At 40.3% G+C, this 285,528-nt stretch overlaps 2 protein-coding genes and 2 long non-coding RNA genes across 6 annotated transcripts; 2 read left to right on the top strand and 2 right to left on the bottom strand.

Annotated features, from left to right (window-relative positions):
- Positions 1-57,205: 57,205 nt before the first annotated feature.
- CHRNA9 (cholinergic receptor nicotinic alpha 9 subunit) lies at positions 57,206-70,176 on the top strand. Its single transcript, XM_033106306.1, has 5 exons — positions 57,206-57,404; positions 57,665-57,810; positions 58,729-58,883; positions 65,198-65,730; positions 69,569-70,176. The coding sequence occupies exons 1-5, from the start codon at positions 57,341-57,343 to the stop codon at positions 70,108-70,110; spliced, it is 1,440 nt and encodes a 479-aa protein (XP_032962197.1). The 5' UTR covers positions 57,206-57,340; the 3' UTR covers positions 70,111-70,176.
- A 45,287-nt stretch (positions 70,177-115,463) lies between these two features.
- Positions 115,464-126,028, bottom strand: RBM47 (RNA binding motif protein 47). Of its 3 annotated transcripts, none has more exons than XM_033106229.1 (4): positions 124,869-126,028; positions 123,786-123,992; positions 120,983-121,182; positions 115,464-116,446 (listed from the first exon to the last, which is right to left on the bottom strand). In XM_033106229.1, the coding sequence occupies exons 1-4, from the start codon at positions 125,995-125,997 to the stop codon at positions 116,216-116,218; spliced, it is 1,767 nt and encodes a 588-aa protein (XP_032962120.1). In that variant the 5' UTR covers positions 125,998-126,028; the 3' UTR covers positions 115,464-116,215. The 3 variants fall into 3 exon arrangements, with proteins under 3 accessions (XP_032962120.1, XP_032962121.1, XP_032962122.1); XM_033106230.1 differs by having other exon boundaries at positions 123,786-123,989; XM_033106231.1 differs by lacking the exon at positions 123,786-123,992.
- Positions 126,029-151,156: 25,128 nt separating this feature from the next.
- LOC117022269 (uncharacterized) lies at positions 151,157-262,077 on the bottom strand. The gene is made up of 4 exons (XR_004423016.1): positions 261,797-262,077; positions 204,096-204,184; positions 153,976-154,160; positions 151,157-151,191 (listed from the first exon to the last, which is right to left on the bottom strand). It is a non-coding gene; the product is annotated as an uncharacterized LOC117022269 (long non-coding RNA).
- A 7,946-nt stretch (positions 262,078-270,023) lies between these two features.
- On the top strand, positions 270,024-274,845 carry LOC117021981 (uncharacterized). Its single transcript, XR_004422970.1, has 3 exons — positions 270,024-270,176; positions 271,627-271,768; positions 274,569-274,845. It is a non-coding gene; the product is annotated as an uncharacterized LOC117021981 (long non-coding RNA).
- Positions 274,846-285,528: the final 10,683 nt, after the last annotated feature.

The following is a 285,528-nucleotide window of genomic DNA, read 5'->3' as shown; positions in this document are numbered from 1 at the left end:
CTGCCAAGCCTGTGCTCAGCCACAGCTGTGGGACAAGGCAGAGCTCTCCTGTGGTTTCAATTCTGTGGCTGTTACTCAGATACTGTTTATGGGTTGTCCTTTTTCACAACTGTTCTCTTAGCTCTTAGCTTGGAGGGAGGCTGCTGTATTCTGTCTGGTTCTGTTTTCTTCTTTCTACTCTAGAAAGAAGAAGCACATTTGTCATGTAGTGAATAATGTTTCCTCTTCACTCTCGATCTGCTTCTTCAGAGAACGTGAAGTCCATGTGTAAGAGGCTCTGGGAAAGGCGTGAGGGAGAGATGGAGAAAAGTGGAGGGAGAGCAAGGAGGGGAGATGTGAGTCTGGCCAATGTTCCCAGCCCATATTATATTGTGGAGACTTATAAACTAACCATTCTCTGCCATGGCCCTCTATAGTAAGGGAAGAGGAGGAGGCAGGAGAAAAGAAAAAGCACAGTGTCAGGCAGGTGTTATAGCACTGTTAGCCCGCAGGGCTAATTCTAACTCATGAGAGTTAGAAAATGGTGCCTGCTCTGGGTGCCCACAACCCCATGCCAGCCCCCAGAGCTTGGCAGGTGCAGCACAGGCCGGGTTTCAGTCTCCACTGTTGCCTCTGCCTAGAGCCTTGTTCAGCGAACAGCCTGCACAACTGTGACCAGCAGATCTTGAATGGGGAAGACCAGTCCCAAATGCTGTGGAAGATGAGTCCTCACAGGGTACTGAGATAAGTGAAGAAGTAAAACCTGTCCTTGGTTATGGCTACAATGTCTGGTGAGTGTATAGGTACAGTCCATTTCCAGACATAAAGCCTTATTACTGGGCAATCACTCTTACTCATCGAGTACAACTCTGAACTTTCTCCGTTAAGGCATCAGTCAAACCCTGCATAATCTAGTGCACTTCTTGTTCCACCATACTTGGACTCTGTCCCTCTTTCCTCTCCTGCATTTCTTCCTTTGGATTCCCCAGGAAGCGGCTTCCTGAACTTCAGAATGAAATTTCTAACCTCAACCTTTCTGCTGCTAATACTCACTACTTCATATAGGAAAACTCTAATGCCTTATTCTGCTAAAAGAATCTTTTTTTCTTTTCCCCCCTCTTATCAAATGACACCTCTTTTAGAAAAAAAAGAAAAAGAAGTCATGAAGGTAAGGGATCATGAAAGTGGAGAAAATCCTGCCTAGTCACACACAATTTTTTTTGCTTTAATTCACTTTTTTTCCCCTTGGGGAGAATGTCTAAAACTTTCATGAGATTCTCAAATGAGTCCATGACCCTAAAATTTCAAGAGCTGCTGCTATAAAATGATTGGGGAAATTCAAACAAAAAGGGCATAGAAAGTTCAGGGAGGGTTTATTAAATTGATTTTATCCCACTGTCTGATTTTCAGTGGATTATCTAATCTCTTTTAGGCGTGAACACTGCTGCTTATTATCCCACCTGGCTTGGATGGCTCCCAGAATCACATTATTCTAACTGCCACCTAGCACGCATCTTCAGCTCCTCATTCTCCATTATGTCACCAGAGTTGTGTTCGTAAATCATGTCTTTCTTTCATCATATCTCCACCAAACCGCAAGCAGCTCACGCATTGGAGTTAAACTCCTCCATCTGACCCACCCGACCCACCTGACCTTATCTTGCTCTGTTCTCTCGCCAGAGTTCCATGCCAGCCAGGCTGGTCCATATATTACCTCCAGGTCATCACTCATAATCTCCTGTCACCCCTTTCTAGAGATCCTTCCCATTGTTTAAGGCCAGCTCTTCTGAAGCGAGGTGTCCCGCTTCTGTGTTTCCACAGCACCCCGTTTTCCCCATCACAGACCCCGTGACTGTGTGCTGTAACTCTTGACTGCCTCGCCCATTTCTCGCAGGGGTCTGTGACTTTTTTCAGAAAAGGGCCTGTGTCTGGCAATGTTCTTAGTATTGCCTAGAACTTAGCATGTGATTAATAAATGTTGGATAAACGAAGTTTTCACTGACAATGGGAGTGCATTTTGATCCTGTAGTCCCCCAAGCTTCTATTGTATTTATTGTGTCTACCAATGACTGATGATCAGAATTATTGGGAGTTCTTATAAAATACAAATTCTAAGAGCTCTATTACAGCTCACTGAATCAGAATCTGGAGGAGTGGGATCCAGAATCTGTACTTTTTACAAATTTCTCCAGGTGATTCTGATATAAAGTTTGCCTTTCATCTGCAGGTCTCAAACTTTTTGGTCTTGGGACCACTTGATACACTTAAAAATCATTTAAAAAAAACCTAAAGTTTTTGTTGATATAAGTTGAAGCTATTAATAATAACCAAATCAAAATTACAACAGATAAATTACTTATATGACAAAATATTTAAATATCAATTTACTTAAAGTAACAACAATAAACTCATTAAATGTTAGCATAAGTAACACATTCTCAAATGAAAAATGACTGTATTTTCCTAAACACAAAATGTTGGTGAGAAGAGTGCCTTTGTTTTATATTTTTGCAAATCACCTGAATGTCTAAAAATAATGATAGCTGGATCTCATACCTGCTTCTGCATTCAATCTGATGTGATCTGCAGTGTGTAGTTTTGGATGCAATATATGAAAAAAATTTGGCTTCACACATATATGTAGTTAGAACAAAGAGAAGTATTTTAATAGCTTTTTCAGATAATTGTGGATATTTTCTCTGATATAGTACTCCAAAACTTGACGTTATAGTTTCTTACAGGTTAGTTGTAATGTGGAATTTGAAGCCCCATCAATGAACTTTTTGAACTCTGTTTACTCGTAGAGAATGAGTGAAATAGACAAGTAAGACCTTAGTGTAAGTAAGTAAGACCATTGTGAAAATAGTTTTGACTTCATGGTCCCCTGAAAAAGCCTTGGAGAGCCCCAGGGGTTTCTGGATCACACTTTGAGAAACGTTGCTATATTCTACAGCATTCAGCACCTGTTCTCAAATGGTTTTATATTAATTCAATCAACAAATATTTGTGGAGTGCTATGTGCCAGGCAGTGTTCTTAGCATTTGGGGTCCTAAAAGTAACTGATCCACAACCAAATTGTTGAAGACTGAAGCCCCAATTTCAAGGTTGCCTCTCGAGAACCTAGTTTCAGGGCTGCTGCTCGGCCATTTGGCTCTTTTGTGTACATTAGAAAAAGTCATTTCCTCCGAAGAGACACATTTCATGGGCACACACCTTTGCAAGCAGAGCCCCCAGCCTTCAGGTGGACATAACCCTGTACTGGACAGAGGGCTTGGTAAGAGGAGCCTGGGCAGAATTGTGGCCACCACTCACTGATCGGCGGAGCACTTTTATACAATAAACAACTTATGCAACTGCTCGTGGTAGCCTTACATGTTTTATATTTCTTTCGTTCTCTAAGATGGTGAGCCTCAGAGCCAGAATTTAAACGCAGAATTTAAATGGGGCTTCAGAAGGTTCCGGTAAGTCTATGGCTTGAACTACTAGACTATGAAATTCCTGATGCAAAGGAGACTCTCACGAAGTAGCAGAGATGTGGGCACTAGGTGATAATATTACATCTTCTTAAGCTTAACAGACTTCTATTAACAGATTTATACAGACTTGGTAAACTTGGTGCTTCCTGAAGACAACCAAAAAACTAAGTTGAGAAGAACTGAACTTACTTCATAGAGCGACCTATACAGAGTTAACTTAAGCACAAATACACATTCAACAACTACAAAGAATGCTGGTCCACTTTGGTGTTAATTACCAAACCTTTGTCACTGGGGTATTGATGGACCACTCAGCCAAGTGACATCATTATCTGGGCACTGACCCTGTCTTCAACTGTGTCAAATGCTACTGATGTACAAGTGGATGAGAATTAAGAATAGTGCACTGGATTTATTAGTAAATAAATAAATTTGGTAGTGACCTTATCAAGAGCAGTTTTAGCTAAAGGGCGTTGGCAAAACTTCATTGGAATGTGTTCTATAGAGACTTTTCAGTTAAGGTCTAACTGAATGTGAAAGAATGGGGCCTTCATCAGCTATATTTCTATAGATCTTTTTATTTCATTTAGTTATATTTCATTCCTTTGCTACTGCATGAATCTGTGCAAAGTTTTGAGATACAGTTCTGCAGATATCTCGGCTGGAGTTGCTGTCATATGGGGGTGAACACATTCTAGGTAGCAGAGTGGTGACACTATCTGTAGTGTGGTGAGCTGAGAATAGCTGGGGTCTAAGGGGAGTCTCTCACCATTTAATTAAAGTTCACAGCTGCAGCCCTTCCTGCACCTGTGTGCAGAGCTCTGTGAAAGCGGGCAACCCAGCAAGTACAGACAGCTTGACCATGACCCGAAGGCCCAAGGATGTGGTTGGTGCAACCTGGGGGAGGGAGTGAAACAGAGAGGGAAAGACCGGTGAATTTTTCAATGCTTCCGAGAACTATCTGAACAGACATTAAAGCTCTACAGGTGGGACCAGGAGGAAACTAAACGAGGCTTGGACTGGAGCTTCGTGTGGCCTTTCCATGACCCTCTGCTCTCCCTGGGTCAGTGTCTTCAACTATGAAAGGAGGTGACTGGGCTCTATGACTGTGAATGTCCCTTCTGGTGCTCTGTGCTGGTATCACAGGGCTGCCAGTTTCTTGGATTGAGAGCAATTTTAAAAAACAAAAACAAAAAGTTTTTTTTGCTTTCCTTCTCAACATGTAGGGAGGAGTGTTTCAGAAATGAAGTTTATTTTGGAATCCAATACTACATACAAAGAATAATAAGATGAAACTGTCTTTTTATTACTTTTCTAGTATGTGTCTTCTAGACTTTTTAGATATTTAACATGCTTTCCTATGATGTGTTATAAATGTATATCAAAGACGTATGGTATGAAGGTTAAAAACCCAGTTTTAGCGTCATCAGAAGGATCTGAGTTTAAGTTCTTTCATGGCCATTTGTTAGCTGTGTGACTGAACACAAATGACATAGCTTCTCCAAAGCACTGTTTGCTAACTTATAAATTGTGGATAACACAAATAACTGTTCATTGAATTTTTGTGGAGATTGTGTGAGACAAATGAGTGTTAAGAGTTCAGCCTTGGGTCTGGCACACAGTATGCATTCATTAGCTGCTTTCACAACCATCACCATCACCATCACCACCACCAACTGTGAAGCAGGACAAGGCAAAAAGAATCAGCCCGTTTTACAGACAGGCAAACCGGAGTCCGTATTCAACTGGCAAGATACAGGAGAACTGAGCCCCACCTAGCTCATCAACTAAGCCGTCTTTAGTCAGAAACTCCTTCCCTCCATTGTTAATATAACCACAAAAACTTCTAAACTCTCCTTTGGAAGAATGTCAGGGTGAATGAAGGGGCTTCTACTGAGTGGTAGCATCCAAGAGGAGGGAGATGTTCCTTTCCACATGCAACCAGAGAGGAACATGCCAGAAGCTGAGTGTGACTCTGAACTGCGTGGGAATGTTCTGTCAGACAACATGGAGCTGGGGAGACCGAGACTGTGCTGTCCTACCCGGTTGGCTGAGCACAGCATCCTGCCCTCAGTGCAGAGTAATTGGAGAGGATGAAACCTGGGTTTGTTTCCCCTGATATAGCCTGACCTGGAGCTAGAAGTGTTGGAATTGTGTTTTGTTGTGTTTGAGTTTTAACAGCAAGGAGTGATGAATGTGAGTGTGGGAGTGAGAGAGAGGGGAAAACTCTGAGTGTCAGCACTCAGATTGCAGGTTTAAAAAAAAAGAAGTTTTTTGCTTATATAATAGCTCGTTCTTATGTCTACCAATAAAACATACTGATGCTCAATTAAATTTATTCATAAATACCAATAAAATATTTAGATTCACTTTGAGTAATGCCCTACCAATACTTACTCTTTTTATGATAGTGTGGTACAATGATCTACATTTTCCAAGTTTTAAAATTGTAGTATACTGGTTAATAATTTTATTAAACTTCTATAAACTTGAAATGGCAACTATTTATATTACCTAATATTTTATCCCTATCATTTTCAACATGTAGTTATATTTATGTAGAATTGCAATTAATGTGTTATATGTATTTTTTTCACTTAACATTATTTTTGAACAAATATCCATGTTTCCCATGGTGATATTGATTTTATGGCTAAATATTCCATCGAATGAATGGATGCTGTAAATATCTATGTGCTTTTTGCCTCTGTATTATTTATCTGGGGTATCTTCAGAAGGTGTTTATACCTTGATTAGAAGGTATAAATATTTTATAATTCTTTTTTTTTTATCGGGGAAGGGGAACAGGACTTTATTGGGGAATACTGTGTACTTCTAGGACTTTTCCAAGTCAAGTTGTCCTTTCAATCTTAGTTGTGGAGGGCGCAGTTCAGCTCCAAGTCCAGTTGCCATTGTTAGTTGCAGGGGGCGCAGCCCACCATCCCTAGCGGGAGTCAAACAGGTAATCTTGTGGTTGAGAGGACTCGCTCCAACCCACTGAGCCATCCTGGAGCTCAGCTGCAGTTTAGGTCAAGGTGCAGTGTTCAATCTTAGTTGCTGAGTTCAATTTTGGTTGCAGGGGGCGGAGCCCACCATCCCTTGCGGTGTCCAGGAGTCCAACCAGCAGCCTTGTGATTGAGAGCATGCGCTCCAACCAACTAAGCCATCTGGCCACCCAGGAGCTGAGCGGCAGCTCATTGACTTCATTGTAGTTGCAGAGGGCACAGCTCGCTGGCCCATGTGGGAATCGAACTGGCAGCCCCGTTGCCCAGAGCTCGTGCTCTAACCAACTGAGCCACCCGTCCGCCCAATATTTTACAATTCTTATAAAAGTTATTGAACACTCAGCAAATTGACATTGTTTTAGTCCCTCTCAGTTCTTAGTCTCTTTCTAGAATAATAGTCTCCTTTAAAGTTAGCTTTGATTGATAATTTACTAGAACAGTGTAAAGATCAGAAATAATTCTTACAGGGGAAAAGGACTAAAGTAACGTTGCTGAACATCTATCAGCAGGCAGTTTTCATCTATCTAGCCAGTATGCATGGATTTAGTGAGTAAATGAGAAATATGGGATTTAAACTCTGGCAATCTCGTTCCAGAGTTCATGCACTAAACCACTACGGCGTTGTAGTAAACCTAACTCAATTCCTAAAGAATCCTCTGAGGCATGTGTACTTAACCCCATTTTACAGAGAAAACTTAAGCCGAGAGGGGTTAAGTCAAGAGCTCAAACTGAGGTACATATAGGGAGTCAGTATAAGAAAATTTTCACCCCCAGTCTCATTTTGCTTCAAACATATAGCTCTTTCAATCTTTATTGATGATCACGGTTATAAGACCTATTTTAGTTTACTCTTAACCCAATGATGAGAATAACAACAGCTCAAGAATGATAATTAATGTCAACTATCACTTAGCTATTGTGTCAGAGAGACAATAGTGGCAGGAACAGTAGGGAGCTTCAGAATTCATGCCTCATCTCAAGGGGCTGCTCATCCCGGCTAAGTATTACCATGAAGGACAGCAAGCCCACTAGTTAGCTATTGCTACATTACAAACTATCCCAAACCTCAGCAGCTTAAAACAATAAGCATTTATTATTGTCTATAATCTGTGGATCAGGTGGGTGGTTCAAGTCCTGGCTGGATTCACTCATGCATGTGTGGTCAGCTGGTGGGATAGTTGTGAGTTAGCTTTGTTGACATTGGGTAGGCTCTTTCACATGTCTTGGGCCTTGGCTGGGACAACTGAGACAATTTGTCAATTTGTCTTTGTTTGATATGGTCTCTCAACTTCCAGCTGTCTAGCCCAAGCTTATTCATAGAGGGTCCTGGTAAGTTTCCAAGAAAGAAAGAGGGGCTCCCAAGGCCTCATAGGTCCAGGCTCAGAGCTGGCACACTGTCATTTCTGTCATAGTCTATTGACCAAGGCAAGTCACAAGGTCGATCCACAGAAAAAAGTCGGGCTATAGACTCCAATCCTTTATGCGAAGAACTGTAGGGTAACATTGCAAAGTGTGTGGACAAAGGGAGGGTGAAGAATTGAGACCACTTTGCAATCAGTCTACTACATCATCTTCCAACTTCTCGGGAAAAGCTAGACATCCAGATTTTTATATGAGATCCCTGGAGTTTTAAGTATTGTCAACTAATTTACAAACTTTTAAGACAGTGGTGGGCCAACACTCTGGGGGTCAAACTGATCATGTCTGAGCTGGATGTGGTTTGTGGGCTATCCACTTGCAACCTCTCGGTAAATAATTTGTTCATGTTTCCGAGATTATTGGCAGAGAAGATCTGAACCTGGGGCTTTCTGGACTCTGGATCCATATCCATTCAGCAAACATTTGCATGCCTTTCAAGTGCAAGGCTTTGACAAACAAAGATAAAGAAAGCACATTGATGATCCTCCCATCAAGGACTTTCCAGTCATAAGTGGGAGACTGTATGTAAACATTTAAGACACGTGATTTAACGCTACAGATGTTCCTGGGGAAACACTTCTTTCTCACTCCTGATGCTTCCTTCCTGTGAAGGGCATTTGATTAATATAACTCTGGGTCTCTCTCTCTCTCTCTCTGTACTTTTTATACATTCCACACTTTGGAAATGGAGTGACTGATTTCATTGGTAAATTGAAGAAAAACAACAGGGTATTCTTAGCTCAGTTCTTGTCTGTATTCTCTTGGGCGAGACCTGGCCAAGGGAGAGCGCATGTTGTCCTCTGACCCTTCATGCTGGAAGTCCTCCCAGAGCTGGTCACTCTGCACTGATCTCTCTCTCCACTCCGTGCCCTTGGCAAGCACTGCTGAGAATGGTGGGAAATCTACCTGATTCTGGTTCAAGAAGCAAGGCCACACTAAGCTATGTCTTCATACTAGGTTTGTCAGTAACAAAGGTTAACATCTTGGCCTCCAGCTTTCTCTTTTATTTTATTTCTTAACTTGTTTAGGACCAGGATAGGGAAGAGAAATGTTATGTATTAGAGGGCGACTTCAGAGGTCTCAATGGTGTTGCGATTATTATTAGAGTATATACAAGACATATATATGTGTGTGTATATATACATATATATATACATTCTATAGGCTTATATGCATACATATAGGCTTATATACATATACACATATGTATATGTGGCACTGTGCGGGCTCTGACTGTTCGTTTCCTTCAATAGGCTGCTTCCCAGAACTCAACCTTAAGTTTGAGTGTACCTAGATGAGGATATGAATCTCATATTCAAGCAAAGGAAACAGAAATAGTCTGAACCCAAATAAACGCTGGCATTGAAAACACAGAGCAGCACTTTCTATCACATTACAAAATTACCTCTTATATTTTGACACATACTTTTCCTTTTAGGAGTCTCTCTAGCTATCATCTGTTCTGATCCCACTCTAGCTTCTGTTCCAATGTGGTAGCGTCTGTACTTTCATAAGCTAAAGGCCTATGTTTCCCAGAAGATGAGTTTGATTTCAAAGGACTCTTTAGGCTGCCTTCTGGGTCTCTGAATTTCGTGAGTTTATTCACCAAAGGGTCCTGAGCACTATCTGGTGGATGCTATGCAATGCTGGGGACATAATGGAACATGAAGCTCCATTCCTGCCCTCAGGAGCTGCCATCTCTGAGGGAAATATGAAGCCCAGAGAGGATAGTGAGTGCCGTAATTACGCTAGGGTCCAGGGTCGCGGAAGGCTTTAGGTCCTGGGGTTCGTAATAGGAGGCTAAGAAAGAAAACTCAGTGAGCACCCCTCTCATTTCTCCTGACAAGGTTCTTGTTTCATAGCGTTTGTTTTTTTCCTGGTAGTGCTCCGTGTCTGTTGTACTGTAAAGGCAGAGTGAGAGGAACCATCCAACGCTGCACATATTTTCCGTCTGTCAAACGTGAGTGGCAGATCGTCAGGTCGTATAGGTTGGGGAACCCATCTTCCTTATGACCCCCAGCTAAAAGCTCACCCACTTGCTCTCTTTATTTCTCTTTGCTTTTCCTCCTCCCTATGTGCTGCAGCCAAGATGAGAAGGGAACTTAGTCCAGTGGAAGGAATTTTATTTCTCTCTAGCAGTTTGGCAAGATAAGCTTGAGAGGGAAGCCACATCAAAAAAGGAGGCTGCTGCCACCATTAGGTTTTTGCAGTACATATGAGTCAGTCAGAGCCCTCGTTTCCATGAAGCGCCTGTAGCAAGCTTAGGGACAGTTAATATTTTCCATTCACAAAGGCAGCTGGGACCATTTTACGGTATATGTGTAAGAGTCCCCATGACATAACATCACCCATGTCACCTCAAGTTGACAAGTCAATTCTGGACCCAAAGTAAACTTTGATCTAATCACCATTGTAACCATCTAGACCAGAGGATAGTATCTGAGAAAGTAAAAGCCATGGAATCAGATACCCTGAATTTAAAACCTTGAATGACCGTGGGCAAGTTATTAAACTTTGTAAATATCAGTTTCCTGCCCTGTAAAACAATAATTTTGTATTGGATGACATAGTAATAGTACCTACCTCGTAGTGTAATTAAATTTAAATCAGGTAATGCACTTAGTATATGGGTGGGCCAGATGGAGACTCAGTAAAAATGTTGACCTTTGTCATTTCTGGGGCATTCTCAGTCTTGCTGGTGACAGTGAAATAAAAGGGATGGGAAGATGCACCACTGGTCTGAAATAGGTTGCCTGCAGTGCACGGAATGCACTTTGCCCGCAGGGTGTTGAAATGTTTCCCAATCCAGTAAGGTCTTAGTAAATTGGATGCAGGCCTCAAACAAACCAGGGCACAGAGCTGCTGTTTTTTCTCGACCTGGAGGCAGCTTGTGGAGGCAGGTCTCCTACTGCCCCATACACCTGGATGGAGCAGGAAGAACCTGGGCAGAATTCCCACACTTTGAAAATTCGCATTACGTCACTTCTCTTTTACAAAATACCTACATTAGTACCTTCCTTTTGCTAACTGAAAGAAATCCGAAGAGGATTTTTGCTTTTACTGAAAAAAGAGAAAACAGCATTCAGCGTGTTTGGCAGAACCAACATAGAAGCAGCGGCACCGAGAGCAGCGAGAGTAGCGCCCCCAAGCGCCTTCCCCAGGAACTACACTCCGCATCTCAGCGACAAGCCCCATAGGCTTGAATTGTCTGTGAGCATCTGTTTTTATCTCCGTTTATTTTGTGCATCCCTTAGCAAGATGTGGCCTAAGGTAATTGCTTTTTTGCTTTATGCTATTTCAGCTTAGGAAAGGTGTAATGCAGGGACTCTGGTCCCTCTCCCCATACAAGAACGCAGGATATGGTGAGGCCAAAAAGAAACAACAATGGAGCCATAGATAGGGGAGTCATAACATTATATTCTCGCTGGTGGCTAGTCGAGCGAGACACAGGACGTAGGATCTGCATGATCTGCAATCCGCAGTCCGCTTCTCTGCCAACCAACCAACCCCGTGCTAACTGCGATCCGCATTTGCTAGCTCAGTCACAGCAATTATATCAGTGGTCAATGGCTAACGAACGGGTTACAGCTGATGGCCAACTAGTTACAGCTGATGGCCATCTAATAACCAAGCCAGCACCTTTCCATGTAAGGTCGAGAGTATGGAAACTGCTCGCTGGGACTCTGTCCCCACAAAAGTTTTCATAGGAATGCTGTACTTTCGGGGGAAACTTGTATTTCAAATACTTCAGGCTAAGGCGCCAACAGGAGGGAGCTGCTCAGAGGCATCTTGCCGGGCAGGCTCTGAGAGCAAGTTGGAGAAGCGGCAAAAGGCAGGGAAAACCAAGAGTGAGAGCGGAAATGAAGAAGGTTTGACCCAAATCCTCTCCCTCTGCCCACTTTCCCTGTTTTTCTCACCTCCTTGAATCTGGGCAGGAGAGGCTACCTGGCTGGAACGGGGCTCTTTTAGGGAAGTGAATACAGCACACATCTGACCCTTCATTTAGACCCTTATCTACTTGAGGAGAGAACCTTCTCTCGGGAAAGGAATGGGTGCAAGAGTGCACAGAAGTGCTCACTGGAGCTTTTGCTCTTATAAAAGATGGGGCGTTTCTCCTGAACTGATGGCAGCCCTTGTGGGTGTTGGGGGAGGATGGAACTAGCAGCGCTTGAGGGAATGGAACACCTCTCCTCCTCACATTGATTTAGGCTGATTTTCCCTTTTGGACTCTAATAAAAGCCCTGGGAGTGGGTTGCCATGGTTATCCTGGCTTTAACAGGAAATTAGGGCTAAGTGCCTTCCCTCAGGCCATGCAGCTTTTAATGGCTCTGTTTGGATGTTTAACTTCTGCTCCTGGGAGATGCTGCTCTGCAAGGGGAAAGGATCACAGACCGTCATGCCCTGGGGGGCCATTGGAAGGTGGGTGAATTTAATTTGAAAGAATTTATACTTTATTCGTAAACAAAAGGTAGAAAAGGGTAGTGGTCAAGTGAAAGGGCTTTAGAGTCAGATAATTTCATCTGAATCCCAGCTTTGTCATATACCACCTATGTGACCTTAAGTAAATGACTTAACCACCCTCTCGGAGAAATGGGACCTAAGAGTACACACCTCACAGAACAACAGTGTGAACGCACAGGGTTAAACGAGATGACGTGTGGCCCATGAAAAGCTCCCAGGGTATCTTGGTTCACCAGGTCCTTTCACTCACGTTATCTCAAGGGCTCCTAGAATAAAGCCTGGTATACCGGTGAATGCCATCCTAATTTTCAAGAGGAAGTAGTAACTGAAGCAGAAGCTCAAGGACTTCCTTTGCGGGCCTTTAATGCTGATGTGGACCTGCTTCTCTGACTTCATTTCCCTTTGCTGCCAAGCCCGGGCCTGCCTTCTACCATCCCCTCTCTTTGTGACAGGCTTCCCTGTCTTTTTTCATGAGACCAGCTCCTTCTCTTTCTTTGGGTTTCAGCAAAGGCCCCAGGAGGCCCTTGTTACTAGCTAATCTCTCTTACTCTGTTTTCTTCAAACAATTTACTATAATCTGAAATTGTCTTGTTTATTGTCTTTAAACAACTCATCAGAATCTGAAGTTATTGTGTTTATTATCAACCTCCACCCACTAGAACATAAGCTCTTGTGTTTCCTACTACTGTGTTTTCCCGAAAATAAGACCTAGCCGGACCATCAGCTCAAATGCATCTTTTGGAGCAAAAATTAATGTAAGACCCGGTCTTATTTTACTGTAAGACCAGGTCAGCATTAGAGATATGGTCTGCCTAGGTCTTATTTTCGGGGAAACAGGGTATGTTCCCCGATTTAACCTAATTTGAGGGGACTTCTGGAGTCTGAAGATAGAATTTGCGCTCTATGAATTTGGATAAAAAAAAATTACATCTTTTTTTCACTAACCCCTAACTGAAATTTAGCATTTCCTTCCATGGTGGTTGTAGGCAACAAATCACAGTCATATGAACTGCACGAAGTGGGTACTTGGTCACACACTGCCATTTTACAGATATCTTGAAATATCATTTATGCTGATCACTGATATGAAGTTACAGTATTTTTTAGACCCACTGCTAGATCTTGTTATTTCTCAATAAAGAAACATATGTTACTATATCACACTTTAAAAATATTTTGGTAACTATTTCAATACACTTGGTTTCTTTTATAATCCTCTGTATTGATTTTGTGCATTTAAAAATTGTTAGCCTGGAACACAGTTCAACCCATAAGAACCCTCTTCCTCCATCTTCAAAGTCAGAAATGTTGGGTCAAGTCCCTCTCATGTTTCAAATCTCTCCTACCTCTTCCGCCATCTTATCTCTCTGACTAACTCTTCTGCCTCCCTTCCTCTTCCACTTTTAAGGGCCCATGTGATTATATTGGACTCACCTGAAAAATCCAGAGTAATCTTCTTACAGGGATAATGTCTCTATATTAAAGTCCTTAATTCTGCTTGTAAAGTCTTTCGTTTGTTTGTTTGTTTGTGTTTGTTTGTTTTTTGCACCATATTATGTAGCATATGCACAGGTTCCAGGGATTAGAGCATGAACATCTTTAGGGATGGGTATCATTCTGCCTACCATACCAGTGTTCACCATAATACCCTTTTCCATGTTTATAATATCTTGGGGGAAAGAGTGGGTACAATAATACCTGCCTTATCTAACCATAGGGTTGTGGTGAGTTTCAAGTGAAATAAGTAAACAAGGACATAAAGTGATATTTAAATAAAATTCATCATCCTTAATAAAAAAGAAAAGCTTTAGCCTGAGAAAGGGGCCCATAGATTTCACCAGATTACCAATAGGGTTCATGGCACAAAAAAAGTTTATTTACCTGTGTGGCCTGGAACAGTGCTTGGTATATAGTAGGAGCTTGATAAAAATGTTTTTGAATGAATGAATCAGTTAAATGAAGGGAGGTGGAGAAGGAAACTGTGTCCTAGGCAGAGGAAACAACATTCAAAGGCCAGGAGCTCTTCTAGAAACAGAAAAACTGTCTGGTGTGGTTTGAGCTTCAAGAGCTGGAGGAATGTTATACTCTGACACTAACAAGAAAGGCTGGTTAAACTTCATCCTGGGGCAGTGGGAAGCCAATGGGAAGTATTATGCAGGGACAGGAATAATTATATTCGCATTTAAAAAAATCTCTATGGCTGCTGAGAAGAGAGGAAAAAGAAGAAAGCAAGTATAGTCACCAATTAAGAGGCGACTGTGGGCGGCTTGCAGTATTCTAGTGACAGTGGATGTAGAAAAAAGTAGACAGATTTGAGAGCAATTTTGGAGATGAAATAGACACCATGGGAGGACTGATTAGAAGTGGAGAGGGAAAACGGGAAGTACAGAACAACTGTGGCTTTCCTGTCTGAGTTCCTGAGTGATGGTAAGGAGGGAACACAGTGGGAAGAAAAAGGGAGGTGTAAGGGTAGGCCCCAGGGCACCTGAAACTGCAGGTAAACGTATTTTTATTTTGTTTTCTGCCTGGCTTCGTTAAAATGCCTTGAAACTCAAATAATGGTTTGAGACTCCAGCTTTAGTGTTAGTTCTGCCACTAACTTACCTCAGGCACCCTTTTCAACTTCTGTTTTCTCATCTGGACAATGGAGATACTGCTACTTGATCCAGCACATCTCACATGTTGGAGTGACATCTTTCTCCCACCCACTTGCCTCAGGTCAAGTCAGAAACATTTGAGCCTGTGACTTCGCCAAAGGTAGTGTTCTTTTCTTTAAGCCTTGAAAAATAGCTTGGGTCTCATATTAACATTATGATGAACTTAATAAATATTATTATTAATAATAAAGGCTAAGTCATATTGATCCCTCATCACATGTCACATGTGAGTTTTTAATGTACATTGTCCCTTTTAATTCTCTATGATAATACTATGAAGTAGATAGTGTTACTATACCCAACTTACAGATAAGTAAACCGAGGCTTCCCTGAAGTCACATAGTTATAAGTGGTAGAAATCAGAACTCATATATTCTGTCTCTTGAATCTGTACTCTTAATCACAGCATACTCCTGCCTTCGTAGATTAATCACTGTTGTGGTCCAGGTGTTCACTGTAGTTATCCTGACCTCTAAGACCTAGATTGAATTGGGTCATTACTCCATTTCATATTCAGTGCAAAGTCCAGCCTTCCCTGAGATTTCTGTGAATTCAGAGTCAGCTGATCTTGCATTGTCATGGTAATCTTTCTCTTGGAGCTCCTGCTTCTGTGGAATTATTTTGGTTTATGGACTGTTAGCCTAAAAATCTAGGAGGCAATAATTGAACATAAAGTGTTTATTTGGGATTTAAAGGATTGCAATTCTGGGAATACAGAATTTGGGCTGAAGCCCAAACAGTGTTCCGCCCACCCCAGGAGAGAGGCTCAGGATTTTTTTTTTTTTAATTTATTGGGGTGACAATTGTTAGTAAAATTACATAGATTTCAGGTGTACAATTCTGTATTACATCATCTATAAATCCCATTGTGTGTTCACCATCCGGAGGCTCAGGATTTTTAAGGGAAAAAAGAAGGAAGAGGAGGTAAGTTGTATTAAAGAAAAGTTCATTGGTGCTAGATGAGGTAAGGTTAGATTTGTACTTCATAGATTGGCTTCAGATTAGGTCATCAGGCCAAAGGTTAGATTTGAACTTCATTGATTGGTTAGTGATTTGGTCATCAGCAAAGTCCCATTTCATCGCTCCTTACAAACATGATATTCTCACTCTTATTGACTTCTTGGAATGTTGGTAGTTTGGCTTACTTTGGAAGATAAAGAAAACAAGACATGTAGGGCAGTTCTGAAATGGCTACTCCGGCTCTATTTTAATATGGCTCCACTCGATGTCATTTTTAACAGGATCACCCTGCATGTGTTCTTTCCCTTGTCTGTGCTCTGTAGGCCCAGTTATGGACCCAATATCTCCTTGATTTCTACCAAGCCTCTTACTCACACAGGCCTTTATGTTTGTAACACATTTTGCCAAACGTCAAAAGATGGCAAGTTTACAGCACAGTAATGTATAAAATTAAAAAACTGAATAATAGTTATCTCCATTTTCCAAAAGTGTGATTTTTGCCTTTGTATTTGTTAAGATTTAGGCTAAGCTGCTGAAACAACGAGACCCTCCCCTCAGCCCACCCCACTGAAAAACTACTGTGACTTTGGCTCTCTTAGTCCAGAGATGAGCAGTCCAGTCTAAATGGCAGCTTTGCTTTCTGCCACCACTCCAACAAGTGTTCCTTCTGTCGTGTTGCTTTGCCATCCCCTGGGAGTGGCTTTGTCCTCAACTTCATGGTCAAAGCATATCCACAAAAGCCCACTGAAAAGGGAGAAGAGGAGGGAATGGAGGCCTAGGATTTCCTTCTAAACAATCAATTGTAAACATCACTTCCATTCTCATTCCATTGGCAAGAACGTAGTATTGATCACACTGGCTGCGAAGAAGCCTGGAAAATGCATTCTTTAACAGGGCTGTCATGTGGCCTGCTGAAAGCCTATTACTATGCGAGAAAGGGAGAACAGGTTTTTGTAGCAACTGCAGATGTCTGCTTCAACCAACCTGGTTCCAGCCTCCTGTCCTTTGATTAATCTTTTGCTCTCTCTTCTCTTTCTGTTCTCCTTTAATCTCACCTCTCTCCCTCTGCCTTCCCTCTCCACCCCCATTCTTATTTATTTCTAAAGCAGAATAGTTTAACCATCTCTCATTTTTCTCACAACTGTTCTCCCATGTTTCAGGGTCTCACTTTCCATCACAAATGACCTATAATGCTATTGTCCTAAACAAAGATATTTTATATTTAGATTGGGAGTCTGGCGCCAGCTGTTAAGATATTTTTTCTTACTCTGCTACATGGTGAAAATAAAACAAGACATTGTTTTAAGACACTTTTTCCAAAAACATTGAGTTAAGATTCAAAGAAATTCATTGGTCTGTAATGTAAACATCCCAAATTATAAATGACTTAAACTCTCAAGAAACACAGGCTGCTCGTTGCTTAAAAGGAAACAATTTCACACTATAGCAGAGCGTTAAAATCTGGACTTCCAAGAAAAAGTTTCAGAAAGGACAGCTGCTACTCTTATTACTTAAAAAGTAAAATGATCTTCGTGAGAGAGTTCTACACTCTTTTTCCCCGTTTCCTAGAAGCCACCTGCCCTCTCAGTTCAGCTAAACCACACAAGCATTTGAAGGTCCTCCTAGGATGGGTAGATGTCACATCTGATTATATTTCATTGCGCAAAGCAAGTTATGTGGACAAACCCCAAATCAACGGAGCGGGAATTTATACTCTTCCCACGGTGGGGACTATAAGTCACAAGGCAAAGGATATGGATGTATAATCTTATTAGGGGAAGGAGTGAACACTGGTGCACAACAATCAATTTATCCATCATAAGAGGTAGGCCTCGGTGCGGATATTGAACCTAGGGCACAGAGACCCTGTAATTGGGGCTTTATTGGGAGGCCACAGAGAATTATGGAAGATTTTAAGCAGGCTGGTGATGTTATCAGAGCCATGCCTTAAGAATGCCAATTAAGAGCAAGACCTGCCACTCCACCTTCTGAACACACCATTGTGGGAGGAAGTGTGGTGAAGTTGAATTAATAAATTGTTACAAAATAACGTTTTATTCCTGTCTCTATCCCCTGCTCACTGGACAATGGGTTAAGCCATTATATTAGTCAGAATTCTCCAGAGTAACAGAACAACCTCCTTTCCAAAGCACAAATCTGAGCACACAATTCTCAGACAACCCACCGCCTTCAGTAGTGCCTCATTGCATTCCTAGGAAGGCTGAGTACATTAGGCCGTCCAAGACCTGGTCCCAATCTGCTGCTCCAGTAAAGTAACCCACTTTATCCTCTGTGCTGTAGAATCTCCAGTCTTACCCCCTACCCGACCCTGGGAGTTTTACGCCTTGTGAAGACATGCTTCAGGGGCCACCTGAGGAGAGGTGTCCCCTACTGCCTCTACATAGCCAACCTGTTTTATCACTGGGTTCCTCCATATGATTTTTTGTTTGAGGAAAGGATTCTGTGGTTGGGAAAACGTTTGTCGAGTACTCTTTTGGTAAGACCAAACGGCTTATAGTTTACTGTATTCACCAAGTCATTTCACACTTCTGTTCCTTTGTTTATGCTGTCCCTGACTCTGGGAATGCCCAACTTTCAATGCCTGGGATTGACTCTTCCTTTGCCATAGACAGAACGTTTGTGTTCCCCCAAATTTATACATTGAAATCATAATTCCCAATGTGGTGGTGTTGGGAGATGGAGGCTTTGGGAGATATATAAGTTTAGATGAGGTCATGAGGGTAATGTCCCTATGATGGAATTAGTGCTCTTATAAAAAGAAGAACAGATCAGAGCCCCTCTCTGTCTCTACCATTTGAGGATACAGGAAGAAGACAGCCGTGTGCAAGCCAGGAATATATCTCTCACCAGGCACTGCACTGGCCAGCACTTTGATCTGGGACTTCCCAGTTTTTAGAACAGTGAGAGATAAATGTCTGTTGTTTAAGCCACCCATCTATGGTATTTTGTTACAGCAGCACAAGCTAACGAATAAATTCTTCAAACTTTAGCTCAAGAAGCTCCACTTCCAAGAAGCCGATATGAGCCGGAGGATGAGCTAATGTGGTTTGTCTATTTTCCCACTGACACCTGTGCATGCAGCTATATTAGTACTTATTATGTTAAGTCGAAAGATTACTGTTTATGTGTATACTTTCCCCATTAGGCAGTAAACTCTTGAAGATAAGAGTTGTTTCTTTATGCCCTTAGCACCTGGTGTAGTTGGAGCTCAAAACAGTGTGTGTGTGTGTGTGTGTGTGAGAGAGAGAGAGAGAGAGAGAGACAGAGACAGAGAGAGACAGAAAGAGAGAGAGAGAATGAAACCAGTTCTCTGGAAAAGACCCCCGTTCTGCCATATCTACTTTGAGTCCCACCCTTCAAGAAGACTTCCATGACTACAGAAGTCCTCAGTGATCTCCTTCTAACCATCTAATGAAACTCAACAAAATAATGACATTTTGAATTTGTATTACATGGCTGAGCATAAATTGAGCCTCCTTCATTTTTCTAGTGCTAAACAGCACTAAAAATAAATTTAAAACATTAAAAACGTTATCATAATCCTACCCTCTTTACAGTAACCAAATCCACGTTTTTAGGTTTCTCTTGTAGTTTCTAGTGAAGTGATGTTTTTAAAAACTAATGAAAGAAAGGTTAATTATAAGATGTTTTGAAAATAAAAGAAGAAAACATAAAGCATTTATAATCCTTCCACCCAGAGGTAACAACAGTAATTCTTTGGTACAATTTATTTCAGTCTTTTCTATGTGGGTATGTATATGTATGGCTTATTATAATAACTAATATTCATTGAACATGCTCTATTCTAGTGCTCTAAGTATTCTAAGCTCATTGACTTTTCAACACTCTATGAAGAAAGTATTATTATCATCTCCATTTTAGAGACAAAAAAACTGAGACCCAGAAAAGTTAAGTAATTTGTTCATGACACACAGTAGGCAATTTTGTGGGGCCCTGTGTATGTATGTGTGTTTGTATGTGTATATATGCATTAATGTTCATATAGATACCCTTTTTTTTTTGTAGCTGCTGAGCATTGGAAGTTTTATATCCACAAATGTTGAAGATAAACCTAGCGCCTAGAAAACACTTGGCAGTTGGCTGATGGTTTGCAGACAACCTCTGCATTATTATTTCACAGCCTGACATGTTGAGGCTGCCTATGGATCATGGCTCTGCTTGTCCATCAGCTCCAGTCCTGCTTCAAAGAGGACTTCAAGGTCAATTCATTCTAAAGCTTCCCCATTTTTGTTGACTTAGGGAGTTAAAGAGTCCTTCTCAGGTTTATTCCAAGGAAAGGCTACCTAGCTGCTTTTCCCTCAGGCGAACATATAAAGTGACTCATATTTCCAGTTCTTATTGTGGAGTCATTTTTAAATACATTGATTAAAATGCTTACTCTTCATCATAAAAATAGTTGATAAATACATGACAAAAATTAATTATGCATCATGAAAATAAGTGCTAAACTAATAGTTTCTAAGAAACAACAATCAATAATAACATAAAGCTCTCGGCAGAGCTTTGTGCAATATATTGTAGTGTTCCAGTTAGTTATTGTAGTATAATAAACCACTTCAAACTTAGCAGCATAACACAACAATCATTAATTGTTGTCTGGGCTCAGGAGGCTGTTATCACTTGGAGTCTCTCATGAGATGACTGTCTTGAGATGGTGACTGGAGCTGGAGTCCTCTCAAAAACTACCTGTTCTCTAGGACTTTACTTGAACCTGAGGAACGAAACAGCTATACTTGGTCTTTCCATTGTCCCTTGGACTTCCTCATCCCATGGCAGGCGGTTGGAAGAGCAAGCATCCTGAGCGAGGCAGGCTAGAACACCTTTGATAGTGCTCACCTTGGAAGTCACACCGTGTTACTACGTGCAGCACATATTCTAAAGTAGGGGATTTGACTCCACCTCTTGATGTGAGGAGTGTCAAAGCATTCGCAGACAAATCAAAAAATCCATGATATGCAGAAATTCTGCAAACTTTATGGCCATTCCCCAGTTCCCTCCTCTCAGTGGACTCCTTCTCTGAAATGTCCTGGGGCACGCGAAGATCTTCAGCACACTTGGACTTCTTCTCAGAGGCTCCCCTATTAGGTGCATTCTCTTCCGTGACAAACAGCTCTATGATGCCATCTATCTCCTGGATTTTGTCACTGCCTTTAAAAATCCTTGATGGTTCTGAAAGTGCTTTGTGGGTCCTGCCACGACTCCCCGTATGCAGCTCCAAAGGGGAAGGGCTATATGAGGAGGCAGGAGGAGGTTTTCTCTGTCTTATGGCTTCCCCTCCCTACGTCAGCCATATGGAGTGGCGGAGATAAAACAGAAGGCACTGCTTTGGTCAACAGCGGGGAGTAACTGGAAAGAGGACAGCTATTCGAGAAGTAAGGAAGTGGATCAATGCTTTAGGCCATCCACCATTATGTTGCTAATGATACTCAGCATTTATTGAGCTGTACCGGCCTTCAGTGGTAGGCATTATTTTTATCCTCACTTTCTAGATTAGAACACAGTGATCAGAGTGGTCAGATGACGTACCCAAGGTTGTACAACTAGCGCCTGGATTTGACCTCAGGTATGTCTGACTCAAAAGGCAGCATAGTGGTTATAAGTTCAAACATTGGGGTCAGACTGCTTGGGCTTGAATCTTTGCTTTGGGTGATGTTTGACAGTTAACCTCTTTCGTGTTTCAATTTTCTCACTGGCAGAGAAGGAACAATCAATCAATCAATTGATTAATCCAATAAGAGTTTTAGCATTAAATTTCATGAGGCATTTAAGGTGTTTAGTACTCAACCAATGTTAGTTATCCCTCTTCCTCCTCGACTGCTTATGTCTGCTGGGGACGGTGATTTATTCAAAAGAATAATAAGCTAAAGACCCAGCAATCTGAGGAAGTACAGGATGAGGAATCTGCCATAGATCCGCTGTCAGACCTCAGTATTCAGCCACTCACTTCAGCTCCTAGTGACTCTTGAGTGTTTCCATCTGCAAAGTGAACACAAGACTGGGATTTTGTGACAGTGAATGGAGGACCGGAAACACTTCTGCACTACAGCATTCCGGTCTTTTCTCTATTTCCAGGTCCAACTAAATTTGCCAGCCACATACCAAGACCAATACCAATGCCAATTCCAAAGCCAATACCAATACAAATACAAAACAAATATAAACGATACATATTGGAAATTGATTCGGGAACTCAGAGTCAGAAGGAAGGGCTGGTGACAAGCCCTCTCCACCTGGTTGCTGGGTTCAGAGTGCTGTCCGAGTCACAGAATGGCCACATGCTGGTCTCTTCTTTTTAGGTTAAATCGTAGAGAGTGGGGGTATGATTTCCTGAACCGTATTGACACTGCAGCAAAACTGTGCAATCTGTTACAACAGGATCACATCTGTTGTCTCTGTGAGTAACATGGGGTGTTACTCTATGTTATGGAGCATTCGGCTGGAAAGGGCCTGATGCAGAGCCCAGCAGGTGGTGTGGCCTGCCCTTTTCCAGCTCTGGATCAGCTCTGTCTTCCAAACCCAAAGAGGCTCGGAGGTTTTTACACAGACCCCATGTTGTCAATGTGTGTGGTTTGGCCCCTCCCAGACAGGCTGATTTGTGAATGTGCTGAACTCCAGTGCGCTAGGCGGCCTAACCACAGAGCCGTGTTTTGTTTCTCTACCGGATACACCTGCCCAAAAGGCAGGGTTCAGTCATGCTGCAGGCTCCGGTTTGTTTTACTTTTGAAAGATCGTACCCTCCAGATAAACCAGAGCGCACAACTGTGTGCATTTAGAACCTGCAGAGGGTGAAAAGTAGTAAAATTAATCTTCTTTTCTCTTGGGGGCAAGAAACCGTTGTATAAAATTGTTTTGCCATCCAAATGAGCATCACATCACATCGTTTTCACATCAGTCATTAATTATCACCCAGGACGATTTTAGGAATATGGGGACACAGCATTAAAGAACATCGAGTCACCGACTGAGAAAACCAAGTACATTATTTTTAATTTTTTTCAATCTTTCTGGTTTTGTCAAGAAAAAAATGTTCATTTGAAGATAGTACTTTTTTAACATCTATTACTTGCTAATCTCCCTTAAAAAAATGACAACAAAATGAGTGCAGACCTCAGATTTGAAGTTTTTATAATATCTACTTAAATGTTATAATATTGTCTAGATAAAGTTTGGTAATATTGATTTGTTTTTATTGTGATTATTTTTTGAGGATTATCTTTAATTTATGGCAAAGGATAGGAATTTACCATTTATTTTAGAGATATTATGTTTCTTTTTAAAATGAATATATTTAAGTTTTTTAAAATCAGTTAATTTAAATAAAAATATTAAGTAAATAATGTACAGGTGTTATTCATAAATAATATAAGTTGTGAGGGTAGTATGTGGTGAAACTTGGATACAGTAGAAATTGAGAAGGAATTACACAAATATCTGACATGTGAGCAACTGGGCTTTGGAGTGGGATGAACTTGGGTTTGAGTCACGGTCTGTCACCTACTAGATGCATGACCTTGAACAAGTTATTTAACCTCATTCCACATATGTAAAATCAGGAGAATAATAGATCACTACCCACCATAGGATTCTTGTGAAGACAACGCATGTAAGGCTGGAATGCATCGCCTTAGAACATACCGTAGTAAGTGCCCAATAAAGTTAGTTATTATTATTATTACCTGGGAACATGTTTCTGTTTCTCAGAACTGTGCTTGTGTAAGCACAGTGCCTGGCACATAGCGCACCGTAAATTACAACTGCTCCTATAATTGCTGTTGCTATCATTAGCATCGCGTGTTAGTTCGTGTCTGCTTTGAAGCAGATGCCAAGATGGGAATAGATGTGTGAGAGATTTATGAAGGGGAAAGCGAAAGGAGAAGAGGGTAGGAGAAAGCAGGAGAGAAGTTCTGACACCTGTGAAAGGAAGGAGGATTCGGTTGGAGGAGTCTCTGCCTGCAGTACAGTTATAAGAACGGTTTGGCCTTTCTTATAGGTTTGAGGAGTCCTGGAGCCAAAGTCTACCGACCACTAGAGAGGTTTCTGTTCTGTGCTCATTGTTTAGGAGGAACTATGGGAAGTGTGGCCTTCATGTGAACATGGTGGCAGATCCAAAATGGCAGCATATGGGGCAACAGTCAGTTATACTCCCCCCGGCAGGAGATCTGAGTGGTACATTTTGTGGCTGCTGCACATATCATCTCCATCTTACATGTGAAAAACGGAGCCCGAGCATTTCCTCCAATTCATTTATCTGGTGAACTAACTACCGGATCATTGCAACCCAGAGAAAGATTATAATTGTTTCACACCAAAAAAGTGAAATGCGATATTTGAGGGACAAAAGAAATTCATGGCCAATTCGTGATTTTCTTGTCTTGATGCCCAGCTAAGAAGCCAAGTATACTATTCACTTTAAAGACATCTTGATCACAATTCTTTTTTAGCCCTGTTTGTCTTTTATCTCTAATTTTGGATTTCAAAAGTTTTGCATTTCAGGCAGACAGTTAAGCACAACTGTCACTTTCATGCATATCAAATCTAACACAGGGCCCCAGATGCTAGTCCACAGATATGTTTGGCCCATGTAGTGTTTAAAAATATTTTTTGAGCAAACCTTTTAAAATTAGAAGATACATTTTTTAAAAAAAAATGTTGATTTCTGTTGAAAACCAGCAGAACTGGAACACTAAGCATGAATTTCTGCATGACAGTATTACCTAAGGTAAAAATGGCTGCCCCTCAAAGTGGGGCTCTCCTGTTTGCTTGAGGCTGTACCACCCACACCAAATATGCATATTTCCTTATACCCCAAGCAGGCTTTACTGATTTATATTCTTGTCTGTTCTTTTGTGCAGAAAGTGTTAAATGTCTCCCAATATGACATTCTCCCTTTCTTCTATAGTAATGTTCCAGCTGGACTCATGACTACATTTCCCAGTCTCCCTTGCATCTAGGTGTTGTCATGTGACTAAATTCTGGCCAATGGTATGAAAGTAGAATTGTTTGGAACTTCCAGAATGTGCTTTTAGGGTAAGGCAGGATGCCCTCTCTTGCTCCTTTTCTTCTTCGTGTCAACTGGAATATGAACATGATGGTGGAAGCTGGAGCAGCCATCTGATATTACAAGATGAAAGCTATGTATTGAGAATAGCTGAGCAAAATAATAAGAGGAAACTGGGTCTCCAACAAGGAGCCACATACCAGCTCTGAAAAGCTTATGCTCAGACTACTGCATCAGAAAAATAAACTTGCACTTTTGTGTCTCTTTTTTAAACAGTAGCCTCAACCACATCTTAAATATTACATCCCTATTTGCAATTGAGTCTGTAGCCCCTGGCTTAATCGGAACTGAGGTATAAAGAAAAAAAAAATTTGTGATTTTGCAAATTGTTTTTTCCTTGCAAATGGAACTTATGCAGGCAGCATCAAATCAAACTGCACTGAGAGCTGACATGAGGCATGATGTCATGTCATGCCTCTTTTCCCTCCTCTTTATGGGAAAAACATCATTGGAAAACCCTGTTCATGTCTCACAGGCTCCGTTTGCAGGTGGCACCATTTTCTGGCTGTGGATGGGGTTGCACACATGGCTCCCTAGGGACCACTATTCCCCACAGTTACGTGTCTCAGATTCACAGGCTTCTGTGCCACATTTACATCTCCACCTTGTCTTAGAAGGCCACACTTCAGCAGGCAGCCCTCCCACCTTTTCTCGGTAGTGCCCTCTGAGTGGGAGAGAAGTAAAAAGTTCTCAGTTGGTACTGTTCTGGTTCCCAAGGGGCCAACAGAGGCTTCCTGGTGCGAAGTGTGAAACCACTGAGGATCCTTACAGTTTCGACCTGAGCAGACCCTGCTGTTTCATTTGAGGCTTAAAGGCCAGTTAAGGAAATGATCTATGCCAAAAATGATGTTACTACCTCCCCAGAGGCAGGTGCCAAAGGTGACATGTTATTGTGTTCCTTAGAATGATGAATGAAAGTACTGAGTGAACTTTGGGTAATTATAATGTCAAACTCTTTAGTATAGCCTGTGACAAAGAGTCCTCCAAACCAGAACTATTTTGCAGTGAACAGACGGGGAAGAAAAGAACTACTATTTAGTGAGCACTTAATGTGCCATAAATGTTATGTACATTTTCTCATTTAATCATCTCAAAAACCGTATATGGAAGTATTATAACTATTTTTTCTTAAAGCAGAAATGCTAAAGAAAGTAACTTGACAAAGATCACAGCTAGGTAGTAAAAAGCCAGGATTTTGACCTTCTGGTGACTTTTGTTCATTCCATATCATGCAGCCTCATGGATGCTCTAAGGTGGGCCTAATCAGGAGGAGGAGACAGTGAGATCATGGATAAAACTGCCAGGGATGGAAGTATCTGGGTGAGGGGGGTAGTCCATAATAGATGCAGGAAGGCCAGAAAAGAAAGTGGGGGAGAGACATGATGAAAAGACTGTATACCTGCCTCAGATCATCCTATGATGCCCCACAGTTTACAGAAGATGTCAAGATGAGTAAAATTCTCTTGTTCTTGAGGGAGATTATGAGAGAGGCAGATAAATGGTAGAGCTGACCTGGCAGCAAAATCAAATAACTCCAAAAAATAAATCTTAATATGTTCTTTACATTGAAGGATAATGCTGAGTCATTAGTTGGTATGATATGGAGTAGAGAAGGAATTACAACTTAATAGTTAGCCAGACAGAGGAGTTAATATTTCTGCTTATTTAAACACATATGCTTTTCCCTTTCCTGAAAAATTCTTTTGTTTTGCCATATGTATCCAAGTTATTCTTTTATATGAATGGTCTCTATATCCATTCAAACTGTTATGCAAGATCAAAGGGAAAAACTAATTCTCAAAGCACTGTTCTGGGACATTGAATATCATCAAATATCAAACAAAATTGTATCAACATTTCTTTTGTTATTATCTCTTAACTTCTGCCTCCTCAGAGAGGCAGTTCATCTTTATTTTCATTTAGTGGTAAAATATTTTCTAACAGCATCAGCAAAACCCCATTCAAAGTCAATGATCAGCTTTCTGGACAGAAGACAAATGTGACTTCTGTTTGGCACAGAGTGGCCACTAACAGATCTTTAAATACATTTTTTTCTTTCTCAACTATGGACAGGTGTCTGACAGCTCCAACTCCCTCCACACTAAACCAATTTTTCAGACAGATAAAACCCTCAGAAATGGAAAAGTTGTCTAAGATGTAGCTGTTTAAACTTCAGTGGTGGTGGGCAAGGTTTAGGGGTGAGGGGTGGGGTGTGGGAAACAGGCTGAGGTTCTAGATGTCTACATCCAGGTTATAAAAGAATTTGTCCTCTCCCCTTGGTCAATCAAGCTCTTTCTACAGAATGAGTCTCAGGTGATTGAATGCCATTCTCCAGACAGGAGCAGGAAAAGATATAAAATAGAAACACTGATGAGGCAAAGAGAATGATGCTCCCAAAGCTCTCTGTAGTTCTATACAGCTTTTATTTGTGCAGAGCTTATGTTTCTACAGAGCAGGGTGAGTTTGGAGATGAGGCTTGCAGAAAGCTATAGAGAATGGTAGTAGTCCCGAGAAGGACAGGGGCATCTGGTTTTCAGAAGGCTTCTTGATGATTTCATCTTGAATAAGCTTTCAGAGCTGGTATGTGGCTTCATGATGTTGGGGACCCAGTTCCCTTCTATCTTTTTTCTCTGCTATTCTCAATATGTAGCTTCCCTTTAGTGAGGTCAGATGGTAGGTAGGTAGTAGACTAATCTTGCTTCGCTCATCGTTCTTTACCATTGGTTCTAATAGGTGGCTTTGTTAATGAGAACATGGATGCCTGCTAGATTGCAGGTAAGAAAGGAAGACAAAGAAAAGTGATGAGGTACTAGTGTAGTTAGCAGCTGAAAAATTCATGGCATTACCAAGTTCTCTTGAGTTAAGTGTTCTTGCCTGCCTTGTATTGATAAAAAACAGAAATGCAGCCCTCAGTGTCATGGAAGACAGTTCTCCATCGCTGTGACCCTGGCCTGGTTGGGAAGAAGTGAAACCAATTTGGGCAAAGACACGTCCCATCTGTTCTTCCAGTGGGACCCTGGGGTAGAAGTAAAGGGTTATGAGTGTTGGGCTAGAATATTAGGGAAAGAGGAAACAATGTCTGAAGTGGGACTTTGGGGTCAGGAATATGTCAAAATTTAACAATTGCATTTTGCTTTAGGCTCTTTCACGTCATTTGTGTTTTTTTTAAGTCAACTTTAGTAGAAAAGGCAATATGTTTAAGCTGATTCAGTTCTGAATATGAAGTGTCCTTTTGACACTCAGTAATTTAAAATAATAATAATAGTAGCATGTTTTAGCACTAACTTCATTTAATGTTATGATAACCCTCTGAGACAATGATTGTTATCCTCTCTTAGGGATGGAGTAAGTGAAGCTTAGAGAGGGTAAGTGGCTTGCCCAAGGTCACATAGCTGGTAAGTGGCAGAGTCTAGGGTTTTCTCTTTTTACCATACCTGTTGCCATAATTCTCAGGTATGAGAAGTCACTTCAGGTAAATGTTAAGGTTTCTATCCCCAGAAGTCCTCTGGGCTGAGTGATAAGTCCACTTTACTCGGCTTCCCACAGGTTGGGAGGTATGTTATGAGACTCCCCAGAAACTTCAGTTCTTCCTCTCTCCCACTGCATCCAAAATTATAAACAGCTGACTTTCTTTATCATCATTTTAGAAGTGATAAAAATTTCCAAATGAAATTTTATTCCTGATGTGGAATTGGCAGCCTTTGTTCATAAGAGTTGCATTCTGGAGTGTTCTGTTTTGGTGAGAGGGAGAAATTGAAGACAAAGAAGAAAAGGGAGGAAGTGAGAGGGAGCTGAAGGGAGGATGTTCACGTCACATTGGGAGTCTTCTCTCTTCTTCCTCTTCTTCTTTGGCTTTAGGGGTCTCTGCCTTCCTTCTTCTCAGGGGAAGCCGGGGCCACTGCCTTTTAAGTCAAACAGACCTTAGTTCAAGTCCCAGCTCTGATGAAAACTCTTGAGGAAGCTATTTAACCTCTCTGAGCCTCAGTTTCTTCATCTATAAAATGGGGATAATAGTATTACTTTCTTCATTGGGTCTTTGGGGGAATTGACTGAAATAATGCAATGTTTCTCCAAGTGTGATATGCATACCACTTGTGATAGCAAGATGATTTTCTGGTGATAGACAGTTTTTAATGTAATAATTATGCCATATATATATATATATATATATATATATATACACACACACACATATATATATACACATATGTTAGATACATACATATATCTAACATACCAAACACCAAACCTGTCATTTCACAGGTCTTATTACTTAAGGCAAGGCGAAGTAAAGAAATGAAATCCAATTTAAAGTCTATTTTAATAAAATGTTAAACGTGTGATACAGAGATGACAAATCACGGACTAGAAGGAGGCAACGACTATTGTAAGGGAACCTGGATCTAATTGATGTATGACAGCTGCTGGGCCAGCCTCCTCTGCTCCGGGAAGTAACTCCTTCCCCACTCCTCCAGGTTGAGGTGGGTGATTTTGGACCAAAAAAAAAAAAAAAAACAAACAAACCAGAGAGACTCAGGTTGGATAGGAACTTCCGGGTTACACTGGAGACCTGGACTTAGCCACCCTGTGAGGAGTCCCTGGAATTTCGTCTCCTGTTGCTGCCCTCTCGTGGTCATGGGTTGTCCCAATGTCCTGAATACAAGTCAATGTAGCCCCACTGCGATTTAGCACCCAGCACTTGTGCACCTCCCTTTCTGGCCTCTTTCTCACCTCTTTATTTCCCTGGCTCTGGCACTCCCCCAACCCCATCATTGCCACCTGACCTTGACCTACCTTCCCTAAAGTGTCACTTCCTCCTCAAACTTAGTCACAACAACTTCCTTTCCCCAAACTCCATACATATCAGTAGAGGATGTTCTGATTCTCAGTTATGAAACATCAATGAGCTTAGCTTTCCAAGGAGACATTTGTTTGAAAAGAGGAACTGGTTTAAAACCCAAACGAAGTCACGTTGGCAGGAAATTAAATGGCTATATTTTTGTAATGTGGATCTTTCCTCGGCTCCCACCTTTTTCTACAGAATAGACCCTTCTCTTTAAGTAGGTGTCTAGGTCCAGGGAATGAAATCCTCGTATTGTTTTCCAGGAAATTCTGTAAGAAATTTTCAAAATACTTTCACTTCTGGTGTTAGAGTTACATTATTTTGCTTGAGACTGAAAACTCAAAATGACAGGCTTAAAAAAGATTTCTCTCTCATGTAAACAGAGGCAACCCAGAACTGGTGTGGTGATACCTTGATCACCAGGTTCTTTCTATCTTGTTCCACCCTCTTCTACCTTGTGGCCCAAGATGGCTGCTCCAGCTCCAGACCTTGGGTCAGCTTTCCAGTCACTGGTCAGGAGGAAAGGACCAGAGAAGGGTACATTCTAGTCCCACAAAGCTCTCACCACTTTCCTTTACGTCCTGTTGACTAGAACGTGGACATGAGTTCATTATAAGACATAGGAAATGTGACATTTTCTTTTCTTTTCTGAGCAGCCACGTGCCCTGCTAACATTTGGCATTTTATTACTGAAGGGTGGGAGAATGTATTTTGGAGACAAATGGCATCACCTCCACAAGAATATTGCTGAGGTTGTGAGGAATGTTCAGACCCAAGTAGGATTGGCTTCCAGGGCTAAAATCTCTCATATTTCTCTTCTGCCATCGAGAAAATGCCACTGGTGCAAGAGAATAATGCTTTAGATCTGCAGGCAGGATATTGAGGTTCTAGTTTTTGCTCTGCTGTTAGCCAATGACATGGCCTTGAGAGAAAAGTCTAACATGCCAGGGCCTCAGTTTCTCTAAAATGAGGTTACTTAATTTGATCTCCTGGGTCCCTTCCTGCTCTAACATTATGACATTCTATAACACCGTCTTGGCATCTAAAATTAAGCAGTTAAATAGAAAATGAATGCATTTTTTTCCTTTTCCATTAAATGCTTGCTATGGATAATTAAGAATAGTAAACCAATTGTTGGCTCCCAGTTATCCTTTTAACCTTGTCGTCCTTCAGCAGGACTCTTTTCTGCAGGAACTGGCTAGAAATGAAGTTGTTGGCCCAGAGACCCACTTTATTTCTCTATGAGCTTTGGAAACAGGAGGGCTAAAGCAACAGACAAGGAACCTAGTGGTTGTAAAGTCTCTGTTTATATCCGGTAGTTATAGCTGCAGTCGCCCATCTCAAACCACTGCGGCAGGAAGCATATGCAGCCAGTTGATAAAGAGGGCATCTGCTGTGAACACTAATCTCGAGGAAATGGGGATCCCAAAGGCACCTGGATTAGCCAAGAAGCCCTTCTAGAGTTCCTTTCAGTTGCTAAAACACACTATGTTTAAGGGGAAAAAAACCCCTCCTATTCCCTCCCAGAAGAGGGAAAACATAAGCCGCCCCTGCTCAACTTCTTCACAAATAACCAACAAACAGTAGCACAGGTGCCTTAATAAGTAGCTAGTCCACAAACAAAAATGCCACCTTGTCTGCTTCTTGGGGCTAGATAGTGAACTCATTTGATGGTTGTCACCATGGCTGTGAGATTTTACTGTTCTAGCTCTATGGGATATACTGGATGAGTTCTATGGTGTTGGGAAGAGGACGAAATAGGGCATCCAACCAGGAAAAGTGGCACCCGCCTGCATGCCTCTTGTCCCTTAGCCCCTCAGCCTTGCTTCTGACTTGAGACAGGCTCCCCAGAGATTGGCCTATCAGATGAGCCCAGGCCCTCCCAGATGTAGCACTGGGATAACATCTTCCTTCTAACTAGGATGTTAGGAAGACTACACCTGGAATTAAAGGAGAAGGGATACAGAATGTTTTAGAGGAAGGCAGATTTTTATCAGACACTCTGGTATAAAACTGGCTGGCTTCAGTTAAGTGAGAGCGATTTCTTTCCTGGGGCTGGCCGATGTGGTGACCTCCTTCTGCCTGACTAGTAGCCCAGACCTTCTGTGTCAGCTTCATGACTGCCCCCCTTGGCCTGAGTCCCCGCCACACTTCTTTTTTCAATGCTACATAGCTAATACTGATAACTATTATTTATTGAGCTCTCATTATATGCCAGGCATTGTTCTAACAGGTATTCTCTGCTTTACTCTTACAACTATTATATCTCCACTTTAAAGATAAGGTGACTGAAGCACAGAGAGTTCAAGTTACTGGCATAGTTCATGGCATAGCCAGGACTCTAGGACTCTAGCCCAATGCTACGCGGTTCCAGAATCCATACTTCTAATCATGCTGCCTCTTCATTTAACACACTTTGAGCGCCTCTGCACAGTGCTGTATATGATCTTGGTCTGATACCTGCTTTTCCTATTCTGACTTTGACTAGAGCACAGGAAGCAACCTGCATATGAGTTGAGTAGATCCAGAGTCTTGACTATGGATATGTTTGGTTTGCCCACAGTGTAGGGCTGGCAGTCAGCTGGTCTGCACCACTGCTGGTTGTTTCTGTTGTTTTGTTCTGATGGGTTGGTGTCCATGTGATACCAGTTGTTAGTTATAATACTTTTAATATCGCCCTTGCCCGCACAGTGTTTTCAAAATGTGAATTGGAATGCTTGCGTGGGTCACGAAAGCACCAGCTCTCACAGTCCCAAGTACTCCCTATTACCTTTTTAGTTACATTTTCACTCTTAGCTATTTTCCTACATTTGAGTTCGTGACTTTTGCCCCATCCCTTCATCATCCCAAGCCAGGCTCTGGATTGGCTCTCTGGTTTCCCAATGCCTAGGCCTGGAAAAAAATCGGAGCAGGCCTGGTGAGGACACTAAGAGCCTGGGGACGTGGGGTTAGATGGGCAGATAGTCAATCTTGACTGAGCTGATACTGAAGTGATACTGATCATTGTGAAATTCTATCACTACGTCATGGGGTATGGTGTATATATGTTGGTAAGTTGGTTCATTCCTTCATACGAGGTTTGACGATTAAGTTCACGAACTTGTTGCAACGATGTTGCTAACCTTTTTTGATATCGGAGGGACTATTCATTATGAATTTGTACAACTGGACAAACAGTTAACCAAGTTTACTATTTGGAAGTGCTCCAAAGGCTGTGTGAAAAAGTTAGACGACCTGAACTTTTCGCCAACAATTCATGGCTCTTATATCACGACAATGTACCAGCTCACATGGCACTGTCTTTGAGGGAGTTTTTAGCTAGTAAACAAATAACTGTATTGGAACACCCTCCCTATTCACCTGATCTGGCCCCAGTGACTTCTTTATTTACCCGAAGGTAAGAAAATATTGAAAGGAAGACATTTTGATGACATTCAGGACATCAAGGGTAATACGACGACAGCTCTGATGGCCATTCCAGAAAAAGAGTTCCAAAATTGCTTTGAAGTGTGGACTAGGCGCTGGTGTCAGTGCATAGTTTCCCAAGGGGAGTACTTTGAAGGTGACCATAGAGATATTCAGCAATGAGGTATGTAGCACTTTTTCTAGGATCAGTTTGCAAACTTAATTGTCAGACCTCGTACAATATGGAAAACAACAACTTCAATGGAAAAGGAGACACAAAGGCAAAACCAAGAATGTATAAACAAGAAGTAGTCATTGAATGAATGACCAGACCCCCCACTCCCCACACAGTCTGCTTGGGAGTCCTTCTTTTCCACCTTCTAGTGTAGCTCACTTATTACTTCCTTCAAAACTCCCAAGATGGATATATCTTATTTTTTATGGCACATCTACTTACTATATTTTATTTTAATAGCCAACACTTATTGAGAGCTAACTGTGTGCCAGACACTTGTTTATGTGCTTTACATGTACTAACTCATTTAATCATTGCAGCAATGCTATGAGATAGAGGTACCACGTTGAGGCCCAGTTTACAGATAGGAAAAACTGAGGCACAACCATATTAGGCAACTTGTCAAAATCATACAGCTATGAAGTGGAAGAATGGGATTTTAGTCCTGCCAGGCTGGCTCAGGAGTCTGTGCTCTTAACCACTGTGCAGCACTGCCTCTCTTTTCTTTATTCATTTAGACATCAGAGCAGGTCTGGTGAGGTCTCACCTGCGTGCTTCCTGAGCTCTGTGTTACTTGGGTTTCTATACGTAGTGCATAGTACCTAGCCCTCAGGAGGGTTCAGTAATTGAGCCTTGTATACACAAGCACTGTAATACCTTTAACAGAGACATTTTCATTCAGAGATTTTCAGGGCGAATCTTTCCTTATATCTGAGGACTATCCAGGGGAACATGCTATTTCTTGGCTCTAAAACCAGAGCTAGAAAAGGCCCCTTCATTTGGAGAGGTAGCAAGTTTGGCCATTACAGTAGAGGAGTTACGTGCTCTAATTTTAAACAAGGGTATAGTAACCAGTGTGATGGAGCTACCACTGCCCAGATTTGGGGCAATTTGAACACCTAAATAATTAAGGATAGCAATGGGTCATAAACTATTGAAAAATAGGAATCCACACATCCCTACTGATAATAAGTAGATAAAGAGGAAGGGAGGAAATGCAGAGTACGGACTGGTAAATGTGCAAGGTGTGCTGGAGATCAAAGATCACCATTTCTAATAATCTAATTAAAGATGTGTTAGGGCAAGAATCATCAGTGGTTGCTAAATCTAAGTGGAAATTTCAGTGAGGAACAGGATATGTGCATGGTCTTAAAGTACCTATTCAAAGATTGCTTATCAGTCACATGGGAAAAAACAGTAACTACACAGTGAAGTCAGACCACAACTTGACAGCATGACTAAAATCCATGCTGCCAGTAAGGCAAATGGACTTTGTTTGTGTCCTGATGAGATACCCTAAGAAAGGTACAGCATCACTTATGTAATGTTCAGGCCAGGAATTCATAACCTGAATTCAATGATGAGGAAACATCAAAAAACCCAAAATGAGAAGATTCCATTCAAAAATAGGAAAAAAGGACTATTATTCTTAAAAAATGTCAGTATTATAAAAGACAAAGAAAGACTGTGTGAAATGTTCCAAATTAAGGAAGACAAAAGCGTCCTGACAACTAAATAATACACCTGACCCTGATCTCAGACTGGATCCTTTACTAAAGGAAATAAAGTGTCATACATGATATCACTGGGTCAATTGACAAACTAGGAAGACAGATGGGAGGTTAAATAAAATTACTGTATCAATGTTATATTTATTGAGGTTAGTAACTATACTATGGTTATGCAAGAGAATATACTTATTCTTAGAAAATACACAGCGAAGCACTTAGGAGTACAGGGTCACACTATACGCCCTTTAGATAGGTACACGATGGATAGATAGGTAGATAGATAACAAACAGATGGGTGAAATATTGACTATAGGTAAATATGGGGTAAGGGAATATGGTGTTCTTTATCCTTTACTTATTCTTGCAATTTTTCTGTAAGGTTGACATTTTTCCAATTAAAAAAATAGTGCAACTTTTAAGAGACTCATACATGCTGCTGTGATGCCGAGATTGTGGAGGGAAAGCACAGAAGCAGAGCCAATGGTCAAGGTGTAATTGTAACACCTGTAAGTGAGAGAGGCTGGGGACTCAGACAAGGACAGTAACAGAAGAGACAGGAAGTGCTCAGGTTCTAGAGCTTCTTCATGCCTTGAAGGCAGAGCTAATAGAATTTGTTGGTGAATTCTGTGGGAAGCTGAGAGAAAGAAAGGAGGCAAGGAAGAGGCACAGGGTTTCTGGCCTGATCAACGGAGGGGATTGAGTTGTCAGTAACTGAGACAGGGAAGGCTTGCGATGAGCTGGTTTGAAGTGGAAGACTGAAAGTCTGGTTTTGGACACGTTAAAAGGATTTGTGGGGACAAAAAGGATTTATGGAATATACTATCTGATTTTAATTAAGCTAAACCTTATAAAATGGATAACTAGCTTTAAAATTAATCTCCAAAGTAATCATTAATCAAAGTAATCTTAACAAGGCAAGCACAAGTAAATTTCCAAAAAAGCTTTGCATTTTTGGTGGACCGGACTATAAATGGGACCAGCAACACTCTTCTTCCGTTTGGATATATATACCGGGGGTGCCAAAAACAAGTGGACACTGTGGTCATTGTTGCTCAAGCAGTAGTTTGCCATAATCAGAAGTGTCTGGACGCTGATGGTAACCACTTTAAGCACCTCTTGTCATAGCAGAAGCCAAATGTGACTTATATTCATCTTTTGTTATCGGTATATATTGAGTATTACAATTTTAATACAGTTTTCCTTTCTTAAAATGTGTATACATTTTTTTTGGCACCCTCTATATATTTATGAGGGGTCTCTTCCTGTGATGTCAGCCCTTAAAATCAACTATTGTAATAAGCTGAACTTAGATTCAGACTCCAGAATAACTAATACAAGATGTTAAACCAATACTTTGAAATATAATAATGCATGTTCAATCATACTGCTCTTATCAAAAAGAGTAAAATGATTTTATTATTTAATTTTATATTATAGTTTTATTTTGATACATAAAAGTTTATGATATGAAATATATGATTATATTTTGTATTATATATTTTAAATATATACACTTTTTATATAGTAAAATTATATATAGAAATAAATTTAATGTCTAGTTCATCTTTAATTCAACCCATTAAAATGTTCATTTTTGTGTATGTTCTATCATATAAATAATAATATATTTATAAAGTATTACAGTACATAATTTACGAATGACTAAATACACATAAATGGCAGAGCATACATATTCAAAATTTTAATCAAAGGCGTGGAGATCAGAAAAGTTTGAAGGTAGAAAGGCAACAAAAGCAAAACTAAATAAGTGGGGCTACATCAAACTAAAAAGCTTCTGCACAGCAAAGGAAACCATCAACAAAATGAAAAGGCAACCTACTGAATGGGAGGAAATATATACAAACCATACATCTGATAAGGGGTTAATACCTAAAATTTACAAGGAACTCATACAACTCAGTAGCAAAAAAAATCAAATAACCCAATTTAAAAATGGGCAATGGACCTGAACAGATATTTTCCCAAAAAAGACATATACACAGCCAACATCCCTAATCATCAGGGAAAAGCAAATTAAAACCACAATGAAATATCATTTCACATCTATTAGAATGCCTATTATCAAAAAGATAATAGACAACAAATTCTGGAAAGGATGTGGGGAAAAGGGAACCCTTATGCATTATTGGTGGAAATGTAAATTGGTGCAGCCCCTATAGGAAACAATATGGAGGATCCTTAAAAAATTAAAAATGGAACTAACATATAACCCAGCAAACCCACTTCTGGGTATATCAAAAAAGGTTGGCAACATTGTTTTGACTCTTGATTTGGACTGACGGAACTTGATTTGGTCTGACAATTAAATTCGCAAACTTGCCATCGTGTGCTTACATTGGCAGCGCGGTACACACAGCTCGGTAAGGTTTCATAACCTTGGTATATCGGTGTCTCACAGCTGTGTTCATGTCAACGTGTGGTGGTGTCTTGCCAAGTGGCGTTCATTATAGTTGCATGTTTTTGTGTGCTGTCGCGAGAATGTCTGAGCGTGAATTAGACCAATGAACAAACCTTAAATTTCTTGTTCAACTTGGCAAGAGTGGAAGTGAAATGAGGGACATGTTAATCCAAGTTTATGGAGATAATACCATGAAGAAAATGGCAGTGTACAAATAGATTAAACGTTTTTCTGAGGGGAGAGAATGAGTCACTGATGAAGAGAGGTCAGGACGGCCAGTAATGAGTAGAACTGACGAAAACATTGCAAAAATTCATCGAATTGTGTGTCAAAATCATCGGCTGACTGTGAGAAGCATAGCAGACCAAGTAAACATCGATAGAGAAACAGTTAGGAAAATCTTAACTGAAAACCTTGAAATGAGAAAAATGTGTGCAAAAATGTTCCCGAGGGAGCTCACTGATGAACAAAAGCAAAGGAGAGTCGAAGTTTGCCAAGACCTTTTGGAGAGGCAAGACAATGTTTTGGGCCATGTTATCACTGGTGATGAAACATGGGTGTACCAATACGACCCTTAAACAAAGAGTCAAAGTGCACAATGGAAGTCAGCCAATTCTCCACGACCAAAAAAGTTCCATCAGTCCAAATCAAGAGTCAAAACAATGTTGCTAACCTTTTTTGATATTAGAGGGATTATTCATTATGAGTTTGTACTCACTGGAAAAACAGTTAATCAAGTTTGGAAGTGCTGAAAATGCTGTGTGAAAAAGTTAGACGAAAATGGCCTGAACTTTTTGCCAACAACTCATGGCTTTTGCATCATGACAGTGCACAAGCTAACACAGCACTGTCTGTGAGGGAATTTTTAGCCAGTAAGCAAATAACTGTATTGGGACACCCTCCCTACTCACCTGATCTGGCCCCCAATGACTGCTTTCTTTATCCGAAGATAAAAGAAATATTGAAAGGCAGACATTTTGATGACGTTCAGGACATCAAGGGTAATACGATGACAGCTCTGCTGGCCATTCTAGAAAAAGAGTTCCAAAATTGCTTTGAAGGGTGGACTAGGTGCTGGGGTAGGTGCATAGCTTCCCAAGGGGAGTATTTCGAAGGTGACCATAGTGATATTCAGCAATGAGGTATGTCGCATTTTTTCTAGGATGAGTTCACAAACTGAATTGTCAGACCCCCGTATATACAAAGGAAACAAAATTATTAACCCGAAAAGATATCTGTATTCATTGCATCATTATTCAGGCAATAGCCAAGGTATAGAAACAACGTAAGTGTCTGTTGATGGAAGAATAGATAAACAAAATGTTTTACACACACACACACACACACACACACACACAAATATTATTCAGCCTTTAAAAAAAAAAGAAGGAAATTGTGCCATTTACAACAATATGGACGAAACTGGAGGGCATTATGCGAAGTGAAATAAGCCAGACAGAGAAAGACAAACTCTGGATGGCATCACTTATATGTAGAGGAAATGGGAGAGGTCAGTTAAAAAATACCAACTTTCAGTTAAAAAAAGGTAAAGTTTAGAGACATCTGTAGACCATAATACTGTCTAATTCCAGCCAGGTAAGGCTGTTACCTTTGCCATCATCTGTTTACTCTTAGCAAAAGTGTGGAGTGGATGAAGCAGTGTAGATTCAGACCAACTGCTGGGAACCTAGCTCACTGAATATGTATTGAGTGCATTAAGAAGTTCTGTCCAGGGCAATAAGTGATAGTACATCATCTAATGGAATATTGTGCAACTTCTTAAAAATAATAGATCAATTTGGATTGATGTGAAAAGCTGTCCAAGATCAAGTAAGTGAAAAAGGCAAGTGGGATAAAGCAATTTTTAGTGTCAAACAAACCAATGACATATATGCACTTCTATATTCATATGAAACTTCTGGTAGCAGTGGTTTCCTCTAGGGAATGGTACTAGATAGAAAAAAAAGGGAGATTTACTTTTTAATGTACTGTTTATATTTTTTAAAAATCATACATGTATTAGTTCAATTTTTTAAAACATTGCTCAAAAATGTTCAGGCTTTTTGAAACTCCTTTTATTACTTTATCCTTAGGAAATAGAGATATAGTAAATATTTTGTACTAAAATGATCATGACATTATTTATTAAAATAGTATGATTGGAAATAACCTGAATGTCTAGCATTAAGAGAATGGTTAAGTAAATAAAGGAATATGGACTGTAATATAATGCAATTGTTAAAAAACAAAAACATTTTTCTGAAAATTTTAGCCAGATGGGGAAATGCTGACAATATGCTAAGTGGAAAAAGTATAATCTGTGTAAATTCAGTATTAATATCAATAATGTTAAAAATGCATAGAAAAAAAAGACTTGGAAGAAAATATCCGCAAATGACAACAATGGCTGTCTCTGACAGATAGTGAGATTATAGGAGATTTTTCTCTTTCTGGACCTTTATGTTTTTGTATTCTTTTCAATCTTTCTTCAATGACCATGCATTATTTTGTAATGTGAAAAAAAAAACCGGAGTGAAATACTAAGGAAACCATGACATACATTACTGGCATGAGTCAGGAGCTGAATTTTCACGTTTAAATTAGTTTCAGAAACACAGGAGTGGTTACTAGGCAACCTGCTTGGGAAATCATGTTCATTTTCATTGTTGGTGGAGTGTCTCAAAGTGTGCGTGAGTGTTTCAAGGAAAATGTAAGAGATGAACCCTTGTGAAAGCGGATTCTTGATAAGGAAAAACAAGCTTTATCACTCAGTTTTGGTCACGAGGACTTGAGTTATCCTGACCTGAGAGGCATATAGTGGGCTGAATGTATTTATTTATTCATTTTCATATGAGTGATTGATTGTAATGAAGATTGCTGTAAGTATGTAAAATACGAGAGATATTCAAGTCTCTGCTTATGGTGTGGGAAACTGGGTGGGGATGGGGGTAGGAAACAAGAGCCCAAACCACGAAGCCCAGGGGAATGGTTTTGCTGAGAATCCAGGGCTGTGAATTCAGACAGTGGCAAGGCTTTACAAGATGAATTGCAGCTCAAGATGTGAAAAGATTGCCTTATCATCACGTGAGCCATTTCTACCATTATAGATAATCCTGCTGAGCCAAAGGGCTTTTAATCAGGAGGAAATACTGTAAAATGGATTCAGAGCTAAGAAACCCTTGGCCCAGCCTGACGGGCTGTGGAGGATGGGCTGAGTTAAGAATGCTTGTTAGCCTCCAGGGAGCTCTGTTCTTTACGAAGAGTTTGCAGAAGGTGCAGAAAGGATTGTTCTCGGCCCACAGTGTGTGTTTTGTTGATTCTGACTACTACCTTTTCCAGCAAGAACAAAAGACGTTCTGCCAGATAAACAGGGTCAGAGCCCAACTCTGACTCTTAGGACCCCTAGTGGTTGTCTTTTGCAATTAAAAAATGAAGTGAAGTAAACAGCAGGCATTTTGAGTGGTGACAGCAGGTGACTAAGGGTTACTGCTTTTGATCTTGGGGTCCATCAGGCTTCATCACAGCTCAAGGGAGAGGCTGCATTATCAGGAGCTCTGGCCTCAGGAGCAACAGAGCCACTTCCAATAGAAGGTGACATAGGAGGGCAGGAATCTTCCAAAATGGAGGGTGAAGAGCTTATTCTGTCTACTAACTTCTGAACCCACATCCTGCATCCCACTTAGTAATGGTCCACTGAATCTGGCTACCCATCCTTTAAAGTGACAGACACCTAGAGGGTAAAGGAAGAGGGAGACTAGTCTTTACTGACCTCTCCTTATGTGGTAGCTCTTGGGGGTTTAACATGTGTTTGTATTAAATATTTGTGGTCTGGAGTGATATATGGAACTTATAAAGTAAATAACATTATTCTTGTTTTTCTGTTGAGGAAACTGAGGTGCAGAGAGGTTTAAAAATGCCCACGATCTCTAGCTAATAAATGGCAGAACAGAAATTCACTCTAATACCAAAAAACCTGCTCTTTCTTTTTACCAAGATGCCCCACCCCAATGCCCTCCATCTTGTTGGCCCAACCTGTCAAGTGAGAACCCCACACTGTCTCTGTGCCCTTTGAGTCAGTCCACTCTGGGGGCCAAGGTTTTCTCTCTTCTCTGAACATCTCATTTGCAGTGAGTCACCCCTTTAGGGCATATTCTTTTTTTTTTTTTAAGGAGGGCACAGGGCACAATGTCCCATGCAGGGATCCAACCAGCAACCTTGGTGTTATTAGTACCACACTCTAACCAACTGAGCTAACCGGCCACCCAGCATATTCTTATATTCATTGTTTAACTCTCCTATTATTATTATTATTATTATTATTATTATTATTATTATTATTATTCAACTTTTCTTAGAAGTTTGTCTTTTTTCTTCAAATAGTCCATAAGCACCTTGAAGAAGGGACAATGTGTTCATTCTTCTGTAAACTCTCTGCCCAGCATTCAGTAAATATTTAGAGTAAGAGTGAATTTAGCAACAGAGTTCAGGTCAGAACTTACCGCCCAGGGCCTGTTTGTACTAGGAAACTAGCAAATAGTTTTCATTTTTATCTGAAAACACTATTCTCATCAAAAACAGCCAATTAAATGACATTTCCCCCTGATGAAGGGTTTGTAATCTCAGGTAAGTTAAATACAGGTTTCTTTCTCTAGGAGCTTAGAATCTTGAACTCATACGGAGCTTGGCTCTTATGACATGGGATTTGGGTCAAAGGTGGAATCTAATTCACTTAGCTCCTTCTGTTCTGACTGGAATCTGTTGGTTCTCAGGCCAAACACAGCACACTCTATTATGCATTCTTTCTGAAACAGGGATCTGCTCTGACCAGCTGGGACCCTAATGACCTGGGAACAAGTAGCTGGTTTCTGTGCCAGGAGCATTTACATCTGGGTTTGTTTCATCTTCCTCTTAAGGCTGCCCTCTAGGGAGCCATGCTTGGCAAATATATGTGCACAGACAGGTTAAGACCCAAAGCACTCAGCCCCACCATCCTCTCACAGTGGGCATCAGACAATGCCATGTGTCAGGGGAGGCCAGCCAAGACTGCCTGGGGAAGTGACATGGGGGGAGGTTTACTGGCAATCAGGAGACCTCCTGATAGGCTCTTGCCACTACGATCATGTATTTCATGAGCATTTATTGGGCACCTCTTGTGTTCTAGGCTCTGGGGTTACCAAGACAAACACAGCACTTGGGAAGTGTTCAGTCTGGTTGAGGGGACAAACAGGTAAACAATTAAACAATAGGATAAGGCATGATAACAGAAGCACGTATGAGAAACCTTAAGAACTCAACAGAGGAAGTATAGAATTCTGCCCAGGGGAGTTAAGAAAAAGCCTCATTGATTAGGCGGCTCTCAAAATGAGTCTAAAAAGAGGAGAAATTGTTCACTGGTTGGGCAAGGTAGAATGAGTATTACAGGCTGAGGGAACAACATACTCAAGAGAACGGAGGCCGGAAGGAATGCAGCAAAAAAGCTGTGTGGGGATGGCAGGAAATGAGTCTGATGGGGAAGGCAGTGCTGAGAATATGAAGGACCTGAGATGCTACATCTTAAAGTGTGACTCCATTCCATGGATGATGAAGGAGCATGAAATGATTTCAAATAGGGAAGAGGGTGTGACATGGTCAGATTTCAAAAAATCGGTGTAATGACAAAGTGAAGGAGGGACTAGCAGAGGAAGAGATTGAAGTAGAGGGACCATCCGTGAGGGGATTTGCAATGGTCCAGATCACACTACGTTGTGTGTCAGGGCAGATGAGAGGGACAGCATGGGATTAGGAGATGGGACCAATAGGTTTGGTGAGAGATGGGATGTGGTGATGTGTGAGGGTAGTCTAGAACAACTCCCAGTTTGGGCATGGGAGATGGGAATGGTGGCTCCATTCAACAAAAACAGGAACAAAGGAGGGGTAGGGTGGGAGAGAAAGTCAGTGGGGAAGGTGAGTTAAATTTTGGCAACGTCCAAAGTGCGTGTGGGCCATCCAAGTAGAGCTGGTTGGTATATGGGCGTTTGAGCTCAGGGAAGACGGCTGGTTTCTGATGGAAGAAGCCTGGATCAGGCTTCTCTTTCTATAGACATTCAATAAACATTGCTTTGAGTAGCTAATTAATGATTCCAAGGCATTGGGAAAACAGAACGATGTTGCCATGTAAATGGATGCTCCTACAGTAATGGACTGATGGTTTCAGAAAAGCTCTAGCTAAATAACCTAATATTTTCTAGCTATAAATAACTCTCCTGCAGTTGGATTTTCAATTACACAGTGAAAAATGCAGCAATAGAAAGGGGCAGATGGGGGCCATATTGTGCCCTGCAGGGTAACAATGTTAGCAAAGTGGATAAGGCAGTGGTCCGATCTGGTGGAAAAGAGATGAAAGTCTAATTGTCCTGGGTTCAAGTGCTGATTCCTTAACTAACCAGCTGGGTGTCTGTAATAGATTATCAGACGTGTAGTAAATGTTTGCTACCACTTTTAGAGACACAGTAACAATTTTGAGCTCTTTATATATATTACCTCATTCAGTCCCCAGAACTACCTCATGGTAGGTCCTTTATTTGCCTTCTTTGTGATGAGGAAATGGAACACACAGAGTTTAAATGACTTATCCAAGTCCATTCAGCTAAAAAGTGGCAGTTCCAAGATCTGACCCCAGACAATCTGGACCTAGAATCCTTTTAGAGGCAATTAACTATGGTGCTGTGCTGCTATGTAAAAAAGTTAGGAAATATCATTTCTCATGGCATTCGCTTTGTCATCAGAGCATAGGTTTTTATAAAGGGCAGGTGGCATCATTTATAGTGAGGCCTAAATTATAGCTGTATATTTTCATTGTGCCTCCCATGATTGGTCCTTCCCCAATTCTCTTTTCGGGGAAAGTACTGGGAGTTTTTGGAATTGTGTGACTTGTGTTTGCAGACTACAGCAGACGGCTTGAGCAGCACTACTGTTCAGCATTAGAACGTCCTGTTTATTGGATGCAGCGTAATATAATGATCAAGGGCTCATGAGTAAGAGGGACCTTCGTTCCATCCCAGCTCTGCTACTTGGCACAGTACTTAAAACTCTCAAGCCCCACCCTCATCCATACTTGCGGTCACACGAGTAACTTTGTAGGACTGTGAGGGTTACAGTGGTTGGGAGTTCTCAGTTCAGGGTAAGAGAACCACGAAGTGCACTAAGACACATAGATATGTGAACAGTGGGGCAAGCACTTTCCAGGAAAAAGGACCTGCCGAAGTTGGGCTTTGGTGGGGAAATTGGAGGGTGTGATACACTAAAAGGTCAATGGGGTGGTCATTATTTTATTAAGCAATTACCGTTCTCTTAAATATTCAACAGTCAGCATATCTGTCTTTATACGGTATGTATATAACTAATAAAGCAAAACTTATGCTTTTGAGAAAATAATTTTCTCCAGACATTTAAGCATCGTTTGCAAGCCTAAATTAAGTTTTTCTATTCATTTAATTAAAATCACAACATGAGCATATTGGATTTTCTTAAATGCATACATACATCAAACACCTTAAAAAGCTGACAAAACACACATTAATTACAATGATTACAGAAATTACTATGAAATACTTATTTTAATATGATCACTACCCTGGATTTAAGGTTGTTTGTTCTTCATCACCATTGTTATCCATATTTTAATTCTTATTTTTATTTTGTAGGTTCCTGAGATTCCAATTTCTACATCAATTCACGGTTGCAATAATCATACAGATCCGCGCCCCCCCCCCCCACACACAACTCATATTAGCGAAAGTTGCGGAGTCTGAGTTATCAAATCATTGAGTCTTGGTGGGGATACTGGACCTAGTAATTCAAACCTGCACAGCTATTCTTTAGATTGAGCCCTTTTAAAAATAATCAAGCCTCATTTCTGACGTCACAGGAATTTTATGTCCCTTTTAAGTTCAAATAGATTTTGAGTTTTGAAAATCTGAAGCATGTCTTCTTTAAATTTCTCATAATGGATATTCCCCATTGCACAATTCAGCCATTATTATAATTGATCTTGTCTGTTGGTGTCGCTGGCAACTTCGGTATGCTTTATCAGTACCTCGTTATAATTATAGAGTACTCTAGAGCCTTGTTACTCAAAGTGTGGTCCATGGACCAGCAGTATAAGCATCATGTGGAATGAAGAATCTCAGTCTCACTTCAGACAAGTTGACTCAGTGCCTGCATTTTAACATTCTCCCTATTCTCACTCCCACCTTGTGATTTGATTACACTTTGAAGTGGAGACACACTAATATAAAGAATTCATCTATTATACATGGAGATGAGGAATCAAACTGGCATTGGCACTTCTCTTCAGGACATGCAATTAATTTATCATCTTGGAACCCATCTTGGAAGCCATTTATCACTATGGCTTCCTCTTTTCTTATAGTTTGAGACTTTATTTTAATGGCTACGATTTTCTGCTACATTGACCAAGAGGAGAGAGCCTGGGACTGAATCTGAGGAGGAATTGCCCAGAAAGGTAGGAGAAAACCAGGTGAGCTTAACAGTCTTGGAAGCGCAGAGCAAAGACCTTTCAAGGACGTAGTAATATTTGTCAGGCTCTCTTATCAGACCGATGGAGCACATAGTGAATACTCTATAAATAGTAACCATTGTTCCTGTTGTGATTACTATCAGTAGTAATTTAAAAATGAAAACCAGGTGTTGTCTTGGACAAGCTGGGGAAACTCAAGAAGCATCATCACAGAGGTTGCCCACAAAAGTCATTTTCGTGGACCCTTGGAGCAGGTACCTATGGTCCTTCTAAGGTGTCCAATGAAAAAGGGCTGATTTGCAGAATGAACTCAGAAAAAATTAAGGTCAGAGGAAATAGTATGTTCACTGTTCATATTTCTTTCTGAGGGCAGGATGAGATGGTATGAAGGGAGAGGATGATAACACGCATAAGTAAACTTAAAGAACTGTACACCTTTTCCACCACTTTGCTTTCTGGATCTTGACCATAGTACTTCATGCATTTATTTTTTTTAACATAAGCAATGGTTTGAACACTGTTTTCAAAATTTCCTGCCCTAAAGGAGTGAGAGATCTAGTCCTACAAACAAGGTAAAGCGAGTTCCTCCGAAATCCTCCTGGGATATCCTATTTGGGTATTCTGTTCTCTAATCTGGATAAGAGATAAAGAAAGAATAATGCAGGAACATTCTAGAAAGTACATTGATTAGGACAAACTGACTCTAATAACCTATTTCATAGCTTAAACCTGTTAACAGAGTTATTATCATAAGCATTTAACTAGTAGCCAGAAATCCTGGATAAATGGATGAGTCTCTGCAGATTTGGTATTTACACCTGTTACATTTCAAACCGTTTTTTGGTACCATCTCTTTAGGGCTGGTTAAAACCCGCAGATTTCACGTATGACGTTATCCTCCGTAACCTGTGCAGGGACCTGCAGGGAGTTTACAGAGACACCTTGTGGCTGAAAAGGTGAAGTACCCTGGCTTTGTTAGAAAAGATCTGCGTTGTGTCTAAAATTTGGTTTATTTTCATGGTTGAGAATTTCATTCTTTCTTCCAATTCTTTTTGCAGGATTGAAGTTACATATTTTATCAAATAGACGTTGATTCTTTTAGATTTTTTTTTTTTTATCGTCTCCAGCTTTTCTTTCCTAAAGAAACCACCAACCAGGCAAGGAGCGTCATCAGCTGGATTAAATCTAACCAGGGCTAGGAGTAGGACGACACAAGCTCATATTTAAGGAAGTCCCAAAATTCTCAATGAATGTAGATAACATTTTAATGCAGTATTTTAAAACGTCAAAATTAACGTGAAAAAGGCCTGACAAACAAAAATATCAAAATCATAAATACAGGATCAGCATTACTGATTTTCCTTTTCGTCTCAGACTTCAATGTGGCTCAGAAAAGCACCGATGGCATACTCCTTGACCTGGCTCATTTGTGGCCAGTGACCTTGACATTCTTGTGGCTTTCCCGGGTCTCTTCTCATTTAGATCTAGTGTAAAGAGCTTAGGTCGGTGGCAATGACAGGTGAAAAGAAATAGAGAATAGAAAATTTAAAAGTGGCTTGGAGGGAAAAAATTGGGAATGAAGTCTTCTGGTTCTCCTGTTTTACTTATAAGGACACTCTTCTGCCTTTCTCCCAAACATACTTCTCATTCCCACGGAGCTTCTCTTTGCTAGGTGGGCCTGAGCAGATAAGACTCGGACGCTCGGACGCTGAGAGCAGGTGGTGATGGGAGATGGACGAGGGCCTTGCTCTGGTGAGAAAGCCCCTTCTCATTTCTTTCCTATCTTGACACACCCCTTTCTTTCCTGCTTACCAGGACCAGGGCAAGGGCGGGAAGGGATAAGTGAGGATCTGGGGCCACAGGGACACATCACTTCTCAGGGGGGCACATCGTGGAGGATGTGGGTAGTTCGTATATCTCAACAGTGCCCGTGGAGGCCCTGAGTTTGGTGTGTGTGATGTTGTCTCGGCATCTCCCCGTTCCTCTTCATGCAGATCAGCGACCTGGAGGGAGGATGCTACTGTGAGGAGAAGAGAGTCCCCCTCCTGCCGCCGCCCTAAGTCTGCAGGGCTTGTCTTTCACCTAACTCTTGCGTTGTCATCAGGCAGATGGTGACTACAAATAGCAAGAAAATATTGTGCAATTGTAACCACGCACGCTGCTATGAAAAGAGGAACTAAAAAGCCAGTGGGGTGAGAACATCCTGGAGTGAGAAAGGATCAGAAACTCAAGCACAAAGGAAACTTTCAGACAAGCTGTAAGAAGCAAGTGGCCTAATAAGGATGCCCAAAGGGTCTCGTAGATGGGGGCTCCTCAGCTCACGATGAAGAAAGAACCCAGAAATAAGAAGCAGCCAGGGGGTACTCACCCTACTCAACTGTGTACAATTTTATGGCTTTCAAATATATTCCCTTAGGGGATTTCAGGGAGAATAGCATGCGCCCTCTGGCCAAGCACAGATACCAGAGCCTGCCACAGTCCCCGGATCATTCACCTGTAGACATCGGATATCCTGTATCGTGTGTCAGCTGTTCTTCTGACCCAGAAAACTGCATATCCCTTATCACCTGCTTGTGTCTCTTCATGAACTTGGCTCTTCTGTTGGCAACCAATGGGTCTCTTTTTACCAGTGGAGGTTTTGCGGACTCCGGGAGCCTATGTGGTTCAGCAGGGGAATCATATTAACGTTTATTGAGAGCCTGCTGTATGCCAAGTATGTGCCTGGCACTTTATCTGTTTCTCTTGAATCCTCACAATAGCCTTTTAAGTAAATACTGTAATTATCATTTTTTACAAATGAGAAAATTGAGACTTGAAGAAATTATGTGATTGCTTCAGCTCATGTAACGAGTGAGTGTGGTTCCAGGACTTGAATCTGGGCCCTGGGACTCCTCCTGTGTCTTTATGTTATTTTTGTTGCATTACGTTAGCAGAGACATGGGGGAGACACCTCCACACCCTCCTCCTGCATCCATAGCAGACACTGCTAATTGATCTTGGTGGTCTTTCCTCTTGAGCTAGGACTATGAATAGGGCATAGGTTACAAACAGAGAAGTAGAAATTATGATCCACGTACTCAAGGAATTTTCCTTTGACATAGGTTTAAATAGTATAATACAGCAGTAGACTAGCAATGTAAGGCGATAAGAAACATCCCACCGATGAGTGCTAAAAAAGATTCTGGTAAGCTTATGAATCATAGGAAATACATTCACCTTCCTTTGTCTGAAAGCTGGAGTTTTCCTTACTGTTTAATTCCTTAGTTTTCTTTTTCCCATTCTAGATATCACTCATTTATTCAACCAATAAATATCTTCTCTGTATCTAAGAGTACCGCACAGAAGAAGGCCAACTCCCTATTCTCATGGAACTTAATTTCTAGTAGGGAGATTAGACAATAAGCGAACAAGTGCCTTCCCCCCAACACACACACACAAACGTCAGCTGATCATAAGTGTCATGAGAAAGTGAAGAAGAGGAGATGGACAGAGTGGATGGAGTGTTGCTTTATGTAGGCTTGTCAAGAAAGGGCCTTCTGAAAAGGTGACATTTAAGCTGAACCAAGAAGGAAGGGAGCCGACAGAATATGGCAAAGGACACCCCAAGAGGAGGGCACAGGAAGAGCGAAGGCCCTGACGAGGAGTGGCGTAGTTTGTTTGTGGAATGGCAAAGAGGTCAGTGTGGCTGCAGTGCAGTACCCAAGGGGGAGAATCTTAGAGATGGAAAGTACAGGCCTTGTCGTTGCGGGCAAGGATTTGGGCTTTTACTCTGAGCAAAATGAAAATCCAGTGGAGAAGGCTGAACAGAGTAGTGACATGGTCAGACTTGTGCTTTAAAATGACCACCTGGCCCCTGTATGAAGACTGGAACGTGGGGCAAAGTTTGCTGTGATGAGGCCAGCCCAGTGGTGCTGATGGGAGTTGGCGGTGGCTTGAAGCAGGATGACAGTGGTGAAGGGGTTGAGAGGTGGCTGGATTTCAGGTGTGTTGTGAAGGTGGAGCTGCCAGGATTTGTTGACAGATTGGATGTGGGGTAGTAGAAGCTGTATTATGTCCCCCAATATCCAAATGTTGAAGTTGTAACCCCTGATACCTCAGAATATGATTGTATTTGGAGATAGGGTCTTTAACGAGGTAATTAAAGTCCTGTGAGGTCTCTGGGGTGGATCTCAATCCGGTATGACTGGTGTCCTTATAAGAAGAGGAAATTAGGATACAAACACACACAGAGGAAAGACTGTGTGAAGACACAGGGAGAAGACAGCCATTTACAAGCTGAGGAGAGAGGCCTCAGAAAAAACCAGCCCTGTAGACACTTTGATCTGGGACCTCCAGCCTCTAGAACTGTGAGAAAATGAATTTCTGTTGTTTAGGCCCCCCAGTCTGTGGTATTTTGTTATGGCAGCCCTAGTAAACCAATGCTGAGATGTATAAGACAGAGAAGAGTCAGAGATGATGCCCGTTTTATGGCATGTTTAGAAAAGTTGGGAGTTGAGCATTTTCTTCACTCTGCTCAGATGCACCAAGAGATTGTCCTGTTGGGTTTTGCCATAAGGAGTTTTCTAGTCTACTGCACACATTGCCAGAAGAACATGAGGAAAGAATGTGACACAGACAGGCAGTTACAAAACAAGGAATTCAGCCCCACACCAAAATGAACACTTTTTTGGTGCCAGCACCACACTGAGACATGTGGCCTACTGTTCCTGTTTTCCAGGAGGTCCTCCTTCCTTCCCACTGGAATCCCTTTTATTCTGATCTCCCCTGCATTTCCCCTCACCAAATGGATTTGGGTACAGTAGAGGATTAGGGGTCGCTATCCTAGAAATAAAACAGTGTTCTGTGACTCAGTGAATTTACCAGAGCCCTGTCTCATTCATGGGGACTTGAGGGGGATTTGCATGTCCTCCTCCTTCTGAAACATCTTCCTGCTGGTCACTCCTCTCAGTCCCTACCTTGGCAGTAGCCACCCACAGTTGCTTTCATCACTGGGCATGTCACCCATATTTGGGGAGTCTGCTTCCTTGCCCCTGACACTCAAATGGTCACTATGTGGAGGTGAGGAGACCTGCCCAACCTCCAGATATCAAACGGGGCTGCTGTGTGCTCTCCAGTTGCCATGTGTTTCTGGCTCTTCATGGAAAGGCTCCTTCTATGCGTGAGAGCTCCCTTTCTCTAGGACTCTGATATGGCGCTGGGACACTGTGGGGACAGAGCCAGGAAAGCAGTTTCCAGGCTCCCAGCCTCATGTGGAAAAGTGCTGACTCAGGTAGTAGATGGCCAATCAGCTTTGACTGATTGGCCATCAGCTGTAACCAGTTAGCCAATTAGCCACTGATATAACTGCCTTGGCTACGTTGGTTGGTTGGTTCGTTGGTTGGTTGGTTGGTTGGTTGGCGGGCGGGCAGAGAAGTGAACGGCAGATTGCAGATCATGTGGATCCTACTTCGTGTGTCTCGCCTGGCCGCCCGCAAGACTATAGTGGTATGACTCCCCTATCTACGCGGGAGCTGAGACCCCGCATGACACCCTGCATGACATATAGTCAGTGTGTTAAAAGCTGTAATGAATAAATACATCTTCAGTGTGCACTGCCTTGTTAAACAACAACTGCATCTAGCCCAAGAGATTGGAAAAACTGTAATTATGATGACACCGAGGAGAAACATCTACCTGGGAACCTTTTAGGAATGTGCAGATGCACGTATTCTCAACAATCCTTCATAAAAGGGCTCTAATTTGTTGGAGAGGTGTTAACAGATGACTTAGTGGAAGGAAACTGTTCAACAAAACAGGAAATTATCATAGGAAGTTAGTTGAGTTTTAGGTTTTGTGGGGACAGAGTCCCAGAGAGCAGTTTCCAGGTTCTCGGCCTTGCGTGGAGGAAAGATGCTGGCTGGGGTAGTAGATGGCCATCAGTTGTGACTAGTTGGCATCAGCTGTTACCGGTTAGCCATTAGCCACTGATATAACTGCCGTGGCTGTGTTGGTTGGTTAGTTGGTTGGTTAGTTGGTTGGCAGGCAGAGAAGTGAACGGTGGATTGCGGGTTATGTGGCTCCTGCTTCCTGGGTCTCCAACCCAGCTGCCAGCGAGACTATAGTGGTATGACTCCCCTATCTATGGCTCCGTGGGTGTTCCTTTTTGGCCTCACCATATCCTGCGTCCTTGTATGGGGAGCAGGACCAGAGACCCCACATGACACCCTGCACGACAGACACACAGTTTGAATTTAACCGGCTGAGCTACACTCAGGGTCTGTCCCTTCCTTACTGCGCGTCTGCCCACATCAAGCTTGTGATCATGACTCTTTTCCTTTCAGGCTGTGCTCCATCTTCACTTGGGACACTGGCCCCTACTGCAGTTTTCTTGAGCCTAGTGAAGTGGATTTAAGGATTCGATGACCTATATCAAGGGTCAGCAAACTATGGCTGGCCACCCATTTTTATAAAGAGAGTTTTATTGAACACAGCACACTCACTCACTTACACGTTGCCCATGGCTGCTTTCCCAGAACCATGACACAGAAGAATAGCTGCTGCAGAGACCATACGGCTGCAAAGCTGAAAATATTTACTATCTGGCCCTTTATAAAATGAGCTTGCCAACCCGTGTGCTAGACTTAGATTGGTTGGCTCTCACAAAGGGGATAAGAGGATTTAAAAACTACTATGAGGGGAGAGGGGCACCGCACTGAGGGGGTGGGGCGGGGGCAGGGTGGGTGGATGGTAGCTCTCTGGCTCCCCCTGGGCCACGCACCTCAGTCTGCCCCTCTGGTCGCCGTCCCTCTGCCAGAGCCCGGGCGTGAAGGCCCAGGACCAGGTTATTATAACTTGAAAATACTTTCAGCAAGGTCTGTTACCTCTTGTTTACGGTCCAAAGTACCTTGATTCCTGCCTGCCTGTTTCAAAAACCCGGGGCCCAGGAGCTTACACATCTTCACAATTCCCAAAGCAGCCCCGGACCACTGTCAAAATTGGGAGAGAACATAGCCTTTTCTTCAATAACACAATTGGCTTTTAAAATAAAGCTGTCTTGGCCTTAAGCTACTTTGAGTTTAAGCAAGTTCTTATGTTTAGAAAACTCTGTTTTGTCTCCTCTTAGGAGGGTTTGAGCACAGAGCCTAATAGATTGTCCAGGGTGAACATCCAGCCTGCTGCTCTGGAATTGTCCCAGCATAATTTCCAGTTCACTCTCAAAAGTATCCTGATTTGAACAATAAATTATATGCTCAATCTGAAAAAAAAAAAAACTACTACAAAACTAAGTAAATAATTAAATCTACTGTGGATTGACAATAATATTAATATTGCAATTAAAAAGTACAACAAGAAAATGTCAGGACTGATATTCTCCCACCCATAGTACAGACTGCTTGTCAGATAAAATAATTATCTTCTAGTCAGGTCTTTCATGAAGTTGGTGAAAGAGAGAAGGGAGAGCGAGAGAGAGAGAGAAAAACACAGAGAGAATGACAGTGGATGGGGTTGGAAGAGAGAGAAATGGATGGATAGATATATAGATAGATGGAATTGTGGCTACAGGTTACATGCTCAATTTTTAAAAAATATGCTGGGGTGCATTCCCCCCCCTCTAAATATCAGTTATTTAGCACTTCTTTGTGGCCAAGCGCTGTTCCTAGGGTTTCACACATATTAGGTTGGTGCCCAAGTAATAAAAGGTTGAAAATAATTGCAAAGACCACAGTTACTTTTGCACCAACCTAATATTTACTCATTTGGTTCTCAAAACAACCCTAAGAGGCATGCACTACTATAACTGTCCCCATTTTATAGATGAAGAAACCGAGGCAGAGAGAGGTTAAGTAATCGGCCCAAAGTTACACAGCTGGTAAGTGATAGGTGGTCGGTGTTGAATCCAAGCAGTTTGACTCCAGAATTTATGCTATTAAGCTTGGCATTATGTTGTCTTTCTTTATTATAAAAATAAAGACAGAAAGAACCCTGAAAATGTTCAGAGAGCTCTGTCTTAGTGGGTAGACTGTTGGGCATGACTTGGCACCCAGGCTACTAGAACTTATCCCAGACTCTGGTGTGTGGTGAAAGAATTGGGAGACTATTCCTTTAAAGGAATTTGAGTTTTTAACTTCGAGGCACATGCCCAGGATGAACCCAGAAAATTTAGAAAGTAGCAGTGATATAGGTGCTCCCTCAGGCATGGAGGCCCATGGAGCATCTCCTGAGGTTTCACTGAGTCGGGGAGCAGTGTTTAGCAGGTGTCACAGCTCTGAGCACCCAAGATAGCTCTCCTCTGCCTAGAGCTCATGCTCCTAAGAGAGGCTGCGGGTCTCTGGGTTGGCTCTCAGTGGAGAGTTAGCATCTTTTCTTGTCTACCCCCTCTCTGGGCCTCAGTTTTCCATCTGTAAAATGAGAGAACTCAGCTAGATGGTCTCTAAGAGCTCTTCATGGGTTAAAAATATTCTGATTGTAATTTCATGAAATGGAGAAAATATTCATGCCACATTAATTTGTGGGGGGGTAAAACCCTTTATATGACATTATATTTGACTTTTGCAATTTTTGTTAAGAAAAATACATGTAGCAGAATAAAGGTATTTGTCTTCTTTACCCCTTTGTCCTCTTCCATTCCCTCTCTTCTATCGGGAGAGGGTCTTCTAGCAAAAAAATTCACTGGGACTCTTTGTCAGGCAGGGGCTCTATTTCAAGGGACTGGAATACCGCCATCAGCCTCCTGGAATGGAGCCAGGGGTACTCCAGGAGACCTGACCCCAGTGGGCAAAGGGTTCTCAGCAGCTTCAACCAAAAAGGGTTGAGCAGGGACCCTGAGGGGAGGAGAGAGGGGCAGGAAAGGAGGGTACACCATTCAAAGCAGATTGTGTGTGAGCTACAATGCAACCCCAGGAGAGCAGGAAGACTATTTAGAAGCATCCTTACTTCTATGTACTCAGGATCTGTTTGGAGCAAGACAAAGTTGTGCTAATGGCCTGTATCCTTCCAGATCTCAAGGACATGAGCATTTAAGAAAGATGGCTGCTGTGGGAACACTGTCTATCTCTGCCTGCTTGGATTCCTCTGCGTGACCTTTCTTTTCCTGCTTTTCTATACTTTCTACAGTAGACATGCATTGCTTATATAATACAAATTGTGTTTTAAAAATATGAAGATGTTGTGGAATGTCTCTAATATCCTAGTATCATATTTGGCAATAGATAAGTGCCTCAGCATTGGTATATAGGGGAGGATTTGGCTCCCAGAAACTCTAAAATGGCTGGAATGTTTTACTGTGGTTTGGGACTCCTGCTTCTCAAAAGGTGCAGATGTTGAAAGGATTATTGTGCTCTCTAGAAATATTTCGAATTGTGGGTCCCTTTTCTCTGGCCAGAGTATACTCCCTCAGGGGATGATTTTGCAAAAACTGTGGTGAGATGCTGTCAGAATTTCTACCCATGAGCCTGGGAAAGATAGCTGCTGGCATGAGAATCATGAACTTCCAAACTGAAATAGTTTAGAGCTTTGTGAACCTTAATTAACATGCCAATAGATAGGACCAATCCTAAATTAATGGGTGCTCAGGAAATGGGGTACACTTGGAAGGTTCCAAATTTCTGTATGGCTGAAGTTTATTAAGATTATTTTCATTGTCTGAGCCCATATTTTAGAAAATCAGTCTAAAGCCTATCCAGCTGCTTTCAGCCTTACTGAACTCTAAATAGGGAATTTAATGGATTTCTTCTCCCATTGGTGTCCTTCAAGCTATAGGACCACTATATTACAGCTCCCTCTCTGTCTTTATGTCTGTCTGTCGGTCTCTGTCTGTCTGTCTCTCTTTTTTGTATGGTGTTGAACTAAGGAAGAGCTAGAGACTGGGCATCTCTGGGCCTTAGTTTGCTCACGTGAAAGAAGATGTCAATTCAACTTCAAAAGAACCTTCAGCCTCTGAGATTTCAAAGTGGATGATTTGTTGAAGGAGGCCTGAGTGTGGGCACTAGGAATTGTGTCATTTGATGGGTGAGTCAGACTAGGGCGTCAGGAAAATAATGTCTTCACAATCAACAGAAGGGCATAGGAAATTAAGAAACACATTTAGCTGACAGCCTGAGTGTCTGTTCCATTTGGAGGATATATTCCTGAAGAAGGACAGGGTGACTCATGAGCCAGCTGTAACCTGACCAACTAGAGCTATCCAATTTCCTTTCTCTGATTCCAGGCGACCAAAAGATCTTCATTTGGTTTTCCAAGGCAATTTCCCCAGGCAAGAGGAGGGCAGGCTATCTATGACAACTGAAAATTGACATTCTTTTATGGGAACAAAATTAGATCACATATGAGAAATTGTATGAAGTAGCAAAGGGATAGCATCCTTGGTAATACCCTCACTGCTTATGACTCATTCTCCTGCTGATTTAGTTAGTAGCCTTTGAACCTTTTTTTTTTTTTTTTAGAGCTAGTAAACCCTGGTAAATATGGACTTGGTAAATATGGAAATTCTGGATCTGCAGAGCCAATCAGAGGTGAGAATCACTAACATTTACATAGTGCTTTACAATTTTCAAAGTGCTTTTGCATACAGTATCCAGTAACTCTTGGAGAGAAGGCATATTATTTTCCCAGTTTCTAATTCAGGAGGCTCAGTATTATAGAGCTAGGAAGGGTTTGGGCTTCCTACCTGGACCAGTCCAACCTGGGTCCAACTCACATGCTACTGCTTCCACAGGGGGTGAAATGCTCTTCTCCCCTCCAACACACCCCACACACAGACGCACACATACTATGCAGGATCTGTATCTAGTGGGACAACTGAAGGCAGAGAAGAAACCCAAATGCCCATCTGTTCTGGAGATCATGGAACTTCTTCTCTTTCCTTCTTCAAATGCTGGTCAAAGTGCATATAGGCTTTCCAGAGGATTGCACCATGGCTGGGTCTGCTCAGCTTCCTTTAGCTGCTGGACTCAGGCTGAATCCGCTTGCTGCAGATGTAAAAAAGTACCCATTCTATTAAGGTGGAATCTTAGGGGTACTGAGCGCCTACCTCTCTCCCCACCAAAAGTTTGGACTGGATGTTCCTGCTGAGGGTGACTAGAGACCCTCAACTGGGATGGTCCCCCCCCCCAGAGAAGCACTGCCTGACCTAACCCACCTGGGGCTCCTGGCATCTCAGCTGCTGGAGCTGCCAGTCTCGGATTACCAGAGGGGAGGGAGGGCGGGTCTGGACCTCAGGACCTGGGGCTCTCTGTGCGGTGCAAGCCTGCGCTCTCCATCAGCTGCTAGAGTCTGCAGCAGAGTGGGATCTTTGTACCTAGACCCTTCCCACTCACAGAAGAAAGTGGCAGACTGTGCTGCCTGGCTGGGAATTTATAGAGGTTCAGGAAAAAGATGAACTGGCCCCATTATTACATCTCCTTTTACTGGATTTACTTTGCTGCCTCCAGACTGAGGGGTAAGAGGCTGGTGGGTGCACTTTTCGGTGGGAGGCGGGGTGGACCAGGAAACACACCAGTGACCTAACTGCAAGGAAGTGTTCCATACTGCTTACTGACTGGTGCTGATCACGGTAGGACATGCCAGAAAAATAATTCTCATCGACCCAAAGGTTGTCCTTAGCTAATGCTGGATCATCCCAACTCTAGTCCTCAGTCTGTTGTTATTTTCCTTGAAATACATGACACTGAATGTTGATCTAAGTCTCTTTTTGAGCAGCTGTTGAAACAGCAGATGGAAAATACGCTCAGAAGTTGTTTAATGACCTTTTTGAAGATTATTCCAGTGCTCTTCGTCCAGTAGAAGATACAGATAAAGTCCTGAATGTCACGCTGCAGATTACACTTTCTCAGATTAAGGATATGGTGAGTATCATACAGTGGTGACTCTTTGGCATGTTGCTTAGAAGGAAACTAATAATGCTTTCCAAAGGGATGCTTTAACTGTGAATTTGAGAGAGGATGAGAACAGATAGCCCTGGGTGCAAGCTGGTGGAAGAAGGAGACACCAGGGAAAGGAAGCTTTCTACAAAGTTAATTTCACTAAATGTTACCTAATCTTGGCCATTAACAGTAATAGTCTTAGATCGTCTAAAGAAAGATGGTGTTACATAGTATATGATTCTATTTCTATGAAATGTCCAAAATAGGCAAAACCATAGAGACAGAAAGTAGAGTAGTGGTTGCTGGGGGCAGTGAGAAAGACAAAGGAATAATGAGTGACAGCTTCATGGTCATAGGGTTTCTTTTTCGGGGTAATGAAAATGTTCTGGAATTAGATAGTGGTGAGGGTTGTACAGCAATGTGAATATACTAGAAACCACTGAATCGTACACTTTAAAGCGGTTAAAATGGTGAGTTTTATGTTATGTGAATTTTATATGAATTAAAAACAAAGAAAAGTGGTGTTTTAAGAAGACATACATTATTTAGTGCTTACAGGTGTCTAATTACACAAAATTATGAAACTGGAAAAACTTTTCTTTTGTCCATTGGAAATATTTCCTCACTTTTTCATTCAAGTGAATCACCAGTTGATCAATTTTGGGGGCAATTTGGGCAGTTGGTCCATGCCAAGATCTGATGACTTAAATATTTGTTCAGTTTACATTCCAAACACTAAGGCAGTCAAGCAAGGGGATGGACTGAGAAAGCTCCTACTTATGTACTGAAAATAGATTAGTGCTCTTGGAAATCCTGTTGTGAAGAGCAAGTGTTCTAGAGATGGAAGACATTCTGTTGAGGTGTTTGCTAGACAAAGTTGTATCTGGATTCATTGTGCAGGATGAAAGAAACCAAATTCTGACTGTCTATTTGTGGATCCGCCAAATCTGGAACGATGCATATCTCACGTGGGATCGAGACCAGTATGACGGTCTGGACTCCATCAGGATCCCCAGCGACCTGGTGTGGAGGCCAGATATTGTCCTATATAACAAGTAAGTGCACGTCAGTAGTTTCTCAGGAAGGAACATATTGATTGAACAGAATTTTAACATAATGAAAAAGGAATATTGAAAGCATGCATAAATTCAGTACCAATTCAGGTTGTTAGGCCCTGAAATTATGGTACTAAAATCTTAGATGATAAAATAATAGCACGTAAAAGCTTAGAGATAACATTCCCCTTTCAGGGAACAAACTGTTGTAGAGGTTGTATTAGTGTTCTAGGGCTGCTGTAACAAGGTACCACAAACCGGGGGGGCTTAAACAACAGAAATGTGTGGGCTCACAGTTCTGGAGGCTAGAAGCGCAAGATCAAGTATCGGGCAAGGTTGGTTCCTTCTGAGGGCCGTGAGGAAGAATCTGTTCCAGGCCTCTTCCCCGGCTTCTGGTGGTTGCTGGCAATCTTTGTTGCTCCTTGACTTGTAGAAGTGTCACCCCAGGCGCTGCCTTCATTTTCACATGGTGTTCTCTCTATGTATTGCCTATGTCCACATTTTCCCTTTTATAAAGGTGTTGGATTAAGTGCCTACCCTACACTAGTGTGACTTCATCTTAACTAATTATATCTGTAATGACTCTATTCCGAGTAGATCACGTTCTGAGGTTCTGGGGGCAAGGATTTCAACATATGAATTTGGGGGAGACACAATTCAACCCATAGTAGTGGTGATCCCTTGTCCAAGATCATGTATCAATAACAATGATACTACTAAGATTAAATCAGAATGGGTCACCTAGAAGCTGGCCTATGGATTTTGAACTTTCTATGGAGTGGAGGATGAACTAGATTCTAAAATCACCAGTGGCGTTTTCCTGGTTCTAGAGCAAGGAGACTTGAGTAAACGGGTAAGTAAGGTTTATGATTCTCAAACTATAAAGTGCACATAAATCACCTGAGGAGGTTGTTAAAATATAGATTCTGATTCAATAGGTCTGGGGTAGAGTTTGACATTTTGCATTTCTGTAAGCTCCAGGTGTCAGTGCAGCTGGTTCACGGACCACACTTTGAGAAGGAACTAGATTGCTTGGCCACAATTCAGGCTCAGTTGCTTCATCTGTTTTCAAAAGGGGCTTCTCCCTCTTTTTATTCTGGAACTCAAGTTTCTGTGGGTTGGGAAAGTTTCCTCTGACTCAGAATGAGGGGCAGCTCACAGGGGCTCTTCTGAGAGCTCAGCCTTCTAGTGGGAATGAGTTTTCCTTCAGGAAGCAACACTGGTATCCTGGAGCCTGGATTTTAGTCTTACTCCTTACCCAGAGAGCTCCTCCAAGGATTACGACCTCGTGAATCACAGAACTGATCCTGCTAACCAATCCCCACTCTGAGTGGCCAGAAGAATCTTCCATATCTTTTCTCTAGCAAGATAACATCCTAGTGGTAGTGCTTTATTACTCCAGCTCACCACCTCTCTCTCTCTCTCTCTCTTTCTCTTGCTCTCACGCTCTCTCTGTCTATCTGTCTCTCTCACATAGACATACAACACACACACACACACACACACACACACAAACACACATGGCGAGAAGGAAACATGTCCATTACCTCATCTCACCCACAGGGTGCAGGAAAGTAATCGGAGAATACAGTTTACATAGATCAAGAACAGCATTCTACCGTGTTTCCCAAAAATAAGACCTAACCGGAAAATAAGCCCTAGCATGGTTTTTCAGGATGACATCCCCTGAATAAGAGCCCTCATGCATCTTTTGGAGCAAACCTTAATATAATATCCAGCCTTATTTTCGGGGAAACACGGTATAAGTTCTAACAATTCTTTCTGGAAAACAAAAGAATGTTGGTTTTCCTCTCCTTCCCACTTTAATTGGCTGAAGCAATGACCAGCTCCTGCAGAAATGTTTCTTTGCAAGCTTGCATGGTAACCTAAGTTAAGCCTACTCCAATCCCCACTTATCAGAGAAGCCAGTTATGTGCTCATGGGTTCACATAAACCTTCTGTGGCTTTGATAAATTCTGTCCCCATTCTCTCTCCCTCCCCCCCAGATCATTGGCCTTGACATGTGTGAGTTCTGTCCCCCATCCTTTCACACACAAAGCCTTTAATACACTGATTAATCAACATTTTTCTGTTCCTCTGGTTTGACTCTTGAGTCTTCCCTCCCGTCTTGTCACAGATAGTTCTGTTTCAGATCCTCTCTTCTCCTTTGCATTCTCCTTCTCAAAAATATCAGAATTTTACTATTTAGACAAAACTCTAAATGTAATTACGGTCAGACGTCATTTGCCTTTTTTTAGCCAACTGAAAAGAGAACTGAAGAAAGTTAAAATATTGGGCAAAGGAGGGACCCCAGTCCTATCCATTTCCCTGACCCTGGTCCTTCTAACTGAATCTCTCGACCCACAGAATCTTCTTCTTCTTTTTTTTTTTTTTTTTTAATTTATTGGGGTGACAATTGTTAGTAAAATTATGTAGGTTTCAGGTGTACAATTCTGTATTACATCATCTATAAATCCCATTGTGTGTTCACTACCCAGAGTCAGTTCTCCTTCCATCACCATATATTTGATCCCCCTTACCCTCATCTCTTACCCCCTACCCCCTAAAATCTTCTGATCACAAATATAATATAACTGCTTCTCAGAAGATGGCACAGAACATCGTAGACCACAAAATGGGCTTCCTGAGTGGTAGTGGGGAGAGAAAGAGGGGTGATCCAGGCAGTGATCCAGTCAGGTGTGATAAAGATTGTTTGGGCAGGAAGATGCTTAATATTTAGATTCACCACTGGTGCCTGGATCCAGGTGTTAGACTTGTTAGGGAGTGATCAGGATGGTGATGGGCCTGGAAGCTGCTTCAAATGAGGGGAAGTTGTATTTGTTGATTCTTAGTTTGGAAGAGAGAAGTTCCTAGGAAGACTTGATGGCCATCCTAGGCAATCATAGAGAAAAATACGGTAGAAAAAAGAGAGAAAATTGCTCCAGAGGGCAAAACCCAAGACAATGAGTAGAAGTTCAAGAGAAGATAAGCAATTTTAAAAAATAATAACTAACAACTTAAGCAATTAATTTTCCCAAGAGGTAGTGAACTCTTCATGAATATAATGGTTTAAGCAGATACTGGCTTTATTACCAAATCAGTAAAGGAATAAATAAATTGGGACTCAAAGTTCTGGTAAGGTTGTTTAGTATAAGTATATGGCCAATACAATGGTTAGTATAAGCGGTTGCAAGGATTCCTGACATTTGTAGAAAAGGTAAAGAGTGGATTACAGATATTCCAAATGTGCATTTATTATAAGAGAGTTCTAATGGTTGGGTTTTAATGGGAAGTTTTAATACTTGGATTTTAGACCTAGTGAAGAATTGGGTGCCCTATTGGATTCAGAAAGATTTATCTAGAATTTAGCTTTAAGTTTCATTTAAGTAGCCTAGATGATTGAGAGGACAGAGACGGGATCTTTTGATTTGCCTATTTGCAAGTTATAAATGACCTTTGAAAGAGCACACATTGGCAAGAAGTCAAATGGCAAGAATAAAACCAAGATGTAAAAATAACGGCAACAGGTATTGATTACTCTTGAGAGCGGGGTGCAGAAAGAGATAAGGGCGGTGGGAAGGGAAGTTGGTAAGAGAGACTTGGGAACAGAGTTGGGCAGGGACTAGGGGAGCCAGAGAGACCAAGAGAGGTGACATCCTGAAGGAGACTTGGGAGGAAAGAAATCACAATGCAGGAAGGAAAGTTACCCTTGGAAGGAAAGAGGGTAACTTTCAGCATGGGAGAGAAGAAAGGGGATACTTGAGAGATGGAGACCTTGGAGATAGAAAAAGGAATGGATTGTGGGACTGAGTAAATAGACAGGCTATGCTGAGGTTCCAGGCACTCTCTGGGGACTGAAAAAACTCGCTGACTCTCACGGTTCTCTCCACTCTCACTGTTCTCTGGTGTCAGCCCACTCCTCCAGTTTCGGGGAATGGGATTTTTATAGCCTGCACTGGAAAAGGCTGGACTCAAGTGCAAAACAACTAAAGTCAGCACAGTGTTTGATCAGATATAGAAAGGGAGGAGGGACTGCCTGAAAGTAAAAAAATTTAAATATTCTCTTAGAGTCACATTATTGAATACTGCTCTCTTGACCTCCATTTTGAAATTTTGTTCTTCTAATGTTTTCATATTCTAGTTGAGAACATGGGACCGAGTTAGAAACAGAAAGGTGGGGAAGAGGATAAAGTAATATATTTCGGACATTTATTGTGTGTCAGGCAGAGGTGGGCTTTACCTAGTGTGGTAGACGGAATAATGGCCCCCAAAGTGTCCATAACCTAATCCCTGAAACCTGTGACTATGTTACTTTACATGGTGAAAGGGACTTTGCAGATGTGATTAAATTAAGGATTTGAGATGAGATTATCCTGGATTATCCTGGTGGGCCCCATAAAAACATAAGCGTTTTTATAAAAGGGGCAGAAGGGTCAGAGAAGGAGATGCCACAAAGGAAGCAGAGGTCAGAGTGAAGGAAAGAAGGAAGCCTGTTACAAGGAAGGCAGGTAGCCTCTAAAGTCTGGAAAAGGCAAGGGAACAGATTCTCCTTTTTAGAGCCTCCGGAAGGAACACAACTTTGCCTACATCATTTTTGACCTCTGGAACTACAAAAATGTTAAATTTGTAGTTTTAAGACAATAGGTTTGTGGAAATTTGTTACAATAGCAGTAAGAAATTAATATGCAGAGTTATTTACTTAACATAAAAATTAAAAAGAAACCTTGAAGTATTACATCTTTACTCTTACAGGTAAGTGATAAAGATATACTTTCCTTGAGGTTACAAAACCTGAACCAGGTTTTGAAACAAAGTCTCTGATATTTCTATGATATCATGCCACTTTCTAAAGGAGAATGAGCCTTATTTATTCAACCAACCCACTTACTTACCTACCTACCCTTCTTTGTTAAATCTCTCTTCTGTGCAAGGCATTCTGTAGTGTGCTGGGGGGTAAATTAGGATTTAAAAACTCAGTCTCTGACCTCAAGGAATAGTCTAATAAGAAATGTACATAAAATCATATAATACTGAGTAAAAATGTAAATCTCTTATTATATAGAAATAGTGCCATGGCTCTTCAAAGACAGGGAGTTCATCTGACTGGAAAGGCAGGGAAGGCTGCGCAGAGGATGTGGGTCTTGAAGGATGTATTAGATTTGTACATGCAGAATATGTTAGTTAGAAGAAAGAGTTTGAATAAAAGCGAGAAACTCACAAGATGTGTTAGGGTTTCCGCCATGATTGGTGGAGTGTGAGTGAAGGAGACCAATGGAAGACATCAGGGTTGAAAGTTGAATGGAAGTAGATTATGGAACACCTAGGAAGTAGATTATGGAACACTAAACTAAGGAACTTTGTGAAGTATTTGGTGGACAATAGGAAAGAAACCATTGCAAATTTTGGACTGTAAAATGATATGATCAGAGAAACCAGAGAGACAAAGCAATGAGATATGGGTCATGAAGTGAATAAATAGTCATGTTTTTAAACTCCTTCTGAGTAGCTGGGGTGATGTTTTCAGACAGTGGGCTCCCTTACCCTCTGGATTCTGGTTGGGTTTGGCCAATGGGAAGCACCAGTGGGCAATTGCAGGGAGAAAAGAAAGTGAGGTCAGGGTATGCATTCCCTAGCTCCCTTCCTATAGAGTATCTTTGACTGTGTCCCTTGACAGAAAGTCATAACTCCTATCCTGGCTTGGTCAACAGTCCATCTGCCTTGCAATGGCAGTGGTGACAGAGTTATTCCCTAAAGGAAAATAGAAGTTCTGCACCCAAAAATGCTAGGCATAAATGTTGACAGAGCAAAAGGAAAATTTATCCAGAGTAAATGATTATCTCATAGATTATGGTGAATGATTTCTTTTCTGTTTTCCAAATGTTCTACAATAAACATGTACAACTCTTCCAACAGAAACAAAAAGCACTGTTAATGTTTTTGTGCCCAAAGTTAATAAAATCAGGTAAGCAGAGCCTCCCTGTCAGATTTTAGTTTTGACAGGTTTACCTTTTGGCCAAATGTATAAATCATTATACCTGTATGGAGAGAGTGGCATTGGGAACGGAGAGGAAAGGACATAGAGCAGAGATGCTTTAAAGGAAGAATCCAAGAGAACTTGGCCCTGACTAGTGACAGGAGATGGAGGAGAAGGGAAAATTAGGGTTGATACCAGATTTTCAAGCCAAGGTGATAGGGAGAATGGTGATCCTTTGCAAAAGACACTAGAGTGATGGGCACAGATTGGTGAGCTGTTGGAGATATAAGCTGGTGAGCTCTTCTAGCAAGCTGCTTCCTTTTCCTCCTCTAACCTCCAGGGCTGACGATGAATCTTCTGGGCCTGTGAACACAAATGTGGTCCTGCGTTATGATGGATTGATCACCTGGGATGCACCAGCTATCACCAAAAGCTCCTGTGTGGTTGATGTCACCTACTTCCCCTTTGATAACCAGCAGTGTAACCTGACCTTTGGTTCCTGGACCTACAATGGCAATCAGGTGGACATATTCAATGCCCTGGACAGTGGTGACCTCTCCGACTTCATCGAAGATGTGGAGTGGGAGGTCCATGGAATGCCTGCTGTGAAGAACGTGATCTCCTATGGCTGCTGCTCTGAGCCTTACCCAGATGTAACATTCACTCTGCTTCTGAAGAGGAGGTCCTCATTCTATATCGTCAACCTCCTTATCCCATGCGTTCTTATATCTTTTCTGGCTCCCTTGAGTTTTTATCTACCAGCAGCCTCTGGGGAAAAGGTCTCCTTGGGAGTGACCATCCTATTGGCCATGACGGTATTTCAGCTCATGGTGGCAGAGATCATGCCGGCCTCAGAAAATGTGCCTCTGATAGGTGAGTTAAAGGGTCTTATTCTTTAAGCTTAACTTTGTAGTGACTGAAGTTATGTCTATGCCTTTAAACTCGTAAGAATTAGGTCAGCTTCACACTCGACACAGGCTGTCACATACTTCAGTTGGTGTCTTCTGTATCTTTGAATACAGATGTGGGTGTTGGAAATAAAACTGGTCTTTTGGTCTTCAGGTTGACACAAAAGAAGAGTGAGAGGCACTATAGTTTAGAGCCAGTGGTTTTCAAAGTGCGGTTCCTAGACCGACAGCATTTTAGAAATGCAAAGTCTCAGGGCCCACCCTAGATCTACTGAATTAGAAACTCTGGGTGTGAGGGCTGGCATCTGTTTTAACAAGTCTTCTGGGTGATTTTGGTGCACTTTCTGTTCAAATCTAAAAAACACTGGCTTATAGGTGAAGGCCTTGGTTTTGAAATTGAAGAAATCTGTATTTGAACACTTGAGATCACCATTCATTCCTTGATCAACCTTAGACAAGTTATGTAGTCTTTGAGTCTCTGCTTCATCATCTGTAAAATGTGTAACTGATACCTCACGGGTCATTGCTTAACACAGAACCTGGCAAATATGGTATGTACCAAGTAAACAGTGACTATTTTTATCTTTTCACATCAAAAGGGGTCTCTTCTTGGGAAAAATAACAGACATAATAGAAATGATGAGCTGGATTTTTCGGTCTACCGTCTAATAGAATAATTCTCAACCTTTACTTGGTATAATAGGTGTGGGAGGGCTTGTTAAAATGCAGGTTCCTATACACAAAAAGTTTGCTTTAGCAATCTTGGGCAAGATTTGGGAATCTGAGGTGATTATAAAGTAGAACACATTTTCAGAAATCTGCAACAATGAAATTGTCACCCCAATAAACTTTAATTAAAGAAAAAATGCAATAATGAAATGTCTCTTTAAGGGTAGGAGTGTAGATTGAGACTACCGTTCCTACCTTCCGTTTTCTTTACCTTCCTTGTTCTGAAATCCCTCCTAACACCTTCAATACCTACTTCCTGCCACACCTGTAATGCAGTGATGTGCTGTTGTAATAGATGCTTACCCAAATCAGAAGCTAGAGCTAATTTGTAGTTTCTTAAAATAAGCAATAAGGAGAAATTTCACAACACTAAGACTTAGAGACCACTATCAAAGGGATATTGTAGTACCATTTTACCCTCTACTGAATCCAGTATTCACTGCTATTCAGATGTTATACATTGGTTTCTCTGTTTGGAAATTTCTTTCCTGTTATGTCTCTCCAAGGAAAACACACACACACACACACACACACACACACACACACCCCTTTTAAAGAAATAGACACAGAAAGTTCTCTACACCCCCCCGGCCCCACCACCACCACCACTAATAAAGAGGAAGAGATGTATCAGCATTTTTATTACTTTTCCTGTGGCAGAAATGACTGACAGTGAGGACATCCAATCATAAACCTATTTGAGGCAGGATCAATTGGCAAATCCCTCTCTCTTCTTTAATAGTGACATTCAATAGCAAGCTGGATCGATTTCTGAAGAGAGATGTCTTAGGTCATGTCTTAGCAATTTTGCCAGCATTACTTGTCCTGTTTCTGTGATAATATCAAACATATCTTTTTAAGGAAGGGTACACACAGATCTTGAGAATATTTATTAATGATCACAATTTGTTATTTGTAGCACCTATGAAATGTACTTCCAGTTTTAGAGAAATGTGTTGAAGTTTTCTTCATAATGTAGCATTTAATCTAGGCTTCTGGCCCATAGCCTTTACCGTATTACAAAAGGTCCCATTTATTTTTAGTTTACTTAGAGCTTTTAACAAGTAATAAGCAGATGATGAACATTATCAAATACATTGTCTTCATCTGTTAAGATAATCATGTAAGTTTTGTCTTTTACCCCATAAATATAGTCAATTAGGTTTTCTTCTTTTTAAAAAATTAATTAATTAATTAATTATTTTCCTTCATTTTTTTTTTAAATTAAAGTTTATTGGGGTGACAACTGTTAGTAGTTACATAGGTTTCAGGTGTACAATTCTGTAAAACATCATCTATATATCACATTGTGTATTCACCACCCAGTCAGTTCTCCTTCCATCACCATATATTTGATCCCCTTTACCCTCATCTCCCCCCCTCCACTCCCCTTACCCTCTGGTAACCACTAAACTATTGTCTGTGTCTATCAGTTTTTGTTTCTTTATTTGTTTGTCTGGTTCCTTTGTTGCTTTCAGTTTTATATCCCACATATCAGTGAAATCATATGGTTCTTGACTTTTTCTGTCTGACTTATTTCACTTAGCATATTAATCTCAAGATCCATCCATGTTGTTCCAAATGGCTATCATCAATAAAACAAATAATAAGTGTTGGAGAGGCTGTGGAGTAAAAGGAACACTCATACACTGTTAGTGGAACTGCAGGTTGTTGCAGCAATAATGGAAGGCAGTGTGGAGGTTCCTCAAAAAATTAAGACTAGAATTACCATATGACTCAACAATCCCTCTCCTAGATATCTACCCAAAAATCTGAGAATATTTATCCGTAAAGATATATGTGCTCCAATGCTCATTGCAGCTTTATTTACGGTGGCCAAGACATAGAAACAACTGTCTGTCCGATAGATGACTGGGTAAAGAAGATCAGGTATATATACACAATTGAATACTAATCGGCCATAACAAAAGATGAATTAGTTTTTCTGATGTTGAACTAAACTCTCCTTTATCATGATAAGTTATAATTTTAAGACACCATTGGATTTAGTTGGATAATAATTTTTTAGAATTGTCTTAAAATATGTCTGTAACTGCAATGGCCTTTCTTGTTACTTTTGGAATCAAGGATAAAATGACTTTATAAAATTAGTGAGACAGTTTTCCCTTTTTTTCTATTTCTGGAACAACTTGCATAAAATATGATTTATCTGTTCTTTAAAAGTTTGGTAAAATACACCTATAAAATCTTTTGGCCCTAGAGCATTTTTGGAGGGTGCGCAGTAGAGGTATTTTATTAATTCCCATTTCTATTCAAGTGTTCTTTGTTTTCACACAAATTTGTGTTCATAAATTTGACATATATTTCTAGAAATTTTATCTACGTTTTTCAAGTGTATTGTCATTCAGCTATTTATATTATTGTATTGTTTTCTAAACTTTTGTTTTGTTATTTTTTTTAATGTCCTCTCTCTCTTTCCCCTACCACCCTACTTCTGTTCTACGAGTAGCCTTATTAAAGGTTTATCAATTTTATTACTCTTTTCAAATAGCTTGCTTTTGGTTTTGTTCATCTTCTTAGTTTTTTGTTCTATATTTCATAAATTTGTGCCCTTATGTTCATTGTTTTCTTCTTTAGTTTTTCTTATTCATGGATGTTTGCTTCATGCAATCACATGTTAAAGACTAATAGTGTCACTGTGTCTCCTTTTTGAGCTTTCACATTAATGAAGTCCAAAGATAATTGTGAGAGCTGGCCCAGATCATTAATTGTTTGTTTTCAGAAAGTGGAAGTTTTTCACATAATGTTCTCAGCAAACCTAAACCAACCTTTGAACTCAGTGCAAGGGACAGTGCTCAGGACTTCACATGTATCAATTAAGCCTCACCCTATTCCTATGAGTTAGATAAAGAAGCTGAGACTTTGCAGGATTTATAACTTATTTCAGGACACAAGTCTAGTAAGTGGCCGAGTCGGGACTTGAACCCAGGAAGTTTGATTCGACATCTATACTAGTAACCGTTAGTGTGTACAGCTTCTTTAGAATAAGCGTTTGTTTCTCGAGCCACACATGAGGTCACTTTTAAGCTAACTTGGTTGTTCTTCTTTTCCAGGCAAATACTACATAGCCACGATGGCCTTGATCACAGCCTCCACCGCCTTGACCATTATGGTGATGAATATCCACTTCTGCGGAGCCGAGGCCCGGCCAGTGCCACACTGGGCCCGCGTGGTCATCCTGAAATACATGTCCAGGATCTTGTTTGTCTACGATGTGGGGGAGAGCTGCCTTAGCCCCCGCCACGACACGGAGCGGGACCACCTCACCAAGGTTTATGGCAAACTTCCAGAGACCAATCTGAAAACAGCCAGGAACAAAGACCTTCCCAGAAAGAAGGAAATGAACAAACTCTTAAAGAATGACTTGGGGTGCCAGGGTGAGAACTCACGGAATGCTGACAGTTACTGTGCACGGTACAAAGTGTTGACAAGGAATATCGAATATATTGCCAAATGCCTCAAAGACCACAAGGCCACCAATTCCAAGGGGAGCGAATGGAAGAAGGTTGCAAAAGTCATAGACCGATTCTTCATGTGGATTTTTTTCATTATGGTGTTTGTGATGACTATTTTGATCATAGCAAGGGCAGATTAGTGGGCATTTGTTATGTGGGGATAAATTAATAGAATTCCCTGTAATCTATTCTAATAGTCTTTCAAGTCAGATATATATACCTACATATATTTATATATAGGTATATATATCTATATCTATCTTTATCTTTCTATATCTATCTATACCTATATATCTATATATATCTATATGTAGGTATATATATATATATCTCTATATAGATATATAGGTATAGATAGATATAGAAAGGTATAGATAGATATATAGGTATAGATAGATATAGAAAGATATAGATAGATATAGATATATATACACTATATGTATAATTTATAATTTAGGTGTTTATATTATCTTTTTATTTTTAACTTCAAAACAACATTATAGCTACCTGTCACGTTAAGTTAAGCAGGAGCTCCAAAATTTCATGGGTAGAAAGATGGAGGACATAGAAAAGGACGCTTTTATAGCCTCCCTGAGCAGTAAGTGGCTAGCTTCTAGATCACACATTATTCTCCCTTTTAGCAGTGCAGATAACAAAGTACACTACATTACTGTTTAAAATGTAAAACCAATCAAAATTTCCCCTTAGTCCTTATTAAAACATGCTTTTAAAAAAGGAAAACAGTCATGTATTCCTTAATGTCATTCAAGTCTCGATGTTATCTTTCTCAGGCATGGTGCATTTCAAGCCGTATCCCAAATGATGGAATAAAAAGTTCTGTCCTGATGAAGAAAGTCTAAGGATGAGCAGCTTAGTGGGGAAAAGAGCTTTCTTCAGAATGATGATGTCATATGTGTTGGTGAGGTTTTATATAAACTCTAAAGATAAAGTTGTTCCTGTATTTAGTCTTTGATTTAAATAAGATAATTAGCAAACGGGGCTCATTCATTCACTCATTCACTCATTCAATTATTCACTAAACATTTATGGAGTTTCTCCTACATACAATAAAGCTACACGATTCAGTTTTATGTTGGGTGTTATAGCAAATCTTATGCATAGGCTGATCCCCTTTGATCGCCTAAGATCAACATTCTAAGAGCTAGGCAGGCAGGTCTTTCTAGTCCTCTTTCTCAGAGGAAGAAGCTGTTTCTATCCAACTAGGTGGCTAAGGGGAGCTGGGATTCAAACTCTCAACACTGTGGCTGAGTTAGGGCAAGGTCTGCTAAAGCCACATTGCTTTTGGCCATGAGAGATTCTGATTCAAGATAGGAGAGACTGAGGGAGTCTCATTCTTAATTCTCAATTTCTGCCCTAAATTACTTACTATGCTTCTCAACTTTTTTCCTACTTTCAATCAAACATGACTTCAAATTCTCCCCACTCCCATCTTGATTAAAATGCTCCAAGTACTAAAACCCCTACCCTAACTTCTAACTCCTCAGCTACTCTTTTACCGATTAAAAACAAACGAAAGAACAGAAGTGGAGAGAAGACAGGGATTAACTTAGGAAAGGGAGGATGATATTTAGCAACATTTTCCATCAGCTCATTGCTCAAACCAACACTTGCCAACACAACCATGTGCAAACCTGGCAAATGGACTGTCTTGGTCAAACTAGAAACACAAATTCTAGAACGCCTTGAGCAATAGTGGTGAGGCTACTTATAATGTCATCAACTCCAGTGGCTAGCAACATACGGACATTGTTTTTCAGTCTTGTGTTTACTTATTAGAAAAACATTTATTATGCACCTACTATATACTGAGTGTCATGTCAGCTTTGGAGGAAACAAATGCAAAACATGGCTTTGACCCTCCAGTTGCTCACATGTTCCTCACAGTTCAGTAGAGGAGACAGTCAAGAAAGTAGACAAATACAATGTAGTGTACAAAGTGCTATCATAGAAGCATAGACAAAATAACATGGGAACATGATGACAAATCTGTTTGAGGGAAAGCTTGGGAAAGAATTGTGAGGGTGTAATATTTGAACAGGGCTTTGAAGGATGAGTAGGAGTTTGCTAGAGAAAAAAGTGGGGAGGCATTAGGGAAAAGAGTGTGAACAGAGCTTAGAAGAACAGAGACTTTGGTGTATTTATGGCATGGACGACAAAGAGTTGGGGAACTGTAACTTAGAATCAGAAAAGTTTTCCTCTTTATTTTAATTATAGAAGTGCTTTTGGGGTGGCCGGTTGGCTTAGTTGGTTAGAGTGCAGTGTTCTTAACAACAAGGTTGCCGGTTTGATCCCCACATGGGCCACTGTGAGCTGCACCCTCCACAACTAGATTGAAACAACTACTTGACTTGGAGCTGATGGGTCCTGGAAAAACACACTTACATAAATAAAAGTTTTAAAAAAAAAGAAGTGCTTTTATCAGTTATAATTGCATTTATCTTCAAATTACAGAAAACCCATTGGATCATGACATAAGCAGATAGAGGTTATTCATCTACACAAAAATAAATCCAGAGCTACAAAGTCTAGGAATCTTTCCACCTTTCCTCTGTGTTGTTTTAAGCCATAAATTTGTAATAATTTGTTACAATAGTAATAGAAAACTAATATAGTACTCACTGAGCAACTCTGTAGGTAAGTTTTTCTATATTTTAGATGATCTGTGTGGGATAGATTTGTCTATAGCCACATTGAAATGATCCTATTGAGCCATGCTAAAATAATTTGAACTTTATCCTAAAAACATTGGAGAGCCATTAAAGGATTTTAAGCAAGGGAGTGATAGTGTTAGATTTGTGTTTCAGAAATAAGACTGTGGTGGTGACTACAAGATTGTAGAGAAAAAAGAGAAGAGGCAGAGAGATCTGTTGGAATGTTTTTGACCAATTCAGGAAAGAGATAATAAAGGTTTGAGCCAAGGAATAAGAAAAAAGAGTCACAAACTATGCATGATCTAGGATAGACAAAACTTGGAGACTAGTTGGATGTGGGGTTAGGGAGAGGGTGGCATGGAGAATAATTCTGGAGCTTCCTATCTCAGACAACAGACATGAAGAATAAAGGAAGACTAGGTTTTGGAGGGAAGAATTCTATTTAGGACATCTTGAGTTGGAAATGCTTATAGGACATCTCGGTGGAAATATCTAGTAAGTAGTTGAACATGCGTTTGGCACTTAGGAGAAAAGTGAAAGCTTAAAAAAGAAAGATTTTACACTCAGGTTAATTGTTAAAGTATTTATTAATTTTTAGGAGGGGTAAGACAGAGTGCTATAAACTGTGAGAGACTCAAAAGGATGGAAACACATTCTTTGCCAGAACTACAGAAGCTTACAGCCATCATGCGTCATCAAGCATTTGCCTTGTTAAACTGTCATTTCTCAATTCACATGTCTGCTTCCCTAAGTATATTTAGTTCTTCTCCATGCCTCGGACCCAGAAGCTCTGTTATTATTCTCTTATCCTTTGTGATAAGGATATTCTCTTTTTATTCTTTCTGTGCAGTAAGGGGCCTAGTAAAAGGTCATTAGTGTTCTTAACAGTTGTTTAATGAAACAACTGTTGAATGGATGAGTGAGTGAAAGGAAGAGTTGTAGGAGGTTCCAACAAAGTGCTATAGAAGTACAGACTGTGAAAGGGTGCCTATCCTCTACAATATATAAAAATAAATACCAGATGGATTAAAGACTTAGATGTGAAAACAAACAAAAAGCTTATAAGAAAATCTCGGAGACTTTCTAAATAAAATTCTCCATGTCGATAAATTTTAAAATGTGACTGCTATGAAAGAGGAGTCCAGGACTCTCTGAAGGAGAGTAACAAAGGGAGATTGGTTTGGATTGAGTAGTTGGTCTACTGAGGAAGTGGTGGTTAAGATAAGATCTGAGGGGGGAAGGAGTTGCCAGGATAAGAATTGTGCAAGTGCCAGGTTGCAGGCAGTGGAAAGGACAGAATTCAAGCTTAAGAGCCGAGCAGGGCTTATATTATGTGAGACAGAGAAAGGAGGCCGCAGAGACACAGAAATGCAATGGAATCCGTTAACTGAAGAGAAGTAATAGAGGAGATTGGCAAGGTGTGCAAAGTCGGGTCAGGCAGAGCATTGCAAAATTTAATAAAATGCCAATGACTTTGTTTACTGTCTGACTGTCCTGGTGCATTGCAGTGTGCCTGGGTTTGCTGAGATCCTGACCTTTGTTCTTTCTCCTTCTTTAGACTCTGTGTCTATTTTTCCATCAGCTCATTGCTCAAACCAACACTTGCCAACACAGCCATGGGCAAACCTGGCAAAAGCACTGTCTTGGTCAAACTGGAAACACAGGTTCTAGAATAGCTTGAGCAACAGTGGTGAGGCTACTTATAATGTCATCAACTCCAGTGGCTAGCAAAGAGCTTTCTGCCCATTTCTTCCTTCTTCTCAGGTCACACCTTTGAAAGAGGCACTGGCTGCTAAAACTTCATGAGCTTGTCAATATATCCAAGACTCTCTAACCCTTAAAAAACAAACCCTGGAATAAACCTCCCCTGTCCTTGCGTATTTCTCTCTCTCTTCCCAGCTCACATCATTCAGGTTTCCAGCAGGTTTCACCTCAGCAGGACACAGATGGTGTGCTCAAAGTAGGATAATTCAAGGAAGGCTGAATAAAGAACTCTGTATAAAGATGTGGTCAGGATGTAGAGAAACACAAAGAGTGGTAGAGAAGCGTGAGACTAGTAAAGCAGAGCTATTACCACTCTGAGGACTGAGAAGAGGCAGGAGAGAGTAGACACCTGAACCCAGCTGGAGAAAATCGTGACCTTTGGCTGAGTGAATGCAGCAGACTCTGTAAGGAGGGAACTGGGGGACTATATATCCCACCTCACTCTCCTTTTTTCCTCTAATCTCCCAGGGCTCACTGTTGACCAAACTCAATGGAGTCACAGGACTCTGTTGATGTTGCCTTATATCTGGGACAGAGAGCAGAGTGGTGAAGAGTGGAGTGTGAACCTGAAGGGATACAGGGAGACATCTGGCATATTCCCTCACTCTTCGACTTCACTCTACATTTAAAACCTGACTTCTTTTTACCCCACTCAACTGAAACAGCTCTTGCCAACTTTACATTTGGTAATTGCCAAATGTACTGGATACTTCTGAGGCCCCACTGTTGCCTTCAACAGAACTGACCATTTCCTTCTTCTCGAAGCACTTCTCTCTTGTCTTTTGTGTTACCACTTTCTGCTTCTTAAACGGATTGTTCTCAGAACACCTGGCTGGTTCCAATTCCTCCTTTTCTGGTAAAGGTTTACATCCCTCAGTGTTCTATCCTCAGCTCTCTTCCCTCGTGGTTTTTACGGCCACATATACCCTGAAGGTTCTCAGAACCACTTGTCCAGGCTTGCTCTCCCCTTAGCTCCAAACCCAATATAATCTTCATGTCAACTGAGTATCACCACATGAACATGTCACAGACCTTCAAATTCATCATGTCCCAAACAGCTCATTACTTACATTGCCACCCAGGTCTACTCCTCCTCCTGTGTGTGTGTCTGCGTCATTTAGCTGTACTACCATCAACTCTACCACCCAGGCCAGAAATCAGATAGCTGTTCTGGACTCTTATCTAACCCAACATCAAACCCATCACTGATCCTGTCAATTCTACCTGCTAAGTGGTTTCAAATCCTCTTCCCTCTATACTGCTGGCAATTGCCTTATTTCAGGTCCTTGTTATTTTTGCCTGGACTTGTGTACTTGTACCTTAACTGTGCCTCCTGCCTCCAGTTTCTTCCCCTTCTATTCCTCTTCTTCACTGCTGTCAAACTGATCTTCTGACTCTTCCACCTAAAGCTTTTAAATTGCTAACTAAATACCTACAAGTTGGATAATAGGATATATCAGAGATTAAAAATGCGTATATGTTTATTTTCTTTTCTGCTGCTCTAGTAAGAGGTGAGCCTTTGTTTGCTCTAGGAGTATAAGTCATCTTTTTGGAAGACAAAGTAACCACCCTGTCATCTCGTGCGAGAGAAGTTATCAGACCTTTTCTGTTGTAAGAGTCTGAAATCTCTGGGAGCAATTAGGGTCTTCATCATGAGAGGAGGTATAGAAATAAGACCTTTGGTGTTTGGTGGTTAAAAAAGAAGGAGCAAAGCTGGCTTCCCACTGTGGACATGTGACTCAGGCTGAGCTAGACATATACTCTTACCCGAGACCTTGAATCTTAAAGTTTATATGGAAGAATGAATACTAAATACCAGCAGTCGAGAAAAATATGCAAAAGAAGACTGTGAGGGGCACTTGCCTAAAAAGATATTGGAGGCCATGATAAGCAAATCAAATTAGGATTGGCCTAAGAATAGACAAAAGCAAACAAACAAAATCAGTAAAATTGAGAATTCAGAAATGGATCTCAGTGTATGTGAGAATTTAATACATGACAATGAGGGTAGTTCAAATCAGTGAGGAAAAGCTATCCATTAAAAAACAATAAATTGGACCTCTATGTTAAATAAGATACAAATATTAATTCAAGAGGGATTAAAGACTTAAACATAAAAAACAAAATTAAATGATATAGACCTTGTAAGAAAAACTAGGAGGACATGAGTAAGATGGCAGAAGATCCCCTACTTGAGGAAGGTCCCTGACTTGGATGACCCCCGAGCAACAATAATTTGGCATCTGCTCACAGACAAAAGTACCTTTGTGGGAGCGTTGAGGGATGCAGACAGAGTGTAAAACCCTGGTGGAGCCCAAGGCTTAGGAGAGACATTTTGATAAGGCAGGCACATAGCCAGGTGGCAAACCCATGAACTGTGGTCCTAGCTGCAGACCTGGAAACAGCTTCTGTGGACTTGGCTGCAGCCCCATCAGCAGCATCTACCAAGGGACCCAGAAGGAGACTCTCCCATTCATGTCCCCAGAGATAGACCTGTCAATCACAGTCTGACTGCAGATCATGAAATGGCTCCAGCCTCTCTCAGCCATGGGCCCAAAATACTCCTGTCTGCCCAGGGATCTACCAGGAGATTTGCCTATCCATGCCCCTGGAGGTAGGCCCTCTTTACTCAGTCTAACTAAAATCCTGACACAGGCCTATGACTCAGTTCCAGGCCCTTTCAACTGCAGTCCAGGAGCAGTCCTGCCTGCCCAGGAACCCAGTAGGAGACACACCTCCATGTCCCCAAAGGCAGGCCTGCCAACCTTGGTCTGAATGCAGATTCTAAAGAAGCCCTGTGACTTGGTTCCAGCTTCTTCTCAGCCATGGTCTGGGGCCACTCCTGTCTGCTCAGGGCCTTTACACCTCAAGAAACTAGAAAAAGAAGAACAAACTAAACCCAAAGTTAGCAGAAGGAAGGAAATAACAAAGATTAGAGCAAAAATAAATGAAACAGAGACTAGAAGGACAATAGAAAAGTCGACATTAGTTTTGTCGACTTGGTATTTTGAAAAGAATTGGTAAGAATTGGTATTTTGAAAAGATAAACAATTGATAGCACTTTAGCTAGATTAACCAAGAAAAAAAAAAGAGAACTCAAATAAATAAATTATAAATGAAAGAGGAGACATTACAACTGATACTACAGAAATACAAAGTCTCATAAGAGACTACTATGAACAATTATACACGAACATATTGGACAATCTATAAGAAATGGGTAAATTTCTAGAAACATACGACCTGCCAAGAATGAATCATGAAGAAATAAATAAAACGAAATGACCGATAACAAGAAAGGGGAATGAATCACTAATCAAAAACCTCTCAACAAAGAAAGCCCAGAAACAGATGGCTTCACTAGTTAATTGTACTAAACATCTAAAGAAGAATTAATACCAGTCTTTCTCAAACTCTTCCCAAAAATTGAAGAGGAGAGAGCAATTCCAAACTCATTTTATAAGGTCAGCATTACCTTCATACCAAAGCCAGAGAAGGATGCTGCAAGAAAAGAAAATTATAGGCCAATGTCCTTAATGAACACAGATACAAAAATCTTTAACAAAATACTAGCAAACTGTATTCAGCAGCACATTAAAAGAATTATACATCATGATCAAGTGGGATTTATCCCTGGGATGTGAATCAATAAACATGATAGGCCACATTGACAGAATGAAGAATTAAAATCTTCATATTAAGTGTTCTCAACACACACACACATACACACACACACATACACACACACAGTAGCTATGTGTGGGGATGGATGTGTTAATTAACTTGATTGTGGTAATCATTTCATAAGGTGTGCATATATTAAATCATTCCCTGGTACACCTTAAAAAATCATGTTATACTACCTAAATCTATATAATTTTTACTTGTTAATCATACCTCAATAAAGCTGGGGAAAAAAGAAAATTTAGGAGCCTACATGTAAGTAGCAGAGGAGATTTTTTATTTTAATTGAGGTATAATTGACATATAACATTATATTGGTTTCAGGGGTACAACATAATAATTCTATATTTTGTGAAATGATCACCACAATAAGGCTAGTTAATATCTGTCAGCATAGGTACAAAATTTTTTCCTTGTGATGAGAACTTCTAAGATCTACTCTCAGCAACTTCCAAATATGCAATACAGTATTATTAACTATAGTCACCATGACTTATTTATTGAGGTCTTCTTAACATAACCTAGAAATCTGAAGCTATAAAAGAAAAGACAGACATATTTGATTACAAAAACTAAAAATTTTACATGACAAAAGTATAATAAATATAATAAATAAAAAGTCAAATGATAGACTTGGATATATCATTAATACTACTAATATTCAAAAACTGCTCTTATAAACTGATAAAAAAGTATAAACAACTCAATCAAACCAATGAACAAACAATATGAAAAAGCAATTCGCAGAAAAACAAATTGATATGGCTAAAAAACATTATAAAAAGTTGCTAAAATATAAGAATAGCCCAGAAAATAAAACGAATGCTATGTCATATCTTTTTTTTACCCAGCTGGCTGGCAAATATTAAAAAAGATCTTGACATCTATAGCCGGTGGGACTGGGTGTGGGAAGGGTGGGCTACTCTTATACACCACAAGTGGAAATGTGAAGTGTTATAATATTTTTTGAAAAACATCCAGGCAGCATTTAAAAATATTAAAAGTATGTCCTTTGCCACAAAATCCCACTCTTAGGAATCTAGCCCACAGAAATAGATGCAACAGCAAGTAAAAATAATATGTCCAAAGATGTCAGTTACAACATGCTTATCATACTCATCAACAGGGGGATGGTTGGATAAAATATGGTATACTTACAGGATGCAATGTTATACAATCAATAAAAAGAATGATTTAGAGCTATATTGACTGAAATGGGAGGGTTTCTACAAGGTTTTGTTGAGACAAGAAAAATACATAAAATATCTACAATATGATGACATTTTTGTAAAATGAACAGTGACAACATATATAAGTATATGAGTATGATTGATTACCTAAGTTTGGAGAAAAATATGAAAAAATAAATACTAGAGTATTAACAAGATTAACTAGGATAGGAGAGTGCTCATTGATGTGGGTTGTAAAGGATGGAGAGAAGGAAGGGAGCCAAACAAAAGAGAGAGAAAAGATTCACTGAAAAAGGCCAATGATTCTATACCAATAGCCAAGACATGGAAACAACCGAAATGCCCATCGGTTGATGACTGGATTAAGAAACTGTGGTACATTTATACAATGGAGTATTACGCAGCCATAAAGAGAATGAAATCTTACTATCTGCAACCATATGGATGGACCTAAAGAACATTATGCTAAGTGAAATAAGTCAGACAGAGAAAGACATACCATATGATCTCACTTATATGTGGAATCTAAAGAAAAGAATAAATGAACGAACTAATCAGGAACAGTGTCAGAGACATAGAGGAAAAACTGAGGGTTGCTCGATGGGAGGAGGTAGGAATGAGGGAGAAGGTGAGGGGATTAGAAAGCACAATCGGTAACCACAAGATCGCACGGGGATACGAAAGTCAGTTTGGGGAATATAATCAATAATGTTGCGAAGATTTTGCAGGGTGTCCGATGGACACTTGTCTTATTAGGGAGACCACCTCAGGATGATGTAGATGCCTGATCACTGCACTGTACACCTGAAGCTGAAGCTGAACAATAATGAATGTCAACTATAATTTAATATATATATATGGTCACAAGAAGTGGTACAGCATTAGGAATAGAGACAGTGGAAACATAATGGCTGTATGCGATGTCAGAGGGGTAGTAGATTGGGGGAGGAGGGTTATCACTTTGTGAGGGGTATAAATGATAAATGTCTAACTATTACATTGTTTTGTACACCTGAAATAAAAAATTTTTTTAAATAAATAAGGCCAGTGCTTTTGTATATAAAGAAAAATTTTAAGAATTTTTAAATTCACTTTTTTTTTTGCAAAGCTTCTCCTATATTCCCAGTTTAATTGCTCCCTTTTTTGTGTTGTCTCTATGAGCGTGTACCAATTTCTATATTTACACTTATGACACACTAAAAATTTGTAATTTAAAAATATCCACATTTTTCTCTCTTAGATTGTGGGGATCTTAGTAACAAGAATTGTATCTTATGTATCTTTATATCTCGTCATCAAATTGGGTGTTGTATTAGTGTCCAAGGGCTGCCATAACAAAGTACCACAAAATGGATGGCTTAAAACAACTGAAATTTATTGTCCTACAGTTCTAGAGGATAGAAGTAAAACATCAAGGTGTCTGCAGGATCATGCCCTGTCTGAAGTTTCTAGGGGAGAACCTTTCCTTGCCTCTTCCAGTTTCTGGTGGTTGCCCACAATCCTTGGCGTTCCTTGACTTGGAGCTGTAACTCTCCAATCTCTTCCTCTGTCTTTACATGGTGTTCTCTCTGCATGTCTCTGTCTCTGTATCCAAACTTCTCTCTTTTCATAAGGACACCAATCACTGGACTTAGGGCCTGCCTTGATCCAGTATGACTTCATCTTATCTTGACCATCCTGGAGACCCTAATTCCAAATAAGGTCACACGCACAGGTTATGGGGGTTATGACTTCAACATATCTTTTCGGGGGAACAATTTAACTGATAATAGGCATGTAGTGGATACTTGACAAAATAATTTTTTAATTTAATTGAAGTCATAGAATCTTCATATTAAAAGAAAAATTTATAGAACAAACAATAAAGTTTTAGTGATCTAAGGGAAAGTGTAATAAAAGCAAAATGTATACTGATTTGTAGCCAATAATTCATGTCAATTGGGGGGAGTAAAGTAATAATAATAAAATAGGTAACCATGAGAAAAGTAAAGATGGGGATGGGGATTGGGAGATGTACTAAAAATTCTCTTTCTTTAGGACATGTTTCCTTATCTAGGTCAGAGAAACCCAAATATAATAAAGTTTCTACTTTACACAATATGTACCTTAATCACATTTAGAAATGAATGACTCACCATAGTTTGAAAGTACAAGGGTTAGAATTCTTTAAGGCTAAAGCTCACATTCTCACATTGGGGAAGGGATCTTACCTACTGGAAATGCAGCAGAATGGAGAAATGTCTTTGGTTCAAAAAAGATTATTCCATATAGCTATTGTTTTCATTAACTCAACTATAGGAAGTAAACCTGATTACATCTGGGCTGATAGGGATATAAAAATTCAATGTGAAGACCTTTTGGAGAGGACTTGCGTGGGGGAAAAAAGGAGAGAAACACTAGGTAAGAAGAAGAGAGAGAAAAAATTCAGAATCACAAATTATAAAATAATTCAGTGTTTTCATGGAGACAATGGAAGTCTAGTTCTTTAAGTTTTGGGGGAACAGCATTTTGACAAACTCTGGCTGTGAGGTCCCCTTTCTGGCTATAAGCCAAGGAATGGTTTTCTTTGCCCTGTCTCTGACCTGAAGACTGTGGTTGGAGCCTGCTGACTTCAGTCATTTATAGACTAACAACTCCTCTTGCAGGTCCCAAGTTTAGAAGATTGATATATAAACCCAAAGGAAGTGAATTGCCTTGTTTCAAGATCTTGGAGAGCTGAAGCAGGGTCTCCCTCTCCACCCCACCCCTGAGAGTCTTGGGCTAGGTTGAAATAAAATCCAGCCCAAAGTTGGTGCTGTATTCCTTGTTTTCTTAATTAATTCAACTAATAAGTGGTACATGGCTATGGTAGTGATTAAACTGTTGCAAGTGCCTACATGTAGCCCACAGGTATCCTTGTAACCCAGAAAACCTATCTATAGATAGCAATGTGTCTTGTTCTGCACCAGCTACATTGAGTTCTTAATAGCTGGGTTTGTGGGAAGTTATTTAAGCTGTAAGACTCTCTGAGGCTTCATATGTAAATTAGCTGTACAGCATATAGCAATTGAGATTCCCACATAAGATACCTGGGCCAAGGTCCAGAAACCAGCTACTGAGAAGAGAGATGACATACACCCAGGTGTTCTTTGTCCCTAAGAGTGGACTCTGAGCGTTCTAATTCCTGTCCCATCTTGGACAACTACTGTAGAGTGAAAGCCACAGAACTCCAGGCATCTATCTTTTTATGGGGACCTTTTCTAACATTTGGTTCAACTAAGAGAATTAAGCAGTAAATTATACTATTTTAAAACGTGTTCTGCAAATAGAACAAGTGCTATCAAAAAGATGTGCAATGAGAAAGAATTAGTAGAATGCATTCCCTACTTTTATCAGGGAGCAAATTCTTTCCCAAAAGCCCCAGCAGTGTTCTTTCTCTATCTCATTGGCCAGAACTTGGTCACATGTACATCCCTAGACCAATCACTGACAGAGGTTGGTCCATATTATTGCATGACTGGTTTTACAACAATCAGATGTATCCCCTGGGGCTGGGGAAGGGGTGCACTTTCCCTCAACACATTGCTGCACCCCTAATACCTGAACAACAGTAAGGCTCTGTTGGCAAGGAAGATTTTGGTTGGATAGCCAACAGTGTGGACCACAACAACACTGGAAAAAAATAGAAAATAGGGCACCAGTTAATCCAGGTATCTACTTAGTAGACAGCAACCTTGAATCAGGAGAGAAAATTCTTCCATATATGTTATGAGTAGTTCAATTGCAGACCCAGCCACTCGGAGACCAAGCAGCTGATAATAATATAAAGTTGCTTCCTAGAACCAACTGAAAGTCAGACATTGAACCCTTTTCTAGTCTCAGAATTTGTCTACTTTGTTAAATTGTATAAGAACACAGATGAGAGGAAAAGAACTTTAGAAACAAAGGAAATATGAGTATTATGCCAACATGAAAAATCAAAAAAGAAAAAAGAAGCAAACTTAACAAATGTTGAACAAGATTTTGAAACTACATTCGTTAAGTCATTCTTAATGACTGTGAGTGACCAACTACTACCCAGTTATGAGTGACAGAAATAGTATAAAATGAAAGACACTGCCACCGAGGTTAAAATGTAAAATGTTAGGCTATGTTAAGTGCAGGAGATTAATTCTCTTTTTGAACATAAAAACATTATATAAATATATATATGTGTGTGTATATATATATAGTGTGTGTATAGTTCTAGTAATAGAAAATCCAGTTCTGCTGCCTTCACTAAAATAAACAAATACTTACTGAACACTGCTTCGATGAGGTGCCCAGCTATAAGCCTGCATAGAACACCCAGTCTGACACTGCCAGTGAGGCAGTGGGGTGTAAAAGACAAGGGCTTTGGCATTCAGAAAGGTGGTCTTGAACATGGGCTGTAGCACTTATGCTTCTGTGAACCTGAGGAGGTCTTTGGAATCTTGGAATTAAGGAATCTTGTTGATTCTCAAATACTCAGTTGTAAAATGGGAATAAGCGCTCAATGTTGTAAAGTGCCTGATTCGGAGTTGATGCTCATGACATAGAAGTTACCTTGACCCCTTGTTAGAGCAGTGCTTTGCAATGTGTGGTCCCCAGACCAGCGGCATAGCAACCTTAGGAATGTGTCAGAAATGCAAATTCTGGGGTTCCACCTAAGAACGACTGAATCTGAAACTCTGGGGCAGCCTAGTGATCAGTGTTGTAACAGGCCCTCCTGGGCTTCTGGTGTGCACTCAACGTCTGAGAACCACTGGTGAAGAGCAAGGGCCTATGTCTGAAGCCAGCTCGACTTCCTACTATCTGTGTGATCTTGAACAAGTTACTCAGCTTCCCTGTGCCTCAATTTCCTAATCTGCAAGTGAGGATAATATTTATATCTGTCTCATAGAGCTGCTGTGAGGCTTGAATGAGTTAATACATTTAAAATGTTTAAAATGGGACCTAGCCCACAGTCAGTGTTTAATAGATGACAGCTGGTATGATTAATTATGAATAGTCCTACTGTAGATCTTGTTCTGCTATAAGCATTTCCAGGTCAAGGGTCATTGGGGGTGAGGTGCAGATACACTCTGATGATGTTTCTGCATCCCTAAGCCTTTCTCCTGTTCTGTAGCTTCTGTTTCACTCCCACCCAATGTGCTGTGAGGAAAGTTGAGAATGGTAGTCATATACCAAAAATACCTCTTTGCCAAGGAACTGCTAAAGTCTTGTCATGTTGAGACATTCAGTGAGCTGATGAAATCACGTTTGGACTGATTATTGCTGTGAATCATGGGATTTCAGCCAAGTTGAACTGATTCTTATGAGTTCAGTTTTATTTTGTAAATGCTAATAGTCTTTTTAATTTAAGAAGTAATTCATAAAAGGAGAAATACTGTGTGACTCCACTATACAAGGTACATAGAGGTACAAATTCATAGAGACAGAAATGAGAACGGGGGTCGCCAGGGGCTGAGGGAAGGGAAAAGGGGAAGTTAGTTAGTATTTAATGGTTTCAGAGCTTCAGTGTGGGAAGATGGAAAGGTTCTGGAGATGGATGATGGTGATGGTTGCACAATTCTACTGAATGGTGCACTTACAAATGGTAAATTTTATGGTAATAAAATATACTATAATAAAAAAATGAAAAAAATAATTGATAGAAAGAGTAATAAATGATTTTGGAGGTAATATGCAGAAAAATGGTTTTAAAAAGAATCTCACGATTCTGGGGTGTAGGCAATATTCTATTCTTTCACCTAGTTACATAGGTGCTGATTTTGTAATTTTCCATCAAGCAGTTCATTTATGTAATTTTGTGTCTTTGTGTTGTATTTCACAATGAAAAGATGGGAACGACAAATATTTAATCACTGTCATCTCTTGTCTGGGTTGTTGTAATAGCCTTCTAACTGGTCTCTTGGTTTCTGCTCTTGGAAACCTAGACTCTATTCTCAACCCAGCAGTTAAAGTGATGCTGTTAAAATGTAAATCAGTTGCTATGGGCTGAAATGTGTCCCCCTCCCAAACTCATATGTTGAAGTCCTAACCCCTCGTACCATAGAGTATGACTCTATTTGGAGACAGAGCCTTGAAAGAGCTGTTAAGTTCAAATGAAGCATTAGGGTGGGCTCTAATCCAATCTGACTGGTGTCCTTACAAGAAGAGGAAGACACACAAGGGAGGGAGGGACTCATGCACACAGAGGAGAGATCACGTGAGGACACAGCGAGAAGGCGGCCGTCTACAAGCCAAGGAGAGAGGCCTCGGAAGAAAACAAGCCTGCTGACACCTCCTTAATCTCCGACTTCCGGCCTACAGAACTGTAAGAAAATAAATTTCTGTTGTGTAAGCCGCTCAGTCTGTGGTATTTTGTTATGGCAGCTCCAGCAAACGAATACATCAGATTACATCATCCTCTACCCCAAACCCTCCTGTAGCTTCCAGGTTTATCCCAAGTTAAAGCTGAAGTTCTTACAGTGACCTCCAGAGCCCTATATCATCCGGCTTGCATCCTCTTTTTCTAAACTTACTACTATTGCTCTCTCTCTTGCCCATTCTGTTCTAGACCTTCAGCCTCCTGGCTGTTCCTTGCACACAAAAGCCACATTTTTGCCTCAGACGTTGCACCTTCTGGTGTCTCTACTGAGAAGCCCTTTCCTCAGAGACCAGAATGGCTCCCTCCCTCCTCTCTTTTGGCTACTTACTCATCCCTGGCCACCCTATATAAAAGAGCATGCCCCACTCACCATCCTTAAGGCCTTCTCTTCCATGGCTTAACTTTTGAGCACTTATCACCATCTAACATATTATGTCTGTTACATATAATTTTTTTTTTATTGTCTGCCTCCCACACCAGGATGAAATCTCCAAGAGGGTGAGGTTTATGTCTACTTTGTTTACTGCTGAAGTTCCAGGGTCTGAAGTGTCTTGCACATACTATGTGTTCAATATTTATTTGTTGACTGAAAGAATAATTTTTATTGAGGTGTAATTGACAAGTGACATTATATTGGTTTCAGGTGTACAACACAATGATTTGATATTTATGTATATTGTGAAATGATCATTACAATAAGTTTAGTTAGCATACATAGTTATAATTTTTTTTTCTTCTAATGAAAACTTTTAAGATCTACTCTCTTAGCAACTTTCAAATGTGCAATACATATGGCTAAATGATTTGACATGCAAGGAATCTTTTCCCAAAATTAAAATTTGTTCAGTTATCAATGATGTAAAATATTTCTTCCAAAGTTTTTTCATCATTTATATTTCCTCCTTGATGTTTTATCTATTCATGTTGTTTGGCCATTTTAAAAAATTGGAGTCCCAAAGACAGTGTTTTCTCTATATTGCTACTCTCCTCCAAACCTAACTAAATGGTATGAGTTATATAATAAGTTGGTGCAAAAGTAATTGCGCCTTTTGCAATTATTTTTAACCTTTTAAACCACAATTACTTTTGCACCAACCTAATATTAAAGTGATTAGACACTGTTTGCTGTATTTTGTAACATACATTTTTAGTTTGTGGTTCATCTTTGAATGATTTTTTAAACAAAATAATATAGATATTTTATGTACTTACATCTATTGTGAGTTCTTCCTCTGATGCAAACTTAGTCTTAAGCAGCAGCTCTTTATAATTCTGTCCATTTCCCAGGAAATCTCCCTTATCTTATTTCTAGTGACCCCTCTGATACTCATTCATCTGAAGCTCACTGACCTGGGGTAGGTGACAGAAGGCTGTTTTCCTGCAAGGAGTTCTTACACGATAACCACATATGGATTTTGCCCTCATGAAATTGTAATTGTAAGCAAACAATCATGTGAACTTAGGACTTTTTTCATGGTTCCCTCCAGGTCCCACTCTAACCAGACAGGCCTCGAGTTATATGGCTGATAGTTTATTTTAGAACCAATGTACAGAGCCGTCTCATTTCCTCTTATCTATCTTCAGATGCTAGTTACTATAATAAGTAGCCTCCCCTACTCTAAGCAAAGGGTTTTGTGGCTTCTGGTAAAAGGATGACAAAAATGAAGCACAAAAATGTCTAAGTAACGGGCTAAAATTTACGCACTGAGTAAGGTATTCAAAATGTTTAATGACTGGCATGATGTTGATAGCAAACATTCACAACTGACCAATCAGAACAGATGCCAGCATGAATTCTAAGGAATCAGAGCAGAGGCCGCTCTGCTCCAATACCACCAATAGCCTCATCACAGAGAACAAGCATTTTTGTGGGAGGGTCGGGACTTGGGCTCCAGAGCCTGTACTCTTGAATATACCCTACTATACTGTCTCATACCAGACTTCACAGCAATGAATTCTGATAATCAATTTCAAACCCTCTTGTTCTGTTCTATAATCAACTGCTGTTCCTCCTAAGCCTGCAGTATAATGATCTATATATATTCAACTCTGGGTGCAGTGGTGTCATGAAGGGAGACGTCAGTGTGAAGCTGTGTGTACACTGGGAAAGAGGTCGTGTTTGGGGTGAACCACTGCCCGGAGAAACGTTCTCAGAAGGCATGAGCAATCCACAATGCAGCTTGGAGCTGCGGTCGACAGTGAAGGTGACAACGATCTCCATTCCCCAAGATCTTGAGAAACCTTTGGAAGGGAAATAGGTGTCCTGCAAATATATAAGATATGATTTCAAGACATCATTATTATTGTTATGTGATTAAAGGAATGGATGAGTGAAAATGCTGGAAAATCTTGACATAGATACATTGAAACGCAGGGGAAGTTTTATGAATACGGTTGTTTGGAGTCAGACATTGCTCTAGGCGTGGGTCTGCCATGTACAGGTTAAGTGACCTATACCAAACCTCCTTCCCTAGATTTCCTTAATCTGTAAAATGAATGTAATAATAGCCCCCATCGCACAGGGTGAGGGTTAAGTGAGGATTAAGACGACAAGTGGGACTGTACCCGTGAGGCGTAAGCAGACACATGTATCCAGCTGCTGAGCACAATGAATGGAATGTTCAGTCATCAGCCCCGAGAACAATGGCGTCATCACCTTCATTATCACCGTCGTCTCTGAAATATTTTGAGTCCTTAAACTTACACACACACACACACACACACATACACACACACACACACAAACAATCCAGGGTAGGGATGCTCGCATATTTTCTCCTAATCTCCAAATGACAGAGGAAGAGAAAGCAATTTTGCAGGAATGGGAGAGGCCAAATTTGAGAGCTCTTGAGAAAGCTAAGTGGGCAGGACACTGCTCTCTGAGCTCAGGGGATTCCTGAGGAGTTAAAGCAGGGAAATCACGAAAAAGAGAGATCGCTTAGGGAAGAAGAGAAGCCCTAGGGGCAAGGGTTTGACTGGGGAGAGCTGGAGAGGCAGTTAATGGTGGTTACAAAAGACCTAGGCGGGTAATGAGAAGCGCTGTATTTTTAGATTAAGAGGGCATCTCAATCTCTCAAATTTTATCTCTTCCCTTTTCATTGCCTCTCCAGGAAGTTTAAGGTGCTCAGAGGGTAATGACAATTGATTTTATCTTTTTACACAATGTCATGATTCAAATGTTTTCAAGGTGATTTTGGTCAGCATTGGTGAGGTGAAGTGAGGTGAGGTGAGCTAGGTGAGGTGAAGCCAGGTGAAGTATGTATTCTCATGCCCTGCTAGAGGGAATGTAAATTAGTACAACTGCTTTGGAAAGCAACTAGGCAATGCATCTCAAAATGCCTTAAAAATGATCATCTATTTGGGTACAAATTTTAGAGCAGTAACCTATGGAAATGATCAGAAATTTGGCCAACAAAAGGGAGGCTATCATATTGTTTTCATGACTAACAAAAAATACATAGGAAAACAACTGTAAAAAAAACTAAAAATTTGAGGAGTTGCTATACCTGGGTAGTAGGATTATGAAAAATTGTTATTTGCTTTTAGATTTTCCTAAATTTCTGCAACATGTTACTTATAAGAAAAATATATTTAAAAATAAGTGCATTTAACAAAAATTCATTTCCTCCTTTCCATTCCTACTTTTCCTCCCTCCCTTTGCAAACTGAGGGTCTGGTTATTCTGGTAATGATAGGAGCAGGATGATCCTTTGTGGATTCTGTCCTTGAGTCTCCTCTCTTCCTTTGTTGATTTTGCTGTGGGTTTTAGACTGGAATTGTGTGGCTTCCTCAAAGTGGATGGAGCTTTGCAGGATATTCTCTCAATGGCACTAGTCCATGAACACCCTTCCCCTTTGCTTCTCACCAAAGCCAAACTAGGCAGGGCACCTCTCACCAGGGGGAACACTCAGGCTTAAGTCAGCATACTTTGCTTAGAGCTCATCTTGTTTCAGAGGTACTGGAGTAGGCCTGGGAAAGTGGGAAGAAGAGGGAGGAGGGGCAACATTTTTTTCTATCCACTAATATTTCTCTTTAGCAAGTTAAAAGTCACACCTGGTGCCCTCAGCTGGATACATCTTGGTTAATGATAACCTGTTTCATTTCATACATCCCCCCAAAAAATAAAAAATAGTGTGTTTGAACTGACATTTGGCAAAGGAGAAATTCATTCATTCATCCATCTGCAGCTATTTATTTATTAAGTCCCGCCTCTGTATCAAACACTGCTAAGCTCTGGGAATATAGCTGTGAACAAACTAGGCAAAATCGCTGCCTAGACAGAGCTTCTATTCTATTGGGGGTGAGAGTCAATAGTGCAATGAAGAAACATTAAGCAGAGTAATGGAGCTAGAGAGTGATGGGGTGAAATGTGTGCACGTGTTTCTTTAGATCGAGTACTTAAAAAAGGCCTCTTCATAAAAAGATATTTGAACAGAGATCTAAAGGAAGTAGGGGAGTGAGGCATGTGGCTATCTTAAGGAAAGGCTCTCTGGGCAGAGGGAACAGCAAGCGTAAGGACCCCAAGGAAGAGCTTGTTTGGTGTGTTCAAGGACTAGTGAAGAGGACAGCATGGCTGGAGATGAGTTTGGGGAGTTATGAGAGATCGGTTGTGTATTGGTTTAATATGATTCCAAATCCACATGTTTGACTTAAGTGAAATTGTTGTGATCTACTTGTTTATGACAAAGACAAAAGAAAAAGAAAAAGTTGCTTTGATATAAGCAGGAAGTAAGCTGTGTCAGGTTGTTATTATTCCTCATCTGTTGCCATTGATCTACACCGCCTCCCAGCAGCGGGGGCTTATTGACAAGTACACATGGAGAAGCAACTACTACGGCAAGAGGACACTGAGACTACAAAGACTGAGTCTGTGAGGACTATTTGAGAGTTTTGGTTTGGGTGAGGCAACTCTTTGCTAACCTAAACACTGGGGTGTTTAGCTCCTACCATGGACAAGGAGAATCTTTGGTGGGCAAGGGCAAAAACCCAAGCAGTGGCCCCAGGAAGAAAGTGACTCTGTAATTGAGTCCAAGCTTGTACCACTCACTATATCACAGCCGAGAAGTAGAGTGACAAAGTGTTGGGCCAAGAAAAGTGACTTTATTTGGAAAACCAGCAAGCCAAAAAGATGGCAGACTAGTATCCTAAGGAACCATCTTGAGAAAGTACACAGTTCAGGTTTCTTTTATATCAAAGAAGGGGAAACAAGAGGGGCAAGGGATGACTGATGCCCATAGACACCTGGGCGCCAACAAGGGTCCATGGAAGATTGTGGAACTTCTTTGTTCTTAGTCTGTTGACTCTAGTTGATGTGAATCTCATCATGAGGTTTCTGCAAATCTTTGATAAACAATCATTTTTTTTTTGTATATACTTCCCTTATCTCCTCAGGAAAGGCACTTTCTCATAAGGGGCTGTTTTTGTAAAACTCAAGCTGCAAGCAGAATTCTTCTAATGATTAGCATGCATATATGCAAGATTAGGCAGAAGCTATTAACCTGAAGGCGATGGGAACAAAGCAGGTTTGAACAAGATGGAATCAGAGAGGCTGAGCATTTCACTCTGCTACAACTCTATGCAGAGACTCGGCCACTGGGGCACCTGGCTTTTACTGGTGTTACACCTGATTTCTATTTATATTCAGGAAATTTCCAATTTATTCATACTTTTGTTTCTGATATTCAAACACCAATATTATTACTGCAGACACTTTAAAAAGCTGTTCAGGAGGTTTTAGAGAATGCCGAGAAATCCTTATGCATCTATTTTCAACCTTCTAAAGAAACATTCACTTCCTATAAATCCCCTCTTATTTGGCTCTGGAAAAATTTTTCTTTCTTACTAAATTGATTTGTTCTTTTAAAAAAATATATAGGAGGCATTCAGTTGGGCATGGTAAAAAGAACACCAGTTTTAGTGTGTGTGTGTGTATGTGTGTGTGTGTGTGTGTGTGTGTGTGTTCTCAAAAAGAAAGACTAGAAGCATAAATCAGAAATTAATAGAAATTATTTATAAGGGGGAGAAGGGATGGGAAGAAGGGACAAGAATGGAAGTGAGCATTACAAAACTAAAATAAAATTTAAAAGAAGAGCACCAGATATAGGATCAGACAGACGGGTTCAAATTTCAATTCTGCAGCTAACTACCAATTGACCTTGGAAAAGTGACTTAATCTCTCCAGCTTCAGTCCCATTAATAAAATGCATAGGGTTCTTGGGAATATAATAACACCTGCTGAAACACTTAGCCCAATGCCTGGTGAAAGCAGCCATACTTAGTATTGTTTTGTTTCAACATGCGAGAAGCAGGACTATGGGGACCTTGGAAGATTCTTAAGCTGTGTAAATATCCCTTTGTATTTTTGTTGTCCCATTTGTTTGTCCTGAATGCTTAGGAAGAAAATCCTTAGGCGAATAAGGGTTTATATTTGTCTTGGAGGGCACCTGGAATGAGGTGTTCTTTCTCTGTAGCCATTTTGGGGTGGGATGGAGCAGTTACAAGAACTTCAGGGGATAGCGTGGGTGGGAGCAGCTTTAGAGAGGAAATGGAAAACAGAAGTTAAAGAAAGGAAATCCAGGAAATTTGAAGACCTAACTGGCTTTATTGCTAGATGAATCGGGCAGCATTCCATCTAGCAACTAGAAGGGTGCTCCCGGGGTTGTACAAAACGGGAGGCTTTTTTTGAAGAAGAAGAGTATGGACGGGGAGTGATTAGCAAAAAAGAAAAAAAAGAAAAAAAGAAAAAAGAAAGAAAAAGAAAAAGAAAGAAAAAAGAAAAAGAAAGGATTATTTTTAGACTGGGGCATCTTCTTTTCTGGGATAAAGGGAATTTAAGGGTTTTATCACGCTGATAAACTCTTCTTCTTATGGGGGATGGAGAAGTCCTACACGAGAGAGATTCTTACTGGTGCTCGACTCAAAAATTCCATACTGGTGATTAAGATTGTATTTCTGGGAAAGGTTGAAACTGCAATTAAATCAGATATTAAATCTAGGTTTGGTATCATGGGCTTTCAGCATGAGTAATGCCGTTCTGGGCCTGTGGGGTTTTTGTTTGTTTGTTTTTTTAACACAGGGTGAGTCCCTGGGGCTTGTCACAAAGAACGAAAGGGGAGCACAGGGCCTGGACCTAGAAAATGGTAGCCTAACAGAAGATCAGAGGGTATTTCCTCATATCTACCACAGATTTCTCCTGTCTTCCTCTCTTATGATCAGCCTGGAAAAGCAGGGAGACAGTGCAGCTATTACATAACTTTCTCAACAAAGCTTAAAAATCCTAGGGTTGTCTTCTTTGTTCCAATCAGGAAACAGCTCTCACCTCCCTCTCTCTCTCAATCAATGCTTCATTGTTTATGAAGCTGAGGAAGTCCTTGGTACAGATTGTATAATCCAGACCAGACCAGCACCTAATGCTTCTTTTTAAAAGGAACCAAAGCCTCTTTTTTTCCTTACATTTCAAAGTTCAATTGAACCCAACATCTTCCCAGCATTCTGCCTCTTGGCTACCAGTGTGACCTTGGGCAATTTTCTAAACCTCCAACTTGAATGTGGGTCTGTCCCTAATGGAGAGCAGCAGTGGCAGGACTGTCTGACCTGGTCTTGCCCCCAGCATCAAGTCATTTAGCAATGGATTTAGCAAGTACAACAGATGGTTTTACAAATTTTTTTCCTCAGTGTGTTTTCCACTGTGAAGCTTTTCATCGTCCGTCATGCTCTTCCATCTTCTGCCATTGTAAGATACACAGGTGAGCAGACATGTAGCCTTCTAAACTCCTGTTGCAGGTGAGGAATGGCACCTGTGTTAGCCAGGTATCTGTAGTTGGATGCTGGCGAACAATGGTGGAAAATGAATTAATGAAATGCAACCAGGATGCCACCATTATTTCCAACCCATGGTCACTATCCTTTGACATTGATTTTAATGCTAGACCATGGATAGCTGCCGCCTCAGCTGCCGCCATGGATCCCACATCACTGTTTATGACTCTGCACAGTCCAGAGTCCTTGGTGGTGATGACCCAGAACCTGTGCTCTTTGGCAGTGGAGGACAAGAAGGGCAAGATTTCTTCCTTTTCGCTTCGGTACTATGCGGGCATTGGCTAACAATCAGAAGATACAACATAGTTACCCTGGGTTCCTATCCTCTGGTTAATTCTTGAGACACCGGTGCCAAAAGAATGCTCTGATTCACATGGGGGATTCCTTAACATCAGGAAGGGAGATTTAGACGCTGGGCAGCAAGAAAAAAAAGAAAGAAGAGGAAGAATGTTCACTGACATCCCAGAATCTTGGATAGTGTTGTAAAGTGAGTTTTTCCAACCAAGCCCTTTGCTCTGCCCTCCTACAGCTTGCCCCCTGTCGGGGTTAGGCCTGCCCGGGGCCCGTCGTGCTTCAGTACCTAAACAGGTGCATTTGCTCCCTTCCGGTGCCTGGAGTCCTGCCATCCATTGCTCAACTCCAACCTCTTGTTTCTTTAACATTTGGGCCTCTATCCCAGGGCCTTCTCTTGGCTGCAGTTCTTGGAGTCAAGTTTCTTTTCATGAAGCTGAAAGTTGCCAGCTAACCAATCATAGGTCTTGAGACTTGGATAGAAATGACTTTTTTTTTTCTTCTTAGCTTTTCCCTCCGAGGGTCTTCTCTCTAATCTTTGGATATGAAAAGAGTGCTATAGGGAAGCCGGGAGACCCGGATTTGTTAACTGTGGGCTTGAGCAAGTAATCTAACTTTATGAGCCTCAGTTTCCTTATCTGGAAAATCAGGGAAAGTGCTGACTGTAAAGAGTTTTTGAGCTGCTGAATCACAGTGATTATGGTTCTAACTCCAGTGTCTTCTTTTTCCCCCCTCAACTCTAGTTCCTGAGTCCCTGACTTTCCTCATTCTCCCACCCTTAATTCTGGTTTGTAGTATGTCTATCTCTCTTGTTCATTTTAAACACACAGTTATGGAGCCACAATAAAAATGGGAATTTTCCATTCTTCGCTCGACCCGGAGTCCTCCCCCTCAGTATCATGCATATATTGCCCCAAATCACTCAGCCTGAGGGTTCTGACTTTCCTGGGGTCACAAGAGAACGTGAGAGGGGTTGAGCTCTTGGCATGTGATCCTTACCCTACAGCACGGGGTCAAATATCCTTGTCATTTTCTTGGTAAAACCCCTGACGATCCTAGTGACGTTATGTCCTCGTTGACAACACGGATTGCAACATTACAATTGTATCTTTGCTCCTTGGTTTACCCAGGAGGAGGGGATAAAAACACCATACAAAGCAATCTTTTGTTTATTTATATACCAGAGGATCCTCTTAGATTTTTCCACTCTGCCTTCCCTGTACTGTTTCTTTCAGGATTTCACTAAAAATAATGGCAGTTATAAAAACTGCTGTCATTTACTGACAACTTGCTATGTGCCAGGCCCTGTGCTGGGTGCTGGATCTATGTTATCTCATGTAACCTGCTCAATAAATATAGGAAGTAGGCACCAATACCGTCTTTTACGGATGAGGAAACAGGCTTGGAGAAGCCAAGGCTGTGACGTTTTTCTCTGGAGCCCTGTCTAGTAGCCCCCATAGAGCCACCAAGCAGGCCCTCTGGTGGAGTTGGTTCACTCGCCTCCAAAACCAAGCTTCCCAATCTCCACGCGTGAAAGAATCTCTGCGGCTTCTCTGAATTTCTTCTTCCCAGAAGCCTCTGAGTTTCCTGAGATTTATCGAGTTTCAGTTGCCTTGCTGGGAAGGATTTCACAGACATTCTATAGAACCAAAAACTTCTTGGCCTTATAATGTTCCTGCTCTCATAGAGGCCACTATGCTGGGTGTGGCCCCTGTGACCACACACATACTCTGGACTCTAGAAAAGATGGTTCAACCTCATCTCTGGGCCTTCTCAGTGTTAGGAGAGCAGGAGTGTGATCTAGAAGAGATTTGCAGAGGCCATTTAGTTCATCTCTTCGTCTTTGGCATGATTACGCTTCCTTACTCCAATTCCCAAGTATGGTTATACACTCAGCCTCTCTCCAACTGCTCAAAAGAGTTTCCATTTTGATTCAACCCAAATTCTCCTTGCTGTTTCCTATCAAATTGGGGGATAGTTATTATCTTCAAAATATTCCCTCCTACTTTCCCCTTCTCTTCCCTAAAATAACATTAAACAAGAGCTTTGGGGAAGTACCTTTGCCTTCAAGAAGTAGACACACTATTGTAATGGGAGGGGGGATGAATGTGCTTTTCTTTTTTTCTTCCTGCAGGAAGTCTTTTTATCTGGCGAAGTAAATAGAATGATATTTGAAGGAATTCAAAGAGAAAATAAGTTAGTATTCAGTGTCTGACATTCAAAATAGGATTTCACAGCAAGACAATAACTTAAATGTTAGGCTTGGGGTGAGAAAAGGGATTTTTCTAAATAATTTTAGCTCCCAGTTGGTCTAGAGCATAGAGTTTCTCCCATAGGATAGAGAAGATAACTCTGTTTACTATTTAGGTTTAGCCAGGAATCTGTAGGTTATATTTAGGTTAGAGTCAGGAAGCTATAAAGCGTTGGAAGTAAATGAATTCGCTGCTACTTCTTGTCCCGGGGCATCGTGGGAAGAAGAGGCCATGGATGGAAACTGTTACGAGGGGAAGTGGTGAGATATATGCTCTGATACCCCTTTGAAAGGCACATCCAACAAGCGGAGAAGCACGTAGAAGGTAAGTCTCTTCCCTACTCCTTGTTTGTTTAAGACTGTGAGGAGAAGTCTGGTAGCTGTCTCTGCTCTGGACAGGGGCCAAGGTAGAGTGGACAGTCCAACGTGGTATGAAAGGTAGGCTGCATATCAGGCAGAGAGCAAGGGCCTAACTCTACAGCCCCCAACCTCTCTCCATTCCCACTGGAGAGCCAGTGAGCTAGCCCAGAATGGCGGGGGGTGGGGGTGGGGCAGAGCTCTGAAGGAGCTACAGCTTCAGAAGAAGCTGAGGTGAGATGAGGAGCCAGGAGACAAGTGATGGGAAGACCAGACCAGGAGCTACACGGGTTGCAGACCTTAGTAGTGTGGGCCAACTGAGCCCCTAGGGGCAAGGACACATGTAAGGGCCTCCATAAAACAAGGTGCCTTCTCCCCTCCAACGATGCCACGGTCCAAAGGCTCAGATGGGTCTGAGCCCCTTAGATGGCTCTAACCTCTAAGAATGGGGGAGAAGCCAGGAGAAAGCGAAAACCTTGAGCGGACACAAAAGGGACTAATTAAGTGATTGATTTAGACTAAGGTTGAAGCTGGATCGGGCATTCCGTTATGTTTCTCCTCTTTACCCAGCAAATAACAACAAATAAGGTGACAACACAAAGAAAATATTTCCCCTGCACGTCCAAGTTGTATGGTGAGCATATTTAAGCCGTTCCCCTATATTTCATTAAAAGAAAATCAGTCTTTTCTATTTCAGTCCCAGTGATCCGAGTTCTTTTAACTTTTCTTCTTATTTTACATTCTTGGTTCTAGTTGCTAACCTCTGGATAGTTCCTGACTGTTTATATTCCTCTGAAATTCTAGAATATGTTCTCCTCTTCTTGTTCCTCAGCAGCAACAAAAAGAAAGCAGAAACTCTCACTGTTATTGGCTGAAATGTGTCCCCTCAAAATTTATATGTTGAAGCCGTAGCCCTCAGTACCTCAGAATGTGACTGTATTTGGAGACAGGGTCTTTAAAGAGGTGATTAAGTTAAAGCGAGACGTTAAATTGGGCCTAAATCCAATCTGACTAGAATCCTATTATAAGAAGACAAAATTTGGACTCACCAAGTAACATCACGGATGCACAGTGGAAAGGCCGTGTGAGAAGATCACACAGCAAGAAGGTCACCATCCACAAGCCAAGGAGAGAGCCCTCAGGAGAAACCAAACCAGCCAACACCTTGATCGTGAACTTCTAGCCTCCTGAATTGTGAGAAGTAAATTCGTTGTTTAAGCCACTCAGTCGTTAGTATTTTGTTATGGCAGCCTTAGCAAACCAATACACTCACCTTTCTTTGTTTTTGCCCAGATAACAGAATTATGCAAGGGATGGTCGCATAGTTAAAGAGAGCTCCCCAGGTCCCCGGGAGCTCATTGTGGGCACATTTTTAAAATTAAATTTATTGGGGTAACATTGGTTAACATCATATAATTTTCAAGTTTTGCACACTTTTTTAAGTGGAAGGGCATTCTACAAGGCCAATACTCCTGTTTGAGGGTATGCTGGACATATTGCTGTTATTTAGCATAAAAGTGTGACTATGGCATGATGAATCAGTGGGCAAGCTCGTATTAAATGAGAACACATGATCTCTAAGATCCCTTGCAGCTCCCATTCTTCTGAGTCCAGGCAGGAAACAGAGTGACAGAGTGACAAAGATAGCAGCTGGGTTGTGGCTGGGTGGGGTTGGCCTTTGACCACCCAAACCATTTTTTTTTTTTTTTTTGGTGACATATGCTTCTTTGATACTGACAGAGAGGCATGGAATTAGTGGCACAAAATGAGAGACAGTATAAAAAACTGAAACATGCCCTTGAAATTTTATCACAGCATAAGATGTGTAGGGAAAAACTTCAGGAAGTTTGTCATTTAGTAGAGACGTTCCAGCTGGGAGGGTGACAGAAACGCTGTGAGTTCTCAGCCAAAGGCCTGGGGTCTTGTGAATATTCCTAATGAGCAACCCTTTCTGCAGCTGGAAACCACCTCCTTAGCTGACATCTGGAAATCGCTACTGGAAATGAGGGGAGGCCCCAAAAGAAATGAGACTCTGGGAAAACACGGATTGTAGACAATGTTCTGTACACATATTCATAGGTTCCTTTCCTTTTCTTTCTTTTCTTTTCCCTTTCATTCCTTTCCTTTCCTTTTTTATGGAGATGGGGTTGACCCAAGGTATTTTGGGAATAAGTCAACTTGAACTCCTTAGCATCTTGCATTACGGACCTAGGTCTGTCTGAGGAAAAGACTTTCCCTCTGCTCTGTGTCCAAGGTACTCAACTCTTGTCCCAGTATGTACCTGAATTAGGGACATTAGGACAACTTGAAATATTAGGCAGGGCTAAATGCATTAAAAGGATCCCACCTGCCTTCAACCTAGCCCTCTGTTTCCTCCAACCCAGAGATAAAAGCTTTGTTGTAAGACACCCATCTCTTTCCTACTTTATTATATAATCATTCACAGGGCCCCATTCAGAAAAAATAAGCCTCCGCCTCATTCAACTAGAGCCCAGAGGGGAATTTTTTTCCAAAAGCGAGAGCTGTCTCATCCCCTGTCCACCACCTCTTTTGGGGGTAGGATCCCAGAAGATGGTGCTAGGTCCCTGCGCAAATGTTGGCATGTCTATCATGACCTCTGCCCAAGATCACATCTATTCCCCCCACCCCCGCTCTAGGTAGTCTTTTGAAGACCCTGTTTTCACTACACCCAGGTCTTGCTACCTAGCACCTTGGCCCCTCTTCTAATCCTGTGGTTAGAGAAACACCTTAGTTTGCTCTTTGTCCCAGAGCCTTGGAGCACTATTCAAGGGGAGGAGTGAACAAGCCTTCTTGGCTGTCAAAGGTCTTCGCTATTTGAGCATTGCAACAGAAAAAGCGTATGGCCTAATCTCTTGCTGTACGTAGGCAGGGCCAGAGCTGAGGCAAAGAATCTTGTTTGTTTTGGAATAATGGAATGCTAGAATCAGAGATGCCCCCAGGGTCATCTAGCCCACAATACACAAATGAGGAAACTAAGACCTAGAAAGATGAAATAACCTGCCCAAGTTCACCAAGGCGGTAGTAATACACCAGTTGCTCCAATTTATTGAGCACTTACTACAATATTACCTACCATTGGGCAACGCATTTAACTTGCATCATGTCTCCCCACAGTAACCTTGCAAGTAGGTACTATTATCTCTGATTTACAGAAAGAATATGGAAGGCTGAAGAAGCCAGGTGACTTGCCCAGGGACCCCCAGTTGAGCACAAAACCAGGTTTCCCAACATACTGCTGGCCACCACTCTCTGAAGTAAGACCTTGTTTTGGTGGAATTGTGAGACGGCTCGATTTCCCATACCTAAAACATGGTTGACAGGTTGCAACTGCTCTTTCCGACATGACCAGTATTAAAAACAACAACAACAAAAAAAAAAAACACCACCCAAAACCAAAAACACCTGGCCTCCCCAGGGGGAAAGGATTATACTTCTCAGCTCATCTCTCCACAGGCCTCTCCAAAGAGCCTGTGAAATGTTGACAAACCAGTTGAAGGTGGATCAGGTGCCAGCCCCTGCGCATTTACTTCCTGATTAACTATATCCCTGGCACTTGCAGTTGAGGATACAGAAAAGCAAAGAGGCTGTCAGCTTTCTCACAGGGTGGTGGAGGCTCCAGCAGTGCTGGGAGGTAGGGCAGAACTGGTTTTGTGTCACTTCTTGACCCTTCCCTCTCTGTGCTGCTTGGTATCTTTTCCTTCCTTCACGTCCTAACAGCCCCCAGCAAAGCCCCACTCCACGCCAGAAGCTTTGCCCCAGTCCTCCCTCCTTTTGTTCCATAACACATACCTGCTCCATGTGACATTCCTCTGGGGCCCTGCTCTCTGCCCTGCAAGGTGACTGATAAGCTGATCCCTGTGATGAGCTCAGGGCCAACCCCTACTCCCTTTAGGTAACACATTGGAAATTTAGAGGGTAGAATTTTCAAGTTTCTGAGCCGTCTGTCAGGACTATATTTGGGGAACCAAGAAGGCCTTATAGGGGGGTCTTCATATAATCACAGTCTGATTCCCCAATTTTTAGGGTTGCTGTGAGCATGACACTTTGCTTCCCCTCCTCCCAAACTCCTGGAGGGACGATTTCTAAGGTTCTGCCATGCAAGGTATATACCATATTTCCCCGAAAATAAGCCCTAGCATGATTTTTCAGGATGACATCCCCTGAACATAAGCCCTAATGTGTCTTTTGGAGCAAAACTTAATATAAGACCCAGTCTTATTTTCGGGGAAACACGGTACTAAGGGAAACTTATTTGCATCTGTGTGTTCACATAAGTGCTATACCCAATGTTGGACTTAGAAATTCCCAATTGTATCCGTGGTGACACTCAAGTGTCTTCTGTGTACAAAGTAAAACTGAAGCTGTGCTTAAAGCTATGGAAAAATAAATATTAAACTAACATTTCTGAACACCTCTTGTGGATCAGACTCTATATATTTATCTTTAAGTTTTATAACAATCTTGAGAAATAACTATTATCAGTTTCAGTGAATTGCCCAAATTCTCGTAAGAAGTCAGTCTAAGAGAGGTCTGTCCTCCTTACCCATGCTCTTCTGTTTATGCAAGGACATGTGTCTCTTAGCTCTAAGTGTGCCTCTAGCCCAGGCTGACGCTGACTTGTGCTAGCTCCTTAGTGCTAATTGTTTAATTTTCAGGCATTTTGGGAACCAATTATTAAATAGCCATTGTTAAAAGTAAAATTATATAAACCTATAGTGAAATAAATTATATTAAAAACAAATGTAAAAATACTCAAAACTTACCACTATTATTTATGCTGTTAAGGTTATTTATACTATTTTATCTGAATGGTGGAAATACTAAATAAAGCTGGACTACTGTACTCTCTTCCCCACTCTGCATTTGGTGACATCAGCATCTTGGCATCTTGAAATCAGCCATGGTGGGAGTACTTATATCATGGAAATTGGCAAAGGCTACAAATCAGGGCCTTTTCTTTCTGGAGAGCCAGTTGTTAAACATTTAGTAGCAAACCACTGCCCTAGCCCATTATCTCCTCATCACAGCCACCAAAACTTTAAATCTTCAGACTAAAAGGACATATCAATCTAATTTAGTGGTCTCCAGATTTATTTTATATTGGGCAAAACTATTTTGTCAAATACCAGGCAGAAATGAGAGGAAGGAGAGATGGCCCAGTTGTTGTTTTAAGCCTTTAAGCTTTGTAGTGGAATGTGACATAGCAACAAATAACGAAACACATAGTTTCCTCTCTGACTGTGGCTTCTGAGATCTTTGCATGGTAACTCTTCTTCTAACTGCCCCCTAATCATTGGTGTTCACTAAAGTTCCATTCTTGACCCTTCCTCTGTCATTGTGCACACTCTTCCTCTCTGATCTTCATTCCATGTCCTCGGCTACCAAATATATGTATATCAAGTGTTGGTTTCTCAAAGGGTCCCAATAAATAGAACCTCTTTTTCCCTTCCATGTTCTGAATAAACTGAGAAATGAAACAAGGAGTTAGAAATGGATACTAAAAACATACAAAAGTCAGATATATTTCTGTACACTAGCAAAGAACAATCCCAAAATTAAAGAAACAATTCCGTTTACAACAGCATCAAAAAGCATACACTACTTAGAAATAAATTTAACTAATACTTGTACACTGAAAACAACAAAACATTGCTGAAATAAATTAAAGAACACCTGAATAAATGGTAAAACATTCTATGTTCATGAATTGGAAGACTTAATTTTGTTAAGATGGCAATATTCCATGAAGTGATTCCATGAATATTCCATACAGATCCGACACAATACTTATCAAAATCCCAACAGCTTTTTTTTTTTTTTTTTTTGTAGAAATGGAAAAAGCTGATCCTAAAATTCAAGCAGAATTACAAGGGACCCTAAATAGTCAAAACAATCTTAAAAAGGAAGAACAAAGTTGAAGGACTCACTCTTCCCAATTTCAAAACTTACTACAAACCTGTAGTAATAAAGACAGTGTGGTATTGACATAAGAATAAACGTATGTATCAATGGAATGGAATTGAGAGTTTAGAAACAAACCCATACATCTATGACCAATTGATTTTTGACAAGCGTGCTAAGACCATTCAATAGGGAAGGAAAAGTCTTTGCAAGAAGTTGTGCTTGGACAACTAAATATCCAAAAGAATAAATTTGTGCCCCCACCTCACACTACATGCAAAAATAAACTCAAAATGAATCAAAGACCTAAATGCCAGAACTAAACTAGAAAACTCTTAGGAAAAAAACATAGAAAAAAATTCTTCATAAGCTTAGATTTAGCAATGTATTGTTAGATATGACACCAAAAGCATAGCAACAAAAGAAAAATCATATACATTTGACTTCATCAAAATTTAAAACATTTGTCATCAAAGGACACTATCAAAAAAGTGAAGGAGAGATCCAAGATGGCAGACTACATAAACACCATGCCTGCATTCTTCCGTGAATACATTAAAATTATGACTAAATTATAGAACAATCAACCTGGAGAACCATCTGAAGTCTAGCTGAACAGAAGTCCCATAACTGAAAATATAAAGAAGCCACAATAAGACTGGTAGGAGGAGCAGAGATGCAGAACAAGCCCCAAACCAACCTGTGGCAGTTGAGAATCAGGAGGGCTATCTCAGCCTCAGAGGTTCCCCTCAAAGGAGCGAGGGACCCCAGTCCCCCACAACAGTCCCCAGCCCACCGTACTGGTGCATGGAAGAGGAGCCCCCACAACATCTGGCTGTGAAAAATAGTGGGGATTCCTACTGATCAGGTGGGACAGAAGGCTGCAGGAAAGCCAGACATCCTTTTAAACATCCCGCACACAGACTTACTAGCTCGCAGGCACTCACCTTAGGCTCCAGCGGAGGGATGGTGACTTTGGGGCCCTCGGAGACATACGGCGGCAAACTGAAGTGTGTGGCTGCAGGGGGAGGACTGGAAGACAATCAGCATTTTCCTGGTGAGGAGTCTTTCTCCTGTGCAGGCAGGCGCCATCTTTCCTATGTTAAGCCTGCCCCCACAGGCTAAATCTGAATTTGATTGGCCTGGTGAGCTCTGCTGCCTCGCCCCGTCCTGCTGACTCAGCTGGGAACCATCCCCACCTAACTCGCACAATACCGGAGGCGCTCTCTCCTTGAGCAGCCAGCCCCTCCCTCATTGCATTCTTTCTTGGAAAACTATCAGAGTCCACGGGCCCCAGGAGGATGGTGACTGGCCTTGGTGTGCTCTGAGACTTTGGCTGAGTCACTCCAAGCTTAGCACTGGTACCAAACCAGAATCTACATTAACCTGGTGACCACAACTCTTCTCATTCTAGTGACTCCCTGAGACCCGGCCTCAGCAAATTCACATATGGCATGAAGCTTTATCAGTGGCTGAACCTTAAGGGAGCCAACAGGTGACAGCAGGTCTCTGAGTGTCCTGGCTTTTTGCAGTTACCCCAGGCCTGGTACCGGTGGCAGTCACCCTCGGATGGCAGTGTGGCCTCTCCCATGTGCTTCCAGGGTTAGCACAGGCAGGAAACAACCACAGATCACTTTGTAGCTCCTACCACGTAGCCCCATACAGGAAGAATATAGTGGATGATATGGCAATAACTATATATAGTGCTAGGTAGGTACTAGACTAGTCAGAGGGATCACTTCTTAAATTATATAAATGTCTAACCACTAGGCTGTGCACCTAAAATTAATATAAAATATACTGAATGTCAAGTGTAATTGATAAATTTTAAAAGGGTGGGGGAAAGAGAAGTGAAACGAGAAGTCCAAATTTCCAGGTATAAAACAATTAAGTCATGGGGATGTAATGTATAGCATGGGAATATAGTCAATAATGTTGTGATAGCGTGGTATGGTGTCAGATGGGTGCTGGACTTATCATGGTGATCATTTCTTTAGGTATATGAGTGTTGAATAGCTACGGTGCATACCTGAAACTAATATAATATTTTATGTTAGCTGTATTTTAAATTAAAATCTGTAAAAAGAAAAGAAAGTGAAAAGATAACCCATAAAATGGGAGAAAATATTGGCAAGTCACATGTCTGGCATGGGTTTGGTATCAAGAATATATAAAGAACTTTTACAATTCAACAATAAAAAGACAACCCAATTAAAAATGAGCAAAGGAATTGAATAGATATTTCTCCAAAGAAGATATAAAAATAGTCAATAAGCACATAAAAACATTCTCAACATCATTAGTCATTAGGGAAACACAAATCAAAACCACAATGACCTACCACTTTATCCCCACTAGGATGGCTATAATAAAATAAGGGGGGAAAAGTATCGACACATGGAGAAATTGGCACCCTCATACACTGCTGGTGAGACATAAAATGGTGTAAAACAGTTTGGTGGTTCCCAAAAATTAAACATAGAATTACTCTATGACCACGCAATTGCACTCCTAGGTAGTACATATTCAAGAGAAATGGAAGCAGGTGTTCAAAAAAAGCTTGTACATTAATATTCATAACAGTATTATTCATAATAGCCAAAAAGTAGGAAAAAATACAAATGTCCATCAACTGTTGGACAAATAAAATGAGGGATGTCTATACAGTGAAATATTATTCAGGCATAAAAAGAAATGATGAAGTACTAATACTTTGGTTAGTATTGGATGGATAAACTTTGAAAACATGCTAAGAGAAAAAAGCCTGTCATACATGGTCACATGTTATATGATTCCATTTACAGAAAATGTGGAGAATAAGGAAGTCCGTAGACACAGACAGCAGATCAGTGGTTGCCAAGAACTGGAGGTAGAGGGTATGGAATGGGACTGCTTAATGGGTGTAGGATCAAATCATTCACCTGATGAAAATCAATTATTGACTCCCCACTGTGGTCAGGGTGGAATTTCACACCTGGATGACCGACCACGTCTGCACTTCATGCACCTTCAAAACACACACACACACACACACACACACACACACACACACACACCTATCTCTTCAACCTCATATCACTAGCCCGACTTCCCATTTTAGACTTTAATTCTTTCGTGCTATTTACAGACCCATCACTCCCTTTATCAAAATTCCTTCTACCCCTTCAGAATCCAGCATAGATCTTCTCTCTCTCTAGGAATAGCAGTCTGAACCCTGAGTCTGGGTTGAGGGCCCCTCTTCTGTCCTCCCCAAACACTGGGATTTATCTCTATCCTACAACTTCTCCCATTTTATAACTCTTCTCTTCACTTTGCTGTCTTCCCACTGGACCAGCATTTTCTTAAAAGCAGAACATTAGCTCTTTATCCTGAATACCTAGCACAGTGCTTAGCATATATAGTAAGTGCTCAATAAATGTTTGATGAATACGTGGGAGTTTGTTGGGTGAACACTACTAGAGGGATGCAAACTTCTTAAAGGAACTGCAGATAGTTTGGCGTAATCGGAAAGAATAGTAACCGGGTGAAAAGAACATAGTCAAAATCTGCAGTAAACAGCACAGGCTCTAGTTGGTCAGAGGACACACCAGTGGTGAATGGCTGGCATGGCTATGCTGGTGCATACTGTCTGAATATCAGTTCTGCCTGCATGCCACTGGCAGGAGATACTTCTAGAGAGATGCACAGAGGTCCAGTTATAAAGGGCCTTGTGTGTTTTAAGCTAGTGTCTGAATTTTGTGCTGTCACTGAATATTTTTGACATTCCGATTTAATTTTAGGAAGATCACACTGGCTATAGTGCAGAAAGTGAATGGAAGGGGAGCAAGAATGGAGGCAGGAGAGTGTCAGCACCCATGTTCTATGTTGCACCATGGTACTAGATACTAGGTACCTAGTACTAGGTACTAGGTACTAGATACATGGTACTAGACACTGTTGATCCTAGCTTTTTGGTACTAGATACTGTTGGTACGTCACAGAGAAAGTGGGGGTGCTGTCTCTTCTCTCTGGACCCCCAAAACGCAAGGAGCCACACACTCCTCATGTGATTGCCCCATGGTGGGACTAACTTTGGCGAAAAGGGAGGTACATAAACATTCGGGTTACCAGGGGACACCTGAAAAGTGGAAGTGAAGTCTTCAATGACCAATCTCTGTTCCATCCCTGGGGTATCCCGGTTTACTGAGAGCAGACTGTTTAAATTAAGGCATCGATTTATTGTGGCATGTTTTTTTTTTTTTAATTTCAAATATCAAGGGCTTTATGTCCAGCTCTGTTTGAATGGATATATTTAACATTTGGGTGAAAAATCTGTTCTGTAAGAGATGCACTGATAGGTCTATTTAACCCAAAAAGTAGGGCTTATGCTGAGTGAACCAAGTCATTTTACAGACTTCCACAGAATCATAGAGCTCTTATCTGTTATTTGCACCAGAGTCAAAGCTCTCGTGAGTTCCATTTAGGTTCCAGATGAGCCAGTGGTATCATCGGTTGTTGAATCTGTAAGGTAATGCTTAAGCTCTCATTTCTGGAGTCAGACTGCCAAGGGTCTGAATGTTGGTTCTTCCATGTACACAGCTGTGGCTGTCATGTACTCTCTCTCTGACCCTCAGTTTCTTCATTTGTAAAATGGGAGTTAAAATAATAGTAAGCACCTCATAGAATTGTGAGGATTTAACAAGATGCTACATTAAAGTGTTTGGCAGACGATAAACAGTCAAACCATATAATTATTTTTTCAGAATATCAATGTAACCTCAGGCAAGTTGTTTATACTCTTTGTGCCTCAATTTCTTCCTTGATAAAATGGAGATAAGGCTCATCATTGTATCTTTAAGCCCTACCACAAAGCCTGGCCCACAGTAGATGCTCAGAAGAACATTTGTTGAATAAAATGAGCGAAGAGAAGGAGGAGAAACAGAAGAGGAAAGAGAAGAACATCTTCTATAATTATCTTAAGGATTGTCATGAGGCTCAAGTGAGACAGAGCTGAAGAAAGCTTTCTGTGGACAGTGAAATGCCATTCAAAGGTAAGTTGATAATATGATTAGTGTTTTAGAATAAAGGAAGTTCCCTGATTGGAGTGTCTTTCCAGGATTTGATTCCATATGTCTCATGTTGGGGACACTGGTCGTTAACATTGTGCAGTTAACTGTCCAGAACGTCTCATTATTTGGCCCCTGGCAACTCGGAATTCCTAGGCTGAGCGCCATACACTAGGCTGCCTTTGTGGTACAAGGTCATGGACAGTTGGACGACCTCCCAACCCTTGAAGTGATTCTCTTTATTTGACTGGCTATGGCCTTAAGTTCCAAAATTAGGGCTTTCTTCCTGTTTATTGAACAAGGGATTTGCCCTTAGTCAAAAATTCTTACTTACCGTCATATGAATTAGTTCATTCTTTCCCTTCCTGAGAGCAAAGTTTGATAAAGAGCACGTTAGAGTGCAAGACATTTGGAAGCCACCAGGAAACAAAATATATAGAAAGGTAATTCAACAGGGCCAGGAGACTCTAGGCCCCAAATTTTGTACCGCGTGTTCTGCCATGCATGCTGATTTTTTTTTTCTTTCCTTTCCAATGACTCTTTTAGGTCAGTGTAACTTCTAGAACAAACAAATCACTTTAAATCCTTACAAAATGGGTGGATTATAATTACCCCTCACCGCCATCCCCAGCCCTGGAGTTAGATAATCCAGGTTCAAATCCAGGCTCTTTCACTTACCAGCTATGTGACTTGGGGGAAGTTATTAAGCCTCCTTCTGCCTCCTTGCTCTTTATCTGTAAAATGGGGATAATAGTAGTAGCTCTCTCAAGTATGAAAAAAATGACTCAGGAAAAACAAAGCTATGCTGTTAGAAGTCAGAATGGTGGTTCCCCTTGGTGAAGAGGGAATGGCTGGAAAGGGCCATAGGATAGCTTTTGGAATGCTGGTCCTGTTTTCATCTGGATGCTAATTACATGGATGTGCTCAATTTGTGAAAATTCATCCCGCTGTATGTGATAGGTGCATAATTCTGTACCTATATTATTTCTTAATAAAAAGTTTTTAAAAGTCCATGCAAACTACATGACATACAGCATTCAATTGCCATATAGTTAAGTTACTGGAGTCATTACTTTCATCTCCCACCAAGTGATCACCCTTTAAGGCTTTAACATTATCCCCAAACATAAGGAAAACGAAGAACAAAGAAAAGAAATACTAAGGACAGGCCTTGACTGGGCACCCAATGTTTTGGCTATTTGTACTTAAGGGCCGAGAAATTGTGCTAAGTAGGTTATTTTTGTTATTGTCTCCAATGTTCAGAACGCTTCCTTCTATAAATGCTAGAGCACATTTAGAATCAGTTGCACTTCTAGGATTTTTTTTGGGGGGGGCATCTTATTGGGAAAGGAGAGCTTAGGGGCCTCTCAGGAAGCTATTTACATAACACTTTGTATGTGGTCTGCCAATTAAGTTCGGGAATTCATCATAGAAAAAGTGCTACATACCTCACTGCTGAACATCACTAGTCACCTTCGAAGTACTTCCCTTGGGAAGCTCTGCACTGATTCCAGCGCCTAGTCCACCCTTCAAAGCAATTTTGGAACTCTTTTTCTGGAATGGCCATCAGAGCTGTTGTTGGATTACACTTGATGTCCTGAATGTCACCAAAATGTCTTCCTTTCAATATTTCCTTTATCTTCATGTAAAGAAAGAAGTCATTGGGGGCCAGATCAGGTGAGTAGGGAGGGTGTTCCAATACAGTTATTTGTTTACTGGCTAAAAACTCCCTCACAGACAGTGCCATGTGAGCTGGTGCATTGTCGTGATGCAAGAGCCATGAATTGTTGGCGAAAAGTTCAGGACGTCTAGCTTTTTCACGCAGCCGTTTAAGCACTTCCAAATAGTAAACTTGGCTAAATGTTTGTCCAGTTGGTACAAATTCATAATGAATAATCCCTCTGATATCAAAAGAGGTTAGCAACATCATTGCAACTAGTTCGCGAACTTAATTGTCTGATCTCGTGTAAGATTAAGTGTCAAATGACCATATTGGAATTGGGGTGCAGGTGAGGCTACCAAGACTGATAGAGACCCCATTCCCTGTTGCCACCACTGTTTGAAATTAAGGTCCTAGAAAAGGAGAGGAAAAATCCCAGCAAAACTCAATTGGCATGCCCCAGTGTTATCATAATACCATAAGCTTAAAATGTCTTGACCCAGGGCCCCCAGCAAGGTCATTTCAGGAACAACTGGACTTCAGCAACTTGTCTTACCTGCCTCAGAATGACTAAGGCCTATTTAAATCTCGTGGTTGGTTAATCATTAATGAAGATTTTTGACAAACAAAGTAGAGCAAGCCAAGAAAGAAGGGTGGCTAAAAATTAGCTCAGGAAAGGTCATATTTCTTGCAAATGCAGGGTTTGGTGTTGCTTTTGATTGTGGGTATAATTGTGTGGAATGGAGTTGGAAGGAAATACAATTCCACTGAGGAAGCCAGTGTACCCCTGAAGATTTTACTTGGGACCCTCCTCTTCCCTCAGTCATCTGCAGGACTATAGGCCTCCATCACCTTTGCTAAGAAGCCTGCCTTCATAGGGCAACCAGACAGGCGAGTGGGGCACCCTGGCCCACACGCGTAGCTGCTCTATGATTTGAGAGAAAAGGGTGGACAGTCCCAGAGGCTGGATCCTGGATCTAAAGGAAGGAAGGGGTGGGAAACTCTAAGAGTCTTGGTTGCTGCTGAAAACCTCTCCCTCACAAGATCAGGGTTGGTGGGCATCACCTGGGGTCAGGGTGGCAGAAGGGAAGGAGGTGCCCGCTAGAGAGAACACTCAAATGCACCACACTGTTGATTGCTAGACAATCCCCAAGCTTCTGCAGTTAAGATAAATGCTGGGCTCCACCATTTTCTGAAAGAAACTCAAAGTCCAAAGGAAGAATGATTTAGGATTCTTCCCACTTCCCTGTTATAGGGACCAATCCTCTTCCACAATTAACACAGGTCTGTGGACCATGTTTAATGTTGAACAGAACAAAGGTTGGGCTTCTTCACTCCACACTTTTTCTTTCTCCTTGGAGGTGGCCATACTTCTTTCAGGTACTTGAATACACCACGAGTTTCCTTCTGGACCTGGTACTTCCTCTTCCTTCTCCCTGCTCATCATTTCTTCACCCTGTAGATCTTTGCTCAGATGCCACTTCCTCCCCAAATCCCTCTTAACCCCCTGCCCAAGGCTGTGTGGGTGCCCCCTTGCATTTCATGGCACTTGCAACATTGTCTTATCATTCCAGGGAAGTTTCTGGAGGGCAGAGAGGTCAATTTTGTTATCATGGTCTCTCCAGCGCCTCATGCTGTGCTGGCACACAATTGGCATTCAATAGATGTTCATTGAATAAATGGAAGCAAAATGAATAAAAAGCCATAAAATGAAAGGCTCAGTGGAGTTAATATAGTGGAACGAAGTCACACTAATTTATAAAGGAGAAGGGAAAGAAGTGTTTCTTGAGTGGCTACAACATACCTGGCTTTTTAAAGATTAATTGACTCATCTGATTTTCATAATAACCGTATTGAGGTCAGGATTATCTCTATTTTACCAATTAAAACACTGGTACTCAGACAGGCAAGGTGTCTTTTCCAAGGTCCCATGGCTGGTAAGAAGCAAAGTTGGGGTTTCACCTCCCAGGCATCCTGACTGCAAACCCAGCCTTGTCCCACTCCACCACAATGCCTGTTCACAGAGTATTTGGGAAATTACATTTTTTCCAGGTTTATTGGTGTAAGGCAGGGGTGTCCAAACTGCAGCCCACGGGCCAACTGCGGCCCGCGATCCATTTTTTATTGGCCCGTAGCAAATTCCAAAATATATATTTACTTAAATAAACCAGGTGAGGCAATACGTACTTCACCTCGAGTGAGTGGCCCGGCTGTTTGTGTATTTTACCGAATATGGGCCTTGGTGAAAAACGTTGAAAAAAGTTTGGACACCCCTGGTGTAAGGAGTTAGGAAACAGAGGAATACTGGGTACCTAGAAGGGTTAAACTAATGAGGGAAAAGAAGAGAGAAAAGGCTATTCCCAGTCTGACAACTTAGAACTTGAAATTAGCAAAACACTTTGTGATATCTCCTGAGTCTCATCTGTTTTTAAACCTAATCTTGCCCTTGACCTTGAGTGGTCGGAGACAGGGAATGTATCAAGGCAGTGGTAGGACAAGGATAAAGTAGGTTTACCTGTATCATCCTACCCAGGAATTTTTAAAAGCTGAAGATTTTTTTTTTAAACTTTTAAATTTATTTTAAGTGTGGTTTTCCAGGACCCATCCTCTCCAAGTCAAGTAGTTGTTTCAATCTAGTTGTGGAGGGTGCAGCTCACAGTGGCGAAGGAGCGAACCGGCAACCTTGTTAAGAGCACCAAGCTCAAACCAACTGAGCTAACTGGTTGTCCCCCCCCCCCCTTTTTTCTAAAGGGTCATGGTGTCAAATGTTATTTCATCAAAACACCCAGACCACATTTTGTTTAAAAATATATATATATTCTTTTGCTATAAAGGCTGAGTGCCCAAAGGACTATAATAAAGATACCACATAATACTTGAGGTAATACACTACACATTTCTTTTAAATAATCAAGTACCCTAATGCCCTTAAAATAGGGTCCGGTAAGCTGGTAAAGTCAATTATAGCTAACAAAATACATCTTGCACAGTGTATGCTAACAGCACCTGATGAAAGTTGGATTGTCCATAGAATTATCTTTCACTAGAAAAGAAAAATTAGAACTTTGTTTTCTAACTGTTGTGACTTACAACTAAGTGCTTATGTCTACGGTCATGACAGATATTTTTGGAATAAAAAAAAAAATGGGACACCTATTCTAGTAAAGAATCAGAGGGTATAGTTGACTTTCTATGTTAGTACCTTAGCCTCCTCTATTATCTTTGGACAGCCTTATAGATAGAACTCCTTAAATCTGCCAGCGTATACATTTTTAGCAGCCACACTTAGAGCTGCTGTCTTCCACGCTGAGAGTAGGCATTTTCAGCTATTCTACCTTCAGTTCCCATCCCCCAAAGAAAGAGGTTGCCTATGAAAACACACTTTTTAGGCAACAGAAACTACACTTGTAGAGAAGGTTTTCTTTTTCTGCACTCTGAAGTAGGTCACTGGCATGACTGGTTTTATCCATTTCCAGGGTCAGTGTGCTGTTAGAATCTGGGACTTGGAGTCTGAGCAGAGATTTGGGTCCAGGTTTTACCAGCTGTGTGACCTTGGCCAGTCACAGTATCTGCCCTGCCTACTTCACTGAGTTATTGTGAGGTCCACCTGAGATTATAAGAGCCAAAGAGCCTAATGAATCATATAATCATAGCATTTATCCCCACCTGACATGCTATTTACCTGCTCCTTTTGTCTGTGTTCTCCTACTGGAATGTAAGCTGTACACGTGCAGGATTTTGTTGGTTTTGTTCATGCTGTAGCCACCACAGCACCTAGAACAAAGCCTGGCATCTAGTAGAGTGCAATGTACATTTCTGTATGATTGTTAATTCTTTTTCAATCGAACAGTGCAAGATTCTGCTTCTTGAAGTGCATCTGTACTTTTCTCCTAGAACAAGAAGGAAATCAGCAGATCTGTTGCCCTTTAAAATGCTGCCTAATGATCTGTCATCTTGGAAAGTTTCCCAGCCTCTTCTGCCTCTAAGAAGGACTTTGTCTTTTTAAGAGGAAGCAGGAAGTTAGTATTCCAAGAAATGTGGATTGGGAGGCCATACCCAGCAGCTCAAGACTAAGAAGGTAAAACCATTCATTTTAATCAATGGCAAAACCATGGGGGGCAATTTTTAGAAGTAATTCCATTGACAACCCATCACTTTCCCTTGAATCATTTGATTGGCTTTGCTGATGGATACTGCCTGAAGTTAGTGATGATCTTTAGAGAAAAGGGAAGGAAGTGTTCTGCTAACCTTGCGGTGTACTGTGAAAATGAGAAACAGAAGGCTTTGGTTCCAGATGAAGTGACCCATATTCAGGTCATCCCAGCACTTTCATAAAAAACACCAAACAACTAACTCAATGTTACATAACTGCCTCAATTTAGAGTTCTGAGTGTAAAGCTCTCGGGATCATATGCAAACTTCAGTACGGAGAATAACAGGCTTTGCCACATCCTATTCCCATCCAGATGATTTTTCTCATTAGAAAAAGAATGAACAATCCAGATTCGAGTGTTCAACCTTCAATCACCTGACCTCAAGGTGATACAGTGATAATTCACAATTTTTACTATGTACCCCGTCTTCAGCGGTAATTTCAAACCAAAAAACATGATAGCAACTTGCTGGTTTCTCCAGCTGAAAATACTGAATTAGTCGATTCCTTCTATGCTATAAGGGTTTTTCTAATTTTGTTAGGGTGGAAAAATCAGTATAAAGAAAGAAAACAATTTAAGAGAACGTCTTGAAATTGCTTTAAAGAAAGCTTTATTTACTACGTACATCCTAAGAATGTATTGTAAATGGAGCAGGCTCTAAATAAATTTAAAAGCTTTTCAAATACAAGGCAACTAAAGATATCTAAACTTCTAGCATGTTTGAAAACAGAGAACTCTAAAGCTTTTTTTTTTTACATTTATATAGTTTGTTCTTAACCCTAAAAAAAAAAAAGTTCACATTTCAAGTTATAAACTTACCTCAGTAGTGTACGTGAAATGGTTTTGAAACAGAAATAGTTAAGAGGCTCACTGATACTTAACTGGCTATGTCACCAACATTTGTCTTTAAGGTAGTTTGGTATTTGCCATGTTAAGATATCATTTTTTTCTTTTCTTTTTATTACCTTTTTTCCCCCCAAATAATTTACAGGCACATGTAAAATACAGTAAGACCGCTGGGTCAGAATCTTATCCAGTGAACCTCTGTGACAACCCTACACTGGACGGAGAGTACTTCTTTCACACAAAGTCAAGGGATGAAGATCTGATCCAAACTGCATTATGTTGGACTGCTCATTCCAACAGATTTGAGTTTGGATGAAGCTTGCTGGGTACATCATCAGGAACATTGCACAATTACTTTATGTCATTTAAGAATGATGGAAAGGAATGTTAGGAATATTTAAAGGCCTTTGCAGGCACGCAATAATTTTACACAATAAATAAATATTGCTTATATATAAAAAATTCATCCCACCTTAAGACGAGGAGGGGAAAAAGCCATTTGGGACTCTCTTAATTTAAAATTTAAAACAAAACTAAAATATGTGCTAAGGCATGATCCTATTTATTAATCTACAAATAAGAATTCAGCCACCAGCAAAAATTCCGTGAGTGGGAAGATTTTATGGATCTCTAATATGACATAAAAACACAACTGTGTTACTTGCTACCTATTGCACACCTCGCTTCCTTGACAGAGCCTTTCAAAAAATTCCAAGTTGATGTATTTCATAAAGTAGATGACAATCTTAACATTTTACTGTATTTTACATTCACTCTGTTAAACAAAAGCCTTCACACAGGCACAAAACACTGCAATACATTTACCTCCTAATAAAACAACTTTTTAATAACATTGAAATAAAAATGGTTTCATTTTGCATTGAACAATATACTATGAACTTCAGCAACATAAAACAACTAAAAAGGAGCATTAGGAGATATTTACAAACTATCTTTTAACTCCTGCAGGTCTTTTTTCCTCCTCTTGGATGTGCACGCCCCAATTCAGTTCACCTGCCACGTGCACAGCAACAGAGGAAAGCCCTGTTCAATAAACACAGTATTTCCAACACCCTTGACTACCACAGACATTCCGCATGAAACATGATAAGGCAACTAGAAGCATAACTTTCTGCAACAAGAGTCTTTGGGGACCTTGTCTACAATAACATTCATTGTCTCTACAAACTCATACTTCAAAAACAAATAAAACAAAAGCATTAGAAAAGGAATTGAAGTTTTATATGGGACAATTCAATAGCTATGCAAAGATGTCTTACGCAAACTGTTAAAATCTTGTGCTTACGCATAGTGTGCTATTGAAAATTCCTCCCCAACCAAAACAAAAAACCCCAACAAAAACCCACGAAGAAGTATAAAAGTCATCAATGTTTTCTCTATCAGTGACTCATTTGCCCTAAACTTGCCACACAGGGAGGTGGAACTGGGGATAGAAAGAGGGGAAGACTAGGGAGGAAGGAGGCAATGTGTTTAAGAGCAAAGACACGTAGAGAGCAGGGGCCCAGGGTAATGGTGGCAGGTGAGAGCTTTCCAGTGTTTGGACTCAGAAGTGTGACAAGTCTTTTCAATGTTGGCTTAAGGAGAGATCGAGTGTTTAATTTCTTTAAAAAAAATAGAACCATCGTGGATAACACACGGTAACACCGTCAACCCTTAATGCCAGCAGAAATTTTAAAATTGCACTTTCCAGTATAATTTTTAAAATAATGTTTTATGTAGTATTTTTAAAGCACTATTGTTTGTTTAAATATTGAATATATTTTTCAAAATAGTTCCCTAGCTGCTCAAGTGTGCTTTTTAATATATAGTTGATATATTATTGAAGGTACTACAAAATAGAAATCTCTGGAGTGCAGAAGTTAAGAAAATAACCTTCATACTGAAAATATATCCTTAAAAATACAAAAACAAAAACCTCTATACAAACGTACTACAGCATACAAATTTTTAAGAGATGGTATTAAGGTACGAACCTTTGTAAGTCTCTTAGAAATGTATGAACACCAGCCTGCAAAACTGAAAATAGTCTTAAAAAACTAATGGAAACTTCATGTGTATAAAATATTTCAGTATGATATTTGATTACATTCTTCACTTTCAGGTTTCATATGTGTGCTAATACAACACGTTGTTTCTTCATAAATAGTAAAGTGTTCCTTCAGTAGTAGTTTTGTGGTTTGTCTCCGCTCTGGTCATCAGAATCAGTATGTCTGGTAGACGTCATGAATGGGAACCTGAATAGCAGCAGCAGGGAAGGCCTGAGGTATATAGCCTGCGTATCCTCCATAAACGGCGGCCGCGTTCTTCTGTAGTGTGGTGATCGTGGCTGTGGCCGGAGCAGCAAATGGAACGTAACTGGCCCCGTAGATCCCGGCAGTGGGAATTCTCTGAACGTTTGGAGCCATCGTGTATACTGGAGTTATTGGGCGGCCCTGAGGAAGAGGAAAAGATTCCTTACTGATCGCTTGTAGGTACCTATCCTGTTTAGTCATCTAATTCATTCAACAACTCCAGTCATTTGTTCCACTCTCAGAGGTAAAAAGGGAGGTGTCCACTCTCAGGGTGGGGAGGTAGAAGGGTAAACAAATAACAATTATTGTTAAGTGCTGTGAGCCATTAAGCTAAGGTGGAGTTGCATCCTCAAGGCTAATTCAAATTCAACTGGTGAAAGAGAACTGGAATGCTGAGGGAAAGTTCACTTACTCTAGAATCTCCTACCCACCATTCTACTCAATCAGCACAACCCCAGAGGGACCTAGAGAAGGGAGTTGAGAATCTACCCTTTACTCAGTTGATCTCACTGTAATTAAAAATAAGTATTTTTCCTAAAATATGGCCCTAAAATACATGCCAGCTGCCTCACTCATACTTAACTGAAGACACAGGATGTTTCAAAAACAAAGAGAATAGACTGACAACATCATGGAACAAAGTATATACAGAGGGTGCCAAAAAGATGTATACACATTTTAAGAAAGGAAAACTGTATTGAAATTGTAATATTCAATATATGCTGGTAACAAAAGATGAATACACGTCACATTTGACTTCTGCAATTACAAGAGTGTTACGCCATATTCAGGCCAGGAGCAGAAACCTTATCTTAAAAGCCATCTTGTCCTTGATCCTATCTTGCTTATTCTCCTAGGGGCCTGGGCGGGCCCGGGCCCCTGGTGTGGAGCTGGAGGGCTTTAGTCATGCCCTGAGACCCTTTGTCATTGAAGGGGGACAGCCTCATTTACCCCCTCCTATAAAACTCCATACCCCTCTTTGCTGGAAGAGGTTATGATCTTTTCCCTCTGCCACAGCCTGACCTCCCACAGCTCAAACACGTCAAATAAATTCTAATGGACCAATCTTGGTCTCCCGACTCATTCCTCCAGCCTCTGGCTGTGCCTAACAAAGAGGTGCTTAAAGTGATTACTATCAGGGTCCAGATACTTCGGATTATGGCGAACTACTGCTTGAGCAACGTTGACCAAAGTGTCCACTTGTATCCATTTTTTTGGTACCCTCAGTAGATCTCCAACGGGGAAGCTTTCTTAAGCTGTGTCTTTTAAAAATTGTGATCATACACAATTTTCAACAGATAATAATGGTTTCCACCATCTCTCACCTAAGATATAACACCTAAGCTATGTAGAAATTGTTGTAAAAGCTTCGGGAAGGAACCAACTAACTTGAGGAGTTAGAGAAAGCATCTCGGAAGTGGAGACATTTGAGCTGGGTTTTGAAGGATAAGGAGGAGTTTTCACATTAGGAGGAAGTGGGAGACAAGCTACATAAGGCTGACTCACTGTAGATGCTGCCACTGACTGTAAAAGTCCCTGTTACTTCCTTCTCTCTACTGGAAAATGTAAAATACTATGTTTTCAGAGCAAATAGGCATAGAGAGAGAAGACTGTGGTTCAGTATTTCCCAAAGTATTTGCTATGAAAAGGGGATTTTTGGTAAAAGAAAACACATTTAACAAAGGATCTGGTGCACTTTATCTTCCACAGAATGCCCTGTAGCAAATGCTGCTATTGTCGCTGTATCTTAATGCATCTTCAAATAAGCAATTCAGGATATATGGAGAATCAGATTCAAAAAATTATTCCCCCCTGGATTTTTATAAAGGAGTAAGTTATCATTCCTTTACAAAATCTGCAGATCAGAGTCACAAAATTACGTTCAAAGGAATTTCATAATCTAAGAGTCATTTTTTCCAACTGTAACCAAAACAATAATTACACTAATGACAATAATAACTGAGAGATTAGGGTCTAGCAGGTACTATTCTAAGTGCCTTATTTGTATGACGTTATTGAGTCATCCACCACCAATGAAGCTGGCACTATGAGTACATGGAGGTTCAGATGTGTTAAAGGACTTGTACAAGGTGACACAGCTTTTAAGCTGTGGGATGTGTGACTCCGGAATCTGCACTGTTAGCCTACATTATCTTGCCTCCTACCGCCTATAACAATGAATATCTCATGGGCAACACTTGACAACCGGAGAGAGAAGCTTCGGAGCTGGGAAGACTGTGGCTCACAGCAAGACACAATCTTTTCCGAATGTGTGGACATATATTTATTTAATGACAAAGGCACAAAGGGAGGAAATCGCAGAGAAGACATCTGAGAGTAACCTTTGCATATGCTACAATCCAGCCCAACACTGGGCTCAGAGATGGGTGGGGTTGCGTGTGGGGAATTAGGGGAGGGGCAGAGAAAAAGACCTGCTTTCCCTTCTTTCAAACAGGAATGGCTAACTTTGCTCTACTTATACCACAGATTTGTTGTGAAGATTGAGAAAACTTTGAGAAATCAATGTGAAAAAACAACTGCCTCCACCAATAAATATTTTCTGTGTTACTTATAAAGGCTATTTGAAATCTTGGCTATAATATGGCTAACCAGGAACATCCTTGAGCACCTATGAGACAGGGGATGACTGAGGGTGTTCCACAGGAAGGTTCTGGAAGCTGTACTGGGAAATGATTTCTAGTGTGGTTCCACTCAGAAAGGTGTTCTATTCACCAATCACTGGGGCATAAAATGCTCCTTCATCTGTTGCAATTTGGCAGAGAATACAGAGGGGGCAGAGGACTGAACATGGCAGAGAACGAAGGTCAGAGAACTCAGAGGCAGGATGCAGAGTACTTGGACTGGAGGGGCAGCACCCAAGCCACACACGCGCAAAGAAGCCATCCCCAGGTTAAATAAGTAAGCGGCACCAGGCATTCTGCAGAATATGCAGGAGGGAAAAAATCTCCAAAGTAAGCAATTGATAAGGACTGTACATTGAAAAATTCATAAGCAAAGACTTTGAATAAAGACCATGATGGTGAGACATCCAGAGCAGAGTGACATAAAATAGAAACAGTCTGCTATTCTGAAGAGGACTGTGAGGCCTGTAATTTGGACCTAATCAGAACTGATGCTACATGCCAATGACAAAAGTTGATGAGTTTCTCAACAAGGAGGAATTAGAAATATTACCAGAATTGCAGCAAGTATTGCTTGTAGGTAAACTATAGATATTTACAGTCTACAAGTAATAACTACACTTTGCTGTCATTCTACAGTGTGAGTCATTTACAACCTATTCCTTTTTTGGCTTCAGGAAGTCCTGAGTTAAAGAACGATCACAGTATGACATACTGATGGATGAATTAACTCTAACCTTTCTGAATAATGCAGTCAAGATTGGTACTCACATGGGCAAACACAACTAACAGACCTACTGCGGTCAGTGCTCACTAGCCTGGCTCTGTTTCAGCATCACTAAAGAGCTTGTACAAAACACGGATTCCAGAACCCCAGTTCAGTTCTGTGAATTGAAATCTTCTGGGGTTTGAGTCTAAGAATCTGTTTTTTAAACACGTTCCCTGGATAACTTTTATCCAATTAGAAAAGGGTCCCCGGGCCTGAGTATTTGTGCCTGTTGATTGATAAAGTATTTGAGATTCACTGCCTCACAAAGAACAGCTTTAACAAGATTTTTTTTCTGTTTTGATGAAGGACTTGTCACTTCTAGGTATTCCCTATGAGCTATGCACTAAAGATACAAAGAAATGTAAGACATAGCTGTTGGTCTGGAAAAGTTTCATTGTAAGTGGGGTGACAGAACGTATTGGTAGTCATATGCCAAGTCAACATGTAGATAATGATAAGTACAGGAGAGACGATGTCTTAGGTTAGGTGGTTGGGAAAAATTCTACATAAGAGATGAGACAAAAGAAACCCTAGATAAGAGAACACTTGAGCAAAGGTGGGGAAGGAGGCTGGAATAGTGAGATTAGAATGGGAGATGTGGTAACAGTTGGATATGGTTGGAGGAGGGGATGAAGGGCAGATTTTACAGTTTCGTGTATCTGCTTCTCTGCAACTATTTCTCTCCATGCACAAACTTACTTGTATATATAAGTATACAAATACTATATATATATATATATATATATTCACACACATACATACTAAGAGACGGGGAGAAGAAAGAGAGAGAGAGAGAACTTAAAAAAAATCTTCATTGAATTGCAATTTGAATGGGAAAATGGGAACTATCTCCCTGGACTTTTGTGTGTCCGTGCTAAAACAATAAAAAGAAGAGTTACAATTACCCACTGTCATAAAACATATAGTCCGTACAATATGATGACACTGAGAAATTACATGTCATTTTTGCATATTGCTTCCCATCTTTAATACAGTGATAATATTAGTGTATTTATTATTTAAAAATTTTTAAATAAATTTTTAAATATTCTAAATAAATTTTTAATAGATTTTAAAAATTTATTCTTTAAAAACCTTTCTGTCCTGTCATGATTTATATTAAAGTTTTTTTCTGTCACCCAATCCCATAGTTTTAACAGAGAGCTCAGCACAGAGTAAATTCTCCTGCTGAATATGAAATGAATCCATGATAGAAAGAGGCCAAGCCTCACACACAAATTACAATGACCGCACCATGAAGTCTACCTGGAAAGGTGGTGGCGTTGACACAGTGGGAATGACGGCGGCAGCGGCGGCGGCAGCGGCGGCAGCACTGGCCGGGTCTGTCTGCACAGCGATGGGGCTAATCATGTGCTCCATTGCGTGGATTTTGCCATCTTCTATCATTTTAGGAGCTGGCGCTGCCTGAAACATGGAATACTGGGCCCCAATGGCAGGGATGGCCACTGTAAGAGACAAGTAACAGGGAAACACAGGTCAGGCATTTTCAGTCACTGAGGAAGATCCATCACTTTCCCAATGATATTTTTGAAAACCAAGTTGGGTAGTCGTGGGCTTCTCCCTGCTAATGTATGCTCTCTGAGTACAGGTAAAGAGGTGCTACCCAAGAGGGAGAGAGGGGAGGTGGTGGGTACTCTTGTCTTTCAAATAGAACCTTGTCTTTCAAATAGAACCATGTGGGTCAGGTGGAGGCTCCCAATAGATCATCACAGAAGGAAAGTCTAGAGTTAGGTTTCGGCACCAACATTTCCCACTGCTTCTAGAGAAAGATCTCATTTTGAATCTTACTCTTGATGTCCTACAGAACAAGAAAGGGCCTTCAAACAAAGAAAACAGTCTCAGAATAATAAGTGCGATCAGAGGCTTGAGGCTCAACAAGTTGAGAGTAAGCCCGCCTGTTCCTTCTTCTCACACACCTCAGTCATTACCAGACCTACTGCCCTTTTCACTTTCACCATGTTTTAAGAAACAGGTGATGTGGAGGGTTTCATTCTGAGAACTCAGACGTCTGTGTACATCTTCCCCACCCTGTGTTTCAGATTTCAACATTACTGATTCACGGAAAAATACAGAATAAAAAGACGGAAAATTCCCTAATTTTCTAATGTCCACTCATACTAGTGAAGCAGTAATGACTAGTTTTTTGATGTGACCTGCCAATTCAAAGAAGGTGTTTCTGTGAGTCTAGTCCAAAGGGCTCATTCCAACCAGGGATTCAGACAGATAGCAGTTATTGAATGTCAATGTATAATAAAGAGAGGTAAAAATGAAAAAATACTAGCCCTGATTTGGGGGAGTTTGTGTTAGTGCATGGTGTGTGTATGTGTTGAAAGGATAAGCAAGAATATGAAATGCATACACAAAATATCCTTTCATTTATGTTCTTTCCTCCAACTGTAGGTATATTTATTCTAATAAAAGCTTATTTGATTTAAGGGAAAGAGACAGATTTAACTCTAGGCTCAACAATGGCATGGCCATTCAATAAAATATACCTAAAACCGTAACCAGATCTTTTACCTTTCTTTCCAACCATATGGTCTTGTGCCCAGATACTTCACCACTGTCCTGGTGCTTTTCTTAAAATAAAAAGCTCTAATTTTCTGGATGAATCAGAAATAGAGGCCAACGGGATGGGGCCCAGAGAAGGTTATGAGGTATAGTTACAGTGGGATTGTACTGAGTAACTCTGGATTGCTCTGGCTATCACCTCACAGGAATTTCTACCTCAGGCCCCAGGACACAACCAGTAGCTTAAAGATGGTTTAAGCGACTGCAACTTGACAACAGGAGTCCCTTTCCCAACAAGCAAAAGTGAGAACTCCTGTCTCCAGGCTGTTTTATGAAATTACAGAGAGATATGGGATCTTGCTTATACTACCAATGGCATTTATAAGGAAATCCAGTCTAAGGAGTTCCTTCCTTCTCACTCACTTAACTGCAGAAAGTTTTCATAGGCAAAACCAAACAAAAACAAAAACAACTTATTATCACTAGATTAATTCAAAAAAAAGCTCTATGGGAAAATGCTTTGAAGCCCTTTGTGGCCAATGCAAACCTACGCCTCAAATGCACCAATTCCTTGACTGTTTTAAGGAACAGCATACAAAGAAAGAGCATACAAATCCTCAACCAGGAGAAAATCAGAGTAACTGAGCTTCAAAGTGAGGATATTCTCGAAGAGCTCTTCAACCTACCCTCCATGAAACCAGGAAGAGGTGTGGAGGAAGATCACTCTGATTACCCACAGCTGGATTTTTTGTGTGTGTGTGGAAGCTTGTGTGGGTGTGCTAATCAGGCGTTTGTGTTACACTCACACTGAGGAGTTAAATAAAGTTCCTTGCAGGTTAGGATCAGGAAGAAGACCTGTTTCACCAAAGGGCACTGACAACGTTAGCAAACTGGTTTGTGAGGCCTGGAGGTGAAGTCAAGTTCAAGGCCCCTGGTATGAATTACTTGAGCACCCCTACCCTCAATCTACTGATTCAGCAAGAGGAGGAAATGAGTGCTGGGAATTAGAATCCAGACAATTAGCAGTTGCAAAAGCTTTCACCGCTGCCTGGTTCACAGGCATTCTGGTTTGTTAAGACTATGACAAGGGTAAGTAGTGCTATTTGCTCTCAGAGGGGAATTTTCTACAACTCTCAGAATGGCAATAAGCTCCACCCTCTAGCTTCTAATGACTGGGGCAGAAATAGGCTTGAGTAAGGAAGACAGTTTTTAACTGGTAGAAGATACAGAAGAGCCTCATATTCTTCCAACTCTGCCGACTCAGTCATAGATTGAGAAAAAGCCCAACATTTGGTGACATCCATTTGAAAAACCCACTACTAGAAAATCTGAGTTGAGCGTGGTCAGAACTAGATCATCCTTTTACGTTCCAGATGAGAAAGGCCAGAAGGCCACATTCTTTGCCTAATCTCTGGCTGCCTATGAGAAGAAGAACCCATGTGCAGATGAACGAGCACGAGGTAGGTTTGGGGTCACTTTAAAGAGAGGGTTGGGGTTTAGGCTGAATGGATGCATTCTCATTCTGGTTTATACTGACCTGTACCAGGTTTAATGGCAACTGGATTGACAGTAGAGATTTCCAAATTCGGTACAAGTTCATATCCTTTTTCTTGCTGCTTTCCTTTCCCTTCATGATATCGGCTATATATACCACGGCCAGCAGAATATCCCCCGAGGTAGGAACCCCTGGGCCCCGGGGCTCTGTTGCCAGCTGCACCTCGACCCCGGCCTCTTATGCTGCCTGCTTATAATAACAATACAAAAAAATGATGAGCAACCAACAGTGACAGTACAGGAGGCAGACCTTAACTGAAGGCTCTCGGCATTTAGGTGTTTGCCCCAAGTTTAAGTTGCAGGGGGCTACACATCTTTGTTCTTCAATGAGCAGGTAAAGATGCTTCAAACATTCTATTCTAGCCCAGATTTGCATCATAGGCATGTATGCTTGATGCAAGAGATGAACTTGCAGAGTGAGTTCCTAGGATTGCAACTGCAATTTCAATAAAGAAAAACCTTTACAGATTGTATAAAAGTTAGAACTGAAAGTGGATCTGGTGGTTCACCTTCCTCATTTTATGCGTGAGAAAACAGGCTTAGGGAGGTTGAAGAGACTGACTGAAGTCACAGAGCCAATTATTCTGAGAGCAGGACCCAGAACCTGGGTATTTTGTTTCCCAGTATAACGCTTAGTTTCATTGTACGCTAGCCAATGATTTAAAAACAAAAAAAAAAACCCCAAACCAACAACAGTGTGCCCCCTACTCTCCAATATTCTAAAGATATAATTTCACAAGTAGGTTTTAACCTAAGTACCTAGAGACTAGCCCCCAATTGGGTAGATCCTAAAAGGGCACCATACAAGAAGAGCTTACATAATACCCCCATGATTTTACTGTTCACCCCATGCATAAGAACGACCTGAATCTCTCTCAGTGCTATACAGGTGAATGCCTTTAGTGCCAGCAAATAACAGAAGACAGAACTGACACCCAAACAAGGGTGGGTGGGTAGGGGGTGAGCGTCTACCAGCTCTGTCAATTACAGCCACAACACCTCTGTCACTGCCTGCCTAGAAGATGTGGCTCTCAGGGGCCTACCCAGGACAACTGCCCCCACTAACCTTTCACGAAGTAGTCCCTGTTGGGCCCGATGAGCGCGTTGTAGGGGTAGCCGTAGTAAGCCAGCGTGTAGGGGTCGCAAGAGTACACGTAGCTGGGCTGCTGCACCGTTGCCACCTCGGCTGTGCCGCCACCCTTGGCCGCCTTCTGGTAGCGGGAGTACTGCTCCTTGTCCACGGGCTTGGCCAGCGTCACCTCGAGGCATGAGCCCTCCAGCTCAGTGCCATTGAGGTTGTTCATGGCATGCACGGCGTCCTCGCGGCTGGCAAAGTGCACGAAGGCGTAGTCGCGGATCTTCTTGACACGCTCCACGCAGCCCGGGTTGAACTGGCCGAAGATCTTCTTGATGGTGTCCTCGGTGGTCTCGATCATGAGGTTCCGCACGTACAGGATCTTCACGGTCTCCATCACATCCTCATCCACGTCGATCTCGGGCTCGGCCCAGTCCACGGCGATCTGGTGGCCCCACAACTGGATGCGGCCAGGCATGAGCTTGCGGCGCGCCATGGCGGCGGCGCGGTGGCTCTCATACTCCACGAAGGCAAAGCCGCGGTTCTTCATCTTGTCGGCCGCGCTGGCGTAGACGATCACGTCGAGCACGCCCTCCGTGACCTTGGAGATTTCCTCCAGGATCTCCTCGCGCTTCTTCATCTTGGGGATGCCTCCGATGAAGAGGCGGCAGTTGTCCACGCTGCAGCACACACCAAGCAGGCGTCCCGGGCGGATCTCGTAGTTGTTGAGCTCGCGCACAGCGCGCTTGGCCTCGTTCTTGTGGCAATACATGACGAAGGCATAGCCGCGGTTCTTGCCGTCGAAGTCCATCATGAGGCGCAGCTCGTAGATGCGGCCCACGGTCTCGAACACGGGCACCAGCTCGTCCTCGTACACGTCGCGCGGGATCTTGCCCACAAAGACCTCGCAGCCGCGCTGTGGGTGCGGGCCCTCCCAGCCGGGGGGCGGGCCGCCGTATTTGCGCTGCCCGTTCTCCTGCACCATGCTGTAGCCTGTGCGCTCCAGCAGTGCCAGCAGCGCCGCCTCGTTGGGCGCGCCCGCCACGCCCTCCGGCACCTTCGCCGAGGACGCAGCGCCCGAGTCGCTGCTCATGGCTGCGGTGGAATCCTCTGCGGTCATAATGTCAAAGGCATCCACGGCTTGCGGAAACCTGGAGGAGACAGAGGGAGGGTGAGTGTGGAATCTGCACGGAGTTGAGTCAGGCCTTGACTCCTCCCACCCCCTTTTTGTTGAAGACATCCAAGACTCATACTTGACCGTTCGATAGTTAAAAGAGAAGTCAGAGGGAGACGGCTCTGGAAACGCAGCACCTCTAAAATAGTCTAAATTAGTCAAGTTGTTTTGCAGGAAAAACCAGAAGTGACGAAGGAAAAAAAATCAGAATGAGCAAGTACTTCCGCTTAATCGGTACCCCAACAGCTTTGAAGCATGGGGAACTTGCTGTAATTGTCAGTGAAAACCTCATGTTCTTGCAGCATATGGCAACATCTTTTTGCTCAATTCCTGCACTGTCCACTCACATTGATTACTTTTTAGTTATACTAGCATTTTTCCCCATTTATTTCGTTGGCAGACAAAGCCTCTTCCTTTGCTTTTTTTTTTAAAGACAGTTTTTTCCCCTTACTAATGGAAATAGAACAATATACTTACACTGTTAAGGAAAATTTTGAGTTGTTATTACACAAGACAGATACAGAGCTGCGTGCTGAAGCTTTTTACAAGGAAGAAATGGAACATACACACTGCCCAGGACTAGGCCTAGGAGCTATGGTAAAGAGCAGCTAAGTCTTGTTTTTGTGGTGCCATTCAAGCAGAATTCTTGGTATGAACTATTCATGGATTTAGAATCAGTCCACAGAGACACTGAGTTCAAACAGGGAACTTGTGAAGCAGCAACTACCTGGTAAACCATACTATAGTTTTCAGAGAAGTGTCACATGCATTATCTTATTTGATCTTCTTAATTGCCTTACGTGGTAAGTAATATTATCATTAGTTCCAATTTGTCTATGGGGAAGTAGGCTCAGAGAGGTTGAGTAAATTGCCCATTTCACACAGCAAGTTATCAGCTTGTAACAGAACTTGATTCCAAGTTGTCTGGCTCCAGATTCTCAGAGCTGTGCATTAGAACATTCCGTGATGATGGAAAAGCTGTCACTAGCCACGTGTGGCTACTGAGTACTTGAAATGGGGCTAATATGACTGATGAACTAAGTTTTTCATTTTACTTGATTTTAACTAATTTAAAATTAAACGGCCACATATGACAGTACAGGTCTAAGCTGTGCCACCTTCACCTATACAGCTCAGGGCTCTGTGGAAATGATTTTAAATCATACAATACAGTGATCACTAGGAGCTGGTACTGGGCTTTTGTAATGAAAAGCTCTGATTGGCCTTTTAAAAAATGAAGTTTTATTTCTATTTTATTTCTATTTTTCTATTTTTCCTTGAAAGTATTCAAGTAAATTTTACGGACAATTAAGTAAAGAATAAATCATTCCTAATTCTGCTACCTAGTGATAGCCAAAATGAAACTTTCCCATCTTTTTAAAAATGGGTTTTTTTGAGGGCATGGGTGGAGCTTGGCTTCCAACAACCTCTCTGAGCCTACTTCCCCATAGACAAATTGGAACTAATGATAATATTACTTATATCCTGCTGCTTTACTTCATTTTATAAGCATTCCTTCGTGGTCTTAAAACTCTTTGTAAAAATATAATTTTTCACGGCTGCATAAGGTTTCATCATTTAACTAGAACCTAGAGCATCATTTATTTTTAATATTTACCACTAGGAATTGTATCCAAGAGTATTAAGGGAAATTTGAAGGATAGTTAAATTCATCAAAAGAAAAAACAAATCAAATTATAGTGACACAACAATCTGAGATGCTTATCTGCCAGTTGGCAAAGTCAATACTTCTCTGGTTTACCTGCTGTGACATCAAGAGGCAGTATAGTTTAGTGGGGAATTGTGGCCTCTGGAGCCACACTCCATGGTTGTATGTGAATCCTAGCTCTAAGACTTCCTACTTGTATGACCTGGAGCAAGGATACTTAGCTGCTCCATGCCTCAGCTTCCCATCTGTAAAATGGGAATGATGAGGAGGATTAATATTAAGTTTAGAGGAGTGAGTTAATACATACAAAGCATGTTGAACTACACCAAGAACATTGTAAATGCTCAGGAAATGTCAATTATTATCTTTCATACAAACTTCTGGGTAAAACTTCGGACGAATTCTTTCAATTTGAGAGTAATTTTGACACTTTCTCAGTTCCTTAAAAATATGTTTGATATGGTTTCAATTCTTATTTTTAAATTTTCTTTGCTATTCAAGTGCTTGAAAGCTGGTTTGACAACATTATCCAGTTATAAAGTACTTTTTTCTAGTCCAAATTTGAAAATGATATATTCCTTCCTGTAGTTTCAAGTTGAAACAAAAATTTCAATATCAGATTTGAATATGAAGATCTTTTCCTCCTTCCAAATGGAAGGTAAGGATATATAGTCTTAAGAATACTATTTGTACAAACACATATGTATTTATAATCTGTGCCTGGGAAGGAAATGCTAGGTACATATGTAAGCATGTATGAGGCAATTCAAGATCTTACATGTTGTATTACATAAAACATTGACTAAAGTTCAAAGGAATAGACTTTATTGCTCTGCTGAGATATGTGCAGTTACTTTTATTTTCCTAATTGTACTCTGAAATTACCACTTTACACACAAAAAAAGTCTTATCATGGTTGGGCTATAGGAGTCAGTTCAAACCCCATTAAATTCATGAAAAATTCTGTTTGCTTTCAGTCTGAAAGCTGCTGGTATCAGTAACATTATCTCACTTAAAATAGCTTATTTCTTATATCTACGCGCCAAGAAAAGCCTTTCTTCTTGAGTTTTAAGCATTTGGAATAAATGAATCATGTTATTGGTGCTCTTTCCCTTTTTCCTTTCACCACTGGGAAGTTTAGGATTGACTCTGTCACTTCAATTTTAGTAACATTACAAAACTCAAGTTCATTTAATTTGGACTTTAGTTTCATTTTTTCAGTCTTCTATATTTCCAATGCCATGAATTTAGCTATTTATGTTATTAATCTTACTGTTTACATATTCTTAGAAACCATCTCACATAATTTTGCAACTAGGAGATGAATAAATGTGCACATGCATTCACACACACACACACACACACACACACACACACACCAATCTAATTTGCACCAGACATTGATTTATGTAGTATCTAAACTGTCTTTTACATTTAGTGTAAACATTGACATAAAAACAAGTGAGCACCACAATGAGATGCCACTTCACACCCATTAGAATGGCTATTATTTAAAAAAAATAAGAGTTGGCAAGAATGTGGAGAAATTGGAGCACTTCCATATTGCTGGTGGGAATGTAAAATCATGCAGGTGTTTTGGAAAACAGTATGGTGCTCCTCCAAAACTTAAACATAGACTTATCATATGATCCACCAATTCCACCATTGGGTATATACCCAAATGTATTGAAAGCTGAGTCTCAAACAGATATTTGTGTACCAATGATCATAACAGTATTATTCACAATAGCCAAAAGGTGGAAACAAACCAAATGTCTATTGACGCATGAATGAATTAACAAAAATGTGGTATCTATATACAATGGAATATTACTACGCATTAAAAAGGAAGGGAATTCTGACACATGCTACAACAGGGATGAACCATGACGACATTGTTGCTAAGTGAAATAAGCTAGACAGAAAAGGACAGATTTTACATGATTCCATATATATGCAGTACCTAGAACAGTCAAATTCAGAGAGAACGTAGAATGATGGTTACCAGGAGTTCGGGAAAGGGAGAGTGGGGAATTAGTGTTTACTGAGTTTATTAGGGGATGATGAAAACAACAGTGTGAATGTATTTAATGTCACTGATCTGAAATGGTTAAAAGTGGTTAAAGTAGTTAATTGTGTTATGTATATTTTACAACAATAAGAAAAAACTAAAAAAACAAAAGTGAGAAGGCTCAGAGATGGAAAAAGGACAAAACTAAGATTCCATAAAATTAGGATTTCATTGGAGGCCATTAAAAAATGGTACACTGACGCAATTTAACACATTCAAGAAAATCTTATGGTCCACAAACTCTGTTCTCCTTATTGTCATAGCAAATATAACAGAGTTAAATAAATCGTATGATGTGCTGCACAATGAATTGAAGCCATAGGCCTAGATACATAAAAGATAATTTATTCAATGCCTTCAAAGGGGGAACTATGCAGCTACTTCTCTGAGAGATGTAATAGAAGGTGTAACTTATTACAGTTAGATATGCTTTAGACCAGGCCTTGGCCAACCATCGCCATGGTCCAAATACAGCCTGCTATGTTTTTCTGTAAATAAAGTTTTACTGGAACATGGGCATATCCTTAAAATGTGCTGCTTTTGCACCACAATGGCAGAGTTGAATAGTTCTGTCTGTGTGGCCCACAAAGCCTCAAATATTTACTATCTGGCCAGGTACAGAAAAAGTTTGCCGACCTCTACACTAGGAGATGTGCAGAGGACATCACTGGAGATAAATAATGTAGATTCCTACTGCTAAGTATTACAATCACTCTTCCCTGTTTCCTGTGCTGAGCGATGGAAACAATTTCAGGACCAATTTTTAAATTCTAATATATTTTAAAGACAGTCTTCCTGAGCTGTCTTTTCTCCCTCTTTAAACTCTTTTCCATTTAACTGCAGGGTCCAAATTATGAGACCTGGAAGAAAAGATATCTTGTAAAGGTTGTTAGCTCAGCCCCTAACACTTATATGTGAACAACAACTTCTTAAGATTTCAAGAGACACAAACACGGATGGGTTTGTGTCTATTCATTCAGTCATTCAACAAATACTTATTGAATACCTACTATATGCCAGGCACTCGTACATCTTATCCTCATGGAACTTACCTCAGAGTTAATGGAACTAAATAATGCTTCAAATAATGAGTTAAGAATGAAGGCAATTTGTACTCATTCTTAATGACCAGGGACTGCTTCAGAAAAGACGCACCTCGATTTTACTAACAATCTGTTTCTCATAAGGCTATAGCAACCCAAGTTAAAACCCAGCCACCAGTGGAAGTGTGCTTTAAAAACTCTCTTTAGAAAGGTGGGAGTGTACGTGTGTGTGTGTGTGTGTGGGTGTGTGTGTGTGAGAGTATATTTGGGGGTGGTGACTGAGGAGTGAGAAATACTATCTTTTGAATGACAGTATTCTCCTTTGGGTAGAGGTGTGGACAGAATGAATAATAAGCAGACTCCCTAAGTTGAACCTTGTGTGTGAATAATAAAAAAGAAATCTGGATAAATAAAACAGAATTACCCAATTTCATCCAATCAACATATGACAGTTTTTAAATGGATTGGATAATTTGATTTCAGCTGCCTAGCCTATTGAATAAATGCAGTCTCTGGAGTCAGACAGACCTAGGCCCAAATATCGGCTTCTCCACTTACTAGTTGTGAACCTTGGGAAAAGCCATTCAACCACTTTAAGCCTCAATAGTCTCATCTTTAAAATGGTGACAATAGCCAATGTTTATTGAATGCCTATTATGTGCCAGGCAGTACTCGTATGCTAAGCTCTTTTTATATATTCCACTCACTTCAATCCTCACAATGTCTGTATGGGGTATTAGGATCTCTACCTCACAAAGAAAACGGAGGCACAGAGAGATTCAGTAGATTTTTCAGCTCGTGAGCATCATAGCTGGTATTTCAACCCTGACAGCCTGGTTCAGAATCCGTTCCACACCTGCCCCTAAGTGACTCTTAAAGGGTTGTGGTGAGGGGCTCCTAGGGTAGAACCTAACACTAAGTGCTCAACTAAAAATGTTTTTTAGAAGAAAAAAAGGTTTTTGAACTTGAGGTAAGAATCTTGCCCCTGTGTAGGAGTCTTGTGTTTCTAGGGAAACAGGCAAGAGGTTATCCTACCCAGCTTTAAACCAAACCAGTCAGTATGGGAAGCCTAGCTGAGTTCTGCTGTGGACTCGCGTACCAGTCTCCCAGATTCCATTCCTAGCAGCTGTACTGTCTGGCATTGTGATTCTCTGCTAGTGATGTGGCTCAGGCATCCACGTGTAAGCCTGTTTCTCACCTAACCCTTGGCCATAGCAGTTTGCCGAGGTTCTTACAGAAAGGACCTAAAGAGACTTGCTGCATTGGATGTAAAAGTTCCAATCAGTCATCCACTTGGATGCCAAATTTCTTGGTGCAGGACCCTCCCAATACATAGCCATCCTCGAACACACTAAAAATGCATTAGTGTTCAGTGAAGGCTGCTAACATTAAACAAACATGGCAATATATTTTGAAACAAATCACTTATTCACAGTTTGGCATATAAAACAGAGAAAAACATCCTTTCAAATCAAGCTATTATTAATCTGAACTATTAACTAGACTTTTTATTGTCTTTGTTTGAGATCGAGTTTGAGCTTGTCAGGGTAAAATAAAATTTCAGGGTTAACTCAGACTTAAAGCAGAAATCATCCAGGATTTGAATGCCCTTCTTACTAACGGTTCAGAGTACCTTTCAGTAGGATTTTAACTTTGCGCTGGGAGTTTTATAGGGCAAGGGATACCCGCTGTACTGGGAAATACTTCCCAGGTTTACCATCCAGTCATTCCTAGTATCCAAAACAGGCACGCTTTTACTCTAGAATTATCCAAATGACCAGTTAACTTTGGTTCACTCTCCTGGATGTGTGTGTGTGTGTGTGTGTGTGTGCGCAATTTGGAATTCTTGGGAGAATTTTATTTGCTGACCTACGGACATATTACAATTTGAAGATATTTCAGTGGGGAGCAGTGTCTTCTAGCACTAGCTGGAATTTAATTCAGTGGAAAAATGCATTTATCCAAGAGGTAATTCTGTCTCTGTTTGCGGTTAGATTTCTATTTTGATGTCCCTTATTTATGTCATAAAATTTTTGTCTTTACTATTAGCCGCTTCTTAGGCATGACCTGACATACACAATGTACAGATATAATAAAACAATACTGTACAGGCTAAGAGCAAAGACTTTGTTGTCAAAGAAATTTAAGTTCAAATCATGACTGTGCCACTCACTATCCATGTCATACAAGGCAAATTACCTCAACTCCATTTCCACATTTCTAAGATGGTTCTGTAATAGCACCCATTTCAGACTATTAGTTCCAGGATTAAAGGACATTTAATGCCACAAATCGGGGTGGCGGGTGGAATCGAAGGGCAGCTTCTGCAAAAAGTTTCCAAGATTTGGCCTCACCCTGAGCGGTTATCTTATTGCCCTGGGCCAAGTTACCACCACCCATTAGAGTAAACAGCAGAGAGAGCACTCCCACCAGCAGACAGGCCTCTGGCACCGGGACATTTCTGTTACCTCAGAGTTTGAAAGTGTAAAAGGAGTTCTGCTCAAAATGGAGGCAAGAGTCCTAGGAATTTACCTGGGGGCCCAAACAATAAGCTGAAGACTGAAACTTTCTATCTCAGCTGGCAGCCTTATTCTATTTGAGGGCATGACCCTCGGGACACATAAAAATCCTTCCATGACTCTCTTATTTAGGTAAAATCCTAAGAGGATAAAGAGGCAGTGGGATAATGACATTCTGGGCCAATTCTTCAGTCTAGTCCTCGCTAATCTGAGAAGAGTTAATTCATACTGGATCTTAGACTGTGTTTATGCCTGTACAGGTTTTGTTATGGCAAAGCACATCATTCGGTGAAGGATTGTGTTTGATAAACAGATGCAAAACCAAGGGGCTCGCTTTTCCCAGGCATTTCTATCAACACATCCCTGAAAAGGAGACATTTTGCGGTGCGTTCCCAGGAATAAAGTCACCCACCCGCAAGGCGTGGAGTTTGGCAATATCACCAATACCCGTTAAGAATCTGTAATCTTGTTTCCTTTAAATAAGCATTACACATTTATACTTTTTCTCAACAGGTTGATGGGGTAAGGCTGAAAATAAGGAAGCCTGTAAATTCAGTACACACCTGCCTCCTGGACCTATGTTTTCCCAAACTCTGAACAAGCAGTAGGAGGGACTTCTAGTTTCACCCCGTCCCTTGGCTCCTTGGCCCAAAATCTTTGAGGATCAGGTGGAGGCACAGAAAGGCTGACCAGCAGATACAGCAAAAAAGAGAAGGAAGAAGGAGAAGAAGCAGAGGCTCCTACAATAGTAGCTTGACTTTATCCAGTGCTTTGCAATTTATAAAACTATTTCACGTCTACTGTCTAATTTCATAAAATCCCAGAATTTGAGCTGCAAAGGGACTTTAGGTATCCTTTAATCCAGGGTTTCTCAACCTCATTCTCTATTGACATTTTTGGTGTGATAATTCTGTGTTGTGGAGGGCTGTCCTATGTTCATAGCGCCTCTGCCCTCTACCCTGGATGATGCCAGAAGACACCACCCCACTCATGTTTTGACAACCAAAAATTGCTCACTGTCGAGAATTCCTGATGAAGTCTTGGAGCTCTAAACAGATTACCTACTTGCACATGGCAGGTATTAAATTAAAGAGTCAGAGAAGCTATTTTATACTCTCCACCCCCAGCATGGGCTCAAAGTCTTGTTCTGGCTCTTACTGTCAAGGTTGTCAAGACTGAGAAATGTGCAACACTTTTCAAAGGTCCACGGTAGTGTCTCTGTGATGCCAAACTACTCATTTAATTTGGTTGAACACCTATCAATTTAATTTTTCAAACCAAACAACTCCCACCGTAAAGCCCTATCAGACTGATTCATTCTGGTGTCAAATTGATTTGTCATTGCAGACCAATTGAAAAGCCTGGGTCACATGAACACCATTTTTGAAATCAGGCTAAGGATCTGCCACGCCATACCACCGCCTTATTTAAATTCAGACCCCTTTGCTTCACGGACACATGGAAACTGCTGACAATCTGGTTTTTAAGATTTGGACTTTTCTCAAATGTCACTGCTGGTTTCTTCCATAATGTAGAATGCCTCACTTAAGATTAAGAGTTTTTTGTTGTTTTGTTTTGTTTTAAGATATACTATTAGAAATCACTAAAGATGTGTTCCTGAGCCACAGTCAATTCACTGGTACTAAAATCAACCCCCCTTACCCCTTAGGCAAAATCGTCTCACAGGACAGATAACTAAACAATATTTGTGTATGCATTCCATTCTTTCACTCATTCATTCAAACACTGATTGGATATTTGCTGTCTACTAGGCCATACTAGGTGCTTGGGGATAGAGTGGTGACTACTCTACAGTCCTTGGGGTTGCTAGTCGACCAGGGTGGCTGAAGGAGGAGGGAGAGGAAGAGAGAGCAGCAGAGGGACCACCATTAGCAAAGATGGGCAGCCACACAGGATTATCCAACCCTAGGAAGTCACATACATTCTTTCAATGAACATTCTACTGAATGCCAAAGCTACAACAGCGGTTTAGTAAAATGTCCAAGTGACAATGAACCATGGGTCAACGCGGAATCCAAGGAGTAACCCAGTTGTAAAAGGTGGACAACGACTGAAAATCTCCACGTTTGGTTTTATTTAGAGATGGAAAATCTTCAAGTGTAGAGCTCTCCATCTCCTCCTACACTTCAGAACTAATTATATGTCGCATTGTGGCAAATACAACACATAAGCAATAATGTTGGAATGAAACAAATTAATTTAAATCATGAAAATCAAAATCCATTTTATTGAGCATTTTTATGAGCCACTCTGTTGACTGCCATCGTTTAGCACAGTGAGGTAATTTCAGAGGACACCATTCCATGGCATGTCTAGTATTTCTGGAAAAGTGTCTGTAGAGTGTATTTTACTCATGCTAAAAAGAAAGTGGCACTAAGAGAGTATAGATGACTTAAATTCAATCCTCCCTGGTGGGAAGGAGATGGACTAGAAATAATCTCTCAGAGAGTTACATGATATCCCTATGAGTGAAAGTTTAAAATGGAGACTCTGAAGTAAACTACAGCCAATGGGCCAAATCTGACCCTCTAGCTGCTCTTATAAAGTTTTATTGGAACATAGCCATAGCCATTTGTTTACATATTGTCTATGGCTGCTTTCATGCTACAATAGTGGAGTTGAGTTGTTGCAGCAGACACGGTATGACCTACAAAACCTAAAATATTTCCTGTCTGGTTTTTGACAGCAAAATACCCTTCCTCTAGGGTCCAGTTACCTGGGTGTGAGCCTCAGCTCTTCAACTGTGTGGCTGTACGATGTTGGTAAGTTATTTAACGTCTTAGTTCATCATCATCCTCATCGGCAAAATGAGAACAGTGCTACTACTAATCACTATCTCAAGGTGTCACGGGGAGGAATAAATGAGATTAGAACAAAACCAAGTACAGCAGGTTCTCGAATAACATCATTTTATTCAACATCATTTTGTTACAATGTTGATGAGATGGGATTTGTTTCTGTCAATTAGCCTATGATACATTGTTTTCCTTATACATCATTTCACTTAAAATCGCAGAACCTATGGCAACGTTAAGTGAGGATTTACTATATATAGTAAGGGTTTGATAATGTTAGCTATCATTGCCCCCTTTTAAAGATCAGAAGGTTGAGGCTCAGACAGATCAAATAACTTGCCTAAGGTCACTCAGATTGAAACTTAGCTGACGATGAAGCCCAAGCTCTTTCTACCACGGTACCCCGTCTTTGCTATGTTCTTAGTGATAACAGGGTTCGCTATAGCCAGTGTGAACAGAATAATCCCACTGTCAGTGAGAAATGGACACTGGTTGATACAGTTGAAGGAAATTCAAGCACAGATCCACAATAAAGTTGTGGGGAAATCATTCCTTTCCACCATATACCTCACTGCACCTCCCCACCTTCTCCACCCCTTCTCTAGGCTTTCAGAGAGTTCAGCAAACTGTTCCATAGCCTATCTGTGGCCCTAAATAAAGTAAGTAACATGCTTAAATTATATTTTTCAGGCTTAAAAATATATTGAATTAGATTCTTAAATGGAAATGTTTAAGGACTAGAATTCACGTAATCTAAATGCTTAAGTGAGAATATGGGACTGAAAGGAGGCAGTGGGGATGGAGGGTGGTGACCCACTCAAGCTCTGGAGCAACCCTGTCTGCCTTCCTATCCTGGCTCCCCCATTTGAGAAACAAGTGCCATCACACCAGGCACCTAATCTCCTTGAGCTTCAGTTTCAACATCTATAAAATGGTAATAACATACTTCACGATGTGAGGATTAAATGAGAATATACATATAAAACACGTAGAAAAGAACTTGGCAACTGTGAATGCTCAAATCCATTTATCATCATCATTTCAGTTGGTCAAACCAGTAGATGTTTTTCAAGGATCTTCTCTTTGTAGAGAACTATATAGTCACAGTTTAGAATCACAAATTTTCTGCCTGACAATGTAATTTCAAAAGTTAAAGAATCTTAGGGAATTTACTTCAAAAATTTGTGGATGAACTGGAAGGGAACTTATGTAGCTATTACTTTCGATATTTATATGGAAAAGTGCTTTAAGACGCTTAAATGGGAAATGGTTGTTTATAATGACGCATTTTTTAAACTAATGATTATACAGAAAATACTATGTTTTTTTTATTTCTGTCCAATTTTGTAAGTACTATATTTTTATACCATTTAGTATACCTACACTAATGTTTTGTGCCTACCCATTGATGTAGTAGGTCCTAAATATTGTTTATTAACTATGAGATATTAAAATGACCAACACCACTTTAAGAAATCTGGGCATAATACTCTCAGAAAAACTTTATGGGCCAGCATTTGAATGTATGATCTGTCAGTTTCATGGGCGATCATTTTTATTATAAAAATCATATTTAATTTGCAAAGAGGTTCATAATAGAGTTCCTGTAGATAGGAAGTCCCCCATGTCATGATTCAAGAATATGATTCAAGTTATCTATCTATCTGTCTATCAATCATCTATTTTTCCTGTATATACTTTCCCTGTATGTACCTACAATACTATGCAAAAGTATCAGTATTATTTTCTTGATGTGGAAACTGAGAACAAGGATGATGATGTGCTTAGCTCAAAATCACTAGATAATGGTAAATTTGGGATTATGACTTAATAAAGAAGCCTTATCTTTGGGGTGACAGTCCGTAGTTTAACTTCTATTTGACAGTAGAGTCTGCTTATATTCAAAACAAAACTCAAGACAGTCCATATATAGTAGAGATCCACATATAAACAGCTTTATAAAAATTCTAAAATTTGTATGTAAAGGGTATTTTTCATTCCTTTGGTTTCTTTAATTTATGCCAAAACAGATTTAGAAAATGAACTTTCCCCAGTATAAGCTTTCAGTCTTTATAATATGTAAATGCTATTCTTTTCTTCCCAATTTCAAACCGTATTAGTAGTTTGCAAGTAGTTGTCATGTAGTATTAGTAAGGTCTATTATTACTATCTCATATTAGACATGAGTACATACTCCACAGGATATGTTCTTTCATTATCTTCTAGCAGTATGTGAAATAGTAGTATACAAGAATATCATACGTCTTTTTGTAAGAAAAATGACAAATTGCCTGTCCTGAAACAAAGGCTCTGAAATAGAGTGACATGGTCAAACATTAGCTTCAGTTTTAGATGTGACCTTCTTATTGTATTTGATTATATTAGTCATTTTAGTTGTCACTATGTAACAATGCCTACTACCACAGGAAAAAACATCTTATTTAATATTGATGTCCTTGTATTTGGACTGGTCCATTGACCAGTACACCTCAGGACAATAGTTACAATGAAATGGCATGAAGGCACGAATACTCTCAACATTGAGTAAGTCATGGGTTACTTTCTTCTATAAATGTTTAAACTGAATGTGGGGTATTTTTGAAGTTAGAAATATTTTCAAATACCACAGTATTTCATGACAGTATGACTATATAGGCTCTTTATGAGAAAAAAAGAGAAAAAATATAAAAGGAAGTGAACTTTCTGGTGGGAGTCAAAAGACAATATGCATTAAAATGCAGCTTGAAACTAATCCAGAAAATACATGTTTTTATTATTCATTAAATGTTTAAATGTTGTTCTGTCTTTATCTAGCTTTCTAGCATTGTTCCTCTGGTGATATTTGGACTTTTTTTTTTTAATATAAGTATAGTGAGAAACAAATGAACAGGTAGGTCCTTCCAGTATTGCTAAGGTTAAACCCTAATACCCAATAGCTTAATTCTTTATTATAAAAACAAGGAAAAGAAGGGAAGAACACGAGTTCATTGGCATGAGAAGGAATCTGGGTGGGTATTTGTGCATGTCGTGGCATGTTTTATCAACTTCATTTGTTTTTCAGTATTTTCAAAGGACTCTTAGAAATGGGGCCATCTGAGAGAGATCCCTTAATAACAGAGAAAGTAAAATTCACCTTCTATTATGAAGAGATTTTAGATATTTTAGGCTATTTCAACTTTCTTCTACATTATTGGAAATATAATAGAAAATTAAAACAATGTGGTTTATTTTATTAGCTCTAATGGAAACATTTCAAAGGCAGGAACCCTTATTTTGATATCCCCAGTGCCTAGCACTGAAGGAAAGAATGTTTTAATAAGGAATTAAGAATTAAGGAATGGAAGAACCAATGAACGAGCACTGTCATGTATAAAAAACATGGTAGGATGAAACTACAAAAAGAATTTTATCATCACATATAACTACCCGTAAATTGCTTTGGACTTATTTTTTCATTGATTTATTTTTGTGTGTGATTTATCCTCATTCAGAACTATGTACAAATACAAGTATTGTCATCCCAAGTATTGCCCAGCAGTGTGTCTGTATGACCAAAAATATCCCATTAAAGAACGGACAGGTTGGCTTTGGTATGGCAGCCAGCACTCCTCAGACACAGTTCAGGCACTAGCAGCGTCAAGGGGGAAAAGCCGCATCAGCCATTGAAGGACTATACTGAATGCAAATCTTAACCTCCTTAGGGCCTCCTTGGTAAAGCAGGCACTGGTCAGGCAGCTGTAGAACTTCAATGCCTTTTCTTTTGCCTTAAGTTGATATGCTTAGCTTCTACTACATTGTCTCAGGGATTTGGCAGACATTTTATGTCACAAGGAAATAGTCACAAAGATGGTGACCGACCAAAGGCAGTTTCCAAATGCTCTTTTTATGTACAGGTATTTCGAGAAGCTGGGTATTACAGCGTTTGAGCTCATGCGCACTAGAATTGGGTAGGCTCCTTTCTTCCTTGATACTTCTCGGCTCCTAGGCGGTTCTCTACCATGCAGTGGTGAGTCTTAATGAGTTGGAAAGCAGCTCAAAAATTAATCGGATACTAACAATATAATACAGAAGTTCACAAATGTCTATATAAGAAATCCAAGGTTCTCAATTCAATAATGTAACTCGCTTATCTACCTTTTCACTTTTCATGGGAGTGTGACACACAGGGAAGTTACCTCTTGTTGCAGAGGAGAAAAGGTAGGGAAGCAACACAGGGATTTCTGGTTGTAGTTGAAAAAAGCATTACCACCTGTCATCTTTCGTCTTTATATTCACATTTCCATGGCCTTTTCTTTTCCTTAATTGCTTTTTTCCCTCATCTTAAATTCTCATTTAATATCCCTGGTTTTCGAATGTAATTACCTTGGTTAATAAGTACCACAGAGTAATAAATAAGAATAGAGCAATGTATGATTAGCTGTTTGTTTTAATCATTTAAATAAAACACACTCACACATACACACCCCAGTTTTTAACAGGTATTCACCATTTGAACCAAATGTAGTAATATATGGTTTAAAACTAGAGAAGGAAAAAGAGACAATTGCAAATTATTTAAATGCTAAATTTCTAATTTTTTTTGAGGTAGAATTTGAAGATATTTGGGAAAAAAAATCGAAGTTCTATTCTGTGGAAAGATATTTATTAAAAGAAGAAAGGGAAGGAGAACCAGTTTTCTCAGTCTCTGTAATTTAACTAGATAGTTAAAATTAGTTGGAAATTTACATAAAAGTTACAAAGACTATAAAAGTTATATAGAAAGCAGAACTATATTAATGGAAGAAACTCATGAAATGTACACTTTTAAGAATGTAAATGAACAGAAAATATATATCCAGAGTTCAACTGAACCTAGAGCATTTAGAATGAAATGTTCAAGTGTCAGGAAGCTTATATATTCCAGATATAGTAAACTCTGGGGACTAGTGTTGGACTATAATTGCCGTTCACGTCTCACATACTCTGTACTTTCATTGTGTGCACTTGAGTTAATGTTTCAGTATGAAAAACTCACATACCAGTAAAAATGTCCCTGATTTGAGCTAGTCATTTATTCCCAGTCTCACAGAGAAATATTGGATATTCTTTGAGTTAATAAAGTGTGAAATGACTTTAATGCTTCAAGGGAAATATAGGACACCACCAGTCTTGCAAACTGTTTTTAGAAAGCATGGCTTATCTTATCTTACCCTGCCTTAGAAAATTTAATTGGCTTAGTTATTTCCTCTTTCTCCAAATCCCCTTTTATGGCAAAGAGAAAATGAGGACCTACAGCAGCAGTTTAACCCTCATAAACCAGTCCCCATAAAAACAAAGAGGGGCCTGACACCAGAGTCTTAGTGTATGTAACACTAAGTGATTTGGAATTTGGACACCTGACTACCAATCCCGTGTTCTAATGTTGAGAATCTCCACAAGTTCAGGTGGAGAATCCTGCAGCTATGAGCGATCTCCGTGTGGGCTGTTATCTCTATAGTCAGCCGCAGACCTTTGGTCCTGGTGCGACCAGGTGAGGCAGCTTACACAGCCTGGAAGTTTCTTCTTACTTCTCAAGACTGCAAGTGAAGGCTAGGCAGACCCTCCTGTAAGCACATCTAGTTTCTGTCTACAATAGAACAGAACTAGAATAACTATTGTAGAAAACCGTTTGGAAACCTAACTGTGGCTAATCTAGTTTTGTTTCTCTAAAGCAGTGTGGAGAGAAATTATTGTATAAATAAATATTGGCTGTAGCCCACAACTCACGGCCCCATTCAGCATGGAGTGTCTTCTCTGTTTTCCTCTGCTGCCAAACATATGTACATATATAACACACACTTTTCTTTTTGGCCTAAAACACTATCTACCTCTTCGTTGCTTTTGTTGGGGATTTCATCAAGCATGTTTACATCAAAACACTTGCTGATCCCAGGCACCTCCTCATTGCTATATCCTAGTTTTGAGAGCTGAGCTGGCTGAGCTGTTAGTTCCCCAGCTGCTTTAACTTTCTGTAACCTGTCTGTTGGGAAACCACCAAAAAGCCTCCACTAGGTAGAAAAATAAGTGAGGATGAGCATTAGATGTCAATACATGTGCTATTTGCTAACGTATTGTTAACCATCTGAAACACATATTCACTGAGATTTAGTGGGATTGAAAAGTACCTCTTTAAAAAGAATCCTGGCTCTTACCATATGCCATATACAATGATTGACTCGAACGGATCACAGACCTAACTGTAAGAGCTAAAACTTATAAAACTCTTAGAAAAGCACAGGCAATAAAAGAAAAAAATAGATAAATTGGACTACATCGACATGAAAAATTTTTGTGAACCAAAGAACACAATCAGCAGAGTGAAAAGGTAACCCATAGAATGGGAGAAACTAATCGCTTAAAACATTAAGGAATTAATATCTATAAAATATAAGGAATTCCTATAATACAGCAACAGAACAAACCAACCAATTAAAAATCAGGCAAAGGGCTGAATAGATATTTCTCCAAAGATGATACACAAATAGCCAACAAACATATGGAAAGATGCTCAATATCACTAATTGTTTGGGAAATGCAAATTAGAGCCACAATGATATTCCACTTCATACCCATTAAGATGGCTATTATTAAAAACTAAAATTAAAAAAACACACGGCCCCTACAAAAACAGAAAATAACAAGTGTTGACAAGGATGTGGAGAAATTAGAACCGTTGTGCATTGCTGGTGGGATGTAAAATGGTGTAGCTTTTGTGGAAAACAGTACAGTGGTTCCTCAAGAACTTAAACACAGAATTGTCATATAATCCACCAATTCCTCTACTGGGTATATACCCCACAGAATTAAAAGCAGGGATTCAAACAGATATTTATACATCCATGACCATAGCAGTATTACCCATATAGCTAAAGGGTAGAAATAACACAAATGTTCAGTGCATGAATGAGTAAACAAAATATGGTATATATACAAAAAGGAATATTAGTCAGCCTTAAAAAGGAAGGAAATTCTGTCACATGCTACAACATAGATGAGCCATGAAGACATTATGCTCAGTGAAATAAGCCAGAAAAAAAAAAGGACAAATATTGGGTAATTGCACTTATATGAGATACCTGGAATAGTCAAATTCATAGAGACAAAGTAGAATGGTGGTTGCTAGGAGCTGGGGGGAGGAAGGAATGGGAAGTTATTGTTTAATAATAACTTGTACAAACTGGTACAAAGTTTCAATTTGGGAAGATGAGAAAGTTCTAGAGATAGATGGTAGTGATATTTACACAAAAATGTGAATATGTTTAATGCCTCTCAACTGCACACTGGTTACAATGGTAAATTTTATGTTATGCATATTTTACCACAATAAAAAAAACAGAGAGTTGTGGAAAACTAGTCAAGTCACTATAAAAGGGAGGAAGGAATGCAGATTTTTCAGAGAAGACAGGAAAATGATTAGAAAAATGATGTACTAGGCTATGTAACTTTTTTCTTCATGTTTGTGATTCAAATTGCAAAGAGATCAATGTATTAGCAAATGAGACTTATTAACTGTGTGAAATCTAGTCAAAAAGTGGCTGTGTTGTCCCAAGATTAGAGCCAATTTGAGGAACTTCTACAGTTCCTTCATACTTTTAGATTTTGGAAGTTGTCCCAACATATATTTAAATATATATATTTTATGAAGTATAAAACAAACCAGTATTATAAAGGGGCACACAATCTGAGTAGAGAGGAATCCAGAAAATATTTATGAAATATCTACTCTATGTTAATATCCAAGAGGCAATCTACCTCAGAGAGAAAGAGCAGTTGTCCAGTGGCAGCCTTTCTTGCTCAGGGAGTTTGGCCCAGTCTCCCTGAAATTGCTCAGTGCAGCTCAGTAGTTGAGTTATACAATTTTAACATTTTGGCAGGGATAGGGGGGTAATGGTGAAGGAAGGTAAATATCATGAGCTTATTTACCCTTTAAACCTGTTTGGTGTGTTCCAATGTGAAACTGATAAAAATCCATGAACAGTGCAAGTGTAGACTTTTAGTGTGTGTGTTTGTGGGGGCAATTGGTGCCAGTATGGGGATGAAGATGAGATAGCACTAATCTGTAGAATGTGTCACCTTTAAAATCCTAGTCATGATTCTACAAACCTCTCTGTGAAGCTTATTGACCATCCTTTGCTTTGGGGACCCCCAGCCTTTGGTATTTTATCCATTACTTATGAATTATAGGTGGTAGAGCTAAAAGGGACCTTAGAGGCCATCTTGAAGGATTTTCCTACTACATTAATTTTACATTTAAAAAAATAATTCACTTGAAAACATTTCCTAATATTTAATGCAGGGAAACTTCTCTCCTAAAGAAATTGAAGTGCTTTTATTGCCAGATAATGGAAGCTATACAACGTATTATGTTGTTTACAGTTAAGTTTACATATCTACATAATGACTTCTATTGTTTTCACTACCTGTGTGTGTACTCACATCTTTTTACTAAAAACCACTTCAGATACTCTTTAGAAATCGACAAATTTGAGCTTCTCACTTTAAAGAAGAAATAGACCTTGAGAAGTTAAGTGAACCTTCCAAGTTTAAGGATTTTTGAGTTTGTTGTTTGTCTGGGCTCACCAACTGAATTAAACTTCTCATAGACAATGAAAAGATCTTTTGTTCTCCTGAAGCACGAAGTACAGAAATGAAGAAAAGTGGTGATAATAAATACCAAGTGAATGAATGCAGGCTTCATATATGTTTTCCCCATGAAGAGATCTGAGACATTGATATTAATGCACAATGCTGCTCAGAAGATACTCTCTTCTACTCCAGAGACTTAACATTGGTTAGGGTGCGGTGGGCCAGGGAGAGGGAATGGGCTTTTATCTCCTGAGCTTCTGTAGAAATATTGATAGTTTTAAACCTTCTTAAAGTAGAAAGAACTCAATCTTCATATGTGTGCAGTGAAATTAACATTATCATATATCATTGGTAGGGACACATGGGAGGGCAAGTACAATTTGGTACATTTCTGGAGGACAGTTTGACAGTATCAAGAGTTTTACAGTGTTCATTAAAAATAGTTCATTCTCATTGGCCCAGTGAATCCCTTTATAGAAATTTACTCCAAGAAAATAATTAGAGACACAGGTAAAATTTATAGTCAAATATTTTCACCACAGTGGTACTTACAACATAATGTAATGAAAATAATAGTATATATTTATGTGTGATGTGACAAATATAATGTTTAAAGGTATGGAAATGGCTAAATTATGACATAGTTGTAGGCTAGAATATTTATTTCATTTCTCTACTACGTTAACCTTGTTAAATATTTTAGAATATATATATATTTTAAGAATACACCTTGTTTCCTCGAAGATAAGACCTAGCCGGACAATCAGCTCTAATGCGGCTTTTGGAGCAAAAATTAGTATAAGACCCAGTCTTATTTTCCTATAAGACCAGGTCTATATAATATAATATAATATAATACCGGATCTTATATTAATTTTTGCTCCAAAAGATGCATTATAGCTGATTGTCCGGCTACGTCTTATTTTCAGGGAAATACGGTATATAGAATATATATATGTATATATATATATATATATATGAAATATTAAAAAAAAAACAAAAAAGGAATAAATATACCATAATGTTAATTGTGATTTCTTTGAATTGTGGGGTTATAAGTAATTTTATATTGTTTCTTTAATTTCCAGGTTTCCTTTAATGAATATGCTTTCATAAAAAGAAAAAAATTATAATTAAAAAAATAATTAGCTCTCCGCATTCCTAAATTTAGTGGACTAAGTCCAGATCCCAGATAAGAGGATATGAAAGGAAGGGATTCTTTTCTTGGGGCGGCGGGGAGTGCTGTTGGGCACATCGGTGTCACCAGAAACCCCTCCCTGACATACGAGGATCTATTACTTCTCCCTTTTGGAGCTATCGGGGTGCTGGAGCTGGGGAGGGCTGGCCGTGCAAGGTTCCGGGTGAAGGTGACAGAAGTAGCCTCTTTCTTTTATGCTTCGTGTCCACAGCATACATAAAATTATCACAGAATAGTAATACCTCTAACTGTAGAGAATTACATAGTTTTCAAAGTGTATTTATACATGTTACAATTCACCGGATTGCCATGATTTAGAGAGCCTGACATGACAGTTACTTTTACCTTATATGACAGGTAAGGAAACAAATTAGAGAAGACATGAGAATTGTTCAAAAACATACAAGTATCTTCTCTAGCTTGTACAAAGGACCCTTCCTTATGTCAAGCACTTTCAAAAGACAATGCTGATTGAAATATACCCTTGACTTTTTTTTTTGGTGGGGGGGGGATAAAAGACAGATTATAGCCACTGTGCTATACACCTGAAACTAATATAAAATAATATTGAATGTCAATTATAACATATATATGCACTATATATATATAGTCACGGGATGTAATGTACAGCATAGGGAGTACAGTCAATGGTACTGTAATAGCTGTGTACGATGTCAGAGGGGTAGTAGACTTGGTGGGGTTATCACTTTGTGAGGAGTGTAAATGTCTAATCATTATGTTGTTTTGTACATCTAAAATTAATAAAAGAAAAAAGACAGATTATAAGCACTACTTAATCATCATTCCTCACCTCAACTCCTAAAATGCTCACACATGCATACAGTAGCAGTTTTTCCTCGAGCCACAACAATAAGGATTTATACTGTGGGTTCAAAATGACTTATCATTTTGTATAACCACTATGTTGCCACATAAACACACACAAGGTACACCCTGTGTAAGCAGCAGATAGCTTGGTTGATAGGAATGAAAATTTATGGTTTTCCTTAAGGAGAAAAGGACACCAGCTGGTGTACTCACCAAAAACCACCCGTTTGATTTATCTGGTCCTTTATAGGATGTAGAACAAGAATATACAGGAAAATTCAGACAGCTTGCTTGGGATTTCTCAGTTCAATTTTTGGAGTGCCCTTTGAGGCAAATCCTAAGGGGTGAAAAAATTGCGAGAAATGTTTTCTAGTTCAATATAATTTTCATATGTGCATTACTAATTTGGGGCCCTTTTGTTCCAAGCCTGGACTACCATTAGTCTATCATGTCCTCTACGAACCAAGAAATGCAACCCTTTATTCCCTTCCTATCCTTGAACAGGCACTAGTAATAAGAAAATAACCAGTTTCTTTCATTTGTTGTATTTTTGCCTCTGTCTTCTTTAGAGCACCCATGACTTCAAGATGAACAACACAGTGTTTAGAAAGGAATACAGGTACAGCCTATACTTTTTGCTCATAGAGACTTAAAAAGAGGTGGTGGTACATTAGTAGGGATGGTAATATCTAGTTCATGGGCTGCGCCTCCCAAATGGGGGTTTATGCTACACATCACTAATGAGAGATCATCATCACACTCTTTCCTGCTGAATCCAGAGAGGGTCTCAAAATCCACTGAAACAGGAACTGCCATCCAGCTGATTAGAGTTGCTATCAAAGTGACTTGATGTTCTGCCCTAAGATGTGTAGTTAACACTGCTGAGGACGTTCTTTGCATGGAGAATCCCACAAAAAATAGAATTTGGAGTCGGAGGATAATCTTTAAAGTCATGAAATAGAAAATATTCAAATTTACGAGACTTAAGGTAAGTGTATTTCAGATGAGCTATTAAAATAGATCTTAAGGACAAAACTTTCACCTTTATTTCACATCTGGTGGATATATAATCTGCCCACCTTTAAGAATATTCTCTCCTAACTATCGAGAGCCCTCATCAAGCCATGTAAGATTCAGTATGGCACAGCGGCTCTAACACCAGGTTGGTGGCTGGAATACTAGTTTTAATTCTAGCTCTGCTGTGCCTTGTTCTGTGTTCTTAGGCAAATCATTTCACCTAGATGAGCCAAAATGTGCCCCCCTGAAGAAAATAAAGGAGTTGGTTTTCAAACTTACTTTTAATTTTTGTTTTGCTACTTTTTTTTTTTTAGTGTAGCACCCATTCTCTAACAAAAATTTACCTAGATGCAGAAACAAATAAAATCGATAGAACAGAAGCTGACTGAAGTAGAGATGGAGGGGGGTGACATGGGGAGGTGGCTCCAGCTCACCACCCATTCTGCTCCCTAGTCCCCTGGGGGTGTGTTGGGACCCCACAGGATCTTTAAGACTACAGACAGCACAGTTTGGAATCTGTTGATAAATGGCCTCTAAAGTCAGCTGTAGCTCCAAAATTATTCTGCTGTAACTATCTTTATAATACAGTGACTGACAAAGCATCCAATGGGATCTAACCTGATGGGAACACACATAATAAAACTAAACCATGAGCTGAGTTTAATCCTTATTATCAATGAATTACTGGGGGATAAAAAAGGTGCCACATTCTCAAATAAATTATAGAGAAACAGCTGTTAAACTGTTTACTTCTCAAAGTTTATAATCCACACCCAAGTCTGTGAGGATGGTTTCCTAAATGCTACGTCCTGGATAACACCTAATGATCAACATCATAGTTTTTGATAAATAAAACTAAATGTACAAATTACAAGGTGTGTCCATTAAGTTAATTCTACCCTGTTGAGGCAACAGAATAAAATTTAGACTCCTGCACTATTCATTTACTAGTTAAGTGAATCCGGACAAATTATTTCAACTTTTCTGAGCTTCAGTTTCCACATTCATAAAATAGAGATAATTCCTTGCAGAATTATATGGAGAAGAGAGAAGATATTTACAAAGCACCATTACTGGAATGTATTATTTATGCAGAATTGCAGAATTGTGAATTTTCACTCTTCGCATAATGCCAAAATTTCCCCCTTTAAAAAATGTCATGGTAATGGACATGTAAACTCTATGAATTGAAAGCAAATTATTAATGTCAATGAAATTATAGGTTTCATGTAGTTTGTGTCATATCTTCATGGAGGAAAGAAGAATTATTGATGTTCCTCTCATTGCTATTCAAAGTAACAGAACATTTCCTTAAAATGAAACACTTAGGTTCAATTGTTTGCTTCTAGAATGATTCCACATTTCATAAAAATTTTAACATTTTGTCATAAAAAAAAAATCTTCAACCAAAACCCGTTGTCACTTTTGTCCTATGACTTCATATTGCTCCTGACACAATATTAGGTACCTCAAGGCACCTAGTTTGAGAAGCCCAGCTCTAGTCCCAATCCTTGATTTTACTGTGGAGGAAACTGTCTTACTGAAGGTCACATAAATAGGTACGCTAAGACATGTGGAGAAGTTTCTAGAGAAAAGAAATGGTTTCCAGACATTGGGTTAATTAATTCATTCCAATCCTCTCACCCACTCATTCTGTGAGACAGCTATGGATGTTGTCAGTATATCATGGGATCTGTATGAAGACCAAATGGGGAAATTTTCCAACATTCTGGTAGAAGGAAAATGCTACTCTGAACAGAACACTGGTTTTTTGTTTTTTTTCCGGGCATAAAAATCTTAGGAGTTGCTTCTGAGTCCCTCTTTAACAAATGGTGGGATCTGAGGACAGATGTTTGTTGGACTTGGGATGCCTGTGGCATCATCTTACTTTGCCTACCCTGATTTTTTTACCCTTTCTTCTTGCCATAGCAAATGTAGTTTTGAAAGCTACATTTTTGGAATGAGGCAGTGTGCAAATAAATACATGAAATTAATAAATATATTTTTCTAAAAAGACGGTCCAGTCTATTATCAAGTTCCATGTCACATTCTGTTTGCTTCTCTCAACTCTCAGTCACAAACATCATCTAAAAGTAACTTTCTCAAAGTAACTTCTCACCCCCAACCCTCAACCGCCAAGGAATGAGAATTCTGTTTCTTAAAAGCGAATCTTTTCTTAAGAGAAACCAACTGTCCACACCCAGGGATGCTGGTACCTGGGCCTAAAGCTACCAAGACACCAGGGGCAAGAGTCAGGTAATACAATTCGAGTTCTCACTGCCACCAGCATGTGACCATGGGCATGCCACTTAACTGATGCTGATATTAACACCTCGTGTAAGAAGAGTTGTTATAAGGATAAAATAAGATATTACATTTGAAAGCATCTTTAAACTGCCAACCACCAGTTCCTGCCTGGACGCCTGCAGCAGTCTCCCAATGGATCATTCCATCCACTCTTGCCCACTGCAATCAATCTAGTACTGATGGCAGGCAAAGTGACCTTTTAAAAACACACAATTTGATCATATCACCTTCCTGCTTAAGCCTCTGAACGATCTTCCCACTGCCCTGGGATAACAGCAATGTCCTTAGTATGTCCTATGAGGAAGACTTTGCTTCCTTTTTCCAGCCTCATCTTGTGTCACTTTCCCCCTTACACATGCTGTTCCCAATGCTTCATACCTTTGCCAGTCCCCCTGCATAGACAGCTTATACTCATCCTTAAACTTCATTCCTTCTCAGAGCCATCCCTGGAGCCCCTGGGGATATGTTCCTGCAGTGTCCTATAATCCTTCATAGCACTCATAACACTGGGGTCCATCATATGACACTGCCATTCTGGAGGACAAAAACTGTAGACTATTGGCACTTGTATATGGTTTCATCTAATAATTATTGGCATAATAGTGGTCATCTCCAGTCAGTTGTGAACTTTACCAGGGCAAAATCTAGACCTGACTCACTATTATAATCCCAGTGCCCCACACCCAATCCTAGCACACAGTAGGTGCTTAATTGTTTAATTAAAGGTATTGTTACTACCGTTTTAATGCTAAGAATATCATTTTTTATTATCATTGGTTGTAAAAATTATATTTTTATTAAAATATTCTTTGTTTCATAGGAATGAAATGAAATGAAAAATATCACTTTTTAAGATTTTCATTTCTGGTGTTCCTGGAAAGCACGAATTCTAGTAAGTATAACACATATCGTCAGGGATAGAATTTAGCCCATTGATGTTGTATCATTTAGGATTTTTTTAACTAAAATGTTTCTCACCAAAGAGCACAATGAAAACAACTCTGAAAGGCAACCAGATGATTTAGACTTATCTCTTTTTACAAGCTTTTTCATGTGACAGCAAATCAGCTAGGGGGGAAAAAAGATAGCATCTAAGAGTGCTAGACTCGAAATGGGAATTTTAAAATACACTTCCCAATGATATTCAAAAGGAAGGCATCCTAAAATTTTCCCAAATCACCTTATCCAACTATGCCCTATCTTGTGTCCCTCATGAAATGACCAGAGCAAAGACCAAGTCGAAACCAAGTTGGGATGATGTACGGGGTAGGCTAGGCTTATTCACAAGCTATGTAACTTAATAATACTATTAATGTTGATTATAGCTGACATTCATCGAGTGCGTGTTATGCACCAGGCACTGGGGTAAGCATTTCTTGTACAATGCCTTATTTAATCATTACCACAACCTCATGAAGCAAATTCTAAGGTTATTCCCATTCTAGAGATGAGGAAACTAAGGCACAGGGAGGCTGCCCATCGGCTAAGGTCCCCTAGCTATAAGTGATGAAGCTGGGATTTAAACCCAGGAGGTCTGAGACCAGAATCTGTGCTCTTAATTATTCTGCTCTATGGAAGAATCCAATTGCTTTTGCACCCCAGTCTGGAAGAGGAGAAAATTAAACTTGTGCTATAACAAAAGTGACAAATTTTATGTATTTATGTTGCAGTTTCAGAGTCATTTAAAAGGAGTCAAAACTATGAACAGCAAACGCATGGATTGTCAAGGCCCACCGTCTAAGAATTTTTTCAAGTCCCAATATTCAACTTGAAGCAATAAAAGGTATTCTTAACTTGGGTTAGAAATATAAGAGTTCAGCTTTTTGGTTAAAGAGTAGAGACTAATGTCGGAGACTCGTTAATATCATGGGCTCAGAAACCTCTGGTTATCCAATTTGTTCCCTAGATTCTTGAAGTTACCACATTTTGAAAAACTTTTGAGAAATCAGAGACCCCATGAAAGGAGTAAACAGAGCCTGCAATTTCACTTTCTACTGCTCAGTCAATAATCTCTAATCAGACAGTTCGTTCTTGCTAACATTAAAAAAATTATCTACCTCTTTTAGTACCAAAGAAAATGAACATACGAACATTCATATCATAGAAATAGGGTTTTAAAAATAAATACAAATTATTAATCCTTTACACATGATTCTTAGGTGGTGGTTATTGAGATATCACTTCCCACCCCCTCCGTCTTTGTACATTAACATTTGACCCTTTTTATAATATGCACCTTGTACCAGTGAAACCTAAGGCACCAGCTAGTTATTCATTAAACTTGGGTGCCAAAGGCTGACTTGTACAAATTACACTGTTAACTGCCTGGCCTGGCCTGTGTGCAGAAGTGGAAAAAAGCAATCATCATAGCTGTGAAATTGTCATATCGGCAGAATTGAACTACAAATTGCAGCAATTCGCGCCTGACCTCTGATCTGTGAAGTTAGTTTAAACCTTTGAACCTCAGCATAGAGTTGAGAAATAGCATTTACTTGTACTGGAGAAGATGGCTAGCAAGTATTCTCTGCTGTGAATGGTTAACTCTGTGACTGTTGGTCAACCACATTTACCTCCCCCAAGGAGTCAACCGCAGTAAGAGACTATGAGGGAGGCTTGAGCACGACTTCTCATAAATCGGCATTTGAACAAATCTAATAACAGCAGGAAGTTTCAGGATGAAATCTTTTAAATGAATACGTAAAAACAGTAAGAAAAGGAGGAATCTGAGATAAATTATTAGTCATTTATACTTAGTGATACGTGCACTAAAAAAATTCTCTTTACAAAACAGATAAAAGCAGTTTTAAGGAAATCCTTTAAAAAATTTACCAAATGGTACCATCTCTCATGTTATAATTTTAAACAAATATATTGCTTAATTTCTGTTATAAAATACAAACCCATATTAAGCCAACTCTGGGAAAAAGCAATCATGGGAGACCACTTATACTTTCCTTCAAACCCCGATTTACCTTCTAATACTAAACATTAGATGTAGGCTAATGAATAAGTATAACAATATATGTTTCTTATGTACACATTTTGTCACAACATTGATTTATCATATTTTATTCATAATGAAGAAGGTTTTTCTTTTGAGGATTAGCTTCAAATGCTATTCAAATTGCTCCATTTCGAGATAGAAAGAAGCAAAGATTCTATTTCTCTGGTTTCTTTGAGTGAATATTAGAATAAATCTCAAATAGCACATAAAATATAACTATTCTTTATAATGAAAGTAAAACTAATTTGTAGTCTTTAAAGCATATAACCTACACTTAATTCCATTTTATAAACTTTACTATTGGTTTGAAGAAATGGTTGATACAAGAGTCTTCTTATACCAGAATTTTTCTCAAAGAGAAAATGTCATTATCGCTAACCTTTATGTAGTAATAATCATACTAATTCCATTAATTTTTTCATTATCTCATACCTTAAAATCACAAATTTCTTTTTTAAAGACTGACTCTGAAATGACTTTGGAAAACAAAAGTGGACATAATTGATACATTTCTGCTTTTTATCCCATAGTTTAAATAGCAGCGATTTATGAAAAAATGACTTCGTGAAGACCTAGAGCTTTTTAAACTGTGCAAAGTGAAGAGCTGCTAGATTAACTGATTTTTTTTTTTTAAAGAAATGTTCATAACTTAAGAATTTTGGTTTTGCTGCTGGTAAGGTAAATTGTGCAGCATTTGAAATTCTTACAAACTTTGCATTTTTTTTCTTGTCTTCAATTAAAAACAAACAAAACGGATCATTTGTTTATTCGACCTGATCTAAATTACTTTAACCAAACACAACCGTCTCCTCCTATCATACAGGTAAAACAAATAAGGTGTACCCTACCTTTCCAGTCTTGAAATCTGGATGCGACAGGCCAATAGTCACAAAAGCTTTGCTTAAGCAACCTTCGCTCCTGATCCCAGGAACTACGTAACTCTGTTATGTACAGCACACATCTCCTCATTGGTCAATGAGCTTTGGCCACTTAAATGCCTTGGGAGTCATTTGCTAAGGGCACCTGGAAGGAGCTGTGAGTGGGTGGTACAGAAAGAAGGGAGGTGTTCAAGTTGCCAGATACAAAATGCTCAACAGCAGTCAAAACTTCATGGAAAACCCACTTAACAAATGGATTTGGGGAAGGCCCAAGAAAACAGAAGCTCTGGCATTTCACAGAGAAGGAAACATAACAAATATTTTATTCAAACGTCAATACTAACCAAAAGGAAACAAATGATTTTTTAAATCTACCTTCCTAGAGTAAGATGGGTATCTACAACCTTGTACTGTTTCCACGCAGACAAGAAAAACAATAATTCTTACTTCATTTGGATTGTTGTTGGGGATTAAATGAATGAATACATGTAAAGTGCTTAGAAAATGTCTTGGCCTATAGAAAGTACTCAAAAAATATTACTATGATTTCTTAGAAATGTTATATTTTTAGCAAATACTGCTTTTTTTCTTACTATGTCTGGGGTAAATGATCTGGATTGAGTACCCTTTAGCTTTCTTCCTAAGCACTACCAACGATCATATTTAGGATAGCTTGGTAGAAAAAAATTACACATGAACTAAACCCTCATTTTATCTTACTTTATCAGTTTGGAGCTGGAAATGGATTTACTGGTAAGAAGTGGAGGAAAATAGAAGCGGCATAGAAAGAAAAAAGGGAGTATTAAAACATGATTCATTGATAATAAAAACAGTCTGTACATAACAACGGATCAGGCGGACCTGAGGCACTTAAGCAGAGTAAATAGTCTCCTTTTCAAGCAGTTAGGAGATGGAACCACATCCAGAGGTTGAGTGTGTCGGTTCAGGCAGTTGGGAGATCAGGGGAAGGGGAGCAGAAAGACTCCATGCGGGCTCCTGAAAGCAAGTGACATCTGGGACTAGGGACCTTCTGAACCGGGATTAAAACGAGCTCCATAGCATACAAAGAGAGAAACACATCTGTAACTTCCTAAAACGAAAATTGTGGTCTCCAGTTTTCCCTTAGTGGTTATTCTGTAATAGTTAACCTTATTAAATTCTATAAACCTTAGCAATTTGAAGTAGCCCAGATGGGAACTAAAAAGGCCAAAGGGAACAAGAAAGTTTTAAATCACTTATTTACCTATATATATTTTTAAGAGAGACAGTTCTATTGCTCCCAAATAACATAATCTGAAGCTATCAAAGTGACTAGAAAATATCAGCAGGTTAATAGTCAAAATCCAGACCAAGTCTAAGATTATAATCATGTTAAATATCATACAAAATGAAATTGCTAGGTTTTGATTGAAGAAAATTGAAGCAATCTTTCAATTACACTAAAGTAGTGCTTCCAAAAAACTACCGATTTTGGACTAAATTCCTCTTGGCTACAAATGGGACCCCAAAAAATATGCCTTTTATATAAGAGTAATTGAGTATACTACGTAAGAATTTTTTTATAATCTCTGGGGGTGTGGCATGCTGTAAGCATTAGAAAGGTTGTATTTTTGGTGTGGAAGTTTGGTGTGTGAGTGGGTGTTTGCATGCGTGCGTGTGTGTACATGTATACACATTCTTACACCAAACATCAAGAATGCAAAAACTTAGGAAACAAACCATCTCAAGATGATAAATTTTAAGAGTAAGGTAGGAAGGACAGGGCAGCTTTTCACTGAATACCTGAAAGCAATAATTACAATCACGGCCTGTCCTAAACAAAAATAACCAATTTTTTCCTGCCTTTTCTTTGAACAAAGTTAATTCTAAAAATACATGCCCAGAGGCACACAGATATCTATGGTCTTTGTAAAAACAATGTACACTAGCTATAATGAATTCAAACAATATAGAAAAGTACACAGCACAAGAGTAAGAGTCACCCTTTCTACTACTGCCATTCACATTGACTCCTACTAAACAGCCCTCGAGGGAGGCAAATGTATAATACATCAGTGGCCTCACAGTCCATGTGTCCCATCTGCTACATTCGCTGTGTTAACTTCTGATGAATCTGCTTATAACAAGCTCAAGTCATCTCTTGAGGAGTGATCCTTTGTCTTAACAAATCGCCCTTGTTTTTAGAGTGACATCAGGAAAAATATAGATAAAAGAAGAAAAAAAACAGATGCAAAATAGAAGCTTGAGACCAGATAAACTCTAAAGTAGATTTGAAAAAAGAACAAGAAACAAGATTCAGGCAGGTGTGGGAGGAGGGAGTGGAGCCCTGGTGAAGACAAAATATGAAAGCAGGAAATTGCTAGGTGGGCTATTTTGAATATAAGTAATATCTAGTAAGGTCACCTTCACATCCTAGTAAGAGCATTTTACAAGAAGTATTTTAACTTATCTAAAGGCTGAGATATTAGCTAATGTAAAGATCAAGTGAATGTGTATTTGCTTTTTATATAATAGTAGTATATAATTTGCCAGAAGTAGATTTTACGCCATGCAGAATTTCAGCCTTTGCTGAAATTGTTTATTGTATTAATGCATGACTAAAGCATCAGAGGAAGAAATTGTACACACATACACGCTGAGGTACGAGCCTGCATCTGAAAAGGTGTTGGGCATTGGACTGAAGCCATGTAAGTGTGTTTATTGGTGGTTTCAGCAATAATAGTTGGCCATGAAGCTAACTAATCAACATTGAAAAACTGAGCTCAAAAAGATGAGGGCATGCATGCACTCGTAGGAGCGTCCTCCTAAAGAATGTATGTGACACACAGAACCTACCAGAAGAGTGGTGATATTATAACAAGGATTAATGCCTCCAGCTTTTGGTTTACACACAAGCAACATACACAAGGGCGTGGCCTCAGCTGAATACAGTGGTAACGTCCCTTTACCTGTCCCCTTCTGTCATCACTTTAGACCACAAAGTCTTTGTTTTTATAGAGCAGTATCTACACAAATGTACGATTAAAACCACCATAGCATTCTCTTTTGGTTAATTTGTTAAATATCCCATTAATGGTATCACCAGGAAGAATTAAATAATGGACACTGACATCTCTGGGAGGAAGAGTTTATCTTATCTGGACATTAAGGAAGAATCTGAGGGCTTTCATTTTAAAATTTCAAGTGCTATCCTCTCAATTAGTACCATCACTTTAAAGAGGAAAATTATAACAGGAATTAACATTAGTGTATTTCATTCTCAATCAATATTATCAAGTACCTTCTAAGTGTCAGGCCCTGTTCTAGGTACTGGGGCTACGGCAGAGAGCCAAACAGAAAAAAAAGTCCCTGCCCTCATGAACCCTATAGACTCGTGGTGGAGAAGACATTGAACAAACTAATCGGTAAAATACATAGTATGTTAGTTGGTAAAGAACTAAGGAGAAAAAATAGCAGGAAAGGAGAATAGGCATATGTGTGTGTGTGGGGGGATCTGCATGGTGTCTGACTTACAAGGGAAAGTATGTTAAAAAAATATATTTACTATTTATCACTTATAAAAATTAAGCTTGTGAATCCCTTTGATTTCTAGTGGGATATGCTTTTAATCTAAGCATATATCTAAACTCATTTAAGTTGTATGTCAAGTACTTCTGTTTACATAGGAAGCAGTAGCTCCTTAATGTGGACATAGGCAAGGCGGCAGACATCTTGAACACAACAGGAGGAGCCAGGGACTTGGTACTGTGGAAGGAAATCCAAAAGAGAACATAATGCTATTGGAGGATTGTTTTGAAGTAAAACTAACTTTGCACTACTTTCTCAGGTTAGCAGGAACTTCAGAGGGTTTAAATAGGCCAGGCTGGGCTGCTCTGGGATTTATCTCCAACCACCTCAACTCTGGACTCTGGCTCCTTCCCACCCCCTGCACTTCCTTTTAATCATAGTCTTTAGCCCCACCCTGATTGCAGATGAGAATGAGCTCCTAACCCTTAGAAATGTTCACCTTGACCAGGAACACTGACTCAGAGAGAGAAGAAGACATAGGTGGGAGTGGATCAGGACTACTCACTTTTCTTCAGAATCTAAGGTTTCAGCATCCAACACTGGATGAGTTAATCCGAAAGCTTTGTAATATTATATGTTGTTATGCCTACTGGAGAGCCTGTCTGTAACTTCTTAGACAAAGTGAATGAGAGAATTACCCAATAAGTCAGATGAAGTATGACCCCACCCCATCTCCAATCAACTCCCTCCCTCCCAAGCTTTACTCAAGCAAGAAACATTTCTTGTTTAACTTTAAAATTTAAATGAGTCACAAAAGCAGTCACGAAGAGCCCAGACTTCAAGCACCCTTGTTTACTATATCCGGTGACAAGGGTCCATTGGGTGAGGCAGCCAATGAAGAGGCACAAGGCAGAATCTTCACCTAAGTGTCCTGTCTAACTTTCACTTAAACGTATCACTTCATAATAAAACAACTTGAGCTAACTCTTCTCTGTGGTCCTTGTCAGATACCGGACACTGTTTCTAAGTGTTTCACATACATTAACACATGCAATTCTCATAAATGCATTTCGATGTACGTACTAGTATTGTCCCGATTTTACAGATGAGAAAACTGAGGGACAAGAAATAAAGTAAGTTGTTTAAGATCAACAAATAGCAAACAGTGGAGCAAGAATTTGAACCTAGGGACTCTGGCTCATAGAGGTCACACTTTACCACCTCTAGGTAAGTAGACTGTCCCCCTCCTTCCCTCCCCTGCTCTCTTCTTCGTTCCTAATCACCTGCCTCTCTATCTACCTATCCACCCTGCACCTTGTTGCTCTGCTGCCAGTAACAGGCATTTCTGTTCTTACAGGAAAAGCTTGGGAACTTTGGAGATGGTATCTTTGCAGCCAGGTAGGGAAATTAATGTTTGGTGAGTAAGGCTGTAACTTTAAAAAGCCACAAAATCTAATTTAAATCTAAAAATAATTCTCTCTGCATTTTCTCCCTAAACTCTTCCTCTATCCTAGGCAGCATTCTTCATTAATGTTTGGAAACCTGTTAAGACTTTATAGTGATTTCTTGCTGCCCGTCTAACATAGTAAACCGTAGGGTCTCATAAGCTTAGCAGTTATGAGTCTTTATATATCCTGTGGTAGTTTTAACAGACTTTTTATTTTTAAAAAAGGAAGTTCAGAATAAATATTGAATGTGGGTGGAGAGGAGATACCTATTCCAAAGTCATAAATAACGTGCAAAAGTCCAACCCCGGGGTTGCACTTTGGCTAGAAAAAGCCAACTCCCACAAGTCATGATGAAAAAGGTAGATCCCCACCTCAGAACGGACAGTCAGGTTAACAACAGCTCAGGAAGTGCATGGTTTAGCCAAGTTTTGCTCTTTAATAAATGTGTTTTTACTAATTTCCTCAAAATTGCCACAGAAATCCTCTAGCATTCTGGATTTTCTGAGTACTGTGCTTTTTCATTCCCGTGGGTGTTTACTGAGCACTTTCAGTAATAACTCGGAGGTGTTATTCAGGCGCGGGGCGTGGAGGGTGAGAGGTGGGAAATGCAATCAAAGGCCTGCCCCTGATGCGGTCTCTGTTAACTTGGAGCTAATGATCTTTTTGGAGAGACAATGAAAAGTCAAACAATTCGAACATATAAAATACAAGGTGAAACGAAGCACCGTGAGCTGTGTAAGCACGAAGAGCTATGGAGTCAGAGAGCACTGTCAAGTTGACCAGAGCCCATGTGGAAAGCTTCCCAAAATTTAGTCACGTTAGATTACAAACATGGGCAACTGCAACGCCCCCAATTTTAAAATATGCACTTTCCTGTAGCTGTTTACTTCAATTTTTTTTAAAAAAACTTTTTTTCTGAAGATTTTTTTTTTATTTCAAGAATTGGATATTATCAATATTGGTATTAACCTTAACTATAATAAATTTTATAAGTCTGACACCTTAGTCAATCTTGTCAGAAGCTTGAATAGCTGGCAAGGTATTAAATAAGTTAGGTTGTCTTTAAAAGACTGTGAACACTTTTTTTCTTAAGACTTTTGGGTTTGGTTCTTGGTTAAGCTTAATTATCTATTCAACATATTCTTTTACCACTTTCTAAAAAGAGCTTTTAAATTTTTTGAGAACATAAAAGTAGACAGTCTAAAGAAATGTGAAAGAAATATGGAAATAATAGAAACCATGCCAAGAAAAATATAATGGATTAAAACTTTGGCTACTGTGGATCTGTAAACACTGGTTAAGTCATTAATGAGAAACATGAGGATATCTTTAAAAGATCAATTGCAAGGCTGATCAGTTTAGATAGGGTGCTAAAATTAGAAAGGAGTGTGTGTTCAAGAAAAAGAACATAAAATAGTACTGAAGCAAATAGTTTAGCTATAATGAACCCAACTTATTATGAGCAAATAGTAACTTTGTAAGACGCTCGATTTTTTTCCCCTCTTTTTCCTTTTTAAATTAAATTTATTGGGGTGACATTGGTTAATAAGATTATATAAGTTTCAGCTGTACAATCCTATAGTATATCCTCTGTATATTGCATCGTACGCTTACCACCCAAAGTTTAGTCTCCTCCTCACCATATATTTGACCCTCTTCAACCTCCCCCCACTCCTCTTCCCCTCTGGTAACCATCATACTGTTGTCTGGAGACTTGATTTTGAATTGGTTACATAAGCTATTCAATCATTCAACAAATGGTTACTGATCATCTACTGTGCGTGGTTTTGTTCTAGGCCTTGGAGATAGAGTGGTAGCCAAGAAAGACAAAGTCTTTCCCATCATGCTGGGGAAACATAATCAACAAGCAAATATATATGTTCTGGGGAAGGAGGAGAGTGATAAATGCTATGAGGAAGAATATAAAGCAGGGTTAGGAGGAAAACATGGGGACTGTTTTGGCTGGATGGTCAGGGACATCCTTCCTCTCTGGAACAAGAGCTGACGAAGTGAAGCAGTTTGGAAACCCAGAAAAAAAGCAACCCAGAAGAAGGAAGGAGAGACTGTGGCAGGGAACAAGCTTGGGGTATCTGAATAATGGCCAGAAAGGGGCAATGTGGCAACAGAGTGAGCAACGCAGGCAGGGGTCAGAGGAGGGCCTTATTCTCAGGACTTCCGGTTCTATTGGGTATATTGTAGGATTCTGAGGAGAGAAGTGATGTGATCTGAGTTTCTTTTTCTTAAGATCACTCCGGTGTGGAGAAGAAATCACAGGCATGCAAAAGAGGAAGCAGAGGATAGTTTGGGAGGTTGTTCTGGTCATCCAGAGAACGGGATGATGGCGGATTACACTAGAGTGGTAATGCTGCGGCAGTGAGGAGAAGTTGACTTTGAGTTATATTTTAAAGGCATTGTTGACAGAGCTGGTTAATGGATGGCATGTAGGGCGGCAGTGTCCAGGATGACTAATATTTTCAGCCTGAGCATTGGGGAAAGGGTAGTGCCATAATACCATGCCAGTCATGTGGGGTAAAACTCTTTTTACGGCATGGCATTCAGTCATTAGCAGTGAAAACACAAATGTATAGGGTAGATGTTGCTATTTATCAGGCAGCATATTGCAATGTTATTTTTAAAAATTTAGGTTTTAGGCAACGAACTCCCTCAGTCCTTAACTTCATTGCTAAATACATTGTGCAGGAACTCTGTGGTCCTCTCCACGTCTAGTTTTCTCTGGTACTTTTCATCATTTTTTAATTCAAAAGGACGTATGGACAACGTATCAGGGCCAAGAAACAAACAAACAAAAAGCCAAAATACAGTCACCGTGACCTACATTATTAAGAGACAAATCACAAATTGAAGAGACACGCTGGGTGGGTGGATGGGGGAAGGGGTGATACGAAAGGTCCATATTCTGGACCCTCTGCCAAATTTGAGGGAAACGAAGACTTGCATAAATAAGAACCTGCCTGGAAAATTCTTGACACGCTCCCAGGGCCTCGTGGAAAGTGGAGTTGGAGGACTCTAATGAGTGGGCACCTGCCTCATTTTCCACTCGACAGGCCTCTTTCCCTTGTACTGCTCTCTGGCTTTTAAGTCCACCTGGCCCCCCCCCCCCTTAGCTTTCTGCTCTTTGTTGAGGTCATTTTCTTTCCATCTTGGCTTTATAACCCTGTTCTTATATAGTTCCCCTCATGACAGGGATCTGTTTTTTTAGATTTTCCACGACTGGCCTCCCTTCTCTCTGTCCCCCCAACACTGCGGTCTAGGATCTCCTCCCCCCGACCCTTTATGTCCACTCCTTAGTTACATCACTTGGCCATTGCTTTCCATTCTGCCACTGAAAAAAATATTTTATCATCGATTTAGATGTCTTATTAACTAACAACATGAAAGATGCCAATGAAGTTACACATGATATATGCATAGTATTTATATTTTAATGTCTCTCTTCTAGGAATTACAAGTGACTCTCAAACACAACAAAATGTCCAACCTCACACTGGTAAGCAAATTGTATATTAAAGCAAAATATTATAAACAATATCACTTTTAACCAATAAAATTAGCAAATATTTTTAACAAATAATGCTAATATGTCATTCTTTAGTAAGACAAGTATAAACTGATCAAAACCATTCTTAAAAAAAGAAACTTTATAACATATATAAAGAGCCTGGGGAAATGTTCATTGCCTTCACTTAGCAATGATGTCAGTAAGATTCTATCCTAAAGAAACGATAAAAAAATGACGTTTACATGCAAAGATGTTTATCTCAGAATTCTTTATAATAAATTTAGAAAGTACACAAATGCTTGACCTTAAGGGAATGGGTTTAAAAAGGTGGTTCATAAGCCACTAAAAATTATGAGTTGTATAGCCACTAAAAATTACATTTATGAAGGATTTTAATGTCATGAGGAAAGGTTTATATGTGAGATTAAGAAAATAGTACAGAAACTGTATGTACAGTGTGACCTCAACTGACACTATGGAAGTAAAAACTAGAAAAATGCACAAAATATTAACTGATTGTCTCTGGATGGTAAGAATGTTGAATATGGGTGATTTTAAATTTTTTATGTACTTCCGTATTTTAACATTATGCACACATACATTTATGTTATATGTCTTCAGCATATATAACTTGGATCATCAGAAAAATTAAAATGATTTGATAAACAAATCTCTTTGTTCTGGCCCCCATTCTTCCCTTTGCAGCCTATCATTAAGTTCTGCCAATTTTTTTCCTCTATTTTCTCACTGACTCAGTTCAACACTAACCATGCACAACCTTCCACCACTTCCACCCCTTTGCTTCTGTCCCTGATAACCACTTACCCTGTAACCATCCTGACAGCAGTAGAAAGAACTGCCTACTTTAAGTATAGTTGGGATCACGTTACTCCCATGAAGGGAATTTGATGTGATCTTTGGTCATCCATAACATTACAAACTTTTGATCATGAACTGCAAACCTTTGGTTATATTTGACTACAATGCCCTGCATAATTTCCCTTTGTTTTTCTCAACCTCAATAGACACACCCACACACAAAATCCCCAAGATGACCTATTTTCTCTATCTAACCAGGTCCTTGTTTTCCTTCCTAATTCTACCCTAGAATCATCTTCTTAAAGTCTTCTTATCCAGGTATCTACTTTTCTGCAAGCAACTTTTGTGCCACGTTACTTTAGCATTTTTCTTTTTTTAAACATTTGGCAATTATGTGTTTGTCATTTGCAATCAGACTTGCAAAATAGATGGAAATTCCTGTTTCATCAACAACATTGTCTAAATAGCAAAATACTTCTAGTGTACATAAACTCTAAGTTCACATGTGAAAATTAAAACGTATACACAGAGTTTAAGACCATCTTGAAATAAATGAGATATACCAGTAGTCAGGGTTTTTGTTTGTTCACACAGTTGTCATTTGCTTGTCTGACAGGATGGTAATTCTTTCTGAAGTATATCCAAGGCATTTGCTTTCGATCCCTTCCCTGCCTAGTGAATACAAACAGAAATTCACTAAATTGGGCCCTCAATAATTGCTCTTGACAAGAATTTTAAACTATTGGCAAAATATTTTTGACTTATAACATGGAGCCATAAATCACAGTAAGACATTTTAGCTTATTAAGAATCATGGTGAAACAAAGACCTCAAAGCTCAATCTGAACAACTATGGAAACGGCTAGGAAGAATAAAGTCGCATTAGCAGTTGCCATCTCTGGCTAGGAAGGACATGTATGTGTGTGCGCCATCAGTTCCACCATATTTGTTTCAGCTTCTGATTTGAAATCCACGTGCCTCTGACACCTCAGTGCCCTGACAACAACCTCATTTCTCCAGCTTTGTTTTACAGACAAGGAAACCAAGAAATGATGGCAGTGGAGGAGCTTGTTAACAGTATGTTTTTAGAAATGCCAACACTGAAATGATCAGAGTTCCAAGTGAAACTATGAAAAGATTTATATGAAAATCACTTTGATCTGAAGTGTTAATGAAAGTAATAGTATCAGTCGTGACTCCTTATAATTACTCAAATGGACAATTTTTTAAATTGGAAAACCACATTACTGTGAAAATATGCTTTTATGAAGAGGAAGTAGATACATCCCTCAAACTTACAAGCATGTGATTAACAGTAACTGCTTATTAAATTTCTTTTGAGTGGTTGTCACTAACGCATTTATTGGAAGTAAAACTACAAAGAAATATCATGATTAATTGAAGAAATAGAATACCATTAATGATACATTTAGTTTTCTTACAGAAATGAAGGAAAAATTATTACATAAAAAAAACCCTCCATTTTAGACTCTTTATATGCACATACATATATTCCAGAAGACACATCAGTTAATAATTGAACTTAGGTTGGAGAACTAAACAACTAAACATAGTAGCTAATGTTGAAACTGAGAATTTATCTAAGTTTCAAACTGAACTGAAAATTGGTCCTAATTATTACTTTTCTATCAAAAACTGAGCATTAAGTGGAATTTCAAAATAGTTATTAAAATGAAATCAAAGACAAACTACAAATGCAGTGGGTTGCAACACATATCATAGTCAATTTTCTTAATATGCAAGAGCTCTTATAAATCAATAAGAAAAATATAACCCAATAAGTGTGAGTATGAGCAAAGATATAAAAAGACAGTTTGCAGGAAAAGAAAATTCTGTGGCTAATAAACATAAAAATACGTTCAACTTGATTCAAACTGAACTTTGTTCAATTACATAAGTAGAAGTCTAGATAACAAACAGGGATTCAACTCATTTGGGATCCCAGAAGTCAATGCCAGTACTTCTCTCAGCACTCACTGCAGTGCAAGGGTCCTAAAATTCCAATAGCCACCAAAAATTACTCCCTGTGCTGCCCTAGGAGGGGACTATACCATGAGTAACCTTGGAGCAGTCAAACATCATCTATTAGCTCTTTTACAGCACAGTGGAACTTTTATTGAGGACGGACAGATGGAATTGAACGATACAAAAAAGAAACTAGAATGAATCAGTTTCAGGAATTGAGGAGTCCTTTGTGGTTCGTGATTTCACCTCTACATCATCTATTTTTTTCTTATCAAATGCCAGTGTCTAGATATGATGGATAATACACACACACACACACACACACACACACACACAGACACATATGCACACACACCTTTACACCTGCCTCAGTGGGTGTGGCTGCTGATTCCAGACCACTCTAATTGTCTGATGTAGAACCCACGGCCCGCAGTCTCCTCAGCACCTCACGTGCCCCATCTCTCACATCCTTACGTAGTTATTTATAAGCATGGCTACACAAAGAACAAGAACAGCATGCTCCGTGTATGAAGAAATACATATAATTTAAGTATTATTATTAATATAACTATACCTTTGACTATTTATACTAAATTCAGTCTTCCAAAAAAACAAATCTACTTTTCACCCATCCTTGGATAAAATTCAACTTCTCAATTTATATACCAAAGAAAGGTGATTATCAATTTGTGGACTGAGTTATTTTCTTCACTTTTCCCCTAGTATTTTCTAATTTCTCTGCATTTACAGGGCCAGAAAAAAGAAGGGGAATCTACATTCCTTCTATCATTTAGTGATGCTTTTAATAAAAAGGTTTAATGGGGAAAGAAAGAAAGAGAGAAAGGGAGAGAGGGAGAGGAAGTTAGGGAGGGAGGGAGAATAATTAGTATCCATGGTAGTTATTCTTCTAATTAGAAGACCTTGGGAAAAATCTCTTTAAAATATTTTATTTCTTCTTCTTACAGGTAAAATGGAAATAATTATTTCCCTATAAAAACCTCAGAGATGTTGCAAGGGGAACAATATACGGTATACATGAAAATTTTATGCATTTTCAGGAAGAGAAGCAATATATTATTAAAATGTTTGCTTATTATTTTAATATTAGAAATTAACATTTATAGTCAAGTGGTAATACCATTAAAATATTGTCTAGCTTTAGTTAATAAAATATAACTTTGCTTGAAGGTTTGAGGATTATCTTAGCTAATACCATTCATAAACAACTAGAGGTTATATTTAAAGGAGGCTAACTGAAGATTCCAGAATAGGATTGATCCATGCCTTTTTTCTTCTTGTAAAGTAATGGCCATTCTCTGGTTGAAGGATGAGAATAACAATGTATATACTTTTTTATCCCTGAGAAATGCCCATTAGGCACATAACAGCAGCCATGTGCCCTGACGCTACAATGGGAAAACATGCTACCCTATGAAGCCTCAGGTAACAGGACTCTAATGTTAGCTCCTCCAGTGAGTTCAGAGAAGGGCATTTCTATCACCACCTCAGGAGGAGAATTTGAGATACTCTAAAACTTAAATTACAATTTTTTAATGATACTATTTTCATAATTTATGGTACTCCCATCCTGAGTTTGTTTCAAATTTGTTTAGGAAAATATATTTCCTGCCTTTGTTCTCATATCATCATTATACTATGGGTGGATGATCAAATAGGTAAGGTCTGTGATCTCTGAGAAAAGATCTCGTTTGAAAGTAACATCCAGGGCTGCCACACCCCAGTAGGAAATGTGTCTCAGCACCTGGTAGCAAACGCAGGTGAGGTTCATCCTGGTAGTGTATGTGGGTGAGATCATAGATGGTCAGCAAAGAAGTGCAAACTGATGGAAACGCAACTCTGGGCGCTGGAGCTATTTTACATGGAGTTAGCTCAGCACAGGTCTATCTGACCTAACAACAACAACAACAAAATAAGTATAGCAAATCTTCACTGAGCATCTGCCATGTACCAGCTCTGGGCTAAGTACCTCACAAGTTAGCTCATTTATTCCTCACAACAACACTATGAGGTAGTAACCATCTTTCTGCTTGTTTTACAAATGTGTAAACTGAAGCTTAAAGACCTTAAATAAGTTGACCAAGGTCTCACAGCTATTAAGTGGCAGAGACAGAATTCACACCTAGGCAGCCAGACTCCCCAGCCTATGTTATGACCCTAGAACTAGCACCACAGGGAGTCCATCATAGTGAGAGGCCAGTACAGCATCAGTTATTCTGTGTACCTGCTTCAGGTATTCAGCCTTGTGACTCTGTCCCCAAAGGAGAAGGTCTGAATGACTCAGATTCAGCAATGGTCATTCACATTTGCAAATTGTCTTGTGAGACAGAGAAAGACAACAATTAAACTGCAGTAAACAACCTAACCATTTTAGGAAGCTAGAAAAAGAAGAGCAACCCAACCTGAAACAGCAGAAGGAAGGACTGGAGATAAATAAGTATAAAAAATTTGAACAGAAATAAAGGAAATGGAGAATAGAAAAACTATAACAATCAATGAAACCAAAAGTTGGTTCTTTGAAAAAAGAAATAAACCACACGACAAAACGTTAGCTAGTTGAAAACTCAACTTACTGAACTCAGGAATAAAAGAGGTGACATCACTACTGATCTCACAGAAAGAAAAAAAGATTTTAAGGGAATACTATGAGCAATTGTATGCCAGCAAATTAGATAACCTAAATGTAAGGGACAAATTCCTAGAAAGACACAATGATCAAAACAGACTCAAGAAGAAATAGAAAATCTGAATACACTTGTAACAAGTAATGAGATTGAATTAGTAATAAAAATATTTTCCACAAAGAAAGGCCCAGAAACAGATCTTTGTTAGTGAATTCTACCAAATGTTTTAAGTATATTTATCACTAATCCTTCACAAATTCTTCCAAAAAACAGAAGAGGATGGAACACTTCAAGTCAATGAGGCCAGTATTACCCTACAACAAAATCCAGACAAAGACATCACAAGAAAACTATAAATCAATCTCTCTTATGAATACATATGCAAAAGTCCTCAACAAAATACCAGCAAACTGAATTCAGTAACATATAAAGGATTATAAATCATGACCAAGTGTGATTTATCCCAGGGACGCAAGATTATAACATAAGAAAGCCAACCACTGCAATATATCATATTAATAAAGGACAAAAACTACACAGTCATTTCAATAAACATAAAATAATAAAAAAAAAATCAACAAAATGCAACCACCTTTCATGATTAAAACACTCAACATACTAAGAACCAAGGACTTCTTCAACCTGCTAAAGAGCATCAACGAAAACCTACAGCTGACATCATACTTCATAGTGAAAGACTGAATGCTTTTCCCCTAAGATCAGGAGCAAGACAAGAATGTCCACTCTTTGCCACATGTATTCAATATTGTACTGGAGATTTTAGCCAGGGCAGTTAGGCAAGAAAAAAGAAATAAAGGTCATCCCTATTAGAAAGAAATAAAATTATACATATATTCACAGGCGACATGATCTTATCTGTAGAAAATGCTAAGGAATCCACTAAGACACTATTAAAACTAATAAACAAGTTCAACGAGGTTGCAGGACACAAGACCAATATAAAAAATCAATTGCATTTCTATGTACTGTCAATGAACAATCCAAAAAATGAAATTAACAAAACAATTTCATTTAAAATAGCATCAAAAAGAATAAAATAATATGAAAACCACAAAACGTGTTGAAAGAAATTAAAGGTCTAAATAAATGGAAAAACATCTCATGCTCATGGATCAAAGATATAACATTATTAAGATGGCAAGACTCCTTAAACTGATCTATAGATTCAACACAGTCCCCTCAATATTCCAGCTAGCTTCTTTAAAGAAGTTGATAAACTGATCCTAAAATTTATATGAGAATTAAAGGAGCCCGGAATAGCCAAAAGAGTCTTGGGAAAAAAAGGAACAAAGTTGGAGGATTCACATTTCCCGATTTCAAAACTTACTATAAAGCTAAGTGATTAAGTCAGTATAGTACTGGCATAAGGATAGACATATAGATCTATGGAATCGAATTGAGAGTCTGGAAAAAAACACACATACATCTATAGTCAATTGGTTTTTGACAAGGGTGTTAAGTCCCTTCTGTGGGAAAAGACATATTTTAAAAAAATGATGCTAGAACAACTGGATATCCACATGCAAGAAAATGAAGTTAGACCCCTAATTCATACCATATACAAAATTAAATCCTAATGGATAATCATCCAAATCTAAGAGCTAAAACTGTAAAACTCTCACAGTTTGTAAGAGGTGTGTAAATCTTCATGAACTTAGATCACGAAATGGCCTTTTAGATATGATGCCAAAAGCACAAGCAACAAAAGGAAAATATAATTAAATTGGTCTTTACCAAATTAAAAATTTTTGTGCCTCAAAGGACATCATTAAGAAAGTAAAAGGATAACCCACAAAATAGGATAAAATATTTGCAAATTATATATCCAATAAGGGACTTACATCCAAAGTACTCCAACAACTCAATAATAAAGACAAATAACCCATTAAAAAATGGGCAAAGGATTTGAATAGACATTTCTTCAAAGATATACAAATGGCCAAAAAACACATGAAAAATGTGCTTTTCAAGACTAACATAATTAGTCATCAGAGAAATGCAAATTAAAAACATGATGAAATACCACTTCACACCCTCTAGAGTAGCTATAATCAAAAAAGATTGATAACAACAAGTGTTGGCAAAGATGTAAAAAAACTGGAAACCTCAAACACTGCTGGTGGGAATGCAAAATGGTGCATCCACTTTGGGAAACTGTCTGGCAGTTGCTCAAAGGGTTGAATACAGAATTACCATATAACCGAGTAATTCCACTGCTAACTATTTACCCAAGAGAACTGAATACTTATAATCACACAAAAATTTCTACATGAATGATCATAGCAGCATTACAATAGCCCCAAAGTAGAGACAATCCAAATGTTCATCAACTAATAAATACATAAATAAGTAAAATGTGGTGTGTTCGCACAATGCAATACTATTCAGTAATAAAAGGAATGAAGTGCTGATACATGCTATATAACATGTATGACCCCTGAAAACATTAAGCAAAGTGAAAGAAGCCAGTCACAAAAGACCATATATTGTACTGATTCTATTAGGTTGGTGCAAAAGTAATAGCGGTTTAAATGGTTAGACATAATTGCAAAAACCGCAATGACTCTTGCACCAACCTAATATTTATATGAAATGTTTAGAGTAGGCAAATCTATAAAGACAGAAAGTAGGTTAGGGGTTATATACAGCTGGAGTAGGGGGTGGGAGGGAGAGGGGTGAGAAGAAAAGGGAAGTGATTGGTAATGGACACAGCGGGTTTTTTTTAGAGAAGTAATGAAAACATTCTAAAATTGATTGTAATAATGGCTGCAAAACTAACTGTGAATATACTAAAACCCATTGAATTGTATACTTTAAATAGGTGAATTGTACAGTATGCAAATTGTATCCCAAATAAAGCTTAAAAAAAAAAAAAAGCCAAGCATGTGAGAGTGGAAGTATGGCAGACGCTGCCCCTCAACACCCCCACTTTTTTAGAGGTAAAACTCTCAGCACACAGAACAACATTACGGAGAAGGTTCAATTATGACACTGATACTTTTACGTCCTGGTGGATGGCTTAGTGTTCCAGCTCTTTGTTATTCTTACAGTGAATAGCTTTCCTAGAAATGTTTTCTCTGATCACTGCTCACGTAGTACTTCCTCTGTGAGGAAAGTCCCCCGGGGTGTCTGCATGCACACGTGCCTCTGCGCTTTGCTGGGGATGGAAGTCCCGGGGTCAGAGCACTGCTAAACCGAGCTATTTGTAATTCACCTCCCTTCCCAGCCCCAGCAAGCAACAACTCTCCATCACGTTTCTCTTCCATCTCCCTTCACCAATCACCCTCTCCATCTCTGCCAATCTTGCTTTCCTGGAGTGGTTGAGCAGAAAGAAAACAAGCTTTCAAGTCTGGTAGACATGAGCTCAAAAACTAACCATATCACTTTCTGCTTAGTAACTGTGGGTGAGCCTCAGATGTCAAAATCTGTAACACAAAGACCACACAATACCTAAATTGTTAAAAAATATTTCTGGAGTTCCCACTATGAACTGGGTACTGAGAATACACACCTGAACAAGACATAAATTCTATAGTTGAAAAACTCATCGTCTAGTAGTCGACACAGAAATAAAACAAATAATGATTACAATGCAGTGTGATAAATGCCAAGATAGATGGCATCATGAAGGAGGGAATAATTAATTCTCAACAGCTGAGAAGGAGGAAGGCTTTACGGTGTGGTTGTGACACTTCAATAAGACAATGAGTCCATAGAACACCTGGCACATCAAGTGCTCAAAGAGTGTGAAGTTCTTTCCCCACAAAGGGCTCTAGGAATTTAAAACAAAAACAGGATAAGTTTTTCTTATCCTGAGAGGTAAGAAACTGGAAAGGGCCCTTCACTGCTCCAGCCAGAGCATTATCAAGGCCAAATTCAACTCAAGAAAGCTGGGTATCAGTTTGTATTTCTGAAGATATTAATTACAATATATAGATATCATAATATAGCCATATTATAATATATAGAAAGATATTAATGATCATATATCTATATAATAACAAATAAATGTGGATGTCCTGGAGTTAATATTGTGAATTTTAACCTGGAATTCTAATTTTGGCAAATTAGAACATCCAGTAAAATGATCCAAAAAAAAAAAAAAATCCCTGACTCTTCCTTCAATACGTATTTATTGACCTCCTATTATGTGGTACTTGGCAACAGAGACATGAAATTGAACTTACAAGTGTACAAATGACTAGGGAAAATGTAAACCAAGTCCTTAATAATTATAATACATGACAGAATACCATGTTGCATTTATTCCCCCTCAATAATTGCTCAAGAGGTTTTCTTGCTCTTGAAACAAAACAGGGAGATAATCTTGATTATATTGGTTCTCTCATGATCAGACCTGTACTCTAACGCTACTTTGTAGAACTAGATTGCAAATGGGCTTCCTTTTGGTTAAAAAAAAAAGAAAAAGGAAAAAGAAATGATAAAGTTTCAAAACAGAGACAAGTCAAGTACTCCGTGTTCTCAGGGCAAAATCTTGCCGAAATGATAAAAACCTCCACCAGTTCTCAAGAGGCTTAACTGCATAGATAAACAACCCTGAGAGTCAGTAAGTCCACACTAGTGCAAGGAACATGGTGCAATTCAACTTTGGAATCTGTGGCCTAAGATGTGGGGATTTGTGAACCAGAGATCAATGAAGCATTTACACTGAGGAAAGGGAGCTCAGGAGTATAGCAGATTCCTACATTCCTGCCCACCCACCTTCCCAGGTAACACACCCCTCCATGTCCCAGAGCTCAGGTGCACCACCATGTGGCTGAATCAGAGTCCTTCTAGGGGTGAGACAGCTGCAGGGTTTTCCTTATGAATGAATTACGTGAACAATATAAGCCTGAAGTTGCCAAAAAATAAAACCAACACAGAAGACAACAGACTGAGATCGATAGACATATAAAATCCCGATGACCTCTTTTGAATCCTTTGATCCAGTCATGTTTCATCTCTTGGAATTGTCAGTTGGGTAAGTATATATGTATATGTGTAATTTTACGTATAGCATTTAATTTGATGTGTTGATTGGCTCCTTAAACTATTTGGGATTGGGTTTCTGTCACTTGCAACTGACAGTCCTAATTAACAAAGGGTCTCACTGCACCTCTTCATTGGTGTATGTTTTTATGGTGATGGAGTAACCAACGTCACACAATAATCTCACCTGACCCATTCATTCTTCCTACGTTTTTCTAGTTCAACAAACATACTCTCCAAGTTTCACAAAAGCTGCCATTTTCCCTCCTAGTAAAATTTCACTTTACGCCTCTTTGTCCTTATTGAAAAGGGCATTTCATCATTTTTGGTATAACAGAAGAGTGGTGCTAATCTGACGTATCTTTGAAGAGAAATGCTACCAGCATTCAAACAGAAAATTGACAAAGGACATTCCAATGCAAGTTTCCTCCTAGAAGGTTCTTATATTTAACTGCTTCTTTTTTTTTTTTAAATTAAAGTTTATTGGGGACAATTGTTAGTAAAGTTACATAGGTTTCAGGTGTACAATTCTGTATTACATCATCTATATATCCCATTGTGTGTTCACCACCCAGAGTCAGTTTTCTTTCCATCACCATATATTTGTATATTTAACTTCTGAAAAGCGATCAGATCTCTCTCTCTCTCTCTCTGCAGTAGAAGTTTACAGAAATCTCTCATGTTCGTGGAGAGAGCCTTTCTGCGATGATTACAGCCTAATGCCACCACAGCGCAGCCCCTAAAACTCCTGCCTCCTGGAGCCCCCATGTCTGATGTCCTGAGCGGTGGTAACTGGGATCGCACACAGGACCCAGAAACAATTGATCACCCTCATTTTTCTCCTTCCTTTTATTTTATCTGACTTCTGCTGCTCCCCTCAGAAGAAGACAGAGAGGGCAGATAAGAATAAAAAGCAAAACCTAGTGGGAGACAACTTTTACAGGAAACTGGCAGATGTGTAAGAGAATTTTTGATCAGGATTGAACCAGATCAGTACCTGTGTGGGTTAAGCAGTAGCACAAAGCAAAGCTATGAGCAGGAATGATGGCTTCCAAACTGTCACTGGGGCTAAATTGTTATATGTCAACCTTGGTTGAACAACCTTGGCTGAAGAACTTAAAAACAAACAAACAAAAAAAGCCCTAGAATTTTTGTAGGATCCTGGCCGTGGTAGTTTTTAAAAGTTTCTCCAGGTGATTCTAATAGTAGCCAGGGTCAAAAACCACTCTTCTACACAGACTTCCATCCAAACAAACTTTTTATCCAACCATCACAATTGTGGTGAGCAGTTTTGGCTATAACCAAAATGGCCACTAACAATGCCAACACCTCATTCTTTCTTCTCCGGTAGCAGACGATTATAGTTACCTATCACAGTATGAAGTCTTTACTGCCTATCAGCCTAAGTGCATTCATTACATACATCATCTCTAATCTTAACAACCACCTTGGAAAGTAGTACTATGCCCATTTTCAGCACAAAAAGTGGAGAAATAGACAGGAACTATATACAATCTCAAGATTGTACAGCTAACACGTGGCACAGTGAGATCAGAATCTAAGCTTGCCCTTTCTCCGCTATAAAGATAGCCTCTCATCTCTGTGTGTCTTTACTCCTCACTTTACTGTTTTTTGCTTTTGACATAATCCAAAGTTGGTATCCTTCTAATATCCCACGCACATGTGAAAATATATGATTATCTCTTTAAAAACTAGTGAAAACTCAGAGAAATACAAGTTCAAAACAAATTTCTTTCATTTTATATTATGAACTATACATGCTCATTATTTTGAAACATATTCTCTAATTCTAGAAACCAGAGACAAATGTCAAGAGCTGTGATCAGCCTACCTTCAAAACTTTAAAGTCCATTTTCAATTTGAACTTCATTAAGCAAGCTAGTTTTGCTTAGTCTGGTGAATATCCACTTGGTTTGGGCATATAATCAGCAACGGACCTTCTAGTAATACATATCCCAGGGTCCAGTTACTTAAAATTGATGCTTCTTTAAATTCCCTTTTCTGAACTCCTAAATTATTGGTAAATCTGAAAATTCCCCTTAGGAGTCCTTGGAAAGCAAACTATGTACAGTATAGCATTCTATTAAAAACTGTGAAATATGATAGTTGATATAATAACTCCTGATTACTAGGATGCACACGCACACACACTCACACACAGAGAGGTCTTCCTTTCTAACAAAATTTATAAATGTGACTGTGACTGGTATATTTACAAACTGGAAAAGATGTTCCGGTTAGTTTTAGAAAAGTCCTCTTCAGTTTATAACTCTTTATGGCATTACCATCTCACACCTTATGTTACTAGAAGATACTCAATAAATACTTATTAAATGAATACACAAATAAGGAGGAAGGACTGCAATGCAAAACTTAGGGGGAGAGTCTACCTAAAACAGAAAAACCCCATAGCCATTAAAAAATAATCAAAGAGAGTGAAATTTAAGATCCACAGCATACGGATCTTATACATTAACAAGGAGGCCTTTCGATTCCAAATATTCATTTATTTAAATTTTCAGGTGCATGGAAATAGCATGGAGAAGTTTCCCTACATCAGAAATGCAACTGCTACCATCAACAAAATGAAAAGGCAACCAACTGAAGGGGAGAAAATGTTTGCAAATCATATATTTACTAAGGTGTTAATACCCAAAAATACAAAAAAACTCTTTTAAAAAACAAACAAACAACCTGATTTAGAAATGGGCAGAGGATCTAAATAGATATTTTTCCAAAGTCATATAGATGGCCAACAGGTACATATGATGCTCAACATCACTTATTATCAGGGAAATGCAAATCAAAACCACAATGAGATATCACCTTACACTTGTTAGAACAGCTATTATCAAAAAGACAAGAAATAACAAATGTTAGAAAGGATGTAAAGAAAAGGTAACCATTATACACTGTTGGTGTGAATATATACTGGTGCAGCCACTATGGAAAACAGTACGGAGGTTCCTTAAAACATTAAAAAGAGCTACCATGCGGTACAGCAATTCCACTTCTGGGTATTTATCCAAAGAAAACTAAAACACTAGTTCGAAAAGACATATGTACCCCTATGTTCATTGCATCATTATTCACAATAGCCAAGATGCGGAAGTAACCTAGGTGTCCACCGACAGACAAATGGATAAAGATGTGGAATACTACTCAGTCATAAAAAGAGGGAAATCTTGTCATTTGCGACAACATGGATGGACCTAGAGGGTATTATGCTAAGTGAGATACATCAGACAGAGAAACACAAATACCATGATTTCACTTATATGTGGAATCTAAAAAACAAAACAAAATACAACTCAGATACAGAGAACAGATTGGTGGTTATCAGAGGGGATTGGGGAATGGACGAAATGAGTGAAGGAAGTCAATTATATGGTGACAGATGGACAAGACTTATTGTGGTGATCACCTTGTAGTGTATTCAAAGATCAAATTAGTATGTTGTATTGAAAATAATATGTTACATGCCAATTTTACCTCAATTAAAAAAAAAATGAAACTTCACTGTTTATTTAGACTCTTTTCTTCCTAAAAACTCTAAGAGGAAGCAGTTACAACTTCAGAACCACATCTTATTTAATCATTTCCTGTCACTGTTCCCCAAGCACACTAAATCTTTATTATAGTAGATAGCATATTGTGTTTACTGGTTCTGGACACATCAGTGCCCACGGACATAATGTTCTTGATTTTGTTTCCATGCATTCATTCATTCATTCATTCATCCATTGACTATACTGTGCTTTGCCCAACTGGAGGTACATAATGAATCAGTGATATTAACAGACACTTTATAACTGGAGAAGACCATCTAGTGCTCCTACATAAGAAACACCTTGAAGACCAAAAGACATGTCATATTCCCATCTGTGTCCTCAAAGCTTAGCACAAACGTGAGAAATGGCTGGTGACTGAACCACACCTTAGAGGTCATCTACCTCAGCTCCTCATTTCCTGGTGGTGACTGGATTATTTCACAAGGTAACAAAGCTACTAGTTAGGGGTAGGGCTGGGACTAAAGGTCACACTTCCTGTCTCCCAATCCAAAGTTCACATAAAAGTCATTTTTTGATTGACGCCAAATCAACTGACAACTCAAGGGGCAGTGTGATAGTTATTTCCTTTTAGCCGACTAATGTCTTTAGGACCAAGTCTCTGTAAAGCTCCAATTTATTGATGAAACACTGTGTTTTCATGGGCAAATGAGCTGTTCCAGTTAGCTGAAGTTTCAAATTTCATAATAATGAAGATTAATAATTAATTATGCTGTATGTTAACATTCTAGTTAAAAGCTTTATTTTAAAAATGTGTCTGTAACCCTAGGTATTTATCTATGAGAAATAAAAACATGCTCACAAAGTCTTATACAAGAATGTTTTTAGCGGTGTTATTTATAATAGCCTACAACTCGAAACATCTTACTCATCTATCAATATGAGGATGGATAAACTGATACAGGCAGACAATGGAATACTGCTCAGTAACAGAAGGAAATGAGTTACTGATACATGCAACACGATGGCTCACGAGCTCATTAGCATAAAACATTATTGTGAGTAAAAGGAGCCTTACACAGAAAAGTACGTAATGAGTGAATTCCATTTATATGAAATTCTAAAACAGGAAACGATAATACATAGTGGGAAAAAATTCACATCGGTGGTTGACTGAGAAGGGAGGGTGTAGGGATAGGGATTGACTTGGAGGGGGCATGGAAAAAACTTTCTGGGGGTGATTGTAATGCTTTTTATCACGATGGGGGTTTGGGTCACAAAATAGCATACCTTTGTTAAAGCGCAGTAAATGTACGCCTAAGATTTGTGCATTTCCTTATATGCAAATATTATCTTTAAAAAACTATAAACAAATATTGAACTTTAATAAATGAAGTGTTTCAGGGGAAATGTCCCAATGTTCAGCAATTTATTTTGAAGGGCATCAAAAAATATGATGAATTTGTGGGTAGAGAAATGGATTGGTGGGCAGATATATGACAAAGCAAGTATAGCACAATAAATGTTAATGGCAAAATCTAGGTTTGGGGTATGTGAGTGCTCACTGAAAAATTCAAATTTGCTATATGTTTGAAATTATAATAATAAAATGTTGGTGAAAACGACACATAAAACAAGCATTCTCTAGGGGCCTTGTTCAGAGTTTTAATGAAGTAATCAACTGTAAAAAGAAATTATTAAGACAAATGGGGAAAGTGTTTATGAACTAGGTATTAGATGATAACAAGGCATGACTGTTAATTTTGTTAGGTATGATCCTAACAGATACATAAAAATATCTTCATATTTTTAAAGATGCATGTTAAAATACTAGAAATAAAAATAATATGTCTTTGATTTGCTTTAAAAATTATAAACAAATGAGGGAGGAGGGAATGATGCCATAGTGCAGGAAATGTGAATACAAGATCAGCTGATGGCTTCGTTTATCATGAAGATTGAAATGAACACAGGGAAACACTCTGAGTCTTAATTTGAGCACAATCTACACTTGAACTTGATCACTGCAACTTGAGGCCACATCTAATGTAAAAACATGAAGATAAAGGTTATAATGAAGGTTGTATGACAGAAAAAGATGTGGAAAGCAGAAAGAAGGTTGAAACGTAAAACAGATCTAGGTTCTGCTGCTTTTAGTTCTAACCTCAGAGGGTTGAGGGATGCACAGCTCATATTTCATACTGTCAGATCCTGAAAACAAGTATCTAGATCAGTGTTAACAGAATTTGTTGTGATGAGGGAAACACTTTATATCTGCACTGTCTGATACAGTTTCCACTAAGCAAGTGCAACTGAGCATTTAAAATGTGCTTAGTGCAAACAATGAACTAAATGATTTACTTCATTTTAATTAATTAAATTGAAATAGTGTATTGCCTGTGGCTAGCGGCTACCATATTGGACAGCACAGGTTTAGCTAGATTCATAGGGTAGGTCCTGGACAGAAGAACCAGAGATTTGGGGCAGAGTTAGATCAGTAAGTCTTAGAAATGTTGTATCACTCTGGTGTAGTACAAGGAACTAATCTAATCAATGCACTTTTTATTTAATGCATTATTAAAAATTCTGGTCACCATTTCCAAGATTTAATAAAGGCTCAGTTGACAGTCAAATGAAACTCAGTAGCTCAAGTGATGTTTTTTTCAGTCTTTTAGTTCTTCCTTTCCAGAGGCATAATTCCCTTCCTGATGCCAACATCAAGTACCCACAAAACCACCTCCACCAACCACATACTCACCTCCACCACAAGCCCAGCACACACACGTACTCTTCCATCCCTCTCCTGCTTATCTCAGTTCAAAAGTTGCCATCCATGTAGTCTTAAACACTAACGTGGTCTACAGCAACCCCGCCCCCCCACCTGGATTCTGGCCATTCAGCTCATCAGAAAGAATATACACAAAGGTCAAGTTTGAGCATTTTGTAACTGTTTTTGATATAAGTTTTGAAGCAGGTTTGCCTGCCTACCTTCTTGGGTGGGGATGCCACGTTGGACAAATTACTTGCTATATTGTAACCATGTTGACATATTTCCCACAGCATTTTTGTTTGATGTGTCTTTGTTGCTGTGTTCAGAAAAAAGAGTAGAGAACCTTATTCGATGAATTGAGCCTGATCTGAATTGAGGGGAAGTCAAGCATGAAGGAGGAAGTGGACTGGACTCCCTGAGTGTTGTTGAGAAATGTGTTCCCCAGCTAAGATGGTATTTTCCCCATCTCTCTGGCGGGGAGGAGGAAGAGGGTCGGGGAGAGAGGTTAACAACTGCATGTGTTTCATCAGTCAGTGTTCAATGATACAGCACTTGAAAACAGTTGAATTTGTTTAACTTGAACAAATACCGGTGACTAAAATCTGACATTTATACCTTCTTCTTTCCTTCCTTGTTTTTGAAACAAGAACTACAAAGACTTGAAATCAGAACCTAACGCTGAGAGGGCAGAATAAAGGTAATAGAAGTATGATGAGTCCGCACTGGGCAGGGGAACCCTCCCTGCAAGGTGGTCTCAAAGTAAGAGAAGGCTAGACAGAGGTGGGGTTTGGGGTGATTTCTGTGGTGCTGATAGCCAGCAGCAGGGGACCGGAATTGGGAGAAGGATTACTCAGGACAAATGAATTGCAAGTTTGTCTTTGGGGAGGGAGGAGTGGCGGGGGAGCCATGGGCACAAGTAATGCCAGTCCTGGACATTCTGAACAAACTCAGAATCCAAGGGCTTGAAAAGTCCTACTAGCAGCATATAATGAGAAGGTCAATAAACTCCCCATGGTCACTGCTTCCTGCTGTCCTTCACCTTGGACAGTGTTTACTGTCATTATCTTGTAGATTTGCTGGCAGGAGACGTTGAATTTCAGTAATTACTTTTAGAAATAACATTTTTATATGCTTCCTCTGATGATACAAGAAATCCATGTTCACCGTGGAAAACAAAGAAAGGCCTAAGGAGAAGAAATGGAAATTCAGATAATTAAATAGAAAATTGTACACCCTCTGATCATGGGTGGGGATTTGGGTGTTCTGATTCTCCAGAGGTGTTCCTCTATTTTGCATTATTTCTTTCCAACAGAATCCCATTAGTGCGATGGCTGGGTTAAGCATTTCTAAGGTTCTTGACGTGTATTTCCAAACTGTTTCCTGCTAGGTCATAGCAATTTGTGTGGCCATCAGACACATATGACTAAACTGGATTGCTTCACGGCAGGGAAATGGTAACCTCACTGTTGTTTTGATTTGCAGGTTATTTGTGATGTTAACTTTCTTCCTTATGTTATACATCAGTATTTCTCTTTTGTGAATTAGACTGCTTCTTTCTACTTTTTTTCTGTTGTTTTCCCTATGAGATTCTATGATAGGATCTTAGTTAATAGAATAATGAATTAATAGACTACTGGATTACTTCTTTGAATTGAAAAACTTCTCCCCATCAAAAACTATCACCGTTAGCTTAATTTGTTCACATTCTACTCAAATTCTTTATTTTCGTCACAATTTTTATGTGGCTGAGAAACAGGCCATTTACAAGATATCTGCAAATAGCAGGTTATTTACCAAAGTACTTAAGGAGGACCAAGGACTTTCAACTTCTGAAGGCGAATTATAAAAATGAAAAAAAAAAGGTTGTTTGTTGCTTTTTACTTTTCAGAATAAGAACAAGATTTCCGGGCTGGCCCGGTGGCTCAGGCGGTTGGAGCTCCGTGCTCCTAACTCTGAAGGCTGCCAGTTCGATTCCCACATGGGCCAGTGGGCTCTCAACCACAAGATTTGCCAGTTCAATTCCTCGAGTCCCGCAAGGGATGGTGGGCTGCGCCCCCTGCAACTAGCAACGGCAACTGGACCTGGAGCTGAGCTACACCCTCCACAACTAAGACTGTAAGGATAACAACTTGAAGCTGAATGGCACCCTCCACGACTAAGATTGAAAGGACAACAACCTGACTTGGAAAAAAGTCCTGGAAATATACACTGTTCCCCAATAAAGTCCTGGAAAAAACAAACAAACAAACAAAAAAACAGAACAAGATATCCTTAATTTTTCTTATTGCAAACATAAAGAGGGGCTGGACTATAAACTTCATAAACCAGGATCTTTTGATATTTAATTCCTCTGTATTATAACAATACACTATCCAAATCAATGTTATTTCCTAGAATAAAAAATTTGTCATTGTGCAAACAACAGAATACTCCTAAGCAACAGATGTAAGGGTTCTACAGACGAGATAACAGCTAAAAGCATGAAGTTTCTCTAAGCCACAGAACTAGTTGAGAGGAAGACCCAAGAATGGATCAATTCCTTGATGACTGGTCGAGTGTTCTTTCCACAGCACGTCCACTCCCTCAGAGCCTGATAGTTTGTTTCTATAGAATTCTAGTTCAACTTAAAATTCCAGTTAAAATACTTACCTATCGTTTTATGTGGCAATAAAGCCTTCATCATATTATAAATGGGGTTATATTCAATCGTGTGTGTGTGTGTGTGTATGCCCATACGTTTTATATCTTCATTATATGATCTTACTTTCTCTGACATATCTATTATTAAACAACAGCAGGGACTGTACACATGAACTACTCTAATATTTTTTATTAAAAAAATGAAAGAGTAGGCATTTCTTAATGGCTTTGCAATAGGAAGCCATGCTATGAGAAAAGCAGAATGAAAGCCTTTGTTTCTACGCAGAGTCCTAGTTTGCGTTTGTGATTGACACACAGATGCCAACAATGGCTAATTTAAATGGGGAGCTTTCACAATCTTGAAAGACAAAAAAGTCACACATGACAGTGCTCAATCTTTTGAATTCACTATTAAGGTAAGAGTCCATTTCGGTTCACGTATGCAAACTTCCTTCCAGGGAATCCTGTTCAAAGGGAAGTACACTAAGCTCTATTGGAAGCCCATGATACTTTCAATACTACACATTATCTCAATCCTAACAGTAACAGCGACAGATTGGTAAATTGTGGAAAAAGTAAGTGGCATATGGAGGAAGCTTCTTTATTTCAGCCTTCTCATATACAAAATGGGTATATTTTATACCTCAGAATTTTAAAAAATAAAAAGTGGTCATAAAAATTACTTGAGAAAGTATTTTTTTTTAAGTATTGCAATACAAGATATTGTTCCTGGGGTTGTCCATAAAGTTAAAAAAAAGAATCAAATCACATATGTGCTGAAAGTTTTCAAGTGTCCCATATAAAAAGGGCTTTCTATTAATTGTGACAATAATAAAGCTTTGAAACCAAGAATCTGGGTATCGCTTGCTCTTTCTATAAGTGACTAAAAATGTTTGAAATGCTATCTGGGTATTTTCTCGTCTTCCACTGGGCAAAGGGTGGGCTAACCAGCTTATCTTCAGCCTCGATGAAATGATGAGCAGACCACAGTGACGTGCCTTATGATATTAATGCAAAATTAAAAACATAACTTCTTTCATTCCCAACTAGAAAAAAATCTAAAGAGTATATGCTCCCTTTTGTTATTCCAAATGAAGGACATCATGAGAAGTCTCTGGTAACTTTTGAAGAAAGGATTATTTGTGAATGCATACTATTTGTAGGATGGAAAATCGAAGAAGGTAGTAATGAAAAGGAAATTTAGAAACTTTGTTCATCTCTGAGATATTCAGTTGAGTCAGACTTTGATACCCACTGGGTCAGCAATGCAGAGCCTTCTGTGAGTTAGAATTTAAAGCACTTCAAACCCCACTTTGAAAGACGTGACCTTAGCCTCCCAGAAAATTTCTCAGTAATTCTGATTTGAAATTCACCTACCTGTCTTACGGCGATTGACTTATTTCTTTACACATAGACATTAAAACATGATCTTTAAAAAGAAAAACCTCAAGAGTTGCTAAATACAGATTTTACAATATACCATGTGCATCTGAAAATAAATTATTCAAAAGCAAAAAACTTTTTAGTCATAAAGAAAGATGAGAATAAAAAAATACACAAGAGAGCCTTCTTTTCAGAACAAAACAAACTCTGAAGGGAAAGAGAGAGAAATGACCTAAGAAATGTCAGGTCAATGGCCGGCTTTCCGACAGGAGATACACATGTCTGCACTACTGTATAAAAGCCGAGGCTTCGTTAATGAGGTGGCACGGCCTCAACAGCCATCTGGCATCATCTCTGCCAGGACCGGATTGCTCTCTGCGGTAACTAACAACTTGTGTGTTTAGTTCAGCCCAACTGTGAAGTCATGAATCTTTTCTTAGGCTCAGTTTCCTCATCTGCAAAAAAAACCACACTGGCAGTTGCCTCCATGGGCAATGTTTCCAGTTAATAAACAGCCCATACAGAACACTTAGCAAATACACTCGCAGAAACAGATTCCTCTCCTTTCACCCTTTCAGGTGATAACATTTCCATCCCACCCTTGATGAGATCATTTAACTTTAAAGAGCTGGTGCACACAGGGAATGATTTTCAGCTCACAGTCACATTTTTAATTTCCCAAGTTTATTAAATTGTGGTCTGTTCTTACAAAGGAATATTATGCAGCAATGAAAAATAAATCACAGCTACATGAAACAATGTGGATGAATGTCTGAGACACAATGTTGAGTGAAAGAAGCCAGACCAAAAGACTCCATTTTTATGAAGTTCAAGAATAGACAAAGCTAATTGATGGTAATAGGAGTCAGAGTAGTGGTCACCTGGTGTGTGTGTGTGTGTGTGTGTGTGTGTGTGTGTGTGTAACAGGGAGTGGAGGCACAGGGGAGCCTTCTGGGACACTGAAAATGTTCTGTACCTTGACATGAGTGGTGGTTACAGGTGTGTGTGTAGATATATAAAATATATGCATACATACGTGAAAATTCATCAAGCTGTATATGCAAGAATTGTGCATTTTACTGCCTTTATATCTCAACAGTGTTTAAAATAGTATTTTTTCAAAGTACTTATTTGATTTAATCTTATGACATGGAAGTTTTTCTCTTACGCATTCTTCCAGTCTCTTTTACATTTACATAAGTGAGAAATGTATTCATTGGTACCTCATAACTGCAGGAATAAAGAATTTCTCGGGGGATCAAATATATGGTGATGGAAGGAGAACTGACTCTGGGTGGTGAACACACAATGGGATTTATAGATGATGTAATACAGAATTGTACACCTGAAATCTATGTAACTTTACTGACAATTGTCACCCCAATAAACTTTAATTAAAAAAAAGAAAAAGGATTTCTCATATATGAAATTTCCAAATAATTTAACTATTTTACTTAAAACAGACACTATTGAATGCATTCTTCTTTGCGAACCAAGGTTTCCTTAGAAACTTACATGGTCCAGCTGGGCTGAGATGGAGTGAAGCCTTCAGTGACCGTTACTTCTATGCTGGATGATACCCTGTTTCCCCGAAAATAAGACCTAGCTGGACAATCAGATTGAATGTGTCTTTTGGAGCAAAAATTTATATAAGACCCGGTATTATATCGTATCATATCATATCATATCATATCCCCGGTATATTACATTATACCTGGTCTTAAATAAGACCGGGTCATATATTAATTTTTGCTCCAAAAGACGCATTAGGGCTGATTGTCTGGCTAGGTCTTATTTTGGGGGAAACACGGTAGTAGTTTTTGCCCCTTCCCTGTTATCTGGGGCTATTTTTCACTGTTGCATGCCTGCCTCTAACCATCAGGTCCTTCTCATTTGCTTTCTTTCATTCATTTATTCACTTATTTGGCACATATTTTTTGAATGCCTAGTATGCACTAAGCATTGGAGATATAGTGATGAATGAGACACTCATGATCCATGACCTAAGGAAACTTACATTTTAGCAGAGGCAGTAAGTAGAAAACAATGTGATGACTATCTTAAAGGTGGAAGTACTGGACCTAATTTACGGTGCTTGGGAAGGTCACCTTGAAGAAGTGACATTTAAGAACTGAGAGATGAGAGAACCTAGCCCAGAGTTAGACCTAAGTATTTACTGAATGAATGAATCGTACACGAATGAATGATCATTAGCCAACTAAGAAGCGTTCTGATTTACTGTGCACTGAGAAACCAGGAATTTTATAGCAAGATGTCTAAACCAAGAGTCAACAGGCACCCCGATGGACTTAATGGCGTTAATTTTGACTGCTGTAAGCACTGTTTTTTGCCTTTCTTAAGACTTTAGGTTACTAGACAAGTTCAGGATATTTAGACATTGCTCAGCTAACTCATACATACTCGGTTTTTGTTTCATCCTACCAAAACAAAGCCAGCCCAAAATAGCCCATGTTTCTATGATGATTCCTCCATTTTGCCTGCATATTGTGTTTCCCCAAAAATAAGACCTAGCTGAACCATCAGCTCTAATGCATCTTTTGGAGTAAAAATTAATATAAGACCCAGTATTATTTTACTATAATATAAGACCAGGTATAATATAATATAACATAACATAACAACATAACATATCATAACACTAGGTCTTATTTTGCTATAATATTATATTATATAAGACCTGGTCTTATATTAATTTTTGCTCCAAAAGACACATTAGAGCTGATTGTCTGGCTAGGTCTTATTTTCAGGTAAACATGGTAGTTCTTACCCCAAACTCACATGTATATGACTTTTCTGGCACAGCCACCAAAATCACCTTGAAAGGCCGTCACCCATCCATGCCTTTGTACGATAGCTTTGTCCAAGCCAAAACTGCCCTGACTCCTTGTGTATTATCGCATGTTGCAAACTACCACCTAATTTGGGGTCCATTATTGTCCCCAGAGAGTTCACCTTCGTGATGTATTACAAATTGGGAACTTGCGGTCTAAAGGACAGAGGAACAGATGCCAATAACCTTTGTAGAAAGACTACATGCCTTACACAACCCATCTGACATGTAAGTATTCTTACCGTATCACATGTAACAGCAGCAAAGTTTTAAATGACAGAGATACGGGCCAAGGGATCCAAGGCTTAATTTGATGTATATATGACTTCATCCATCCACAAACTATCGTGAAACTGTAAGAACCCCTAACAAGAGGTACACATGCAGCTTTTGGTCATCTCGGTTTCTTACAATTCCATGTAGATCTTTGAGACTTGAAATATGAAAAAGCTAAACAAAGAAATGGCATCGAGTAAGGATTTTCCCAGTGAAATAAAGGGAAATGAGGAATAAAAGTATCTGGAAATGGTTTAATTTTAGACTTTTTTCCAGTCTTTCTGTTCCTCTGATAAAATTTCAAACTTAAAACGGCATCAATCTCCTTTAGAGACAGTGGAATTAAGGCATGAGCTCCTTTACTGGCCAGCGTCTATTTTTTGGATTTATGTGGTATCACAGCCTGTCAAAAGTTTGACAGACTCTTGAGCAATCTAAGTGCATCTAGGGGACAGACAAGTAGAGAACAAGTCTTCTTACCTCTGTTTGGAAATCTTAGAGGTAGGAAAAAGTTAATTAACTTGTTGAAAGTGACAAAAATTTTCAGAGGTCATGGTAGTGAAATAAACTCATTTTTCTGACATGCATATGCAAATAATCAAATCTGCTGTCTCTCAGCTACACTGGTGTCTTTTGACCTCCAGTTGGTTAGATTTAGTCCTATTTGCCTAAATACACAAAGGCACAGTGAAGTTTTTCCCATGAAGGAAGTTTCCTCTAATTTTAAAACAATCATTTCTTCCAGCCATTTTGCAATACCTGGGAACTTGTCAGAAGAAAAACTGTTGGCTTCTTACTGCCAGTGTCACTGGGCAAAAATGTACCAAAATCACATTCTTTCATAACATCAATGGGCTCTTAAACTTTAGTACTGTCTTCATACTTACGTCTCCTGCCCTGAGACACAGGGAAAAAGCCAAAGATTCCATGTTTGTTATACTGCATATATTATACTGCAGTTCCTTTCCCCAACAACTGACCATTACAGAAATCTTTCGGAGCTATTCTTTTACTAGATTTTTGCATGTGCTGTTTGGGTTTTAGTCACTAATAACGTGGTCTAGGATATCATTACTACAATTCATTAAATGTAAACATTTGATGAAAGCTCTAGTTTTACAGTATATGCTCCTGTTGTTGTTTTTTTTTACAGCAAAACAAGCTAGAATATAAATATTTAATATTCTCAAGAAGTATTTAGTCATTAGTTTCTCCAAAACTATCTATGACCAGCGTCTAACGTCATTCCTAGTGACTATGTTCTAAAAACACAGATTTGAGGATCTAAAGCAGTCTTTCAAGCCGACCTTTAATTTATCTAGTCGAAATTTAACAGAATGGTGGGGGGCAGGGGAAGTTTAAAAGTATTTTCTTGAAACCGGAACCACCATTTAGCAAAAGCTTTTAATGGAATGAGTCACGGGGCATACTGAAGTGCAAATCACAAGGTTACACGTCGCCTCCTAGAAACACCACACCTGGTTCTGAATTCTTTGCTAAAGCAAATGCTAATGTCTGATTCCAAATGCTAACGTCTGATTCAGACCACTGGAAAACTTCAAGCACAGGTAGATTTTTACCTCACGCTCCATGAAACGTGTATCTCTCTAGTAAAACTGAAAACAACATTTGACTGAAACCGAAGATTGTAATTATCCGAGGACTCAGAGCCACTGAAAAATACAGTTTGCAAAGAAATTACTTTTGCCCCTTCCCTCCCCTTACCATCCCCACCCCTTCAGTAGAAGGGGACCCGTATGTAATGTAAAATTTTAAACATTTCTAAATACTAAAGTATGAAACAAGTACCTGGCAAACACCTGGAGCTCTCTGTTTCCACCGCTCGTTCTCTCCTCCCACACTCTGGCAACGGAATGCCCTTCAAAACCATGGCTCACTGCTTTTGGTAAATGTTTTACAAGACACTAAACAGCCTTGTGTCCCACCCTCAGAGCAAACACCATTGAGAGAACACAATATAATGGTTGCAAAGATAGTGTGTGATGTACAATAATGCAAATGAATAGGCGGGCTCTATTTCTACACTTCCCCTTAGGGAGAAAAAAAAATCCCAAACTTTCGAGGGGTGGGGGTGGGCAATCAGGAAGAGCTTGAAGTAAACCTTGACACTAGAAGCATTAGAGTTGTGTGTGTGTGTGTGTGTGTGTGTGGTTTTTTTCCCCTTAAAGCAGCCTTATAAGCTCATTGTCCTAATCCCCCAGCAAGTCTTGGCTTGCTAAACTGAAAAAGTGTCAAAGGCGAGAGTTAATAAAGGGTAGACAGAGTTCACCAGTGAGTCTGTAGACACAGTGGTAACTGTACATTTACCACGTATTTCTATGTATCAGAGCAAATGCAATTCAGAAAAGCTTTACAAAAAAAGTCTTCCACAATAAACAAAATGTACTCCCTATTTTCCCTATCCCTCAAGTAAATTCACAGTTAAAAACCAACTCTGTTCCAAACCAGAAGTTTTGCATTCCATTCAAGTTAACAATTACAACTGAAGGATAACAGAAACTTGCTGGCACCGAATTATTAGCATACCCAGAATGTCAGGTGCCTCTTGGTACCACCAGGGTTAACAAAATAAAGAGAGTGGGGCAGCCGGTTGGCTCAGTTGGTTAGAATGCAGTGCTCATAACACCAAGGTCACCAGTTCGATTCCCACATGGGGCAGTGAGCTGCGACCTCCACAACTAGACAGAAAACAATGACTTGACTTAGCTGATGGGTCCTAGAAAACCACACTGTTCCTCAATATTCCCCAATAAAAATTAAAAATAATAATAAAAATAAAATAAAAAAGAGAGAGGGTGCCCAGGGACTGTCTGCTTGGTTTTACAAAAACTACATATGGAGATTGCTAAGAGTCCAGAGCCCAGGTGGGCAGCACATACCTACTGTGTTTCCCCAAAAATAAGGCTTAGCTGGACAACTAGCTCTGAGTCTTTGGAGTGAAAATTAATATAAGACCCGGTCTTATGTAATATAAGACCGGATCTTATATTAATTTTTGCTACAAAAGACACATTAGAGCTGATTATCCAGCTAGGTCTTATTTTCAGGGAAACACGGTACCTGCTCTTGGAACTCTGAGTAGGACAGCCTGAGAAAGGAGAAAATAGAATTATGTAGCAATAGTCAAACCTACTCGCTAAAAGGAGACCAAGGCCATCTAGAGAATAATTGACTTTGGCTTCAGAATCACACACTAGGCCAGGTTAGGCAAGTAAGAAAACCCTTTTATTGTCCCCACCCCCTACTTGGGAAGATATCCCAGAGAACTGATAACTCTCCCAATCTGAGAGCCTAGAAAATGGCACAGAGCAGTTCACATTTTCAAAACATCGTACGGGTTGTTGTGAATTTTCTTTGGTCCCCCTTACCTTATGTAGATAGGTTCCATCTTATTTTTAGTTTCCTCATTTACAGATGCCTCAGGTTGTGCTGTGACTCAGGGCAACTGACTTCACATCATTTTAGTCTGATTGACTAATCTGTCTTGGGTGGGATCCGAAATGATCCATTTATCTGCCTCTCAGGGCGTGGTGAAGGGGCCTCCCTGGCCGACAGCCCAGCCCAGGCAGCCATCTCTTTTGCTTTCACATTTTCCTCTTGCCTTCTAACCTGCTTTCTAAAGTCTTGTCCTGGCCTCCCTTTTTTCTCAGTTTCTTTCTTTTCCCCCTTCCTTTCCTCCTTGCTTTTTTGCCTCACTGCCCTGAGAGATGATGAGGATGTGGTAAAGAGCAACTCTTTTCATCATCCTAGTCCTTCTATCATTTCATACAACATATCAAACAACCCGGGAAGGGAGGTAAGACAGATGTTCTTACTGTATTGATTCCACCAAAGTGAGACCTGAGACCCAGAAAGACTCGACAACTGGCCCAAGGTCACTGGTGATGCTGACGAGTCTGGGACTGAAGCTCAGCTTTCCTGACAGGCCAGGATCCCGCTACCACTCAAACACTGAGCCACTCCCTCAAATGCATGTCTTTTTCAGGGCCCTACAGTGCCCACCTGGTCTAATTGACTCTCCCCAATTGTGGCATCTTTTCCTCTCGGATGGCTCTTCTCATCTTCCTTCCTCCCTCTGGGCTGGTCCACCTCTTACCCTGCTTTTAGGGTCTATCTCACTTGACCCCTATAACTTACCTCCGGGCTACTGCTGTCCTTGTGTGCCTTTCTTTAGGCAAACCTAATAGGAACACATTTCCAAAGTGACAAACCTGCATGACTGGGGACAATGATCACTTCCTAGGAGTCTTTCCTTATTAGCGCCTCCCTTGGGTCACATATTTGTGTGTCATTCAACGTCAACTGCTGTCTAGGCCACCAGAGCACCCACTTGTTATACCCCTTAGCATGGAGCCCAGGGCTTATGGTGAAGGAACATATTTGAATTTTGCCCCCCACCCCAAAATGTGAAGACATAGTAGTATAATCTAAAGCAGTGCCTCGATGGAGGACACTCCAGCTATACGTGGAGGCTTGAGACCTTACGTTTTGATGTAGTTGCTTTGCTTTGGTTTGTTTTTATTGAAGAGAATGAGAAAAGCGGGTTATAAAGACAAGACAGCAAAGAAGCCAACTTTCATGTCATACCATGAAAGGAACATCATTTATTAAACGTCAACAATGACCAGGTACTGGACATGTGGCATCTCATTTCATCTGGCTGAGAAGGAAATAGGTTCAGAGAGGCTGCCCATGGCTGCCTGGCTGATAGCAGCACCGGTCCCAATCGGAGCCCTTGCCCTTTGCCCGAGCGGCGCTCCCCTGCCTGCCCCAAGCACGCTGCAGCATGTTCGCTCTAGGGACCAGTTGCCCAAATCAAGAGCCACCTACGTGTTCTCTGCCGCTCTGTGCTCAGAACCTGTTTGGCCCTGTTCTTCTACTCGACTCCTTTTCCTTGGCCTCCCTGCCACCTTTCCTCCACCTTTTCTTCTTGCCCCCAAAATAATCTGTCCCATTTACTTTACAGTCTATCAACAAAATAGGTGGTACGGATTTCCCCATTTCAGGGAAGCCTCTATGTTCATTTCTTCTATAAATCTGGTTATAAATCTGATGTTTGGCTTTAAACACTGTAGGCGGTGTTAAAATTCCCTGTGTTACGTACAGCACTTGGTGTGCTGGTGTATTTAAATAGGATATCTCATGCTGCTCAGAGACTAAATCCTACGGCCCCGAGAAAGAACTGTGCCTCCTACACAATATAAATGTTTTGTAATAGCATTTTCCCACATCTACTCATATGATTCTAATTTGAATTTTTGCTCTATTGTTTTGCGTATGGCAGTGTACAAGTATACCCCTGGGACTTTCAGTTCCAGAGCTCTGACTGGGCAGAATAACCAGCCCATGGAGAGTGCTGCTTTGCTACCCTGGGCCTATTCAGAGTTTCTGTCAGTTGTAGGGACCTACTTCTAGCTTGGATAGCCTTAAGTCTAGCATAAATCTGACCTGCAGGATGGTTCCAGATTCTGAAAGAGGTTTTGATCTCCCTTGGACACTAGGAGATAGGAGAGGAGGAAGCAGCAGGAGGTGAAGATTTTATTTGGAGCTGCTAAGTCTCTCAGAATCTGCCAAAGGCCTCGGCACTCCCCTGAATCACTCAAGTCCCTTCAGTTCTCTGGAGGGAGCTCCAGAGAGCCTTACGTGTGTGGCCTCAGAAACCGCTCATCACCCACTCCAGCCTAAACCCAGACCCTAAGCAAGGTCCCAGCAACCCTTGATGTTTTTCCCAATTGCCCAAGAAAGGAGAGGCTGGAACAGGAGACGGGAACACATGACCAGTCTACACTGTCCAATCTGTCACTGGGACATCATCCACTAGACCAGCAGTTCTCGAAGTGAGGTCCAGGGACCCCCTGGGGGACCCTAAGACTCTCTCAGAGGTCTGCAAGGCCATAACTACTATATTAGAATAATAATTCTAATGTTTTTGCCCTTTTCACTGCACTGACATTTGCACTAATGATGAAAAGGCAATAGTGGGTCAACCGCTGACACCTCAGCACACAACTGTACCAGTAATCATAGCATTTTTCATCACCAGACACTCAAAGGTTTTCTTTTATGTTTTTCAGAGCCAGTTTTCCTTAAGAATGTAGTTGAGGAAGCAGGAAAACATTAATTTTCGTATATCTTGACTCTTGAATATATATCTTTTTAATATTCTGTGTGGTGAAATGGGAAGTATGCATAAATCAGTCTTGCTGCATACCAAAATTTATGACGATAATCTCAAGGAAAATCATTTGTGTGATTGTTTGAGCTACAGAGTGAACTACAGGTGCTTTTATCACAGAACACCATTTTTACTTGAATGACAGACAAACTATGGTGATTCAGACTTGTGTGTCTGGCAGACATTTTCTAGAAAAATGAATGAAGTGTGCCGGTCACATCAAAGAACACAACTGATAGTATCTGTTTCCAATGATAAAATTCAAGCTTTCGAGCAAAAGTTAAAATTGTGGAGAACTTGCACTCACCACCATGAGCTTGACAGCCTGCTAATGATTAAAGTCTTTTCTGATGAAATTAGTTGTAATATTAACAAATGTGATTTTAAAATATTGTATAATGAAATGTGTCAGTATTTAGAAGATCAGCACAACTCGGTAAACCAATATTTTCCAAATGACCAATTCATTATGTTACAGAATCATGCATGGGTAAAAGATCCATTCAAAGTACAAGATAAACCAGTGGATTTTAATGTAATAGAGTACGGAAAGTTCATTGCTATGGTTTCAGATTCCACAGTGTAAATAACCTTTAAGAAGCTATCTCATGTAGAGTTTGATTTTCGTAGCAAAGAAGAATGTTCAAAATTATCTGAAAAGGCTACTTTAAATACTCTTCCCTTCTACAACTATATGCCTTTCTGAAGCTAAATTTTCTTTATATACGTTGATGAAAATAGCATCTCTCAACAGATTGAAGGCAAAGCAAATAAAAAAATGCTGACTTTTAGCAAGCCAGTCATTGAAGAAATTTGGAAAAAAATTGCAAAATATAAATGATGCACTCTTCTCACCATCTACTTTGTTTGGAAATACAATTTTTCCCCTCATAAAGATATTATTTATTTTAACATAAGATTTTACCATTGTTATTTTTGAAGGAATTAATAAATATTTTTAATTTTTTAGTTTGAATGTCTAATGTGGTAAATAGCAACACATACAACCTACATAAATGAGAGCACTCCGGGTTCCTCAATAAGTTTTAAGAATGTGAAGACAGGGTTGCCAGATTTAGCAAAGAAAAATGCAAGGCACCCAGTTAAATTTGAATTTCAGATAGACAACAAATGATATTTTAGTGTAAGTATCCATACAATATTTGGGGCATACTTATACTAAAAAAATTATTTACTGCTTCTCTGACGTTTATGTCTAATTGAACATCCTTTATTTTATTTTCCTGATAAGATGTGCTGAGCCCAAAACGTCTGAGAAGCATTGCACTAGACCATACCCCACGTGCTGAAGTACTAATTACAATATTTATTAAGCACCCACATTGTACCAGACTCAGTACTAAATTCCTTACATATATTACCTCTTCAGTCATCTCCAAATCCTATGTGGTAAATACTACCATCATCCCTATTTTACAAATGAGGAAGCAGAAACTTAAAGAAGTCTAGCGAAGCTAATTATGGGTAGAGGGCAAGACCGGAACACACCTGCTCAGACACCAAAATCCTTGTAACTATTAGGCTTACACTGAACTCTGAATAATGGAGATTCCCAAAGGTGACAGGTTTTCCTGCATATTTGCAGCTCAAATTTTACTAAATCAATTTCTATTACTTGTCTTCTCTCTGTCTCACAGCTGTGTGTTCTGCTATCAAAACAATGGTGAAAACCAATGTTGTCAGTGGGCCAAAGAATTCTAGCCAAAACTGGCCTTTTGACTTGGAGCCGACTTTCCTAATGGATGCTTCTCTGAGCATGACAACAGTATTGTTTTGTAAATTTGGATTTTTATTAAACGAGGCACCCTGGATTATACTAAGGGCAGTTGTCTATACAGAAGCAAAGGGTGATGAAAAAAAGAGAGTTGCAAAAAATCTTTGCAAACTTTGAAAAATAGCCTAGAAAAGAGAATGGGACAAGGGGAGGAGAAAAAAGGGTAGATCAGAGAAGAAAAGATGCCACCTGAAGTATTAATTATGGAAGAGGTGCATTTTAGAAACTAAGACATGGTGAGAGACTAGAGAGGAGGCCTAGGTAAAAAGGGGTTTTGGGGAAACCCAAAGGCCCAGACACATGGTTATGGAGCATTCAAAGGAAAAGGAAAAGAGTCATTCTTTACTTTTAAAACTGTCAACTTAGCAGTTCACCTTAGGCCCACCTGGCAGGGCTACCGTCTCAGTTCAGACCCTGGCCCAGCCCTGCCCTAATGGATGGGGTCTGCCTCTCCAGTTCAGCCTCTTTATCTGCCCACTCAATCAAGATCCCTCAAGTGCTGAACAGGAGTGTCTGCAGGAGGAAAAAGGAAAGGAAGAATCAAGTGAAATGCAAGTCTGGGCTCCCTCCTTAGATAAACTTAGGAGGCCAAGGATTCTTACAGCTCTCGACCTTCAAGGGGCCGTCAGAATTTATTCTTGTGAATGCTTACTCATCAAATTTCCAAAGTCAAGACCAGAACACACAGACTCTGGATCCGAGGACTCACTTTCCACCATTAAAACAGAGTCAAGGGCCCTACCTACTTCAGATATAAAAGTGATGGAGCCAAGTTACCCTCCTATTCCCCACCAGGCCTCTGCGTTTCCCTGTCTTCAGCCTTCTCTAAGGCATAGTAACATGCAGTTTTACTTCACTATGTTTGAGCCACAGGCACTGACGACATTTCATAAAGCAATTGTCCTTGAAAAGTGGTTAGACCTGTACATGAAGGTCACTAGTCATTAGCATAGAGCCAAATAGTATTTTAGGCTTTGCAGGCCATATAGTTTCTGCTACATATCGTTCCTTCTTTTTCCTTTTTGTACAATCCTTAAGAATGTAAACACCATTCTTAGCTACATATAAAACATACAAAAACAGACAGCGGAGTGGGCCATACTTTGCTGATCCCTCACTTAGAGCAATGGCAAGAAGTGGGCAGTATCGACTGGTGACTTCTGCATACAGTTTGGTTGAATATAGTGTCAAAACATTCGGTGTTACATCACCTTCTCACTGACAAAGGCAACCTAATTTTCCATCACACTTCCTCAAGTCTGACATTCTCTACTTATGGAGTCATACCACCTTTGCCACAATCCTCTTCAAAGAATTTAGCTGTAGATCTGGCAGAGAATGAAACCCTCAAATAATAGTCATATATTTGGGAAATTAGATAAATGAGATTTAAAATAAGCTAGAATATTTTTAACCTGCTAGTTTTTATTCTGAGTGTGTGTTTACATGTGTGTACATTTTTGTTTAAAAGAAAACATTCCATATGTATCACAAAATTTCAAGTCTGGAAAACGTCCTCTGATATAGCCTAGTTTATAACTGTTTCTACTTGAGGAAACTATGACCTACTTCGATTAAATGAGATATGCCAAGTCACATATTAATTGGCAGAAGAAGAGCTGGAGCTAGAAACTTGGTTTCTTCATTTCCAAATTAGTTCTCTTTCTACTACTCTACTTAATAGAACATTGCCAAATTAGTAACAAAAATTCAATTGAGCAAATACTTATAAAGTATTGCCTGGGACGGCTGGTTAGCTTAGTTGGTTAGAGTGTCGTGCTTTTAACAACAAGGTTGCTGGTTTAATCCCCACATGGGCCACTGTGAGCTGCGCCCTCCACAACTAGCCTGAAAACAACTACTTGACTTGGAGCTGATGAGTCCTGGAAAAACACACTTAAAATAAAAAAAAAATTTCAAAATTATTTCCAACGTGCCCAGCACTGGCTAGGTGCTCTAGGAATACAAAAGAAGTGTCAGAGAGGATTCTTGCCCATAAAAAGCTTTTGGTGCCACTGAGAAAACAAGGCACACACACAAAACAAATACATTCTACCTGGCATTGTTATGTAACTATTTGGCTAAAACAGGGCTAAAAAAATTTCTGTAATGACAGAAACATTCTCTATCTTTGCTGTTCAATATGGTGGCCACTAGTCACATGCGGTTACTGAGCTCTTGAAATGTGGGTAGTGCAACTAAGAAGTGAAATTTTAACTGTATTTAATTTTAATTAATCTAAATTCAAATAGCCACATGTGGCTGCCATATTGGACATCACAGGTCTGAAATAACGGTTATGGGACTGAATGGAAAATATGTAACATTTTGCCATTTCTCCCTTTTGTGCCTGCCGCAGAAACCAGTACTGACCACAGAACTCTTTCCTCTGAGCACATATGGGCTCTCAGGAGTCTCCATGCAACATATTTTCAATTGCCTGGACCTGATATATAACACGAAACCTATTTGCCATCCTGGATACAGATAAAAGGTGACAAAAGTGAACTGGAGGAGGAAGTACTTGAGCTAAACCCAAAAAGATAACATTTGCACAAGTAAAGAGGAAAGGACAGAGTGTGGGGCTCTGCACGTAGAGAACAGCATGAGCAAAGGAACTGGATCGAGTTCTCCAGGTTCTGTGAAGGGAGGATGCTGGCAGGCAGGCAGGGAGGATTGTGATGGGTGTGGTGGAGATAAAGGGGCAGGCAGGAGGGTGGGTCTAGATTAAGGAGACCTTTGGATTCCAGGAGTTTGGACTTCTCTCAAGAGCAATAAGAGCCCCTGAAGATTTAAGCAGAAAAAGAACTAAAGAAAAACATGTTTTAGGAAGGCAAATCTGATAGGAGCCACAGAATGGCCTGCATAATGGACTTATACATTCAGAGACCAGGAGGAAGGCTATTCCACGAATGGTTTTCGGTTTTCCTTTAGGAAAGTAATACTTTTTAAATAATATGTATAAATCACAGAAAAGCAAATATAAAGCGAAAATTAAAACTAGACCTCTACCATTCAAACTCAACCACTGTTGGCATTTTGATGTGGTTTCTTCCAGGTATTTTTTCCCTCTTTCCTTGGCTATTGAAATAATTCAGGAATCAAGTTAGGACTAGGACAGGAAGGTGGTGGTGTGAATAAGAGGAGAAGCTGAAAAAGACATGTTTAAGTAAGGCAGCAGGGCCGAGAAGCAAGACCATGAGCGTCAAGGGACCCGAGTTCTAGTTCTGCCTACTCCAGTGGGTCTCCTCTCAGCCCCAAGACTTGGTTTCCTCTTTTTAGAGTCAAGGTACTGGTCTAGATCAACCTCTTAACCTCTTCCTAACGCTGTCTAATTAAGGGTCAGATGATATTTTTGAGACATTCTGCAAGCCCCCCAGACCTAAAGTGAAACTAAGTCATGTGTATATGTATGTCCGTGTGTATTTTAAGTGAACAGCCCATATACATACATAGCAGGGGTTGTCGTAAGACAAAAATATGCCCTTGATCTTCAAGCTGTAGCAACAGCATACAGCCTGCTACAATCTACAGGATTTTAGGTATAAAGTAATTCAATCATATAGTCTGAGCAGTGTTGTAGGGAGATGTGTAGATGTAGTTCCCAGGATATGTAATGGGTGGTATAAACAGGGAATCCATTCTCAGATAAGACGCTGCACCTAGTAGTGACAGCGTCTTCCAAAGAGCCAAAGATTCTTAAGGCCCAATCCATCCTCTCAGACCATAAAAAAACAAAAACACAAATAGCTGCTAGAGAATACAAATTATGCTCTTCCAAAAAAAAAAAAAAAAAGCAATACATAGTCCGTCACCAAATTAATAAGCAAAAGTGTAAAGCAGCAGTCGTCCACACGGGACATACAGGAGGTTCCGTTACAGAGTTTTCAAAAAGTACTGATGATTGGGCTATTCCTCAGACCAATTAAACCAGAATCTCAGTGGATGGGGTCCGTGCATTGGTATTTTTTTTTTTAAGTTCTCAAAATGACTGAAACCTGAAACACAAGCCAATGTCCCAGAGCAAGAGTAGTTGGAGATGCAGTGTGGGATCCGGATGTGACCGACTGTGCTGTCAGCCTCCCTTGTTAAGAGGTGCAGCCAGTTCTTTAGTGAGGGGAAACTGGAGGGCAAGCCAGAACTCACCGCGACATTTTATAATTGGCATATTAAACTATACATGGTTTCTACTTCAGAGGGCAGGCTGTGTTATTTTCAATGCATCCCTTGGTCATTTTCACTGAACCGTGCATTAGAGAACTCCTGGGGACTTGGAGAACATAATTTGTGTTCTCTAGCAGCTAGTAGTTAAAAAGTGTAGACTCTGGCCTCAGACTGATGTAGGTATGTGTGCCAGCTTTGCCATGCACTAACTGTGTGACCTGACGCTAGTTACACGTTCTCTTTCATGCCTCAGTTTCCTTATTTGCCTAAACACCTTTTTTATGGGATTATTGGAGGAGTTAAATAAGGCCATACAAGTGAAAAAGATAATGCAAATAAAAGACTTTTTTTGGTCTGGCACATAGAAAGAAAACAATAAATGTAATCATTTATTTTCATCATCACCTTTAGGTGATCTAACTTCAACATTTTACGATTTTAAGAATCACTTGGTGACTGACTGCACAAATGGAGATGAACAAAATCAGCAGGTCCTGACATACTTAGATTTAAGAGCCTGGTCCGTGTTCAGCCCCCTTTCACTCCAATCTGAGTCCTCAATAAACACTCCATTCATTCCTTAAGATGTCCCTTGTATTTTGCTAACCTTGCTCTTAGTTTCAGAAAGACCTCACTTATTTCGCAAACACAGAATGTTTGTCATTCTTGATGGAAGCAGTATGGTTGTTCTGCTACTGTTATTTCTTTTCTTTTCTAAACTTTTTTTTTGGGGGGGTGGCATATTTGGGAAAAATCTTTCTCCAGGGCCCATCAGCTCCAAGTCGTCCTTCATTCTAGTTGTGAAGGGCACAGCTCAGCTCCAAGTCTGGTTGTCATTGTCAATCTTTAGTTGCAGGGGGCACAGCCCACCATCCCATGTGGGAATTGAACTGGCAACTTTGTTGTTGAGAGCTCTCACTCTAACCAACTGAGCCATCAGTCCGGCTGCCCCATGTTACTGTTATGTCTTGGCAGCACAGATACCCTTGAGTACGGCTGAAGGGAATGTCAGACATTCTACTCCTGTCTGCCCTTGTTGCAGCAACTGCTGACACGTGGGCAACCTGTTTGAACCAACGCACGGCCTTGGATGAGGCCCCAACTCAGCATAACTTTGATGCATATCTGATGACTGGTTGGAAGACCTTGTTCTTGGAAACCTCAGGGCTGACATTTGAGTGTTGCCCATGAAATTTGCCTAAAGGTTCAATGCTGACATTAGCCACAGATTTGAGTCTCATAACCTTGAAGCATTCTCCTTGCTTTCCACAGCACCAAATACCCTTCTACAAAGAGTGATGCTATCACTGAGCTATTGTCTGCCAAAAGACACACACATTTTGTTGATGCCCATAGCTTTCTTTTTCCTTATCCACAGCGGGAACAAACCTCTTCCTTTTAGGAAGACAGTCTTCCTTTTGTAGGCAAACATCTACTTGTCAGACATAACGTTATTGGTGGAGTCACGGCTCACATCCATGGCTCTACTTTTTCAGTTTTGAAAACGGATTAGCTTGTTTTGCAAATAGCAAGTCATCGAGGAGCAGGTTGCCAAAGGAACCACTAGCTCTATGAAACTTTTGACCATGTGAATGAAATAATTTTAAAAAGGAAACAAAGGGATTAGCCACAAACTCCCTGCGAAAACCTGTTATTCCCTATGAAAACCAGTTTTCCCAAGCGTATATTCACGTGGGTCCGGAAAACCACCTCGGGATCATCTTAGACACAGGAATGACTTGTTACAAAGTCACTGGTTGACTGTAGCCACAACGGGCTAAGCATGGGGTGGGCCGAATTACTCTGACTCCAAGTCTTTTTGGAAAGTTCTTCAGCTTATGTCACAGTGGTAATTATACATGGATCATTGTAAACTACAAACGACTTCAGGGTTACTTGTGCACAAGTTCTCAATACCACCAGGCCCCATATCTGAAGTAGCACTTTTGTCGAACTGGATCAGAGATCAGAAAAAAGCAAGAGCTCCAGACAAGAGGGTGATGAGTTTACTCTCTGGTAAATCTGGATACAGATGACAAAAGAGATCCATTAACTTCTGCATTTTTTAAAGTCCCATTGAATATTTGAGTTATGATGTTACTTTTCTCTAATTCACTCCTGTTTTATTGTTAGTATTTCTTCTGAACTAAATGCTTAAACTTTCATTCCTAAATTCTTCTGGGGCAAAGAGCATGTCTGAATCATTGTTGTATCCTTATGTACCTGCCCCAGTTATCTTTTATATGAGGGTTCTTTGTAGGTTTATTTGAGTCAAATTAAAATATGGGCCTTTAGTAATAAGTTATGTGGTACCAAATAAATAATAAGAAGTAATATGTGATGGAAAAACATCTCTTCTACATTCAGGTGAAAAAGCAGAAAAGCCACGTTTAAAACCTGCCTTTGTATGAAAAAAAAAAAATAACCCTGCCTTTGGGGATTGCCTTCAGCATTCTGGTGCCATTTTGTGACAGGTCCCTATTAGTGGCTGACTAAACAAAAGAGAATCTATTTCATCTCACTTGCTTGACCTTTGTGTGTTTGTTCCTCAGGAAGTTTCCTTCATGTGGACCATAGGAGTCATGCAACTGTAAAAATCTTACCTTAAGACCTATTTGAGTTACAGTCTGCCTTCCTGGAAAGAAAAAAAGATGGGAAGGTCATTTTCTAAAAGGTGTACCTTTGGGTAAATTTTAGGGATTTGGGGGAAATTTGTTTCTAAGAGATCTGTGACTTCACTAAATGGCAACTACAATTCAGGAATGTGAAGAGCCTTTTTACCATAGAAAACAATGTTTTAAGTAGCCTATTACTTTTTCCTTTTCAAAAGCAACTTGCATTTTCAACTGGTAGGTAAAACAACATCCACTTCTTAATTAACTTACTTGGAATGGACATCTAGGCTATGATGAGTAGGAAAAGGTCAGCACTCAAAATGTTTTACTATTTTATTTCAAGTTTCCATCAGGAACTCCATGGTTTTCTTATCCCCTTTGCCTTTCCTACGCATCTCCACCACCTGACTTCTGATGTTTTTATCTTGATGGAGGAGCACAGACGTCATGTGCCATGAGAAAAATTACATAATGATCTAGACGTTAACTTTTTAAAAGGACTGGCCAAAGAGGTCACCAAAAGTTCATACTTAAAGTTCAGATTTCTTTCTATCAATCATAGCCAGTGATTCCCTTTCCTTCCATATGGGGAAAACAGACCAATCTTATCTCAGACTGAGGGCAATATCTCCAAAACAAATTTTTTTAGGCCTGTTAAAAAGATCTATCTAGCTCTGATAGCCCCTATACTCAAGAGACCTCTCAAAAAATAACCACATCAAATTCACTCATGATTGAGAAACCAGCAAGCTGGAGATGGCCAATTCAACGGAATTGGGGTTTCGTGTGTATGTGTGTTTGTGTGAATTTCTGAATCTGTCAGTTTAGTTACAATCAAAGTGCCTTAGCTCAGCAATACTCTTGATAGAAAATCTCAACAGAGAACCCTAAAATGTGAAGCCTGAGACTCTCATAATGATCCAAAAGTGGAAGCCAGGTTACATAGCTGGCTTCTGTGTGTTTTATTTAAACTATCTATTTTTTTAAAATCTGGCCTTTGGGTGGGGGGAATCAGGCCAATGATGACTCTCCCCTGATGCCACTAAGAAAGCAGAGAAAAAGAAAAGAACATATTTGCTGATGAAAACAATCTCTCACTAGAAGCTGATCACCTCTGTGGGAAGTAGGTGAGGGAAATTAAGAACATAGATTTGGAGAGAATTCAAAGGACTGGCAGGAAAACAGGACCTGGGATCCAGCCCTGGGATATAACACTGAAAGAGAAGGAAGAATTTATGTCTGAACCACAAAAATAAAAACTCTGATCATCAGTTTGAAATCAATCTCTAAGATTGTTCCCGAAATTTGACTAAGTCCTTATAAAAGACATTTGTTCATAAGAAGCCACTCTCCTCCTACCCCTTCCTCCATTAGGTTCATACTTATTCTTTGAACCTGACACTCTCACCTGTTGAGATTCTTACAAAGGCAGTTTCTCAATTGGTACAGTCACTACCACCTGCCCCCAATATCCCGCTGCCTAGAAAACCATTTCTTCTTTAAATCTCAGTTAAAACACCATTTAAATTCCAAGAAACCTTCCCTGATAGTCTCCCCTCCCTAATGATGAGGTTAGTGCCTCCAATTTTAAACTCCCTTAACTTCTTACACTTGTTTAATCCACTCATTCCTCTTTTATAATGTAATGTCTGCCTACTATACCAGCTTTCTAGCGGCAGAAATTCAATCCTTTCTGATTTCATATCTTAATTACTCAGTACCTAGCACAGAGCCTAGCACATAGCAGATGCTCAGAAAATGTTTTTTAACTATATCCCCACTGATTTCACGATTAGTGTACTATCCCATGGGGCCCAAGAACAGGTAAGTTCTGCCTATCTTCAAGCCTATAAAAACCAGGCCCGTGTGGCTTGAGGAATCCAGCCCATTCGGTGGCATTAATTCTATAAAGATGGTCTTTTCCTACACGTGGAACATGAATGTGGATTTGAACTCATTCAGAGATAAATGGATGCTGACGAATCATTCTGAGGGCATAGCAGAGTATTCTAGTTGCAAGTCTTACAGTGTTAACTGCTGAGGGGGAACCGGCTTTGGATAAGTGTCTGATTCTGCGATCAGTTGCCCGGGAGGCTGCTTCATGATCTGAGTGCCAGGACCCCTGCTCAGGAGGCCCCAGGGCTACTAATCTCAGAATCATCATTTGAAGTCACCAAAAAAATTAGTCTTCTTTCAGTATTAGAATCCTAAATTCTTTCTTTGGTAAATACAGAATTCTTATTGATTTGTTCTTTAAGAGAAAAATATTCATTCCCTACCTTAAAAACAAACAAACAAACAAAAAAACCCACTTCTACTCTTGAAAACTAGGAGATAGAAAACACTTAATGTTGGTCATTTGGGGATTATCAGAGGAATGGTATATTTCACGAAATCTAAGTCTCCACAGATGCATTCGAATTTCAGACATGTTAAATGTGGCTGGGGGGGTCAAGTGGGGGAGCAGGGGAAATGCATTCTAGAGTTGAGGAAATGCAGTAAACACCATAGGAAAAACGCAGTATTAAAAAGAGTTTTAGCAAAGTCATTAAAATATAGCTCTGTTGAGTAGACTGGGAGCGGGGGTTATCACTGTGAAGGGTATATAAATGTCTAATCATTATGTTGTTTTGTACATCTGAAACTCATGTAAAAAAAAAGATCTAAACCCAGAAAAAAAATATGTATTTCCCCATATATATATATAATTCTTTGTGACTATGGGAGTCCTTTGGGGATATTTGTGCTTATAAACATATAGCACAGGGTGGTCTAGTAAATTAAGCAAACACCCAGAAGCAAAACAATATGTGTTTAAAAAAAAAAAAAAAAGTGGGGATTAGCATTTGGGCATCACTATGTAATGTTCACCTACTTTTCTCCACTCCTACATTATGTTCATTTGAGCCATGGTGAAGATGGAGGCAGCCTGACTTACCAAACCTCCTCGGTGAGCCCAGGAATGGATGATGCTCTCTGCTGGGTGACCTGATGCAAGGTATCCTTCTAATGCCTCTGTGACATGAACTGTGAAATGGAAAACATAACACTGTTGAACCAGAGACTGCTAGTGAGGAGTATGCAGTAAATGACCACTAACTGTAATAAAGGAGGGTGGGTTGGAAGAAGAAATGTGTTTTATTAAAATCACACACCTCCGCATGTGTGTAGATTACAAGGAAAGCTACATAACCGGACAGTATAGGAAATTTCCACTGGCCCACATACATGCAGAAAATAGGTCGCATACTTGCCAATTCCGCAAGGCGATTCAGGTTCGTGCTAGCTAAAGGACATTCGAGGAAGGAAACCTTACTCTGACAAGGAGAGAAGAGGGAAATATATAAAGAGGTGGTGTTAGCAGGGAAAGGAAGCTCATAGGTTTGCCCAGGTGCTCAAAACTCAGCTCTACTGTTTACCAGCTGGGTGATCTTGGGCATTTTACTCAACCTCTCTGAGTTTTTTACTCATTAATATGGGCATAATGTAATCCACCTGTTAAGGACATTGGGCTAATAAATAAGAGAAAAGATAAGAAGCCCTTAGGGCCCCATATGAAAGAATACACTCAATGAAAGGCAGCTATAATGATTATATTTATTTAAATTTCTTTCTGCAGAGGCACAATAAAGTGTGGTCTTTTAGGGTAAATTACCAAACATTCAAAATTGTTTAAAGCATTGTGAGCTGTTAGTATTTTAAATGTTCCTTTACCTTTGGAAGCCCTTTACAGCTGGCTTTTCTGCCCCTATATAACTAATATTCCATAACTACTCAGCTTGTCTTTAAGTAAATACACTTGTTTAGGTAGGTTCTGAATAGTAGATTTTATTATGCCCCCATAATTTATTATGTTACCCCACCATAAATGACTAAAACCCCACAAGAGTCTGCCCCCTCCAAGAAAGACCATGAGTCCACAACCTATGCCTGGGAAACAAAATACTGAATTCTGCTAACTCCTGTGGTCCAACTCAATAATCATTTGTTCCAAAGTTCTTCCCAACTCAATGGCCTAATTAACTAAGGTTGAGCTTTTGATTAACATACTGTGCTTGAAGAAACTTTGACCCACAGAAACTTGGCATTTGACTTGCTTCTCTGAGGCCAACCTGTGTCACGAGTGTCAGTTTCAAGGGTAATAAAGGACCTGGCTGTTTGCTTACAGCAAACGGAGGTGGTGCCATGTCATTATCCGGCTTTTACCTCTGCTATCCACTGACAAAGAAAGTTTGCAGCCTGCATGTCAGTTTTTACAGAATGAAAGGATATATATTTCCAAACTGAAAAGTACCTAAGTTCTACCTGGCATTTTAACTAAGTGACAGTTGTTTTAAAAACATGAATATGGTCCCAAGATCAAAGTGATCAGAGTGTAGATCAGGTGTTAGATCAGGTGTTTGAGCAGGTGCGTGTTATATCTGCCCAGATTCTGCCTTGGTAAGCAAACTGCTCCGATGGTTCCTGAGTTCCCCTTTATAGAAACATGTGTGTTATAGAAACATGCCTCAGACACAAGGCAGAGACCACAGTACTTGAGAGCTCATGTTCCTGTACGTGATGAGATTAATAGTGTCCCCCCAAATTCATTGAAACCCTGACTTCCCGTATGTCAGAATGTGACTGTATTTAGACATAGGGCCTATAAAGGAGTAATTACTATGAGGTCATATGATCGGTGTCTTACAAGAGGAGATCAGGACACATTCACACACAGACCAAGGGATGACCATGAAAGGACACAGTGGGAAGGTAGCCATCTCCAAGCCAGGGAGAGAGACCTCAGAAGGAACCAAATCCATTGACACTTTGATGTTGGACTTCCAGCCTCCAGAATTCCAGAACTGTGAGAAAATAAGTTTCTCTTGTTTAGGCCATCCAATCTGTGGTATTTTGTTATAGCAGCCCTAGCAAAGTAATACACTGCTCCACTCTCTGCACCTCTCAACCTTATGTCCCAGGACCAGGCAGGCAACAAATGAGTGAAGTAGATGAGGAATAGGAGTGGTGTAAACAGTGGTAATAGGGTGTGCTCTATTTACAAGTATATCAAATTAAAATTTAAAATACCGTGAGGCCATACAAAATATGTCCATGGCTTGATTATGTCAGTGACCATTCAGTTTGCAATCCCTGGGCTGAACCATTGCAATTTGACATTTCACAACACCCACTATTCACGCTTTCAACGAATATTAATTGAACTCCTACTACACACCAGGCTCTGTGCCAGACACCGGGCACAGCAGTGGTGTCTTCTCTGCCTTCAGGATATGTAATGGTCTCGACAGGCAGTCTAGGTATTGAGCTAGGCTACAAATACCAAGCTGAAAAGACAGTTGCTGCCCTCCAGGAGGTATAGAGGTGGAATGAGACCATTCTAAAACAATGTGACACCAGCTGTAATACTCAAGGGGCAATGGAAAGTGGGAAAAAGACAATCCAAAGTCTGTCAAGATTAATCCACGAAGAGGTGAGCCAAGTCCTAAAGGATGAACAGCAGTTTGCCGGGCAGACAGGGATGACAGATGAGGAGAGGTCATTTTCCAGACGGAAGGAACGGCCAGTTCCTCAGTGCAGGAACACGAGAAAGCATAGCTTCTTTGGACAATGACAACCAGTGGGACAGAGGGTGAGCAGAGGAGAGCAGCAGGGCATGCAGCTGAACAAGGAAAGGAACCAGGAGCTCACATTTAATTGCACAGTGAACCACTGGAGAATTTTAATCATGAAGGTGACATTGCCAGTACTGCGTGTTAGAAAGAACACTCGGACCACAATTCAGAAGGGGCTAAAGGCAGGGTGACCCCATCAGAAGATGAAGGCAGGAACCAGGGAAACAGACATAGGGATGCTTGGTGGTCAAGATCAGGAATGCAGAGCTGGAATTGTAATGGCGTTCAACCATGGCCCTGGGTGACACTGACCAAGGACATTACGTGCGTAAAGAGAAGCACTAGTTTTCCTTGCTGGATACTTTGATTAGTGAGAACATGCATTTCTTAAGAGCCTTTTAATTTATCTTACATTTCACATCAGGAAATTAACTCTCCTCATTCTTTTTGTCCATTAAAGCCACATGTGACTGTACCTCTGTTTCTTTACCTGTAAATAGGGATAATAATGGCACTTCCATCACAGGGAGGATTTCTTGAGTTCATTAATACAAGTAAGTACTTAAGAGCAATAAATGTTAGCCATTATTAAAGCAGAAATAAACTTTAAAGAACAGATGCACAATTAATCACTGTGCAATTAACAGTTGTCCTCCCTCTCAGTGAATAGCAGCCAGATTAAACCAACAACCACAATGACTGGGTAAAACCTTACATACAGCAATTGTCCTGGAAAGGAGCTGCCTCTGATTTCCTTGATCTGTCTAGAGCTCTCACACAGACTCTTAGAAAAGGCCCTAATACTTGTACATAACCATGATTTTAAATTTATAAAATGCTTTCTCTAAGGTAAAAATTTTTCAGAGATTAAAGACTCAAGAGGATGTGAGCCTTACAAGGGAAGACTGACTGCAGAGAGGCACAAGAGAACTTTCTAGAGAGATGGAAATTTCTTTGTCTTGATTGGGGCAGTGGTTTCATGGCTATATGTGTTCCAAATATCACTTAAAATGTGTGAATTTTATTATATATAAATTATACTTCAATAAAGATTGAATAAAGGTAGAAGAGATGGAAGAAGAGGAAGGGGAATTTACACAAAAATGGACATTGATATTCCAAAGAGAAGGAAAAATAGATTTGTGTGAAAAAACTTGCCTTAAAACTTTTAATTTTCAAAAAAGTCATCACTTTGAAGGGACGAAGCTGGCTAGGAATATAAAAGAGCTCCCTTATGCAAGAAACATTTTGAAAATTCACCCTCGTTCCTATGTCTAAAGAACAGCACTTTTTACCCCTAGTTTCACTGGACAAGCTGCCCTCTTGTGGTTTCCTTAGCATGAAAGTGGGCACATATTAAGCTATTCCCATAGCAGTCCCAGCCTGCACACAAATGTTTCTCAAGATAACTGAGAGTGGGTTACACAGCGCTTCCACACAAGGCAGAGACGGGCCATTATGGGCTTGCGTCATAGCCAGACTTTAAATAAATAAGAAAATAGGTTGCCACAAAATACATATGGTTTGAGGCTGACAAATTCAAGACATTTTATCTCAGTTTAAATTGCTGCTTAATTTTAACATATGTTAGTACATACTTTCACTTTTGCAACACAGAATCGGCAGATCACAAGTAAGCATATGTCTCAAACAAGGTGAGCGCAAAGAAAACAACTGAAAGTTTGAATTCTACCATCTGTGAGTGAATATTATTCAATATTCCCAAAATAACCTTGCACAAAGAAAAACAACACCACCACCAAGCAAAAGACTGGGTTTCACGAACACTGGCATGAAGGGAAGCTAGGTGTCTTAGGGAACATTAAGTATTTGTTTAAAAAAGGGAAAGAAGGAAGGGAAGAAGGAAGAAGACAAGAAAGGAAGGAAGGGAGGGAGGATCAAATAGCCTATCTTTCAAAAATTGTACTAAAAAAGAAGATAAAAGATATATTAACTCAAAAATGGCAACATTTTCTCTCTAGAAAGCAATTCATCTTCATATGAGACCTTTTGTAAAAGAAATAAATTGAGAAAAGATAAGGATATAGATGAAAATAGATGCTGTTATTTTAACTGTTGAGATGTTAAATTTCCTCTAGTCCAGATCCAGTAATATGAGGCTGGACTAAACTAACTTACACCAGGGCTACACTCATTCCTGATAAGTGAGTATTGGGTCCCCATTCTAGTAGAGTCCTCTTTCTTTTTAAATCAAATCATGTCACTTCCCTTCTCAAAACCCTCCAATATCTTCTCCTCACACTTGAGTACAATCCAAAATCCTTCCCAGACTCCCTCTAGGAGCCTGCATGGTTCTCTCTATTTCGTACCCTGCTGCTCTCCCGTTCCCTCACTTCCTCCGAGCACACCACCAGCCTCCCGCTGTTCCTCCAACATGCCAGCTCTTTCTCACCTCCCTGCCTTAGTGCTGGTGGTCCACCTGGAATTTCCTTTCTCAGCCTTTCCACCTGGCAATCTCCCTGATTGGATTCAGCTCTCTACTCTAAAATCACCTCCTCCAAGAAGTTTTCCTTGACCACGCTGAAAACAACCTCGTCACCAACTCTGCACTCTCATCTTTCCTGTCTTTACTTTTCTTCTTTGCACTTCTCTGAAATTATATTATGTATTCATTTTTTATCACTTTTTATTATCTCTCTGCCCCACTGACCTGTGAGCTCCTTGAGGGAAGGACTTTATCTTCTAAAACAGAGCCTGACACTAGTTAGTACTTATTTGAAAAATGAAATAACTCTGCTTGGGAAGATAATAAACCCAAATAAGATATGTTCCAACACTGTATCACTATCAATAAGTCCTTTCTCAGCTCTACCCCAAGTTTCTCTCCTTGCAACAAAAGGCCATATCCTTTACTTGAATCCCCGAGTGATGGACAGTGGTTGACCAATACATGCTCTGTTAAGTAATAATTTAGGATCACACACTTCTGAAGGTAAAATGAGGCCTTAGCTATAACCTACTCCAGCCCTTTGGTTTGAAGGTTAAGTACACAGGCTCAGAAAGGTTGGCTCGTTTCTCCAGGTTCACACAGAAACAGCGCCCATCAGCAAACCCCAGATCACTTAAAGGGTGCACAGTGCCTGCCTTATTCATCTCTACAATCCCAGGGCCCAGTATGGTGCCTGGTACAAAGAATGAGCTCAGCAGAAGTGTACCCGAGTGACAACTACCCTCCATCCCGCCCCGCTCGAAGTGCTCATTCAACTCAACTGGACTTCCTCTCTTTACTATAGCAACTGTAACTTTCTATCGGACAAACATTTCTAGTTACTTGTGTCCTTATTTCCTGTCCTCTCTCCTTGGAATGTTCAGGTGACAACATAACAAGACACAACAGTATATCTGGGGACTGTTTTGATTCTAACCTAACTCAAATAATCCAGAATGGAAACACCAAGGAAAAAGTGGGAAATGCAAAGCAACCTAAAACAAAAAGAAAGACAAAAAGCTGGCAGTGTACCCGGCCACAGGTGCTGTGGCTGTAATGCAAGGCAGGAACCCTGTCGCGTTCCTGTTTGTTTTCTTACAGCACCTAGCAGTGTGCCTGGCACACAGTCACAGCCCATTTATTGGGAGAAGAAAATGACACTGCAGATTCAGTTTATACTCAGCCTACAGTGGTTTGATAATAGCAAGTTTACTTTATAATAATAGCTCACACTTGCATGGTGCCTTCCGTGCTTAGCACTTCACACACATCTCATTGAATCATACACCAAAACATACACCACACCTGTAAGGGAGATACGACAACTCTGAAAAACCAAGTCGTTTTCAGAAGTCAGTTAGCAGCCGAATCTAGACTCCAGTCTCCTATGAGACTCTGAAGAATCCCTTGCTTCCAGTATGTCTGCACTACCTGTGTGCTTTGTTGAAGAAATAGTGATGTGTTTGATCAGGGGACGTTGCCCCAGACCCAGCTAGTGGTACTAAGCAATGTAGAGTGCATGCAATGTATTATCTTTCTAAAATCTGAAATATTCTGGATTCCAAAGCACATCTGACCCAACGGGTTTCAAGCAAGGATGTCTCAGATTTACCTTAACGCAAAGAAGTAACCTGTCCCCAGTCACGCACATAGGCAGGGGCAAAGCTGGGATGCCAATCCAGGCAGTCGAATTCCGTAGGTGGTCCCAGTATCCTGCCTCTCTAATCAATGATGTCTGTGTGACCTGAAAAACGATGATTGCCTCAAAATTTTTCTGATGTGGCTCTAGGAAATAAGATTCAGCAAGGTGAATAGCTGCGGCAGACTTGTGTTGTCACCCACAAAGACTGATTTGGACTATCGATGACCCTAGATAAATGAGGGCTCCAGGATAGTAGCCCAAGCACAGTGGACTTCTAGGAGGTCCTGGCCACTTTTGGGAAGAGGGCATACAAAGCTTTTGGTGATCAAAACTTTCACCTCCCTGAATGCCTCCCCAGGAGCTTCTGGGAAACGCAGGCAAATCTGCTAGGGCTCTGGGATGATCTTTCCACATTCTTTTATAATACTCTATGAAGTGGGAAGGGAGAGCTGTGGTGGAATGTGTAAGCAGAAAAGGTGCGTGTGTTTATGCATGCATGGAAGACTTCCCTAATAAACAGACTTCCCTAATGTTCAGAATGCAGAACAATGATAAATTGCGTTTCTGCTTTTATTCCTATCCTTTAAACGAATTATCTGTGGAAATAAAAGATGCTGCTAGATTTGGGCAGAGTTCTTACTTCACCAAGTACTTGGGGGTGAACTCCAATCTTCAGATCTCAGTTCAAATGCTACTTCCTCAGGGAAGCCTTCCCGACACCCCAGATCAAATGGTCCCCCCCTTTCCTTGTCTCTCACATCGTGGTGTAAGCCTTCCCTTGTAGCACTCATCACAATCTGTAATTAAATACTTGTGAGTTCACTTGTTCGCTGCCTGGCTGTCCCCACCAGACTGGAATCTCCACGATGGCAGGACCCTTCCTGGTCTGTTTGCTCACCTCTATATCCTCAGCAGGCTGTAGAGCACCTGACACATCCTAGTAGCTCCATAAATATTTGTCGAATGAATGAATGAGTTTCGAATTTCACAGTGGAACACCAGGCATTGGCAGCACTTCACCAGTAGACACACAAGGTCTTCGCCCACCTCAGAATTGTGAAAGCCCTGTTGTCTGGGCAGTGACGTGCTATCTCTACAGTTCTGAGTGGTTACTTCACTTTATGTTTCTTGGTGTTTAACGTCTGACCTGTTTAGATCTTGTCTTCCCAATTACATCAACAGCACACTGAGTGTAAGTTATGCTGCCCTGAATTTCACAAAGCTCCCTGGCCAGGGTTTGGCATCTACCCTTTTCATATAGTGTAGTGCTCAAAATAGGTATTATTGCAGGTGGGGAAACTGAAGCCCCAAAGGACAGGAAAGGGTCAAATAAGAAAATTTGAAGCAAACATTGGAGATTTTATCTAAAAAAGTTTTTTTTAATGAGTTGAGTGCCCAGGAAGAAAGACTGAGTGCTATTTGAATGTAAAATACAGGTTCTGACTTTGTTTATGCAAGTGACCAAGACAAGGATAGAGAAAAATCTTAATTCAGCAAAGACCCATTTTTAGCTTTATGAAATATCCCCTATGCCGTTCTTCAGGTCCCACCCAAATCGGGAAGATTCTTGGTGGTGCAAAAGTAGGATTTTTGTTGTTTTGCTAAGTCAGGCCCTTTATTATAGGGCAGAAAGAACACTTGTTCCTGATTTCTCAATTCCTCATTCCTGCTGGCAGCACAAAATATGACCCAGCCCTGACTCTCAAGCCCAACAAACCACAAATGAAATAGATAACTCAGTGCTTTTTCAAATCTATATATTTAAAGCAATTTTTAATGTTTATTCTTTTTTTTCTTTCATTTTTTGGTCAGATTACTTATGATAGATGTTAATGATTATCAAATAGGTCTATAGAATCATTCACCCACAGCCAGGCACTCACATTCGGGTAGTACCCTATTCTCATTGTCTGCCCCAACCCTCATAGAAGCCCAACAGTCAAAGACCAGACCAGTCAGCTGAAAATGCTGTTGTCAAAACACAACCAAACCACTCAGAATTATCACAATTGTCAGGAATTTCCTAACATGGCCAGGGTCACTGACAGTTACAGGTTTTACCAACATCACCTGCAGAATCTGAATCTACACCACGAAAAGTGCAGAAAACCCCTAAAATGCTTTAAGAGCTAAAGGCAGCCTTTAAAATATAAGTGTATGGAAATTCTGAGTTGTGTTCATCTCCACGGTCCCAAGTCACGAACAACAGGACTCAAAGCACTCTTGCCAGGCTCAACTTTTTAAAAAATCTAATTAGAGCTCACAACATAACCAACTCCTTGGGTGGAATGACAGATGCCCTGAGTCTCCCTGTTCCTCCCCATGTCACGCCCATCTCACCTGCAAGTGCGAGCGGCTCAGAGGTGGTGGCCTCACCTGCTCCTCCCGACCTCCTTATGTGTCTCAAGGTTTGATATGTTCTGTACACTGTACTGTTCTATGTCGTCTTTGACTACTAACCATCAGAACAAATGAAAAGTCGATGCTGTTCGCTTTTCTTTCATTATTTGCCATGTGTTTCACACTGGCTACGTGCCAGACACTGCATTAAAACAGACCCTGTGTCTGATTTTAATCCTCCCAACAAACAAACAAGGTGGCAACTGGTAAGCCCGTTTTCAGTGAAGGAAACTGAGGCTTGGGGAGGTTGTCTTGTGTAAAAAAAAAAAATTCTAAGAGGTAGGCTGAGACTTAAAGTTTGATCTTTCTGGCATTATTCCATTGTCTCGAAATAAGAAATCCTTCCACTAGGAGATTAGAAATCTCTTTTCATTCATTCATTCATTCATTCATCCAATCAGTAACATTTATTAGAGGTCCACATGTGTGGTCCTCTCAATAACTTGAAACCCATTTCTTCCATTCCATAATACACCAAATTTTACATTTCAACATCTCTCAAATAAGCAGTGTGTATATTTACTCATTTTAAAAGCCAGTATTAAATCAATTGCATATTTTACATCTGAAGTCAGATGACAATCCAGGGAACAAGTCCCTTGAGACAAAATCTTCAAGATTCCCTTGATTTAAAGATATTCAAAGTCTAAAGAAGGAGACCACCAGGTCTGTGTGGCTCCAAGAGGGTAAGAGTAATGTGATTAAAGAAAAAATGTGACTATCAGAAGGAGGGGTGGTCCTCCTTCGGAAGCCTAGGAAAAGCTGGACAGGTAAGAGCGGGCAGTGCCACTGGGGCACAGATGAGAACAAGAACTTTTAAAGTCACTGGACTTCAGAAGCAAGGCAGGATCAGCCTACTGAGATACTGGCGTTCGCAGGCCAAGACGGTGCATGCGATTACACTGTAGGTCCCTTTCTTCCTCAACTCTTAATTCCAGTCGCACCCAGCGCCCTTCTGAATGTGATCTGCTATTCCCTGTCCACCCAAGGTTGAGAGACAACGTGCTCATTTCCCAAAAGTAACCTTATTTTCAACAGCCAGCAAATACCCCTGGAGGGCCTGCTCCAAGCCATCGTTGTGCTAGAATGTTCACCCAGATCTTCTGCCCCTGGGCCTCACAGTAGAAGCCCTTATCCCACAGTGCCCCTCAGGGAGCCCTTCTCTGAAAGGGTGGGGACCACTGCACAGCAGCCGTGCTTCTCAAGCTTGCCCAATCACCTGGAAAGTTTGTTAAAAATCAGATTCCTGGGCCTTCCCTTGGACCTCCTGCATCAGCACCACCAAAGGAAGGTTCTGAAAATCTCTCATTTTAAACAGTATCCCGGTAATTCTACTCATTGCACAAGTTTGTCAATACCGTTCTCTGGCAACTTAGCCTATCGTGGGTGTGGGCGCTGTAAGAGGAAAATATATTCAAAGCAATGTGATATACTGGGGATTCCGTTTTTAAAAGGTATTTTTAGAAATTATAATACAACTGCTTTTATTATCAAACCAAGACCCCCTTTTCCTCATTCCTTTGCCCTAGATCCTACTAAGTGAAATCCCAGAGACTTAGATCCTATTCCATTGAAAGCCACATGACATGATACTCAGAAGATCAGCTAATGTTAGGAGGTCACGTTAATGTTGATATTCTTAGTGCCAACAAAATGCTTTGAGCACATGAGCTCGCAATACTTTTTTTCAACAGCCTGGCCCAGCCCTTTCCAGGCCAAAGCTGACAGGAGTTTTTAGGTGCAGTGGCTCTCCTTACAGTGGATGACATACACACATACACATAATTGGCCCACAACATGCTTCCTTTCTATTTATGACTACTCCCTGGAAACTAAAACTTATTGCGCTGATAATATATTTTTTCATGCTGCATAGTACTGGTTCAATATATCAGGCTGCTCAGAAGCAATATTATTCTTAGAAGAGAGAGCGTCAATTAAGAATTCACTCCAAGGGATGAGAGTCGTATTTGCTGGGCGTGGAGCTCTACATGTCATCTTCCAAAGAGAGGCAAGTCCAATGATAAGGCAACATAAAAACAGGCAGGTTAAAATTATCCAGAATGCATGAATCCATGTATTATTAGGTTGGTGCAAAAGTAATTGTGGTTTTTGCAATTATTTTTAACCTTTTAAACTGCAATTACTTTTGCACTAACCTAATATAGTAGATTGGCATTCTTTTGCCCTTGCTAAAATCAGAAGTACATTTTAGTGTGGTTGCTGACCGCCGAGCTACTCACCACACAATTAGGCTGGTTTCAAATAAATCCGTTTTGTTCATAAACAACATTTAAACAATGAACACATGATGCTCTATGGTGTTTTTCATTTCTTTCTCTTTTTTTTTACCGATTAAATGGCTGTAAAAGCTATAAAATGCTCTCCCAACTGTGTGGCTATGTTGTAATGATCCTGCAGGATCCCCAGAGGCCAAATTCTTGAAACAGTAAAATACCTTAGCTATCTACTAATTGATGGAGATAAGTTAACAGATTCAGACCGGTGACTTGCCCAAGGTCACAGAGCCAGTCAGTGTGCATCTCAGACCTGCTCCCTCTCCCACCATCTGTGTGATGGAACTCAGAGAGAGTGGTGTCCGACAGGAAGAACCTGGTGCACTCTCCGCTGCGCTAACCTCCCATCTGGCCCACTCTTTGGGCTTGTCTACTCCAGAGAGTAATAAACAGTTCTCCCAGTGTGGCCATGTGACCAAGGCTACCTCTTGAAATTAAAAGAGTAACACAACTGCTGTGGCATACCTAAGTACATCCTTCAGGAGGGCACGTTGACACGTGTAACTGCCTGATGTATTTGAAAGTTACAAAAAATACAAGCGACAGAGGTCGGTCCCTTTTCTGGACCACCATGCCCACATGACAGTTAGGTCTGACCATTTGACGTAGCTCCAGCCAAAGGATGGAGAGGAAATGATGGGGGCCATGATGATCCGATGTGGGCCTGGCCCTAAAAACCTACCACGCGTGCTCTTCTGGCTCTCTCCTTCTCTGGCTGACTGGGAGAGCAAGGCCCAGGCAATGCTGGTCATCACAGGCTAGAAAAGTCTACATCTCCCATCTGGATCTCCAAATGAGTTCGTCGAGGTAAACCGCCCCACCAACCCGCACGCGCACCAGGATGGCAAGAAACACATTGCTATTCGGTGAGCCACTGACATATTGGGGTCTATATGTTACTGCTACTTAGGCTACCCTAACAAAAACACAAGGAATCCCTGAAGACTGGGGAAAGTATGGTTTTAAAGTAAGACGAAATAAGCAGCACAGGTAACACATCTATTGTTTGTCAACCACAAAACACCAGGAAGGAATCAACAGGATTTGGGGAAGAGTAAAACAGAGACTTAATTTTCTTCTAGAATATAAAAGAAAAATCCCTGTCTTGCTCCCAGAACAGTTCATTTATAAGTTGCTTTTTGAAACAACATACAGAATGGCTTTTCCAAAGAAAGAATGTTAGAAATGATGTTCAAAAAGATTTTCAAAAAAATAAAAAATCTTTTTGCCCAAGTACAATAGAAATGATTCTAAAAGTAACATCAGTCTTGTGGGTCTCTGACACCTGAAGACCCTTGGTGGGTGGCGGGGGCACAGAGAGGGGCAGAGGAGCTTCTAGGCAAGGGCCCCCGGGGCTGAAGGCCTACAACGAGGGCCCCGGCATGGGTGGCTTGGGTAGGTTGGGTAGTGGGTGTGGGGACTGGGCAGGGGCTGAGGAAACGTTCCGTCCAGCAACCTCTGTCTTGGTAAAAACACAAACTCCATTTGTCCACAGATGCAACATGCTTCATCCTGTACTTGATCAAGGGAGGGAACGAATTCAGCTAAGCTTCCCCAGTGTTTCTGATCTGATCCCAAATGGCAGTTTCATTAACGAGCTGTGAAGTTATTTTCTCATTCATCCTGAGCAGCCCAGTGCTGTTAAGCGGTGCTCAGCACGCGACGTGCTACTACATGGCAGTGTGATTCAGGGCCGGAGACCCTCAAGCGCGCTGACACACATCTGCCAGCACCGGCCTTGGAGCTGGAGCACGGTCCTTGACGCCTTTGCTAGACTGGACATTAACCTTTTACTTGCTGGCTAATGGGCAAGTCCAGGGGTTCCTGGGGAAGGAGCCAGAGAGGTCAGGCTGGTGGTGGGAGCATACTGGAGGCTTGGGGCAGCAGCTGCTCACCAAGAGGTACAGAAAGGTTTCAATCTGTTAAAAACCAGCATGGCTGTACCAGTGCATACAACTATCAGATCCGGTGAAAAGTTCAAACTTTGGAAACAGGCCTGGGTTCAAACCTTAATTCGGTTACAATCCAACTGTGTGAACATGCATAACTTATTCCTTATATTCTCTGAGCCTTATATTCTGAGTCTTATATTCTGAGTTTTCTCAACTGCAAAATGAGGATGAGAACATGGATATGAAAGCATCTGATACACTGTCTGATGTTTAGTAGGTGTTTAATAAAAGCTGGTCTCTCCCTAATCCCCCTCCCCCCGCTTCCTCCTCCCCCCCACCTGCAGCTCACATCATCTTCACAGCAAACCCAAGACACAGGGATTAGGATAAAGGAAAAATAGAGGATAAATGATAAGGTCACAGAACGAAAAGGATAGTAAGACTTGGGGAGAGACAGGAGGAACACAAAAGCAAAGAGGAATCTGGAGGAGGTTGCTACACGTTGTTGAGTAGAATTGCTTCAGACCTAGATCAGTGCCCCCAGCGGGAGGGATTACCAGCCAAAACTAGAGCTTTCCGTCAGCCGGGTACTCATTCTTGGAATAGCATCAACTAGGACCTCTATATCATGTTAGAAACTGGACTATAGAGCCAGTTCTGAGGGCAACATCATTAAGAATCCAATGATCTCGGTTCAAATCCTGGCTCGGTCATTTACTAGTTGTATGTAAATCACTTCATCTCTCTGTACCTCAGTTTCTTCATTTGTATGATGAGGGTAATCATTGTACCCACCTCTGGCTCATATGGATAAACTGAGTTAACATAGGTCAAGTGTTAAGAATGGTGCCTACCTGTGTTCAGAATAGCTATACACCTATCTGTTCTTTATTCTTATTATTCATTGATGGCACTCAGAGGCAAAAAGCTTTGCCACTTCCCAACAATGCAGGGATTTTAAGAAAGTTACTTAGGTGTCTGAACCTCAAGTTTCCTGTAAAATAAAGGGATTGCATTATAGCTAACATTTACTGAGCAGTACTGTGCCTATTACTATACATACTGTAAGGTTTTTCGTTTAATGCTCACAATGGTACTTTGATGAAGATTCATTATGAGGTTCATTTTCCAGAAAAGAAAGCTGTGTCTTCAAAAGGTTAAGTATCTAGCCCAAGGGTAAAAGTTGGGAAAAGGCCCAGCCAAGACTTCAAGCCAGTTCAGAGAGACAACAGATCCTGCTTACTGAAATATTGTGCTCTATTATCTCTGACCCCAGGATGCTGTAATGGCATCGCAAGCATGCTTGTTGAGTATCACATACTTTGGTGAAAGGAATGTAATCAGTGTCCATAAAAACCAAAGAAATGTAGCGCTAGACCAACAGAATCAAGATAAAGGTCAGGGTTTTTGGTTGTCCACGTGACTCGCTCGGGTTGGGGCAAGACAAAGTAGGTTCGAAAATAAAAGCTCATGCTGGAGAATCAAGAGGCCAGAAGTCTAATATCATAATATAATTTCTAAAGTTATCATGCTTTATAAATGAGATAATCTCAAATGATTATATATATATATTAAGTCATACCTTTACACTGACTTCCATAATAAAAGACTCATAAATTCAACCACATAAAATATTTCTTAAAACCACAAACAAAATCGAAAGATAAATGATCAACAGAAAATATCCACAAGTCACAACACAAAGAGCTTGTTTCAACACAAAGAGCTAATATATCAAATGCTTATAAAAATCAGTGGGGAAATATGTTTGACAAACCAATAGAAAAATGGGCCAAGGATATGAACAGATAGTTGACAAAATACAAGTGACCTTTAACTTTATGAAAATATGCAAATTGAAAATACACTGAAATATCATTTCTCATCTATCTGATTGGCAAAAATCCAAACGTTGATATTAACATATTATCATATTATGTTGCCAAGGCTGTGGAGACAGTAATACTCTCATACGTTTCTGATGGGAGATATGCATATTGGTACAACCCTTAGGGAGGACACTTACCTATTATATTATATATCTATTATATATCCATTATATCCATTACAATTACTCTTGGATATAGTCTTTAACATAGCAGTTCTACTTTGGGGAATTTATCCTATAGATATATTTTATACTTGCAGAATGGTATGTGTACAAGATAATTTATTTTAGCATTGTGTTTAATAGCAAAAGCCTGGAAACAAACCAAACATCCATCAATAGGGAACTAGTTAAATAAATTATGGTAAATCCATACAATGGATTACTTTTTTAAAAAAGTCAATGTGGAAGGTCTCAATGCACTGAGATTGAGAGATCTCCAAAATGTATTGCCAAGTGAAGAAAAACAAGTTGCAAAACTATTCACCTCATAGTCTACCTTTTGTGGAAAAGGGGGGAAGGGAATAGAAGCTATGGGTATATTTGCCTGTGTAACATAAAGAAATTTCCAAAGAATAGATAAGAAACTAAGAACAGTTGATACCTATGCCCAGTTTACCTGAATAAAACAACTTAATAATAAAAAAGTGCTGTGTCTGCATCATTATACATTCTTTGTTAATTTAATCCTCCTATGAAATTCCTTGTTTATCCATTTAAAAGCACTATGTATTAATATTCACCACAAATCTGTCGAAGTGTTTTCTATCCAAAGCGAGAACTGAATAGGAGAAAAGTTAATCTGATAAGCATATATTATATGCATTTTTAAAAGATGTATAATTCCAACACAATTATCTCTGAGTTGTGCAATCACAGGTTACTTTTATTTTCTCCTTTGTGTTCTTTTCTGTTTCTGTAGTGGTCTGCATTATTCTTAGAAATGAATTAAAATTTGTTCTAATAAAATAAACCTTATAAAGAGGAAATCATCTTCAGTGGTTAAGAAAAGGAAGAAATTTTGACTTTGAGGGTAATTAAAAACTGGAACAGTTTACTAATAAACATAATTTGAATTTCTATTTCTGCAAGCCTTTATAAAAATAGTATTAGACAGCTTTGGTTTAAATATTCATTTATTGAAGGCTAAAAGGTCGATCAGATGATGTTTTGCCACAAAGCTGCCATAGCAACTGAAGAGCAATACTTAGAATTTTTTTTTTCATTAAAAAAATTAGAAAGAATGGGGCTGATTGAACAGGTAGAAGAATCTAGATTGTGCAGATGGTCTTCAATTTTGCAGCCTTTCTGTAGGTGTTATGGATTATTAGACTTCTGAGATTTAAAATCTTCTCTAACAATGTAAGAAGCTCCTCCTACAGTGTTCACATAGAACATAATTTTATTATTTCAGGAATAGCCTGAGCAAAGCTAGTACCATTAGAGAGAAAAATCTTTCTAGGAAAAAAAAAATCAATTTTAATTATGGTTTTTCTAAGAAACTCTGAAGACGAGGATTTGGTTGAGTACAGTGAACCTCAGGGGAAATCCTACTGCGGCAAATGAAATTAAGGCAAGAAAGAATTTCTAGATTCTAAAAAACTCAAAGAAACTTAAAAAAAACAAAACTAAAAAAACTCCTTCCAGATTGTTAGACAAACTTGGGTTCTATAGCTGTGTTTGAGAATTTCATAAGTAATCACAATATCATAAATGGTAGGAGGGGAGAAGAAAAGAGCAAGATAGCTATCAAAATATTGGAAGACGCATAATTGGAGGGAAAGAACAAAAAATTAAGAGTAAGTCAGATAAGTTACAAACATGACCAGGTGGTCATTTTTCTAAAATGTGGAAGCTATTATGGATCTCAAAGCAAAGGTTCTCAATTGGGGTCATTTTATTTTCCCACCTAGAAGTTATCTGGCAACGCCTAAAGAATATTTTTGGTAGTGGGTGCTACTGGTATCTACCGTGTTTCCCCGAAAATAAGACCTAGCCAGACCATCAGCACTAATGAGTCTTTTGGATCAAAAATTAATATAAGACCCGGTCCTATATTATATATTATATTATATTATATTATATTATATTATATTATATGAGACCCAGTCTTATATTATCGTAAAATAGGACCAGGTCTTACGTTAATTTTTGCTCCAAAAGATGCATTAGAGCTGATGATCTGGCTAGGTCTTCTTTTCAGGGAAACACGGTAGTAGGTAGAGGGCCGGGGATGATGCTAAACATCCTATAATGTACAGGACAACATCCCACAACAATCCAAAATACCCACTGTGCCAGGGTTGAAAACCCTGACCTGGAATTGGTGGGAGGTAGGGGTGGGGAGGATCTTGGCCCCACAGAAACACTATAATTCGCAAAGGGAATATTATCACTATAGCTCCCTATAAGGAGTCTCACCAAATCATCCGGCCTTGGAACTGGAGCGATGGCTTTGTCTTTAATCCCCCTTTGATCAGGGTCACTTTGATCAGGGCCTACTGTTTGCCAGGGTGACCAAACCCTGCGGGTTTTCCCAGGATTGTCCTGGTTTCAGCACTGAGAGGACAAGTGAAGCCACTCTGTTGGCCAAGCGCACAGTGCCATTTGGTCATTCGCAAGTTTTCTCTTTTGAAGAGAAAAACCTGGTTCCTTCATGGTTTTCTCAGTGCCTTTTCTCACACATAACAAGCTCCCAAGGCCTGGCTCCAGGAGGGATAATAAAAAAGGATTGATTTCTGAGATCCCTTCTGTGCCGGGTGGCTGCCACTTGGCAAACAGACTCCGTGGGAAGGGTGGAGCCTCCTGGGGGGGTCTCTGGCTTGTCAATAGTTCATCTCGGTCTACCCCCACCAAGGGAGGGGTCCAGGTTCTCCTTTGAATAGGAGCCTTGGGGAAACACTCCTGTCCTGGAGGCCCACATAACTTGCTAAGAGGCAGAGTATGTAATCAGCATTGGTGGGGCCACTTTTCCTAAACTCCTCTTGGGGCAGCACTCCAGGGAATGAACTGCATTCCTTGAGAATGGAGGCCTTTCCCCTTATCTTTCCTAGATTATACTCTCTATTAGCCTATTTCTTATAAATGTGAAACATATTCCAACTATCTATCCTCTGATCACTGGACATAATATATATTGAAAGCATTTCACAAACTGTAAAACACAAAATAAATGTAATGTATTAACGTCATAATGAGAAATCATTTGTGTTTGAGGTTAATGTTTGGTGGTGGTTTCTCTTCCTTGCTAAACATTTATAATGACCACGTGGCAGGCACTGTTATAAGAACTCTGCATGTGTTAGCTCATATAATATTCACGAAACTTCTACAAAGTATTATTCTGATGCCCATTTCATAGATGAAGAAACTGAGGTAGAATGATGTTCAATAACTCCCAGGATCCCAAGGCTGGTGGCACTAGGAGATCAGATTCAGGCAGGCTGGCTCCAAAGTTCACACTGGATGCTACCTGTCACCCAAGCCATTCCTGGAGAAAGAAGTTGCTCAGATAAAGTGCCCCCTCGCTGTCATGAATCATGAACTTGCAGTCCATTCTATGCATTTGGTGGCCAACGGGTCACGTGCTGCAGTAGGAACCCTGAGTGAGTCACTCATGAACACATGACTGTACTCTTAGTTCCTTCTGGGTCTGCTTCCCGAACCAGCCTTCCTCGAGTGCTGAGCCAACGAATGGGACCAGTTTCAGTTCTGGGAAAGAAGCTAACCTCCAATCACTGGGTCCACACTGTAGCTCTCTGCATGCTAGTGACCCCAGTCGAACATGGCCAGCCACGGGGACTTCCTCAAACTGGGAAACGGCGTGCTCACAAATGAGGGTCCTTGAATAGCGACCTGTTTGCAGACTAAACACCTCCCAAGCAGCCTCAGAAAGATCCAGGAGCTAATAGTTCTATAAAGACATTTCTGGAAACACTTCGAGTGACAGTCCAAACAAATGCAGATAGTACAATAGGCACCAGGCCAGACTCTGAAAAAATAAAGATGTTCCTCTCTGCCATTTATTCTCTCCTCCTGTGTCCCAATTTTTTTTTAAAAAAATCCTGTGTTCCCTTCCCTGATCCTCTCTTACAGTCTTCCATGATTTAAAAAAAGGTCTTGGATAACCTTATAGTTACAAAGAGACAGGAATGCAGCCAAACAAGAAACCAAAAGCCCCAAATCTCTGTCTTATCACAAGATACTTTCAAACTCTGAGGTTTTCTCCTACTTCAGCACAAATCTTATGATTAGATACTGGTAAGATGTAGTAGCATCGTGTTACTCCCTGGTAAAGAAACCAACAACCCCCCCCCTCAGGATTCCCCACCGCCCCCCAGCACTTAACAGATATTTGTTGAATAAATGGTCTCCCTCTGACTCTATTTTCTACTTTCATTCATTTTCAGTTTTCTTAGCTTTTTCTTTCTGTAGCCTTACCTAGTGTCAGAGCCTACTTAAATTGGCTTGTTGTTACGTCTAAAAGCTTATATTCGTTGGCCTTTTCTGTCATTTTCTCTTTCACCTTAACTTCTAGGGTTGCCATGTTATAATACTTAAGGTAGCAAGAGGACAAGAGACTTAACTTGCCTATTACTTCCTCCATCTGGAAATGGTACTAGAACAGTACTTGCTATGAGGATCGACAGACATAAACGCTCATGAAATGCTTGTCACAAGGGCTGCTGCATAGTGCATAGCTCAAAACATAATAGCTACAATCACTAAACAAAACCCCTAAATTGAACAGAAGTCCTAGTTCAGATTGTCTGCGTAGGTAAAATTCTGTAACTTTTAAAAATACATATGAAAAATAAGATCTGACTTCAGGAAGAACTAGATAGTTTCCCAGGGCCATTTTGTGGAGGTTGTTCAGATCAGAGCACATCACCACACACGTGGATAAATCTACATTAACCAGAAGCTCTGGGGAAAACCTGCAGGTGTTTCTTTGCTGCCATTTGTCTCCAAAAATCTTGGAGTTCCTACAGGTATGTTGGAGAAGTGGACTTTAGGGTAATTACTGACCACAGCAGGAACAGAAAGCATTTTCTACCTCCCCGACCATTACTGTACAGAAATTCTTATGCAAAAATCTAATAACTTTTTTTAACCCATAAATGTTTAGAACGTTCCCAAATTCTAATTCTCACTAAACGCCAATATGCCGAATACCACAGGCCTCTCTGTACTAGGAAATCTTTCTCACACTAGACTTTGTTTAGTTAAGCAAAGTCAAATGATTCCACCTCATGGATAGTTTCTAAGTTTGTTTACTTCCACTTATTAAAGAAAAATAAAATCTTAGAATCCAAGGGACTTGTCTGCTTGAATCCTTTCCTCTTTCTCATTTTGCTCCTCTAAGTTTCTAATCAGTTTCTCTCGACTGTGAAAGATAATCAAACTGCACAACAAATGAGCTTAGGGTTCCTCATTTGGAACCTAAATTCTATACCATCTTCTTGGTCTCAGGGCTCCCAGAATTCCCGGAACCTTTTGGTACCATTCAAGGAAACTTAGATGCACAATAGAGGTCCTGTGACCAAGAACACAGTGACAGCTGATGTATAAGTTGGAGAAACAAGGGGCTTGAAACTGTGGTTGCCAGCACCCCTGCACAAGTCAGCCAACTGGGGCTGCGCTTACTGCCATTCATGGGTGGTGTCAGCTGCCCTCCTCTGGGCCTGTTCCACGCCTCTCACCTCCGTAGTGGCTTACTTCCCAAGACACAGCAGAGGAAGAGACTGATTCGTGACCACCCTCAGTCTTGCTCTCCTGGTTGACCAGCTCCACACGCCCACCCTTCCCTCCCGTCAGACTTCCAATAAGGATCCCAGCAGTGCTGTCTGAGGGCATCTGTGCATGCAGCAAAAAGCTGGCTTGTGGCTTCCAACGGATGCAAATTTAAATCCTGAATCCATCTTTCTCGCGGATGACTTAAGTCCATCCAAATATAAAACTACACTAATAATACCAACTTCATGAGATTATTGGATGGCATGTCAGGTAGTCTAGGGCCTGGTATACAGTAGGAGCTCAAAAGAGGTAACTATTATTTTTTTGTTACATTTTGGAATTCATGGTCTACATCATGAGTTCTCAACAAATTGTAAAGAATAAATTGTGTAAGAACTTAACTTTGCCTTTTAACATCAAATTACAATCACTATTTTTTTTTTAGCTCCTAAAATATATTACTTGACAAGACAATGCTGCATTACTAACGCTTTAGTAATATTATTAGCCTCAGAGGAGAGTAAGCTGAGATAGAGAAAGTGCCGTGGAACATTCATCAGTCATCCACTTCCCTACAGAGAATTTTGTCTGACCTGGGAAGCAGATAGAGTTTCATGACTGTGGCCATAAGTGTAGCACTAGAACAAGCAAACCATCATCCCAAAATAATCATATGTCATTCTTGCGTATCAGGCATTGGGGGTGCTATGGAAAATCTGCTATGGAGGGTTAAATTGTTGCTGTCATTCCTAAGATTTACCCAAAAGATTCTGGTTTCAGAACATACTCATTTAGCAAGTTTTCACGCATTATTCACTTAGGCTCAAAGTTTACACATACTGAGGAATAATCCCCTATCACATCATTCTAAATTCTTAAAGGGAGCTGTAAGCATGTTCCCTGTTCTTAAATACTTGCCCCTCACTGGCACCACATAGGCATATAAAATGAATAAATAACAATACGAAACAGTGTTTGTTTAAGGAACAAAATAAATGTCACGGATGTTATGATTTTCTCTCCTGTGCTCTGCACCCTTTTCCACTGCCACTTCATGTCCCTGGAAGCTAATCCTTGTGGACTTGTCTCCCTTGCCAGCTGGTACGCCATTGAGTTAAGCCAAGGGAGGCACAGGCAGAAGATGAGGGGCTGGGAGTAGAGAAAGGTCAGGGTATTTATTCCCTAGGTTCCCACCTTTCTAGGTGACAGCAGGACGCTGCAGCTCTTTACCAAAGTCTCCTGCCACAGCCTTCTCCATAGAACTACTTTCTCTGGGTTGTTGGCAGTACTTCCCAATCCCTTCTTGCGTCCCTAAACCCTGATAATCCCTTCATTAATCTCTCCTCAATTATCCTGCTGAGTCTACGTCTGTTTCCTACCGGGAATCTGACTGATGGAGTTACCTCCCCTTCCCCCCACAAAACATAAAGTGATGCCAGAAACTGGAGTTTGTTTCAAAATAACTTTAGCTAAAGGGAAAACACACCTTAATCTAGGGATGTATCACCAAGATTTCAAGCTCTTAGAACCAATATCTAATGAGTGCCTACTGTCTGTCGGCACTGCTGCGTGCTGGAGATATGAGGAAACCGAGAGCTCCAGCGCTAACGGGGAAAGATGGACTAACTATACATAACTAAACAAATAAGATAATTTCAGACAGCGGTAAGGGCTGGGGGGTACATAAAGCAGGACGATGGGATGGAGACCGACAGGGATCAGATATTTGTGCTGAGAACGGAATGAAGAAGTAGCTTTGTAGGGGGACACTTGGGAAGATGAAGAATTAGAAAGTCACAGAGAATTGTTTGGTGTCTTGGAGGAAGACTTCTTCCTGGTATAATCTGCTTGGGGGGGAGGGGAGGCACTGAGCTGAAATCAGCCCTTCTTCAGAAGAGAGCTCAACAATCCACTAAGAGAAGGTGCTGTAAAAGACAACCCTGAGAGCATTCAGAGTGTGTGTGCGGTGGAGAGGTGGGGGATGGTGTGTGTGGCATCGATCCTGCCAGAGGCAAAGAGGAGCAAGCGGAAAGCAGCAGATACAGCGTTCGCAGAGCCGTGACCCAGCTCTCTCTCCTGAACTCCAGCCTGCAGAGCAACCGCCTCTGGACCGCCCTCCTTGCATTGCCTCAGACTCACCATGTGAAACACCGACCTCATCCTCTTTCCCCCAAAGCCGCTTCTCCTTCTCCTGTGGCCATCTAGGCAAGACCATACCCCGAGTCACCATGCCAGAGGACTGGGTGGTGTCTGACTCTCCTGCTCCCTCGCGGCCTTCACCCAATTTATCACCAAGCCTTATGGAGTCCAATCCTGGACCCTATCTTTTTTCTGAAGAAAACGGATTAATTTTTAATTGAGATATAATTGATATATAACGTGGTACTAGTTTAAGGTGTACAACATAATGATTTGCTACACGTATATAATGCGAAATGATCACCACAAGAAGTTTGGTTAACATCCATCACCACACAGAGTCATCGTGAGTCTCTGTGTCTCACCCCCCTTCTTCCTATCCCTGCAGCCAACGAGTTCAGGTTCTTTACTCAGACTCTCACAATGGCTTCCTTACAAGGTTCCACCCCTTACAACCCTTGTTGCTAAAGTGATCTTTCCAAAACTGGGATGTGACTGTGTCACTCACTCCCAACTAGTTAGCAAAGCATACCAAGTCCTCAGGGGTCGGTTCCCTGGCCCCTCTCCAGTCTGACGTCTGCCCCGACTCCGTCTTTCCGTACTCTGACCCAACTATCCCTGACAAACTATTGATTGTGCCCAAACGCATTATTCTGGCTCCAGGCTGTTTCTTGTGTCTACACCGGGCCCTCTACCCATTTCTTCTCCAATCGTATACCTTACGCTCAATACCTACTCATTTATCAAAACCATTCAATTGTCACTTCCTCAAAGAAGTCATTTCTAACCACCACCCTGGTAGAATCTATTGCCTCAATACTGCCCCTGCTCACACTGGACTCTCTTCCAACTTCTATCAGGACAGCTATGACGTTTATTGTTTTAATTTATAAACTCTCTCCCTGGACTAGTAGTAAGTACCCTAAAGTAGGAGGTTTCTTATTCATCATTGTATTCCTAGCACCTATCAGAGAGTCTGGCACATAGTAAATGCTCAGTACATAGTCATGAATAAAACTTTAGTAGAGATACGGCATGTGCCAACTACAGAAAAGACAACGTAAGAGAAGAAACTTTGGGATCAAAGGCTAATTGCAGAATGAGGCAAAGAACAAGAAGAGAAATGGAAGCCTAAGCAAGGGCAAGGACAGGCACAAGGAGAGCGTGTCATTTTAACACTAAACACAACATACAAACAAAGGGCGTCTCTGACAGAGTGTTCCAGATACAACAGCAAGATAGCAGACAGGGTCTTTGAGGACAGTGTTGGATATTTTATAAGAGCAATAATAACAATAGCTTCATCATCCACAATAATCAATAACAACTGAGTGCATCTCATGTGCCAAGCACTTTACATGGGTTATAGCTTTTAATCCTCATAACAATGCTATAAGGTAGGGACTATTATTGTCCCATTTTATAGATGAAGAAACCAAGGCTTGGCAAGTTTAGAATACTCGCCCAGGATCACACAACTAGAAAATGACATATCTGGAATTCAAGCCGAGCTCTGCCTGGCTCCAAAACCTGAGCTTTTAACCACAATTACTGTGGGGCTTATGGCATACAATAGCATTTCAATGCTTTAACGTTATCTATAATTAGATTCATTAAACCATACTGTTGAATGGTTTTCTTCACCAGTTGAGGAGTTTAAAATGTCGAAGTTTAGATTATGAGAGTTCCCCCGTGATAAAGGGAATTAAATATACGGTGCTTTTTCGCAACCAAAAAATATCCAAGACCATATGGTTTGATAAGCTTAACAAAACAGAATTAGTAAATATATTTTGTGATTTACTAGGACACAGAATTTGTTGTTCATGTTTTTAGCTGAGCTCATGATGATGTCCTCACAAGGCAAACTGGTGAGAATCTTGAGGGCTACAACATGGAACTTTTTGTTCCAATCCAACACAGAAGTGCTGTTCTGTGTTAATATCGTGGGAGGCACTTACGGGATTTAAAATTTTATGGTAGCCACACTTTAAAAGTACAAAAAAACAGGTGACATTAATTTTAATATATTTTCTTTAACCCAGCATATCCAAAATTATCATTTTAACATATAATCAATATAAACAAATTATTAACGTTATTAATTACTAGAGGAGATATTTCACATTCATTTTTTTAAAGAAAGCCTTCAAAATGTGGTGTGTATTTTATGCTTATGGCACATCTCAATTTGGGTGCTAAATCTTCATGAGAAACAACCTGTATTATATATAATTTATAGTTGAAAAAGTAGATTCACACATCCAAGTTGCTTTAAACATACCTCCTACAAGCTTCCCAATAAAGTTGTGCTTACCAAAAAAATACTTTACACTGCTTCAGTTTTTAAGTTGAATTAAAATTAAAAATTCAGCTCAGTCTCACTAGCTACATTTCAGTAGCTAGTGGCTATTGGATTGGATAGCACAGCTGTCGATCATGTTTTTTGTTTGTTTTCACATTCTCAAAATGAAACGGTCAGAAAGCTAAATGGAGTGCTAGCTAATAACATGAACTGACTGCTGCCTACTTACAGGAGTGAATTAACTTTGCATTCAGTACTTTCATTAAAGTTGTACAGCCTGTAGTTGAGAAATAAGGCAGAGAAAATGACTATGAGGAACATTATTAATTTCATTTCTTTTCTAACAGGCTGTACTTGGGGTCATTAAATGAATACCTAGTCCATGTGACTGGACTACTTAAAGGTTTTATCTCAACAAATCCTTGTTTGCAAAATCAAGAAAACTAAGAGGATTAGGTGTTTCCATGTTAGTTAAATTAGGAAAACAGTTTACTGTTTATTTTAAAACTTTACTGTGCACAGGAAAAAAATGTTGCTCTGGAATGGCATTCAGGTGCCAAATAAAAATGAAAAGAGGAAAATAAATCAGATTCCTCTGAGCCTAATTCTTCTGTATCCTTTTCACTTCAGAGCACCAGAACAAGTTTGCAATCATCAAGAACGATGACTTTTATTGCAGAATTAAAGAAGGAACAAAATTACTCCATATATACCTAATTGTTTCATTAGGCTCTAATAAACTGACCTTTAAAGGTCTTGTGTAAAGAAAAAGTGCATACATTACACAACCGCCTATTATTTTCTTGCCTCATCCTGACAGTCTTGGTTAACCGAGTAACCACACTGGTGGGACTTCTCGGAGCGAAACCTGTCTGGGCATCCACACTTCACAACAGAATCAAAGGAAATCCAGGAATCTCCAGAAGACAGAGGTGTTTCAGCACATGATCAAGCATGGCTTATTAACCATGCTCCTACTGTTGCTAATGAGATCATGACAGGTCGTTGCCCATCAAAGCTCTTCAGGGCAGACACAGAGGCTATTTTTATTCATCGCTGATGCCCAGCACTCAATGCAATGCCTGGCAAATAATAGGCACTCTAGAAGTATTTGTTGAATGAGTGAGTAGACGAATGAATGAATACATTCTGGGGAACCAAAGTAGACGAGGCATCCTTCGGCAGTCTGGAAGGTGGTAAGCAGGATGGCATTCTTTACCTCTTCCCACACCAACTCTTCCCCCAACTCCAAGTTCCTTCCCTAAAGTACACTTGATGTGTCAAATCCACTTAGTTTTAACTGGTCACTAAATACCCAGCACAGTGCTAAACACTAACGGGGCAGGAATTCCTAAGAAAGAAGGTACACGTCTTAGAGAATTAATGTGTTGGGGAGATGCCCTCAAGGCCACCCCCACCTCCCACTCCTCTGCAGAGCATGCTGAATGTGGGGATAACGGTGCTGAAATCTGATAGGTCCGTCCTATTGAGATTTGGGGTAAAGAACGGTGATGAGGAGTGGTGGTGATGGGGGGTGGTCCCTAAAGAATGTGACCGTGAAAAGAAGAGGCTCCACAAACCAGAAAGAGAATCCGGAAGATGAGCCTTTGACCACCAGGAACGGAAATGCCTGCGATTTAGGGTGTTCTCTTGCAGGGTGGAGTCAGACTTTTGGAGGGTGCTCCCGGAGGTGAATGGCCACTTCCATTTCATGGAAATAGGAGGGAGGGAGGGAGAATGAGAGCAGAAGCCCTGCTAACCAGCAAAGATGGAAAAGCCTTCTCTGTTAACCAGAGTATCTGGGTAGTTTGCAAGGAACTTTCTGTGTTTAATCCACCCCCTCGGGCATCCTATGTACAGTGTGGACTCAAGTTTTAAAGTGGGAGTGCAGTTCCTGAGGACAGCCAGGTGGGGGTAATGGTAATTGGTGAGAGCTGTCCAAAGATAAAGAGGATTTTGGAAACAAAAGAGTCACAGGTAGGAGGACTAGGCACCCCTGCCCACTGATGACTCTCTCCATTGCCCATTTGGAAGATCTGAGTTCCTTGGTAAGGGTGTTTCCTGGGTTTACTTATAGAAAACAGTGTAAATATAAGATGGCAGCATGCAGGAAATGAACAAATATTTTAGATAAAGGTGTGACCCTGGCATAGCGCATGACTTCCTTGGGCCTCAGGATCCTCATCCATAAAATGGGGTGTTTGGACTGAACATTACCACAGGCAATTTCCTGCTCTGACATGAGCTACCAACATAAGTACTGAAATGTGTGATACCCACTAAGTGCTCAAAGAGTTCAGAACAGGGGATTCTAGTGTGCTGGGGTGGTTGGAAAGGGCTTTGTGGAGGAGGCAGGACTTGAATTTTGACTGAAGATGAGGAGGATTTGGATATCTAGCAAGAAAAGCAGAGGGAAAGGGACAGAGGGCAGAACCGTTCAAACAAAGACTGGCAGCCTTACATTTGCGAATGCTTGTGGTGTGTTTAGGGAAATCCTCACTGCTGAGCTGACAGGAGGGTCCTGAGGGGCTGGAGCTGAGACCCCGGGACCACAGGCTGTGCTCAAGCAGGAGCTGTGGAGGCAGGGCTGGGGAGTAAGAGTAAGGAAGAGACAGAGGTCCTGACTCCCTCATCCTCCTCATGGTTCCAAACATTTACCCATTCAATAAACGTGAATTAAGACGATGTGCCAGGCATTCAATGCTACAGAGAGGAAGGGAGGGGTGGGCGAGAGACATGGGCACTGTAAATATGAAGACAAAATATGTAGCATTGCTCTTTCCTTCCCCCTTCTATGAATTCCTTCCCCCTCCGGGCATGTGTTAGAGTTTAACTTGATTTCACTAAATAAAGTATTGGAGGGTGAGGTGGAGCATTCTCAGCACCTTAACTCACAACTGAAAGATTTTCCCCAGCACTCTCCTTAACCCTTCAGAGCCTTGGTTTCTTTGTCGATATAATGGGCATATCGACATCCTTCAAAGGGAACCGAAAGCTCCACGGATGCCCAGGGCAAAGGGTGTGGGGGGTGCCCCACTAATTAGGATTATTAATTAAATTAAATGGTAGTGCCCTAAACAAATGCTGGTTCCTGGTATTTTCAATGTTTTCTTTTCAGGGAAGTAAAAAGAATGAACTGCAGTTCCAAGGAATTATATAGACACTGGCCCAGGGTCAAGGTGATAAAGTCAGGCCCTAATACTGGGCCTTTGTGACACAGCACCATGAGTGGCACTGCAGTCCATGGTTTTTTGACTTGTCAGCACCTTGCCAGAATCTGTCTTTTGCCTGGCCAGCCAAGAGACCTGGCTGTGTCAGCTGGAAGGGGACCCCAGCCCAGTGTCCCCCCCACTGAGTCCCACTCCTTTGGGAGATGTGCAAAGCTCTCCCAGACCTGCACTTCAAAGGACCAGTGAGTGGCACACAGCAAACACAAAGCCATGAGATGTACTGGACTGTGGCCAAAGAGGGCTGGCAGACAAATCTGAATTTCAGATAAAAAATCAATAATTTTCATTTGTTAAATATGGCAACCTTAGGTCAAAACAAAAGACTGCCTGCAAGGTGAGTCCCTAAGGCTTTGTGGGAGAACATTCCAGCTTCCCTGAGGCTTTATTATTTAAAATTCCATGCTTCCTTACCAAGGTCATTATTGCTGGGGTGGTTTCTCTTTCAGGATTCAAAGTGTCACAACTGAATATGCAGTGAGAATAACAACAAGACCTGGGGGTCCTCACATATTTCTAATTGCAACTGAACCTTTCCTCAAAGGATGACCAACTATAGCAAGAAATGTTAGGGTAGGAGAGGAAGCTATGACACTCCCTTAAAAACACTAAAGCAAAGAGAACATAAATGAGTTTGTTTCTGAAATTCACACAGAAATTCACTGGCTTGGGATGAAAGCCTAGAAGCTTCCCAGATGTGGCGGTAGCCAGACTTGAGCAAAGAGACAAATTTATTTTTGCTCCAACTACGCCCATTGTCTCAGATACCCATCAGCTCGCTGCCTGGGTTGGTCTTGGAATGTCGTGATGAGCAGCTTGTTCATGACTATAAATTATTTTGCTAAAATTAAGACTCCAAAGAAAGATCCTGTATTCACTGGCCCGAGGGAAGATTGCATCACAAGTGAATGAGAGAGTGGGTAGGGCAGAAAGCAGGGCTCGCAGGTGACAGGGAAGAGCAATGATGAAGCACTAGTACCTCTCCCTGCCCCATGCCCTCTCTCGTTGGCAGTGGGAGACATTCATACTCCAACCGCGGCTGTGCTGGAATTTTTGCTGACACATGTTGTGTTTTCTTTCCATCTCTTCCAATCCCTTCTGGTTGGCATCAAAAATTCTGGTATTCGATTAGTGGTTGCTTAGGTCTGATGGGGAAAGGGGATAGAGGGGGGGTAATAGCCAAAGGGTTTCTTTTGGAGGTGATGAAAATATTCTAAATTGACTGGTGATTGTTGCACATACCTGTGAATATATGAAAATCCATTGAAGGGTCTACTTTAAATGGGTGAATTGTATGAAATGTGAATTCTATCTCAATGAAATGGTATTTTAAAAGTTTAGTTACTTAGGAAGGTGAGGGACATTAGGTAAGATGGGGGACTTTGATCCTAATTCCCTCGGGGGCCAGGAAGGCAGTGAGAGAAGCAGCCGGTTTCATTTCTTTTTTCCATTTTTGATAGAGACCATCTTTCACTTTCCTCTAACTTCATTATCAGAAAGAACAGCCACTCAAATGGCCCAACCTTTGTCCTCACTAAGAAGGGCTGGGGGCTATGACAAACTGGAGAGGACGTTCCCCAACTACAAGGGGCAGAAGGGGGCAGCCCACACCCAACTCTGGCTGGCAGTCACCAGGTGGATACAGGTCAGGTACTGACAAAGCCGATTTTTTTTGTTTGTTTTTTTGTAACAAGACAGAAATTCAGGTGTGTGTGGGGGGGCGGGGGATCTCTTAAATTTTAAATGTGGGCAACTGATTCAATTGTTAAAGACTGAGCAAGACAACAATGCAAGGGAGAGCAAACACAACATATCTTGGGGGGCCTCTTTTTGCCTCTGAACTGCCCATGTACAACGTCTTATCTGGGGTCACTAAGCCTTCCTGGTAGAGGTCTCTCTTCCCTGGGCAAGGGCCCTGGTTTCCAAGCTAGCGACACTCCACCTCACTCAGTAATCAGCACTGAGTTTAGTTGTGGTTACCTAAAAAACAACAGCCCAGGGGATGGAAACAACCCAAATGTCCATCAGCAGATAAATGGATAAACAAAATATGATACAGCTATACAATGGAATGGTACTGTCTTAAAAAGGAATGAAGTACTGATACGTGCTATTACATGAATGGGCCTCAACTACATCACACTAAGTGAAAACAAAGCCAGACACAAAAGGCCACATACTGAATGATTCCATTTATGTGAAACATCCAGAATAGGTAAATCCATAGACACACAAAGCAGGTTAGTGTTTGCAGGGGCTAGGGGAAGGTGGGATGGGCAGTGATTTCTTAAATAAACACAGGGTCTCCTTTGGGGGCGATGAAGCCATTTTGGACCTAGATAGAAATGATGGTTGTATAATATTGCAGATTCGCGGGCTCATACCCAGGCTGATTCTGATGCAGGACTCGGACAGCACACACTTGAGAATCCCTGCCCCGCTCACATCGATGCTGAAATGGCATTCAGAATGTTGGTTCCGTTTACTAACCTCCCAATCCAATTCAGTATCAATGAAAACAGTTTGGGACAAATTTTATTATTAAAAACAAAATCCTTGTTTTATTCAACGAACCATATTTATAAATGGTTCGTTTAAATAATACCTGACTAAAGGAAAAAGACCCATGGAAGGCTACTTCAGATGTACCTAAAACCTTGACACACGTATATTCCTACTCATCCAAGGCAATGGTTTAGAAAAGCATTTTTTCTCTCCTTTTCTCCACCCCCCACTTCAAATATGAAAATTTCCACTCTGGCCTCTTTTTTTCCTGCTAGAATTGTGCAAGTATAAGGAACACAAGAGACAGCATATTCCACTATAGTCAGGGTTATTTCTCTTGATTTGAAAGTGATAATGGAGAGATGAGGGCCATTGTGCAATGCTTCTCAGATTGGTTCTTTCAGAGATATTTTGGAAAACAGCATGTTTCAGTGTCTTTCACATCTTTTGTACCGAGATAGCAAATCTACATGGAGTGACATTGGACCAAGGTAGGAAAAGTCAAAGCCTTGTAGTGTAGCAGCTATCTGGAACTGAGGACAGAGCTCAGACTCAAAAGCTGTCACTGTATAGGTACATATATTGCTGGTAGGAGTATATAAACTGTCTCAGCAACCAAACTCCTCCACCTGGCATCACGCCTTGCCTCCCCAGACCTCAATCCTCATCTCCAATCTCATGTCTCCCTCTGTGTCCCTTCATATATGGTCAAACTGAACCATTCCCTGGTTTTCTACTTGTAACATGGTTACCTCTGCCTCAGAACCTTTGCTTATGCTGTCCCCAGGCCTAGAATTTTCTTGCTCTAAATTCCACTGATCCAAATCCTTGTTGTTTTTCCCTGCCACCTCCTTCAAGAAGCCCTTCAGATTGTCCCCAGAAGGAAATCATCTCTCCCTCCTTTCCACTCCAATACCTTTTCTGTACCACTCTTATAACCTTTATCACACTCTACTTTGATTGTTTTACCTTGTAGTAGTTATCATTTTCTTTTGTTCATTGTTTTATTTCATTTACTCACTTAAAAGCACCTTGAGGGGCCGGCCCGGTAGCTCAGGTGGTTAGAGCTCCATGCTCCTAACTCCGAAGGCTGCCAGTTCAATTCCCACATGGGCCAGGGGGCTCTCAACCACAAGATTCCCAGTTCAATCCCTCGAGTCCCGCAAGGGATGGAGGGCTCTGCCCCCTGCAACTAAGATTGAACACGGCACCTTGAGCTGAGCTGCCGCTGAGCTCCCGAATGGCTCAGTTGGTTGGAGCGCATCCTCTCAACCAAAAGGTTGCCAGTTCGATTCCTCAACTCCCGCAAGGGAGGGTGGGCAGAGCCCCCTGCAACTAAAATTGAACACGGCACCTTGAGCTGAGCTGCCGCTGAGCTCCCAGATGGCTCAGTTGGTTGGAGTGCGTCCTCTCAACCACAAGGTTGCCAGTTTGACTCCCACAAGTGATGGAGGGGCTGTGCCCCCTGCAAATAGAAAACGGCAACTGGACCTGGAGCTGAGCTGCACCCTCCACAACTAAGACTGAAAGGACAACAACTTGAAGCTGAAATTAATTTGGGGAATGTAATCAATAATGTTGTAAAGATTTTGTAGGGTATCCGATGGACACTTGTCCCACGTGGGAGACCACCTCAGGGATGATGTAGATGCTTGATCACTACACTGTACACCTGAAACTGAACAATAATGAATGCCAGCTATGATTTTATATATATATATATATATATATACACATATGTATGTATATACTTACAAGAAGTGGAGTGCAGCATTAGGAATAGAGACGGTGGAAATGTAACAGCTGTGTGCGATGTCAAAGGGATAGTGGATGGGGGAGGGGGGTTCACACAGTGTGAGGGATATAAAAGATAAACATCTCAGTATTACTTTGTCTCGTGTACCTGAAACTAATCAAAAAAAAAAAAAGCACCTTGAGGTTGAAGACTGAGTGTGACTACTGTTTGTATTGTATCTTTTTGGCAGACAGCAGCAATGACCACTCCTCTCTTCCTTGCTAAGAGAACCCCACTGTCTCACAGCTAACAGATGACTGCCAGCTCCAATGCCCAAGAAGCTCACAACCGCACTCTCAAGCATCCCTTGAGTGCTCAGCCGCGTCCATTACTCAGCTATTACCGTGTTTCCCTGAAACTAAGACTGGGTCTTATATTCACTTTTTCTCCAAAAGACGCATAGGGACTTGTGTTCAGGGGATGTCATCCTAGAAAATCCTGCTAGGGTTTACTGTCCGGTCAGGTCTTATTTTCAAGGAAAGATGGTATTAGAAGAGGACATAATCAATCACGACAATTACCTGCATAACGCTGGCTTTGGAAAGAGGAAGCTCCATTGTTGAAGAAACAATGGAAAGGTGTCCTTATTTATTTTTTGCTAAAGAAATGGAAACATCCTCGATGCTTCATATAGTTTTTGTTTAAAAGACCACTGGCTCAGTTACTCTTCGTTGAGGTTGCCTATCTATCTGTAGTCAGTGTGAATGTGACCTCCTGCTGTGTAAGAAGCCAGAATTTTAGGAGACAGAAGACCAGGGAAGTACAAGGGAACTCAGTATGGCAAATACACAGGCAAAGTACTTTGCTAAGCCAAGAACCTTCAGAAGGGGGAGGTGACTATCCTTGGAGCAGTTCTTTCTGTCACAGGACAAATGGAAGTTTGCTGCTTTTGTACACATGAGGACAGGAAAGTGAGAGCAAGAAGGAAATAAGCTTAAAGCAGAGGGATAAGATATAATCTTTTAGGGGATGGTAGTTGGGAGGGGAAAGGTCAATCATTGCCCGTCTCCTGAGACAAGAGAAAAGGAGAGGAAACTTTCTGGGAATATATATCTGATATATGTGTACACACACACACACACACACACACACACACGCCTATTGTCCATTTCAGCCTGTTCTTGGCCAAGGCACCTATACCTACATATCAATCTTTCCCTAACCAGACTATTTACTTTGTGTATATGTGTGAGCAAATGTTAGACAAGGGGTTCGCAAACATTCCTTTGTAAAGAGTCAAATAGTAAATATTTTAGGCATTGCAGGCCTTCAAGTTTCAGTTCTAACTACTCAAATCTGCTTTTGCTTACACAAAAGCAACCATAGACAATACGTCTTTACACTGTGTGCCAAAAAATTTTTACTTAGGAACACTGAAATTTGACTTTCATATAATTTTCAAGTCTCACAAAAGAGTATTCCTCTTTTGATTTTTGCCCCCAACCGTTAAGAATGTCAAATCCTACGTGTCATTTATGGGGATGTACCATCTGTATTAAAGGCCAGAAAACATGACAGGGAATGATAACTCCTCATTGAGGTTTACCCTAAGCCACTCCTGTGAAGGGAGGACGAGCGTGGGATGAAGGTCACCAGGGGCTTCAATGATCTCTCTAATGTTTTATTCTTTATGTTGCATCACGGACACGGAAGCAGTTAGTGTACCCTTCCCTGTACTTGTCAGTAGGTCTGAAAAACGTCGGTGAAACAAAGTAAAGGCCCATAGAATGAGATTGCTCAAGTTCAGTTCTGTGTTTGCAGTAATGACTATGTCAGCAAAAAATAAGTGAAACAAACAAACAAACAAACATTTGTCCATGAAAACCCTATTATTTCAGCTTTTGAATTCCCATACAAGATTTTCCTCAGGAGCTCGAGCAGTAAACAAAGCACCTGGCAACAATGAATTCACATCTCTTATCCAAAGGATCTTAATTTTACTTCTGCATAAAGCATTTTCTGTTTTCTAAAACAGCACCTTTTGGTCAATTTAGTGTGCCAGCTGCTAGCATAACTCCACAAAATGGCAAGTTTTTACAGCAGAGAGCTCCATTAGGTCCCCAACAATTGCTCCCTGGAAATTCTTTAGTGTATTATTGCATAGCAGAGTAGTGTGACAAGGATCAAAAGATTAGAAGTAATTTCAATGAACTCTTTCTGCTAATATAGATACAGGAATAACCATTTAATTTTGCCTCAATTTCCAGTGGAAAACAAAGTACACATATCAGTGACCAAAATTACAGAACTTTAACATGCTGTTTTAAAGAATCAAAATATCACAAATGCTCTGCGGGACCGACAAACTGAAAATGATGTAGTAGGATAAGTGTACACATTAAGCTATTTATAAAAACCCTTTGATTTAGGGTTTCTACATTCTTTTTCTCCAGCATCCTTCTGTGTTTAAACTGCAAATTAAGTATTTCAAGAGGTCTTTTGTCCGTCCGTCTGAAGGAAGATCTATCCTTATAGGACTATAATACTAATGGACTCATCATCCTTAACTTTAGCGAACAATTAGTACTGATAAAGATTGTGCTATCGAACTAAAATCATTAGAAAAAGAAGTCTCTGGAGTTGAAATGCCCCAAAATAGAGAAAATAAAAAATGCAGCAGGAGGACTTTCAAACCCAAATAGGGAGCAGTACTTCCAACCCAGGAAAATGGGGATTAAGTTAGGCTGATCCTTAGTATGGCACATAAAAAAATGGCACTCCTACCACTGAGAAGTGGGATCTATGTCCCTCCACTTGAACGGGATGGGCTCTGTGTCTGCTTTGACATGAAAGTGATACTGTTCAAGCTTCCAAGCCCAGGTCTAATGAGACTAGCAGCTTTGACTTCCAATCTCTTAGAACACTCACCATTGGAGTGCTTAGCTGACATATACAAAGTTCAACTATCCTGCAGGAGAGAACTTATGGAGAGGCCTGAGACTGTGTCCCTGCCAAGGAATCCTTGGGCCAGACTAACCACAAGTTGAATATCACCAACTGATCCCTGTTGATGCAGGTATAACAGAAGAATCTCCCAGCTGAGACTGCCCAAATCATGAGCGATGATAGACACTCATTGGTGGGCGTCTGGCCTAGCATAGGGTAATTTATTGTACACCAAGAGATAATTGGAGCCCGTGCATTTTTCTGTAAACTACAGATTAATGTAATCCCTCACTTTACATTTCTGGAGGGGTGGCTTTCACCCCAAAGGAGGGATCTTAAGTGGCATTACTTTTGAGAGCAAAACTAGGCCCCGTGGATGAAAGTTACAAGAAAGAAGATTCCAGCTAAATGTAAGAAAGAGCTTCACAGTAGGGTTTTCCATTCCTAGCCTGGAGTGTCTCATGGAAAAAATGATGCTCCCATCCCTGCAGGAATTCAAGGCCAAGATGGAAGCAGTGAAGTAGCATAGCAATGAAACCCTCCAAATTTGGAGTCAGAAAGACCTGTGTCTGTATCTGTTTTGCTATAATTACCTGTGTGCTTTAGGGCAAATTGCTTAACCGAAGTCTATTTGGTCATCTGCAAAACAGGAACATGAGTAACAAACAGCAACCTTAGTGAGCTGTTAAGGAGTGTCTGGCCCACGGGAAGCTTCAGTGCACATATTTATGATTGTCACTAATGCTGCAGAGGCATTTCTCCATCAGATGGAATGTCCAACTAGAAAGCCCCTGTGGCCCGGTCCAACTGAAAACATGCTATAAGATTCCATGAGCACTCATGGAAAGTTTGTGTCAGCTGAAAGCAGCCAAAAAAATTTTCAATTACAACTCAATCAAAGTCTATGACATTCTCTTTTTGTTAACTTGGGGTCATTTAATTTGTACTTAAGACCCCTAATTATTTAAGCAGAAAAGCTTCAGAAGAACAATGAATTTAATTCACATGCCAAAAATGCTTTGCTTGCTTGCTTGCTTGTTGGCTTGACATAACTAGTTACAAAGCTTGCATTATGGATTTATTATAAAAATGGTTCACTACTCCTTTTGCACTTAGTGCCAGCCTCCTCTCGGTTCCTGGAGACTTAAAGTCCAACTACAACTGGCCAGGTGGGCCAGGTGGCCGAGTCGTGGACAGGACTTAGAGGAAATGGTTTCAGTTCAGTCGCTTATTAGCCCTGTGACTTAGGGCAAATTAAGAAATCTCTGTGAGCCTCAGTTTCCTCATCTGGAGAACAGGGAGAGCAATGAACCCTCAGAGATGTTCTAAGGATGAAACAGAATAATGTCTCTATATGGTTTGAATGTTATAAAACAAAGTGCAATTGTTAGTACAATAGCTATTACTTTTATAGCTAAAACATGGCAGATAAGAAATCCAAAGACAAGAAAAAATAAATAATACTGGAAAAAATAAAAATAAATCCCAAGACAAATGAGCCAAATGAAAACAGAGAAGCAGCTCAGGATCTGAGATTCATCATTAGTTTCTCTGCTTATTTTTCATTAAGTCTTGCTGTTCACTTCTTTCTGGAACAAGGCTTTTAAATTAAAAAATTCTTTTTGCTAATCCCTTTTATTTCTTCCCATTTTTTAAAAATACAAACTTTTCACCGACATATAGCATATGTACAGAAAATGCACAGGTTAAGTAGAGTAACTCTCAATGAATTTTAACAAACCAGACATGTGTTACCAGCACCAGGGAAGTCTCCCTCACGGCCCCTTCATCACCACTTGTCCAAGGTTGATAACTAGCCTGACTTCTAACACCAGATTCATTTGTCTGTTTTTGATCGCTTTGTAAATGGGGTTCTTACAGTAGATACTCCATTGGGTCTGGTTTCTTTCACTTAACATAAAATGAGCTTGGAGCACACTTTTATGTGTAGCAATTGTTGTTCATTCTCATTATATAGAGAGTATCCCACTGAAGGAACAGACCACAGGTTTTTTTAAAAAATTCATTCTATTATTGATGAATGTCTATGTCGCTTCCAGTTCAGGAATATTTTTGATGATGTTGCAAAGAGCATTGTTAAGCTTGTCTTTTGGTGAACATGTGTATATACCGGGGGTGACACAAAAAGGTATACACATTTTAAGAGATGTTATCTATGTATTACTTTTCGAAGTTGAATTGAATTACGGTAGTAATGTGCAGTATGACGTTAGCTAGCTCAAAAGATGGTGTTAATCAAATGAATGATGGTGACACCGTGCGACTGGCAGGACAGTCAAAGAAAATGGCGGAAGCACGTTTGTTGTTCGAGAAGCACAGACCATTTTGAAGTGGTATTTGCAATTCAGGAATGTTGTGGAAGTACGACAACAATGGAGGCATGAGTATGTGACAGAACCATCAACACGCCTAACAATTGCAGGTATTCGTGTGAGTTTGAGACGCATGGTGCTGCCTGTACATGACACACAGGCAGTGTCATGTGCACAAGGGAAGAGCCGGGAGGCCTCGCACAGCAACTAGTCCTGCTGCTTCTGCTGTGGTGTTGGAAGAGTTTATGCTGATGGTAACCACTTTGAGCACCTCTTGTAATTGCAGAAGTGAAACGTGACTTGTATTCATCTTTTGTTATGGGTATATGTGGAGTATTACAATTTTAGTACAGTTTTTTTCCTTTCTTAAAATGTGTACACATTTTTTTGGCACCCTCTGTATTTCTGTCGGGTACATACCTGGGAATTGAGTCCCTGGCTCAAAAGATACATATACATTCAGCTTTAGTGGGTCCTTTTTCTGGCTCCAGGCATTTTAATCAGTGCTTATTTTATATTTGCCTCCCTGCCTCCAGGAATCTCATTCCTCCTTTGAATTCCATTCAACCAGCCCCACTTGCTTTGTTAAAAATAGCACTGATAATATTGTTTGTTTCAAAACATTCTATGATCTGGGAAGGCTGCATTCAAGACCACATTCAAGGTCTTCAGCCTTTGGCCCTAACCAATCATTTATTCATTCAACAAATTATGTCCCCAGCCTTGAGGCACTTCACAATCTGATACGGACACACTAAATAAGAACAGTAACGTAAGAGAAGACAACTCAGAGCCAAGTTCAGGAGGATCCCAGAGGATCTAAGAACACGTAAGAGAGGAGGAATTATTTGAGCTGGTCCTAAGCAAGGATGGAGGGGGAGGAGGTAGGCCAGTCAAAGGAACAATATTGCAATGACAACGCATGAGGAGTTCAGGGAGGAGGGAAATATACTTGATGTGACAGCCACATGGGGTGCCGATGTGTGAGAGCCAGACATGGGATTGGAGTAGAGAAGCAAGGCTTCGAAGGGCCCAGTAGAGTATTCAAACCTTATCCTTGTAAGCCCCAGTTTCTCAATATGTATCACATGCCCTGCTGGTGTGCAAGCTGCTTTTAGGTGCTAATGAAGGAAGGTGGTTCATTTTAATGCTTTGGTTTATTTAAATGAGCATTAGAAAAATACTGGTTTTCCGTTTAAGGTAGTGAGATAAAATTCTACTTTAAATAAATGTATCTAAGCAAAACAAAAGTGAGTTGATATAAAGAAAAATTTTAATTAAACAATGACACAGGTGAAATATAGGTATGGGAAAAGTCACAAAAGTAGTAGGAAATGGTTGGTATTGGGAAACTAAATAGAAAGACGGAGAAGTAGGAACAGTTTTTAGATAGGAGAATGACAGAGTCAGGTGTGTCTTTTACAAAAACAACTGCTGAATGGAGGATACCTGGTTTCTGCCCTCATCTGTCACTCTCTCCTGCACCACCCCCACCTTGCCCTTTAACCCCTGACTGGGTTTCCCTTGCCCTATGACCCTTTGCAGCAGAGCTGGGTTTTGAGGGATGAACTTCAGAGCCAGACTGCCTCGAACTGGACCCCAGGTCTCCACTTACTGGTTGGTAACCTGGGCAAATTGTTTATCTCTTTGTGCCTTGTATGTCACTTCGTAGGGTTGTAATAAGGACTCAGAAAGTTGGTATTTGTAAAGGGCTAGAAATGTGCCTGGCATTCATGAAGTACTGTGCTACATATCATACGTGTTCATTAAAATGATAGGTTTTATGTGCACTAAAATGCACCCTTCCTTCCATGCCTTGCAGAAAACTTTCTATTCAAAATCCAGCCGAAATAAAATGTCCATCAAGAATGGATAAACTTAACTATTACTTTGTTTTGTACGCCTGAAACTAAAAAAAAAAAGAATGGCTAAACAAATGTGGTATATATCCATACAATGGAATACTATTCAGCCATAAAAAGGAATGAAGTGCTGATACATAATACAACATGGATGAACCTTGAAAACATGTACGCTAAGTCAAAGAAGCCAGACACAAAAGATCACACACCGTATCCTCCTGTTTATATGAAATGTCCAGAAGAGGCAAACCCATAGAGACAGAAAGTAAACAGACTGGTGGTTGCCTGGGGGTGAGGGAGAGGGAACTAGGGATGAGTGTTTAACAGGCACGGGGTTCTTTTTGGAGTAATGAAAACATTCTGGAATTAGATAGTGGTGACGGTTGCACAACACTGTGAATATACTAAAAGCTACTGAAGTTTAAATGATGAAATTTATAAGTATGTGAATTATATATCTCCCCCCCCAAAAAAAAACAATCCAGCTAAAAGATCTCTCTCCCCTGACTGCCCCTCCTTTGAGCTCTCTGCTCAGATCGCTTGACTTGTCCTATTACAGGAAGTGTGCACCGGAGTGTGAGCAGCGTGAGGGCAGGAAGAGTGTCCTGTTCGTCTACAGCTCCCCGGGATTTAGCAGAATGACCAGTGTCTAATTGTTGCTCCAGTAAATGCTTGTCGGTATAATTAGCAGAACATTCCCGTTTGAGGGAAAAGCAGACTTGCAGAGTAATTTATTCCAAGTGTGAAGGCTCTAAAGTACCAACCCAGTAGCAAGAGATTTCATATGCCCCGCACAGGGGCCCAGCCTCTGTTGAGTATTAAGATTGTGTACAAAACAGCATAAAAAGCCCTTTCTTTTGCCACTGAGATTGAAACAAGCTTAGACTTGGATTTCTCTCTCTCTCCTGTCAGCTAGGCTTATTTGTGCTGGGCAAATATGCAAATCCTGAATTTAGAGATTGCTGGAGCAATAACCACCTATACTCTGATAATCCCTGTCCTGCCAAAGCCATTGTTAGGCTGGCAGGTACAACACTAAGATCCTGGGATGGAAGACACACTCCGGATGAGCACCTATTATGAGGTCAATACAAACAGCAGAAATCCCACCAAACGGCACCAGGGAATGAAGCTGAGTGTCTTACATGCACATTCCTTCAAGTCAGTCTCCTAAGCCTGCTGTCATCGCTGATTTGGAAAACAAGATGACACAAAACATGTGAGCTATCTGTGATGTTTGGATACATTTCCATACGTCTTCTTTTCATGTCCGCCTTTGCTGGGAGGCAGGCATGACACGGAAAGAGTCCAGAACTTCCGTGGAGAACACCTGAGTTCCACGTGGACTAAGCAGTTTCCTCCCAGAGGCTCAGTGTCTGCCTCTGTGAAAGGGGGACTCTGAATATCACAGGGATAGTGCGAGAATTGAGTGAGAGAAAGTGAGGGGCAGTAGTATGCACAACTGTGTGAAAAAAGGCAAACATATTACAAAAGAGCTTAAAGGAAAGGTACAAAAAAGGTAATGCAGTTCTTTAAGAAGTAAGAAATCAGGTGCTTTTTCTTTCCTTTTTAGTTTCCATTTTTTCCTAGACTTTTCATACTTTGCCCATGAGATAAAAGTCCTTGTGATCTAATTTCTTCCCGCCTCTTCAGCTTCATCTCTCTCTGGGCTCAGGGATTCCCTGCTAAATGGGAACGACTTTTCTTCGTATCTCTTGAGTCTCTTCCAGGCTCATTCAAGAATCACCTCTAACTTTGGAGCCAAGTTGCCTGGGTTCAAACCCTGACTCTGCCCTTACTACCTATGTCACCTTAAGGAAGTTACTTAACCTCTCTGTACCTCAGTCTTCGGGTCTGTAAAATGGGGATAATAATTGCATGTATCTCATAGTGGTTTTATGCAGATGAAATGAGTTAATCTTTGTAAAGTGCTTAGCATAGGACCAGGCACTTAACACACGCTATGTAAATGCTAATTAAGTACATTAAAGGGTCTCATCTTTATGAGGTATTCCATAAATATGTCCCTCTTCTCCTGCTATGCCTCCTCAGGTTAAACTGACACTAATGATTCCTAACGAAATCTAGAATATTTCATGGCACTCATTTTTAATGTGTCAATCTGCCTGTACCAGACCATAAGCTCCTTTAAAACAGATCCTTTCTTATTTCTAGAAGGTAAATGTAGGCACGATATAAATGGTTTCCAGTGAATCCGGGGATGAATAAATAAATATTTCCATTATAGAAAGCACAAGAGAGCATTTTCTTTCTTTTTTTGCTTACATGTCTGTGAGGGCCATAAGAACCCAGAGTATTTATTATCCATTTTGTACCTCCAAGGCCTAATACAGAACCTGTGTCCACTCAATGAATAAAGGGCTAGAGTTATTAGTACCAAAATGGCCAACAAAACACATGGAATCTTCAAGAAGAGTCCTTGGACGCAAACTTCAAAACATTATTCAAGACTTGGGTAAACCATAGAGCACCTCAGATCAATTGGGACAATTTGTCCATCATGTCAAAGATGTTATGGATGAGCTATCCATATGCAATAGCATGAGGAGTAACTAAAAGCATCAAGCACTGGATGCTGGACTTTCACACATCTGAAGTATGCCTCTTCAGATCAGCAAGAGGAAGACTGAGATACAACAGGACTCAAATGTCAAAAGCGTGAAGGGGCAAGAGAACCAGGATGCATTCAAATTAGCTTCCTCTAAAAGCCTGGAAGTTAGCTTTAGAGGAAAGAAAAGTAAGCACTTCTTTAACAAGAGGCAGTAAATTGTGGAACCAGTTGTTCTTGAAGGTAGACAGGAGAGAAATGGAGACAGGTTCCCCAGGATTTGGATGAATGCACTGATCATGGATCCATAATGCATGGGTGAGGAGAGGTAATGGTATCTAGAGTCCATATCTAACTGACATTCAAGGAGTGTAACTAGAAATTCCACAAATTACCCTGTCCAAAATACAGCAGTCCCCCCTTAGCCACAGTTTCACTTTCTGCGGTTTCAGTTACCCACCGTCATTGGCAGTCCAAAACGATTAAATGGAAAATCCAGAAAAAAACAATAAGTTTTAAATTACGTGCTGTTCTAAGTAATGAAATCTCACTTGGTCCACTCTGTCCCGCCCAGGACTCCCACCCTGGACATGAATCATCCCTTTGTCGCAGGTACTGATGCTGTTTGCACGCACTGCCCACCTGTTAGTCACTTAGTAGCATCTGGGTTATCAGATTGAATGTTGTGGTGTCACAGTGCTTTTGTTCAAATAACCCTTATTTTACTTAATAACAGCCCCAAAGCACAAGAGTAGTGATGCTGGCAATTCAGATATGCCAAAGAGAGCCATCAAGTGCTTCCTTTAAGTGAAAAGGTGAGTATGTACAGGAAAAAACACTATATACAGGGTTCAGCACCATCCATGGCATCAAGCATCCACGGCGGGTCTTGGAATGTGTCCCCCAAGGATAAAGTGGAGACTACTGTGCAACCTGCTATTATCCCATGAAGCCTACGGGAAGCAGAAATAAATGCCCTGACAGGGCATTTGTAGAGTTTTTATGACCTTAAATGACCTGAACTGGCATAACACAAAAGGTTTTCTTTCGTTGTAATTGATTTCTTAATGGAAACTAGGTAAACTCAGCTTCCCTCAGCCAGGGACAACTGCAAACTTAAAAGCATTTATCTTTCTTCCCCAAATCTACAGGACATCAAATATTGACCAAAATGTTTATTCAGAGGAAAATGTCAGCCTAGTACATAGAGTTCATTTCTAGGCATCCTTTAATGTTTGTTGTCTTTCCAAAGCTGTTGATAATGTGTAGATATACCAGCATATATTCATTTACTATAGCTCTGCTCTCTCCATGGAGTTTAAAGCACGGTATAAATATTTTTTTCATTTTAAATGAATTTAAGATACACACTTGATAAAGCATAGGACAACTTCATTCTAATTTAAACTGAAGCCATCTCTAGGTCTGAAAAGATTTTACCAACAAACTTTCGGAAAGCCCAGCTCTGTTAGAAATTTATAAATACCAAGACACTTCTCAAAAAAAAAAAAAAAAGTAACAAACTCTGGGAGTATTTTAGTGACATCAGTAGAACCTAAGAAGGAATGAGTGAAGTGACTGACATTAAGCGCTGAATCCATGGCATAGGGAAAAATACACTATTAACTGAGGACTTTTCTAGCAGGGCTGTTGGTGAACACTCGCAACCTAAGAATAGAGATCAATTCAACTTTGTCACTGACTTTCTTCCCCAAATTCCTTCTCAGACTCTGAATCTTCAGAAAGAAATGAGTGTTAAAAACTAAAGAAGGGAATACTATTTGTTCAAGATTTCACCTAGAACGGGGTTTCTCAACCTCAGCACTATTGACATGTTGGGCCAGATAATTCTTTGTCGTGAGGGGCTGTCCTGTGCATTGCAGGATGGTTAGCAGCATCCCTCACCTTTGCTCATAGATGCCAGTACCACCCCACCCCTCCCAGGGTATGACAACCAATAATGTCTCCAGACATTGCCAAATGTCCCCTGGAAGACAGTCTTCCCCAGTGGAGAACCACGGGTCTAGAACCACTAGTCCAGAAGCATCCCCATATGCCAGCTATATTCACTGTCTCAAATGGAGCTCCCATTTGAGACAGTGAATATAGCTGGCGTAGTGAGAACTTTGTAAGATTTGGACAAGTCATCTAACCTAGCCGTTTCCTTTCTGTGACTTAATGCCAGAATGACTGCCTTTCTAATCCCATCTCTGACTTCTATCCCCCAATTTACTCCCACCACCCTGATCTTGCCTTTAGACATCTTATGAATAGCACCCTTTTATAAATTTGAACCATGAAAATAAAAAGACTTAGAATTAGAAAACTTTTGAGCTGTGCAAAACATGTCTAGCCCAAAACGTCCTTTCTCTTCGATCCAATCTTAAAGGCAAGGAAATTTCAAGCCAGTGAGGCGAAGTGCCATGTCTAAGGCTGATTGTCTGCTAAGCCAGCAGCAGATTTTGGTAAGAAGACTGGGTCCTGGTCCAGGGATTTCCCAGACCTCACTCGGGAAGCCTTACAACAGTCTGAAATCCTGACCACTATTTGCCCTGGGCAAGTTGCTTGAGCTGTCCGTGCCTCGTTTCCATATATGCTAAATGAGGATAATAGTAGAACCTACTTTGTAAGGGTGGTTTTGTTGATTAAATAAGGTCATGCCTGGTGTACAGTAAGCACTCATTCAACACAACCATTTTTATTAGTCGTCACTATTTTCTGTTTTCAACTTTCAGTTTCAAACATTTAGTTACAGACAGCAAGTTACAGTTCAGCAAGTACTCAGACACAAACTTCCCCTCTCCTTTCTCTGTGTGATTGTTGCAGGTACACATTGTAACAGCTCCTCACCAAAGTATCTTTCTTATTAAAAACATCATTTGAATACATGTGAAACCTTCAGGCGCTACTATCTTTTAGGAAACTGACCCATCTTATGCAAAACCCAGAACTACACCACTTGGCTCAATTAAACAATAATACATTTGATCACACCTCAAAGTCTCCATTGGTGTTGACATACCAGAAACAAAAACTGCAGCCATTTAGACAGTTTCTATAACCATAATTGCAAAATATTATCCATCAATACCTCTTCTACGTCTACCCATCCCAAATGGCTTATGACTTTTTAAAACATTATGTTTGGGGGACTGAAGTTTTCCATTGCTTCAGATAAAAATATAGCATTTTATTCCTACAAATTTGGAAATAAATGCTCAATCTTTTTTTTCTTTTTTTCTTTTTTTCTTTTTAGAATAACCACTGGCGGGGGAGGAGAGCTTGCAGTGGTGGTACTAAAAATGAACAGATAAAGCTTCCCCTCTTCTAAGCTCCAAAACCCAGGAGACTTGTTGGCTACCATAGTCCCAGTACTTGCTCTTAAAGCTCAAAAAATGAGTTTGATAGAGATACAAATCAGCCTTTCACAATGCAGCTTACAATGCGTCCTACTGACTTCCAGTTTCCACTCACAAATCAAAAGTGCAGCAGACCCTCTGTAAAGTTGTGTCAGGAAAAGACAAGGAATATATATTTGCATGCTCCACATGGATCCATTTTTACTGTTGATATTTACATCATGAATCTGCATGCCTCTGAGTGTTTGTACCTCACAAGGAAATCCACTGTGTTTCATCCTGCAATGTTTCCTTTTTATCTTTTGTGATGTGGGATGAATTTTTGTTCACGCAAGATTTACACTTAGTTTTTAATATTAAATATGTTGTTTAATATATGTTAAATATTCTATATTAAATACAATATTTAATTATAAACCTATTTTATAATTAAATATATTTATATTAGTACATAAATTAATGTGTTAAATATGTAATGCAAATATCAAATATATATTTAATGTGTCAATATTACATATAGGATTAACTTGAATTTGAAGATAGTCGGTGGTTGAAAATATAGTTACGATTTTTTTAATGTTTGATCCCCTAACCCATCCCCATTAGTTTCCTATACACAGAAGATGCTCAATTGGTGTTAGAATATTATTTTGTCATTTGTGATCTATAAAGGTCACACACCTTATCTATATGTGCACTTCTGGACAAAGCGAGAAAGAAAGAAATACTGAAATACAAAATAGTTGCCTAGAAGAGGTGCCTCTTGCTCTTGTCAGAGGTGCTGGATACAAAAGAGAAAGTTCCAGCATCTCTTTGGGATGTTTAACAAGTCCCTCATAAACACATCCAAAACGCAGCCCCTGATTTGCTCTGCCCTCCTCAAACCTGATCTTCAGTCTCCCCCTTGGTACCCAGTAACTCAAAGCCAGAATCCTCATTCCTCTCCCTCACCCCTATATCCAGGCTATCACCAAATCTTGCTATTTCTGCCAGCCACTGGGGAAACCTCTGCCAGGGCTGAACTGAGGCTGTAAAAAAGGCTGCTGGATGCACAGAAGAAATTGCACCCGGTTGACAAACTCTCCACCTCCATCCTCAGAAAGGAACCAGAATTTTCACGCTTTGTCTGCTGCAACAGCCTCCCTCCAATCCAGTGTTCACCCAGCAGTCACTTATCTTTTCACAAGTAAATCCTCTTTAATGATTTTCCATTGAATTCGGAATAAAAACAGGCAAATTCTTTTCCATGGTCTTGAAGGGCCTACATAATCTGGGTCTCAGTAACCCCACACCCCTACCTCATGCTCCTCTGCTCCCCACTCTACAAATACCTGCCTTCTTTATGCCTCTCAATTCGCTAAACATTTTCCAGCCTTAGGACCTTCATAAACGCTACTCCATCTGGCAAGGACCTTCCTATCCATCATGTGGCTTCAGCATCACCCTCCAGAGGAGCGTTCTTGGACCACTCCAGTTAAGAGAGTCCCACCTACTATTGTACTCTACTATTACCTACTAGTACCTACTATTAAGTACTCTAGTACCAACAGGTACTAGAGTACTTAACCCCATCTCCACCCCCAAAGAAAGCCTCATGAAAGCAGAGAGCTTTCATTCTCCACCGTACATCTAGTACCGAGTGTTTGGCACATAGCAACTGCTCAATAAGTAACAGTCGAGTCTATCTACTTAAGGAAAGTAGATCCTTTCAATGTCTGGTTTAATTCATATTCACCTTTTTTTTTTCAAGTTCACCTATTCACTCGTTCTATTTTTTGACAAATTTTTCTAACTCATAAGTCATTAACACCAGCTCTTTCTACACAGAATATTGTTAAAGACAGATCTAATGTAATATTTATATGCTTTTCATTTTTAATGTCCCATTCAGTACACATGGTAATGAAATGATTTGCAGAAAGTACTATAAATATTGGCTGTTTATTAGGTATATTTAGTTTTTCAAATTTCTCAGTAAATTGTTCAGTTACTATGAATTGTAATGACAGCTTCCAATTCAACTTAGAAGTGAAAAAAATCCAATAATTCTAAATCAGCCACAAGCCATGATCAACAAAAATCAGAAATAACTACAATGAGGCTCTTCTTGTACCTTCGGCAGAATTTATATACTATATTACCTTTTTTTTGGACTTCCTGGAGTATATACTCACCTTCAAGACTAGTTCTAGGGTCCCCAAGGCTAGTAGTTACAGGATTCTACCAGTCATTGGGGAAGCCCTTTCCAGTGCCGAGTTACGAATCTAAATAAGGCAGGTGGATACACAGAAGGAGCCGTACCTCCAAAGATCAAGAAATGCAATTGTGCCAAACCAAGATAATTGTGCAAAGGGAGAGGACGAGGCTGGCAGGGCTAGCAAACAAGTTATGACAGATCAGAGTTGTTTTACCACCTAGGAAAAGGCAAGACCAAGGTTTTGTACAAAGGTCTGGGGAAATAGAAAAGATTCAAACAATGACACTAGCACTCTTGTTTCATGCCAGGTTAGGGCAAGATATCTGAATTATGTAGATGGAGTCCTGTAGCTGCTGTTAGCATTTGGCAAATTCTCAAAAGTCAAATGAGATAGTTAAAAAAAACTTGTCTTGACAATTAACACTCAGAACAATCATTAATTGTAATTAAATGACAATAGAAAAAGTGATAAACAATATAGTAACATGAGTTAGTCACATGTAATTATCTGTAGGGCATGCAATTCACAAGACTGGTTCAAAACAGAGGGCTGTAAGCATTAGATGGAAATCACAAAAAGATTGACAAAGACCAGATTTTGATTTAGAAACAGAGAAGTGCTTAAATGATTGCACCATTCCCACACTCAGACCTGCCTTGCTCGTTACTTACTCATTGTCCTCCATCAAGAGCTCACAGTGGCACAGAAAATAATGAAACCAGAAAAACCAGAGAAAACATGGCAGCTTAATAGAGAGGTACAGCAGAAAATCCATGCTTATTTGGAAAGATGTGTTCATGGTTGTTTTGAGTAGAATACACAAGTTATACTACACTTTCAGTCATACTTGTACTGTGCAAAAAGCCTGTGTGTTTTGTTCATTTATTCTACAAATATTTATTGAGTGCCTACTCTGACAGACTGTGCTAAGGTGCTTGGAACACATCAATAAATGAAGCAGAGATTCTAGTAGGGAAGAGACAGCCATACAATTAGAGAGCATGCTAAAAAGTAATAAGTATATTTAAAAAATAGAGCAGGGTAGAGAGAGAGAGTGTGCCAGCAGGAAGGAGGAATTACTATTTAGATGGGGGGAGGAGTGCAAAGACCTGAAGGAAGTGAAAGAGTGAGCCATACAGATATTTGGAGAAGCTGGTTCAGGGAGAGGGATCAGCCAGTGCAAAGGCCCTGAGGCATGAAACTGGCAAAGGAGTGGTGATAAGAGTTCAGATTAAAGAGGTAAGGGGACTAGAAGTATAGCGCCTCATTGGCTTTTGAGTGAGATGGAAAGTTTTCAGCAGAGGACTGACATTATCTGACTTCTGTTTTGAAAGAGTTGCTCTAGATTCTTTGTCAAGAACAGAGTGTATAGGGTGAGGGCAAAGGTGGAAGCAGGGAGAACAGATAAGCAGATTCTGCAGTTCCACTGACTAGTTCATCCACGAGCTGTAGCCAATGGGGAAAGGTCAAGACCCTTAACACATTACTAGGCTGTGACAATATGGGTGTTACCATTTTCATTTCAGGGTCTGTGTGCCTCCTACAGTTCTCATTGCGGGAGTGACGCCTAGGTTCCACACTGGGCATAGTGCTGAGAGAATATTCTAAGATCCCTGCCTTCCCAGGCTTGGTCTCAGCTGCTCAATTGTCTATGAACATGGAGCAACTGCAGATGAAAGGCAGAAATGCCACTCCGTACCACCTGAGCTGGTAGTTTCTGTTTACTCATTGGCAAATTTACATCTATCTTGAAGTGGATCCTGGAACCCACAATGTAGTGCAAAGAGCAAAGAAGAAGGTTCCTGAGCCAAACTATTGTTTGCACCATGTGGGAGTCCCTTTGCTCTGCCAATAGGATTTCACTAGAGGCAATTCTCTCCATACCTCTTCACCACCTGTCCTTCCTCACCTCTCTTCCTTGGCCCAGAGTACACCACCGGCCGACCAGATAAATTACACCACTGTGGCTCACAGATCTGTATATTTACTTGATACTGTTCTTTTTCTCTTGGATTTTGTTGTTGTTCATTTTCTCTAATTTTGAGAATTTGTACTTTTTTTCTATTTAATTTAAGGAATTAAATTACGGTATTTTCTAAATTAAATTAAGAAATTAAATTGAGGGATTTTCTAAATTCCTTCTGATTTTGAGGAAATGTATTTTTCCCCCCTTCTCATAGTTGCCTAGTGACAAATCTGAGCCTTTTCGGATGGTAAAGATCAGAAAAGAGGTACAAATGTTTGAACAACGTGATGGGCACCCAAGTACCGACCGTAACAGATCGGCCCTTGCCACCCCGGGCCTCCCCCACCCTGCCGTGCTCTCAGAGGCTTGGCTGTGCAGAGGGTTTCTGTTCTGATTCGTTCCTGCCTGAGTTCACACAGCTCCACTGGATTTCCTCTATCCAACAATTTTTTGTAAAATACTTCTGGAAAAAATAAAGTCATTCAAATAACTATGATGTATAATATATACCCACAGAATGCAAAACTGCCATTATATGTGTATACTGATAAAGTACTTGGGCGAAGAAATTCTTATACTATTTACTGAACACTCAACAATAATCTAGGGACATGGACAGATGCAAACATTATTCGACACAAATCCTGCCTCTAAGGAACTTCATTTCTGTCTGGTAGGGAAAACAGTATATATACTAAAGTAAAAAGTGATATAAAATGCCATGAGAAGTACACAGATAAGGCACTGTGGCAGTTCTGAGAAAGTCTCATATATTATCATCATGACCAGTTACGTAATAAAAGTCATAACCAATGAAAGTCATAATAAGTTGGATGTATTCAATTCTTAATTGTATTTCCAACTTACAATTAAGTAAACATGTACTTATGTACTTAAACATGTACTAAATGTTTAAGGTGGATGTATTAAATTCTTTCACATAGAAAATTTCTACTTTGCATCAGCCATCTCCAGAATCTATGCTCCATTTTCAGCCACACACTTAGCACGTCTTTCACGCAACAGATATGTATAATAGCATCATTCTTTTTGTTTCTAATCAATATTTTATAGTTTACCAAGAAAAAAAATGCACCTTGGTGATTCTAAGTAACATTTTCTCTATACTATTAAGATACAACAACCAAAAGAAACTTAGCAAAATAGTGCCTGCCCACAATGGTAATGGCCATTTAGTCAAAGCCAAGGAATGATGTAAGGAAGAGAATCCTGCATTGTAACCAGCAGAAGAGGTCACAAAAGAAAACTCTTGTGTGGCGTAGAGTGATGAGATAAGAACTCAAACACAGAAATGCATTCAAACATGAATTATATATGCATATCATACTGCCTACATGCCAGGCACTGTTCAAACCTCTGTTCCTATACTTGATTAATTTATACTAATCCAATATCATATGCCCACTGTATTTTAATAAAATGCTTTTTCTAAAGGTTCATCAATTAAATCCTTGCAACATCCCTTGGAGGTAGGCATTTTATGCTTGAGAAAACTGAGTCACAGAGAGATTAGGTAACCTGCCTAAAGTCCCACAGTTCATAAGGGGCAGAGCCAGGATTTGAACGAAGGCCGTCTCTCTTCTTAGCCACTGTGCCACGGAGTTTAAATTTAGTTCCAACAGTCATCCCTTTCTCCAAAATTATCATTTTCACTCTGGCTAACTCCCTTTTCTTTTTCTCCATGTGTGACCAAGTTTTGTTGATTACTCTGAGAACAAACCAGCCCACCACGCTGAGCTGTCCTCTGCACCAATATGCAGCAGCTCTAGATTTCTACAATCTCACTAAACTCCAAGGTAAGTCTGCAGCCACCACACTCCTCCCTGGGCAAGTCTAAAATAGTAAGATCACCAGCATGGAGAAACAAAGCACAGACATTAGCTGGGAGAGTATTAAAAAAATAAAACAACAAATACATGAGGCCATTGAATTTTCTGTTAATAATAAGCTGCAGTGCCCCATTGAGTTTTCTGTGTCACCAAATCCTCCCCGTTGTAGTTACACAAAGGCAACTTTGTGTTGAGAAAGCTGCTGAGAAGATGGGCCTAATCTTGGCAAGGGCTTGGTGTACCAAGAACCATGTTGTTATTTTTAAAAATAAATGACAACAAACAAAAAGAAATACTACTTAAGCCGTCTTTTCAAAAGTCACAGTGCTATTACCATCACCAACATGGATCCCTACTCTTACAAACAGGAATAGTTCACCTGAGCTCGAAAGACCTAAATATACATTTTTCAGAATGGCAATAAAATTGATCTAAGAGAAGGAACACCTGGGAAAAAAAAATCTTATTAATTAAACACTTCTTTTATTCCTTTTGGCATAATGTGAAATGCTTTACAAAAATGACTAAGCCAGATCTCAGCACTCTGAAAGCTAAATGCTTTTTATTATTTTTACAGGTTGGCATTTCCTTGGTCAGGTAGAGGCACCCTGTTCCTGTTTCAGCTGCACAATGGCCCACATTCATTGTATACCCACCCTCTGCCCATTGGTACTTTTGGTTAACTCTTGCTCACCCATGTGTGGGTTATCCATGGCTTCTGGGACCAGTTTGCCTTTCTCCTTAGCTTGTGGAAACTTCAGTATGAGCAGCATTGACTACTATCCAAAGGAAAGCACAATCAGGAGGCTAAAACTGTCAGCAACTCCCCTTTCACTCAACATACACCCACCAGGCACCTATTATGGTCTTTGCACTGGGCCGCCATGTTCATAAGAACCACAGATACACAATATCCCCAAAGACAAACATCAGGATTTGAGGAGACCAGAGATTGTTTTCTTGATTAGTGTGAATAGTTGTAATTTATAAATAAGGTATATATTTTGCACTACCAGGAATCTGCTAAGACCAAAGGATTGACAGTTTTTCAAAGTCACAAAGCGTTTTCAGAGTTACACTAGCACTTTGTCTTCTCCCGATGTCATCTCTCTTAAACGGCCTTCGGAAAGGTAGGGATTGTACTTTTGATTTCTAAAATGAGAACCCTTCTTAGAACCTGATATGAGAAGGAAAAAAAAAAAACAACAACCTGATATGGTCTACCAAAAGGGCCACCATAAGCTACAGTCAACCATTTCTATTATAGTATCCGTTTACTTATGCTTTGTATTTTTCAAACACATAAATTGCATACATCTAAACACATTCACAAATCATTTTTGAAGGAACTAAGTTCCTGTGGTGATGAAAACTGAAAATCCACAACAACAAAAATGCTCATCTCATATACATAAGTTACGGCAACTGAACTGTAACTTTTTTTCCCCAGGTGTCCTTAAATCACTGCAGAAAGTAGAGGAAAGGCAGAGTGGGAGTGTGATTGAAGTCTTTTGTAATCAGTTTACTTTTAGTTGTACCAAGAGATGGCTATCTTGAACTCGTTCAAATTAGCCATCTATTGCAGTGTACTAGGAGCATTTGAATTACAAAGGGGGGGATGAGCCTCAAATCCCTACAGTTGCCAGTTCACCTGCAATAGTTTGAGGGCACTGATAATCTCCATGTGAGCTTTCTGGTAAATTCCACATTACTAACAATGTTTGGAACTCACCTGTTTCTGGACCATTTATTCCTCCAGACACTCTTTCTTTCTACTTTCACTGGAAAATTCCTCCCTCATCCCTTTTTCAAAACATAATATAAGAGTTTCTGAAAAGAGGGGGGTACACTGACTTCAAAGGGAGGATATCTTTCCCTGTCTCTTTTCCCCCATATGGATACTGACAGACTAGAAGGGGAAGCAACTATGAGAGAAGTAGAAACAACCAGAAATCAAGCTCAGATGATCTCCGGAGTGTTTTACTGACAAGATGATTCACGACCACACACAAAAAGTGGCAGGGTGCCATTTCCCCCTAAATCCCTCCAGCATGAGATGTTTCCAACAACTTGAGGTGGCAACTGAACAATTACTTATTATCATTTCTACCACAGTTCTCTAGAGATTCTAAAGGCCTCCTATCTTATGAACCAAGTCATCTGTATTGTCATTACGGAAAATCTTTTTCCAGTTGCTCTTTGAAGCAATTACTCTGAGCAGGTGGTTGTTTAGACTAACACACACCTCTTAACAATATTAAACCAGAAAATCAACATCATCATAAGACACAGAGACTGCTCCCAAGAGGAAAAATTTATCTCTTAATCAGGCTAGCAGTTGAAACGTTCCAATATAACCTTTAACTTGGCATTATTCTGACAACCAGTTTTTAAACTGTATTACACCTTCATTGTAACTTCATAAATGCTTGGTGCATAAATTCTATAGTCATGAAAACTGCATTGTTTTTCTTAGTCTTATGAATCCCAAACTCAAGCCCTCTTAGAGTAAGGTTTTTGTGGGGGTTTTTTTCCCCTAGGATTATGCATTCTCTGCGAAAACCTAATCACAGTTTCCCTTGAACCTGGATCCATTTTTGAAGAGATCTCACTTCCCCGCACCAGCACCCCTGCATTCATTCCCCTGCCTGGTCCTGAAAAATCAGAAGGGACTTGAAATGTAGAGGTGGAAACATGTCTGAAATAGTCAAATACGTTCTTATAGCAGTCAAAGCTCAATCACTGGAGATATGATTTACTTTTAATCTTCAGTCAAGAGTAGAATTTGGAAAGCAAACTCATTTTGTAAGAGAATAATTTCATCTACTTTAACCTTCTAATCTTTGTTTAAATTACCCAGAACAGGTTCTGTTACTAGTAAACCAAAGAGAACAGTCAAATCTGAAAGTTCTTATCATGTGAGGGGGGAAAAATGTGAGTAGTCCTCCATGCTAGTTAGACCAAGTGTATATACATGGCCAGAAGCACTGTTTCCTTGCTTTGTATCTTTATTTCAGCCTCAGTGTCACCAACTTGTTTCAAAATTTAGTCTAGAACAGCACACTGGAGAATCAAAAATAAATACACTGACTATTAAAACTAGAGACTGAAGTAAAATGATGCCAAATTTTCAATCCTACCAGCTTCTGAAAACTCAACAACAAAGAGGAAGATTAAAAAAAATCTTCAAAATTTGATTCTTTTTCAGCATAGTATATTCAAAAAAAACTCTTGATCAGATGAATTTAAGTGTAGCCTAGACAGATAAAGAAGCACGGCAGATTTAGGCTGGCAGCTTTGTTTCTATAGCTTATTTCTTCATTTAACAAATACTGAAAGTTAATAATGAAGCTAGGCTCTTGTGAAACTTCTCATTCCTCATTCTCCCAGGATGCAGTAATTAAGTCAAAGAGGCCAGCGGGATATGTATCAGAATAAGGTGAAGGGTAAGGTAGACAAGGAAGAATACAAAACCCCAAACTTCTTTTTTTCCCTCCTCCTGTGTCCCTTTCAGACTGGTTTGGTTTTGTTTCCCTCCAATATTTCAAATCATCAATCTGACAAAGAGTATGGTTTAAATTAATAGCAATATAACCTCCCAAAGTGTTATCCCATTGCCTTGGTTGGGTACGTGGGTTTGTCTACAGGTTGTGTTTTATGCCGCTGACAACGTCTCACCTTTTGAATCGGCACCTGCAGTTCTCAAGCACTCTTGGTCTAGCTGTAATTGTGCTTCAAACTGCAGCAACCTCTTTCTGTCTGTGTTGTCAACTCTTTGCTTTCTCTCCCCTGAAAACTTCATGCGACTCAAGCATTAAACAGTTTAAAGAACACCATTTCTCATCTACATTCCTGATAAAGAAAACTGAGTGAGTCATTAAAATGCCACTAGCAAAAAAAAAACTACTTGATTTTCCCTTCAAAGCAGTATGGCCTATAAGTAAGTAGCTTGAGGACACTATGTTTCTATCGCTTTGATAAGCCGAAAGAAAGAAGCCTTGGGACAATACCCAAGAGTAGATGAACTTTTACCTAAGTAAAAAAGGAATCGGTTATTTGAAAAAAATTCCATTTCATTTATTGTAACTGATTTCTTAAATATCCGGTGACTGGTAATTTGTCAGCTGTCATAATCATCAGTCCTATACTTTTATGCAGATTGAATTTTTAACTTGAAACAAGTACACCTCCACTCACTGTTACATTTGGAGGTAAATTACTACAGGAAGACATCCCCCACCGTCCTTAACACTTCAATGAGATAGATGCCTGTCATGAATGTTTCCTCAATCTCACTTTAATAATCTGAGTCCAAAAAGTCATCTATGCCTCTAGATAGCCCAATTGTGTGTTTTCAAGGGTGAAAAAAAAATCTGCTTTTTTTATACAGAAAATGTTGTGATCACCACAGGAAACATGGTCGGGCTGACTGTGTATGATTTTCCTGCTTTTCCAGAAGCTGACGCTTTAAAAATCTTTTTATAAACCATTTCTTTCCCACTAAATATACCAGTCTGAAGGAAGGTGGCAGAATGAAGGAGATGAGGGATAAAGAAAGCAAAGGGAAAAAAAATTGCAAAACAGGGACCCAAAAGTAAGATGAAGGGACAGTAGTTAGGATTGCCGAAAACCACCTTACCTTTGTAGTCGCCCACTTCAGAAATTAACACCATTCATTCACAGCCCGGTAGCAATTTACACGGCTAGCAAATAACCTACAACATCTTCTCGGCCTCCCTCTTTTTAATGTAAAACCAAAATAAGGAGTGTCCAGCTACTCCCCACCGCGCTGCTTAAAGCAACAGGTCGTTTTAGGCTTAACTCCCAGGCTCTGGGAATTCCAGTTTGTCAGAATTTCTTAACCTTGGAAACCTGCAGAGAGAACTCTCATCGAGGACAACTCCCCGAGCCTCTGCTTCTCACTGTCCCAAGCTGCACATTCCAACGTGGGAAGCAGGAGCGAGAACCAGAAGGCAGCTCTCTGGGGCTAAATTCCCGGAGGGAACGAGAACTTGAAAGTGCGGCGATCCCACTGGCAGACCGGCGCCGGGTCCGCACCCCGGGGAGACCAGCGGCCCCGGGAGCCCTGCTACTCCGGCGCTGCGCACAGGGAGCGCTCAGCCACTGGTCTCCGAGCTCTTCCCTGTTCCCTCCTCCCTCCTCCGGCTGCCCTCCCCCGCTGAGGCCATTCGCCTCACAGTAGCAAGGTTGTCTCCCGTCTACTCCCTTCCCTAAACTCACCAAACCAGATTTTTACTCCCCAACTTCCCGTAAATCTGCACTGAAATTTTATCCTGCTCGCTGAGCCTCCGCTGGCTAAAGGCCAGTGCAACATTCCTGTTGTTTTAGGAGCCCAGATACCTTTGCTGAAGGTTAAAAAATAAATCTGCCTTGTTGGGACAGATTTGGAGACTTCGCCAGACAGATTTCTCTCCCCGCTCAAAAAGTCACATCCATTTCAGACATCCAGAGATGACCCCAGAAGTGGCACCTGCGCCACCTGAGGACATCGGTCCGAATTAGACGCCTGGTCCCTTTTGGGCTGTTCAGAGAAACCAAGCAGAACCATGTTTGAGGAATAAGGAACCTGCGGTTGAATCACGAGCCGATCAGCACCACCCCACCCCCGTCCTGCCCCCTGGTAAAGATGTCGTTTAACCAGGTAGGATCAGAGCGAGCACCGCGGAGAGGCTGACGGAAGGGGGGACCTCCCAGAGTGTCCTTACCTGAAGCAGAGCACCGCTCGGACGAACGCAGGAAGGAACGTCACGCGGACGAAGTCCTGACCTTTGCCGGGGCCTTCGCAGCAGGGCCTGGGGCCTGGGCACTGCTTGTTCAGAAGTGGCTCATTTTAATGCGCTCTGCCGTAAAGTTACAGCTAGTTGTAGAAAGGGAACAACAACAACAGAGAAACCCCACTACATTTAAAAACAGCAGCTAAGCCCTCCCTTAACCTTTCCTGATCTCTGCGGAGTTGGTTCTAACCCCCTCCCCTTCCTCATCCCAAAGAAGCCCGCAATCTGTGCCCCACCCCTTCGCGTTACCTGTTTACACAAGAGTTAAGGAGCTTCACGCATTTCAATAGAGCAGAGCGCTAAGCCTGTTTGTAGGCGCGTAATCGGCCAACAGGATCGAATTCTGTGACTAAACAAACTAGAAGAGGAAGCAGGCACCACCAGGAACCTAAAACGGAGTTGTGATTTCGGGTTGCAATGTCATTCGACTGAGAAGAAAAAAAAAAAAAGTACTGTTTCTCATTGGGCTATTTTAGTGAAGCACTAGTCCAAAAAACGTTTTTTGCTGGTTAAATGAGTTAATACATACAAAGAGCTTAGAACAGTGCCTGGCACAAGAGTTAGCTACTGTTACTATTGTTTGTATTTGTACTATGGCTTTTCTTCTGAAGAGGAGAGAGGGAGTGATCAGAGTTAGAAGTGGGCTCTAGACTCAGCAGTAGTAAGGCCATGAGCATTTTTTTTTTTTTAAACCTCTCCCAGCCTCAGTTTCTGGATGATTCCAATGATGAGATTTTTGCTAACAGTTTACACTGTGGACAGTCTTGGATACAATGGGAAGAAAGTTCCTGTAAAGGAGCATCCAACTGATTTTCATCTCACTTAAAAGTTGCAAAATTCACAAATTATGTGGAAATCACTTGGCCTGTATGTTCCATGAAGATCACTAATACAAAGGAAACTCAGGACCCAGCAATCAACCCTTAGACGTGTGCTTCATTTTAATTAGGATTTAAGCCCTCGATTTTCTGTCCTTATCCTATTCAGTTAGAAGCCCATGCTACACAAATAATGGTCATTGACATTTGAAAAACAGTGTGAAATACGGGGCAATGATTTTTAAACTCCTCATGAATATTGAAAAGTGATTATTGATAGTTAAAATGTGATCAGTGCTGACAGGACACCCTTTTTCCTCCAATTTGCTTCACTTTTAAAGAAGAAATCCCCTTACATCAGTGAGGTCCTTTGTACTTTACCAAGCACTTTCACCCACCTCATCTTATCTGACCTTACAAATCAATTCTAAGAACTACTTTACACCCATTTTGCAGATTAAGACACTGAGGTCAATTAGTTCAAGGTTTCATTTCATGATGAGGCTAGGACTAGTTTGCAGTTCTAGTTAAATCTAAAAGCCGCATTTGCCACCCTTAGGGAAAATGATTCTTTAAAACTAGCCAAGAATTCTGAGCTATTTTAGATCCCTTTGATTTTTTTATCTTCCCAATGGCAAGATTTAATTCAGATCAAATAAACATTTTCTGAGTTTTAGATTCATTCCTTGTCAATACTAACCAGAGTGAACTATCGACAACAGGCAGGCAGAATACTCCCAGGTTCTCTCACCATATCTAAGGATTGACAGTACCAGGCATCAACAAGGGCTCCACAATTTTAAGACAACTTACAAAAACTCCAGTTCTACATGAGCCTTTCTCTTCTTTTCCAGAAGTATCTGGATTGTGGCCTTATAAGCCTCTCACTGTCAGGGATCCTCTGAGTTAAAGATTTCAAGAGGGGACATTCTTAGGCTCACACAGTTTTCCACCTCTGAACAGGTTTTTCCATAGGAAGCACTGGGGAATAATAACCAAGAAAAATAAAATAAGTTTGAAAAGTGTAAAGGTTAGTGACTCCAGGTGAACTGGAGCTGGAGTCAGGGAAAGATGGCCCTTGAGGAGGCCTAGCTCCTTGGAAACAAGGCCTTATGGCCGTTCTGAGTTGGTTACTTTCTCTCAAATGTTGCCTGTAACTTCTGCTCCTCCTTTCTCAGTTTTGCTCACTGCCACTTATTAAATAAATGGGAATAGTTTTTGTTGCAAACTGCTTCCCACTGCCCTCCCCAGGAACATGGCATAAATAAAAGATTTTTTTTTTTTTTTAAAGTGGAAGGCTATGGCAAAAGTAATGTGAGCTTTCATTATTTCTTTTTTGTGGCTTATAATTAGTAGTAGGAGTAGTAGTATCAGGCAAACCCTATGCTCGTGGGGCATTTCAGGTGTGCAATCCCTTTCTTTTGCTTTCTGCTTCCTTCTTCCCCTTCTCCCAAGAGGCAATGTGCTAGAATAAATACAAACAGCATGGAGATTGGCTTCTCACAGATTTGAGTTTGAATCTCAACTTTACTTCTTATCTATGTGAAGCTGGGCAAATTGCTTAACTGCTCTTAGCTCCAGTTTCTTCATCTATAAAATAATAACAATGAACTCTCTGGATTTCTATAAGAGTTAAATGAGAGGTGAAATCTTAGCACAATTCTTAACACATAGAAGGTACTCAAATAATAGTATTTCCTTTTGTACTGGGGAAAACACCTACTCCATGGTTCACAAAGAATTGTCTGTCCCATATTTAAATCTTAGATCAAATAACACTATTCTAAGACACCCTTATCAACAGAAGTAACCCTCAGACCGTTGTAAAGACCCAAAGTATACTAACAATAACCAATCATCTACATAGCATTTTCAGTGAGATTTATTGTATTTGATCATCACATCTGGGTGAGGTAAACATGGGTAAAGCACAAATCATTTGCGTTGCCTTATGGCTCAGAATAGGATTGCTGGTAAGAAACAGAGCCAGGTTTTGCACTGCTTGGTACTATGCCCCACTACTAGAACTGTGATTACTATACCGAGTGAGGGAACAGAATCCAGGAGTTCCAAAAGATTATTTTAGCTCAAATTTAGCCAGGAGCTTCTGGCCCGTTTCTGGACATTTCTCATTTTGGAGTCATGGAAACCCACAAAGAACACCATCAAAGATCTGTGCCCCAGGAGACAGTGAGGTGCTGACCCTGCAGAGTACACTTCCAGTTCTATGACAAACAGAAGGGCAGCAACGTAAAGAGTTTGGGTTTGATGTCAGCAAGACTGAAGTTTATATGCTGGCAGTTATGGGGTCACGGGCAAGTAACATAACTCTTTCTAAGACTCAGTGTGCTGCCAAAGGCAAGGCCTGACTGTAAGGTCGTCATGATGATCAAATAAGATGATACACATAAAAGCACAGTGCTCAACAGACTATGTTTTCAATATATGTTAGTTATTTTTCTTAAAGAGCAAAAAGAACATGTCCTATTGTACATGTGAGGCCTAAATGAGGCAGGTAATAAATACATGCAGAGAGCTTAGAACAATGCCTGGCACATAGGAATACTGTTTAACTGTTTGCTATTATTACTCTGTATAACAATTTCTTGTGATTGTGGTGAGGTCATGGTAAGCAATTGACTATTTGGGGGAAGGGAGCTTTTGTTATTTATTTCTTATGAGAGCCGACATTTTAGGTATTGTCCTACAGTTGGATAAAGAATAATATATTCTCAATGATTTTATTTTGTACTTGTTTCCTTTATCTCCCCTAATTTTACCTGAAACGGAAAAATTATTGTCACTGACCGAAACCCAAACTTTCTACTGAATCTGCTGATATTTTTCCCAACAGAAATTATTCAGAAAATAAACCTATTGGAATCTAGATCATGTAACTTGACCCAGAGAGCTCGCTCAACCTCCCTGTTTCTACAGCCTCTCCTTCCCTATCCTGGTGGCCACTCGCTACGCATAGAAGCCTTTTAAAAAAATATTTTGTTTTTAATTTTTATGTTACATCCACACTGGATCTACTGTGTGCAAATTTAAGACAAGCTATCCCTAGGTACACTTCAATCCAAGGGACTTAGCCCAGCACCTAACCCTAGAATGCAGTCATCAACCCATGGTCAAAGGCTGAGGCAGGGCCGTTCAGAAGTCGGGTAGAAGGGCGTCTGGGTTTGTGGTTTCCATGCGGCACCATAGGAGGGCCCCTGAGTGAATTTTAAAAATGTACTGAGTTCACAGAAAAGGGAATTAAGTATAGCAGGGGTTCACTCCAGACATTAATCTCGGACGCCAAATCCTTCCTTTGGAGAAAGGCCTTCGATACAAGGAGTCCCTTGACCTTGTTCTTCCTGCACAAATAGCTCTGTCAAAGCCCGCCTGCTAAGTAAGGCTGAAGGCTTTCCCCCCTCTACATGCCCACTAGGATGGAAGAAGCACTAATGTAAATTACAGGCCCTCCAAGGCCCACTCAAGATCAAGAAATTCTTTTGTTATGGCAACAAATGCTGTTAATTCCTTTATATCCCTTTAAGACTTATTCCTCCACCGGAGGAGATTTCCAGATTTCTTTTGATTTTGTAATGGAAAACAGCCTCACATAAGGAGCTCAATCATTCAACAATAACTTATCTGAAAAGATTGTCAACGTGAAATTACTAACATTTATTAAGTGCCTGCTAGAGTATGTAACACAGACACTTGTGTTAAATACTTTACATGTATTTTAATTCTCACAACAACCCCGGGAGATAGAGACTGTTGTTATACCCATTCTGTAGATGAAGAGACCAACACATGGTGTAGTTAAGTGACACTGCTGAAGTCTCACAACTAGAAAGTGGCAGAGCTGGGGTTTAAACCCAGGCAGTCTGGCTCCGGAGCCTGTGATCCTAACCACAGCAGTCTATGGCCTAGCAAAAGATTCTATGCATGTCTGTGATTATGTTATATATGGGTGCGTGTCTTCCAGTAACAGTAGTGCCAGCAGAAAGACAGTGCCTGGCACAAGGTAAACACTCAATAAGTATTTGTTGAATGAATGAGAGAATGTGGCTATACATTTAAATGTTATGATCTCAGTATTTAGAAGTGAGTGTCAAAGGAGGTAGGGTTTAACTCATCTAGAACCTGAGGTTTAGAGTCACATTGAGAATGAATACAAATGAATATTTGTGTTTTCAAAAATATTGTTAAGGTTTTAATCTGATATGTACTATTGGAGATTACTATTTTATAGGACAGAGTGAACTGCAGTGTGGCCAAATAGATTGACCATAAAATGCACATAAAAATAATGTGAATATTCTCACCTTTGCTTCTATTATTTCTCTGCTTGGAATACCCTTGTATATACCACCCATCCATCTATCATCAGTTATAAACATGGTAGTTAAGCACACAGTCTGGAGGGGGCGGCCGGATGGCTCAGTTGGTTAGAGTGCAAGCTCTCAACAACAAGGTTGCCAGTTCAATTCCCGCAGGGGTTGGTGGGCTGTGCCTCCTGCAACTAAGATTGAAAACCGCAACTGGACTTGGAGCTGAGCTGCTTCCCCCACAACTAGATTGAAGGACAACGACTTGGAGCTGATGGGCCCTGGAGAAACACACTATTCCCCAATATTCCCCAATAAAAAAGAAAAGTTCTATTAAAAAAAAGGAATGGAGCCAGATACTTGAGTTTGAATCCCTTGAGTTCAAATCCTGTCTCTGCCACTTACTGTGTGACTACAGGCAAACAACTTGACCACCAGGATCTTTAGACTCTTCATTAGTACCCAACTCATTAGGTGTGTTAGGCTTTGGGTGTGTTAGGAAGATTCCGTGTGCCACTGTAAGTGGGATCTGAGAATAGCACCAGACTGCTATAAAGCTTCATGTAAGTATTTACTGTTATAATTATTCATTCAACTGCCCATCCATTGTTTTATCGAACAAATATTTGTCAAGGATCTATTATGTGTCAGGTTCTGCGCATCATGCTGAGTATAGAAAAATAAATTAGATATGGTCCCTGTCTCCAAGAAACGCACATTCTATGGCAAGAGGTGAGCAACCAGCCAATGGCCTTGCAGTGTATAAGCCCAGGAAGTTAGTGGCAGTCTAGCATAGACTTAAGGGGTCAATCTAGGGGAGATGATGTCACAACTGAGAGGGTTAAAGGCTGCCTAGGAGTTAGCCAGATAAAGAAGATGAAAAGTATATTTCAGGAGAGTGAAAAATCACCAAGGAACAAAAGAAAGGAATTCAGGGGTGTGAAGGCAAGGAGTTCTCTCTATGGCTAGAGGGTTGGATGGCAGGGGCAGAGATGAAACTGAGAGCTAGAGAGGGCCGATTCCTGATGACAATTATTTGTTATGCCAGGGAGTTCAGAAGGATTTTAAATAGGGAGTGCTGAGATCAGGTTGGCATATCTATTAGAGTCTAAGGTAGTGTCCAAGTAGGTGGTGAAGAGAAGATTCAGAATGCATAGAGGGGGTAGGAGTCTGGGGCTTCGTGACTCATCAGATAATGGGGGTGAGACAGGAGACATGAGGAGATCTGGAGTAGAGAGAATTCATTCCATAAACATTCATTGAATACCTACTATGTGCCAAGCACTGTTCTAGACCTTGGAAAAACAACAATGAACAAAATGAGCACAAACCCTGTCCTCATGTAGCGTATATTCCAGTTGGGGATACAGAAGAAACAAGACAAAACAAGTAAGTAAAATATACAGCATTTCTGATGATGGCAAATACTAATAAGAAAAATAAGTCAGGGAAGGAAGGGAACAGAAAAATAAAGTGGAGAAGACAAATAAAGCTTAGGCGGAGTGCTGTATTTCCAAGGTGGTCAGGGAAGACCTCTCTGAGAAGGTGACATTGACAGGGAGTGAAGGTGATGAGAAACAGAGCACTTTGGACACCCAGTTTACTCCAGACAGAGCAAGGGTGTTGTTGGCATATTCAAGAACAGCCAAGCAGGTCTGTGTAGCTGGAGCGGAGGGATGGAAGGAGAGTGATAGGAAATGAGTAAGATAATGGAACCCGATTGTGTACAGCCTCATAGGCCATTGTAAGGACTATGGCTTTTGCTCTGATGGCATGTAAAGCCATTGAATAGAGGAGTAAGGAGATCTGACTCCAGTTTTAACGAGGTCGCTCTGAGTGCTGTTAACACACCAGGGGATCACGGCAGCAGCAGAGAGACCAGTGAGGAGGTCATGGTAATAAGGTATGAGTCCAGCTTTGCACTCCTTGAATCTGAGGTGCCTGTGGGGACACCCATGCAGACAGGCCAGATGAGCAGTTAGTTAATTCATTGGGTGCACCTGGCAGGCACGAGAATGTCCCATACACAGAAACAGCTTTGGTGTCTTGACAACAAGTTGGTGTTGCTTGAAACCCTGAGTCACCCAGAGTGTGGGAGAACAAGAACAGAAGAGGACTGGAGAGAGAGGTACTCCGTCCTGGCAAAGGGAGACACGACCATGACGAAGGAAGGCTGAGATGAAACTGTTAGTCTAGGAATGAATGAGATTCTAGAAGGAAGGCATGTTCACAAAGTCAAGCGAGGCACAGTGTTAAGTAAGTAAGACAGCGACTGAAAACTATCATTTTTCTTTAGCAACTAGGAGATAACTGGTGACGTTGACATGGGTGATTTCAGTGGATTGGGAAAGCAGAGCAGTGAATGGGTGGTGAAGGAGTGAAGATAATAGGTGTAGACAACCTTCTCAAATAACTGGGCTTCAAATGAAGACCAGTGATAAGATAATGGCTAAAGGAGCAAAGGAAAGCTTGCTTTTTGAGAAGAGAAAGACCTCGGGATGTCTACAAGCTGATGAGAAAAGCTAGTCAGGTGGGAGTTGGGGTCCTAGATACACAGGAGAATTCATTCGTTAATTTATTCACTTGTTCAACAAATGTTTATCGAGTATCTACCAAGAGTCACTCACCAGAGATACACAGATGAATAGAAACATGGTCCACTCCCTGATGCTGGAAAGACAGACACATATATAACTATATGTAATACAAAGTGAGGAGTGCAAAATAGAGATGGGTGCAAAATGCCAAGAAGAACCCATTAATTCCACGCCCTCTGTGGAAGAGGGCGAAAGAGAAGGAAACTTCCTAGAGGTTCAAACATTTGAACAGGGAATTAAAAATGAGAAAATGAAGGGTAGTAGAGCATTTCAGTCAGGGGAACTTCATGAACAACGGCGGCAGGATGTGGGGGAGGGGACATTTAGCATCTGGCGTGACTGAAGCCTAGGTGTGTGGTGAAGTGGCAGGATTTGCAGCTGGTCAAGTGGGTTTCAGCCAGATGGTGAAGAGACGTGAAAGGAAAATGGTCCCTCTTCTCATGAGTGACCTGATTTGGGGCAGAAAATGACCTTGCCACGGGGTGTTTTAGAAAGAAAACTCAAGCTCAGAACGAGGGACTGACGAGAGAACTTGAGAGCAGAGACGAGTTACGAGGAATCTGCAGTGGTTCAGGTAAGGTACCACAAGGTCCACAGGGCAGTGGCTGTTGAAGAGATGCTGAATGCGGTGGCTACTGTGGATGAGTGCGTTCCGCTCTCCTTCCCACGAGTCTTCGTGTACTGACAGGCTGGAACGTTCAAGACGACATTTCCTAGACCCCTATGCATTTCGAGTTCCAAATGTATGTGTGGTGTGGGTTCTGACAAACAGATCCATTTGTGCAAGATTCGGAAGGCAAACGTGAGGAAGAGGCCAGCTTTCTGGCTTTTCCTGCTGTTTCTTCCAGGGAGCACAGCCACCAACACCTGGAGTGTCTCAGCAGCACCCCGCAGTGCTGCTCTAAGCTCTGTGGGCAAAGCACACACAGAGAGTCCAGGGCACCGATAGTTTTGCTGGTGTGGATCTAGCAGCCAGAGCTTGGCTCTGTTGCAAATGTGGTTGTGGTGGCTTTCTGATCCCAGACTGCAAAAAAAGTGTGTGTCCTTGAACTCAATAGTTCCAGGGGTGCTTTCCTGCTTCCCCATTTTCCTGCTGGCGGCTGGCAGGCCAGCTCTGCACTGTTTACTATCGAAGTCATACCTTGCGGTCCAGCCAAGGGCCAACTCTTCCAACAATTAATTAATAAGCACATGATTGTATATATTCAAACACTTGCTGTTTAAAACGGCTAGAGTGATTTCTATATACTGCATTTGAACTCTGCTTGATATGTTGAATAAATAGAACTGAGACAATCCGATGCCAATTGAATGTAGTAAGAAGGGAGGAGGTGGCAGTGAGAGAAAAAAAAAAAGAGAGGAGGCAAGTAAAGAGAGGTTTCTAGCTTCATTTGGCCATCAGTCAAAACGGGGATTTGTAGAAAGGGTTGGAGATTTGCTGGTAGGAAAGCAGGGCATCTCATGAGTTGGTTGGAACAGGTTCTGTACAGCATCCAGGCAGTTGAAATTGGGTCATTACTGACTAATAGGGGAGCAGAAGGAGATTTGGTTCCAGAATGTAAGTGGCATTTTTACTGCAATACATCACTGACCCACACCTTCAAGTTTAACTCCTGCAGGACAGGTCATGAAATAGCAATGGTGGAATTAGTGAATCTTACATCTTTACCTGTCTGTCCCTAGGAAGAGTTTTCCCCTCGTATCTTACAATTCAGAAAGTTAGGTAGTGTCTCCTTCCTTAACTTCAGGAAGACAAGTGCACTTTTTTTCTTTTTAGAATGGTCAGTACCAGTCTAGTCTACCAGCATCTTTCTTTCAGAGCCTAATTAACACAGTATTGCTGAAATAAGATCACATTCTAACCTCAGCCGATTACTCTGGCAGTGAGGACCAGGCAGTGCTCCAGTGACCCACGGGAATCCTCCACTCAAAAATACTGCGTTTCATTCTGGTTATCACAACAAACTTGTTAAAGTAGTATGGTCTTCTTTTTCTTTATTCTTCCTTTTTTTTTTTTTTAACAGCTGATTCCATTTATCGTCAGCACGGTGACCATGTTTCCAAGGTCGCAGGCAGTAGAAAGGTCAACGGATCTCAGTTCAGCTCCTCTGAACTCTTTGGACAAATAACAGCCTGACACTGCAAACTTGAGTTGGGATCATACAAGTATGTTTTCTGGTTTTATAATAAAATTCAGGGATTTACACAATTGTCATTAAGTGTGTGCCTATGTGAATACATTTCTTAATGGCCATGAGGATTGGAAGCAGGAGATAGAGTATAAGCTTTCACAATCTGCTATAAATATTAGCAGCCATATATATATATATATATATATATATTAAAAAAAGACCCTTAGTGAAATTTCCAAGTGCATTGGAACATGCTTTTATTGCAGCATTAGTGACATTCAGTTATAGTTAATTAAATGTAAATACTTTTGCTCAGCTGGATTATGAGTCCCCTCTTGGTGTAGACATTGTCCTGTGGAGCTGTGTTTTTCCACCTCCGAGCAGAGGTATGTCCACATGGTGGGCACTCAGAGAACGCATGATGAGTAACTGATGCAAGTTACTAACTGGGGACAGGGACAGTGTTTTATAGTATTGGCTCTACTTCAGTGTCCTCAGCTATGAGATGAGTTTCCAGGTCATAAGTTCTATTATTTCTTTGAAAGCCTTACCCATAACATGTTTTGATTCCTAATGGAAAAAGATAAAGAATTTCCTTTCCTAAAAAGTTTGAAGTAGAGGTGTTTAATGTGGACAGCTTGGTCGTGCCCACAGCAGGGGGATGGAGTGAATGACTCTAGAGGTTCTTTATGGGCTCTGTGATGTTGGGATCCTTTTAACTCTCCTCTACCTTGAGATCTGGGTCAGGCTCACTGGGTGTGAAGCCCCATTCCAGAAATGATTTTGGCTACTGAATTGTTTCTATTTTCTTCTTGTTTATCATCAGGATATTTCCCCTTTCCGTGGGGATTTTCTGGAAAGGTCACATAGCTAGCCACGTCAGAAAACTATCCTCTTGTTGAATGACAATGATAGCCTCTTTTTCTGGTTGGCAACCAGAAGCAAGTGCTGCCTCATCGAAGCAGAAAGAGGGGGCTAGGCCACTTAGTTGGCCAAGGCCACAGGGGAAGTCCAGCTTCCTATGATGACTTTGGGACTGTGGCAAAATACCTTCCATGGAAGTGACAATAGGCAAAGTGCCACCGGGTCTTAGGGGGGAGGAAACATCTTCTGTGACCAGCTCTGAGCTCGCAGGGAAGGACTTCCAAAATACTTTGCTGCATCCCTTCAGCACCACCTCTCCAGTCCACTTCCAAAATACGTGAAATAATACAGTGCCCTTTGGAATCAAGGATGATCCTGCCATAAGCATAGTAAATAGCTCTGGGTAGAGCTATGATTGGAAACCAACCTAGTCATTCATCAATCAAATACTTTGTGAGTCCCTACCATGGGCTAGACCCTGAGCTTAGGTCCTGGGCTCAGGACGGTGCATGAATTCATAATCTCTAAAGTGATGGCCTGGGTGGGTCTGCACAGACATGCAGGACGAATTATTAGAACAGCACAAGGGCGCTACTCTGCCTGGGAGTACAGACAAGGGAACAACGGAGTCCCGTCCCCGGAAGGACTGACGATCCAGCTGTGCCGCGCTGGCAGAGCCAGTGTCTTTGTGTCGCTCTGCCTTCCCATCTCACAATCTGTCCTGCTTACGCGGCACCGGGCTCATTTGACCAGAACACTCTGCAGTCCCTCAGTGGCTCTCATCCGCTGTTGACTAAAGACCCAACCCCTTAGCAAGGCACACAATTTCACTCCCACTTTCCTTTTCCATTTTATCTCTTGCCACTTCCCTGAACAGTCCGTCATTCATGGTGCTCTTTTCATGTCTCAGTGCCTTCGGTCTGAGATTGAGCTCTAATTGCCACAGTGCCGACTGTCTGAGAACACATCCTTCCATTCCTTGTGGTACCCCCACTCCCTTACCACTGCTTCCGGGGATCATCTCCCAGAAGGACTATTACATTCAGGTCCTTGTCTCTGGATCTACTTCTAGAGGGATCCAAACCAAACAGCCTCTCCTGTCTCCCCAACTCTGGCCTTTACGCCATTTATCTCCGGTCGGCTGAGCTGCTTATTCTTGAAGGCTGTGCTGGTCAATCACCTCCTCTGTGCTGCCATTTACCGTCCACCAAACTCCACCATTCACAGTGTGAGGGGCTCCTTCCCCTGAGATCCTTGGCTCTTTACACAGCCCTCTCTTATGTGCATCACACGGCACTGAAATTAGGTGTAGATATATTTGACGTTGCCCATCAGGAACTATGACTGACTCATCTTTGTTAACCAAGGCCCTAGTGGAGTGCCTTGTACAGACTAGATGCCTATTAAATATTTGATGAATGAATATATGACCCTTCTGCTGTGGTTTCCTGGCTATAACCTTGTGTGCACAGCAAGAAGTTGGAAGCCATGGTCCTGACCCAGTACTTCTGGGCCAAGGGGAATTATTGTGCCTTGAGAAGAGGTTAGGAAACCTCTCCTTTCCTCTCCACCAGGACTAACTGCTAGCGATCTGACTGCAAAGAAGGGGCTTCCTTTCAATGCAGGACAGGGCTCTAAGCAGACTTGCCCAGGCCATTAGGAACCAATGGAGTACATTCCAAGGGTGTGAAAAAACAGTGACCGAGGCCTAATGACTGGTGCAGTGGCTACATGAAAATTGCTGCTTGAGTAGCCTGGAGCTACTCAAAGATGCCGTCAGTCTCTAAGAAAGCTGCCATCGTGGTAGTTTTTATCACAGGCTGAAAACCAGCTCTGCAGTAAGCCGAGGACTGAATAAAAAGCACACAAGGAGATGTAATCCAGAAGAGGAATCCAAAACTGTTGGTTAAGCAGGCGGCTGGTCTTTTGGGGAGGCTGGTTTCAACTGACTTTCTGTGCTTTGCTTGCAGTGTTATTTTAAAATCTCACTGCCAAGGAAGACCTGACCCTCTGAAGAATCAGGACTAGCAGGGATGGACGGTGCAGGCTGATCCCCTGCCACATCAGACTTCAAACAAACAAACAGAAACACAAATTCCAGAGCCACGAGAAGGAAACTTGGTCTTCCCTGCTGAGCAGAAATGGAGATGAACTAAACAGCCTGCAGAGTAAGAAATAGGAGTTGGCAAAGGAAAATGACCCTGTGTTCCATCCACCATGTTAGTGGAAATCAGGAAAGAACCAAGGACGATTTGAAGAGGGGCAGTAATAGTACTAAGTGGGCAAAGAAGGAAGGAAGGGGCTGCCGTGTGCCAGGCAGGTGGCCCTTACGTATCTTTTATATCAGAGAGATTTGAGCAATTATATTATTTATTATTGTTATTATTATTATTAATTTAAGCTCAATAGCTTTGAGCAATTATTATAGCCATTCTACAGATGGAAAAACAGAAGCTCAGAGAGGTTAAATAACTAATCCAAAATATCCCAGCTAGTCAGAAATGAAATGTAGGTCTAAATGACAACAAGAGTTTGAAAATAATTCACATCCAGTTCAAACACCAAGATGCCCATCACGGTTTGATTTAGGTCACGGGCTCAAAATAGTCAGGAATCATATCACAACTCAAAACTCTGTGCACATATCATTTATTCCTCCTCTGTTCATTTGCAAATTCACTGCTTTTCAGTGCACTGCGAGGTGGGCACTACAACAATGGGAGAAAAAAAGGGGAAAGGATCTTTTAGAGGATCAAGTTTAAAGAGGCCTGATTTTTGGAAAATCTCCAAATTTGGGGTTAGCCGTGTGCTTGGCTTAAAGAGAAAGGAAGAAAGAAAGAAAGAGGGAAGAGAGGGAGGGATGGAGTCTGCAAGCATAGGATTTAAATATTCACACTTCCTAACGTTGGTTATGACCAGAGGGAGACACTGAAATACCATGAGATTGGCAAGTACTGGCTAACTTTCAAATCAGCCCAAAGCAGGAAGGCTTAGTTATGTCACGAGAAAGCGTCTTGTTACTGCCCTAAGACCAGAACAAAAACATTGGGAGGAGACTCCCATCTTGACTATGTGATTTCCAAAGAAGCCTCGCTGGTCTTATGACTGTGATGTCTCAAGTGTCACAATTGTGTAACCCGCTGATATTTAAAGTGATCCTTGAATCCATCACATAGGATTATGAAGATAACGCACATTAGTTTTAGTAAAAGGGTAGAGGAGAGATAACTCTTGTTGAAGAACAAAGAGAAGAAGGAAACCTGGACTGGAATCCTGGACATGTGGGTTCTAGTTCTGGCTCCTTCGCTAGTTTGAACTTTCGGCAGTAACGTTAACTTTGTACTTTCCTGAAGAAGCTCTGCTAGATGTCACGGAAGAGAACTTCCAGCTCCAAAGATCTAAGGGGTTGATTGGAGGCTCTCAGAGAGGTAGGCGCTTGAATGTCATTTGAAGCTGTTGGGGTATAAGATGAATCAGAAACAAATCCAAGGACTATTTTTATTGCTGTTCATATCAAATTCCCTAATTTGGGTTTGACTAAATGAAAGAGAAAGGGGTGGGGGGAACTATCAAGAGGTAAGCAGAAAAAAGAAATAGCAAATAAAAATTGAAAACATAACAAATTCTCTTTAACAAGTTAAATAACAAAACTTGGTACTTTTAGTGTACTAAAAGAGTTCTTTTGGGTGGCAATGTCATACTGTAGAAAGAACACAGATGGCTTTGAATCCAGAAGACCTATATTGAATCATAGCTTTATCACTTCTGGCATAAACAACTCCAAATAAATTTCTTCATCTCTTTGGGTCCGAATTTCCTTGTGGAGAAAAGAAGATTATAACAACAGTGGTAGTAGCTACCATTTATTGGGTGAATTATGTGCTGGAGACTGAGCTACACTCTTTGAAGTATGTCTCTGAATCCACCCAAACTGCATGAACTAAGAATTACCATCCTTATTTTATAGATATGAACATTGAGACTAACCAAATCGAAGAGCAGAGCTGGGATTCAAAGCCAATTTGGTAAAGCTCTGAAGCTTATTCTCTCATCTGCCCTCCTATACTTCCCCAAAGGATAACAGTATAGATCATATACGGTAATATTTTAAAAGATACTAAGTTTTCCATACAGTATTCATTACCAATACAACAATAATGATAACAATGCAGTAGTGACAACAAGAATGGTGACTTTTTAAATGTTCATCATCAAAGTGAGTGTCCAAATAGGAATAGGTATCATCTTATTTCAGTGTCGAATCAAATAGAGACTACATGACGACTCCAGGCTGCTCAGACCCTGGGAGCTTCCCTCATCAGTTATCATCATTGACGATCTCAGTTTCTAGGCTCAGAAAAAGAGTTTGTATAAGCAGAAATGTTGATATCTGAGAAATAGTGCAGACAAGATATAGAAATAGTGAAACTACTTTGTTCTGTACAGTTTTATCACCGAAAGTGCCATCTGGCCAAGCATACCAGAAAACAACCAGAGGTTACCAGCTGGCAAATTTTACCATTTCAAAAATCAAGCAAAAGACTCAATAATCTATCACTGCAGTGCTTCTGGATTGTAGTCAGAATAAAACAGGTGGCAGAGTGTCCCTATGAGTCATCAAAGCCAACAAAGACTCCCTCTGGCCTTTTAGAACTAGATCACATGAACTTGAAATGGAATCTTAGTGCAGAGGGACGGGCATAGCTCCTTTAAAAGAGGATGTGGGAAACCAGATGAGGCAAGCAGGTGGCACCGTTGACCTGGGAGTCTGGGTCCCACTGAGTGTATATGAGGAAGCCTCTTCTCTACCTACTAATGACTTTAATGTCTTCAGTTCTTTAACAAAGTCCTGGCACTTTGTACATGTTAGCCACAGATGTAAATGTGAAAAAGACCTTAGAACTCATCTGGTCAAGTGTTATCATTTCACAGGGGAGAAAACAAAGGCCCAGAAAGGTAAAGTCTGAAGCTCATCAGTGCACAGGCAAGACAGGAATCTCCTCCTTTCTCTGAGTATATGATGCTGCCTCATCTCATCCTTCACGCTTCAGTAAGTTCACACTGATTTTTATTTTGACACATATACACCTGCATCTCACTCACATGCACTAAGATCTTTGGGCGGATAATACTCCCAGAGCATTATTCATAGGAAGTAGATAGTACTTTCTGTGTGCCCAATTCTAAGTATTTTATACATACGAACTCATGAATTCTTACAACTCTCTGAAGTATGTACTGTTATTATCCTTATCTTACAAAGACACAGAAAGGTTGTGATTTCTCTGAGGTCACACAGCTAGTCAGTGGTAGAGCCACAATTTAAACCCAGGCCAGTTAGCCCCAGTGTTCATGTTCTTATCTCATACAAAGATGTATAGACATGATTACTGCTTGCCTCTGGAGAGAAGAAATGGGGGGGCTGCGGGGTCTAGAATGGGAAGACTTTCTTTTTTCCACAAACCTTCACAGACTGTTTCCATTTTTGCCACATGCATATGTTACTTATTCAATAAACAAATAAAAACATAACTATTGTGGGTATCTTTTAAAAACAGTTCTGAAAGGGTAGGTGGTGACAGTTGTACAACATTATGGATGTACCTAATGCTACTGAATTGTACTTTTAAAAATGGTTAAAATGGGGGCTGGCCCGGTGGCTCAGGCGGTTGGAACTCCATGCTCCTAACTCCAAAGGCTGCCGGTTCGATTCCCACATGGGCCAGTGGGCTCTCAACCACAAGGTTGCCGGTTCAATTCCTCGAGTCCCGCAAGGGATGGTGGGCTCCCCTCCCCGCAACTAAGATTGAACACGGCACCTTGAGTTGAGCTGCCACTGAGTTCCCGGATGGCTCGGTTGGAGCGCGTCCTCTCAACCACAAGGTTGCCGGTTCGACTCCCCCAAGGGATGGTGGGCTGCGCCCTCTGCAACTAGCAATGGCAACTGGACCTGGAGCTGAGCTGCGCCCTCCGCAACAAAGACTGAAAGGACAACAACTTGACTTGGAAAAGAGTCCTGGAAATACACACTGTTCCCCAATAAAGTCCTGTTCCCCTTCCCCAATAAAAATCTTCAAAAAAAAAAAAAAAACCCAAAAAGCAAATGGTTAAAATGGTAAATTATATATCAGGTGTATTTTACTACCAAAAAAAAAAAAATAAAACAATAATCTAAGAGCCTCTTTGGCCATGACAAAGACTACTGGGGCAGTGTTTTCTAAGGCTTCAAGCAGCATATTTGGGTCTGGAGCCTAAATATCTCAGGATAACTCAGTAAATGTTTATTGTGCACCTATTGTACATAAGGCTCTGTGCAAGGTATGGCAGGGTATATAAAAATGATAAAGCCATAGACTTTACTCTCAAAAAATACATGGAAGGCAGCTTGGGTGATGAAAGCACAATGTTAAGAGGAGGAGCTGCTCTTCTGTGAACCATGAAGCCTAAGATGCCAAAAGGGCATTTTTGTGGGGTTCAAATGAGATACTCTGTGGAATGCACCTAGCACAGCAGCCAGTGTAGAGCAGGAGTTTAATCAATGTCACAGCTGTTATTGTTACTGTTCTGGGACTCTTCTGAGACTTAATTTCCACTTTTGTAAAATCAGGCTTGGATTAGATAACCCACAGACTCTACAGCCAGGAATGGGGGAGGTCTTCTCTGTTTTGTCAACGAGTAAAGTGAGGCAAGGCATGCTAGAGTGACTATTCTCGCAGAACAAGAACATAGAATCCCTGGGTGAGAATGGGTGAGCTCTATTTTGAAGTGACAGATCTATTTGAGCTCTTCCTTGCCCCACACCATACTTAAAAGTAAGGGATACAAACTTAAATAAATTCCATTTAAGATGAAATAGCGAATACTCAAAACATTTCCTTATTATTTCTTTTCATTTTACTATTATCTATTTTTTAAAGTTATTTACATCAATTTTGTTTGAATGCTGGAAATGGTGTGCTACCATACATTTCCGCAACGCCTCATTCAGAGACGTCAGATTAGTAGCTTGAAATCCGCCGAGGTAGGAATATTTACACAGAGAAACATTACAAATCAGCCTTCAACCTCCTCCTGAAGCTGGTTGTTATACATTTACCAGCACACCACTGGTTCAAACCAGCATGTGCAATCTGGGTCTCTTGGCAGGCCCCTCCTATTGCTCTCAAACTGAGGGGTGCACAATTATTATCCCACAGCCCGTAAATCAGGGGCCCCTGAAGGAACAGGCTATTAGACGTGGAGCTCTTCTGTTTCCTTCACCAAAATAAAATAAATAATTCCGAGTGCACGGCCCATAGCCACGGCCCTCTCACGTTTGATTCTTCATCCTCTGTTTCCAAGAGCTAATTACAGTGCGGGGTGTGCAAAGCAACAGTTCTGTGTGTCCAGGGTAAAATAATGGCTTAGTAATTCCTGGGAGCGTGAAGGCTGGGTACTTCTCAGTGCAGTGAACACAAATCCCAATCTGATGGCATGTGACTTTCTTTTTCTAAATGAATCAGACTTCATGAATAGAAATTTAGCTTTCCTCTGCCCACTCTGGCCCCACCACACCAGTTAGCATATTTTCTGTTTTTCAAGTTGAATTGACTCACCAATATTTTTAGGAGCCTGCTGGTTCACATGTTCGGTACTGATAAGTATCAGAGGGAGACGGAATACTTGCTTTGCAAACTCACTTGATTACATGGCACGAATTTGTTTCTGTTTTTGGGTAGAGAAAATGAAAGCCACTCCTAAGACAGAACTGATCCCTGGTTTGGGGAAGGGCCTCTTTTTTCACCAGGTTTCTACAGAAAGTGTCTGCTCTGTAGACCCAGGATACTTCAAGATGGGTTTGAGCTGCATACCAGGCCACAACGGGACCCAGTTTAGGACGTAAAGAGTCCAGGCCTCAAGACCCTAACACTGACAGACGTTGCTGCTTCCCAAACCACAGGTAATTCAAAATAAAAATTTCCATTAACACAGAACCTATGTGGAAAGCAGTGCAGTATCTTGGATAATGCATGGACTCTGGAGCTAGAATGCTTGGATTTGAATCCTGGCCTTCCTATTTATCAGTTCTGTGACCTTGGGAAGGTCACTTAAAAATCTCTGTTTCAGTTTCAAAGGAATTATTAATACTACCTATCCTGATAGGATTGATTCGCATGAGGATTAAAGATGCTAAAATTTGTATCATGGTTAGAGAAGTGCCAGGTATATTTTAAGTGTCATATAAATCGTAGCTATTATTTGAATGCTGACATGGTTTCTAATTGTTTTTGGACTGAAAATTTGTGCATAGGCTAATTGAAACTGAACTATTACTTGTAGTACTTCTCTGCACCAGGCCCCGTTGTGAGCACTTCATAAATATAGCCATTAAATGGTAATTCTTTGGGTGGAAAAAAATTAAGCCAATGAAAGAGCCTGAAAATCCATATGGGAGAAAAGTAATATTGTAAATGCAAAATTTCAGAGCTTGATATTTTGGACATATGTGGCAACATAATAGCTCTCCCCTTTAACACATAATCAAGCCCATAACACTTTCACACATGGTATAGTTCATTTTCATATTTCAAGACTTGGTCCTCCCAGCAGATCACAGGATACTGACCTGGCAAACATTGCGTTGAGACTTCTCTTAAGGAGGGTTGTTTTTCTTTTTTGTTTTGTTTGATACCAATGTATTAAAGGTAACTCAAGTGAAAGAAACACATACTTTATATTAGGAGTAAATAATGGAAGAATCCAATTATCACATTTTAAACTATTCTTCTCTAGTGAAGACTTAAGGAGAGAAAGAAAGAATAAATGTGGGATAATAGTAGCTAACACTTGGGGACTTGCCATTATGCTAGAAACAGTACTCAGTAATTTGCATGTATGTTAATTAATCTAACTTTCCTAACAATCCTATGATATATTTACTATTATTATCTCCTCCATTTGACAGATGAGGAAACAAGCACAGAGAGACTAAATGACTTAACCAACATCACACAGCTAATAAATGTAGAGCTGGGACTGGAACCCGGCAATGCGTCTCCAGGATATTGAAGTTCTTTACCTCTATGATACATTGCGGCTCAATGGGCTTTGAGATTCATATACACGTATATATATGGCAGAGACTCAGTACATGTTTGTTGACTGGTCAATTGATTGATTGCTTCATTTGTTTGTTTATTCTTTTATGCCTTAGTGAGGGAGGCAAGATGGGAAATCAGGAAGATGGGAAATAAATGGAAGTTAATAAATGGAAGCGGCCAGGAAAATAGCTAAGCTAAGGGCTGGTGACCAAGTAGAGACTGATGCTGGGGCATGTAGGGAAGAAACAGAAAAGACACATGGGAGGGAACCAAGACAGTGACAGCCTTGGCTGATGTCACGGTCAGAAGTCACACTGGCATCATACAGGGGTTATGCTACTACAACCTCTGCAGTGACTTGAGACTAGAAACGGCAGTTTCCATCTTGTCTTACTAAACTCTAACATTTTATATTTTGTTAGTCTTGGAGTTTATGTTTCATTCATTCATCTATGAGGTGACAGACTATGTTCTAGCCCCTGGGGACATACAATGAACAATTTAGATAAAAATTCCTGCTTTTGTGAAGGTTACGTTTTAATTGGAGGGATACAGACAATAAATATAATAAATAAGTAAACTACGTAATAACTTTAAGGTGGCAAGTTGCTGTGGTTTAAAAAAATAGAACAGAGTAAGAGCGACCAGGAGTGCTAGGGGCTAAGGTGGCGGTCAGAATGGGCCTCACCTATCGGGTGGGATTTGAGCAAATATTTAAAGAAGATGAGGTTAAAAGAAATGTAGTCATAAGAATAGTAGACCCATATTACCGGATTATAGAAATTAAGAATGTATGTTTTAGAATAAAAATACTACTGAGAAGTTGAGTGCTTTCACAGAGGAAAAGCTACATGTAGTCCTTCCATTCTTCCCTGGGAGGTCTCAGAGATGACAAATCATCTATAACTCAATGTTCATATCAATTTGTCTAAAAATAAAATTTCCATCCCTGTCTTAGTGGTGGTAGCATACTTTTAAACCTTCAGTCAGTTTTGTTTGTTCAGGAGCACACGGTGTACAAGTTTGTGTATTAAGTGGTTTGTTCTCATGAGCATGTAAGTGTAATCCACAAAATGATAATGAGAACCACCACGGAATAGCAAAGACTGTTCATGAATCAAATGAAGTATAAAACTAGTAAATACCATTTCAAGAATAGCCTAAAACTTTTGTGTTTTTTTATATAAATATACAAAGAAGCACTGCTAAAATAGGAACATATAAAATTGAGTATGTTTCCCAATTCTTGTTCTGATATGGTATTTAACTTCTAACAAATGAGTTTCTACCATATGCAGAAATTGTGTGAAGTATTTTATGTGTATAATTTTATTTAATTTATTCACTCATTCAACAAATATTATTGAACACTCACTTGTGTCAAACATTGTCCTAGACTTGGGATATAGCAAAGAACAAAACAGACACAATCCTTTGTATTATGGAAATGGATATATAATAGGTCAGGTAGTAATAAATGCTATGAAGAGAAATCAAACCAGGCTAAATGGGTGTGGAGAGTGCCTTTGGGTGGGGGTGCTGCTAATTTATTATAGAGTGACCAGAGAAAGTATCTCTAGTAGGATGACAGCTATTTTCTGGGCAAAATTATTTCTAGGCAGAGGATACAGCAGAAGGTCAGAACATGTTTAGTACTTGACTCTCTAAGTATTATCTTGTAGGAAATCGAAGGCTCAGGGATAGTTTTTTTTATATATACAGAGGGTGCCAAAAAAATGTATACACATTTTAAGAAAGGAAAAACCTATTAAAATTGTACCACTTAATATATACCGATAACAAAAGATGAATACAAGTCACGTTTGACTTCTGCAATTACAAGAGGTGCTCAAAGTGGTTACCATCAACATCCAGACACTTTTGATTACGGCGAACTACTTTTTGAGCAATGTTGACCAAAGTGTCCACTTGTATACATTTTTTTGGCATCCCCGGTATATGTCCATGTCACATAAGTAATAACGGGCAAAGCCATATATAACTCCAGGTCTACTGACCTCAAAATCCATGCCTTAATGAATTTACTCAAAATACTATGAATTTACTCATCCTAACCGAATGCGTTACTCTTTTAAAAGACTGGCAGAGCACAGGACTCCCAGGAATTAATTGGTACTGCTGTTTTTTCTCTAATTTACTCTAGCCTTAGGCAAATTCCTGACACTTGCTCTTCTCCAGAGCCTGTAAAATGGGGTTCAGATAATTAACAACTCAGAATAACTGTTATGAGAACTAATTAGCGACTGTTTACAAAATACTCTGAACAGCAACAATAAGAGTGTCTTCACTCTGAGTATCACATTATCTTCCCAGGGGAAATCTAAATACCTCTATCTCTGTCCTCCCCCAACTACCACATCTAGTCCTTCTCAGATTTCCCTCTGTTGGCAAAACTAATAACCTAGTTATTAAAACAAGAAGCCCAGGAGTCATCTTTAACTCCTTTTCTTTCACTACTTACATTCCCTAGCCCTATTCACTCTACCTCCAAAACGTATGTTGTATCCATCCACATCTTGCTATTGTCAATGCCACCTGTCTATTTCAACACAGCATCCTCTCTTGCATGGAGGATTGTAATAACTGGCTAATTGGCTTCCTCCATTTTGCTCCTCCCCAATGTATTTGCCACACAAAGGCCAAGAGTGACTACCTTTGAAAACAGAGATTAAAGCATAATTTCACCAAACTAAAAAGCTTCTGCCCAGAAAAGAAACCATTGACAAAATAAAGAGGCAACTAACCGAATGGGAGAAGATATTTGCATACAATGTCTTTGATAAGGGGCTAATATCCAAAATATATAAGGAACTCATACAACTCAACAAAAAAACAAACAATCCAGTTTAAAAAATGGGCAGAGAACCTGAATAGACATTTCTCCAAAGAGGACATACAGATGGCCAATTGACATATGAAAAGATGCTCAACATCACTAATCACCAGAGAAATGCAAATTAAAGCCACAATGAGATACCACCTCACACCAGTTACAATGACTGTCATCGTCAACAAGACAAATAGTAACAAGTGTTGGAGAGGCTGTGGAGGAAAAGGAACCCTCATACACTGTTGGTGGGAATGCAGACTGGTGCAGCCCTTATGGAAGGCAGTGTGGAGGTTCCTCAAAAAATTACAAATAGAATTACCATATGACCCAGCAACCCTTCTCCTGGGTATCTACCCCAAAATATGAAAACATTTATCCATAAAGACACGTGTGCTCCAATGTTCACTGCAGTTCTATTTACAGTGGCCAAGACATGGAAACAACCCAAGTGTCCTTCGCTAGATGAATGGATAAAGAAGTTGTGGTATATATACACAATGGAATACTATTCGGCGGTAAGAAAAGATGATATAGGAACATTTGTGACAACATGGATGGATCTTGAGATTACTATGCTAAGCGAAATAAATCAGACAGAAAAACTTGAGAACCACATGACTTTGCTGATATGTGGGATATAAAACTGAAAGCAAAAGAACAAGACAAACAAATAAAGAAACAAAAACTCATGGACACAAACAACGGTTTAGCGGTTACCAGAGGGTAAGGGGGGACGGGGAAAGAGTAGAAGAGGGGAAAGAGAGTCAAATATATGGTGATGGAAGGAGAACTGACTCTGGGTGGTGAACACACAGTGTGATACATAGACGATGTATTACAGAATTGTACACTTGAAACCTATGTAACTTTACTAACCATTGTCACCCCAATAAATTTTAATTAAAAAAAACAACATATAAATTTGTGTACTTAAAACCTTCAGTGACTGCCTATTGAGCGTAGGTACAACCCCTTACCATGGCCAGAGTGACCAGCCCA

The sequence above is a fragment of the Rhinolophus ferrumequinum genome, chromosome 5 (genome assembly GCF_004115265.2).
Source record: "Rhinolophus ferrumequinum isolate MPI-CBG mRhiFer1 chromosome 5, mRhiFer1_v1.p, whole genome shotgun sequence".
NCBI lineage: Eukaryota > Metazoa > Chordata > Mammalia > Chiroptera > Rhinolophidae > Rhinolophus > Rhinolophus ferrumequinum.
This window is presented reverse-complemented; position numbering and strand designations above follow the sequence as displayed.

What these genes read in the sequence shown, in the direction of transcription:
- RBM47 (XM_033106229.1), bottom strand. Translation starts at nt 125,997, where the DNA reads ATGACCGCAGAGGATTCCACCGCAGCCATGAGCAGCGACTCGGGCGCT. An exon ending in CAGGGACTACTTCGTGAAAG is followed by an intron (nt 123,993 to 124,868) that starts GTTAGTGGGGGC and finishes TGTTATTATAAG; the next exon opens with CAGGCAGCATAAGAGGCCGG. An exon ending in CAACGCCACCACCTTTCCAG is followed by an intron (nt 116,447 to 120,982) that starts GTAGACTTCATG and finishes CCTCTTCCTCAG; the next exon opens with GGCCGCCCAATAACTCCAGT.
- CHRNA9 (XM_033106306.1), top strand. Translation starts at nt 57,341, where the DNA reads ATGAACTGGCCCCATTATTACATCTCCTTTTACTGGATTTACTTTGCT. An exon ending in TGCTGCCTCCAGACTGAGGG is followed by an intron (nt 57,405 to 57,664) that starts GTAAGAGGCTGG and finishes CTTTTTGAGCAG; the next exon opens with CTGTTGAAACAGCAGATGGA. An exon ending in GATATTGTCCTATATAACAA is followed by an intron (nt 58,884 to 65,197) that starts GTAAGTGCACGT and finishes TCTAACCTCCAG; the next exon opens with GGCTGACGATGAATCTTCTG.